The sequence below is a fragment of the Panthera leo genome, chromosome D2 (assembly GCF_018350215.1).
Source record: "Panthera leo isolate Ple1 chromosome D2, P.leo_Ple1_pat1.1, whole genome shotgun sequence".
NCBI lineage: Eukaryota > Metazoa > Chordata > Mammalia > Carnivora > Felidae > Panthera > Panthera leo.
Window position 1 is genome coordinate 78,862,809 of NC_056689.1, and position 256,235 is coordinate 79,119,043.

At 51.2% G+C, this 256,235-nt stretch overlaps 1 protein-coding gene and 2 long non-coding RNA genes across 3 annotated transcripts; 1 reads left to right on the forward strand and 2 right to left on the reverse strand.

Annotated features, from left to right (window-relative positions):
- Positions 1-31,691: 31,691 nt before the first annotated feature.
- On the reverse strand, positions 31,692-172,378 carry CPXM2 (carboxypeptidase X, M14 family member 2). Its single transcript, XM_042908489.1, has 14 exons — positions 172,072-172,378; positions 162,175-162,273; positions 137,778-137,887; positions 115,891-116,030; positions 76,739-76,823; positions 75,630-75,780; positions 62,585-62,673; positions 55,600-55,723; positions 54,158-54,354; positions 52,979-53,158; positions 47,127-47,424; positions 42,242-42,381; positions 40,256-40,355; positions 31,692-33,007 (listed from the first exon to the last, which is right to left on the reverse strand). Exons 1-14 carry the CDS (start codon positions 172,376-172,378, stop codon positions 32,739-32,741), a joined length of 2,289 nt encoding a protein of 762 aa, XP_042764423.1. The 3' UTR covers positions 31,692-32,738.
- A 70,576-nt stretch (positions 172,379-242,954) lies between these two features.
- LOC122202444 lies at positions 242,955-249,123 on the reverse strand. The gene is made up of 3 exons (XR_006194670.1): positions 249,008-249,123; positions 243,895-244,316; positions 242,955-243,104 (listed from the first exon to the last, which is right to left on the reverse strand). It is a non-coding gene; the product is annotated as an uncharacterized LOC122202444 (long non-coding RNA).
- A 2,284-nt stretch (positions 249,124-251,407) lies between these two features.
- On the forward strand, positions 251,408-252,226 carry LOC122202680. Its single transcript, XR_006194791.1, has 2 exons — positions 251,408-251,713; positions 251,954-252,226. It is a non-coding gene; the product is annotated as an uncharacterized LOC122202680 (long non-coding RNA).
- Positions 252,227-256,235: the final 4,009 nt, after the last annotated feature.

The window sequence follows — 256,235 nt, forward strand, 5'->3', positions numbered from 1 at the left end:
TATTTTGAGGGGCATCTCCATTTACAGTGACTAGGTGGGGGACATAATTCATTCTTCAGAAACCACCCACATTTGGCCAGGGAACATCCCCTGACAACATACCTGAGTAGGAACAAAGGTACATCTTCGGCAGTGCACGTCCACGTTCCGTGTCAGTGCAAGGTCCTCACGGGCTCTGCTACATACCCCCAGGGACAACTGGAAGAATTCACACAACAGAAACAACCATATTTGCAAAAGTTGTCCTCGGGTTGCATAGCAATGCAGCCACACTCCCTTCACACCCACACCGTCTCCGGGCTTTGTACAGTTGGCTCGTGCAGTGCGTCATGTAACTATGTCTCTGGCATTTAAAGGTCAAACATTTTGAATCCAATCAATCTTAGCAGTGCTGTCGTTTACCGCATTTACCAATATTTAAGGATTTTTTAAATAATTGAGATTTTCACTCCAAAGACTAGGTGTGCACCTTTGGGAATGCGTGTGCTTTTAAGAACACAGGCTCGTGGTACTTCCTGTGTCCTTTCTCCCGGGGGCCCGTGACTCTGTAGCCAGTATCTTCCTTATCCCCTGGTGCAGAAGAGTTGTTGCACCACATTTAACAGAACCTACAGTCCATGTTTCGATAGTTTCAAAGAACCTAAAATCTGTATGTGGACACAGAAGCCCACTCTGGGTTGTGAGAGTCAGATTATCACGATCAAGGCCCTGCCTTCAATAACACCCCATCCTGTCCGTAGGGAATGTGCTTGGGAGAGCAGCAAATGCCATCACAATGGCACACCATTGACCGGTTGACCAGAGCCGGTCCATTTCCTAATGACCAGAGCAAAGCGAGGGCTCATGCCTGGCTAAGATACCAACCACTCAGCCCCTAAAGGCTCAGCTCACCGTTGCCTTGCGTTCAAGTCGTTTAATACCAAATCTTTGCTTGAATTACTTGTAACCAAATCCCATGCTCTAAAAACCTCCTAATGCCAAGTTCCCCTGAAAACTGATATCAGTCCAAACCTCAACAATCCTGTTTTACAACAAGCATATAAATAGAATCTCTTCTGGAACATTTGAGGGACGTTTAATGCGGATGGTGTCTCACCAAGCCCATCAAGATTTCCCCCAGGGGAAACCTGCTTAACTGCAGGTCACAAACAGCTTTGGAAGTCTGGTGACATGTCGTAAAGGTGCCTTGCCTTCCCCTCATTACCACATGGGGCATTTTTCTAAATATTGGAACAGGCCATCTTTACTTCTGTAGGCTCATCTGGGAGAAGAGATTCAAATCCTTGCCATTTGGATGTGCATTATCCATTTTGGTGAGACAGTTTGTGGGGGGACATGAGTCTATCCCTCTGTTGTGGTGTCGTATGGAGGTCGGCCCCCACCCTGTTCATCCTCCCTGATGGGGCATGCCTGCCTCCCACACAGAGGCTTTACCCTGCTCAGTGCCCAATGGGGGAATCATCACTTCTCTTAAGCGAGAGGAGACTAGTTCAATTTTATCCTGAGAACTCTTGGAAGCTCCACATAACGAGAGCAGCAAAGTCAAATTCTTTGCCTTGCTTGAGTTTCATAGATTTCATTACTTTCTGGTGTCTGTGCAAAGTGGGGAAGGGGACTTACACCGTCCATGGCTTGGGGCATCCAGAGGACAGACCTGTAGATGACACAAGGGGGCCTACGTGAAAGAAACCTAAGGCATGTGCCACTTAATTTAGCATTCCACACGGAAGTGTACTTTATATTTGGACACTTGAAAAATACTTTCGGAGACCAGGATTTAGACAAAGAAGAGATATTTCTTTCCTGGAGACAAAGCGATCTGCAAACGACTGGCTCCTGTACAATGTTCTATCTCTAATGTCAGACCCATAGGAAGAGGGTGTGTTTATGTTGGAGCAAATGTGCCCATAAACCTGTGCGCCCGTGATTCTGTGTGCCCATTAGCATCCTCTGTTAACATTGTAGCTTTAACTTTATTTTCTCCTAATTTGTTAAATGGAAATATAGCTCCATTAAAACACACACACACACATACACACACACACAGATTATTCCAAGCCCTCGCAATGTGGCAACATTGCCTTTCATGTAATACACTTGTCAGCACTAGTGTTCTGTTGCAATGGGACTCAAGATTTTTGAATCCAAGGCCAACGTCGCCTGCTCTGTTTACAATGGCTTGTGTTTTGTGAATACATATCAAATGTTGTAATATATTTTTATGATAGAATCGATAATTAATACAGGGAAAAGTATATATTGTGATTCTGTCCAATAAAGCCTCCGGTTCTAAAATCTCGTCCACGGTGTGATGACCTCGTGGTGAATACGTTTTTATTACGTACAAGTTAATTATCAGAAATGCTGGCTTTCCGTAACTTCAGGCTGGGCCGTAAGTTTACACAGCTTTTCTCTCCTGTCTTCCTGTATTGTGTTCTCTTTTCTCTCCCCTCTCCGCTCCCCAGATGCCCCTGGCCCTCACGCAGCCTTCTGAGGGGTAGGTCTTCATCCTTTGGGGACACCTCTTGCCTTCCCAAGCCCACAGCAGCCACCCCCTCCCAAATACACCTGGCTAGAAACTGACACCATGTGACTTTGCCACTTGGGGCCAGTTCCTTAGGCTTTGCTAGATGAGTAATAGCTGACAGCAACCAGGTATCCTGCAGTGTTCAGTCTCCCCAGCACCCCCTCGAGAGCCCACAGTCCCTGCCCTGCCCTGTCCTCGCCGTGGCCCTAGAGGCCTCAAGAACGGCCACAAGGCACTCACGAGGCTATGATTGGGCCTTTTCCTGCCCTGCGGGGCTGAGCTGAACACCCACCTGTCTCGAGGCGGGCTGGGGTGGCCTCAGGGGTGTGGAGTGTGGGTCATAGCCCAGCCCCCAGGGGAACAAGGAAGAAAGAGGAAGGAATTGGGATGTCCCAGCCAACTACGGCCTCGTCGCCACCAGGGGACATCTCTGGGATCGGCTCCGGGAGGAAACACCCTTATGCTGACTACGGGTATGAAGAACTTCAGATTCCTGAGTACCTACTGTGTTCCAGATCCTGTGGCAGATATTTCCAAAGCATCACCTTTTTCCATTCCCTAATACTCCAAGGAGGTTGGTTTTATTCTTATAACTATTCTACAGTTGAAGAATTGTGATGGTTATTAATGTCCTGTGTCACAGTGACCAGATCACGGGGTGCCCAGGTATGAACCTTATCTCTGGGTGTGCCTGTGAGGGTTTTTCTGGAGGAAATTAGCATTTGAATCAGCGGGGCTCAGTAAAGCAATGTATCCTCCCAGTGAGGGTGGGCCTCACCCAGTCCCTCCAGATTCTGAATAGAACAAGAAGGAGGAGGAGGGAAGAATTTGTCCCTTCCTTCCGATTGAGCTGGGATATTGATCTTCTCCTGACCTTGGCTGCCTGGTTCTCAAGTCTTTGGACTTGGAGAGAATTACACTGCTGGCTTATCTGGGTGTCCAGCTTGCAGAGGGCAGATCCTAAGACTTAAGCTTCTCAGCCTCCATAATTGCATGAGCCAATTCCTATAAGTGTGTGTGCGCGCGTGTGTGTGTGTGTGTATCTCCATCTTGTCGGGTCTGTTTCTCAGAGAACCCTGACTACAGGGTTGGAGCCACTCACGCAAGTTCCTACAGCTGCCACGTGAGGAACCAGCTCCAGCTCCACTGGCCTCTGATTCTGCAGGGACCCCACAGTCAGGCTGGTGGGCTCCTGGGGAAACATTGTCCTTCTCTATCAGTTTCCACACTATTCACTATTTCCCTCTTTGTTGCCTTCCGACAAGAGTTAAGGCAAGAGTAAGAGGACGGACAAGAGGCACGTTCCGTCCCAAGCTTCTTTCCTCTCTCGGCTCCAGATTTCTCATCTTCAAAAATAGGGGCACCTGGGTGGCTCAGTCGGTTAAGTGTCCAACTTCGGCCCAGGTTCTGATCTCACAGTTCATGGGTTCAAGCCCCACATCAGACTCTGTGCTGACAGTGCAGAGCCTGCTTGGGATCCTCTCCCTCTCTCTCTTCCCCTTTCCCACTCACACTTTTTCCTCTCTGTCTCTCTCAAAACAAATAACCTTAAAAAAATAAAGCTGTAGTGTAAATCAGGCATATAAACTATGAGAAATAAGCCCACTGACCCAATCAAAGGAGGGATGCAGAGATTCGGAGGACAGTGAAGCGAGGCATCAATCAATGTTCTTGCAAGACTGGGTGTCTGACAGGCACACTTGGGGCAGTTACAGCAGACAATTTATCTCCTAGCATGCAAGTCCCTCCCCTGGTCCCTCACTGGCTGAGCGCTACAGAGGTAAGTCCCTCCCCTGGTCCCTCACTGGCTGAGTGCTACAGAGGCAAGTCCCTCCCCTGGTCCCTCACTGGCTGAGTGCTACAGAAGCTACTGCCTTGACCGGACATCTGTGCCCACATAAAACCAAAAGTAGTCTGACTGGAACAAATGTACATTCCCTGGGGTGGTGCAGAGACTTTCAGTCCCTCTTCCCTGTTCTTGGGCACATGCTCACTGCAAAGCCGGCAAACATAAGCCTGTGAATCAGAGAGGAGAAGAACCACGAAGTGAAGTGTCTAAGGGTTTGGGATTCCATTGGGGGGGGGGGGGGTGCTTGTTTGTACATATTTCCAATAGGTTGTAAACCTATTGGAAATTAGACAGCACAGCTTTTATTTGGTTTTTTTTTTTCTAATTTTTTAATGTTTATTTTTGAGAGAGAGGGAGGGAGGGAAGGAGAGAGAGAGACAGAGAGAGAGAGAGAGAGAGAGAGCAGGGGAGGGTCAGAGAGAGAGGGAGACACAGAATCCAAAGCAGGCTCCAGGCTCTGAGCTGTCAGCACAGAGCCAATGTGGGGCTTGAACCCACGGACCAGGAGATCACTACCTGAGCTGAAGTTGGATCCTTAACCAACTGAGCCACCCGGGCGCCCTTTATTTGGTATATCTGAAAATGAACCCTCTCTCTTACTTCTCATATAAATCAGTGGAAAAGAACAGAGAGTCCAGAAACAGACCCACATGTATATGGTCAGTTAATTCTGACAAAGGTGCTAAACCATTCAGTGGGAGAAAGGAAAGTCTTCCATCAGTACTGGAGTGTCTGGGGTATGCACAGAAAGAAACGATGAACCCTCACCCACCACCCACCCCATGCACGAGCTCAACTTGAAACGAATCATACACCCAAATATTGTAAAGACTAAAAACATGCAGCTTCCAGAAGAAAACAGAGGAGAGAATCCTCGCTACTCTGGGGCAGGCCAAGACATCTTGGATGTCAAACGCATGACTGTGAAAAAATTGAACCACACCTCATCAAAAAAATTTCTTTTAAATACCATTAAGAAAACGACAAGCTCCAGAACGGGGGAAATATTTGCAGCACGTGTGTCTGGCAAAAGAATTGTACCCAGAATAGATCAGAAGAAAACCCAGTAGCAAGGGGCAAACGCTTCAGATAGACGCTTCCAAAGAAGATAAGCACACGGCCGACACGCACACAGAAAGGTGCTCAACATCACGAGCCTTCAGGAGAGTGCAAATTAAAACCGCCGTGAGCTACCACTGCCCGCGGCAATACCAAATGTCGGGAAGAATGTGGAACAACAGAAACCCCCATACACTCCTGGCGGGAATGCAAAATGACATAACCACTCGGGAAAGCAGTTTGGCAGTTGCTTATAAAGGTAAACTCACACGTACCACCGGGTCCAGGCATTCCACACCCAGGTATTTCCCAGGAGAAAGGAAAGCACGTCTGTAGAAAGACCTGTACGTGAGTGTTCATAGGACCTTCATGGTCACAGTACCCCAAAACGACTCAAACATCCATCAGCATGAGTAAAAAATTGTGGTTATATTCTGTAGGCTTCCGTTGATATGAATTGGTTAAAAAAAAAAAAAGGCTAATCTATAGTGGGAAATGTAAACGGTTGAGTGGTGGGGTGCCTGGGTGGCTCAGCCAGTTGAGTGTCTGACTTCAGCTCAGGTCATGACCTCAAGGGTTGTTGGTTCGAGCCCCGCGCCGGGCTCTGTGCTGACAGCTCAGAGCCTGGAGCCTGCTTGGGATTCTGTGTCTCCCAGTCTTTGCCCCTCCCCTCCTTGCACTCTTGCTCTCTCTCTCTCTCTCTCTCTCTCTCTCTCCCCTTCTCTCAAAAATAAATAAAAACATCTAAAACATTTAACGTAGGATGTAAAATTACATCTTCATTTCCACTAACCTCCAACTGAAATTCAGCATTGCCTTCAATTATAAATAGGTGTTCCCCTGATTTTGCCACCAATAGAAATCACTTTATAGTTGTTGCAGATATTTGAAATAGTGTTTAGGCTCATCTTTTAAAATGATGGCAATTCTTAGACTATCACTAGATCTCATCATTAAATATATTAATAACAAAGCACATACTTTATTATGCTGCAAACGTAGATTTTAAAATATTTTGGCAACTACATTTTAATACAATTGGTTTACTTTGAAATCTTATGTATTTTACTTCATCCTTTTTTTTTTTTTATTTGAGACAGAGAGAGTGCACATGAGTGGGGGAGGGGGGCAAAGGGAGAGAGAGAGAATCTCAAGCAGGCTCCACACTCAGCATGGAGCCCGGCGCGGGGCTCGAACCCGCAAGCCACGGGATCATGACCTGAGCCAAAGTTGGACGCTTAACCGACTGAGCCATCCAGGCGCCCCTACATCCTGCTTTATAAACGGACTTCTGTCTGCGGTACCCAGTTAGAGAATCCCCAACTTAGCATGTGATTTGGTCATTTACCCCTGGTGTGAAGTATTTCATCAGACCTCTTTTTGGTTAACCCTGAGATTCTCCTCTCCCAACAGGCACGTGGAGAAGGAGGTGGGGAGCTGAGGGGTGCAGGGAGGTGGGGGGACAAGGAGGATGTGAGAAGCATACAGAGAAGAGCCAAGGACAGACTCAGCAGGTGCTGGGAAGGCTCTCCTTGAAGTTCCAGGATGGGCTGGTTTAACCTCCTTTTTTTTTTAATGTTTATTTATTTTTGAGAGAGAGAGAGAGAGAGAGAGAGAGAAAGGGTGAGCAGGAGAGGGTCAGGGTGGGGGAACACAGAAATCGAAGCAGGCTCCAGGCTCTGAGCTGTCAGCACAGAGCCTGCTGTGGGGCTCGAACTCATGAACCGCGAGCTCAGGACCTGAGCCGAAGTTAGACGCTTAACCGACGGAGCCACCCAGGCGCCCCAAAACCTCTCACCTCTTTTAAGTAGCCCTTCAGAAGTGGGGCACAAGGAGGAGCATTTCGTGGGTTCAGCCAAGGTCTGGGGCACTCGCCCAAAAGCTGGGGGACGGGTGGGTTGGATGAGTCAGGAGTGGGCATGAGCTCCTGTCGGACAGTCCCCAACCTGTGAGCAGCCCAGCTCTCCCGGGGCCGGCTGGACACAGGGCAGACCTGGTCTCCACAGCTCCCGCCCCAGGCAGGCCACGTGCTGAGGGCAGAGTCCACCACTCAGCTGTCTGACCCCCTGGTTCCCACCGCGTCCGCCCTGCAGAAGTACCCCCCCCACCGGGGGAAAAAAAATACAAAGGGGTGGTTTCCTGCTGACACTTGTCACAGATTTACCCTGCACTGAGGCCAGAGAGGGGAAGGGATCCAGCTTAGGTCACCCGGGAAGCAGGTGGAGGGGCTGGGAGCAGCAGGCCCACCCTCGCCCGCTCCTTCTCCTCCCCAGACGGCTCTGAGAGGCTTCCCCCGGCATGCGAGGGAAGGACAGCATCGTGGGTGGGTACCCAGGTCCCCGCCTTGCGGAAACACAGGAGCCTGGAGGCAGAGCGGGGACCAGCAGCTAGAGGTGGCAAAACCATCCTTCGGGCCCTAGATTAGTGTTTCCTAAACCCGACGGCGTGTCGGAACTGCCTGGACCGATCATTCCAAACACAACCCATGGGACCAGCCTCAAACCTGCACAATCAGAGCCTCTGCTGAAGATCTGGCCTCCGTACCATCCAGGAGCAACCCAGATGGTTCCAGTGTGTGGCCAGTTTGGGGACTGTGGCACTGAGCCTTTCAGGAGTGCCTTAGGAGGAGGTGGGATCGAACCCCAAGAGCCCCTGCACTGGGCTCTAGCTGTGGGAAGGGGACCAGGAGAGCATGACTCTCGGAGATGAAGAATGGACCCGAAATAGGTGTTGGTTCAAGAAAAATCTAAGCCTTGATCTACTCCTTTCTTTTTGTTGTCTCAGTCTGAACCTAAGGAGGATGGTTGGGGGCATTCATTACACACACCATTATTTTATTTATTGAGTTAGTTAGTTATTTTAGAGAGAGAGATTGGTAGAAGGGCAGAGGGAGAGAGAGAGAATATTTTTATTAAGTTGATTTATTTATTTTGAAAAAGAGAGAAGGACTAGGAGAGGGGCAGAGAGAGTCGGAGAGAGAGAATCCCAAGTGGGCTCCACTCTGTCAGCATAGAGCCCACTGCGGGGCTCAATTCCACAAACTGTGAGATTATGACCTGAACTGAAATAGAGTCAGAACGCTTAACTGACTGAGCCGCCCAGGCGCCCCAAGAAAGAGAATCTTAAGCAGGCTCCTCAGCACGGAGACCAGTGTGGGGCTCGATCCCACAACCCTGGGATCACGACCCGAGTCAAAATCAAGAATGGGACGTTCCACCAACCAAGCCACCCAGGTACCTCCACCATTATTTAAATTCTCCAATTCTCTCCATTAGATTTAAAGAAAGAGGCTACATCTTACTCATGTCTGCATAGGAAGTGCTCAGCCGAGAGCCAGGTACACAGCAGGCACTAGATAAATGCCTCTGAAATTGAATTCCCATTATTAGCTACACTGCGTGAGGGGCACTTTCATGACTTTCATGACTGATTTTTCTGCCGCCTCTTGAGTTTCTGCAGGCATCCGGGGTTGCTGAGAAGACTGTATTCCAAGTCAAAATATTCATCATGACACATGCTCCTTGAAATTTCCACAGTCCCAGCCATCACCCCATGATGTGCTTGGGCAGGAAAACTAACCTCTCCTGGAAAGGCAGCCATGTAGTTGCTGAGAAACTTAACGGAAGGCCCTGGGGGAGGGGAAGGGGGAAAGAAAGTTACAGACAGGGAAGAAGGCAAACCATAAGAGACTCTTAAACACTGAGAATAAACTGAGGGTTGATGGGGATGGGTGATGGGCATGGAGGAGGGCACCTGTTGGGATGAGCACTGGGTGTTGTATGGAAACCAATTTGACAATAAATTTCATATAAATAAATAAATAAATAAGTAAATAAAACATTGGAAAATGGAAGGAGGACTTGGGGACCACCTATGGCCCCTCCGTAAGTCATGGGAAAACAAAGCCACGAATCCTCTTTTCCAGCCGATTTGCAGCTTCCTCAAAACTCCCCCGACATGGCCTATAACATTCAAGGAAACGTCTTATTATTTATCCAACAGTTGTACTCTCGAAGTGACTTTCTCCACGACATGTTAGCAAGCAGGCGCCTTTTCAATGACAAACAGTCGGGGAGCTGGTAAAATACTCCCTCCCACACTCCGTTCTTACGGTGCATTTAACAAGACTAAATTGGTCCAGCCCGCTCGCTTGTTGGTTTTTTCCTTCCTTCTTTTAATGTCAACGATCAGCAGCTCGAACGGATGTTCCTTGAGGGCTGCACATCTATTTTCACAGCGGAAGTGACTTGCTCAGAGACACCCACGCGGCCACCTCCGGGAGCTGCTCTTTGTCCCGGCAGAAGACGGCCAGAGGGAATGGAATCATTCTCCATAGGAAGAGGGCCTAGAAGCAAAGTGGTTTACCTGTCCTGTCTGGAAATACTTCGATGGTAGCACCAATGTGATGGACTGAGGAATTAGCTCAGGTGTGAGAGAAGGAGGGACCCAAGTTGCGGGATTCCAGGGCTTTCACCCAAGGGCAAGGAGAAGGACCGAGCTTCCACCAACTTGGTGTGACGAGAGCAGGCTGGGTGAGGCGAGGGCAGAGGCTCGGCCTGTTGAGCGTAGGGTCACTAAGCAGCGTCTAAGTGGGGTGTCCAGTGACTTGGGACTCACCGAGGTAGGGAGGTGGAGCCCCACCTTCTCCTCCCCTTCTCTGCTCTCTCTCCTCTTCGAAGAGCTCTTCCCCGGTTTGCCGACTGACAAGCGCCGCCTTGTTTGGGAACGAGTCACACCCTGGGTCACAGGTCACGCCCCGGGTGAGGCGAACTTTAGGGGGCTGCAAGTATCAGGAAACGGAGTCAGTCTAGGTTAGGAAAAGGGGTGCGGAGAGGGGAGGGTATTGTTGGCTTGCGTCACCGAACCAGAGGCGGGAGGGGAGGGGCAGGCGGGGATGGCAGATCACAGGGCCATCAACTCCCAACAGGAGTGGGGTCCCTAAGAAGGTGTACCCTGGGCGGTTAGAAGGCACCAGCCTCAGCAGCAAGGGAGCTAACAGGTCTCTGCAAACGGGGGTCCCCAGGGGCACGGTGGTGGCTCCGTTCTTGGGCTCTCCAGCCAAGCGACAGGTGCTCACTCGAAGTCTGGCCAAGAAAAAACAGACCCAGATGCCTACGTGGGGCACATGTGCCAGAGACACGCAGATACCTCCTCGTCTCCACCTCTTCTCCCAAACCACACGCTCCCTGCGACAGCGAGAAGCCCGGGCTCCAAGAGACCGAAGTCACAGCTCCCACCTTCGCCGCTGCAGCAGACCGCGTGCAGGCACCCAAGCCAGTACATTGAGAGCACTGCAACTAGGATGCAGCCTAACCTCTGATCTTGAACGTTACCAAGGTGCCAAGTAGACAGCCGGGCTTCGGCACGGAGGCCCGGTTAGGAAGAGGGTTGGTGGTCGGCCAGCCTAGAGATTCCTTACATCATCCAGGACACGAGTGACGGCTCTTCGCTGGGATTTCCAGGAGTACTTTGTCTTTCATAAGCGAGGACCCTCTGTGCACACGTGGATATGTAAGACCAAGCCTCTAGCATACACACATTTGTGTGTGCGCGCACACACACACACACACACACACACACACACACATCTCATGACCTGTCCCTGATCTTACAGAAGAGTCTCCAGGACTGCTGGGCTCCTGGCTGCCCGAGAAGGTGTCAGAGCTTCCGAAGCTACCTCTGTCTCCATCCCGGTCTCCATGGAAACCTCGAAACCAGACAGGACTAGGCCAGGCTGAGTTATTTGTCTCCTAAATGAGGAGCTATCACAGAGGCCAGTCCCTGGGGCAGAGAGTTAATAAGACAACAACTTTTCAAATAGACAAGCACAACACTTCTCTGCCTCCGAATACTGGGGCCACGTAGCCTAGGGACGGTCCTTCAAACAGAGCCAAATATACTTCTATGTATATATGGCCAGCGCTGGGACCAAATATGGGCTAATGTCTGCAGTGGAAGGGTTCTTTTAATAATCTATAACTATAGTTTTGTGATAAGAACAAATATAAAAAAAAGTAACAGCCAGCAATCGTTGAGCACTTACTGTGTGCCAGACACTGGGTAAAATGCTTTACCTAAAACTATCTCCTGTGATCTGCTGAAAGATTGATCTTCCTGTAGTTATGTCAACCCTCGCAGATCCCCAAATGCTTTCATTTCCTCCCTCTGTCGGGAGTCCTCTGTGGCTCAGTCATAGCGGGCTGTTGCTTATACTGAACTGGCTTAAAGCAACAATCGTGTCGTTATCTCTCACAATTTTGTGGTTTGCCTGGGATCAGAGGGCAGGTTCTTCTTCCCCCTGTCACGATGGTTGGCCTGCAGCCATCCAGGGATCCTACGGGGCTGGAACGTCCAAGATGGCAGGTGATGCTGGCTGTTGGCTGAGAGCTCTGCTGGGGCTGCTGACCAGTGGGTCTCTGTTATCCTCCATACGGCTGCCCCATGTGGTTCAGGCTTCACAGTGTCACGAATGAACTCCGAGAACAAGCGTTCTAACGGGAGAAAGCCCCAGTGTGCAAGTGTCTATCATGCCCTGCTTGTCATTTCGTGATTGGTATAGAAGATCATAGAGTATGGGACTCTTTGAGCTTTTTTTTCACTCACATAATGACCTTGAGGTTCACCCAGTCCGTTGTGTGTTACCAAGAGTTTGTTCCTTTTCATTACTAAGTAGTATTCCACGGCGTGGATATACCACAGTCTTTTTTATCCATTCACTTGTTGATGGGCACTTAGGTTGTGTCCAATTTGGAGCTATTACAAACCAAGCTATGATGACTAGTTATGGACTCATCTTTGTGTGAACATATGCTTTTGTTTCTCCTGGGTAAATAACCATGAGTGGAATTGCTGGGTTAGTTAGTAAGTCTATGTAACTTCTCGAGGAACAACCAAATGGTTTCCAAAGTAATTGTACCATTTTACATTCCCGCGAGCAGCAGGTGAGAGTTCTAGGCCCTCCACATCCTCACTGATATTCAATATGGCTGTTTTTTTATGTTGGTCTTTCTCATAGGTGAGTTGGGGTTTCTCATGGTGGTTTCAGTTTGCATTTCTCTCCTACCTAATGAGGTTGATTATATTTTCATGTGCTGGTTTGCCCTCCCTATATCTTCTTTAATAAAGCTTGCTCAACTTTTTGCCTATTTCTTTAATTCAGCTGTATGGGTCTTTTTCTGGTTGAGTTTAGAGTGTTCTTTATATATTTGGAAAACGTGTTCTTTGCCAGAGACTTGGCAAAGATTTTTCTCCAAGGAATGGATCACAGACGTAAATGTAAAACCTAAAACCATAAGATTTGTAGAAGAAGAAGAAGGGAAAATATTTGTGAGCTCAGGTTTTAGATGTGAAATCAAAGGCACGACCCAGAAAATGACAAATGGATAAACTGGGCTTCATAAAATTAAAAACTGCTCTCCAGAAGGTAAGTCTAAGAGAAAAAAAGGTCGAAGCTATTTTTATTAGATTTTATAAGCGAGTATATTGAGTCTCATGACGATTAAGTGATTTGCCTAAGGTTACTCCTTGGGATGTGAGGATCCAGACCTGAACCCAAGTGTGGGTCATTCCAAACTGCATAGTCTCTTAAATGGTTTTCCTCTAATATTTCCTTAGAATGTACTGTGCCCCAGTTATTCCTTTAATAAGTGGGATCATGGGGCACCTGGGTGGCTCAGTCGATTGAGTGTCCGACTTTGGCTCAGGTCACGATCTCACGGTTTGTGGGTTTAAACCCTGCATCAGGCTCTGTGCTGGCAGCTCGGAGCCTGGACCCTGCTTCAGATTCTGTGTCTCCCTCTCTCTCTGCCCCTCCCCCGCTCATGCTCTGTCTGTCTCTCTCTCTCAAAAATAAATAGACATTCAAAAAAAATAGTAAGTGGGATCAACCACTTTAAAGCACTCAGAGAGGATGAAACTCTCCAAAACATTTTCAAAATCCAAAAAGAAGAAAAAAGAAGATATACGTGTTTGGGGAGAGAAAAATTAAGAACTCCGCCAACAGACTCAATGTTCTATCCTCTGGAACCTGTGACATGATAACTCTTTCAGCCCCTTAGCAGGAAATGGTGAGGTTTTCTTTAGAAAAATGGTTTCCAGCCAAGACCCCACAGGTGGTCCCTCCTTCGCAGGTGCAAGGCATTCTCACGTGTCGGCCGATGGGGAAGACCAGATCTTTAAGTCGAGGCCATGAGAGTTGCCACATAAGACTTGGCTGGGACACTGATGGTACCACAGCAAGACTCGCGGGGCTGCCATTAGAAGGAACCAGCCCCTCCCCCTCTCCCTTTCCTTTTCATCCTCAGAATGGAGGCGACCTGACCTCTCTCGGATCACCTGCTGGGTCCGCCAGGGTCGGGCCCACAGGGATGAAGGTCAAGAGAAATACAACAAATCTCGGTGTGCACCCACCCAAGCCTTCCCCACATGGTTCCTGTGGATTAGAACCAAGGTGAAAATAAGCACCAAGGCCATCCTGATAGGACAAAAGAGAACTCAGGTGGAGCCCTCAAGGAAGGGGCTGATGGGAGGGACGGAACCAGTGAGCAGTTCCCTTAGTCTGGAAACGTCAGGAGGTGTTGTGGATAAACACGACAAGAGGCGAAGGGGGTGAGGGGCCATCATTCACAAGTGCTGCTGCTTTTGGAAACACCAGTGTTTTAATCAGAATGACACCAACATCGATGGATTTTCACAGGCAAATTTTCTTGGAGAAGAACCCACAGTCCCGAAGAACTATCTTCCATGTGTCAAGCACTTTATAAACATCATTATATTTACCTGGCAATGTTGGTGTTGTGATCCGCATTTAAAAGACAAGAACAGGGGCGCCTGGGTGGCTCAGTCGGTTGAATGCCCAACCTCAGCTAAGGTCATGGTCTCACAGTTCGTGGGTTCCAGCCCCACATCGGGCTTTGCACTGACGGTACGGAGCCTGCTTTGGATTCTCTCTCTCTCTCTCTCTCTCTCTCTCTGCCTCTTCCCCCCTCACACTCTCTTCTCTCAAAAATAAATAAACAGTAAAAAAATATATGAAAATAGTTCATCCCGGAGAGGTTAGGGTCTCAGACTTACTAAGTGGTGAATCCAGAGTCAAACATAGCCGTTCCAGTGGGCCTCAGGGAGGTCTGTGCCGTAAGTGGGATAAAAGACACTGGTATAAACCGAGTGGGTCCTTGGGGTCATGCTGACACGGCCCTGATTAGCACTGAAGCCGGGGTGGCAGGAGCGGGAAGGCAGGAGTGGAGGGAGCAGGTGGGGGAGGCCGAGGGGGAGGGAGGGGCTTCTGCAGGAAAAGGGAAGCACAGGCTTCTGGAGTCTGTGGTAACTGTGCCCACACCTGCCCTGCTTGGGCGTGAAGGGCGGGTGACAGTGTGATATCGTACAGGGCCTACTCTCTACTGTGGCCATTCCAAGCCAGCCGATGGCACGGCAGGAAGCGGGTGACCTCTGGGTCCTCACGTGCATTCAGATTCCTGCACTGGGACCCCAGGTTAAGCCCATTTGCTCCTGGGAACTCTGGCCCAGCATGCGGTCTCTGCCGGTATGCTCCCCCCAGTCTTCCCGGACTTGGCCTTTTGTTGAGAACAAACATGGTGCCCAGACTGTCCTCAGGAACCCAAAACTCAATGAGTCCCAGGCCCCCCTGGAGATCGGCTGGTTCCAAAGCAGAGACGACACCTGATCTCCCCGCCCTAGATTATCTGACTCCAGGCATCCCTTAACACCACTGAGACATTTCCACCAGGATTGTTCAAAGCCGTGTCCCCAGTTCCTAGGCCCGACCCCACCCTTGGTCAGGTCCAGGGAGATGAGAAGAGAAATCAGCAGGTGGATGCAGGAGGACAGGATGACCTACCCCGCCACTCAGGACTGTGCTTTGATCCCTTACTAGACCTTCAGATGAAGTCCTTGTTCAGGCCCTTCTATAGCCCAACGCAGAGTCAGTCATCGTGCCATTGCAAAGTGCACTTGTAGACAGAAATTCTGTGTTAAGAAAGGAAGCCCGTGGCCCGAGTTTTGATGGCAGAAACGCACTACTACAGGTTCAAGGGTTTCTTCTCGTTTTCTCAAACACAGACTCGGGAAGGACATCCCACCAGCGAGGCAAAGGCTCATGAAGAGATCGATGGGATTTGGAAAATGCAAACAAAGAAAGGCATCTGCGAATTGAAGTTGCGAGTGGGACCCGAGCCAAAGAAACATGCCATCTGTGTCTGCTCCCTTCACATCCAAGAGACCCACGTCCCTGCTGCCTCTCCCACAACACGGCATGTCCTTTAGGGTCACTAAATGCCAAAGGGAAAGGGCCTTCCCCAGTTCTCAGCAGGGCAAGCAGGGAGAAAATGGGGTGCAGGTGCTATCTGCCTGCGGGTGCTGTTTCCGTAGACCCCACGCGGGGGTAGTCTCCTTTAGAAACGGGCATGGGCTACACCCAGCAGGGAGGGAGACAAATTTCCCGGTGAGGCTTGTGGATCTTTATTAATCAGACTCAGAGACAATCTAGTGCTTGAAGGGAACGGAGAGGCCTGGTTACGTGAGATCACTTACAGGTATTTGCAGCGAGGAACTGATCACGGTGTTCCTCCTGCTCCCCCGTCCAGTGCCTGCAGCAGAGTGGACATGTGGCCCCAGTGACACAGTGGTCAACAGAACATCAAGAGTCCCTGTCTTCACGGAGCTAATGTGGTGCTTTTGCAGCCTGGCAATCCCTCTTTTCTGGGGACAGCACCCCGGTTTTCCTTCGCAGAAGCGCCCGCTCCCCCATTCTCCCACACCACGTTCTTAGGACAGGCACGATCCCCCTTCCCAGCCCCGGATGGGGACACGTGAGCCAGGCCTGGCCCCTCAGACTACTGCGTCCCCTGTGCCCAAGGAATTGGGTCAGAGATGGGCATGCGATCTGGGAGATAATAAGAAACAAACAACGTGGATGGATCTGGAGGGTATTCTGCTAAGTGAAATAAGTCAGAGAAAGACACCATCTGATTTCACTTATAATGTGGAATCTGAAAAACCAGAACCAACAAACAAAGAAACAAAAACACAGACTCTTAAGCACAGAGAACTGGTGGTTGCCAGAGGGAAGGTGGGGGGGCGGGTGGTGGATGCGGGAAACAGAGATACAGACTTCCAGTTACGAAATAAACGAGTCACGAAGATGAGAAGGAAGCCTATCTGCACGCTTTATCATATCCTTCATTGTGTCATAAGCCAGTAAATGTCAGCAAGTGTTTCTCTGAGTTCTGCCAGCCATTGTGGCAAAACATCAAACCCCAAGGAGGAAGTCATGGGAACCTCGATTTATAGCCAGTTGGTCAGAAGTGCAGTTGGCGACCTGGGACTTGGAACTGGCATCCAAAGTGAGGCCGCCTTGTGGGTTTGGGACTTTAATTTGTTGTATCTAACACTAAACTCCATTAACAGGTGGACGTCCATCTAACAGATAGATGGTGCCAGAACCGAATTGGATTGTAGGATACCCCGCTGGTGTTGGAGAACTGGTTGGTGTGGACAAAACCCACGCATCTGGTTCCAGAAGTATTTAGTGTGAGGGTAAAAGAAAACTGCATTTTTCCTAGACACAACCCAAGTTCAGAGAATCCTGGTCAATCTGAAGACCTGCCTGGAATTATTAGGGAAGAGGAGTTTTCCTCCCCTGCTGTTGTCCAGCTGGTAGAATGGAAGTCCGGCCCTATGAAGATTTACCTCTAATAATACATGTTGAGAACCCTCTCGCCATGAAGCAACTTTAGAGGAAACCAGACACAAGAGATAGCAGAGAGAGGAGCTGCGTGACATCATCTGGGCCCAGATCCAGCCATGCCTGATGTCCACATACTCCCAAAGTTTCATTTGCATTAGTCAATGAATTCCCTGTATCTAGAGCCCATTTCAGTTGCGTTTCTATCAATTGCAACTGAAAGAGCCCTAACCTGTGTGATAAAGATGACCCTCTGTACTCACCGCAAGAAGAACTACTCTTGACGAGCCAAGTCAAGGGACAAATCAAATCTCTTCCCCTCACTGTACCTGTTTTCTGCTTACTCAGACCACTCCCAGTTATTAGTTCTCTCTTCTCCACTCCCCCAAACCAGCACTGCCCTCCTCCCCGACGTGTACCCCACCTTTACTCCCAATACCCCAGATCTTTCTATGTTGCCAGCCCACTTGGGGTAGCCACCTGGCCCCCATCCCTTTCCTTCAGAATCATTTTTGGTGCCAGGAAGCCAGGAACCACAGTTCTAGGAGAGGCTTCTCTCCTACCTCCTTTCCTGGCCCCAGGGGACCCCCTTTCTTACCTGCTTCCCTGTCTTCCTGCCAGGAGAGGAGATCAGACAGAAGCAACATGTAGCATCTTACTGAGCTTTTCGAGGTCAGACAAGGCCAAGAAATGCAGAATACAGCTTTTCCCATTAAGAATCGGCAGACAGCGGGGGTTACAAACAAGTTTGAACACGGAAGATCCTTTATTTGAATTGCTTGGAGACCGATGGGACTTGTTCCCCCTAACAGTTAATAAAAATCACCCCAGGGGTACTGGATGGCTCAGTCAGTTGAGCATCTGACTCTTGATTTTGGCTCAAGTCATAATCTCACGGTTCGTGAGATAGAGCCCTGCGGGGAGCCTGCTTGGGATTCTCTCTCTCTCTTCCTCTCACTCTGCCCCTCCCCCCTTCAAAAATAAACGAACTTTAGAAAAAGAGAAACATTTAAAAAAAATCACCCCAGGGGCGCCTGGGTGGCTCAGTCGGTAAGGCACCCAACTTCGGCTCAGGTCATGATCTCATAGCTTGTGAGCTCGAGCCCCACATCGGGCTCTGTGCTGACAGCTCAGAGCCTGGAGCCTGCTTCGGATTCTGTGTCCCTCTCTTGCTCTGCCCCTCCCCTGCTCGTGCTCTGTCTCTGTCTGTCTCTCAAGAATAAATCAAACATTAAAAAAAATTTTTTAAGTCACCCCCAAAGTGATCTTGGTAACCTCATGTTCTCTTAGAGTTTGTATCTCCAGCAACACTGTCTTGGGGACTGGCTTAAGCTGTCCTTGAGTTAAATGCTTTGTTTCCAAAGCATTAGATCAGATCCGGCAAGTTCAAATAAAGATGGCCTTGTTTCCTAGAGCTCTTGGTATGATTTTAGAGCCTTAGGTCACAAGCACTGATTCTCCGGGTGTGGGCCAGGGAGGAGGAAAGAAAAGAAAAGGAAACATTAACAGAGTGGTTTCGAATCAGAAGTCACAAACTTGGGCCCACAAACCAAATCTCGTCTCAGACATTATTTTTATTTGAATTAGTGACCAACAGACTGATTCCACAGAAGTCCTGAGTTCTTGCTTTTCTTCAGAAGTCAGCAGATCTGGTAATGCTGAGCCGCCTTTCGATGCGGTGCTCCGTAATTCTGGGCTGGGCGAGCCCGCTGCACAGCTACCTGCTCCTGGCCTGGCCCGCTCGACCGCCGCTCGCGTCCTGAGTCTCAGCTTGAACGACAGCAGCTTGGTTTTTCCTCCCACAAACCAGCCACCTGGCCCAGGAACCTGCTGGGCAAACAGGTGACTCACCTTTTAGGGAGAGCAAGGGGATTTGTGGAAACCACTCCCACTAACACCTAGTCCTCCAGGAGGTTTGGGCTCTGGGGTTTGGGCTCTGGGAGGGCAACCCCTCACGACACGGAGGCTGGGAGTTGGCAAGGATGCCAACAGAAGGGTACCCCTAGAAAGAACCTCATACTCTCCTACTTCCTTTCCTGGCCCCAGGGGACCCCCTTTCTTTAATATTTCTTTAATATTTACAGTTATTTTTTTAAGTTTATTTTTATTTACTTAGAGAGATACGGCGAGCAGGGGAGGGGCAGAGAGAGAGGAAGACAGAATCTCAGGCTGTCAGCGCAGCGCCCGACTCAGGGCTCGAACTCACAAACCGTGAGATCATGACCTGCGCCGAAGTCAAGAGTCAGACACTTAACTGCCCGAGCCACCCAGGCGCCCCTCGCCTACAATCATTTCTCAATCACCCGATTAAATGCTAAATCCAGAACTCACGTCAGGAACGAGCACGTCAATCAGCCTCTGGCATTTAGGCTGAGTGGGATGATTGGTAGCTGGTCACTGGAATGTGGGAGCTGATCCCCGCTAATCTTTCAGGAGCCTGACGCATCCCTGGAAAACACATCGTTTCTTTGTAGGACACGGCTACTGTCGGTGGTGTTTTCCTTCCCACAGAAGGTGCATTCCTTTTTCAGAAGGATATCAGTTGTTTTGTGCGGGAAACATTACGTGACACACAGATACCGAGACACTTGAATAGGCAAGGACTAGAAAACGCATTCTCGTCGGTTATACCGCCCAGAACAGGTCCACTGTACTGGGATGGTCCACGAGGGCCTGACTGATCCTGAGCCCTTGAAGAGTCAGGGCCTTGGATTCTGTCCTATCTGATGGGGGGCAGGGCAGAGGGATCGGCTTGGAAACACCAGGGGCCAGGCCTAGCTTCAACATTTTTAAGGACTGACAGGGTGACTTAGACGCGTTGGACTGGAGACCCGGCGTTTCCATTGGAGCCCGAAGCATAGAATCCCTCTGAGCAAACCCTACGATGTCTGAGATGTTGTGTCACTACCCCCCCCCCCCCCGCGGCTGCTGCCCTGCTCCAGACCTTTGTCATCTCTCACAGGGGTCGGTACAGCAGCTTCCAATTGGGTCCCCATCCCCCCAGTCTTCTCCTCCCAGTGTCATCCTTCCTGCTGCCGTGAAAACTTTCTTCCTAAAACACAGAATGAAAGAACTGGAGAAAGACCACTCATCCTTGGCTCGGCCACATGAACGCGGAATCCCACCAACTTAGCACCAGTTTAACCCCACACTCCCAGTTCACTTGCTTCCCTCCAGTTACCAGGGGTTTGGGATTCCTTGAAACCAGCCGTGTAACAGGGAGATGAGGGGACAGAGATGACTGGGGTCTCCACCCCTCCGGGGCACAGAGGGGTGAATTCAGAGCATCTTCCGCTCAGTCGTCACGTGTGGGGGGCAGTTTCCTGGACCCACTTCTCCGCCATGACTTTCTGGGGTTGCAGGAGCATTTAATGGCTCATGCCAATGCCTCCACGCGCACCTGTCACTGAGCTTTACCCTGGCCTCCTGCTGGAAGCGTCCCCTTCCAGGCTCTGCGCCGCTTGCTTCTCACCCTCGGGCCCTCCTCTGACACCCAGGAGCCCATCGGGCATCCTATCAGCCCCAGCTTCGTCTCTCAGGTGGGCCCTAGCAGGAAGCATCCAGATTTTTCTCAAGATCCCTGGGGGCATCCACCATTGTCTACAGCAGTGGCCTCCTCTTGGCTTCCTCCCACACTCACTTTCCTGCCCCCTTTACTCCTGCTTCCTGGGGTCACCCCACCCCCCCCCCAAATAAACTCCCTGCACCCAAGTTTTCATCCCAGACTTCAGCTTCACAGAACCCCAGACCAAGGCAGACAGCTCGACACAATGTCCCACGGTCGACACTTTCTGCCCCAAATCCCCATATTGCAAACCGTCTTGCAATTATCTTTTTACCAAATGCTATCTTTGCAAAATTACTGCTTTTTGATAAACCGAAAAGAGCTTAGGCAAGTTCCTGACCATTCTCAGGCCTCACTTCCCCATCGACAAAATGGAAATGATCACATCCACCTTCCCTAATTTCACCGCTGTCCTGGGAGACAGCACTGGACACACTAACGTGTGAGAAGCGTTTGCAAAGGGACCAAAATGCGCCAAATTTGGGTTTGCAATTAAATCCTGCAGTTTCTTGATTTAAAAAAAAAAAAAAAAGCCTCCTTGTCCTTCTTTCTTCAGAACTGAACAATTTTTCCATTCCACGTATTAAAAGAAAGGTTTCCAACATGGGTATTTTTAGCCTGAAATAACCACTCACCGAAATGGCCCTGTCATTTCTCAGCAAGAAGCTGCGTTCCTGCTCGCTTGTATTTCTTAGAATTGGGCATATACCCTTTGCTGAGTTCTCCATGGGCACCCACAGTGCCCTGCGTAAAACCTGATCCAGCACCTGAGGAGGCCTGGCATGAACCTGCCCTTGCTCTCCTCTTGGCCATCATCGGATTTTTTCCCCTCCCTCATATGCCCCTCCCTTACAAAGCCTCACCTATAATGCGACATGCGTGTCCTTGTGCCACTGCACAGACTGTCCCCTCTCCCCGGAGAGGCCTGCTCTTCCCTCTCCTAGTCTGCCAGGCGATGTCTGGTTTATCTTCCAACCACAGCTGCAGGTCACCTGTCCTGCCCGACATCACCCCAGGTCGTCAGAGAGAACGGGCCGGTCTCTAGAACGGCCATCAAAGTGTCGGTGGGCCGGGTTTTGCCTGTGTTCCAACATCCACCCTGCGTCCCAAGGGCCTCTCAGGATGGGCCCACAGCAGGCACTCAGTAAATGCTCTTGATGACAAAGCTCATCTTACGACAAACCTTCATTTCGAGGGAATCCGCGAAGGGCAAGACACGAGAGTTTCTTCATAGAAGAAAGTAAGATAATCCACGTGGTGGTTGGAATGGCGGGGTTCCATTTCCGTGTAGGATGACTTTGCATTCAAAAATTATATATAACGTTTATTTTTAAGGGAGAGAGAGAGAGAGACAGAGAGAGACAGAGACAGATTGTGAGCAGGGGAGGGGCAGAGAGAGGGGGAGACACAGAATGTGAAGCAGGCTCCAGGCTCCGAGCTGTCAGCACAGAGCCCGACGCGGGGCTCGAACCCACACACTGCGAGATCATGACCTGAGCCGAAGTCGGACGCTTAACCGACTGAGCCACTCAGGGGCCCCGGATGCCTTTACATTTTAACTATAAAGCATCCTGGGAGGTACAGCGGATACTTTGGTCTCTTCCAGTTCAAAGTCTGCCCCAAACTTCCCCTATGTTCCTCTGTCACTCCTGAGGGCTGAGCTCATTGTCGCTTGGCCAGAACGCATGACAACCACAGGTCTGTGTTTTCACACTGGGTGGGGTTATGCATTCAAAGGGGGGAACCTCTATTCTCTCACCCTCTTGAGCCCCAGCTCAGACCTAGGCAGGGCTTCACTTGGATTCCCTCTTCATTGTGCAGGGCCGTGGACCCGGCTGAAATCACTGGTCCAGCACTGCCATTGGTGGGGGACAGGGCTTGGTTTGTGACCAAAGAAGCCATCGCTGACTCAGATCTTAATAAAGTGGCCTTGACGCCTGTAGCAAGAGTTGATTTGCAGGGAAGGACTTGGACATCTCTGCAACTCTGGCCTTCCAATCCTCAGGAGCACCAGCATCCCATTTTGATCTCGAATGATCCCTGATGCGTGGATAACAGGGCGTCAGCACAACAGACCAGAATGAACTAGAGAGTGGCCCCAAGAACCAACCCAAGGGCTGCACGTGGGCAAAACCCAGTAGTTGGCAGCACATCGGAAGGCTGTAAATCCTCAACACGTACTCCCAGGTGCTAAGCAAACACATTTGGTTTAACCCCTCCAGCCTCACTTCCCCAGCTGCATCACGGGGCCGACTCGAAACCAGGGGGTCGCCGAGAGGGACAAATAAAATATTGGATGTGCAAAACCTCTGTAAACTGGAATAAAAAATATTTACCCAGTGTTCCTTAAAAAAGAAAAGAAAGAAAGAGAGGGAGAAGAGAAGAGAAGAGAAAAGAAAAGAAAAGAAAAGAAAAGAAAAGAAAAGAAAAGAAAAGAAAAAAGTCTAAAAGTAACAGAATCGGTTTTTTAGGAAGTGACTGGAGTAATGCAGGATTCCTCATTTCCTACATGCTTCTTCTGTGTCCGCACCAGGCAGCATGATTTATTTTACCGTCTCCTTCCAGATCATCAGAGATGCTGTGTGGTCACCTTTGCTGGCCCGTTTCGCAGGTGAGAACACTGAGTCTGAGCAAGGTCATGTGACTTGCCTGGAGTCACAAAGGCAGTGAGCGGCAGAGTCTGAAGTCAAGTCCATTTCTTTCCCCTTCCGGTGGCTGAACTCCCTCCCGCAGACTACGTGAAGACCACCTAACAAGGGATGCTTATTCAGAGCTTGTTAGAGCAGGGGGTCTGCAACCGTCTCTTGCATTTCGGCACTGACTGGAAAGCAGGCAGAAAGGTGGGAAAGCTTCGTAGCAGGAAAAGGGAAGGCTTCAGGTAAGCCCTGATTGGAGGCTGTTGGCCTGGGGAAGCTGGAGGCTGGCTAACAAAACGTAGGGTATCCTACGTGGTTGGCTAGGGGAGCGTATTGGACTTTTCGCTGGTAGGTCCTAACTTGGAAGCAGGGACAGAAATCCGGGAAGGTGTCGGTTACTGATCATGTCCTGGCCACTTGGGCTGATTGCTTCAAGGGTTAACGTTTGACTTCCTCACTATACGAGATAGAAGTCTAACCTCCTCCAAGTCTGACTTGTAGACAGCAGGCTGGTTTCCCGGGCTGGATTCCGCAGACTGTGGGTCAGATTTCTACTTTTATCTCTGGTCTGGCTGTCGTCCATTTGCACATTCAGTTTCTCACTCCCCTCCACCACCTGACTCGAAACTTACACCCTCTGAAACAGGACACGTTTCTTTACTGGGGGTTTAAGAGAACACAGGTTAACTTGATCCCTAATGGGGCAGCTGAATCAGCAAAGCAAACACCCGTGGCGGCTCATTACCTTTCTGTTAACCCAAAGAAGTATCTTGAGACGTTCTTATCGGTCAGCCAGAAGGTGTGAGGCAAAGTTTGGAAACGTCATGCTCATGTTCTCTGCAGGTGCAAAATCACCCGGGGTCACTGAGGAAGATTCCCCGGGCTGAAGGTCCCCACGCAAATGTGTGAACTCAGCGGCGTTCGCAGCTCCAACGAGGTCAGCGGCACTGACGCGTCTGATTCTTGCTTTATAATCCGTAACAGAGGCTGCTGAGTTAGGAGGTAGTACCCAGCGACAGCTTGAGAAACATTAGCAAATAGCAGGTGAGGATGTTCATAAGGGACCTCAGTGCATAACGGAACATCTGAAAACAGGCTGAAAATACCCCCAACGACACGGTTCTTCTTTTTTAGTCCCAGTTTAGCATGTTGGCTTTTGGTTTCTGGAGTTCTGAGGCAGATTAAATTAGAAAAATATATGCAAAAATGTTCCTGAGTTCAGCATTGCTTATGGGTTGGAGATGCTAACTTCTGCATCGGAGAGACCTGAATCTGAGCCTTGCGTCAGTTAGGATAAAGACCTGCTGGAGAGAACTTAAAATCTCCTCTCGCCGTGGCGGAAGCGATTAGGTTGGAAACATCTAGAGGGAGACAGCAGAGAGCTGATATGGTGGCACTTCGGTATCTGCAAGCCCCAGGCTCTCCCATCCTCGATGCTTGGTCTCCATCGTCAAGGTCAATATCAAAGATGGCTGCTGGGGTGCCAGCCTTCGTGTCTCTGTTCCAGGCTGACGGAGAACAAAGAAGAAAAGACATGCCTGCCTTTTCTTCTCACTTCTTAGAATTTTCATATCTCATTATCCAGAACTTCTTTATAGCCTGCTGCCACCCCTGCCCCTATTTCTATGTTTAGAAATGTAGCCTTTTTCTTGTCCACATAAAATAACTGCCGAATATACCCAGGGTTCAGCTACTAAACGTGAAGCTGAGATTAGGTAGACCCTAGGGGTGGGCTCTCTGGATGCAGCTTCTGAGGAAAGGATTCATATAGAAGGGAGATTTATTGGGAAGTGATTCCAGGAAAACTCGGGAGGGGCATGGAGACCTTGGATCAGGAAAAGGATCTAAGGTAGGACGTGACTGGGTTTTTTTTTTTAATGTTTATTTTTTGAGAGACAGAGAGACACAGCGTGAACAGGACAGGGGCAGAGAGGGAGACACAGAATCCGAAGCAGGGTCCAGGCTCGGAGCACAGAGCTTGAGCTCTGTCAGCACAGAGCCCGTTGCAGAACTCAAACTCACGAACCACGAGATCATGACCTGAGCCGAAGTCGGACGCTTAACCGACCGAGCCACCCAGGCGCCCCTCGGATGTGATGTTAGCTTAAGCCCATTCCCACCAAGGGCAACCTTGACCCGTCCCACCGAGAGCTTTGGGACAGCGTCGGTTCAACTCATAAAAGTCCTGCTCGGAATCAAAGGAACCAGAGTATTTACACACGCACACCCCTCACTCACTGAGGAGGGAGTGCTCCAAGGGGAGATGTGTTCCCAGATTCTCTGGCTTTGCAAACACAAGCAAGGCAAACGTTGAAATTTGAGGGCAGCCTTGTACCTAGAAAGGCCATTGCTGGCTGTTGAAAGTGAAAGGTCACCTACAAGTGGTCTTTGTCCATTTGTCTATTTTCAGGTCACATCAGCTAAGAAGGAAAGAAAACAGAAATACCTTTGCTATTTGGACCTGGGAGTTCTTGTCAATGGTGGCAACGGTGGTTAAAATCGTAGAGTCGCAGCTATAGATCCTCTAGGGACATCTATGTCCGTGCGTCTGTAATTCAGAAAGAATTCTATCGTCCGTCATACATTTGATGTTTGCCTCTCTCCAGAGGGCATTAATACATTAAATTACAAAGTCTCTTAAACTAAAGGAATGTGGATCTGTTTGGCTTACGGAGATAAACACTTGTAGAAATCGTTTCCTAGAATTGTCCGAAAATAAGAACATTATTCTAATCTCCTAATACTTTATGTGACTCTAACTTAGAAGCATTTTAGGAACCCATACAATTAAGGTAACTCTTTGGCAAATGAGACTAGTTTAATCATTTTAATTTAAAAAAATAGCTAGGTCTTCTCTACTTTATTAATGCTATATATCATACGAGCTACATTTTATCCTACCAGGTATGTTTTTCTCCCTGGACTTACTCCCTTCGGCTGATCAAAGAAGCTGACATCTTTCCTAGCTAATGTTTAAGGCGATGAAAAATGTAAAGCTGTGTTCCACTCAACTGAATCTTTCTGAAAAACTCTATTTCAACAGTAATTGTGTTTTGTAGTGTGTCAGCGTGAAGTTACTTAGGCACCAGTGATCGAGAAATACAACTGTGTACACGCTTCTAGTTTTCAAGCAAAACACTGGTTTTGTCCTGAAGCAACATTTCTCAGATTTCTTTTGGTCTCCAGATGCCTTTACCTCATAGAACTTAGGGAAGACCCCCGAAGAGCTATTGATTTTAGGGTTAGAACCATGAATGTTTTCTGTATTGGAAATGGGAACGGAGAATTTTTTAAATGCTTGTTTACGGACGCATTTAGAGGCAGCACAAGCAGGGGAGAGGGGTAGAGGGAGAGAGAGAGAATCCCAAGCAGACTCCACATTTAGCACAGTGCCCAACACGGGGCTTGATCCCACGACCCTGGCATCATGACCTGAGCCAAAATCAAGAGTCAGGGATGGGACGCTCAACTGACTGAGCCACCTGGGTGCCCTTGGCTTGGTTTCTAAAACCTGAATTCAGGGGCGCCTGGGTGGCGCAGTCGGTTGAGCGTCCGACTTCAGCCAGGTCACGATCTCGCGGTCCGTGAGTTCGAGCCCCGCGTCAGGCTCTGGGCTGATGGCTCGGAGCCTGGAGCCTGTTTCCGATTCTGTGTCTCCCTCTCTCTCTGCCCCTCCCCCGTTCATGCTCTGTCTCTCTCTGTCCCAAAAATAAATAAAAAACGTTGAAAAAAAAAAATAAATAAAAAATAAAAAAAATAAAATAAAACCTGAATTCAGAAACTCTGAGTCTCCCTACTTTGCGTGGTCGTGTAATTATTTGTACAGGTTCAGTAGGAACCTGTCCTGCTTTTACTAGGATATGAATGGAAAACATTGGTTATGCAACAAAGTTCTTACCTAGAATGTCACATTTGAAAATGATGCTTATTGATTTGGTACGGCCATGGTTTTTGAAAAAAGAGCTTTAATGAGATATGATCCGTAGCAGACAATTCAGTTAAAGGATACAATTAATTCGGTGGTTGTTCAGAGTGGTGCACAGTGAGTTTTAGAACATTGTTGTCACCCCGAAAAGAAACCCCGTGCTCCTTAGCCACTACCCCACCCTAGTCTCCCTCTTCCCCCAAATCCTAGGTACCCACTGTCTGTCCCTATGATTTGCCTACTTGGGACAGTTTGAGTAAAATGGAATCATACAACATGTGGTCTTTTGTGACCAACGTTTTTCTCTTCGCATAATGTTTTCCAACTTCAACCACGTTGTAATATTCTCAGTCCTTTTTATGGCTGAATAATATTCCATTGTGTGGATAGTGTTTCGTGTATCCGCTGGTAAGTAGATGGATGTTTGGATTGTCTTTACCTTTTGGCTAAATGAATAGCGCTGCTTTGAACATTCCGGTACAAATTCTGCATGGACATATGTTTTCATTTCTCTTGCGTGCGGACCTAGGAGTAGAATGGCTGGGTCATGCGGTCCCACGATGTTGAACATTTTGGGAAACGGCCAGACTGTTTTCTGAAGTGGCTGTACTTTTCTCTAAAATCAGCCCGTTTTCATTTCTAGATCTTTTCGATGCTGACGATTCCGAGCGTTTTAAATTTATTAGCATTGATTATACCTCCACAACAGCGCTGAGAGGCAGGGATTATTAAATCCATCTTAGGGATGAGGCCGCTTGTTCAACATTACTCGGATAGTAAGAGGCAGGCCTGGGATCAAGCTTAAGCCCCTTCAGTCCCAAAGCTCCGTCCCCTCCCCCTCCCCCTCCCCCGCCCACCGCGCTCCTGGGGCTCTGGATCCCACTGCCCCCCAGGAGGTGCAGTGATTGGTGGGCTCTTTCCTCCCTCCACGGGCCTAGGGATGCCATGGAAACTTCCTCCATGGGCTTCCCGGGTCTCCCTCCTCTTCTTGCCCCCACAAATCCCCAGGCCCTGTGCAGGGTGTTTTAGATGAACTGGCAGAAAGTGCAGAGCCGGATCCTGACGTCCTAGAGGCTCTCCACTTGCCTGAGCTGGAAGGAGACAATACCCAGAGAATAGTGGCCTTTGCTGTGTCCCCCCTGGCCCGTCTGGGGTGGCGGGGGGAGGGTCTGTCAGCAAGAGCACACGCCTGGGGAGGACGAGACAGGGGCAGCCAGGAGGTCTCTCCTGTAGCTCTGGGGTCATCTGTGCCCTCGGCTCACCTCCTACTGCCTCAGTGGTGGCTCACCTGACACAGGTTTTGACAGCCGCCGAAGGAGTGGCTCGGGTTAGCTTCCAGATTCGTGATTGGTTAAAAAAAAAAAAATCAAAGCAGATGGTCTGTGCCTGCCCTAAGCCTCAGCTGCCTCGTTTGAAAAATACACGACAGGCACCTCTAACGCAGCCGTGGGGACGAGACGCCGTGTCCCCGGTGCCGGGAACGCAGTACCGGGAGACAAACACTCGGCTTCTCGTCTGCATCTGGGTGCTGGCGGCGTGCCGGGTGCCGGGCTCGCTGCTCACAGCGGAGGTCCCCGTCGCGTGGGAAGCCCGCTACTGTGCCCGCTCTGTGGATGGGAAGACAGAGGCGCGAGGTTACGAGGCCGCACGGAGGGTTAAGAGGCAGAGCTGGGACTACAGCTCGGCCCCCCCGGACCCCAAAGACGAGGCTCTTGCACACCTTGCTCTGCGACAACCTGGAGGAGGCTGGGCTGGAGCCGACCCCCGCGAACGGACGGACGGACGGCTCGGCTCCTCTGCACCCCAGCCTTGCTCCCGAGAGGGGCCGGGGGGAGCCTCGAAGGGGCCTCCCTCCTGCTCTGGGGACAGAGCCCACCAGCTGAGCCGCCAATGAGCGTGCGTGGAGTCACTGTCCCCTTCCTCCGTCGCGCTTGTTCTGGCGACAGACAACAAGAAACGCCAGGGTGGTGCTGACCTCCTGCAGCGCAGAAAGCCGGCCAGGCCGCCAAGGACACACAAGCGGCACCTCTGATGAATGTCACCAACCGAACATCGAACGGGCCCCGGGGAGTGGGGACGTCGCCTAGGCGTTAGGTCGTCTGAAGCAGGCGCCGAGCTGTGATGCACATCGTGCGCAGAAGCAGGCCGGGGGCGGGGCGGGGGGCACACCCGGGACTTAGCGCTCAGCTCCCGGGCCAGCTGATCAAATGAGGATTCCAATCCTCTGTCATCTGACTCCCGAAAGGCACCTGTGCCTCCCAAGGCTTCCATCACCGCCTGGGGGGCTTGATCTGCTCCTCAGAAAGTCAGCCAAGGGGCGCCTGGGGGGCTCAGTCGGGTGAGCGGCTGACTCTTCATTTCCGCTCAGGTCATGGCCTCATGGTTCATGGGATCGAGCCCCACGTGAGGCTCCGTGCTGACAGTGCAAAGCCTACTTGGGATTTTCTCTCTCCCTTTCCCTCGGCCCCTCTCCCCACCTACTCTCTCTGAAAATAAACAAACACTTAAAAAACGTCCTGGGCAGCTGCTCCAGCACCAAATTACACCGCTCTACTGGGACGGAGGAAGGAGGCTTCTCCCTGGGCCTCAGTTTCCCCATCTCTAAACCCAGGGGGATCGGGCTAGGCTGGGGACGGAAACGCATCCAGAGACGTTGCCCCGTCTTATCCCACTGAGCCAGGACTCTGTCTCAGAATCCTTAACACACCGCTTCAGGCAACTACCACCGATAAATCGGAGCTGGCTTGCGAGAGGAAACCCGCCTGCCGTCCCTGGACGCATTTGTCCAGAAACATCCCTCAGCTCTAAAGACCGGTCATTCTCCTCTGTACCCCACGTGCTTCACCCCTCATTCCCTTTGTCTAAGTTCCCCTGGACTCCTGCTGCGGTGGCTGGGAAGCTGGGGCTGTGTTTACGTAGCAGGTGTAGACGGGCAGGAGAAAGCGCCCGCGGCCCCAGGAGAGGTTCTCCCGGTGCTCAGAGCGCGGCTGCAGAATCAGGCTGTGGGAGACCAGCCTCCGCAGCTTTCTGGCCGGTCCCGCTGAGGGGGGGCTTTGAGGGTGGCGGCTCCCCCCACCCATCAAGGCCTTGGGTTTACTCTGCAGGAACGGATGAGGGAGCAGGGAGCTTGCCGAGTCCAAGGCCACGCAGCAGGGGTGGCGCGGCCCAGAGCCCACAGAGCCCACGCCCGCAAGCCCCAGACTGCTGTTAGTGGGCCAGGGCTGACGGCAGGCCTGCAGATGGCAGAGAATGTCACAGACACGCAAGCCGTGTACCGCAGCCCGAAGGGTACGCTGCTAGTCACTGGCAGGAAGACTGACTCATCTCAGCACCAAGTGCAGGGACCTGACAAACCCAGTCTGCTGAGCTGACGCGCTTGCCGCGGTTAGTCCTTCCGCACTGCCGCGCTGGCTTCTCGTCTCAAAGGCTTTATTCCTATCACCACCCACCCCATCTAAGGCTGCCAATTTTTCCGACCAGTGGCTCGGCGGAGAGCTACACGGGCTAGCGTGGCGATTAAAAGTGAAACTTAAATTACCGGAAAGTATTCAGCGCTAGAAATTCTGGCCCTAAGTGGCACGAACCACATTTCAAGTGCCCACTGGTCACATGCGTCTAAGTGACTGCTGTGTGAGATGGCACGGAATAGAACATTCCCATCATCCCAGAAAGTTCTATCGCACAGCCCTGGCTTAGAGCCAGGGCCAGCTAGCTGCGCCCCGGCTTGAGCGTTCAAATCTAACTGCCATGCGTTTTGATAAATCAAGTTTTGTTTGAGAGAGAGAGAGAGAGCATGTGCAAGTGACAGAGGGGGGCAGAGGGAGAGAGAGCCCACGAGAGAGAGACTCTGAAGCAGGCTCCACGTTCAGAGTGGAGTCTGACGCGGGGCTCAGTCCCACCACCCTGGGATCATGACCTGAGCCGAAACCAAGAGTCGGGCGCTCAACCGACTGAGCCTCCCAGGCTTTACAAAGTTTTACTGAAACACACCCATGCCTGTCCCTTTGTGTTTTATGCACGTCTGCTTCTGTGCCACCATAGCAGGGTTAAGTACGTGCGACAGAGACTGGCCGCCGAGCCTGAAATGTTTACTATCTGATCCTTTAGAAGGCAAGTTTGCAATCTCTGGTGTAGACTGTCAGAAAGTCGCATCCGGATCGTTTCCGGAAAGAGGCTCACCGACATCCCCAGCAGTCACTAGGAGGTCCCAGGTGTCAGGGCGCTTTTACCTAGGCGCACGGCTCTCCTGGGGAGGGGGCAGGAACACATGGCTGTCCGCACCCTCTACCAAATTTGGTAGGCCCACGGGATACCCCTCCCCGGGCAGGCTCTTCTCTGGGGGTGCCTGACCTCTGGGAGAGGCAGTGGGGCGAGCCCCTGGGGTGGGCGCGGGTCTGCTCAGGAAAACCACACGCCGGAAAGATGTCACCATTTGCTTGCTTTATTTTTCTTTCTTCCCAGGTCAGTGAGGCAGCAATATCAAGAAAAAGTAGACAGGCTGTGTTCTTGGATGGTCATCCGACAACCCCTCCCAAACCAATAATCCACAGATAATCCTAGGAGCTTTTCATCACTCGTGGCCTAATTTGAAGGTCTGGCATCCCACACATCAAAAATAACTCCCTTGGAGATGTTAAGCCAACTTACGTGCACCCATTTCCGTGAAAGGGGGCACATCTGAGGCAGTGAGAGGGCTGCCGGTGATCTGCCTCCTGGCCCTTCTCAAGTCCCTGCAGATCAAAGAGGGGACCGGGCTAGATGCCAGGTTCCCTCCCGCTCTGCCCCCAGGGCTGCTGGACCAGCAAGGGGCCCGGGGGTTCTCTGTGGACCCTGCAGATGAGCCCCACTGGCAGCTGCCGACCAATCACTGGTGGACTAGCTCAGCCTTTCTCTCCTTTTAGAAACACTGTCCTTTGTTGAAAGGGAGACCGAATGGATTCTAGAGGCTCACCGCTGCTCACTTGGTAATGTCTCCATTGTCCACAGAGGGCAGAATCAATCTGCAGCAGCTTGGAATGCCCCGGGGCCAGAGAGGGTGGATTCTCTCAGAGGGCCCAGAAGCGTCTCAAATGGTAACTTCTGGGACAGCAGGGCCCCAGGACGCTGCGATTGGAGCCCAGCGAAATGCAAATGCGTGAGGGGCTCTTGCTGGCATGCCAGCAGGGGAAGCCTTGGCTTCCCTTCCTGTGCGGCCAGGAGACCCTGAGCGGGCAAGGCCCCCTCTCTGTCTCCGATTCCCAGGCTGAGCTGCTGAAATCTCACTCCTACCAGCCTTTCTGTGCTGATCTGTCCAAGTTATTTGGAAAAATGGAACAAAGAAACAAAAATATCCTAAGCTTTCAGCCCTCCCCTCGGGGCCAGGCTTGCAATGCACGCATTCTCCCAGGCCTTCGTGAATTACAGAGAAAAACAGCGGGGAGTCCTCTATGGAGCTACGGCTGGGGGTGGTTTAATTTGCAAGGGTCCGGGACAGGCCTCAAGTGTTGGCACGTCCCCCGCGCTGCCGTCTCTTCCGCCCGCGCAGCTTCAGCCGCCTGGCTGGCAGGCTGACGGGCTGCTTCCCAAACTTTTCCATGATCTCCCTGATCCGGGCCAGGTTGGTTTTGCTGAGAGTGAAGTCACACCGTGTGGCCCCCATGTCGTAGCCGACCATGCAGTTCTTGGTGGACGAGGTGAACCCTTCCGCCTTGGCCGTGACCACGTACTCCCCGGGGTTCAGGAGGCGCCAGTAGTCCCCATCGCTGGCTGTGAAAAGAAAGCAGGGAATTCAGAGGTTCTCTTCTAACACAGCTATACCAGCAGTCCTGTTACTCCGGGACCAGCCTCCCAGCCGGAGAGAGACTCAGAGGCAGGCGGTGTGGAATCTGAGCCCCCGCCGATGCAAATTCTTAATGCATTTTGGGAGCTGAGATGTTTTCCTCTTTGGAAGCCACCTTAATGGTTTCACCAGGCAGGGGTTCGGGGTGAAGGCTCCCCGTGGTGTTAATACTCGTGACTGGAGATGGAGAAATGATCACTCACACTCCTTCCTCTGTGACAATACACACCATTCATTACCAAGCTGAGCTTCCAAATGGCGTGCCCTCGCCACAAAATGCCATCTTGAAAAGCCATCAGTGCCTGGCTTCCTGGCCTCCCTTAGCATGGCTATAAATACAGAATAGGAATTCTTTCAAGGGGTGGGAGTCTTCACTTTCGAAAAGAGAAATAAAGGACCACAGGGGGCCAGGGCCAAGTGATCTGGGAGGAGGCGTGGTATCTGCACCCCATTCCATGGCCCTCATTCTTGGCCCGGGGGCCAAGAGAAGCCTGAAGCTTCAGGGGCAGTGACATTCACCAATGCTGCAAGCCTGAGCTCCTGTCTCCCCAGGGACACTGCTGGTCAGTCACCCCATAAGCACGTAACGGGACCCGTGTCCTAGCTCTAGGCTAGATCTCTGTTGCATAGATGGGTTCCGGGCCAAGGCTCTCCTCCCCAGGAGCCTGCAGCCTGCCGAGGACACGCAGACCCCCGATGTTAAAGAGACTTCAGGGCATGGGTAACCAGTGACCCCGCAGAGGACGTGGTACCCGGAAGGTCAAGGCAGGCACTGATCCACTGAGTCTCCAAGCAAGCCTTTAACACACGTTGTATGATTACTCCCTTTTCTAGCTGAGTAATCTGGTGCCCAGGGAGGCATAAAGTCCTGCACAAGGTCGCACAGCTAGTAATCAGCAGGTTAGGCTCTCTCTCTTATGGCAATCTGAGTGTCCCAGCTGCTCTAAAGCTTTGGGGCCAGGAGAGGATGAGGAAAGGGGCTAAGGAGGCCCTGGGCAAGGCTCACGTGTCTACACAAGCCCTGAAGTCTTCCAAGGGACGGGAGAAAACTCTGTGTGCGTGTGTGAATATGTATCTCCCACAAAACATAACGTTTTGAAGCATCAGGTGTAGAGGATAATCTTTATTCATCTGAGACACACGGATGCAATTAAGTGAGCTCACGAGAACACCAAATGCCGTAAAAAAACGAACTATGCAGGCAGTTCGGCCTGCTAACTGGTAAACAGGACTCAGGGTGAGAGGTCGGGGTGCAGACAACGCACGTGGCTGGCTCCCCGGCTTTCTCAGCGCTGCGCCCACCCTATGTCTTCCTTGGGTGACAGTGCAAGCTTTTCAACCAAATAAAAGGCCATCTCATGCTTTTCAGGAGGCAAGAGCCCGTCAGGGGTTCCCCGAGCGTCACAATGCCATTCACCCTTTGAGACCTCCCTCTGGGGTCCCGCGGCACCCGGGCAAACCTGAAAGTGCCACCCCCTTCACGCATCTCACCTGTCCTACCAGACCGCGCGTCCTCGAGTGTGAGGCTAGGCCCTGTGCTAAGCTGTCGGCTCCTTGAGAGCCTGTGTCTCACTCCTCAACACTTCTAGTGTGTTTCGTACGGTGTGCCCTCCGTGAATGCCTGGGGGATTGAATGTGGTAAAGAGAAACACACACATGGAACCCAATGTCTTATTAACACGTGAACTTGAACTTACTAAGTCCTAACTCCTGTGGATGCTTTTTCCCCTGCGAACACCAGACGGATGTGTTAAGGCCAAGAGCCGGCCGCCCGGAAAGGCTGTCTGAGCGGCTAGAGGCCTCTGGAGGCGAGACCTCTCAGAGTGCACCATCTCGAGAGTACTTTGGGTCATTTTGAAACACCCCAGGGAAGGGGGCAGGGTCCTCACCAAGGGAGGTGCTCACTGAGCAGAGAAGGGGCAAAAAAACAACAACCCATAATTAATAAATGCTGATGGGCACCGCTAAGTGTATAAGGAGGTTTGTAAGAAGGGATTCTTCTTCCTCCAAAGCAGAAGGCTCCCTCCTCCACATGGTGGGGGCCTCCTTCTTCTCATGTCATGCTGCCCTGTTCTTGAACCTGTCTTTTGAGCACGGTCACATGGACAGCTCACATTGCTGCATCCCAGGCACTCAGAACACCTCCCACTGGTTCCCGGAATGGGCCAGACACGTTACACCTCAGGGCCTTTGCATATGCTGTTCCCCCAACTCCTGTGCTCTTTTATCCTTGAGATGTCTTTAAATGTCTAAAGTTTGTTTCTTAATAATAAAGCCAACTTTTTGTAATTCAAAAGCAATGAGTTCTGTTCCATGCCTCTAGGGGATGAGTCTTCCAAGAAAATCCCCACCGGGTCCTCGCAGGCCACTCCCCTTTGCCCCCCACCCCCTCCAGCCACAAACAAACCCCACGAGTTTGGTCTTTAACTCTTGATTCTAAACCTCTGTAATTACTGTTTCTTCCAACCGAAATACTGTTCCCTGTTCTTCCAAAGACCAGCTTGTGCTCATCCCTTCAGGGAGGGAACCTTCTTTGGCTTTCCCACCAGTTTCTATATATCCTCCAAATTCTTTCTGGGCTATCATCATAGTCTGCAATCACCTTTTAAATTTTCCTTGGCAACTACTTATATGTCTCCCCCCACTAGAATGTACACTGTTTGAGGTGAGGGGCATATCTGTCTCGTTTACCACAGTATCTCTAGGCCAGCATACAGGAGGTGCTCAACAGGATACGTTAAAAACGAAACCATGGCAGGGGTGCCTGGGTGGCTCAGTGGGTTAAGCGTCCAACTGCGGCTCAGGCCATGATCTCACGAGTCGTGGGCTCGAGCCCCACATCAGACTCTGGGCTGACAGCTCAGGGCCTGGAGTCTGCTTCAGATTCTGTGTCTCCTTCTCTCTCTCTGCTCCTCCCCCCGCTCGCACTCCGACTCTCCCTCTCTCTCAAAAATAAACATTAAAAATTCCCCCCCCCCAAAAAAAATGAAACCATCGGGAATCTGTTTCGATCCACGGAATCAGAATGAGGTGGGCCAGCTCTATAATCTATAAGTTTCCATTTCAGAAACATGGAAGAGGCCTGAATCTCTCATCTGCCTGGCAATGCACCCTCTCCCCCGGAAGTTCTTGCATCGGCTTTCCCCACGCTTACCCCCAGGGCTCTTGTTATGTGCTTCCAGCCCCGACCCCTGGTAAAGTCTAGAACCATCTACCTTGTGAAACTCAGGGATCAGCGTGTTAGGTCACTACCCCTATCACTGGGTGAGCAGGTCTGTGTTCAAGGGTGAATGTTCTGCGGAATTATGGGGGGGGGGCGCTTCCACAGCTGGCATCGCTCAGCACGGTGGACAGAAGGAACAACCCAGGCGCTAACAAATGTCCACTCGTTAGCAGGTCAGGTCAGTGCCCACCAGACAGAGGACGCTCAGGGGGCTTTCTGAGCCAGGTGTTTGGCCAACATACTTATTACGTGTCTTATTTCTAGACAGAAAGCATTCGTACTTGCTTCTCTCTCTGTGAAATTCAATTCCCCTGTTTAGTTTCTGCAAAATCCCTCCGGAAACAAAACTTGTCAGGTCACAGAAGCTCAGAGAGAAATCAAGGCAAATGCAGGGCTTAAGTCGAGCACCGAAAGAGGCTGAAACCAATATAGTAAAGAGCCATGTGTGAAGTATGGAGTTTATGTATCATGAGAATACACTGGGAAATTATTTTCGTGGGGAAATAAAGGGAGATGGGCAGGCGGCTCCCATCGGCTCATCGAAACCATCTCTGTGATTACAGGGGCTTGAGGTTCAGAGCTCAGTAGGCATAGCACTCTCTTCGGGCTTGTGGGGTCCCTGGGACTCTTTCTCTCCAATTCCATTTAAAACCCTCATGTTTTCTCACATTGTGTACAAAGCACGAATTGTCCCAAGAATGTTCTAGGCTCTTTTATGAATCATTCTTTCACAGGAGCTTGTTGGCAACGTTTAAAATACAGTCCCTTCTGTTCCTAACGATCTCCAGCACCTTGCGTAACACCCGGCCCATCGCAAGTCTGGAATCTGCGTGCTGAATGCATGAATGAGTAAGTGAATGAACGAAGGAACCAGCGGCTGCCCGGGAGGGGCCTCGATGTACCAAATGCCACGCTGCACAATGTGAAACCTCACGGGCAGGGGCTGTAAGGTCCTCAAGCATGAGGAGGAGGGAGTTTCAGAAAACAGGAAGGCGAGTCATGGCATCACACCGCGTGGCATTTCAGCTCCATTTCACCCACTGAAACAAAAATCGGCTTGGGGAGCCCGGGTGGCTCCGTCGGTTAAGCCTCCGACTTCGGCTCAGGTCGTGATCTCGTGGTTTACGGGTTCGAGCCCCGCGTCGGGCTCTGGGCTGACGGCTCGGAGCCCGGAGCCTGCTTCCGATTCTGTGTCTCCCTCTCTCTCTGCCCCTCCCCCCTCACGCTCTGTCTCTCTCCCTCCTTCAAAAATAAACATCAAAAAAAAACTTGAAACGATAACTGGCTTTCTGTAGCAGGCACGTCGGCAGACGGCCCGTCACTGAGCAGCACGTGTGTGCAGCCTGAATCCCAGCCTACTCCGTCCGAAGGCCCCAGAGGCTTCGGTTCCTCACGGGTCAAATGGGAGCGTGTGTTGGAAGGACCGGGTCTGTTAATGCATGTGAAGGGTTTGTGGAGAAAAGGCTCCTGTCCGCTCAGGAGGGGCAGCACAGGGGCAGGGGCACTGCATTCACAGTCTCAAGCCCCTGGCTCAAATCCCAGCTCTGCCATTCTCTGCGCACTCCCGGAAACACCATGCCGTGTCCATTCATTCGTTCAAACTCATCCCTTCATCCATTCATCCAACAAATATTCATTAAGCACCTACTGAGTGCAGCCTGCACTTCACCGAGGCACAAAAGAGTCAAGGACGCCTGGTCTGGAGCAAGCGGGGGAGAAGCAGGAACAAAACAGGTGCCAGAGGTACGGGCTTGGCCTGCAGGGTGTCAGAGGCCGGCAGTGGAGACGCTACGGGAGGAGAAAGCTGGAGGCTCAGAGGAAGCAGCAGGTGGTAGGGGCAGGCGTACGGGGTTAGAAAACGTGGCCACCGTGGTGGGCCTCGTTGACACGGTGACATCTGAGCAGCGACCCGAAGGGGACGAGGAAGGAACCGAGGGGTTCTCGAGGGAAGGAGGTTCGGGCAGTAGGAGGGGCTGGAGCGAGGACCCCAAGGTGTGGCCTGAGTCCTCGAGGAAGGAGCCGGGGGGGACTACCGAGGACAGCAAGCACAGGGCAGTGACTGTTTGACCGAAACGGAGACTCAACGATTTTCACTTTTAAATGGGGACAGTCCTGGGCAAACCAAGATAGCCGGTCACCCCAGGAGAGGTTTGGGAGGTAACCAGCAGCCTAATCCTGTATGGCCACGCGCGTGCCCTGAGGACTTTGGGGTGCCCCTGTGGGGCTCGATAAAAGGGTGATATGACCCAGTTAGCTGATGACAAGCTTGCCCTGGCTGCGGGGCTACGAGGGCAGACACAGGAGAAGCCTGCCCGGGGTACCACGGTGAGCCTGGCAGGTGCCACGGGTCGGACCGGCTGGCAGCTAAGGAGGAGGTGAGCGGGCATAGATTCTGTATCCATGTGCTGACAGAGCAGGGGTTGTAGGGCAGAACCAAGGCGGAGCATCTGTTCCGTATGGGCACCTTGTGTATCATCCCAACTCTCATCGGCTTTACAGGTGATAGCACGCGGGGGACACGGGAGGAAAGTGAACTTGACCCGGTTTCCCTGGGATTGTCCCCCATTTTAAATCCGAAGTCACACATCCTGGGAACCACCCCCAGTCCCAGGCAAACCCAGACCGCTGGCCGACCCAGCACAGCGTAAGCCCCTGAGCCAAGGGGTACAGGTCAGGCCACACCAAACACCTGCTGAGCTGGCCTCATATCCTGTCTCTCCCAGTTGTTCAAGCGTGTCCGAGGGCTGAACAGGTCTTTCTCATGGCGATCACGATTTCCCTTCTCCTACTGCTGACTCTGTTCTCTGTGCCCAGGTAGGACCTGTAGTAGGTTGAATGATGGCCCCCAGAAGGGTCCACATCCTACTACCTAGACCCTAATCCAGATCCTGCGAATGTGACCTTGTTTGGGAAAAGGATCTTTGCAGGTATAACTAAGGATCTCAAGATGAGACCATCCTGGATGGCGTAGGTAGGCCCTAAATCCAATGACAGGTGTCCTTATCCGAGAGAGAGGAGACACAGGGGGAGGCCACGGAAGATGGAGGCAGAGACTGGAGTGATGGGGCCAAGGAAGCTCAGGGGCACGTACAGCCACCAGAAGCCGCAAGAGCCAAGGAGGGATCCTCCCCAGGGGCTCCAGAGGGAGGACGGCCCTGCTGACACCTTCGGCCGCCATAGCAGTGAGGGAATAAATTTCTAATTCTTTAAGTTTGCGGTCAGTTGTCTCCCCCCCCCCCCCCCCCCCCCCCCGCGGGAAACAAACACAGGGCCCGGTCCCAATGCCTCGCTCACTACAGCTGACACCAAAGCAAAGCGCATCCGCCTACACTATGACGCACGCAGCGCTCCCCAGAGTGTCCCCGGCGGACAAAGACCTCTGTGTGCAGACGCACCGTCTCCACCAGAGCCCCTGCACACAAGCGGATTTAGGCTTCTCGCCAATTCTGTTCCCTGCGCACCTGCCACGACATCATGCTGCCCACACTACCCGTCAAAGTCAAGGTCAGTGTTTCCTCATATCCCACCGAACACACTGAGCGCCACCCCGGGTGACGACAGCCCTGGGCACAAGGGAGAGGCTTCGTGGGTTTCACAGCAGCACGAAAGCCCTGAGTGAGCAGGGACATGCCTGGGGCTGGGTGTCAGACGCCTGAACCCAGGCCCCACCCGCCAGTGGGTCCTTTAACTTCCCCCCCCCCCAGTGGGTCCTTTAACATCCCCCCCCCCCCCCCGAGCATCTGGTTTTCACATGAATGAGGGAGACACCAGAAAGCACAGGCTGAGAGCCTTGCCTCCCAGGGTCTCCACGGTTAAGTTTGAGGCAGGAGACAATCGTTCAGCTCTCCGTACGAAGTTTCTGGCATGCAACACGTGGTGTTGACCCAAGAAAAATGCTTCAAGGAAACAGATATTTCCTACTGAGAGACAGTTCATCTACACTCGCGGTTACCTGTTCGGATGTCGTGGTTAACACCTTCCACGGAGATGATGGCATTGGGAATTCCTTTTCCGTGGGCGTCCCTCACCATGCCTTTGATGCCACGATGGACCTGCTCAGAAACACGACAGGAAACGGTGAGCTCACGACTCACTCAACCCAACACGCACAGTGAAGACGGCTGTAAGCCGAATGCCAGCCCAGTGCCCCCAGGAAGCCTCTCAAAGCCGTATCTAGCTCGAAAGCTCCCTGGCTGTGCCTGCATTTGGTGTGCAAATTTCTGTATTCCTTTTGGGTCCATGTACTGGGAAGTCTTCCCCTGAAGTTCAATTATTCCAGAGGCTTAAAAAATTTTAGGAGCTTAGATGGCTCATAAAAACCACACCCAGTAAAAATGGAATTTAATTTTTTATCGGCACATTTATTTGGACTTCCCTAATCGATAATGACTTAATACATAGACCCAATGACGTAAGAGTCAGAGAGGAAAGAAGAGAGTCAAAGGCATTCCTATAATGACATTGACATTCCTACATGACATTCCTATTATGTCATATGTCCACAGGGCCCTTCTGCGGATTAGCTGTGTCACATGACATGTGTCACTCTGAAACTTGTACCTCAGTTTCCCCATCCGTAGAATGATGTGACAACCCAAGCCGGCATACCATCGTTTCCAATGACACTCTTTATACGTATTACTGTGCCTGTGCATTTTATCCACAGCAGGCACCTTGGCTACACAGGATTACTCCAGAATAATCAGAACCTTCTCTCCTTTCACGGATGAAATGAGAAAGAGCCTTCCCTCACAAATTCCAGGGCGCAGACAGAGAGCGTTCACAGCTTTGCAAGACAGAACAGGCTCACACCCCCTGTGCCAGGCACTGGGGGCTGCACAGAGTCTCTGGGGACCCTGGTGGGGCAGACTGGGACGCTAGCCCTGCCCGAAAGTTTCTTCCCCCTCACCCACAACAACCCACAGGAAGGGCGGCCTCCATGTGCAGTCCTGCAAGCCTCAGGACCGTCCTTCCAAATGGATGGGGATCACGGTACAGTCACATAACTGAGGCCCAGTGTTCGTTTTTGTTTATTCCTCTGGTTTCCGGTTAGTCTGTTCCTTAGTGGGGCGTGGATGTTAGTGGATTAGTTGTAGCACCAAACGAGAACTGGTTTACTCAGAGCTGCAAGAGGGGCGTGTCCCTGAGGGCAGGAGGAAGGGAAGGTGTGTGAGGTTCCCAGCGTGCACAGCGGGGCTTCCTCACCAGCCGCAAGCAGAACCCTGGCAGGTGCCTGTGACACCCTCCCAGGGAGCACCCCGTCACCTGCAGCACGTGCGAGGGGCACAACTGCATCCCCCCAAATTCCTGGTGAAGTCCTTACTCGCAGGAACTTAGAATGTGACTGTATTTGGAGACAGCATCTTCGAAGATGTGATGACACTAAGGTGAGGTCACTGGGGTGGCTCTGACCTTCCCTTATAAGAAGAGGAAACGTGGACACACAGAGACCCCAGGAGTGTGTGTGCACAGAGGAAAGACCACGTGAGGACCCTGGGAGAAGACGGCCACCTGCCAGCCAAGGAGAGTCCTCGGAATGAAACCAACCTGCTGACACCCTGATCTCGGACTTGCCTACTCTAGAACTGTAATTTCTGTTGCGTAAGCTCCCTGTGCATCTATGCTTTTATGCGGCCCCAGCAGACGAACACGAGGGGTCCGGGCACGCTGGCTCGGACACGTGTCACCCCTCCCTACAGGGCAGCATCCGGTCGCACTCGCTATGACCCAGTGCGGGCAATCAACGTGGTCTTACACAGCTCACCTCGTGGGGCTGAATCAAGTGCAGACAGACGATGGTTCCCGCCAGCGCTGTTTGTGGCCGGCCCAGCATGACAGCCACCGTCCGAAGCGTGAACTCGGTCTCGGGCTTTCAGCCCCCTAACCGACCCCCGTCCTGAGCCGGCCCCCAGCACAGCGCGTCTCAGGCCATCCGTACCTGCTCCATGAACACGATTAAGGACTCCCGATTGTTCTCCCACTCCTCGGGCAGCTCGCTCTCGTGCGGATACTTATCACAGCCCACGTAGATGGACAGCTCGAAGCAGTTTGTGTGAAGGTAGCTGAAGTCATTGAGACCTGCCGAGCCAACCGACACCATGGTCACTGAACGGTGCTCAGAGTGGCAGGAGGGAGACGGCAAGAACGTTCAAGAATGGGGCTCAGAAGACTTCATTTGAACAGGGACGTATCAAGCACCTACTACAGACCACAGATGACAGCAAGCGCGAGGGGAGGGGATGGAGGTAGAGGGGAGGACACGGCCGGGATGGTTTATGGGGAAGACAGGCATATACAGGAACAACTCTGACAAGAGGAGGACTCAGATTCTGTTTATTAAACTCAGAAATAGCTTAAGATACGATTTTTATGTTTTTTAAGTGTTTTTATTTTAAGACAGAGAAAGAGAGCGCTCACACATGGGCACGCATACACACATGCTGATGGGGAGAGAGAGGGAGAGAGAGGAGGGAGAGGGAGAGAGAGAGAGAGGGAGGGAGGGAGAGAGAGAGGGAGAGAGAGGGAGGGGGAGAGAGAGAGAGAGAGAGAGAGAGAGAGAGAGAGAGAGAGAGAATCCCAAGCAGGCTCCACACTCAGCACAGAGCCCAATGCGGGGCTTAATCTCACGACTGTGAGATCATGACCTGAGCCGAAATCAAGAGTCGGGACGCTTAACCGAGCCCCCCAGTCGGTTTTAGAATAATATATAGTTTTAGAATATATATAATTATAGAATAAAGTGACATGAGTTAACAGTATGGGTTCTAAGCGTTTAAGTTTCTCTCTACAGTTAGGCTGCCCCGAGCTGGCCGTTTTCCTCCCTAATCCACACCAACAGCTATCCCTACCACCCTTTGCTGAGTGCCACCCATAAGGCCAGGACCTGTGGTCAGCACTCTGTATCCGCTGACGACAAGCCCGGCAGAGAGGGAGGCAGCACAGCACAATTCTACAGACAAGAAAAATGAGGGAGAGAACAGCTGCGAAACGTATGCAGGACCAGGTCTTAGAAAAGAGCCAGGGTCAGGCTTTGAACCAAGACCTTGCTCTGAGAACGTGACTGTATTTGAAACAAGCATCTCTAAAGACGCGATGAAGTTAAGATGCAGTCATTAGACCTCCAGAGCTTGGCCGGAGGGGGCTGGAGGACAAACACCCCCACCCACTGAGCCCCGCGGCAGATGCACCTTGCGCATCCTGACGCCATTGCAACGGGACGGGAAGCGCCCAGCCCGGCACGGAGTCAGTCTCTGCACTGGGGTCCTGGGGCTGCTGTGACAAATGACCACAAACTGGGGGGCTTAACACAGCAGAAATGTTTCTTCCCATACTTCTAGAGGCTGGAAGTCCAACATCAAGGACACGGTTGGCAGGGCTGTGCTCCCTCCCAAGTCTCTAAGGGAGGAAACTCTCTTGCCTCCTCTAGCTTCTGGTGGCCCCCGGCTTGTGGCCACGTCACCCCAATCTCTGCCTCTGTCTTCACATGGCCTTCTCTGCTATGTCTTCTCTTCTGTCCCTTATGAGGACATTTGTCAATGATTTAGGGCCCATCCAGGTAACCCAAGATGACCTCACCTTGAGACCTCTAACTTAATTACACCGGCATAGACCCAGTCTTCAAAGAGGTCATAGTCACAGGTTCCAGAGGCTAGGAAGCAGGGATATTACTTTCGGGGTGGGGGAGGAGGGGTCACCATTCAACCCACTACAGCACCCAATATTTGCAAAGTGAACAAATGAATGTTAGGGGGCATTAAGCTCTTTCCAATATTTTCGTCTTGGGGGAACAGGGTGATCAGGAAGGACAGGGCGCAGCTATGACCTGTGTGACCCCAGGAGGCACACGCCCAGCAGGAGGCCCCTGCACGAGCTCCCCTCATGGGTTCTGAGGGCCAGGACTAAGAGATCAGAGGTCGGGTGCACTGGGTTTCCCTACAGTGACTGAGCAAAGGAGCAGGTCCGGCTTGTCAACCAGCCTTGGTGCTCGCCACGCGTCTTCCCTCCCTCCCGCCTCCTCCCGCCGTCACGCTCAGTAGGAAGACCGGATTAAAAGTCGGGGCCCTGGGTATGTTATCAATCTGCTGCCTAATCGATTGCTCAAGTCACAGCCAAAACGGCACTCAACATACAGCCACTCTCTCTGGCGGGTTCCAGACGTGAACCGGTCACGTGTCACCAGATTAGACTCTGACCACATTTGTGATAAAACGAGGACAGGGAGAGAGAGCTGAGGTATGGAAGGAGTGGGCCCGTGCCACATTAACGGAACATCCTTCGCGGGGGCCTGGTCTGGGTGGAGAGGGTTGGTCAAAACGCCACATCGACTCATTCACTCGAACCCGAAGTGTGGAGTTACAAGAGGGCACAGCAGGCCCGACGAATGCCATGTTCCCTGGTTAGCACGGGGAGGACACGCTGAGATGGCCGAATGCCGCTGTGCACGTAACATTTTCATTACCCCCTATCTTTGAGGCCTTGCTGTACGGAAATGAATCGGTGCCACGTACGAAACTCTGGAGCGGGTCTGCCACCTTGCAATGTGCCCTCGAAGCACTCTAAGTGCCAGCAGAGTCGGTGAGATGCTGAACGGCCAGGAGAAGGGTGCAAAAGCTTGCACCCGGCCACCTCTGCTGCTGGCTTCTGGCCCGTGAGCTGAGAACACTCCTCGAGGAATGGCTTCGAAAGCGGAACGTGTGGGCAAGGAGCTGGGGCATGACCCACACAGTCCCCACAAACCCCGTGTCCCTGCCGGGTGGGCGAGACGTTCCTCTCTTCGCCTAGAACCCTAGTGTCACGGCTTCTTCGTGGAGCACGGAGCTGTGCGTCCCGTAAGGCCCGCGTGCCTGTCGCCAACTCCGCCCGACCTTCATCGTGGGGCAGGGGATGCAAGATAGCAGCCCAGGAACAAAGGGGCCGTGGCATCGCTCTGGACCGGAAACACACACACACGACAAGCGACGTGTGTTCCGAGCTTCCCCGAAGCCTGCTCTCCACCGCCCCATCTCCGTCAACTAATGCCTGTCAGTCACCGCTAATGAGTGAACAAGATCCGCACAAAAAGATGGAGCGGAGGTGGAGGGGGAGGGAAGGAAATTAGAAGTCACATTTCATCAATCCACAGCGAGATGAATCGGCACACTTCCCCACACGGCCAGGAGGAAGCGGGATGAAGGCTCGAGCCGCCACGTGGCTCTGCACACAAGTCCCTGAAATAGTGGAAAAAAATATAACCGATAGGGAAAAAGCAAATGCTGCCTTCGTGGTTGTGTGGCGGCCAGCTTTTCGAAACCTGGGCCGGGTCCGTGCCGGATTTAGACACCGCAGCCATGAAAAATAAACAGATACTTCGCGTAAAGGTGGCTGTGGGTTTCTGGGGCTAGAATTGGAAAAAGCAACAATGGTTTGTGGCCGTGAGGTTACCTTGCTCGACAGGGATCTGCCTTTATTCGCTTTTTATTCTGTGTAGGGCAAAACTATGATGGGGATAAATAAAATACCTCTGTGGGGGAGGTAACCAAGAAAGAAACGGCAAGATGTCGGTACCCGTTAAAAAGTGGCCACAGGAACAAATCTATTCACTACTTGGAAATTTTTCTTTTCCCAAGCACGGACACGTACCGGAAAAGTATGTGAAGGCAGATATCGGCAAGAGTCACGGCTGCGTGCTTCTGATCGGTTACACGGAGAACACACCTGCACCCACGCTCGCACCAGCCCCCACGCGAGCCTCACAACAGCCCCAAAGGGCCTATCACCTTCATCGTTCGCCGTGCCCATTTCACAAATGGGAAATACGGGGGTCAGAGAGGGAAAGTAACTTGCCCAGGGTCACACAGCATCTGAGTGATGAAATGGAATTTGAATCCAGGTCCATTTGACCTGGAATATTTTTCAAATTCATCGCTGGGTTGACCACCACCCCCCCCCCCCCCGACCCAGAGTCAAGAAAATAGGCAATGACTATTCTGCTTGGGGTCCTGCCATCCCAAAGCTGAGGGACCTTAGGGAATGTGACATCCTTATCCTTCCACATTTGGGAGCCCTGGGCCGGGGCAGCCTGGACACAGCAAAGAAAGCTTATCCTGAAACTGGGACTATGGCGTCCCCTGGGGCTGGTGTGAAGGAATTCCCAAAATCCCTTCTGGAAGCTTCTCTGGTCCTGTGCGGATGCCAGAAGCAATACCACCTATTCCCTGCATCGTATGCAGTCGGGCTTCGACCAAAGGCTCTGCTGTGCCTGGGAGGCCGGTCTACTGACCTCCAGAAGACAGGAGATTTGTGAAACAGCGATCACGCCATGTCAGGCCTCAGGAAACACCTGCAGCGTGGAGTCGCTTCACCCCTGAGCATGGGATCAACGCCCGGTCCCTCCGGGTACCTACCGTACGGGACGCCCCACTAATGGGAACAGCTCCGGGTGAAAACACCCTGGCTCCAGTGCCAACACCAGCGTGCTGTCTGTCCCTTGGCCGGGTGTGCCTTTTGGTCCGATCCTTCATCCAAGTGTACATTTGCTCATCTCTGACCCCCTACAGAATCCAAATAGCTCAGGAGCTAAGAGCGGGCCACAGGGCCAAACAGAGAGATCCCTCGTAGTCACCAGGCCCCGGCTGTCTCATTCATAAAGTGGGGAGTAGCCACAGCCCCCCAAGACCACTGGAAGGATTAAGGAGCAGTCAACGTAGAGTGCTGGCACCCTGTAGATGGCGGACCTCGGTCGCTATTATACCCATGACAAGTGATAAGGGAGGGCTGGGAGGGGATGGCCCGTGGGTCCCTCCCTGTCCAGCTCCGTGACGACAGCAGGGCCGCCAGAGACTTACTTCCGGCAACGGTGTGCCAGGAGGCCCCGTTGACGGTCCCGTCCTCTTTCTGGAAGTCTTCCGTGTGGCACACCCTCCTCCTGGCGTCGGTCATGAGGCGGTGCGTGGAGGCGTAGGAGTAGGCCAGCCAGCGGAACACGTGGTCGTCGGGCGTGGGGCTGTGCTCCTGCGTCTTCCACAGGGACCGCACCATGTCGTAGGGGTATGCCACCACCAGCTCGCCGCCCTGCAGGTTCCCACCCAGCACGAAGGGGATCTTCTCCATCCAGGCTATGACGGCCCTGGTCTCCACCGCCACCTGTGAACAGGGCGAATTTACACGGGGCGAAAACGGGACGGGGACTGCTTTCTCTCCCTACCTTCCAAACGGGGACACAGTGGAAAGAGCAACCGTTTCGCGGAACACTTTTAGCAAAACGTAGAATTTCAAAAATCCGTCCGGGGAAGACCGAGTTTTGTGGAAATCGTGGATTACACAAAAAAGATACATCGAGGGAAGTTTTCTTTTGGTAGGAATATTCCAGTTTGACGCACGGAGGGAAAGACAGAGTTAGATTGTCAATACTCGGCAAGTCCCGTGAGTTAAGGGGCCAGGGATGTTCATCCGCGGCCGCAAAGCACAGAGAAAGAGAAAGCCAAGACCGTCTGTCCCTCGAGGGAAGAAACACCTAAGAGAGAACATCAACCCGGAATATGACCAAGCCTCCCATCCAGGGGCCGGCAGCCTATTCCTGTAAAGGACCATATGGGAAATGCTTTAGGTCTGGAAGGCTCTGTGGTCTCTGTCCCGACTACTCAACTCTGTCCTTGTAGCCAGAAGCACCAGAGACGATACGCGGATGAACGTGGCTGTGTTCCAATAAAACACCACTTACACAAACAAGCCTGGGGAGCAAGAGGCCCACCTACGGGCTGTAGTTCGCCAACCCCTGTTCTGTGGAGCCTAGTCTGGTCTCGATCTCTCTGCCAGTTTACAGAAAGCAGAAGAAGATGTTACGTGACATGGCAGGTATTCAGTCGGCAGCACCCAGGCAGTGGAAAAGGCTACAAGATGATGTAATCTGCTTGCTTATAACTTAGTTGTTAGAAGAGAAGCAGCGACGTGGGCAAGAGGATAAAAGACAGCAAGCGAAACGGCAGAAACCTACAGGGTAGGGGAGACTTGAAAGACGCAGCCCTCCATCACGATGAGGGCCCTTCAGTTGGCTCCTGATTTAAACCAACTATGAGAGAGAGAGCGATGGAGAATGATAATAGGGAAAACGTGAACACTGACGGGATATGTTATAATACCAAGAAATAATTTATTTTGATATGATCATGGGAATCATTTATGGTTTTAAAAGAGACCTGAAGCTTTTAGAGATACTTACTGAGGTATTTGCAAATGAAATGATACCACACCTGGGATTCGCCCCAGTAATTCTGGAGAGGGGGAGAAAGTGGGTACAGATGTAGATGGAAGGTGAATCGACAGGCACTGAAGTTGAGACGCACATGGGGACCCTTAGAGCGTTCTAATTTTCTATGAATGGCATTTTTTATGACAAAAAGTTGAAGGACGGAAAGAAGGAAGGGAGAGAGGGTTAAGAGGAGGGGAAGCGAAGAGAAGGAAGGAAAGAAGGGAGGGAGAGAAAGAAAGAAAGAAAGAAAGAAAGAAAGAAAGAAAGAAAGAAAAGAGAGAGAGAAAGAAAGAAAGAGAAAGAAAGAAAGAAAGAAAGAAAGAGAAAGAAAGAAAGAAAGAAAGAAAGAGAAAGAAAGAAAGAAAGAAAGAAAGAGAAAGAAAGAAAGAAAGAAAGAAAGAGAAAGAAAGAAAGAAAGAAAGAAAGAAAGAAAGAAAGAGAAAGAAAGAAAGAGGAAGGAAGGAAGGAAGGAAGGAAGGAAGGAAGGAAAGAAAAAGAACCGACAACATTAGATGCAAAAATTAGGTTGACAGGGTCAAATACTGCTCATGAATCTAATTATTTACCCTAAGTTATTGACTCCTATGAAGACAGTCCCAGCAAAATAAAATCTGATAATGGAAAAGAAATAAACACTGGAAATGGCTTAACTGTGCAGCACAGAAAGTTGATTAAGGAATGAAATTGACTTGATAGGATTCATTAAGTTTTGTTTTTGTTCCTGAACACATCAGGAGCCCTGGAATGGACTAATCATAGAACTTCGCTCAATACACCATATCATCATTGGTCCACGCTTGTCCTTCTCTGTATTTTAATATAATAAACACCCGTGAACCCACCATCCATGCCCCAAACCAGATCTTATAGACAATTTCTATGTAATATGTGATTCCGCCCCTCCCTTCCTCCTGCTTCCCACTCAGGGGCAACCACTGTATCCTCAATGATATACGATTCTTATTCTTTCTGTTTTGTTTTATCCTATATGTGTATACCTAAAAATAGATTATGTGGTTTTACTTGCTTTCGATCTTAAAAAAGAGGGGGTAGCCACACTGTTGTCTTCTGCAATTTTTTTTTAAAAAAATGTAATGTTTGTTTATCTGGAGAGAGAGAGAGAGAGGAAGGGGCAGAGAGAGAGAGAGAGGGAGACAGAGAATCAGAAGCAGGCTCCAGGCTCTGAGCTGTCAGCACAGAGCCTGACGCGGGGCTCAAACCCATGAACCGTGAGACCACGATCTGAGCCGAAGTCAGAGGCTTAACCGACCGAGCCACCCGGGCGTCCCTGTCTTCTGCAATTTTTTCATCTCAATGCATGTTTCGTGATGCACCTGCACGGTAGCATAAAGCTACAACTCAGTATTTTCCACTTCGGTGCTAAGATCTCATCATTGCTCTGTCCTTGTGATGATGGGCATACAGGTAACTTTCAATTTTTTGCTGTACTGAACAGTGTTGCTTTGAACTTTGTTCTGGCATACACGTGCTGAAATGTATCTCGCACAAATCACCAGAAGTGGAACCGCAGAGTCCTAGCATATACACATGTTCCACCTTACAAGATAACCAAATTATTTTCCAAAGTCACTGTGCTAATTTATACTTGCACCCACAACGCATAAGAGATCCACTGGCCCCAAGTCCTCTCCAACGCTCAGCTACTGTCAGACTTCTTAATTTGCCAACCAGTGGGTGTAAAATGTTCTCTTTTTTGCATTCCTTAGTACTAGTAAGGCTGAACATATTTTCATGTTTATTAACCATGTTTCCTCTTCCACAAATTGCCTCTTCATATCTCTTACCCATTTTTCTATTGAGCAGTTTATATTTTTTCTCATCTGTTATTCTTTATGTCTCTTGAATTTTTAATTCTTTTCCGGTTATTTGATTTGCAAATAATTTCTCTCAGTTTTTAGCTTCCCTCTTACAGTTTTTAAATTTTTGATGAGCAAGCTTTCTTATTTCGATGTAGTTGAGTTTATTAATCTTTTATTTTATGATTAATGTCATTTGGAATGGCTTTCTTCACTCTGAAACTAGCTATCTATATGACAAAGTTTCACTGAGAGATTTTACCGAGAGTGATTATTAAATCTTATCAAATGATTCTTTCTGCAGACAAATCACTTCATATTTTTTTCTTGTTTTTCTATCATTTCATTGATTCTGCTCCTATGTTTTGATCACAATCTTTATACATTGTGTGTGTGTGGGGGGGTGGTTCTTCTGTTATTTGTTTGCTAGTTTCTTTAGCTCATTTTTAGCCTCTCTTCTTTGGAATATAATCGTGAAGAGATACAAAACTCCAAAAAACACAGGAGGGTTTTGCAGCTTTCCACAAATTTTGATATGTAATATTTTCATTATCTCTGTGTTCTAATTATTTTTTAGTTGCTAGTATAATCTTTTTCTTTGACCCATTATTTAGAAGTTTTGGGTTTGTTTTTTAAATTTTCTAAATACATGCTGATATTTTCATTAACCTTGTTACTGTCTTCTAGTTGAACTATATGATGGTGAGAGCATCACGGTCTGACTTCTATTCTCCGAAACTGGCTGAGATTTCCTTTACAGCCCAGAGCATCATCTATTTTTGAAAATGCTCCAGGGATTACTAAGGAGAATATGCATTCTCTAACGGGGGTGTAGGATTCTTTCAGGTCCCTGTGTCAAGCCTGTCGACTGCTATTCAAGTCTTTACCTTGCTGACTTCTTATCTAACATAGCCACAATGGAAAAAGGTGCTAGTGGTGGCAGATCTATGTAATTCTCCCTGTGTTTCCAAAACACAACAAGCTCAAAAAGCGAAATTCTAGTCTTAAAGCAAAGACTGAAATCCCAGGGTTTCTAGGACCGTGCTGAACTTGTTCCTTGTCGCTCATGGCCACAGGGCCAAGGACGCTGGCAACCATATTCCAATTCTGGTCCAAGAGTTCCAAAATTATAACATCATTTGAATTCCCAGCTTTACCAGACATCATTAGTACGCTAGTTTAAAAAAAACAGGGGGTGGGGGGTGGGAGGAGGGGATTGTGCAGGATGGAATTAGGAAATAGAAAAGAGAATGCAGAAGACTCAGAAGCCCTGAATCCTTTACCCCCAGTAAGCTGCCCCTGGGCATCCGAATTACCCCACAGGGCATCGCCACGGTCTGTCCACACTGCTTGACTGGTTGCTTCTTGAGGGTCTAGATAACACCACCCTGTGCATCCCTAAGTGAGGCAACCATGCTGGTCTTCTTCCGCTGTGGGCTGGAACCCCGAGGCAGAACAGGGGGGCTGCCTTCTATCCACTCATCATTTCTCTTTGGATTCCTCAGGAAGAGAAGCCAGTGCTTGGTATCTGTATTTTCTTTTTTACCTTGCAAAGTGCTGCCTAAAACACAGCATTTTCCAGCCTTCCTCATGATAGGTTGATAACATGTTTTGACTAAATTCTGGCCAATGAGATCAAGACGTAAGTATTATGTAGAAATTCTGAGAATGCCTCTTAAAATTAATCAATGAGTCTGAAAGGAGGATCTTTATTGGTTTGTTTTTTTTCTTAACTCTTTCTCTCCTCTTCCTTCACAGACATGACAGCTGGAGTACCGACTGCCATCTTAGATTATGACCTTGAGAATGAAAGTCACACGCTAACATGGTGGAGACAGACAGAGGAGTCCTTGGTTCCTGATGATCACGGGGCTTCCGTTTGGCTGCTTGGCTTCTGTCATCTACCTTTAGGGTCTTTCTATGTGAAACACAAACAAACAAACACCAAAAAAACCCCAAAATGTCTACCTCATTAAGCTATCGTCATTTTGGTTTTTCTGTTGTTCCCACTGAACTTACCCCTAACTCAAGGCAGATCTCTTGAAGGACACACACACTCAGAGGTCAGGGGTAGAGGGGTAGATTACTATGGGCAGGGCAGGCAATAAAAGGCACGCAAAATTTTGTGCAAAGTCTTTCTTCTACAACACGCTCTTTGTGAGAGAACACCTGAAAATTCGAGGAACGCCTTTCTCATTGAATGCATTTTTCCTTCCAAAGAAGCACAACATGAAATAATCCATGAAGACTTATGAAAATAAAAATAAGGTATCTCAAGCAATCAGGAAGGACTGCGGCCAATTCCAAAGCAACTCCATGGCACCACCAAAGCTCAGGGCCACGAGGACGGTAATGAACGCGCACGATGCAGGGGAAGGGTGCGGGGCGCTCTTTGTTGTCGGAGCCCTGTGTGGTTGTAAAGAAATACGATTCGATGATTTCTCTTTTATGAAGAAGAGCTGAAAATACCAACGTTAAAGGTAGTTGCTCTCTAGCACACTTCCCCACTTTTGGAGAAAACATGACAGGAAAACTGGCGTTGTCTTGTTCTTAAATGTCAGATTCTCTACCAACACCAGTGGGTGTTCACCGTGGCCTTCCTTGGCTCTGCACGTGGGGTATTTTTACTCACCGTGGCATTTTCAGACAGAAACCACTCAGGGATCGCAATGTAGTGATTGGGAACTTTCCTCGGGAGATTCTGTCGGTCCTCTGCCTCCCAGAGCAGCGTGTTCAGGTCAGGAAAGTTGTTGTTGATGTCGATGCCATCGTGGGTCCAGCGCCCCAGGGACCAGCCGCCCAGCTCCGAGCCCTGGGAGACAATTCCGAACTTGAGGGACCCACAGGGCTTCTGGACTCTTCTCACACAAGATGTCTCCATCTCTATGTCCACCACCCATCCCCATCTGGGTGGATCTCTAAGCCTCTACACATCGTCTGGCCCAAAGATGGCGCCCAGAAGGGAACACTGAAGCATTTTCTATTATGACTTGGTGGGTGGTGAGTAATACAGCCAAATCCCTCCAAGAGGGAGGGCATCACCCCTGCCACATGGCCGAGCTCAAGAAGTATTACGCCCCTTCCTCCTCCTTCCCTCCCATGAAAGCTTCTAGAATGGTCAGATGAGGAACTCTGAGGAGGGATGACTCTAAGAGTCTGGCGTTGCAAAATCAACCACCACCACCGCGTCAACGGATTCTCTCTGCCATGCCCACGAGTCCGGCTCACAAACCCCTAACCACCTGGCCTTGGCAAATCTGGGACTGAGAACCCCTCACCAGCTCTGCACCAATAAACACAACCCAAAATCTGTACTGTAAACGTTCACGGGACGGGTACCCAGTACCGTTTCCCATTTTATTCCCAGATAATACGAACAATCCTCTCCATATAATTCTACAGTATGTATAGTCAGTGACCTACCACATCCTACGTCACAGTTAGAGCCTGAAATATAAACAACAGATCAGAATCACACACACAACTCTCCTCGGAGCACTGGCAAACAGGCAATAATAGAGGTGAGGGCCTGCCCCGATGCTGCGCTCGAACCGTGCTATTTTTATTCTAGTCTACTGCTGTTAGTGAAAACGTGCCAAATATCATCCTTCACGTTCACTTTTCCCACTCGTTGGCGGGTCTCAGATCCCCACGATTCTCAATCCCTGCTTTGCGTCTTTCCTACACCCGCCGGGTTCCCCTGGCTCAGCAGGGAGGCGCTCAAAGGAGAGCTAATGACGTGTGAGTGAGATGGGCGCTCTGCCGGCGGGGGCCTCGCCGCTGCCCTGGGCACGCGGGGCGGCATCATTACCCCTTCGTAGGCCTTCTCGTAGCCATCGGGGTTGAGGGAGGGGAGGATGTGGATCCGGGTCTCCTCCACCAGGTGGACGATGCGGGGGTTCCCGGCCAAGTACTCCTGACACAGGAACTGTAGCAGCAAGAGCATCAGCTCGCGGCCCAGCACCTCGTTGCCGTGGGCGCCCGCCATGTAGTGGAACTCTGGCTCGCCTTTACTCCAAGACGGGAAAAAACACAGGTTCATATGGATGCTTCTAGCAAAACAGCCCTTACCATTTAGGGTAAAAAAAAAAAAATCCCTGACAAATACTTACAATTTTACTCTACCTCTTCTTACAAAAACCCCCACCCCAGGGCGCCTGGGTGGCTCAGTCGGTTGAGCGACCAACTTCGGCTCAGGTCATGATCTCACCGTTTGTGAGTTCGAGCCCCGCGTCGGGCTCTGTGCTGACAGCTCAGAGCCTGGAGCCTGTCTCGGATTCTGTGTCTCTCTCTCTCTCTGCCCCTCCCCCACTCATGCTCTGTCTCTCTCTCAGAAATAAATAAACATTTAAAAAAATTAAAAAAAAAACAAATACCCCCTCCCCAAATTGTATCAGTACCATTTTTTTTTTTTAATTCGCCAATAGTCAGGTATAGAAGAAAACGTGTAGAAAAATCATAGATCAGCAGGGGAAACAGGCACTGACGCAATTCTACAAGGGGGCTGCCTTTGACTTTTCCCCTATTAACAGCTCAGCTTTCCCGGTGTTGTGTTTATCAGTGCCGGGCATAAGCTGACAATATTTTTCCTTCTCTCACCGGCAAAGCTACTGCTTTTGAGGAAATGTGATTTTACCCGCAGATAAAGCCCTCACCCTTTCAAAGAAACTTCTAGGAGGAACTCCTGAAATAATGATGAATTTAGAGCTGAATGAAGCAGACCGGTCCCAGACTTAAATATCGGTGGGTTTCTAAAGGACTCGCGGATTTACCAAGAAGAAAACCCAGAGAAGTCCCTCTGACCCAGACGAGAATCCGGGTTCGGGAAAAGGCTGAAAATAGGAAATGTGTGAAAACAGAATTGAGATTTAAAAAGACATTTAGGGGACCTCCTCTCACTTGAGCCCTTAATGACCAGGGAGTCCAGAATTTTCTTCGATAAAAGGATTCTGTCCTGTCTCTGGCCACTGTTTTCTTTGGTTAGTGTGACTGGTCTCAGAGCTGGAGGACAGAATTAAATGTGGTTCATTTGGAGAAAAGAAAGGTATCTCTTGCTTAGATGAGTCAACAGCCCGTATCACAAGGTAAGAGGTTCACAGAACCAAAATTTGCAGAATCTGCCTATGTGAGGGCGGTGCATGGACAGCTCCTGGCCTATTTCATGAACGTTCTCGCAGGGGTGAACCATCTCCTTGCTCTTTAAGAAGGCACCAGACAGGGAGGGACAGGTGCATCACAGAGGGGCCACCTCACCGACTTCGTGCTCCCCAGGGTGGTCGGAGATCTCCACGGCATACAGCTTCAGGCCCTGGTGGCTCTTGCCGATGTTGTAAATTCTGGTGATGTTGGGGCACATTTCGTTCACGACCTTCATCAACTGAAAAGCAAAATGCAGTTAAGGCTCTGAGCAACGATGGCTATGCATTCATGGCGAAGGGCTCCCAAGACGGCCACCTGCCATTCCCCTCCCATGGCCCCCTGCGTGCCCTCCCCTCCCCCCAACACCAGCGCTATCCCTTCTGCCTGGAATGTTCTCCTCCAGTTGTGATTATCACCTCCCTTGAGGATGGTATTACCATTTTTACTGTGGTTTCCTGTGTTCTTGTTGTTTCCTCGCTAGACTACAGATCCTTTAAGGGACACACTGTGCCCTGTATCTCCCTATCCCTGCCTAAATAAACATTTATTACTGAATATCAATTTTTCTCATAACTTAATGAGCATCTCTGATGCCAGGCTGAGGAAAGGGACAGCGCTCCCACCCCCCTGGAGCTCATGGTGCAGCAACAGAGGGTAGTCATTTGATGACCCAATTCACGGGTGCTAAATGAAGGGGTCCAGAGAAGCCATGATAATGGGGGTCATGTGGTTACAAGGGGGAGGAAAGCGGGCCTTGACAAGGAAATGCAAGGAAGTGAAATAGATACGCGTTATTCCCTGGATTTTACTTTTTTAATTGTTTTTAAAAGATTTTAATTTTTTTTTGAGAGAGAGAGACAGAGAGAGAGAATCCCAAGCAGGCTCCACACTCAGTGCAGAGCCCGGCACAGGGCTCGATCCCACGACCCTGGCATCATGACCTGAGCCAAAATCAAGAGTTGGATGCTCAACAGACTGAGCCCCCCAGGCACTCCTGAATTCTACTTCTAAAGTCAAGGTTGTTAGATGAACAGCCTCAGCGGGAGGGGGTGGGGGGTGCACCAAGCTGCCAAAGGAGGTAAGGAGGGCTCACCTGCTGGTCACAGGAGCACAGGCTGCCCTTACGAGAAAGGAGAAGCTGATTATAAAGGACCGTTGTCCGCAACAAGGCCAAAGCAGAAACTCACCGTCAGTGGAGGACCAGCATGCAAGGGACCCATAGCTTCTACCCCCGTCACCATGAGGGACACATACATCGTGCAGGGCTGACGTGGAACCACATGCGTCGCACCCCGCCTTCCCCAGAAGCACGGTAATAATATCACTAATAATGTCAACGATTCTATTCGTCACGCATCTGTTTCCTCACTGAATTTCACGATCACGACCGCCAGGGGAAGTAGGTAAGGCAGAGGTGATTGTTCCCCCTCTACAGATACGGAGACTGAGGCTCAGAGAGACACTGAGCGATTTGCCCGGGGTCACCCAGCCGGTACCAGATGTGGCCAGGGCTCTGGACTCCAAGGGCTCTTCTCTGTCCTTGAAGGTGGGGCAAAGCAATCGACACCGGCACATCTCTGCGGCCCGTTTTGTCAGCGGCACACCACGACCAGGCTGAAGACGGCCGCGGCACAGCCACCATCCGAGTCGGGGCCCCACGTGCCAGTCCCTGCAGACTGTGGTCCCCCTCAGCTACCAGCATCGTCCTCAGGAAATCCTGATCGGCACGTGATCCACTGGCTTGGTTCAGATCAATGACTATTTCTGCACTCGGGTCATCCTTAACTAGGCAACAAACGCCGCCATCCAGCACAGAGCCTGGCTGTCGTTTAGTGCCTACCCTCCTCCCCCGTTCAATCAGAGACAGAAGCAATGTGCCACCTGTGTTAGAGATCATGACCTCGACGCCCCAGAAGAAGAACCTCCACCTTCCACTGAACGCACACTTCGCCGTGGAGACATTGCTCCGTAGGGCACGGCCTCAGCCAGGACTCAACAGTCACCTCTTCATACCCCGCCCATCACAGTGTTTTCGTACCGGCCACACTCCCTCCTTGTGTTGTGGTGTCACGGGCACCCCCTTCTACACACGGCAAAGAGGACACGGGCATGTAAAGAATCTCCTTCACGAAGGTTCTTTACAATTCCCTCTGCACAGAGAGAAATTCTCTCTGAAATGCCAGGGAGGTGCCTCCAGCGGCCGCCAGCCCCGTTAAAGACCTGGCAGGGGTCCACCTTGCTTATTCCTGAAAAGGGTCAAGGATGTCTTACTGGAGTTGGAGTCTTTTTTTTTTTTTTTTTTTTTTTTTGAGAGCGAGAGGGCACAAGTGAGGGAGGGGCAGAAAGAGAGAAGCAGGGCTCACCCTATATGGGACTCAAAATCACAAACAATGAGATCATGACCCGAGCCAAAGTCAGGTGCTTAACCAACTGAGCCATCCAGGCACCCGGAGCCTTGATGGTTAATGTGACAATAAGGACGAGAATTTCTTCCTGGCCTGAGAGTATGCATTCTTAGCAGGGGTGACATCACCCCACCCCCGGCCCCCGGAGGTGAAAACTGGTCGTCAGGGGCTAAACATCTTCCAGATCACGATGCTTTGTGGCTCTCCAGAGCTCAGCGCTACCCAACAAAGTCTTACTCATCAGTATTTCATATAATGGGTGGAGGATAATTGAGACGGTGTCTAAAAAGCCTCCTGGGGTGGGGGGGTGACAATGAAACCAGGCTGAGAACGATCAGCTAGAGAGCGCCTGGCTTTGCAGAGTCCTAGCTTCATCAAGACTCTGCCTCCTCACCCCAGATGGGAATACGCTTTGCCAACCTCGTATCTACTGAATCCTAGGTTCTGCTGCTTCCCTCCTCTGCAGGAAGCAGAACTCGAGGCCCCTCCTCCAGAAATTCAGTTTCCAGCAATATACGAGAAGGGGCGTCTGCATAAAGGATGGGACAGTGACATGCTCGGTGGCACTTGCTGTGATGCTGCAGCCTTTCCCCGGGGGCACAAAGCTGGGAGATGTCCAAGCGCTCGAGGGCAGGAAGGCTGAGCATGCCGTTCCCACTCCCTGGAACGTTCTGCACCAGCATAATTACAACTATGAGGACACCATGGAAAATGGCCCGTGATCCAATATTCACTGAGGAAAGCAGGGCCAGATGACAGCCATCCTCTGATCAAAATCGTAGGAATTCTGCGAGCACAGAAGCTGAAGCACTGGATGGGGACAACTGGCCGATTCTTTAGGGTGTGGGTTCAAGGAGGACTGACCTTGAGCCTTGGGGTTTGCATTTGGTGCTGATGCAAAATGGCTCCTCCAATGAGTTAAAACGGTTTTGAAAAGGGCGGGGGGGGGGGGGGGGGAGAAGAGAAAAAGTCCTCTTGCACCAGCTTTCTTCATTTGCCTGAGAAACAGACACTGCATCTGGTCCCCTGGAGAAGGAACCCAGAGGGAGGGGGAGGGACCGAATGGCAGTAGGAGCATCCCACGGGTGAGGAGGTGGGCTCGTCCCGATCTGCAGGCCGTCGCCCACCGTCACCCACCCCCAGGGTAGGCTCGGCCGCTGTCCCACGGCCTCGTGCCCCGGCCCCACCGTCGCCGCCCTGGAAATCAGTGCCACTAGCTGGCCACCTTCCAACCCATGTCTCTGTATCACAGCCTGCTTACGGTCAGCCTACTCAGACTTCCTGTGCATCGAGACCTGGCTGGACCACATCCAAAGCCAAAGTCAGAGCATCAACCGTTGCCTCCAAACCACTTACTCTCTCCCTTTGTGGATGGTACCCCACCCTCTTCGGAGGCACGCCAGACCCCGCCTCTCCCCAACTCATTCCAGCAGGTGACCTAGGACTAGTCAGTCCTGCTCAGAGAAGCCTCTCTCTCATCCTTCTTCAGGCCCAGCGGCCTCTCTCCTGGGGACTGTGGCCATTCCTGCCAGTCTACTCCCCACGTGACTTCCAGGCTAATCTCCCGGAAACACTACTCGGCCACGTGAAAACTTCCTCTGATTCTCAGACTCAGTGCAAAAGCTTCTCCCAGCAGACTGTTCCAGAAACATGCCATTCGCTCCTACCCCCCTACCTTTGCTCTCGCTGCCGGGGGTGCCCGCCCTTCTGTCTTCACCTGCCCAAGGCTGGCCAGCGATGATAACCGACCCCATCCGCAACCAAATCCCTTCCCAACCAGGCCAACGGACCAGTCGCTTCTCCCTCCTATTCCCCAAATATCTCCCCTGGACAGACCTCCAACGTACATATTTATCTGGTACACGTTACGAGTTTATGACAAAGTGGCAGGGTTTCTGCCCTCATGGTCCCAGATGAAGGAGGCTCGTACAAACAGGTAACTCAACAATTAGAAACCGTGACTCGTGCTGTAAAGGCAGTAGCATTCCTGGAAGGGTGAGCTCACTCACGACACCAGGGACGTGCAACCTGCTCTCTGCTCTCCCTTTCCCTCCCCGTCCCACCCTCCGGCGCTCCCCCTGTGGGAGAACAGTGCCTCATAAGTCAGTGCTCTAGAAATATTTCCTGCACACATTCTCAGCATTTTCCCCTTCCAATGCAATATGTTTTTCTATTTTCTCTTCTCTCGTCCTGCTCCACTGCTGTTTCTCTTTTTTTGTGTTTGTTTGTCGGAAATGTTGTTCTCAATACTAGGATAAACTAACATTTTTTTTCCCCCGAAGTCGAGAGATTTCTATAGTAACCTCGCAGACTCCATACGGGGAATTGCTAAAAATGCTGGCTTCTTTTTCATCCCCAGGAGCCAGGAATGCAAATGGCAAATCGCTTCCGGCTTGAACGCTCTTCAGGATTGATAGATGCTCCCCTGAATAGCTTCCAGTGGAGCGCTGCGGGGCCCTGGGGTCACCCAACACCACCTGCAGGGGTTGCATTGACCACTCCCCGGCTCCTCTTGGCTCTACATCACCACGACGATGGTAAGCAGAGTCACCCAGGGTAACAAAGCACACTCCACTAGCTCTGCTTTTCTGGAAGGGCCCCGATCTTCCACACAGAACAACTATTTAAAGACACCAGCATGGCGCCCGGGGGGCTCAGTCGGTTGAGCGTCCGACTTCGGCTCAGGTCATGATCTCGCGGTCTGTGAGTTCGAGCCCCGCGTCGGGCTCTGTGCTGACAGCTCGGAGCCTGGAGCCGGCTTCGGATTCTGTGTCTCCCTCTCTCTCTGACCCTCCCCCGTTCAAGCTCTCTCTCTGTCTCAAAAATAAATAAACATTAAAAAATTAAAAAAAAAAAAAAATAAAGACACCAGCTACCCAGACTCTGTGCAATAGCTCATTTTAAGTGCATTTAGATTCATTGCTTTTGACGTTAATTGCACCAACTGAGTTGACATTTGCCTAGTTTCTGGGCTTGCAAAGATGTCCAGGGAGCGAAGCTGAGTTAACACACAAGTGCTCTGTAGAACAGAATGGTGACCAGAGTCCTCGTATAAATGCCGGAGAATGCAGAGCAGCAGGGACGATGCACAGACCTCAAGTCCAAACACATCTTGATTTCTGAAGAACAAGACAGCAAGACCACCTCTTCAGCAAGCCCCACCTCTAAGTCTGTGCTGACAGGTGTCCGGAAGCTGTGTGTGAGCGTCTCAAATTAAATGACATTGAGACGAACTGGGGTTTCTGGGTTCCCTGGGATGAGGCGGGGAGCCCTCTCAGCTCAGCCTAATTGCTCTGACCTCAGGAATGTCCCCTGCACTGGCCCTGGGTGGCTGGCTCCTTCTCTCAGCACCCAGGGCCCCTTGCTTTGAGCCACGTTAATGTGCCCTTGGTGAATCCTTGTTCTGTAAATGTATTCATGAGGCTATCTGACTGTTCAGTCTCTTCAAACAGATTCTTAGGTATCCAAGGGTTTCTCATTCGTCAGCACCCCCTGAGTTTTCTAGCACCATGCTGGGGGCAAAGGCGGAACAGGATTTCACACGCCGAGCACTCAGCATTCAGGCTGCTCTTAATTTAGCCTGACCTAATCAATGGCTGGACCCTTCCTCCTTCCAGGCCCAGTATGCAAATATTCTCCGCAGCTCAGAATTACTTGGTTTCTGTAACTAAATCTGGGGACAGTCTCAGCTGGGATTGACTTTTGCTCCTAACGGCACGAAAGTAATAAATAAGAGTATAAAGGCATCAACCAGTAATTCTCAAGCCTGGCCGTACATTAGAAACCCAAGGAGAGCTTTTCAAAACTTAGACCCTCCAGACCCTTCTCCTAAGGGTTCTGCTTTAAAAAGTGGCCCAAGGTAGGGTTCAAGTACAAGTATTTTTCCAAATTTCCCCAAGTGATTCTGTTATACAACCCAAATGGAGGATCAGGGAGTCTGAATACCAAGGGGTAGTGTTATATATTTCCTTGGTAACTGGGTTTCCCCATCGGTAAGGGAAGGATAACAGTCCCTGCCCTCCGGGGGTGGTGAGGAGACTGACCATGTTAATGCAGGTAAATTGCTAATATAGTAAATTGATGTAGGTTCTACAATGACTATTATCAATGTATTCTAGATCCTTTTCCTTCTTCAAATGCCTATGACCAACATCCACAAATCAGTGTTATCCCTTAAATGCACAGTGAGTCTTTTTTTTTTATGAGAGAGAGAGAGAGAGAATGTGAGCAGGGAAGAGGGGCAGAGAGAGAGAGAGAGAGAGAGAAGGCAGTCTCCACGCTCATCACAGAGCCTGATGAGGGGCTCGATCCCATGACCCTGGGATCACCACCTGAGCCAAAATCAAGAGTCAGACGCTCAACTGACTGAGCCGCCCAGGTGCCCCAAACACACAGTGATTCCTAAGAACCCCTGTGTTAAATCAGAAAAGTCTGGCTTCAAATTCTGTTTCAACTATTTGCTGCAGGGGGAGCCTGCCTCTGGTCACTGGAACCCCAACAAGGCATTCTCAACCTACAAACTACAAGCATTTAGCGTGGCTTCAGAAAACCAAAATGATCCTTCAGATGCCTACGCCAAACACATCATCTTAATTTCTGGAAGGAAACACACACACACACACATGCACACACACACACAAGCAACTATGTCACAAGCATATGATGCAATGCTCTTTGAGAAATCTGGATCTCACCTGGCGCATTTCCTTGTAGTTGTGGTGTTTGAAATCCAGGTCGTCGGTGGTGGTCATCTCATTCCGTCGGTGATAATAGTTATTTGGATCTGGGGACAGAAATACGATTTTAAATTCACTCACATCGTCCTATTCCTTGTGGTGGGTTCTGTTAGTGGCCTGATTCGTGTGGAGACACAAGCTAATCTCTAGCTTCAGAACATATGCACAGAGGGGAGAGAGCCAACGTTTGAGAAGTAGCTCAGGAGTCGGAGTTAGCCAGTGGTGGGAAGTGCGGACTTAGACCCAGAATGCCGGGTTCAAATCTCCGCTCTTCTGCTTAAGTGCTGTGTGATCCTGGCTAAGTCACTGGAGCAGTTTCTGCCTTGGTCTCTTCACCCCTAAACAGGGAAGAAAGGTCCTTCTCTCGTTGGTGTTTCCTTGCTTAATATTAACTGGGATCACTGATGTGCCTGGCAAACTCTCAGCACTGAATGAATGAATAAGTGAATGAATATCACCGCTATACACATGAATGGAAACTTCTGGAAGTGTGGTGCACACTATTAGTTACTCGCCCACCATCTAGTCCCCTTCCACCCTTCCTAACAGAAACCCAGTGCAGTTTGGGAATCACCCTAACCCTTCTAGGAAGTACACCTCATATCCCAGCTCAGGGGGCCAGTGTGACTGGTCTCAGCCAATCAGAGCACAGCATCTCCTGGCCTCTCTTACTGGTCCAGATGGAAGGGAAGGACTTTAATGGTGCAGAGCAGGAGTGAGTGAGAATCTCTCCGTGGTAGAGGACAGAGAGAACCCCACGAGCATCAGGAGCCAACGAGTGATGCTACATTGGATCCCAACCAATCTCCCCTGGCACTCCCAACCGCATGAGATATCCAATTCCCTTACCCACTAAGCCGGGCGGGGGAGGAGGGGGGTGGGGGCGGGCACTGGGGTTTCCGTTGTTGCAGCTGGAACACCCCAACAGGCATGATCAGGCTGTATTAACGCCGGTGACCCATGGAGACTGGGATTCGGAGGTCTGGGGAGAGATGTCTGCTCTTAACTTGATTCTCTACCCCATATAAATTGACTCTTTTCTTCAATCCACATAAGCCGTGTTGTTCACATAATTATGAGGACAAAGGACCCTCAGAAGAAAGGACAGGCTGGGGAAGAAGAGGAGTCAGGAGGAGGATAAGGGGGAGGGGCGCTCAGTGGGCCTGGAGGTCTTTCTCTGGACGTGACCTACAGCCAGCCCCACGGCGTCTCCAACTGGAGGATGAAGCTGGAAATCCTAGCCGGCTCCCAATGTAGAGAGAACACGTTGCTTTAGTCAGGTTGCTCTCCTACCCCAGACGCCGTGTGGGCAAGGCTGGAGCCACAGCAGCTGTGGTTTGATCCAAGTGGCTCAAGGGGTGACTCCAGAGGCAGTGGCCGTGGCCGTGGCGGGTGACAGAGGGACGGGCTCTGAGCGGTACCGGAGCAGTGGATCCTGATTTGTGCCACCAAATGTGGTCCTCCGACCAGCACCCGGGCTGCCTGTCAGACCCAGCCCAGACCTACTGAATCAGAATCCGCACGTAAAAACAATCCCAGCTGATTCTACAGATCAGAAGTCTGAGGAACACTGTGTTAAAGTACCAAGCACCCCGCCAGCAGGGACAAGGCACTCGATACGCATGGCACACAGCTGCCGTCAACTGAACCAGCTGCACGATGTCTGCGTCCCCAGAACCACAGGTCGTGACGGCCATAACCGACCTTGCCAGGGTTCACTAACCATTGGCTTCACGCTAGAGAACCCACTGGCTTCACGCTGGAGAACTGAGGCTGCATGCGATGAGGTGAAAATCACATATAGGCCCAAACACCAAAAAACCCAGATTTTAATACCCACCAAGGTCTGCCCATAACACCAGTAGAAACAAGGACCGCCATTGAAAGGGAATTAGGACCAGGGCGAGCTGGCATGCTGTCCAGGAAAGAAAGCAAAAGCAGATCTGATCGGGTTTAGCACAGGCTCCCCAGTTAGTTTCAAGCACTCGGCTTCCAGGAGCGTGGGTTGACCACACCCTCACGCGAGCTGCCTCCCTTGGATTTCCAAGCCTGTGTGTCTCAAAGCAAAAGGTAAGCATATTTTCCACGTTAATTTGCACTTTATTTACCCGTAGGATGCTTCCTAAGAGCGACTCCACACTCCCCAAGTCCCAGGGGCCTCTTTCCAAAACTCTTTAAAGCCACTTGGTCTTCAAACTCAAGTTAGGCCTTGAAGGTTCTTCAAAAGGATTGAAGAAAAACTCAGGACTCTAAGTACAGAGGAGCTCCACGTTTGGCAACGTCATGCCCTCCTTAAGACTAATCAATATGCCTAGGGACAAGGGTACAAGTTCCAAAAACTGTCTCAAAACCACAGGTCGGTATTTTTCACAACTTTCTACCTCCCACATTTTGAGCAAAGAATTCTTTATTTGCCCACTTACTCTGACTGGATAAAGTTTTATTGAGAACCTACGAGGAGCTCAGTACTGTAGGTAAAGAGATGGGTAAGAACCAAGCCAAGCCCTCTGGGGGTCCAGGGTCTGCAGACAGAGCCAACTGGTCGAAGCCACGGTCCCCTTCTTCTTTCTGTGGACAAAAGATCCCTTCTGCCCGCGGGGAATGTATTCCAGATGGCTTGGATAAAATTGCCTTGCCCAGCATGCAGAGGCATGAGTATGTGGCCAAGGTCCAGCCATGAAACATGTGTCCCTGTACCCACAGTCACTGGCTCAGAGGGGATCCCAAGATCCTAGGGTCCAAGCTGGGCCAATGAGACGACTTTTCTCCCAGACATGGGAGGACAAGACTCTCCTTCTGTAGGAGTTGCTCACATTGTGGGATGGGTTTGGGGTGTTGGTCTCCCTGTCCGTGAGATGGAGAGAAGGGGAGCCCTGACATAGTAGAACTACTCTTGCCTGAAGCCAGAGTCGGAGTCAGATCCACCCCTGGAGTTTTCGTGTATGTGAGCCAAAACTGTCCTCCCCTACCCCACAAGCTAATTAGAATAGGGCTTCTGGCATTTGAAACACAAGTCCTGATTCAGTCTGTGAGGCCTATATCCCCACAGATGGAGCTTTGGAAAAATAGGTCTCCTTGCTTCCCTTGGCTTGTTTGGTTTCACATGTCATATGTGCTGAAAACCAGTTGATTCCTTCCGGAACACCTTAGTTATGGGGACAAACTCCCGGAGGGGCATGTGGAGCATGCCATCTCCCTGACTGTTCTTCTCTTATTCAGCTACTCAAAATCCTCCTCTGCCTGAACCTGTCTACTGATTATACCTTTTGGGGGTTGAATTATGTCCCCCCCGCCAACCCAAAAAGATATGTTAGAGTCCTAACCCCCAGTACTTTAGAATGTGACCTTATTTGGAGCGAGGGTTTTTACAGAGGTCAGCAAGTTAAAATGTGGTCATTACAAGGGCACCTGGGTGGCTCAGTCGGTTAAGCATCTGACTCCGGCTCAGGTCACGATCTCACAGTTCGTGAGTTTGAGCCCCGTGTCAGTTTCTATGCTGACAGCCCGGAGCCTGGAGCCTGCTTGGGATTCTGTGTCTCCCTCTCTCTCTGTCCCTCCTCTGCTTGCTCTCTGTCTCTGTCTCTCAAAAATAAATAGACATTAAAAAAAGAAAATGAGGTGATGAGAGTGGGCCCTGATGCATCATGCCTGGTGTCTCCAGCAAGGGGGATGCAGACACAGAGGTAAGCAGGCAGGGAGGAGTCCCGGTGGAGGGGAGGGCACAGGTGCGGCGATGCCTCTACAAGAACCAGAACCACCGACTGCTAGCAGGCCCCCAGAAGTGGGGCAGAGGCACAGGGAAGATTCTCCGCCACGGCCTGAGGAAGAGCCAGCCCTGCTGACGTCTTGACCTAGGGCTTCTGGCCTCCAGAACAGAGACAATAGCTTTGTGTTACCATCACCTCCCAGGTTCTGGTACTCTTCATGGGAGCCCTAGGAGACTGCCTACGCACCTGGGACATCCCTGCCTCCTCACGGCCCGGACACCCGCTCTTCCTGTCCCCAAACACACACCAGCTCACCACACAGGGCTCTTTTTGCAAGAACAGTGAGGACTCGAGACCAAACCCCATCCCCGGAAATCCGGGGGGGAGCCGAGGTTCTCGAACTAATGTGCTTCGCTGTCTCTGCTACTTTGGGGACCTCGCTTGACTGGGGGTGGGCATTCGGAGGGGAGGGGAGAGGCTGTCTTTGCTGGAAAGGAGGCTCACGTGCAATTAAGAACCGCTGGGCTCACGATTCCTTTGACATGCTCTATCCAGAGCAGGCAACCCACAGGGGTAGAGGTTAGAGGTCGTGGGGACGGCGGGGAAGGAGGGTCAGGAAGTGATTACTCAATGGACCCAGGGTGTGTTTATGGGTCATGATGAAATTCAGAAACTAGACAAAGCCAGTGCTTGTACCACCTTGGGAATGTGCTAAGTACCACTGAACCGTATCTTTAAAATGGTTCGTTGAAGGGGACCTGGGTGGCTCAGTCAGTTAAGCTTCTGACTCGGGCTCAGGTCGTGATCTCACGGTTTGTGAGTTCAAGCCACGAGTCAGGCTCTGTGCTGACAGCTTGGAGTCTGGATCCTGCTTTGGACTCTGCGTCTCCCTCTCTTTCTTCCCCTCCCCTGCTCGCACTCTGTCTCTCCCTCTCTCAAAAATAAATAAACATGAAAAAAATTCAAAATGGTTAATTGTACATTATGTGAGTTTCACTTCTTTTTTTTTTAATGTTTATTTTTGAGAGAGGGAGAGAGAGAGAGAGAGAGAGAGGAGGGGCAGAGAGAGAGGGGGAGACACAGCATCCGAAGCAGCTCCAGGCTCCGAGCTGTCCGCACAGAGCCCGACACGGGGCTCGAACTCACGAACCGGGAGATCGTGACCTGAGCCGAAGTCGGACGCTTAACCAACTGAGCCACTAGGTGACCCTCACTTGTTTTTTTTAAGAAAAGGACTCCCCGGCCTCTCCCCAAGGAAATGCCCGCCACTGTGGCCCAAAGCCCCGACTCCTGAGTGCAGATAACCTGGCACCAGATGCAAGCTGAGCGCCAAAGAGCCAGCCCCCTGATGAAAAGAGGTCACAGGTGTCCAGGCCCCACCTGACTGTTATGACAAGGTCCCTCCAAGAGGAGGAAGGGGAAGAGCTGGAGCCCCTGACAGAGGCCGTTTTCACGCCAGGTCATTACTGTCCGTGGAAGCATCAAACCCTGCTACGAGGGGCTGCAAAGGCGGAGCATATGGTGATGCCGATTTCTTTTCGCCCCTTTTCACGTAGCCCTGCTGCATAATGGCTCCGCTGTGCAGCACGCAGGAGCCCAGGAACCCCTCCGATCTGACGTTGTTTCTCCAGACCGTCCTGGGGCCAATTTGCAGCCTGACAGGAGGAACTCTCCGAAAAGACAGTTGTTAGGAGTGCTGAAGTTTTTGCAGTTTCCCAATAATCAGCAAGGGGCAGGTGCACCAGGAAGAGAAACCACAGGTTTATTGAAACTCCGTAAGGGCAAGTTCTTTACAGGAAAGACAGGCTACAGCCAGCAAGGCTGGACCCCCCTGAGTGGAGAGTGGTTTCCCTGGGGGAAAGGATGCCCGGCACACTTCCCTTGTTATACTGTGAGAGAGCTCTTGGAGGGGGGGGGGGGGCGGGGGGGTCAGCAGAAGTGTCCACCTCCTCTCGGAACCCCTGGGCCCTGCCCCAGGACAGGCACATCCTACGTGTCTGATGTACGAATGCACGAGTGAGGAATGAATGAGTCGGTGGGTGGATGGATACACATCCCCATCCAGTTACTTAGGAAAGACTGCTTATGAAGAGGATAACACGTTCTGGGGCCAGGAGACCTCTGAGAAGGAGCCCACTATACGCTCAGCTGGTATTCCTCATCGCCGTGGCAGAACGAAGACTAGAAGGCAGGGCAGAGGGGGTGGCGAATGACAATCACATCCTGGGGATTCAGGACAATTAGGGAACCCTACACCACCCCTGGGTCCCTTAGTGCACTAGCTTTCTAGGGCCTACCGTAACACAGTACCATAACCTAGGTAGCCTGGAACAAATTTACCATCTCACAGCTATGAACGGTAGAGATCTGAAATCAGCTCAAGGCTCTAGGGGAGTGTCCTTCCGTGCCCCTTCCTAGCTTCTGGCAGTTGCTGTCAACCCCCGGCTTGTAGCCACGTCACGCAATCTCTGCCCCTATCATCCCATGGCCTTCTCTCTGTGTGTCTGTTTTCTCTTCCTAAGGACACCAGTCATTGGATTTAGGGCCCACCCTAATCTTCGCCAGTCACACCGGCAAAGACCCTACTTCCAAATAAGATCACATCCCAAGGTTCCAGATGGACATGAATGTGGGGGGATGCTATTCAACCCAATGCACTCAGTCATGGCAAGCCTTACAAGGCAAAGGCCACTAGGGGAGGACCGCCCCCCTTCCTGAACTGAGCTACTTCGGTACAGTAAGAGGTAGGCTTCTTGCTGTGTTACTGATCCCGGGGAAGGAGGGAAATCTGTGGTTCCCCACGTGACCTGCTCTCTCATCCCCAAATCTCAGAGTCCTCTGCACAAGCGGGAGACAGGAGAGGGAGGCGTTCTGGTTTCTGGAAAAGGAGAGGTTGATGCCCGTCAGCAGGTTATAAAAGCAGCCAGTAGCCTACTACCCTACATAACAGGGGACAAAACAAAAGCAGGACACGAAGAAATGAAACACCTTCTCTCTCGTCCTCCCATCATCCGTGGGGTCTGGTGACTTGAGAAGTGAGTTAGCCACAGAACCAAACTGTCCAGCCAAGGGCAGTAAAAGGAGGGGGAGGTGGGGGAAAATGATAATTGTTCGGCGCTGAGCACGAGGGCACTCTACAAATGGCTCTCGTCTAGTCGTCCTGGCATCTGTGCAGCAGGGATGGAAGGGCAGTGAAGAGCGACGATGAAGAAGGAGGGCAGCCTGCGTGCATTCCAGGGGAGCAGCTGAGTCCTTCTCGTGAACTCGTGGTTTTGAAAGGCAAGGCTCCAACAAGCCAGGATGGGAGGAAGGAGAGGAAGGGCATTCATGGTCTTTATCTAAAAAAGAAAGAGATAGGGGGCGCCCGGGCGGCTCAGTTGGGTAAGCATCCGACTTCGGCTCAGGTCACCATCTCGCGGTCCGTGAATTCAAGCCCCGCGTCGGGCTCTGTGCGGACAGCTCGGAGCCTGGAGCCTGCGTCGGATTCTGTGTCTCCCTCTCTCTCTTCCCCCTCCCCTGCTCTCTCTCTCTCTGTCTCTCAAAAATAAACAAACATTAAAAAAAAGAAAGAAAGAAAGAAACAGATATTTCAATCCCACTTGCTCTCCTTCTCCAACCCAGAAGTCCAAGAGACAGGAAGTCAGAGAAAGACAGCCAGACAGGAAATGGGAAGCAGAGGAAAGGTCCATGCAGGGAGAGCACGGTCTCAGCAGCACGCGGCAGGCCAGTCTGAGGAGAAAGGCAGCAAGCCATGGACCCCCTTTACTGGGATGACCAGAGGCCTGAGGGACAGAAATGTGGACTGTCGGACCTGTGCGGTTCTACGTTACATGCAGCAAAGCCCCCTTCTTATCCCTAAACCTCAGCAATACTCCCTGGTGTGAATAAACATCAGTGGAGACTGTACTCTCAAATCAAGGGGGTAGGGGACTAATGGCGTAAGCGGACCAGGCAGAGCACTGGGAGAAGACATGTGAAGCAGAAGGCAAAAGTGGCTGCCTGGAGACTGTAGGCAGCCACCCCAGGTAGCCCCAGAAATCCCGGGGGGCGGGGAGGGACACTAAGGACCTCTCATAGGTCCGTGGGGAGGGCTTGAGTCATTTCACTGGCATGTTGGGGGAAAAGGCAGAAGGACTTAGTCCCAGTTCTACAGGGAAGGGATTACCTCCGCTTTAGAACCCAAGCCCAGCAAAGCACAGAGTATTTCCAGAAGCTGGACAAGAGCACAGGTGCCGGGGGATGATGCTACAGCATGAACCGAGGTCTGATCTAAGCCAGAGCTCATGCCCTTTCCATCCACCCAGCTTCCCTGAAACGGACATGGATTCTTCTCTTTTTTTTCCAGATCAGACAAGGCCCAGGCCATGAGCAATGACGCAGACAGGCTGCCGCTGGTACACAGCCATTCCCAAGAGTTCTTCCAGTCTCATCAGAAAGAGGCTGGGGGCACCCGGGTGGCTCAGTCGGTTCAGCGTCCGACTTCGGCTCAGGTCACGATCTCACGGCTCGTGGATTCGAGCCCCACGTTGGGCTCTGTGCGGACAGCTCGGAGCCTGGAGCCTGCTTCCGATTGTGTGTCTCCCTCTCTCTCTCTGCCCTCCTCTGCTCACTCTCTGTCTCTCAAAAATGAATAAAGACGTTGAAAAAAAATTTAAAGAAAAAGAGGCTGAGAAAACATCACCCTCAGCAAAGGAAGATAAAATAAAGGCCACAGCAACTTTGCGTGTGGATTCCTGTCTTTGCAAAGCCCAGGCCTGGGCCCCAAATAATGACCGGTTCCACGGGATAAGTGAGTATTCCAGCTGTGGCCTTTGTGAAGAAAAGTGAAAGGTAGCAAAGCAAATAAACTTCCAAGGTCTTTGCCGCCATGCTGACCCAGGGGAGCCCCTTCCTTCCCCAGTTTACCCATATTGATGATGGCTGGGGGCGCTGGCTGAAACATTCCAGGTCAGCAACATGGGCGGTGGTCTTGCAAAAGAACTATTTTCTCAGTGATTTATGACTGGGAGGGTCTGTGTATCAGGAGGAAGGAAGGGTCTCCCCTAGGAGGGACTCTGAGGGCCCGAGTCCACTCGCAGGAATAGACATGGGGCATCACCCCTTAGCAGCTCCCCCCACGCTTGACAGGAAACGAGCTCCTATCCCCAGACCCGTGCACATCTCCCCGTGAGGTCCTGAGTCGAATCCGAGAACCCCAGACACGTCAGCACGGTGTGCAGAGGGAGGGCAGTCACTCAGACCTGGTGGCCGGGAAGACGAGGGGGGAGGAGTGGCGACTTTCCCCAGGGATCAGACACTCACAGTAGGAGCTGCCGAGCAGCACCGGGGCCCAAGCATCGCCATCCCTGGCCCTGAAAGTCACTTCCCGGCATCCTGGCCACGGTCCTGTTGCCCTGCGGGGAAATCGTGTGCAGAGCGATGGGGCCCTTTTCAGAAACAGATTCTACCCATGGCAGTATTGTTTGCAGTAACGAAATAGCTGAACACCACCAACACTGTGATCTTTTATTTTCTTTTTTTGAGAGAGAGAGAGCACAAGGGGGGCAGGGGAAGAGAGAGAGAGGGAGAGAATCCCAAGCAGGCTCTGCACTGTCAGCACAGAGCCTGATGAGGGGCTCGATCTCACAAAAGCACAAGATCATGACCCCCAGGTGCCCCCACACGGATCTTGAAGTCAACCAGCATGTGCCTTTTTTTTTTTTATGTTTATTTTTCAGAGAGAGAGACAGAGTGTGAGTGATGGAGGGGCAGAGAGAGACAGAGAGAGACACAGAATCCGAAGCAGGCTCCAGGCTCTGAGCTGTCAGCAAGGAGCCCGACGCGGGGCTCGAACTCACGAACTGTGAGATCATGACCTGAGCCGAAGTCGGACGCTTAAGTGACGGAGCCAACCAGGTGCCCCAGCCAGAGCGTGTCTTAACCTGAAACATTCACGGTTAAAAATGTATCTTCCTAGGCTCTCCCCAGCTTCCGGCATGCACAGATCTTTATGCGTACTCATCCAAAATGGACGAGACCGTTCAAATGTGGGGAAGAGGACTTTCTTTTTAACGTCTTAAAAAAATGAACCACCTAGAATGCATTATGCTAAGGGAAATAAGTCCATCGGAGAAAGATACATACCATAGGATTTCCATGGGAATAAAAGGCATAAGCCTAGGGGATATAGTCGATGATACCACAACAGTGTTTACGGTGACAGACGACAGCTATACTCGGAGTGAGCACAGCATAACATATAAACTTATCAAATCGCTACATTGTACACCTGAAACTAATGTCACATTGTGTGTCAACTATGCTCAAATAAAAATAAAAAAGAATACGGGCACCTGGGTGGCTCAGTTGGTTAAGCGTCTGACTTTGGCTCAGGTCATGATCTCGCCAGTGTGTGGGTTCAAGCCCCGCATCGGGCTCTCCGCTGTCAGCATGGAGCCCGCTTCAGATCCTCTGTCCCTCTCTCTCTCTGCCCCTTCTCCACTCATGCTCTCTCTCTCTCTCTCTCAAAAAATAAACTTAAAAAAAAAAATAAAGAAATAAAAAAGAATAAAATATTTTTTACATTAAAAAAATTTAATTGTGGTAAAAGACTTACATAATTCACCATCCTGAGCGTTTTTAAGGGCACATTTGAGTAGTGTTAAACATATCTGCATTGTTGTAAGACAGATCTCTAGAACCTTCTCATCTTGCAAAACTGAAACTGTAACCATAAACAACTGTCTCCATTTTCTTTTAGTTCTGAGCTTTAAAAATCCTATTAATAGACTATGGCATGCAGTAATTCATTTTCCAGTTCAAAAGTTTCTGGAAACATTACTCATGACAGACTTGAAAAGAATCACCACCTTCCTCTGCCCCGACCTGAGGGTTCACAGGAGGATGGTAAGAACAGAACAAAGAGAGCAGAAGCAAAGGTAAATGAATTTTTCATAAATAAGAGTTCCAGGAAAAACAGGCTCCGGGCGGTTGCATTCAGACCACAGAGTCACCTTAGGTCTGAGCGGCTGAGTCGGTTCGGTAATCTCTGCCTTTGGCCTCGTGAACTTGCACAAAGGGACCGTGCCAACCACAGGGCAGTGAGCAAGGTTCACTTGCCCACGTGGACTTGGGGGCCCCTGCGCGGCCCCAGCCCCTCAGATGTGACCACCACCACGTGGCGTCACAAAGGCCAGCTCCCCTCTGGGCAGACTGCTAAGTAGCTGTGAGAAGAAGGATGGCCCTAAATATTTAGGGTGGGAAAAGAGCCCCATTCCAAGTCTGCACTTGAAACCCACCTGGAATTCACACTGTTAACTCTGTCTTTGTGTTTAAGTTGCCCCATGGACCTATCTTCAAACACACACACATCCCAAGAATAACTTCACAGGGAAATATTTATTTCATGAGACTCTCACAGGATGCCCTTTGCCCCTTACCAACAACGGATGAATTCCTGCCCACAGACAGACACCGGGACCTTCTCTTTAAAGCAAGCAGACTGAAGCTGTGCCGAGCGACACAGGAGCACACAGGACCGCTCACATACCCTCCTGCATCTGTGTCTCCAGTCTGCGCATTCCAGAAAGCCTAGAGGCCCTGGGCCGCAGCACACGGGACCTATGATTGCAACTCCAGCAGAAACCAGCCCCATAGGAGGCCCAGGTCCCAAACCAGGCTGGCCTCGAACATCCTCTCTGGATCAGCCTTGAAAACGCACACGCCCTTGGAGCCAGCGATCCTGTTTACCGTAACCTAATGTTAAACGCCAGTCCTATAAATTGAATGATCCTGTAATTTAGACAAATAAATAATCGTGGAAGCACACAAGGGCCCAGAAACAAAGACATTCCTTGTGCGGTTCTTTATGGAACCAAAACACTGGGAACAAAACTGAACACCCAACTGCAAGGCAGACTAAAAACAGGACGTGGTCAACAGACTAGACGACGCATTCACAAGACAGATGGTCTCTAATGGTCTTAATGACATAAAAAAGGCTTCACGATCTAGTAAGTACCAATATATAACAAAGAATCTGTCTGGTGCAAGTGTGAGTAGGTAGGTAGAGAGGCCCATCTCTCTCACCAATGCAGAGTTTGTATTCTAAACATTCATCCTTGGTGAAGCAAGAACGTGGATATTATGGGATTGAGAGAAAGGCAATAAGTGACATTAAACATGCTTTGAAAACACAGCAAATGTAAGTTCACGGTGGGGGGCTGGATGGCGACAGAAATGGCCTGATGGCCACTGTAACACCTGAGAACATCAGAGCTGGTGGTTCACTTCCTCCAAGTAGGGGAACCCCAGAAGTGGCAAGCCCTCACTCTCTTGTTGGGCAAGAATGGTAAGGAAAGCTAGAACCCAAAGCTGAACACTTTGCACCCTAGGGACCGCCTGCAGGTGGACAGGGATGTGGAAATTCCTACAGGCCCTAATGAAGAGCCTTAGGAACGTTCTAGGAGCCCACTTCCTTCCCTGGAGATGTCCAGTCAGGATGAAGGGGCTGCCATCCACAAGGCTTCCCATGGGCACAAACTCACAAGTTCTCAAAGGCCAGATGGAGCCGGTCATGAGCCAGACCAGATCAGCCTGTCCAGAGCAGGTACCAGCAAGGATCCAGATGACATGTGTGAATTCAAGCCCGCCTCTTCCTGCCACCCTGAGGTCACACCCAGATGCCACCGTGTGAAAACAGGCCACGGGGAATACAACGACCTCAAGGGACAAGCGTTTACCCCAAGACACAGGCACCCAAGCAAAGCGACTTCAACCGAAAAGAGGCGACGTACACGGTCACATGAACCCACCCACGGTCTGGGTAGAGGAAGAGTAGCGGGAACACTCTACCCAGAGTAGCGGGAACACTCAAAGACAAGGAAACATGCCACCAGAAGAAATTCGCTCTAGTTTTTTTCTTTTGCTTGCTTCTGAGTGGTGGTGTTGAGTGAATTTTCAACCTTGAAACATGCATCATCTTAAAATCCCAGTCGGCAAAGCACAGCTGGCACGTCCATTTGCTACTACCTCCCAAATATCCGTGGTGTTTCCGAGGAGGGTTATGGGAGATTTTTATTTGCTTCCTTTCTGCTTTGCTCTGTTTTCTAAACATTCTGCAATAGATGCGGTATATATACATATATATATATATATATATATATATATATATATATATATATATATTTTTTTTTTTTTTTTTTTTTTTTTTTTTTTACACGAGAAAAAGATTGCTTGGCACGTCTGTAGTCACCTTGGCCAGGCACCCGTTCTCCACCAGCACCCTACCTGCAGCAAATACGGAAAAGCAAGCCCACCTGGCAGCGGACAGCCCAGGATCTCCATCCTCATACAGATGCTCCCGTTGTCGAACCAGGACCGTGGATTTATGCGGATGTAGCGGGCCACCATGGGGACGGGCAGCTCGTTGAGAACAGGGATCTCTTTTTCACTGTTTCCTTCAAATATCTATTTATGCATGAGGGGGGAAAGGGAGGATCTTTCAGAGCCTGATTGTCAAGGGATAAAAGGGTCAGTAAACTATTCACTCCAAAAGACTTTACTGAGACACGCCCAATATGTGCTGGGCATTGAAGGGAGAAGAGAAATGAATCAGGCGTAGATCCTGCCCTCAGGACGCCCCCAATCTCCTGGGGCAGCGGGGAGAAAAGGAGGAGGTAATACTTAGATAATCCGGGCGAAGGCTCTTAGTGCCATGACAGAGGGACAGCCACGGAGCTCTGGGATTTCAGAAGAAGGGAAGGACCAGACAGAGCTTCAGGGAGCAGGTGGCGTGTGAACTGGCCTCGAAGGCAAACTATTTAGATCTGTAGGGACGGCAGGGATTCTAGAGAAAAGCAGCAGCAATGACTGGAGAAGCCCAGAGGTGGGATTCAGAAAGAGCAGAGTAGCTAGCTCACTGCCACTGGAACACAGGAGGAGTGTGTGCAGGGGGTAAGAACGAGAAAGAAGGTTGAAACCAGAGGCTGCCGTCAGAGGGTCTAAGACTGTGGACACCACGTTAGGAAGGACGCGCCTGAGAACCGGAGGAAGAGGGTGGCATGGTCAGAACCGGCAGATCTGGAGCGGATCACGGAGCGCAAAGATGGGGGTCACTGAAGAGGCTGGGGAACTGCTGTCACGGAGCCGCTGTGAGGGACCCCAGCATACTGCACGCGCCACCAGTCTCCCAAGGCTGACCTGGGAGCTGTGGAAGACACTGCGTCCCAGCAGCTGGGATCGCACATTACCTCCAAATGGGCCACCTGGCACTGAGCTTCGGGGCACGGCCGAGAGGGGCGCTACCCGTCATCGGCGTGAGTTGACGCGGAACCCGCGGACAGTGAGGGGGCACCCACTGCCTCTCTCCGCACACACCCGCACGGCCGGACACCAAGGGCGCGCACAGAGGGAAGAGGAAACTCACCATGTCTCCCGATCCATTCTTAACAGTGACCCACGTGTGGCTGTCATTGCTCACCATGACCTTGTAGGAGGTCACCCAGTCGCTCCTAAGAGAAAATAAAACGTCACTGGGACTACACGTTGTAAAAGGTGCACCTATTCCCCGTAGAGGTGTAGCAATGAGGGAAGTGCAGTTAGCCCCCGAACGACACGGTTATGAACGGCACGGGCACACTTCTACGCGGATTTTTTTCAACCCAGTTCAGTACTGTAAATGTATGTTCTCTTCTTAGATTTTCTAAGAACGTTTTCTTTTCTCTAGCTTATTTTATTGTAAGAATACAGCATATAATACGTGTATCATACAAAATATGTGTTAATTGACTATTTATGTTAACAGTAAGGCTTCCTTCTGGTCAACAGTAAAACAGTAAGCTGTTAAGTTGTTTTTTTTTTTTTTTTCATTTTTAAATGTTTATTTGAGAGAGAGAGAGTAGGGGAAGGCGAGAGAGAGAAGGAGACAGAGAATCCCAAGCAAATTCTGTGCTGTCAGCTCGGGGCTCAAACTCACAAACCACGAGATCGTGACCTGAGCTGAAATCAAGAGTCGGACGCTTCACCGACTGAGCCACTCAGATGCCCCAGCGGTTAAGTTTTTAGAGAGTCAGAAGTTATAGCCAGATTTTTGACTGCACAGGGTGTCGGCACCCCTAACCCCTGCATGGTTCGAGGGCCAACAGCAGGTCCCAGAGGTGGCAGACGCTGTTTCACACCCTGGCCCCACTGCTCACGCTCCCTGTGGCCTCGGCCGGCTAACCGACCCGTCTGTGCCACTGCTGACTCATCTGTAAAAAGAGGGTCTTATAAGCACCAAGCGTAAAGGATGAACGTGAGCCTTCGATGGTTTAATACTCCTTAAACACTTAGGAGAGTGCCTGGTCTCTGCTCAGCTCTATCTGTTGATCACACATAAAGACACAAGCGTTTACGTATTTGTTGATTCTGCACATTACATCACACACAATAGTCGAGTTCCACGTGGAAAAACAACCTCAGTAAAAAGTGCCAAGTCCCTCTAGAAATTTCCTTTGGAAAATGACTTGGGAACATAACACACTAGATGCCACGAACCGCAAACCTAACAGTCTGACTAAGAGACGCTGGGCTTCTCCTTGGCTGTCCCTCCACCCCCAGCAATGATCCAGTGACAGCTGGGGCCAAAGCCAGACCCACCATCACCACCCTCCCCCCCCCACCGCACAGAGATCACGGAGGTGACAACGCCCATGAATGGACTTCCCACAGTGGGGGTCAACCCGATAGACCATGCGAAACAACCACCTTCGTGTGGAAAACACATCTTTTTCCCTCGAGCCTCAGTCGTTTATAACATTCGTTGTTAATCGATACGGAAGATTCTTTCTGAGCACCGTCCTTCTTAATTTTTAAAATACTGGAACTAAACACCAATGTAGTGATCCTCTGGAACATTCCACCAGGTGAAGCCCTCAGAGCCCTTCTTTTCCTCCTGTGAAATCTGCCTGGACTCAGGACCAGGTATATCCCGCTACGGTTCTGAGTTTCTGGATCAGTGCCGCCTAGTAAAGTTCACGTAGAAAGATGTGCTGCGTCTATTCATTCTGGCTCATCTGACTTGTGAAAATCACTCCTAGGTGCTTTTATTCGTGCTTGGAAACAAACCCTCCCCTCCAGCCTTCTCTCTCCCCTTCTGTCCTCCTCACCAGCTTCGTCTGAATACCTGCCGGAAGCCAGAAGCTGTCCAACAACCTGTCCCCCCCACCCCCGGGGAGGGTGAAGGCTGAGCCCACGCCTGCAGATTGAGATGCACCAGGCACGTCTTCTGAAAGGCACCTCGGCACAGCTCAGGTCTTTCGCGCTGGAAAATAGCCTTGCCCGAAACAGCAACCCGTTTCCCACATTCAAATAACCTCCAAAGGCCTTGCAACTGAAGCCCCTTTTGTTATCTGTCTGTCTGTCTGCTACTAACACCCCCACAGTGACACGGCAAGGCAGCCCGCAGGGGTGAAGGGCGCATCCCATCTACAGAGACGGAGGTGGTGGCCTTAGGAAGCCTCTGAGTCAAAAGAAACACACAAGGGACGCCTGGGTGGCTCAGCCGGTGAAGCATTCGACTCCTGATTTCAGCTTCGGTCATGATCTCATAGTTCATGGGATCAAGCCCCACGTCGGGCTCTGTGCTCACAGCGTGGAGCCTGCTTGGGATTCTCTTTCTCTCTCTCTCTCTCTCTCTCTCTCTCTCTCTCTCTCTCTGCTTCTCCTCCGTTTGCATGCACACTCTCTCAAAATAAATAAACATTTAATTGAAAAAAAAAGACATACAAATAAGAGAGGGGCAGAAAGAAAAATTAAAAAGCTCTGCAAACAAAAGGGGAGAAAGAAACAAATGAAAACCAAGTAACAATTTCTCAAACTTGAAACAAATGTGGACAAATCCGCTAGTTATGTTTGAAGGGCAATGAATTGTTTACGTGGCTCTGACCTCTGCTCTGGACCCCAGACCTCCATCATTTGTTCTGTCTGACCTCTCTCCACTTCTCATGCCCCACCTGAAATTGACCTCACCCCAACCGACTGATACATGTCTCCGCTCTGAGCCCCAACCTGGGCCAGACCGAGCCTCTGCCTTAGAGAAGGTACTGGTATCCCCGCAGGGGAACAAAATCCCTGGGTCCTCTGTGGCGCCCCACTCTCTCTCCCCCACCTGCCCACCTCCACTCAGACCATCACCAAGTTCTGCCAATTTCACCTCCCAGGTTGTTTTCTAGAATCTCTCCAACTCTCTCCAACCTCACTGCCACCACCCCAGCCCATTCTCTCTGGCCAGGACCGTTGCATTTCCCTCCACCTGGTCTCTTGGCATTGAAACTGCCTCCCCATCTATCCTGCAGTCAGAGACTGGCTTTTCTAATGAAGTATTATCATGTCACCACCTGCTTCAAATACCACTCTCTGGTGGTAAAGTCCCAATCCTCATGATGTTCTAGAAGCCTCTTGCTTACCTTTTGCTTTGTGTGCTCTTTCTTTCAATTCCTGATAGCGACTACACTCTCTCTTGTCTCAGGGCCTTTGCACATACTGTTTCCATCTTCTTCCTCTACCATCCTGTCTGCCTCTAAATTATTCAGACTTCAAACCATATCAGATAAGCCAGCCCTCATCCTGCAATCTAGCCAATTTCTTTTCTTATATGTTCCTTTCTTTCATGGTTTAATTCCACTTACACTTTTATATCCCTTTCTAGAATTTCCTGACGGTGTCTTTACCTCCTACTGGAGTATAAGCGTCTCAGAGATGGAGGAAGAAGAGACTATGGCACTTTAGAGGATGCAAAAGGAAGCCGATGTTCCTGGAGGGCAGAATGAGAAGCAGGGCAGGACAACTGGGACTGGGTGGGCTTTGCGGGCCACTTGGTGGGGGTGCCCCTTCCTCTGCCAAGCAGTAGGGAGCCAGCCCCCTTGCTGTCCATCAAGAATGGTCAAAAGTACCTCGAGAACAATTAGAAAGTCTTGCAAAACTTCCACCTTATTAACAGCACACTTGGAAATCAGAGACTACCTTAGCGTCTCTCGTTTCCTCTATGAAACTGGCTCTCCCTCCTACCCCCTTTGAACTCCCGCTGAAACAGAAGTGATGGCAGAGGTCCCCCTGCCACAGGTTTGTGAATAAACAGCCTTCCACTCTATCTTGGGCTTAGCATGGCCTTTGACAATTCATACTACTGCCCATATTATGATTTTTTTCATTCTCACTGCTGTCTAGTATTCCGCTCAGAGGACGGACACTTTGTCCATTTTATTGCTATGGAGCATCTGAGTAGTTTCCACTTTGGGACACTATGAACGGTGGTTCTGTAAATATTCTTGCATGTATCTTTGGTGAATTTATACAAAGTTCTGCTTGGTGTATAATTAGAAATGGGATTGCTGGATCGCAGGGTCCCAGGGCATAGGTGTGTTCAGCAGTAGTAGTTTTCCAAATTAGCTCTCTATTTATACGCCAACCAGCAAAGTAGGAGAGTTCTGGTTGCTCTGCATTCTTGTCAGCACTTGGTATTACCTTTCTTTTTCATTTTAGCCATTCTGAAGGCTGTGTCCTGTTACTTCACTGTGGTTTTTATTTTAATTTCCTGGATGACTAATGAACTTCGACATGTTGTATGTTTATTGGGCATCTGAATATCACTTTCCGTGAAATGCTTATTTAATTATTCCCCCCCCCCTTTTTAATTAAGCTCTTTCTCATTTTGATTGGTAAGAGCTCCTTATGTATTCTTTGTTTTGTTTTTTTTTTTTAATGTAGGCTTCACATCCAGCATGGAGCCCAATACAGGGCTCAAACTCACAACCCTGAGACCAAGAGACCAAGACCTGAGCCGGAATCACGAACTGGACACTTAACCAATTGAGCCCCTCTTTCTATATCCTAGATGGGAGTTTTTTGTTGAACATATGGATTGCTACTATCTTCTACAGCTTGCATTCTCTTTTTCATTCTCTTTGTGGTAGCTTTTGGTAGAGTTTCTTAATCTTTACATAGTCAAATTAATCTTTCTTCTTTCTTTACTGTTTCCAGTATTTGTGCCTTTTTCAATAAATTTTTGCCTACTCCAAGATCATAAAGATTGTCTCCTATGCTTTCTTCCAAAAGCTTCATTGCTTTACCTCTTACGTTTAGATCTGCACGCCATACAGAGATGATGACTGTTTGGTGTGAGGTAGGGGTCAAGATAGACTTTTTTTTTTTTTCTATCAGGGCTTCCAACTTACCTAGAACCACTTACATGATTATTTTCCTACCGTGCCTCGGTGACACATTTGCTATAGATCATGAAATAGTATATGGGTGGGTGTGTTTCTTGATACTCTATTCTCCATTGGCCTATTTCCTATCTGGTACTAAACCCATCCTGTCTTGATTTGTATAACTTTATAGTAAGTCTTTATATCTGGTAGTGTACATTTTCCCACTCTGTTTTTACTTTTTACAGTTCCCTTGACTATTCTTAGCCCTTTGTGCTCTCATATATAAATTCTAGAATCACCTTAGAATTTCCAAAACAAAGACCTTTGGATTTTAATTGGGATGGCACTAAATACATAGGTCAGTTTTGAGGGAATCAACATTTCTCAATGTTAAATCTTCTAATCCATAAACATGGTAATTCCCTCTATTTAGGTCTTGCTTTACTTATCTTTCGTTGGACTTACCCCTAGGTAGTTGATGTTTTCCATAATTTTATAAATGATATTACCGTAAATTCTATTTTCTCCTTGTTTGTTGCTAATAGGTAGAGGTACAAATGCTTCTTGTGTATTGATTTTGTACCCAGTTACTTTGTTAATTCATTCATTCTAATAGTCTAATAGGGATTCCTTTGTGTGTGTGTGTGTGTGTGTGTGTGTGTGTGTGTGTGTGTGTACACACTTCACACTCAGCCTGGAGCCCAATGCAGGGCTTGAACTCATAACCCTGAGGTCAAGACCCAAGCTGAAATCGAGAATCAGACGTTTGCTGACTCTCGATTTTGGCTCAGGTCCATGCTGTGAGTTCAGAGCCTACTTGGGATTCTCTCTCTCCTCTCTCTCTGCCCCTCCCCTGCCCGCCCTCCCTCTCTAAATAAATAAATAAACACATAAATACATAAACATTAAAAAAAATCAGGGGCGCCTGGGTAGCTCAGTCAGTTAAGTGTCCGACTTCAGGTCAGGTCATGGTCTCGTGGTCTCTAAGTTCCAGCCCCACGTCGGGCTCTGTGCTGACAGCTCGGAGCCTGGAGCCTGCTTCGGATTCTGCGTCTCCCTCTCTCTCTGCCCCTCCCCTGCTTGCACTCTGCCCATGTCTCTCAAAAATGAATAAATGTTTTTTAAAAAAATTAAAAAAATAGGGGCGCCTGGGTGGTTCAGTCGGTTGGGTGTCTGACTTGGGCTCGGGTCATGATCTCACGGTTCGTGGGTTCGAGCCCCGCGTCGGGCTCTGTGCTGACGGCTCTGAGCCCAGAGCCTGCTTCAGATTCTGTGTCTCCCTCTTTCTCTGCCCCTCCCCCACTCATGCTCTGTCTCTGTCTCTCTCTCAAAAATAAATAACATTAATTTTTTTTTTAATTAGAAGGAAAAAAAACCAAAACAGGCGCTTAACCAATGGAGCCGCCCAGGTGCCATCTCCTTTGGATGCTTTTAAGGCCATGATCACGTCTTCTGAACATTATGACAGCTCTGCTTCTTTATTTCCCACTGTCAGGCCGATTATTCTTTTTCTTGCCTTATTTATTTCACTGGCTAGGACCTCCAGTTCAATGCCAAAAGAAGTGGTGTTAATAGATGACCTTGTCTCATTCCTGAGACTGAAGAAAGGTTTAGGTGTTTCACCGCTGAGTAAGATGTTTCCTGTAAGCTTCTTCCTGTGTTTGTTTGTTTCTTATTTTAACCAAATATGAGCTCGTGATTTTTCAAATAACAAGAAAGTCTGAATGTCTGCAGCTTCTGGCACTTACGCAGCTGGTCGGTCGTGTCAGGGTCAACATCAACGGACGTTCATTTTTCATACTTGCTCTCCCAGGGTTCTCAGAGAACGCTGCGAGAGGGCTCCGTCTACATTCATTTTTCAATATTCGTTGTTTGAGGGCTAAGGAGGTGTTTTTCGTACTTGCCTCGGGGTTCTAAGAAAACACCAAGATACACTCATTTTTCACACTTACTGTCTTTGGGTTGGAAGCTAGTTGCTGCAGCTGCATAATATATCCGTGTTCAGAAAATATCGGATAGTATCTTTCAGTTTCTATCAAATCACTTTCTAATGTTGTAACAGGACAGTGTGCAATTCCTGTTGTTTGGGCTTTTTTTTTTTTTTTTCATATTAGAAACACTATAGTTCTTGAAATGAGTTAGCACACACAAGCTTTAGACTCACTGCAGAAGCTCCAGGTAGATTCCACAGTATGTGTCCTGGAGCCCTTCACTGCAAGGGGCTTGACTGCACTCTACCATAGGGTTTTCTATAGATGTTATTTTTTCAGACTAAGGAAGCTCTTATTCATTCCTAGTTTAAAATGAAGCCTCTTTTTCTTGCTTTTAAACACAAATGGCTATAAAATTTTTCAGACGCCTTTTCTGCATTTATCAGGGTGATCATATTATTTTTCTCCTTAGTTCTGTTTATGTGGTGAATTATAGTGTTTGGTTACAACTGTGGCTAAACCACGCGTATATACCTAGAATAAATCCCACTTGGTGGTGACGTATGATCCTTTTTACGTACCGCTGAATTCAAGTTAGTAATATACTGCTTGACATTTTTTCTGTCTATGCTCATGAAAAATAACTGTTGCATAATTTTGCTTTTTGTAACGTCCTCATCAGATTTTGATAACAAGGTTTATGCGAACTCATACTTAGGAAATGCTACACTGTTTTCATTCTCTCTATTTTTTTAAGTGCCATTTCTTTCTTAAGCGTTTGGAAGAATTCAATCGAACTTTCTGAAATGGAGAGTTTTTTGGGGTTTTTTTTGTGGGACGATATTTAACAATGAACTGATATTTTTAGTAGATATTGGACTACTCTGATATTCTATTTCTTCTTCCGTCAGTTTTAATAACTTGTGCTTTTTGAGGAATTGCTGTATTTTGGCTATTTTCAATGTTATTGGCATAAACTTGTTCTTAGTATCATTTTATTGTCTCTCTAACGTCCGTAACATTTTTAGCGATGCTCCCCTTTGCAATTTTGATATCGGCCATTAATTTTTTCCCTCTTTTCCTAATCAGCCATGAGTTTATTAATTTTATTCATCTTTACAAACAATCAACTTTTGATTTCGTTTACCCTCTCTATTATTTGTTTCCTACTAAGAACCATATAAAACCATGTGTTTCCTCTTAGGAACCATATGACCAAGACTGAAATGGTTAATTACCAACAATTTCCAAAGGGGCAAACTAATATCTTATTAATTTCTACTCTTATCTTTATTGTTTTCTTCTTGGTACATTCTTTAGGTTTGATGTGTTGTTCTTTTTGTACAGTTTCTTGAGATCATTAATTTTCAGTCTTTCTTCAATCCTAATATATGCATTTAAGGTTATAAAGTTCCTTCTGAGCACTGCTTTAGCTACATGCCATAATTTTTATATGTCATATCTTCCTTATCATTTAGTCAAAATATTAATTCCAGTTGTGATTTCTCCTTTAATCATGGACCGTTTAGGAGAACAGTTTTGTATTTTTATTATTATTTTGTTTTGTTTTGAGAGAGAGAGAGCACATAAGAGTGAGGAAGAGGGGCAGAGGGAGAGAGAATCTCAAGCAGGCTCGACACTCAGTGCAGAGTCTGACACAGGGCTCGATCCCACAATCCTGGGATCGTGACCTAAGCCAAAATCAAGAATCATCCAGGCACCCTTAGGAGTACAACTTTAAATTTCCAGGTGTGGGGGATTTCCCAGTTATCTTTCTATTACTGATTTCTAGTTTAACTCCATAATGAACAGAGAACAAACTTTGAATCACGTCAATCCTTTCACATTTGTTGAGACGTCCTTCATGGCTCAGTATATGGTCAATTTGGGCTAATGCTCTATGAGCACTTGAAACCAATGTCAGTTCTGTAATTATTACGTGCAGTGTTCCGCATACGAAATTCTGATCAAATGTCCTGTGTTATTCAGATCTTCTGTATACTTAATGATTTTGTGCCTGCTTATTCTATCAGTTATAGAAAGAGGTGTGTAAAAGAATATCAACCTGACGGTGAATTTATCTGTTTCTCCTTCTCCTTCTCTAAACCTTGGAGTGCATACAGATCTAAGACTCTCACATAGTACTGGCAGATTGGCTTTTATGATTAAAAATGTCCCTTTTTTATTTCTATCAAAGCTTCTTGCCTTAAAGTCAACTATGTCTGACATTAAGATATCTAATTTTGTTTTATTTTGGATAGGATTTTTTTATTTCTTTCGATTCGTTTACTTTTAAAATCTTCTGTCTCCTTAAACATAAACTCTGCCTCCTGTAAACAGCATATAGTTCAGTTTTATGAGGTTTTTTTCTCCTTCAGTACAACATGATCATATTATTTTTCTCTTGGAGAATGCATAGTTCATTTAAATGTGATGCAACTAATGTTGTATTTGGATTTATATGTACCATCTTACTATTTGTTTTCTATTTGACCCATTGGTTTCATTTCCCCTTTATTTTTTTTTTTTTGCATTTTTTATTTGATAAATCAAATATCCTTATTATTCTATTTTCTCTTTATTAACTTACTAGTTATATACTCACATTATTCTTTTCAGAATTACTTTAAGTATTTCAATATGTATCCTTAAGTCACTAGTCTTTTTTTTTCAATATATGAAATTTATTGTCAAATTGGTTTCCATACAACACCCAGTGCTCATCCCAAAAGGTGCCCTCCTCGATACCCATCACCCACCCTCCCCTCCCTCCCACCCCCTTAAGTTACTAGTCTTATTCAAATTATAATTTCTGCTGCTTCCATGATCGTACTATGACCATCCAACACTTCAAGCCCATGTACCCCTCCATCTTTTGCATTCTTTTGGAACACAATTTTAATTTTTAATCCTATTTATTGTTAATGTTACTATGTGTACTAAATATTTATATTTAATACTTAATTCATCTTAGTGTATATATTTTTTGAACCTCCTAATAAATTTCCATTGTTTCATATTAATAATACGAATAAGATTTACAAACCTACTCATTGACCCTTTCTGGTTCTTCTTCATTTATTTTTGCATTTCCATGTTTCCATCCGGCTCATTTTTTTCTGCTTGAAGAACCCCCTCAGATACTGATGTTAAATCAGGTATGCTGGCAATAAATGTTTTCAGCTTTTATTGTCTGCACGTGGCTTTATTTCGTCTCCAGGTATGAATGATATTTTTGCTGGCAGTTCTAGGTTGACGTTATTTCCCCGCGGCACTTACAAAATTTGACTTTGTTGGCTCCCGAGGCATTGTTTTATTCATACACACAATCTGCAGCTACCGTCACGGCATTGAGTAAATGTACAGTAAGAATATGAGTACGGAAACGAGTGCAAAGCCCTTCAGCTCAGATCCAGCTTTGTCATTTACTAACTATATAAACTTGACACGCTGGCAAACCTTTCCGAAAATAATAAGGATAGCTACAAGGAGGTTGAACATTAACTTAAAGATTGAGAGACGTTTCGGTACAGTGCTTAAGACCTCAGGCTTTGAGGGTCAAGGGGTCCAAACTAAAATCCTACTTTTTCCACCTATGAGCCATGACATGTATGAGAGTCATGTGACCTCCGAGCTCCAGCAGTGAAACAAGGTAACAGCTCTGTCTTTGCACAAAGAATGCAGAATTGAATGAGGTAATAAGGCACGTAGGGTCTGAGCACAGGGCCTGGGACATAGTAAATGATCCATAAATCTCAGCTCTTAAGAATGACACTATCGTGAATTAATACGCTGTCCAATGCCGTACGACAGGACTGCAGCTACGCTTTAAACATAATTCCGATGCTCCCCCAGACGCTTCTAGAAAGTGACTCCTCCTCAAGCTTAACCCTTTGCACCCCAGTAAGGGGAACAAACCTGACAAAGCCATAAAGAAATTAAGAATTAATTAATTAAATCTTCGTTAAAATTACGAAGGTTGATGATCCAGGATGCCAGAAGAGGTATTTGCCAATCCATAATGCTGTGGTAGGATTGAATCTCGCCTGAAAGTTAACACTGATAACACTGTAGAATGTGATAAGCCCCGCCCCTCCTGCACCTACTGTGTCACAAATATCGCGTCAACCTCAGGGAAAGAAAAACAAAAAAACAAAAAAAAAACAAGGTAAATTATACACGATCTCTTCACTCGAGGGTTTTAGAGGTTAATGAGGAAGACAGGGAGGAAAGCTGGAAATCGGAAAAGAATGTGATTAAGTATTGCGATGAGGCGGTGGTGGCAGGTCCGTTGTGATGAGCCAGCTTTGGAGATCTCAGAACTATAATGCCCGTGTTTCCTGGCCTCTTAATCCTTGGGGGCAGGTTTGCAAATTCACAGCACTGTGTGGCTTTCTTCCACTTGCCTCAGAGAGATTTTTCCACATCCCAAAACCACCTTGACATTTCATTCTCTGTGACTGCACATTTCAACGCAAAGCCACGCAGCCCAAGTAAAGAAATATTGGTGTCAAAGACTTTCCGGCCGCGGGCAGACAGAGGGGACTCTCCTCTGGGTTCCAGCCGGCTCCCTCCCTTAAAACAGAAATCATAATGGAAACAAAACAAAAAGTAAGTAACAGGCCGAACCTTGTAGGAGATTTGCCACACTCTCTCCTGGTCCCGCTCAAACAAATGAATGTTTTTAACTATCAGTGGGCTTGCCAGTGAGTGAATGGAAATCTCCAAGGAAAAGAAAAGAGCTGTGCACTGAGAGAAAAGGGCAGAGCTGCCTCAGGGAACAATGCACCTAACGGTGCCGGGATCAAATCACAAAGCCTAGGACAACAGAAGCTAGAGAAGTTGAACCCGGGATTTCTCCCTGGACCCTCGAAGGGAACCAAAATGATCTCAGAACAGTAGCGCCCGCTTGGCTCCCAAAAGGAGCACGCGCAAATCCTCTCTGAGGAAGAGTCTTCAGTATAAGCTCTCGAGGTTTGGCCAAATCCAATCACATGGGAGCTCGCGATTTTTAAAAACCACGCGCACACACGAACACGCTGTCGGTGAGAAAGAAACAGCAGCAAATTTAAATCCCGAGGAACTTAACTGTCTGCAAAGAAACAATTCAAAAGAAACTAGAAAAATTATTATACTTGCTAAGATAGTTCAGCAAGGTGACTGGACATAAGACTACGATACAAAACTAATTACAGTTCTATACAGCAGCAGCCAAAAATAAGGTACTTAGAGATGAAATGAACAAAAGATGTGTAAGAAATTTATGGAGAAAACTTCATTATTAAAAGACGCTTTAAAAGATATAAATAAATGGAAATCTATAACATGTTTGTGGAGAGAAAAATCGGGGCACCTGAGCGTCCACCTCTTGATTTCAGGTCACATTTCATGATTCATGGGATTGAGTCCCACGTTGGGCTCTGCACTGGCAGCTCGGAGCCTGCTTGGGATTCTCTCTCTCCCTCTCTCTCTCTCTCTGCCCTTCTCCCACTCACATTCTCTCTCTCTCTCTCTCTCTCTCTCTCTCAAAATAAATAAATAAAATAAACATTTTTTCAAAAAGAAACATTATAAACATGTCAATTCTTACCAAAAATCCCACAGCATATTAAAGAAACTTGACAAACTGATTCTAAAATTTACACGGAAGAAAATCATCAAGATACTTTACGAAAAGAAGAAACAGTGGAGGGAACTGTCCTATCAAGACATGAGAAGTTCCGGGGAGCCTGGGTGGCTCAGTCGGTTAAGCGACCGACTTTGGCTCCGGTCATGATCTCAGGGTTCGTGAGTTCGAGCCCCGCGTCGGGCTCTGTGCCGACAGCTCAGAGCCTGGAGCCTGCTTCGGATTCTCTCTCTCTCTCTCTCTCTCTCTCTCTCTCTCTCACTCATGCTCTTTCTCAATCTCTATCAAAAATAAATAAAACAGTAAGAAAAAAGATTTTAGAAGTTATTTTAAGGAGCTTTAGTAATTAAGACACTGATAATGATGGGTATATAGACAACTTTATAAATGGAAGAAAACTAAGAGCCCAGAAACAGACCCATGCACATACATAAACTTGATAGAGATGTCTTTCATATCAGTGGAAAATAAATGAACTGTTAAATAAATGGTCTCAAGGCAACTGGATACTAATATTAAAAGAAATTGAAATTGGGGGCCTTATGTTTCACATCTTTCACAAAAATCATTACTGAATGGATAAACTACTTTAAAAACTTAAAATTTAAAAAAAAACCCTAAAGAATATATAGGAGAATTACCTCATAACTAAGAGGTATGGAAGGATTTTATACATAAGACAATCAGTTTAGCCATAAAAGACAAATGAATTGAGCTCCATTCAAATTAAAAACTTTCACTTTTCAAAAGACATCATAAAGAAACCAGTGAGATAAACTTGAAGCTGGGAGAAAATATTTTGAGCACATTTAGCTAACACAAGGATGAATATGTAGAATATATTTTTTAAATTCTTTTTTTAAAAATTTTTTTAATGCTTATTTATTTTTGAGAAAGAGACAGAGAGTGGAGGAGGGGCAGAGGGAGAGGGAGACACAGAATCCCAAGCAGGCTCCAGACTCCAAGCTGTCGGCACAGAGCCCGACGCGGGGCTCGAACTCACGAACCGGGAGATCATGACCTGAGCTGAAGTCGGATGCTTAACCAACTGAGCCACTCAGGCGCCCCTGGTTTTTAAATTCTATAAACCAATGAGACAAAGAAAAACCACACACTGTAAAGATGGAGACACACGACAGGTATTTCATGGTAAAGGTAACAGAAATGGCAAGTAAACACAGGAGAAGGCCAACCCTATTGGTGGTAGGGGATGCAGGTCATGATGAAAGCTACAGATTGATGATACTCTTTCTATTGAAAATCAAGGCAAAAGTCAATACCAGTTGTTGGTGAGGGTGTAGAGAAACTCTAAAACACTACCGAAGAAAGAGCAGATACTCGGGTAACCGCTCTGGAACACAACGTGTCATTTTTCTCTTAAACTCTACCTTTGCATACTTTTCAACTCAGATACTGCACTCCTCAATATGGAACCCAGAGGTTTCCTTGCACACGTGCTCCAGGAGACAGAAGAGCGACATTATTTTTAAGAGCAAAAAGATAATAACAAAATAAAATAATGAAAAGTCAGAAAGGGAGCAATCCCGTCTACCTTAAGGAAGAGTGGTACCACTCACAGTGTCACAGATCCAGTGACACTACAGGTGACAACGTGGATGATCTTTGAGGCAGGACGTTGAGTGGAAAAAGACGAGTTCCTAACGCTCCCTCAGGTATAAGGTCATTTTTGTAAAGTTCGAAGCAAGAAAGAGAGTCGTTTTGCACGTGTGATCCACAGCGATAAGACGGTTTTTAAAAGGCAAAGGGGGATACACCCTCAGAAGGAGAATGGTCCCACTTCTGGGAGGAAGCACGCGTGGGATCAGGAAACAGCGCATAAATAATCCCAGCATTATTGGCACAAGTGGGTTCATGAGTGTTGGTTTCGTTGTAATGCTTAGTACCTTACGTATATTACATCGTTCCTTTGTATCCATTAAATATCACATAATGAAACGGCTAAAATACTTATTTGAATGTTGTATACATAACAGGCTTCTGCTTCCTGTCTCTCCACACCGGGATGTTCCCGCCTCCCAAACGTCAGTCTCTGTCCTACTCCTCTCATCCGTAGGCTCCAACCTCCAGGATTTCAGTATCCCCAGCTCAATCACCAAACGTTTGTTGGTATTTAAACAAGTTCTCTGGAACTGTACATTGTGCACAGCAATTGCTCTCAGTCACAAATGCTTACACATCTCAAGCCCATGATCAGCATTTCTCAGCCGCTTGCAAATAATCTCACTTTGTACAAACACCAACCCAGGCTGACGCACAGTCACTAACACAACTCTCAAAACTTAAGAAATCGAATCTTAAAAACATTAACTAAGCGTGAAATCTATACCTTAAGCTCTCCTCATTTATTTATTTATTTATTCATTTATTGAGAGAGAGACAGAGAGCATGAGTAGGGGAGGATGAGAGAGAGAAAGAGACAGAGACAGAGACAGACAGAGAGAGAGAGAGAGAGAGAGAGAGAGAATCCAAAGCAGGCTCGATCTCAGAGCAGGGCCCGACGCAGGGCTTGAACCTCAGAACCGTGAGATCATGACCTGAACCGAAATCAAGAGTCAGACCTCAGACAACTGGAGCCCCTCAGGCACCCCACCTTAACCTCTTCTAATGAGTATTATGTAATATCAGCTGTTCTCGATAAGTAGAGATGAGACTCTCAAATATCTGAAGGTGTTCCAAAAAATAGCAGCGGACTAACAGATATCATTATATCTGTCGATACACATTATTTTGTGTATTCATCCCTATCGTTTTCAAGAGGTACCTTTTCGGGGCGCCTGGGTGACTCAGTCGGTTAAGCGTCCGACTTCGGCCCAGGTCATGATCTTGCGGTTCGTGAGTTCGAGCCCCGCATTGGGCTCTGTGCAGACAGCTCGGAGCCTGGAGCCTGCTTCGGATTCTGTGTCTCCCTCTCTCTCTCTGCCCCTCCCCAACTCATGCTCCATCTCTGTCTCTGTCAAAAATAAATAAACTTAAAAAAAAAAAATTAAAAAAAAGAGGTACCTTTTCACCAATATCCCTCTACACGATGACCTCTGGAGCAGATGTTTTAGGCAGCATGACTCAGCACCTTGGCCACAGCTGAACAGCCCAACGGCGGGTACTAGGCCAATCGCCGTACCTTGACAATGTGCCCAGAGCTGATTTCCCTACATGTGACACTTGACCCAAGTAGGGCCAATACATTCTTCCCTGGGATTTCGAATTTGAGATCAAGACATAGCTGCGGTTGTAAGTTGTAAACCTTGGGTGCTGATGGCCGTCCCATTCCCCATCGTGTAGCTGGGGAAGCAGAGGCCAGGCTACAGAGAGAGAACAGTGAGCCAGACACACAGAGAAGCTCAAAACCAGGACCCTTGGAGAGAGTCCCAACCGTGCTTGGACCCCAGGTTCCGGCAGAGAAGCCTGAGCTCACAACCCCCACTCCTATTCTTAAGCTCCCCGACACACACAGTGTGTCTCAAGGGATAGGATTTGGTGATTTTCACCCCATGAAGTCCTACTCAAAAAACCAGCCAAGGGTTCAGTGATCCTCAAATGTGCGGCTTGCTACGTCTGAGGGAGGCAGAGAGTATAAACCCAGGCTGGGAAGCTGGCAATCATTCCGCAGGAGCCAAGCAGTTAAGCTGTTACCAGCTGTGTTTTGTGACTCCATAGGTCCGTGTGAGTCCATGGGTCCAATGGGGCTAGGACAACAAAGCAAAGATTAGGAGGCTGGAGTGGGTTAGCTATATCTTGCGACTTCAATCACGTATCTGTCACAGGGGAGACGACCTCCAGTCCAGACTGATGTACCTGGAAACAGGCGAGGAGCAGCAAGAACGTCAAGGGCAAGTGTTGTCAGAAAGCCCTACTGGCCCCACCAAGCAACCTGAGCCTGCTGAGGGCAGACAATTAAGTGCCCAGCCAGCCAGCAGCCAAATTCCCCACTGCAGCTTGAGGAAAGCAGCTGGATTAGGAAACAGAGATCGCTACCATCCCCACAGGGATATTTGAGAAGAGCCAACAGAAACAGAGCAGCCCGGTCTCCCAAATCCCACACTTTTCCTTGTGCTTTCCAGCAAAACTGAGTGCGGAGAGAAGGCGTACCAGCATTATCCCTGCACTCTAACATCTTCCATCTGTGAAGAGTAAATGAGCTCCTATATAAACACACGTCAACTCTGGTACTCAGAAACGTAGGAGATGGACTACAAACATAATTCCGGCCTCTTGCAAACCTCCCGACAAAAATACTAGGACCAGACAAGGAATATGTAAGCACTAAATTGGAATAGATATGTGTGCGGATGGTGGTGCTGTAAGGAGTTGGATGTAAGGCCTTCCAAGTAAGCTGGGATGCGGGCTTCTGCTCACGGTAGGCTATTGTCTCCCTTCTGCAGGGCTCTATACTCTGGCCGGTGCAAACGTGCGCGCACACACGCGTGCACACACACAAACACGCACACCCTAGCAGGCCAAGGGTTACCACGTGCTTGCTCCAGAATGCCTGTTCCTAAGAGCCCTGCTTTGGGCTTCGTGGATTCTTGTTTTGACCTCCGAAGACTCTGAGAGCTATATCAATTTCCTACGGCTGCTGGAACACATTCCCACAAATGTAGTGGCCTAAAACAACATGTGTGTATTATCTCACAGTTCTGTGGGATGGAAGTCTCACTGGGCTCTACAGGAAGCCTCACTGGAGGCTCTACAGGAGAATCTGTTTCTCTGCCTCTCCCAGCTTCTGGAGACCACCCACAGAGTTCAGGCTCCTCTCTCCATCTCAAAGTCCTTAACTTCATCACAACTGCAGAGTCCGTTTCGCCATCTAAGGTAACACACTCGCAGGTTCCAGGGATCAGAATGCGGACCTCTTGTGGGAAGACGTCTGCCCACCACAGGAACCCCACTCAGACCCTAGTTCCACTCTTAGACTCATTCCAGACCCCTTCTCTCCTTCCCCAGGCTTGTGGGTCCAGACACGTCCTACCACCTCGGTCCCAGCAGGATAAAACAATGGTTGCCTAATTCTGTGCAGTGAGTGGGAAGCTGAGGGCTAGGCCAGAAAACCGCAGCCACAGAAATCTAAGTCACCGCCCCCCTCAACACACCCATCTCTCTCCCAAAGCGGACAGCCGAGTTCAAACAGACACGCAGGAAATCCCTTCCGATCTAACAAATCAACGTTCGACGTCGCGGTCCACTTACCATAGTTTCGGTTACCTGGTGTCTCTCAAACCATTTGGCTTCTTCCACACAATGTCAGAAGCGCGTCCGGAAAGAGCTTCTCACTTTGTTTTTTACCCACCGTGAGCCCAACTGGCCAAAACAAATAGGTCATCGTACCGGCCATGGGAGCCTTCCAAAAACTCTTCCAAATCCAGCCCAACACTCGATGTGCTCTTCTGAGCCCTCCACCAACCACCGAATGTCTCCCCTACACTGGGGGATGCCCACTGGCCCTGGCTAGTATCACCGGGTGTATCTGTCTGTGAAAAGCCCCCATGTCTGCGTGTACAACAGTGTGTCTGAACGAGGGGGGATTTTGCCCCCCAGGGGACACATGGCAACGTCTAGAGACATTTCTGATTGTTATGATGGGGGGGGTCAGGGTACCAAGTAGGGTGCTACCAGCGGGGTCCTCTAGTGGGCGGAGTCCAGGAATGCCGCAGAACATTCTAAAATGTCTGCACAGGACAGACTCCCTAGCAAAGAGGTATCCAGCCCCAGGTGCCATCAGTACTGCTGTTTAGAAACCCCAATCCGACAACTCGAAAACAACAGGGTAACGCTCCATTCGCTTTGTTCAAACCCATCCTGAGAAAGGGCTAAGTGTCACTGGCAATTCATTGGCGAGGCAACCGAGACAGAGTTTTCAAGGGCTTGTCACCTTTTACCCATCAGGATGGCTGTTCTGTAATACCAGCTCCCTCAACGTGTTCCTGTTTACTTGCTGAGATAACGGGAAGGGCTCAGAAACAAACCCATGACCCACGAAGAGGGTGGGCACGGAAGCAACTTTGCAGAACACCGTTCAGCTGCCTGACGGCCACATGTGACGAACAGACACCAGTGTTGTTCCAAATGCTCTGGACAGGCCCCGGCCGGAAGAAACGTTGTTTTTCTGCTGCTGAAACTTGTCTTTATAACTTGTGCCTGTCTCAGTGCAAACCTGGCCCTTGTCTAGTCTAGAGGGGAAGACAGGGATTGCATAACTAACTATACAATCAATTACTGAACTGCAACTGTGACATTATTCAAAGAGGAAACACAGAAAGCTTATAAATGGGAGGGGAGGGGGAGGGGTGGGCTGACTTTTCTAGAGCTGGACAGGGGAAGTGTTCCTGGGGAGGTGGTACATAAGCCGAAATACGGAGGGTGAAAGGACGTACCCCGGTGAAGACTGGTTGGCATTTAAGCCGGAAAGAAAAAAGTCAATGCAAGAGATTCAACATGCAAATAATAATCGCCTCAAAAAAGTTGGCAGGAAAAAACGGAGAGAAGAAGGAAAAGAAGATGAAGATGAGCAGGTGGAAGAGAAGGGCGAGGAGGAGGAGGGGGGAGGAAGAAGAGGAGGAAGAAGAAAAATTAGAATTTCCCAAAACTGGGGCGCCTGGGTGGCTCCGTCGGGTAAGCATCCGACTCGATCCTGGCTCAGGTCATGACCTCACTCTTTGTGAGATCGAGCCCCACGTCGGCTCCACGTGCTCAGCATGGATTCTCTAGAGATTCTCTCTCTCCGTCTCCCTCTCTCTCCGCCCCTTCTACCTGCCCCCTCTCAAAATAAATACATGAACGTTAAAAATCTAAAAACGGAATTTCCCCTAACTAAAAAAATACAATTTCCACATTTCAAGGTCACATCAAGTGCCAGCTACAAGGCACACACTGGGTAGTTTTTAGCACAAGGAATACAGAAAAAAAAACCCTAAAACTTTATTGAGGAAAAACAGTTCAAATATTTATAAATATCCTCACGTCTCCATATTACAACACTAAAGGTAAAGAGGCAATGGAAAAATGTTTCCAAAGTGTGAGGGTTAACAAGTATGAGGTTTCTTTTCAGGATAAAGATCCTCCATAACTGATCGTTGTGATGAGACCACGATTCCGCGAATTTATTATATGGGTGGGATATATAGTATGGGAATGATCATCTCAATAAAGTTGTTAAAACTTATCAGGGGAAGTTATTTCCAAACTACCACCGATCAAGGGTAAGGTCAACAAAAATGCCTATCCCGACAGTCAAGGAATCCAAACTTTTACCTCCCAAGTGCCATTCCCAGAAGATAGGAACCACCAAAATCCATGGGAAAACAGAGAGACATGGGATCTAAGAAACACAGAAGAGAACTCAGAAGGGAGGTGAAGAGAATTCCAGAAGGAACAGTGAAGGGGCTTTGCCATAGGCCCGGAGATCAAATTCAGATGCCAGCAGAGGCCAGAAGACCCCAAGAGGGTGATCTCCGGGAAGAAAAGACCAGACTGAATTGTTGATATTACAGATGTATTCAGGGGAGATTTTCGGGCCTATCAGAAAGCTTTGGAATGAACTGGTAATAGGTACCTCGAAAACCATTAAAAAGAAGGGATTATCACCTCCAGGAAAAGCAAAAAAGCTGGAGGAAAGGAAATATAATTATAGTGTATCAGGTGACCCAGCTGTAAATAATAGTTCAACAATGACCATGATGCAAACGCTGAATACTGATTTAGCTAAAATTGATACTCCTTTGGGAGGATGGGAGGAGAAAGACAGAGACACAGAGACAGAGAAAATGCACACGCATTGGAGACAGGTCAGTAAAGGTAGGTCAATAAGAGACATCCTTAGCTTTCACAGTAGAAAGTGGACAGACAGACAATAAGTAATATAAAACAATCATGAAAAAGTACTAAAAGCATTTGTTCAGAAATACAGGTATTAAGATAAATAAAACAGAAGAGACAGCTAAAGGGTTCCAGTAGCAGTTGCCTGGGGACATCAGGAAATTGGGATCAAGGGTATGGGATAGAGGCTACTATTTGGTTTTTTTTTAGTTTATTTAGTTATTTCTGAGAAAGAGAGAGAGAGAGAAAGTGTGCGTGCACACACACACACATACACACACGCGCGTACGTGAGGGGGAGGGGCAGAGAGAGAGAGAGAGAGAGAGAGGGAGAGGGAGAGAGAATTCCAAGCAGTTCTCATGCTGTCAGTGCAGAGCCTGACACGGGGCTCGATCTCATGAACCACACTATCATGATCTGAGCCAAAATCAAGAGTCGGACACTTAACCGACTGAGCCACCCAGGTGCCCCTTGCGTTACGATCTTTAATTGGAAGCAATGCTCTTTGATGTTTAAAAGTACGCCCGTGATTTTTTTCATTAAGAAGTCAATGCCCACGCGTCTCTCTTTCTCATCTCTGCTACACTCTGGCACTTTCTCAATTTCTCCACCCAGTTTAGGTTCATTTTCGTCAACCATGCAAGAATCGAGGCCAATTTACATCTCAGTTACAAACTCAAAGCACGATTAAAAAACAAGGCTTCTTTTTTATTTTTCTTTCAAGAGTTCACATTTTACTATGTTACTCTGGAGAGAAAGTCCGTGGAATTTTATATGAGTAAAATTGGAAAGCCCTTTGCTTTTAACTTCCTATGGCCCTCCTTGTGTTCTAAATGTATTGCCAACTGGCTGGTCTGTTGGCCGTGCTAATATCTTTTTTTTTTTTCTTAATAAACTTTAAAGAAAAACTGGAGATCAGAAGGTTGTTTAAAAAGAAGAAAAATAATGACTTTGGGAAACTTAGCAAAGATTTTAACTTTTTAAAAATGTTTAGAGAGCTCACAGGCTCAACCGCTCCCTCCGCCTGGACTGAAGCGTTAGCACATCGTGAAAAGTCTCCCCCCAGAAAGAGAGAGAGGTCTTGGTAGAAAATAGAAGCCTTCCTACCAGGCATGAAAGATGGTTTCAAGCGAGCAAAATCCACACCAGGAGAGTTATACGTTCCCGAGCCCAGCTTGGAGCGTCAAGGGGGAGCAGGCAGAGAGCTGCCGACAATTCCTGCTGGGAGGGCGTCCTGGAAACGGGCCACAGAACTGGGCTCAGAGACTCACTCTGCCAGGTACCAGCCTCTGCTGCTTCTGGCACCTGTAGTTCTGGGTAAGAGTGAATTGTTAAATTCTAACTTCCAGGAGCCCAGTAAGGAACGAAGTTAGCACACACAATGCACTTACTCCTGAAGGAGCTCGACATGTGGTAGTTATTTTCATCATGACTGTTCTGGAATGAAACTTGACATCTTCTTGCGCCGAGTGACACCCAGGCGCTCCCCCAACTGCGACCTTGCCAGTACGAGTGGAAGAGGCCAAGCCAATGGCAGAGAACATGCACCCCGAGGAATCGTGTCTCTTCCTAGTTGAAGGTCTCCTTTCCCCCAAATCAAAGTTACCAAACATGGTTTGGAAATTTCTGCTGAGATGGCTGGACACCCACCAGAAATTCCAGGAAGACCAGAAGCTTCTGGGTAGAGGACTATGAGGGGAAAACATTCATTTTCTGGACTTGAACTGTGCCTTGACCACAATTCAGAACGGACTTCAGAAAAAAATACAGAGAATCCACTGGCTAGACTTCACAGAGGCTCTCCCACCATGCACTATACAGATTGTGATTGTGTGTGTGTGTGTGTGTGTGTGTGTGTGTGTGTGTACATACTCATCAGAGAAGACAGAGAGGAACAATGCCAGTAGAAGGCAGAATCCACTGTGGTCCACACACAGTAGTTTCCCAGCATGTTACCCTTCGTACCACGGAGCCACAGCAGCCAAATGGAAGGTGCCACGGTACCTAGCTGCACACAGCAGGCCACGACGATCCCAACACATGGTGCCCGTTCCCCTTCTTCCTCTCTGCTCGGTGTGGCCACGTGCTCTAACTTGGAAGTGTTCCCTGAACGGTTATTCCCTATCTTTATGCAAAAGAAACGAGCAAAAGATAATAAGCCGGAGGTCTTCCGTCTCTGTCCGCACAACATCTGGCCAGAGTCTGCAGCTGCTGACCTCCGCCCTCCCTTCTGACGATGATGTCCGTCTCTCCCTGCCTCTCAAGCAGCAGCCTCGACCCTTCCAAGCTTCCTTCACCTTTTTTTGTGAAAAGGAGTGCCCTTCACTTGAACTTGTTCTTGTACTTGAATACAGGACGTAACACGCTGACGCTGATATTTTTATCAGGATGGTTGTCCGTTTTAGGGGTGCTCTGGTGCCACGTTGCTTGGGGTTTGTGAGGTCTGCCCACAGAAGCTCCGTAATTTCGAGGGCACGGTCCCTGCCGCAGAAAGGGCTCTCCGGGGTGATGCAGGCCCCCTGGGTTTCCCTACAGCCTTCGAGGTATCCAGTGCTGACACCTTCTGTGATGCCCACTTTCCACCACCAGCTTCATCGAGTTCCGCTAACCAGGATCATCAGCTGTAATTTGGAACGCCCACTGGACGGGCACTATGCACCAGGCACCGTTGGAGCTATGCTACTTACTTTGTTGCGTTGAATTAACACTGCGGCGTGAGTACTATCATGATTCCAGAGGGGGGATGAGACCCCAAACCCGGGTATCCTGGTTGTTTTAATCTGTTCTTAATAGCTGGTGGAGGAGAAGGGCGGTTAAAAGATATTAGTAACTTAAGCGGGGAAGGTTTAGGAACACTTCCCGCGCAGAGGTAAACGGTAAGCAAGGTAACGAGTCAGCTACAGTCAGAAGGAGCAGAGAGAGAGGGGGAGAATTACACAAATGTACTCATTTGTTCATAATAGCGTGTTAATCGGTAGTGTCTGAAGAAATACTGCATTACAGGCATTGCAGGAAATTGCAGTCAGAGAAGGAGCCGGGAGAACCACATTGCAGACCTTCCTCATCATCAGAGGAAATACAGCCCTGTGGATATACACGAGAAACACACAAAGTGACTCAGAAACGTTGAAACAGAAATCTGGGCACACAGATATCGGCAAATGCAAATATAGAGAAGGCCAAGATTACGATTGTAAAATCCGCCCGCTGAATTCAGGGAAAAGAGAGCATTAAGCCGGACAAAGAAGGGCCCTGCATGATTCCAAAGGATACAGCTCACAATAAGGCATGAAGCAGTTGTGGATATCTATGTGCTAAAGCATAGCACCAGCATTAATGAAACAAATTACAGGAGACACAAGGAGGGAGGGAGACAGTCTCTCTCGGCCATGATGGACTGTCAGCATAAAAGAGACGAAACACCACTAATTAAGAAGGTAAATCTAATGGCTATACGTGTGTGGGGCGCCTGGGTGGCTCAGCTGGTGAAGCGTCCGACTTCGGCTCAGATCATGATCTCATGGTTCGTGGGTTCGAGCCCTGCATCGGGCTCTGTGCTGACAGCTCAGAGCCTGGAGGCTGCTTCAGATTCTGTGCCTCCCTCTCTCTCTCTGCCCCTCCCCTGCTCGCACTCTGTCTCTCCCTCTCTCTCAAAAATAAACATAAAAAAAAAAAAAAAACTTGAGTTTAATGGCTATACGTGTGTTCTGTTGCCCTAAAACAAAAATAGTCTTTCTATTCCATCACTTATGGAGCTTTCACAAAAAAAAAAACAAAACAAAAAAAACTGTCCTTATTTTAGGCCTCAAAAGAAACTTCTAAAACATCAACAAATTAGAAAGTAGAGACAATATTCTCTGATACAATGAGAAATGTATAAAATTAAAATCCTGGGGTGCCTGGGTGGCTCAGGCAGTTGAGCGTCCAACTCTTGATTCTGGCTCAAATCATGATCCTAGGGTCATGGGATCAAGCCTTGCATGAGGCTCTGTGCTGAGAGTGGAGCCTGCTTGAGATTCTCCCTCTCTCCCTCTGCCCCTCTCCCCTGCTCACTTGCTCTAAAATAGACAAAATGATTTTTTTTTTATTAAAAATCCAGGGGCACCAGGGTGGCTCAGTCAATTTTAAGCGTCCGACCTAAGCCAGGTCATGATCTCGCAGTCTCGAAGTTCCAGCCCCGCATTGGGCTCTGTGCTGACAGCTCAGAGCCTGGAGCCTTCTTCAGATTTTGTGTCTCCCTCTCTCTCTGCCCCTCCCCCACTTGCACTCTGTCTCTGTCTGTCTCTCTCAAAAATAAACATAAAAAGTTTTTTTTAATTAAAATAAAAAATTCCAAGCCCTCTTGCCCCAGGAAATGTAAATCAGTCTCCCAAATAATCTTCGATCAGAGAGAAAATAAAAATCAAAAGTAAAGAACATCTAGAAAACAACAGTAATGAAACTTCATTATGTCAGCAACTGCCCGGACAGAGTTAAGCAGTACTGGGCAGAAGTTTCTAGTCCTACAAGCAGACATCACTAAATAAGAAGGAGAAAAAGAAATGAATGAGTGAAGAGTCCAACCCAGAGGGTTAATTGAATAATAAAATCTGAATAAAGCAAAAGGAAGGAATCTAAACAAACTATTGAATTCAAAAACAGAAAAATAGCAGAACTGATCAGTAATTCCAAGGAATGCCTGTTCTTTTTTTTAATTTAAATTTTAGTTAACACACAGTGCAATATTGGTTTTAGTGTAATTCAGTGATTCATCACTTACATACAAGTGCCCTCCGTAATGCCCATCACCCATCTAGCCCATCTCCCACCCACCTCCCTCCATCAACCCTCAGTTTGTTCTCTATCATCAGGAGTCTCTCGTCATCTGTTTCCCTCTCTTCTCCCCACCCCCCTTCCCATATGTTCATCTGTTTGGTCTCTTAAATTCCACGTATGAGTGAAATCCTATGGTACTTGTCTTTCTCTGATTGGCTTATTTTGCTCAGCATAATACATTCTAGCTCCATCCACGTTATTGCAAATGGCGAGATTTCATTCTTTTGATGGCTCACTAATATTCCACTGTATATTATATCACATCTTCTTTTTCTATTCATCGATTGATGGATAGCTTGGCTATTGTCGATAATGCTGCTATAAACATCAGGGTGCATGTATCCCTTCGAATCTGTATTTTTGTATCCTGTGGTTAAATACCGAATAGTACAATTGCTGGATTGTGAGATAGTTCTATTTTTAGTTGTTTTTTTTTTTTTATTTTGAGGAACCTCCATACTGTTTTCCAGGGTGGCTGCACCAGTTTGCATTCCCAGCAGCAGTGCAAAAGGGTTCCTCCTTCCCCCGCATCCTTGCCAACACCTGTTGTTTCTTGTGTTGTTAACTTTAGCCATTCCGACAGGTGTGGGGTGGTATCTCAGTGTGGCTTTGATTTGTATTTCCCTGATGATGAGTGATGTTGAGCATTTTTTCATGTGTCGGTTGGCCATCTGGATGTCTTCTTTGGAGAAGTGTCTGTTCATGTCTTCTGTTCATTTCTTAACTGGGTTATTTGTTGTTTTGGATGTTGAGTTTGGTAAGTTCTTAGATTTTGGATACTAACCCTTTATCAGATATCATTTGCAAGCATCTCTCATTCCATAGGCTGCCTTTTAGTTTTGTTGACTGTTTCTTTCACTGGCAGAAGCTTTTTATCTCGATGAAGTCCCAATAGTTCATGTTTACTTTTGTTTCCCTTGCATAATTGTTTAAAGGTTCATTTCTTCTGATCAGTGATCTTTCTCATTATTTTGAAGTATTTGTCCATTTCCTTTTTTTTCTTCATTAAAATATCTAATGCCTTCCTTAAAAAGGAGGAGAAAATGGTAAGATAGACAATGCACGGGGGCACCTGGGTGGCTCAGTCGGTTAAGCATCCAACTTTGGCTCAGGTTATGATCTTGTGGTTCATGAGTTTGAACCAGAGCCTGCTTAGGATTCTATGTCTCGCTCTCTGCCCCTCCCCCACTCATGCTCGCTCCCACTCTCTCTCAAAAATAAATAAACATTAAAAAAAAGATAGACAATTCATGAAATACTCTAGTGAAGAAAAAAAAAAGGAAATGCACAAATATTTCAAAATAATGAGAAAATAATCACTGACCAGAAGAAACGCATCCTTAAACAACTGTGCTGAATCAAATATGAATATATTTCTAAACACAAGATTTCTAGGACAACAGAATTTATCAAAACCGAGCAAAGAGACAGAAAATCTAAACAGCCGGAGCACTGGTGCAGAAAGAAAGGCAGTCATAAAAGCGCTCCCCACAAGCCCCTCTGAATGCTCGTGCCTGGATGTACTCAAAGCTGGGAAAGCAAGAAAATCTTCCCTCACTTGGAAGATTCGATACCGAAAATCAACAAAGACTGCTCACACAGAGGAAACTTTAACCTAATGCCACATAGGAATATTGACGCAAAAATCCTAAATAAAATACTTGTAAACCACACCATTCGCGTCTGCCTAAAAGAGATGAAATTCTCAGGTATAAATCTGATAAAACACGTACCCAACTTGCAAGCGTAAAAAAAAAAAAAAACCATAAAACACTGACGGAGGGAATCAAAGAAGCCTAATTAAATGAGAAAACATTCCCTGTCTGCGGACGGACGAGAGGCTTTGGTAGAGCGAAGCTGCTCTCCGAGTTAATAGACAAGATTCACTACAATTCCTGTTGAATCCTATTTAGATTTTTTTTATGGTACAAACAGTATTCTTCTAAAATGATTATGGAAAGGCGAACAAACTAGAATCGCTAAGACGATTCTGAAAAAGAATAAAGCAAGAAGAATCCATCTACCCTGTTTTAAGACATTGTACGGCTACAATATGATGGACGAGGAACAGACACATGGATCTGTGGAACAGAACAGAGAACCCAGAAATAAACCCACACAAATATGGCCAACCGACTTTGAACAAAGGCGCAAGAGCAATTTCATGGTGGAGGGGACAGTCTTTTCAACATTTGGCGCAGAAGCAATTATGTGTCTATGTGCAATTACACAGAATGAGGTTTAATGGGATAGATCATTAATCCCCACGAAACCTAACACTTTATATAAGAATTAACTCAAAACGGGTCGCAGATTTAAAGGTAAAACGTAACACTATGAAACTTCAGAAGATAATACATGAGTAAGTCTTTGGGGTCTAGAGCTTAGCAAAGAGTTCTTCGACCTGACCTCAAAAACACAATCCGTAAAGGAAAAAAAAAACAAATCAATAGCGTATACTTGGCTGAAATTAAAACCTTGCTCTCTGAGAGCTTCACATGAAGCCAGGGTGAAAGGATTAAAAAATAAGCTGCGGACTGGGAGAAAATATTCGCAAACCATTGATCTGACAAAAGACATAGCTAGAATTTACAAACCCCACGACAGACAGGAATTTGGAATGTCAAGCTGGAGTCCCTTCAGCTGGTATCTTAGTCCCCGCGGGCTGTTAGAACCAAACACCACGGACTGGGTGGCTTATAAATAACAGAGATTTATTACTCCCAGTTCTGGAAGCTGAGAAGTCTGAGACCATCCCCGGGTGCCAGTTGGTCACACATTCTCCTTACACCCTCCCACGGAAGAAGGGGCTGGGGAGCTTGGTGGGGCCTCTTTGATAAGGGCACTAATCCCAAGCATGGAGGCTCCACCCTCATGACTTAATCGATTCCCAAGGGCTCCACCCACAAATACTATCACATCACGTGTTAGGATTTAGCATATACACTTCGAGAGGCACACCAACGTCCAGGCCGTAGCAGCTGGGGAAAGTATGGAAAAGACATAATGCGGGGACATTATTTCTAGTGGCCACTGGAGAATGAGTCTGATCGGTTACACCTGTGCCGAAACACAGTCCAAAATACAATGACTCCAAGATTTCAATGTAGAAATCGAAACCATAAACGTGCTCAAAGAAAACATGGGGGAAATCACGCACGTTCTCAGAAGGGCGATGCCTTTACAAGGAGGACATAAACCTTAAGACACTGATTATATTAACCACGTACAAATTCAAAGTTTTTGTACAACAGAGGGGGCCAAGTGACAAGGAAGGGAGTGACTGGGGACAACAGGAGTGGCTCAAATCACAGTCAAATAACTAGTTTTGGGTGGCCACAGGGTAAGATCCGAGGCACCCCCGGGGGGTCTACCACAGTGGGCCTTCACGACAATCGGCCTTGCCGGTCAGATTCTTCTCTCTTTCCACCTCACAAGAGAGAGAATGTCCCCACATCCTCACCAACAAGCACCACCCGCCCCAGCAAACAGCACTGGATATGGCAAATGAGTGAAGTCAGTCGGGAAAGGGACCATTAATAACCCACAACCCCAGCTGTAAGGAGCACTGAGTGTCGTCCACTTTCTCAGACAAGTAGAGAGAGCCCTGTGAAATCCCTTTTCAGTCAGAGAAGGAAGGGCCCAACAATCTCTCAGTTTTTAGGCCAATTTTCTGCTGGAACCATGGGGGGCGGGGGGCTGGCAGCTTCCTCTTCCTGTCCATCACCTCCTTGACAGAGCTTCGCAGGCTCAAATCCAAGCTGCGGCCAACCTATAACTCTGGGCAAGACCACCGCTCCCCCGAGGTCTAAACTTGTCTTTTGTAGCATCTTGAAAATAAAAGGTGGGGGGAGGGCGGGGGGGAAGCATTGCCTTTTGTCTACAATAGGCATCTGTCTACTCCCAGCACTCAAGAACACAGACACGGCTTTCTTGTTCTCTCCCTCCTTCCGGAACCACAGCGACGCAGTTAAATGGTGTGCTACCAGGGGCGCCTGGGTGGCTCAGTCGGTTAAGTAACCAACTCTGACTCAGGTCATGATCTCATGGTTCATGAGTTCGAGCCCTGCATTGGGCTCCACGCTGACAGCTCAGAGCCTGGAGACTGCTTCAGATTCTGTGTCTCCTTCGCTCTCTGTCCCTCCCCGACTCATGCTCTATCTCTGTCTCTCTCTCTCTTTCAGAAATAAAACATTAAAAACATTTAAATGGTGTTATATGCTCAGCACAGACAAACGCTGGATGCTGAAAAATCAGCCCACTGATTTATTAGATTTTTTCAGTTGGGACCAGTTACCATGGCCTTTTGCAAACGCAGACCACAGGAGAGAGTGTTATAAACTTAGAAATAGTATCTAGTTTTCCATTACCTCCAGCAAAAAAAGTCTACCAGGATGAGAGAGGGAAAATACCACTCTGGAGGCCAAGCCCAATCGAGTTGGGTAGAGGACGAGGCAGTTCCTAGTTAAGAAACTCCACAGCAGAAAACTGAAAGTAAAAAGAAAATATTTAAAGTCCTTTAAATCTGAAAGAGTCACTCAAGAGACCAGGAGAAAAAGGAACCAAAGAAATAGCTCACAGGAATCCTCAAAATTAGAGAGAAGATGGGGCACCTGGGTGGCTCAGTCGGTTAAGCGTCCAACTTCGGCTCAGGTCGTGATCTCACTGTTCACGAGCTCGAGCCTCGCGTCGGGCTCTGTGCCGACAGCTCAGAGCCTGGAGCCTGCTTCGGATTCTGTGTCTCCCTCTCTCTCTGCCCCTCCCCTGCTCATGTTCTGTCTCTCTCTGTCTCTCTGTTTCTGTCTCTGTCTCTCTCAGAAATAAATAAACGTTAAAAAAATTTAAAAAAAAATTAGAGAGAAGAGAGTTGGCTTCCAACCCCGCTCCGCGAGAACATGTGTCGAGCCCGGAGCTTCCTGCCCGGCTCCGCCTGGCACTGACCTCACGTCAGAGGGCAAAGCCGTGGGGTGGCCAGGCCACATGAGGGCTTGCGGGGGCCCGAGACACTTTTGCCTCCATGGATGCTACTGGTTTCCCACACCAGCTATAAAAGTACTGTAGACTTAGCGGTTTCAGCTACGCATTTATTATCTTACGGTTTGGGAGGGCAGAATTTCTGAGATAGGGTGTCGGGCAAGGGCCGGGTATCTCCTGGAGGCTCCAGGGAGGAATCTGTTCCCTTGCTTTTCCAACTTGTAGAGGCCACCCCCATTCCCTGCTCGGGGCCCCTTCCTCCACCCTCAGAGCCAGCCACACCTGCTGCGCCTTGTGCCTCCCCCTTCTGCTGTCCAGGACCGCCACATCTGCACCGGGCCCGCCCAGGCAACCCAGGGTCACGTCTCTATTTGCGGGTTAGCCGATCAGCAACCTCAAGTCCACGTGCGACCCTGAGGCCCGTGTGCCATGGAACCTCGCACCTTCTCAGATTCTTGGGACTCGGACGTAAACATCTGTGCCGGCTACTCTCCTGCTGACCACAGGCCACTTGCTTCCTCCATAAAAACAATTTTCAAGCCATGTTTTTTTTGACTGCCTTGGTACAGAGGTGAACACAGTAACATGATATATTTGAATGTTTTCTTTGACCTCAACGTTCCTTTCTTTTTTTTCCAGGTTGTACAAGAGGTTAAACACGTTCACGGGCCCCTAAAGGTCACAAGGCCCCTGGCACCGTGTCTGACAGGTAAGTGGGCCCTGGGTGTGGCCAGCAACGCCCTCTGGCCCCCCGGCGTCCACAAGTGCTCAGAAGCACACAGGAGCCCATTCACGGGGCTTGAGGCCTCAGGGTGCAGGAGAAAATCGTGAGTAATAGCAGGGAGAAGGAGGGGGAGGGCAGAAAGCACAGGTATGTTCACGACGAGGCAGAGAGAGATATCAAGCTGTGTGTGCTCTCCAAGCTCAGTGTTCTCATCCACACAATGGGGACAAGAAAGGGACCTTCCTGGCAGGTGCTGAGAGGCACCCAGTATGATGATGCCAAGTGCTCTGCAGCCCCGGCACAGGGAAGCGATATCATTTTATTTCAAGAAATTTCCTGCCGGCCAAATCCATTTGTACAAAATACAGACGTGTCAGAGGAGTATTTTCACAAAATGCCAGGCTCTGCTTAGCTGAAACGTGACTGATCCAGTTCTAACGTCTTTCCTGGGTGCCCTCCGGGGACACGGGAGGTCCTAGCTATGAATGGCTAGGGAAGGGGGCTCCCAGGAAGGGGCAGTGAGATGTTGACTTCGTAAATAACAGCAGCCACGGCCCTCTGTGCCTCCGCTGTGTCCCGAATGTGCCGGTCCATTCTGAGACCATCTGCGTCTCACTGAACATGCACGACAAGCTGAGAGGGAGTCGTCACCTCTCCTTACAAGACTAGGAGGCTCGGAATCGCCAGGAGCCCACCTGGACCACCCACCCACCTACTCTGGGCTGGGGGTGGCCGTCTGTCCAGCCTCTGGATGGGAGAGAATCAGGACATGATCTGAGCAGTTTCGAATGATGCAGCAGGAGGGGCAGTCACTGAGACCTTCCCTCTGTTGGCTGGTACAACCTAGCACTTGGGGGCTCAGTGGCAAACAACAGCCAGGTCCTGCCTGCTGCCCGGGAGTGACATCAGTGCAAGTAAAAACAAATAAATAGGTAATCAAATAAAGCCAAGTGGGGGCACAGAGCTACTGAGAGTGCGTTTCAAAAGAATGATCAGGAGGAAAAAAAAGCCTCTGATGCAGGAGGGTTGAACTTTCAGACAGAGAGAATGGTACATGCAAAGGCCCTGAGGCAGGAGCATGCTTGCTTTATCTGTGGAACAGAGGAGGCTCCTGCTAGGAGTGCAGACAGACAGTGCGAGCCAATCCACAAAGGCTGTGTGGGTCCAGGGGTAGAAGCATTATGTGAGCTAAGCAGGGGTGGGGCCCCCTCTACCAGGAAACAGATGAGAAAAAAGATGAGATGTACCCAGCAGCCTTCTGGAGGGTTTCCTTGGCGGGGGGGCGGGGGGGGGCGGGTCACAGCTCAGGGGGACCGAGGACCCCTGAGTAAAGCAGGGTGGAAGTCCCAGCCCCAGGAAGGAGCTCGAGAGTTGTCTCCACTTCAAAGCTGTTACCTTCCAAGAGCTTGTTTCTTAGTCATCGGCACCCAGAAAACCTAGTACGACCATGCAACCGTTAAGTGAGAGTTTCGTTTGACTTCAAACAACCCTCCCTGCGTGGTGGAAACAGAACATGAAATGAAGAAATGATTGCATGCCAGGCCCTCTATCTGAACTTGTCGAGGTTTTCATTAAAACCCCTCCATCTCGTGCCAAACTCAGCAATTCAAAGACTGTCAGTTTCCAAAGAAGTTAGAAAGATGTTCGGAAGCTTGTGCCTTCCCAGCACCACCCCCCCCCCCCCCGAAGGTGCCAGACATTTCATGTTGCCAGGAAGTGAGGAAGGAGGCCCGGTACCGTGCATTCTGAAAACACACACTCTCTCTCCCCCAAGAAGCCGGGAGGTGATTGATGGCGTGCTGGCCAGCCTCCCCTCAAGCTCTGTGCCAGGGGCCGCCGGGTGCCCCTCCGCGCCCCTGGCCCCAGCCCCCTGTGCTGCATTGCTCTGCACCCTGGTGGCTCGGACCCCAACCCCGGGGGACGAGAGAAGCATGAAGGCCGAGGTCAGTCCTCTGGGAGCAGAAAACAAGATGAACTGAAGATTAAGGGAGGGGCTGGGTGGACACTTCCCGCTGGGAGCCAGGGGTCCAGCTGCTGGGCAGGTGTTGGAGCGGTTCCCTCTCCAACCCCGTCGCCGGATGCACACCCTCCAGTGGCGTCTCTCCTTAGCTCTGCCCCTTCTCGCGCTCACTTTTGCTTCTCGCCAGACCCCACCTTCTCCACAGCCATCTCCTCACCTCTCCTGAGCTCGGGTCCAGCGCGTCCCAGACATTCTCCCAACAGGGACGGCAGTGGGGGCCAGCCTGCAGCCTCGAGACTTCCAGACGCCCACTCCTCTCCGACCCCCGGCTCGCTCACACCCCCCCACCCCACCCCTGGGCCCCAGCTGATCACCTCCACTGCCCCTGTGGACTTTTCAGATGACCACTGTCTTCCCGGCCAAGCTCGTGTCCACTTCTGAAGCCTCATTTCCCCTAGTGGCTCCTTGAACTTGCTCTGAACTTCCAGGGAATCAGCCCTCTGCCTCTTCCCCCGCCAGCCCTGGAGCTGACCCTCACACCCTTCCTTCCAAATGCGCTCGGTGCCCTGCCAGCTCCCGAAATGCCCTGGTCCCTGCACCTCCTCCAGCGGCTCGGCCATCGACTCTATCGCCCCCTAGTGGAGAAAGTGCCAGCAGTGCCAGGTGGGACCGGTCCAAGCCTATGAGCTCTAGACACCCGCTGAGCCCTCTGAGGGCCCTCCCTGTCCTCTTGCCGTAAGCGGCCAACCCCTAGAGCCGCCACACTCACTGTCTGCAGAGGACCCCGCCGATCTGCCCCACCGGCCACCGGCCCCTCCTGCGAACACAGCTCTTCCCAGGGCAGAAAGGGGGAACGGGCCTTTCCCTGGCCTTGCCTTCCCTCTGGGTCGGGCACCTCCTTCAGCTGCTCCTCTCCTTCACCATCAGAACTGTCCGGAACCATCAGCGGAGGCCCACATTCAGAACCTTTGCTACAGCTTTCCACGGACAAACAGAAAGCCAGCCCCTTAGGCTGGAGCTGTGTCTCCACTGTCTTTGTGTCCTTGGTCACAAGCCTGGCTCCCAGCCTGGCTCCGTTCATCTGGCTCTAATTAGCCTGACTGCTGTTTAAAAATTCAGCCGACCAGTCAAACCCTCCCGGCCGTCACCTTACAAACTCATCAGTCAGACTGCTACCTCACTTTGAGGACACATTCACAGACTCTCCAGAGAATGAGAATCGTTTTGTTGGTTAAGCAAGTAAAACTTAAAACCTTCGGCTATTTTTAAACTGCCTGTATTTCGCCCATGCCGGTACAGCATCTATCCACCTCCGGCAGAATAATTAACTTTCCAACCATCGCACTGGTTGTGATTGTAGCACCCATAGGTCTAATATACTTTCTGAGATTAGGGAAATTAAAGATTAGCTTTTTTAAAAAAATTTTTTTTAATGTTTACTTATTTTTGAGACAGAGAGAAAGAGAGAGAGAGAGCGTGAGCAGGGGAGAGGCAGAGAGAGAGAGAGGGGGAGACACAGAATTTGAAGCAGGCTCCAGGCTCCGAGCTGTCAGCACAGAGCCCGACGCGGGGCTCGAACTCAGGAACCATGAGATCATGACCTGAGCCGAAGTCGAACGCTTCACCGACGGAGCCACCCAGGCACCCCAAAGATTAGCTTTCATTAGTATGGAGACGTTTCACTAAATTGCAGGGTGGTGGAGAAGGATAATTTCTACTGGTGAAACATACAAATGATTCAATATCATAAACATAGTTATATTTTATTACTTTCAAATAGCCCAAATAATTTGAAAAACTATGAAACCGAGAATCACAGCTTTTCGTCCACCCGATTATGAACTGGTTGCAGGCCACGACCTAAAGCCTTGCGACCTGCCAGATCATCCTTCACATCTGTGTCATGCATCTGATAACAGCTCTCCCATCCCCCACCCCTCGTCAACAGGCATGTTGTGGATGCCAGTGGATCCGTTCACATACGGGATTTTTCCACCAGACTGAAAGCTCCCTGCAGGCAGGCCACTTTCTGCTCACCTCATATCCCTAGTGCTTAGCACAGAATGCTCAAAACAGATGAATCCATGAACACACAAAGAGAATGTCAGAAACATATAAGATTATGGATGTTCACTGAAAAATACCAATCAAGAAAGTCCTGCGGATGGAAAGTATGAATAGTATTCCTAAGTATACACGTACTGTAACTCCAAAGTGCTCCTATATTTATTTCAACAACCAGACAGAAGCCATTTCTAAACAGCAGGATCCATCTGGCCCCGACCTCAAGGAGCCCGCAACTCCTTGCCCTTCCGTTTCTAAAACACTCCCAACTAAAATGTGATGGATGCTCTGAGATTAGGGGATGGTCTGCAGGCTCAACTAGAAAGCTCAAGTTCTAACTCCAACGCTGCCTTTGTTTGTCTTGGTTTGAATTCCACATCTCCCCTCCACCCGGCCAGATTCAGGAAGTGGCCACGAGCCTTTCAAGAAGCTGGCCCAGTTGTAACCTGCACAGAAGCACCCTCGGGCTGTCCGGGATTCTTGCTGCCAGAGATACTTGGATGAAGGCTGCTCCAGGGCTGCTCTGACAAGGGGCGAGGGGAGGGCCAGGCAGGCACCGCTCCCCTCCACCCCCCCAGATTCACACAGAGCAGCCTCACCTCTCTCTATTTTCTAAATGCTTCTGTAGCTAAAAATAAAGCTTGAAAGCCACTGTCCTAAATAAAACCCAAAGAGGAGTGGAGGGAAGAAAGTAAAGTTTACCGAGCTCTTAGTATGTGCAGGGTAATTTTTTTTTGTAAGGTTTATTCATTTCTCAGAGACAGAGAGACAGAGTGTGAGCAGGGGAGGGGCGGAGAGAGAGGGAGACAGAATCCGAAGCAGGCTCCAGGCTCTGAGCTGTCAGCACAGAGCCCGACTCGGGGCCCGAACTCACAGACGGTTGAGATCATGACCTGAGCTGAAGTCGGACGCTCACCAGACTGAGCTGCCCAGGCGCCCTGATGTGCAGGGTAATTTTAAAACAGTGTAATGATTTATCTGACTTCCATGCATCTTTATCAGTGGGAGAACAGTTCCCTTCTTTCAGGCAGCAGACTGAAGCTCTGAGAAGAGAAAATTCATAACCAACAAGAGTCAAGAGCTGTGACGAGACTCCAAAGCCACCTTGTTGGGTGTGCCATCTTCTCTAGAAATCGTCACTCCTCAATCTCCCGCGTCCCCTTCCCTCTCCCTAGTCCCATTTCCAAGCTTGCTCTCAGTCACTGACGCTGGCAGATGAATGAACTCATTACTGTGCCCTGTGAACGAACCTTTGTCCATTTGTTACTTCCTAACAATATTCGTTCATTAAAAAATCATTACTCGAGCATCTAATAGAAGCCTGGGACTGGGCAAAATGACCAGGTATTACCTCTATCATCCAGGTGCTTCCAGACTAGCAGGGAGAAACACAGAAGCCCGTAAAGAGAAATATTAAAAATGACACCAGAGATGCCTGTGTTGGGAACAGTGTGCGGGGAGAGGGAAAGGGGGACACCTGCTGTCTTCTTCACTGTTCATATTTGATGGTTCCTATTGCCGACGTGTTTCCTGGTCATACTGGGACACATCCCAGTGCTTCCAACATTATTCATTAACAAAATGAATGAGTTTCATTCATCCTCCTGGGGGGAGGCGGCAAGCTTCAGACACCAGAACCTATCTTTGTCCTACTTCTTCTTCAGTCTTTGGTGCAGACCATCCTGTTCTGGGTGGTAAGACAAAGTGAAACCCATCGCATTTTTTTCCATTGTCCTTGAAGAACAATTTGACTTGAAATACATTTAGACATTTCAAAAGAAAAAGACTCTTAAAAGCAATTCTATCCCTTGTCTTAGCCCTCTAAGATGTTCCTGTCCTAGGCTAAGTCAAAGAAAGATCTCGTTCTACGGCCGTTTCTTGTTCACCCCAAATGCTCTTGTGTCCTTGATGCGATGGAATGTGAGTGTTATTCCTATCCTGCTCTGTGCTTCCAATCCAATAATAAATCAACTATAGGATTTCTAACGACAGCGGTTAGACAGGTTAATATCCAAGCATTAAGGTAAAATCCCTTCGTTGATCCCTATGCATAATCTCAGATCAGTCTTTCTCTCCAAGTTTCTGCTCCAAGTTGAGCCATTCAACATTCCCTTCCCCTAAATTCTCGCCTTTCAGAATCTGAGCAGTGAAAACAATTGTCATGGTAATAAGCTGATTACAGCCCAATGTGCCCCACAGAGCAAAAATCATCATTACACACAAGCACTGCTAAAAAGCAAAGCGGAAAAAAACGAAATGCGCTACACAAAACAGCCCAAACACACGACCGAACGCTGTCAAAATGCACAGATTAACCCAGCTCTGGAAATGTATTTGAAGGAAATAATTGGAAGGAAGAAAAAAGTATGAAAATTCTTTCTTGCAAAATGGTATGGGATACCAGAACACTAAGAAGGTGACAGAGACAGGGCTGGGTAAATTATAGACTATGAAAAATGATCATTGTGATGTCAGAGTAACAGTGGGGAAAAATGCTTGGATATGTTTTTAAGTTAAAATAACATAATTGCATACGCAGTAGAATTACACATGAGTAAAAAAAAAAACTATGTCTAAGGGTGGTGGGATCGTGGGTAATGTTTTAAAACATTGCTAGATGTAATAATATAGTCTTTACAATAAAAAAAAAAAAGCTCAGAGGGAAAACAGATGATGAGTCATTGCCTGAACATTGTCACCATGTAAGAAAGTCCCCTTTACAGTGACAATGACAGGCAGTTAAATATGAGCACAGATGCCAGGCTCCCCTCTCTTATCCTGGTTTATTTATTACTGTTGACCTTTCCGGGGATTAAAAATTAATCTAATCAACAAATTACAGACACATTGTACGTGACCGCCAAGAGGTAACTAGCAAACACTGAAATGAAATCCGAGAGTGTGGTACAGACAGGGAAGATGAAGCGGGTAGGGTGGGAGGGGTCTTAGCTGATGAGACCAGTTTCCTAATGTCACCGCGCGAGGCATTCGTGCCCTTGGCTTCTCAGTTGTAGGCGGATGTTAGAGGCACTTGAAAACTCTTGCTTAAATTCGGAAAGCACTCAAGATCCCGTGGACCCTGCTTTGCCCTGCCCAGCCCCCAGTCTCTGTGTGCCTGCTGTCTACACGGCTGGAGACACAGGACAACCCCAGAGATGCAGCCCCGCTTTGGTCTCTACAACCAGCCCTGGGTTGAGGCAGGGACGTTGTTTCGTATTTTTCGTGCACGTTGCTTTTGCACATACGTTTTTTCATTACCGTAGTAAAAATACATAACAAAATGGATCATTTCCACCGTTTTTTAAGTGTACAATTCAGGGGCATCAAGCACGTTCACATCACTGTGCAACGGCCACCTCCATCCACCTCCGGAACTTTTCAGCACCCCAGACTGAAACTCAGTACCCATTTAGACAATAACACCCCGTTTCCCCTCCCCCAGACCCTGGCCTCCACCATTCCACTTTCGGCTCTGCGAGGCTGAGTACTTAGGAACCTCGCGTAACCGCAATCACATTTGCCCTTTCGTGACTGGCTTATCCCACTTGGCATCATGTCCTCAAGATTCAGCCATGGTAGAGCAGGTGTCAGAATGTCCTCCCTTTTCTGGGGCGCCTGGGTGGGTCAGTCAGTTAAGCGTCCGGCTTTGGCTAGGGTCATGATCTCACAGTCGGTGAGCTCGAGCCCCGCATCGGGCTCTGTGCTGACAGCTCAGAGCCTGGAGCCTGCTTCGGATTCTGTGTCTCCCTGTTGCTCTCCGTCCCTTCCCCAGTAGTGCTCTCTCTCCCTCTGTCTTCCAAAAATAAATAGATGTTAAAAAAAAATTGAAAAAAACAAAAAGAATGCCCTCCCTTTTTAGGGATGAGTAATATCCCACCATATGCATGTACCACAGGACAGAGAGCCTACCTCTCTTGGGATCCCCGTCAGATCATCTCGTTGTTGACCCAGCCTTGGGCCCAAGCTCAAATGGGCTCCATGTCGTCCTCAGGCCTCACCCCGGCTGCTCCTTCACGTCCAGTAGTTCCTCTATTTGGGAACCTCCCTAGGCTTCCAGTCCTTCTCAGACTCTAAAGGGTTCACGCCTTCTACTCCCAAACAGTGGCTTGCACCTGTTACCGAGAACTCACTCCTTGTTCAGAGTTCCCACCTCGGGCTGTCAGGGTACTAGTAATCCATCACAGATCCAAGATGGCAGCCGCCTGCCTAAGCTGCACTGTTTTAACGATACCTTTGTCTACTCAGCGTTAACCTGCTGGGTGGGTCCCTCCCTCTGTTCTTGACAATGTCATTTCCAGAGATGCCTGTGTCCACAGCAAGCCCAGCATCCTGTCCACATTCCGATTTTCTTCCTTTCTATTGCTTATCGTCAGATACTTCTCTGCGTCTTCCTGTCTCTGTCCAAACCCTAGAATATTAGACCCAAGGCATAGAGTCTACAAAAGCACAGGTCCATCCACACTTACAGCCAAAGTGAGTTCCTTCCTTGAGTGATGACACCAGTGAATTTGGTCAGACGTCTAGCATCCACTTCAATCCACTGATGGAGGTCATTCCTTCCTGCACACCACGCCCCATCATAAAAATCATTTTCGTTAATACCTGCCTGGAAAGAAAGAGAGATGTTCTTCAGAAAGACCCAGAATCAATGAATATTCTCATGAGATTTGGCGGGGGGGGGGGGGGGGGGGGGGGTGTTGATGGTCAGAAAAGAATGAGCAGGGGATAAAGAAAAAAAAAATGCTATGCCCTGAACACTCTTTATTCTAAATCATAAAATGGGATTGCTTATTATTAACAAGTTGGAAATATTTCAGTATGATATGTCCTCTTCTTGCCCAGTGTGGAAGAGGAAATTTAATGAGCTCGCCTATTACTCATGCACCCACCAGGCACAGACTGCCTCCTACGAACCAGCCTACACATGCCGGGTGCTGGGAATACAAAGGTGAATCGTCCCCTCCCAGAACCTCACCATCCAGGCAGGAAGAAAGACATGAAAACAGATGAATTAGAACACAATGGGGAATGTGTTATTTCAGGAAGCAGAGCAAACTGCTACAGGAACATTTAAGGATAATGACTAACTTGGTCTGGTGGGGACCAGGATAGAGGTGATCACGGAGTTGGCTCTCGAAGGGTAAGTGTATCTAGTGAATGTGTATGCATTGGCATTTAAGTCACTTGATGCGTTGAGTTTTAGCTCCTATGGAGATTCTTTTGATCTGAATCTACAAGGTAGGTGGCGTTTCTGCTCTGGAATTTTCCCTATATTATTACCATTTCAAGAGAGAATTCTCTGACAAGAAAGAAAGAAAGAAAGAAAGAAAGAAAGAAAGAAAGAAAGAGGAAAGGAAGGAAGGAAGGAAGGAAGGAAGGAAGGAAGGAAGGAATAGGGAGGAAAGGGAGGAAAGGAAGGAAAGGAGGGAGGGAGGGAGGGAGGGAGAGAGAGAAAGAAAGATAAGAAAGAAAGAAAGAAAGAAAGAAAGAAAGAAAGAAAGAAAGAAAGAAAAAGAAAGGAAAGGAAGGAATAGGGAGGAAAGGAAGGAAAGGAGGGAGAAAGAAAGAAAGAAAGAAAGAAAGAGGAAAGGAAGGAAGGAAGGAATAGGGAGGAAAGGAAGGAAAGGAGGGAGGGAGGGAGGGAGAAAGAAAGAAAGAAAGAAAGAAAGAAAAGGAAGGAATAGGGAGGGAGGGAAGGAAGGAAAAGGGAGGGAAGGAAGGAAGGAAGGAAACGAAATAGAACATCTGAACTGAGTCTTCCTAATTTACTAAGACCCTTTCAATATGAACCCCATGGCTTTTTCTGTAGCTATTACACAAATATGTACTCAGATGAGAAAAAAAGTCTAAATGGGATTTAAAAGATAGGCCAGCCCATCGTTCCCATCTGAGCACTTTTCAGCCCGAATTCTGGGGCAGCCTTACTTCTAATGGGCATCAGTGATGTGAAACTCACAGTCCAGCTACAGCACAGGAACAACGTGGCCAAGGGGTCCGCAAGTAGAACCCTATCATCAGTGCGCTGGCTAACATCGGTCTCGTACCAGGACCGAACCACGTGTGTGCACTCTCACCCCCTCCTCAAACAATCCTGAAAGAGCTCTGAGGGCAAATGTCACAATACTCGCCTCTCGTGGCCTCCTCAGAGCACCACGATCTCAGACGAAGGTGAACGGAAACACCCATCAGTCCACGCTCTCCAGAAACCCAAGCTGTCAATCAACCGGCACCTCGGGTCTGAGGGCATATGGGGCGCTTGTGCCAAGGACCTGGAGGTGCTGCCACGTTCTGCCTTCCAGAACCCCCGGGAACGGCTAAATCTTGCAAGTGCGTGTTACCGGGGCTTCGGCCGGCCTTGCTGAAGTCACAGGGTGTGAATGTCTGAAGCTCTCGTTTCCCAGAGGTGCTAGCCAACCAGGGGGCCACCGCCCCATGAAACGTAATGAGCTCCCCTGTAATGGGGCTCTCAGGACACAGTCCCCCTACTTCTTCACCCAAGGCAGGTATCCTGTCTAGACGGAGACCTGGAGCACGTCAATACCTACAATACTGCCACGTAGCTTCCTTCAGGAAACCGTAACACTTAGTTGGTATCGGGCTCCTCTCTTCTCGTAAACAGCCCACGAGACTGGCGTTGATTTCATTTCCTTTTTTTTTTTTTTTTATGTTTATTCATTTTTGAGAGACATCAGAGCAGAGCAAGAGCAGGGAGGGACAGAGAGAGAGAGAGAGAGAGAGGGAGACACAGAATCCCAAGCAGGTTCCAGGCTCTGAGCTGTCAGCACAGAGCCCGACGCGGGGCTCGAACTCACGAACTGCGAGATCGTGACCTGAGCCGAAGCCGGACGCTCTACCGACTGAGCCACCCAGGCGCCCCTGATTTCATTTCTCAACATTCACCTTCACTGTGCCTCTACTACCTGGCCCGGGGGACGGGAATGTAAAGGGGGAAGACATGTGCAGCCCGGCCCTCTTGGGGCTCAGAACGGGCAGACGGGCTGAAGTCCACACACGCGGCTCGCGTTCTGGTCCTGGCATCTCCAAGTCAACCACCGCACAAGGTGCTGGTGAGGGGCTCGTGCTCTAAAGTCCCCCTGCCGGGTGGGAATCCCAGCTCCGCCATTTGCACCCTGTATACACCCCAGCAATGCGCCTAAAAGCCCCGTGCCTCAGTTTCCCCATCTGCTACAACGGGGGCAATGATCCTTTCTCCCTGAGGGTGCCGATGGTGATGACAAGAGGCCCTGCACGCCGTGTGGGCTCGATAAATGTTACCTCACATAAGGGAGCCCTCAACAAATGTCATCAGTACAAAGCAAGGACTGTTTGGCACATTACGGAAATACGGGTGCTTTACGAATCGCTTCACACTTTGTGAAATTATGAGCAATTACAACACTATTCTGGGCACTTGCGGTCACACTTTCTACACCGTCAAACATCCCGAATAGGGTTAGAAAATCTGAAGAAAGAGGAGACTCAGAGTCTGAGGTCCTCAAAAGGAATCCACGTTGCCACTGCCCGCCCTCCCCCCCCCAGGGTTTTTTGGCAATGTCTGCGACTATTTTTGGCTGTCACCACTGGGAGCAAGTGGGAGCTACTGGTGACTAATGGACAGAGGCCAGGGATGCCGCTGACCACCCTGCAGTGCGCAAGACAGCCCCCGCCACAAAGAAGCGCCTCGACCCAAATGTCACTGGTGCCAAGACAGGGGACACCCGGTCGTGGGCTGAGCAGACAAGAACAGAGCTGCTACGGAACCTGGGATTTCCACCCCGAGAGAATCACGGAAATTTGGGGGAGCTCTCCCTGCGCTATCCGACCAAAGCCTACTTGGCGGATAGTTGGCATTCGATTTTAGGCTCCTGGCTTCGCCAGCCTGGATATTCTGCCTCTGCTGCCGATCTCAGTTCCTCCTGAGCACACCGGACAGTCCGCTAAATGCAGTAACGGTGTCAGGGGACCGGAGGGCCCTTTCTGACTCGCTGACTCATACGGAAGTGACAGCCCCCTCTGCAAAGTCGATGACGAATTTATGAAGCAAGCTCCTGGCAGAATTCAGCGAGAGAGGAGGTGCCAGCCCGAGAAGCGTCACCAAAACACAGCACAGCGCAACCCGGGATATCAGCATGAGGTCAGAGAAACCAACAGAAGGCTACATTCGTCCTTTTCTGTTTAAAAACGCAGGAAAGGGATGTCCGGGGGACTCAGTCGGTTGAGCGTCTGACTTCAGCCCAGGTCATGATCTCATGCTCATGGGTTCAAGCCCCATGTCGGGCTCTGTGCTGACAGCTCGGAGCCTGGAGCCTGGATTCCGTGTCTCCCTCTCTCTCTGCCCCTCCCCCCACTTGTCTTCCGCCTGTCTCTCAAAAAATAAAATAAAATGTTAAAAAAAATTGTTTTAGATAAAAATGCAGGCAATCCCTCATAAATTTTGGAGGCATTTCTATCAGAAGTTGTTGAAATAAAAAGTGGGTTTCCTTAACGTATAAGCTAGTCTTGAAAACACCATTAAGATGGAATGATAATTTGTACTACAGGGCCAAATAAGTTAAGAACTAATGTAATTTTCTCTAGGCAATTAGGTCATACACGTCATTTATTTACCTTAAAAAAAAAACCACCAATGCATCTAATAGACTAAGTTTTGCTTACGATGAATATCAACATTATTAAATCCATATCAAAGAGAAAACCTGATATCACCCATTTAAGATCAAATGGGAATTTTCTGTTTCAAGATGATAGAAATGTGGATTTTATTGTGTTCTTTTCTCAAAAGTTCCCCCAAGGAAAACAAGATAAAGAAAGACAAGCTTGATCTCTGACAAAATGAGAAGACATTTGTAATCTCCTAATTACCACATATGAAGATGGAAATCAGATGTAAGAATCCTGAAATGACTTAGCAAGACAGGGAGATGTGAGCTTACAAGGGGAACACCCGTGAGAACCAAGCCACCCAGGACTTTAAAAGCTCAGAATCTAGACTCCTAAGTAGCTCGGAAGGTGGGGCAGGGCTGAAAATGAAGAACTGATTCAAAATATGTATAAAAAAGATAGATTCCCACATCCCCATTCCCATCCCATAGAAGATGTGAAATTTTTCTTTAAAAAAAGAAAAATAACCAACAACAATCCCAGAGGCTCTGAATTTGGAGATTCCAGACACAGAGGATGGCAGGTGTGATGTGATAAAAACAGAGAACTCAGTGGCTACCAGCAGACTGAAGAGTGAGACGCCCCAGCTCCCCTCCCGCCTCGGCTCTAGGACACAAGGCAGCCAGGCTTAGAGCAAACAAAAGTTAAATAAACTAAAAATATAATGGAGCACAGAAGAAAATCTCAAAGAAATTGTAATGAATATCCCTTGAAACAGAAGATCTTGCTTGCATAAAACAAAAGAGGGATATTCTTAGAGAGGAAAAAGCATCGTCCTAGGTCAAGCGCTCGCAACGTGAAAATTCCAGTAACAATGGGCAATAAGAGAAACTAAAAAGAGCAGAGAAAGAAATTACAAATACTCTAAGTTAATAATGTCCCAGATCTGTAAGCTTTAAGTCTCCAAAACACTAAGAATCTAGTATAATGAAGAAGCCCCGCACCAAGGCATATCTTGGTAAAACCTCAAAATATCACAAATGAAAAGAAGATCCAAAAAGCGTCCCAAGAGGAAACAAAAAAGGAAAATATATAAAACAAAGCCAAAGGAATCAGAAAGGTACCAGAATTCTCAGTAGCAACATCTGAAATTCGAAGAATTGGGGGGGGGGGGGGAATGAAGACGTCAAAATTCCAGAGAAACAGATTTTTCACCCTAGAATTTTACATTCGGCCAAACTATCACTCACTGGTGATGGTAAAATAAAGACATTTCCAGATTCACACATCCTCAAGAAATTCTCATGTACCAATTGCATAAAGCTGTAAGATGAATGTGCTCCACAACGATGAAGCAGAAAACCAAAAAGAGGATACAAGATCCAGAAATCAAGGATGCTAACACAGGAGAGCATTCTCAGAATGATGGAGAAGGCAGTCCCAGGAGAGCTGCTGTATAAAGACTGGAAAGAAACCCATTCAGAACACAGCAGGTCAGGGCACCTGGGTGGTTCGGTCGGTTAAGCGTCCGACTTCGGCTCAGGTCATGATCTTGTGGCTGGTGAGTTCGAGCCCCACATCGGGCTCTGTGCTGACAGCTCAGAACCTGGAACCTGCTTCAGGTTCTGTGTCTCCCTCTCTCTCTGCCCCTTCCCTGCTCATATTCTGTCTCTCTCTCAAAAACAAATAAACATTAAAAAAAAAGAACACAGTAAGTCAAGGCCTCTGGAGGAAATGTCTTACAGAAATACAAAAAACAGCTAAGAGACTAAAAAATCATTGAGCAAGTCTTGACCTTATAGAAAATTGTATCAAAGGATATTTTATAGACCCAGACCTATTGCAGGGCATGGGAGATGTTTTAAAAAATAAAAGCAGATCTAGGAAAAACAAAAGGTTGTCAAGAAATGATACAAAGCGCATTATCTCCTGGCTCAAAACTACCCTACTTCTTGGCTCGGTAGTAAGCACTATTTACACAGTCGTAATCAAAACCTTGAATGTAGGTTTACCCAAAATTTGAGATCTAATTTTACTGAAAGGATTAGAGAGGTTAAGGTAAAGGGATAATAAAAACGAGCCGAAATTTTCATTTCCCATAATATGAATTCAGACTATACATGTACAAACCAGTACATATCAATTGGTGTGTAATATTTAGAAATAAAGACTTAAATTCCCAAAGAAAACAATGAAAAGGAGTTTGGAGGAGTTGCCTTGTTCACAGCGTGGGACGCATTAGGAGGTGGGTGGGGGTGGGTGCCCTGGCAAGGCACCTTCCTTTTGGTTTTCTTTTTTCTAGTTTTATTGAAGCGTAATTGACAAGTATAATTGTATATATTTAATATATTTATATTTAATATATTACATAAATATATCAGACATAAATATCTTCTATATTTAAAGGGTACAACGTACTGGGGTGCCTGGGTGGCTCAGTGGGTTGAGCATCCAACTCTTGATCTCATGGTCACGGGATCTGGCACTGAGTTGGGCTCCATGGAGCCCGCTTGGGATTTTCTCTCTCTCTCTCTCTCTCTCCGCCCCTCTGCCCTACTCATGCACTCTCTCTCTCTGTCTCTCTCTCTCTAAAATAAAAACAATAATAATAATGATAAAGTGTAGGGGCGCCTGGGTGGCTCAGTCAGTTAAGTGTCCGACTTCAGCTCTGGTCATGATCTCACACTTCGTGAGTCAGAGCCCCGCGTCGAGCTCTGTGCTGACAGCTCAGAGCCTGGAGCCCGCTTCGGATTCTGTGTCTCCTCCTCTCCCTGCCCCTCACCTGCTCATGCTCTGTCTCTCTCTGTCTCTCGATAATAAATAAACGTTAATAAAAAAAGTTTTTTAAAGCAAAGGGAAAGGCATACACGAATATAGAGGGTGACTGGTGCAAAGCCTGCTTTGTTGACCCTTTCGCTTTCCAGGTGTCTACGGAACTCCTACTACATGCTAGGCATTATGAAAAGCACCCTGCCCTAGGGTATATATAGAAAACGGTGGATCTCAAAATTACTATGCTGTTCTGAAGTCACTGATCTGCACTGTAATTCATAATCGTGGGCTGCCTCTCTACAGAGACATCTGGAAGCAAATTGAAAAGTTATATCCAAGTGAATCTAACTATTGTAGCAATTCCAGGATAATTGACTTACAGCTGCCACTGTGCAGACATACCAGGACTATTTGGACAAAAACAGAATAATGTGACAGTTATTTTAAAATATCTCTCAGAAGAGCCAAAGCATAAGAGACTCTTAAAAACTGAGAACACACTGAGGGTTGATGGGGGGGGGGGGGGGGGGTGGGAGGGAGGGAAGGTGATGGGCATTGAAGAGGGCATCTTTCGGGATGAGCACTGGGTGTTGTATGGGAACCAATCTGACAATAAATTTCATATATTAAAAAAAAATAAAAAATAAAAAATAAATATCTCTCAGAGGAATCTTGGAAGCAGTGGCTGCAACTTTACACATTACAATAAGTTACCACTCCTGGAGGGGAGGTGTTACCTAAAAATGTTAGATATGACATCTGATTAATATAGTTCACGACAGTCTCCCACGTCAGGGTCATCATCTAGTCTGAACATCTCCTTCGGTAAACCTCTGTGATAGACCTTTGATAAACCCACAGAACTGCCCGGGTACAAATCGGCTTATCCTTTTGCAAATCAGCAGAGCGTCTTGCCCCAGTTCAGACCTTAATAATCAGTAAAACTGGCTAAAAAGAAAGATTCATTGTTTTTGAAGCTATTTTTAAAACCCAAAACCTGGGGCGCCTGGGCGGCTCAGCCAGTTGAGCAGCGGACTCTTGATTTTAACTCAGGTCATGATCTCACTCATGGTCACGTTATCGAGCTCCGAGTAGGGCTCCGTGCTCAGCGTGGAGACTGCTTGGAATTCTCTCACTCCCTCTCTTTTTCTGCCCCTCCCCTGTTTGCACAGGGGCGCGCTCTCTCTCTCCCTCTCTCTCTCTCTCAAAATAAATAGGGGTGTCTGGGTGGCTCAGTCAGCTGAGCATCCAACTTCAGCTCAGGTCATGATCTCATCGTTCATGGGTTTGAGCCCCGCATCAGGCTTTCTGCTGTCAGCAGGGAGCCCACTTTGTATCCTGTGTCCCCCATCTCTCTGCGCCTCCCCTGCATGTGCTCTGTGTCTCTTTCACTCTCTCAAAAATTAACATTGAAAAAAACCTTTCATCAAAAAAGAAACTTTAATAAATAAATAACAATACATAAAACCCCAAAACCATGTCTTAAGTAGTTCCTTGCACCGGCCAAGGAAAACAATAACTATCTAGTGTTTGAAATTAAAAACATTTTGAAATAAAATCTACTAACTACATGGTGAGTCGTGTATTAATTGCTGAAAAAGAAAAAAAAAGGAAAGATAGGGAAAGGAGTATACTAATTGAAAAAGATAGTACAGGATTTCCACACCCACATTCTAATTCAATTCTACTAAAACCTGGGAAACATTCTGGTCACTATAATCGCCCATCAATGGAATAACTAGTTTTAATTCTCAAACAAGGGTTTACATCTCCTCTGAAAATTTTCTTTTTTTATGGAAACAACGTGATTCTTATTCTCTTTTTCTCTTTCTGTTTGGGAGTTGTGTCTGCTGTGGTTTCAAGTTTTTATTTAAATTCCAGTTAATTAACATGCAGTGTAATATTAGTTTCAGGAGCAGAATTTAGTGATTCGACAATTCGGCATTAACACCGGGGGCTCAGCGCGACAAGCGCCCTCCTTAATGCCCATCGCCCATTTAGCCCATCCCCCACCCCCCTCCCTCCATCAACCCACAGTTTGTTCTCTGTAGTTAAGAGTCTGTTTTCTGGTTTGCATTTCTTCCCTCCCCAACCCCCCCGACCCTTCATCTGTTTTGTTTCTCATCCTCTGAACATTTTAAAGGTGTATCTTTTGTTTTGGTGGCTAATTTAACGACTACATAACTTATATAGCATACCTTTATGAAACATCCTTAATTGCGTATTTTCTTAAAAAGCACCTGTTGACTCCTTACTATAAGCAGTGATGAAACCATTTCCACCTCCTGCTACCTTCCCTTTCTTCTCCTTCATCATCTGATTTCATTCATCATATCAACATTCACTCTTAAAAGTTTAAATCAAATATACCTCCTTTCCTTTCTATGACCTACCAGATTTTAATTTTTTTAATGCTTATTTTTCAGAGAGAGACAGAGCACCAGCAGGGGAGGGGCAGGGAGAGAGGGGGAGATACAGAATCTGAAGCAGGCTCCAGGCTCCGAGCTGTCAGCATAGAGCCTGACGCGGAACTCAAACGCATGGGCCACAAGATCATGACCTGAGCCAAAGCTGGACGCTTAACCGACTGAGCCACTCAGGCACCCGATTCACCACGTTTTACTAAAGTTTTCATTGAATTTTACAAAATGTACCTATTTATGGGGATGGATATTAACCAGACTTATTGTGGTGATCAACTCACAACATATACATATATTGAACCATTACGTTATACTCCTGAAACTAATATAATGTTGTATGTCAGCTGTACCTCAATGAAAAAAAAAATGTTTTAATTGCTCCCCTAAAGAATCTTATGTTTATCTATGTAAAAATATTGAAATCATTTTAAGGGGCGCCTGGGTGGCTCAGTCAGTGGAGCGTCCAACTTCGGCTCAGGCCGTGATCTCACGGTTCGTGGGTTTGGGCCCCACGTCGGGCTCTGTGCTGACAGCTCAGAGCCGGGAACCTGCTTCGGATTCTGTCTCCCTCTCTCTCTGCCCCCTCCCCACCCCCCCACAAAAAAAATAAACATTAAAAAAATTTTAATAAAAAAGATTAAAATCATTTTTAGTAACTAAATAATAGTCCTATACAGGCATACCTTGTTTCATTGTGCTTCCCTTTTTGTACTCCATAGATAATTGTGTTTTTTCCCAAATGGAAGGTTTGTGGCAACCCCGCATCAAGCAAGTCTGTTGGTGGCATGTTTCCAGCAGCATTTGCCCATTTCACGTCTCTGTGTCACACTTCAGTAATTCTCGCAATAGTTCAAACTTCCGTATTACTGTCACATTTGTTACGGTGACCTGTGATCAGTGATTGTGACTAAAAGCTCAGATGAAGGTTAGCATTCCTTAGTAATAAGATGTCGTTTAAATAAGTGTTTTTTTTAGACATAATGCTATTGCACACTTAATAGACTATAGTGTAAACGTAACTTTTATATGCGGTGGGAAGCCAAAACATCATGTGACTCACTCTATCACAATATCTCCAAGGTGTGCCTGTACTGGAATTAACATTATGAAGAACCAAAGAAAAGGTAATTCTGAAATACGATGCGGAAGCAGGAGAACAGGTACACGATTCCGTTGTTGTTTATTTCAAGGTTCAATAAAAGCTGAAATTAAGATTTTTACCATTAAAATATACACAAAAAAGTGCACAAGCCCTAAGTGTGAAGTTCCATAAGTTTTACCGCACACTCACCCATGTGTCCACACCCAGCTCAAGATCTAGAACACGGCCAGCGTGCCTCCCTTTTGCCGCCTCCAGTATATTACCTTCCCCCCCAAAGCAACCTCTGTTCGGACTTCCATTTCCCTAGACTGGTTTTCCTGTATTTAAATTTCATACAGGGTGCCTGGGTGGCTCAGGCAGTGAAGCAGCCGACTCTTATTTTCAGCTCAGGTCATGATCTCACAGTTCGTGAGTTCAAGCCCCGCATCAGGCTCTGAGCTGACAGCCCTACTTGGGATTCTCTCTCTCTCTCTCTCTCTCTGCATGTACACGCATACATGTACACATTCTGCCTGTCTCTGTCTCTCTCTTAAAATAAATAAAGTTAAAAAAATAAAAAATAAATAAATGTTATACAGATGAAACTCACCATAACTACTGTCTCTTGTGTCTGGATTCTTTTGCTCCATATGATATCTGTGAGATTAATTCACGTTACTGCAAATAGCAATAACTTACTCTTTTTCACTGTTGCATAGTCTTCCATTGCGCACGCATAGAATGACTTATTCATTATACGTTGATGGACACGGGGGTTGTTATCATGAATAATGATGCTCTGAACCCACCTGTACCTGTCTTACCAAGTGCATACAAATGCGTGTCTATTAGGCATAAGACTGAATTTCTTAGGTGAACAGGTAGGAGAATGCTGAGCTTTAGTAGATACCCCAAAAAGATTTCCGAAGCTCTGCTGTTTTACATTTTCAGCACTGTGTAAAATTGTCTATTGTTCCACATCTTTGCCCATACTTGATACTGTCCCTTTTCTTTAAAGCCATTCTGGTGCCCATGTGTCATATCTCATTGTGGTTTTAATTTGTATTTACTCAGGGACTAATTTGTATTTACTCAGGCCTCTTCTTCTGTTCACCGGCCATGACGTTGCTCTGTAACTATAGCTCAGCTGCAGCCACACGGTCTTTGCTTTAGCCTCTCAAATAGGTCACGTTCCCTATAACCACAGGGCCTTTGTACACACCATTCCCTTCAACCTGGAACCCTCTTCTTCCCCTTCTGCCCACCCTGTGTCTGATAACCTCTCCACTCTTCATCCTGCTTCAAATCTCAGCCCAGGTACCCATCCCCAGGAAAGTCTCCTCCATCCGCAGTCTGAGACAGGTTTACCAAGCATAGGGAACCACGGTGGTATGGGTTACATGACGTCCTCCAAAAAGATATGTGCAAGTCCTAGCCCCTGAAAGTTCAGCGTGTGACCTGATTCGGGAATAGGGTCGTTGCAGATGAAATGAGTTAAGTGAATCTGAGGTCAGGCTGGAGTCAGGTGGGCTCTAAAGCCGATGACCGGTGTCCTTACAAGAAGGGGAAATCTGGACACAGAGGCAGACACCCACAGAGGGAAGAAGGTGTAGGGGCACACGGGAGGCCACCGTGTGACCCTGGGGGCGGAAACTCAAGTGGTACAGCTATAAGCCCAGGAACACCACGGGATGCCCGGGCTACCCGGGCTACCAGAAACCGGGGAGGCAAAGAAGGAGTCTTGCCCGGTCCCCAGGGGCTCTGGAGGGAGAACAGGCCTGCTAACCCCTCGACTGCAGACTTGCAGCCTCCAGAACTGGAGAGAATAGATCCCCGTTGCGGGAAACCACCCAGTCTGTGCTGTTTTTACCGTCGCCCAAGGAAGCTAATACACGGTGCTTCCTTGCGAGTCCTCATCAAAGGCTATTTTGGGGCTTCCACTGGTGATAGATCTTTTTAATGGCTTCATTTCCCCATCAGATGATTGGAGTTATAGGCCAAAACACACTGGCGGCATCCCTGTCTCCTCTTGGTCTCTCTCACACCCCTCATCCAGGCGCCTTCCACCCTCATCCGAAATCCTGCTTTCAAACTGTCCAAAATACCACCGCTTCTCACCGCCTCCGCTACTCCTGTCACAGCCCAGCCAGTGCCATCTCTTGTCTGGGGAGCTGGAGTCACACCCCAACAGGCCTCCCGCTTCCACACTGCTCCCCGAAGTCAACGCACAACTGGGTCAGTCCTTCGCAGAAATCACAGCATGTCATTCCTGCGCCCAAAAAACCTGCCACGGCTCTCCCGGTTGACTTAAGAACGAAAGCCAAAGCCAAAGTCCTCCCAGTGTTATTTCTGGGCCTGCACCTCCTCCCCTGCATGGTCCCTCTGCTCCGGCCACACCAGCCTTCTGCTGCTCCTTGGTGGTTGTGCACGCAGTCACCGCAGGACATTTGCACAAGCCATCCCCATCGCCCGGAATGCCGCTCCCACAGCTACCTGAGTCCCTGATGATCTCCTCCAAGCCCACTCGGTCCAAACACCCCCACCTCAATGAAGCCAATCTTGCTCACCTTTAACTATAGCCCGCCCCCTCCCCAGAGCCTCCCTCCTGACCCCCGCTGCCAACTATGTTTGTTTGGTTTTTCTTCTCTCTCCATAGCACTCACCAGCTTCGGACATATTAGAAAAGTTGTATTTTATTACATTTCTTGCTTTTCTGTGCCTCCCCCACTAGAATAGAAGCTTTCAAAAAAATTCTTTTAATGTTTATTTTTTTTAAATTGTTTTTAATGTTTATTTATTTTTGATAGAGAGAGAGACAGACTGTGAGAGGGAGGAGGGGCAGAGAGGCAGGAAGACACAGAATCCGAAGCAGGCTCCAGGCTCTGAGCTGTCAGCACAGAGCCTGACGCGGGGCTCGAACCCACGGACCGTGAGATCGTGACCTGAGCCGAAGTCGGACGCCCAACTGACCGAGCCACCCAGGCGCCCCATAGAATAGAAGCTTTCAGACGGCAAGGATCTTTGTCTGTTTGGCCCCTGAAGTATCCCAAGCACCGAGACAAGCACATAGCAGATCCTCCCTGAATGTCTGCTGAAAATATCAGGACTATTTCTAGTCTCACGCATCACTGCTACCCCAGGACTGGAAGTGGGTTTGTGTTAAGGAAACCGATCAATCGATCGATCGATAAAAGGGGCCCCAAGGTCTTCTCTTCTCCTCTCCCTGTCTCTCTCCTCCATCCCCTCCTCACACAGGCTTCTCCATAAGTGCGGTCTGTTGTGCCCACGGAAGCCCTATGCAAAGTGACCGGCACACGTCCAGGAGACAGCCTGGCTGGGCTGCCCGTGGCGAAGCAGACAGCCCAGACGGCTGAATGGATGCGAGGCGCGTGCCTGTGACTGCTGACCAGAGCCCGTCAGGCTTCTCTGGGCCCTGCCAGGATGGGGCTGGAAGGTACTGGGGGACGCTCAAGCCAGCGGGCAGGGAGGTGAGTCACGAGACGGGATGCCAGCCAAGGCCAGAAGCTAGGGAACATACTGAACCTTCTTGTGGGTACCGGAGATACCAAAGGGCTAAAATGCAGCCAGAAACCTTGAATTTGAGTCTCAGCTCGGCACTTACTAGCTGTGGGGTCGGGGGCAGGTCGTTCGACCTCTGACTTCAATTTCCGTATCTCTGAAACAGAGTTTCCCTTCGGCTATACGGAAGAGGAAATGAAGTATTAATTTAATGAGATTTAATGAAACACTAAAGAAAATTCACATAGCGAGTGGAATAGAATCCGCACCTGAACCAGAAAGCCCTGTGGTTTCTTAATAACCTGTGGTTCAGGGGCGCCTGGGGGGTGCAGCTGGTTGACCGTCCCACTCTGACTCAGGTCACGATCTCACGGTCTGTGGGTTCGAGCCCCGCATCGGGCTCACTGCTGTCAGGGCAGAGCCTGCTTTGGATCCTCTGTCCCCTTCTGTCTCTGCCCCTCCCCTGCTCTCACTCTCTCTCTCAAAAGTAAACATTTTTTTAAAAAATCTGACCTGCTTAAAAAAAAAAAAAATCTGTGGTTCACAGGCCAGGGAGCTTTTGCTACCTTGGGGCCCCTTCCTTTTGTCTTACTGTTTGCCCTTCTGCTCGTGTGTTCATGACGCAAGCTGCCGGAGAATATAGACAGCAATGCATTATCATCATTGTGATAAATTCTCCTTGTCAATTTTCCAAGAGACTCGTGATTTAGAATATTTGGTCCTGTTATTCCCATAAAAATCCAAACATCCAAAATTCCAGCATTTTGGCATCCAAACACTGTCTCCCAGACTGTTTCTTAAAACCAGATACAGAACAAAATCCCTTTATCGGAGCAAGCAGGACATTCCTTGGTTTGGAAGCCATACCCCGACTGTGATTATTTTTGCCTCCGCAGCAACTAGCACATTTACAGCCCCCCCGTAAGGACCTGCAGAGTTACACAGCCAGGTTTGGTGCAGCCAGAAACAGACCGGAGGCTGAGCACCCAGAGAATCGGGATGGTCTGATGGAACAGACAGGCTGTGGTCAGAGGACGCTGGGAGCAGGTAACGCCATCGGTGAGGCAGGAGTGGGGCACGCAGACAGGGATGCCTGAGAAAATAGTGCTGCCCCAGGCGGCCCCCACATTTGCACGAGGCGGGGCACCAGGAGTGCCAAAGGAGACAGGGAGACGAAAGATGGGGTGTGCCCACACATGCCAACTTTGACACCCGGATAAAACCTGGCTCCGCGTTCTGTGACCGGCTTCGTGTCTTCCTGCCGGGGACGTCCCGAGCCACAGGGCTCGGTCTTCTTCACGGCTGACACCTCATTTCAGGTAAAAAGATCATCAGGACGTCGGGAGTGGACTCTCATGTCAGCGTCCAGGTGCTCCAGAGACTCCTTTACTGGAATCACTAACGAGGAATTCTGGCTGATCGCAGCGGTGCTAAGAAAAGGCTCAGACAGATGCTCTCATTACAACCAGACGTTTCCTCGTGAAAGCGGTACGAGAGGTGAACTCCTCTCAGGGGTCAAACTCTGGATCATACCCAGCACATGCGAGACGAGACCTGGGCCACAGGATGTCACATGACTGCGAACAGGCGCCACAAAGACACCTGGCGATGATGTCAAGGCGGTGTGCCGAGTTTTTTCCTGTGACCTCAAAATGTCGACCCTTTCTTCCAGAGTCGGATCTGAGCACCAACCGTCTTGTGTTCCCAGTTCTAGGCAGGAATTGCGGTGATATCCTGGGTTCCAGCCATGCTCTGGGGATTTCATTTCTTCTGATCACATGTCAGGCTCCTACTTACCATAGTTTTAGAGTCTTAAGAATGAAATTGAAACCCAGCCCTTTGAAGTGGCTCAAGTGCTGCTGTAATTTGCTCGAGGAATTACAGCAAAGAAAGCATCTGGGGGGGTGGGGGTGGCGCCTGGGTGGCTCAGTCGGTTAGGTGTCCGACTTCGGCTCAGGTCATGATCTCGTGGTTCGTGAGTTCGAGCCCCGCCTTAGGTGTCCGACTTCGGCTCAGGTCATGACCTCATGGTTCGTGGGTTCGAGCCCCGCGTCAGACTGTGCTGGCAGCTCGGAGCCTGCTTCAGATTCTGTGTCTTCCAATCTCTCTCTGCCCCTCCCCTGTTCACATTCTGTCTCTCCCTCGAAAGGAAGGCAGGCAGGCAGGCAGGCAGGCAGGCAAGCGTCTGATGTAACAATGGTGGGGGGGGGGGTAAATCACTCAGGGAATAGTGAGGTCTCAGACCCCACCTTGCTTTGAGGAGCCATGGAAAATCTCTTGGGTTCCTCAGAGGATTCTGCAGGGACAGGGCAGGTGACGAGCTGCCATTCCATGACCCACCTGAGTACGAAGCCGCCTCCTAAGACCAACTAGAGGCCAACGACGATCCAAAAGTGATTTTAGAGCTCACTGCCGAAACGTTCTCTTGAGACCTGGAGTGTTACTTTCTGCCTGTGGCTGTTCCTGGAGCAGAAGAATAGGTGATTGTCTCCAAGTGAGATCACATCCTCCGAGGGGGTCAGTGCTGGAGAATCTTGGGCTGGAAGAAGACCGCCTGGTGAGAGGACAAATCTGGGCCATCCTGCTGAACGGGGTCTCTTTGAATTCTTGGAAGGTCTATCCTTGCCTCAATATGAAGAACTGTGCATTTGGGGGCTTCTTCCTAAGTCTGGACTATTAAATCAACATTAGCAAAATGCCACTTGCGGGGGAAAAAAAAAGAGGTTTTAAGTGGAGTCATCGGTGGTTTTACTCTTCCAAAGTCTTCTGCTTAAAGTGAGGACCAGGAGTGCCACAGACTGTGTGCGTCTCCTGAAAGTTCGTCTGTTGGAAAGAGTCCTTAAAGTGATTGGTGTTGGGAGGTGGGGCCTTAAGGAAGTGACGGGTTGTGAGGGTGGAGGCTTTGTGGGTGGGATTAGTGCCCTCCAGAGCCCCTAGCTTCGGCCGCCACACGAGCACGCAGAAGAAGGCCGCCACCTACGAACCAGGAAGAGAGTCCCCACCGAACACCCAGTCTGCCAGCATCTTGACCTTGGACTTCCCAGCCGCCAGAACTGTGAGAAATAAGTTTGCGTAGTTTACAAGCCCCCGGAGATACGATATTGTCATAGCAGCTCAAAAGGACGAAGACAAAGACAAGTGTTTCTGCTATCAAGCGGCAGGTGCCATTCGGCCAAAGCCCACGGTCTGCAAAATCTGCACTCTGGAAACTGAGGTCACAGGAAAAATAGAGTCCTAGCCAGACTATTCAAAACCTACATTGGGGCGCCTGGGTGGCTCAGTCGGTTGAGCGTCCAACTTCGGCTCAGGTCATGAGCCGTCGCTAGGAGCGAGTCTCCGATAGCAAAACAGCAGCAGACCGGCCAGCACCGCCCCCTCCAGGACTTCTTCACGGCAGCCACGGTACCCTCCCCCATCGTGGCGACCATCCAGAAACATCTGTGGGGCACACAGGGATGCGCGGACGCTGCTGACACCGTGGGGGAACGAATACCCAGGAAAGCAAGACTCCCATCACCGGCAAATCGTTGGGTGAGGGTGACAGACGACTAAATCAGCCTGAGATAATGGTCAGAAAGGAGAGGGGTGCTCGGCCTCACCATCATCCCAGACGCACCTAGAACACTGCCACCTGCTGACTTGGGGGCAGTTCTGTGGAGCCGTTCCGGGCAATGACTCCAGGCTTACAGTAGCTTCGATTCACACACCGCCTCTCCCGGGGACGCTTAACCGAGTTACTCTCACGATGCATGCGTCTGTCTTCTATAAGGCGGAGGTAATAATAATAAAAATAGCACTTGTCTCCTGCCGAGGACGAAAGGAAATACCGGGCAGAAAGCGCTCGGCACGGCGCCAACACCTGCCAGAGCCGATTCCGCTCGCCCTCTGCATTTGGGGACAGGCGGGACACGGGCATCTCTGCCCGCTCAGGCTACAGCACACAGTTCCTGGCACTCCGCGGGGTCAGCGGAGCGAGCGAATTCCGACAGGCGCGAATACGGCATCTGAAAACTGCCGAGGACGATTCTCTGTCTTCATTTTGTCCGATCCTCACATTCTGACGAGGGGGCAGTGCCGGTGGCCGGGCTCCATCCGCTGATGACATGACACCAAGCCTTGGACGAGGCAGCGTGTGGCCTGGAGCCACTCAGCCCGTCGGCAGGTGCACTGGGACGCCCGGCCAGCCCGCCAGCCCCGTGCGCTCTGGGGGGACCCCACCCACGCCTGCGGAGGCTGGGCCGGCAAAGGGCTGGGCAACCCCGTCCACATGCCGGACGACGGCGTTGAAACACTTCGGACCCCTGACACCTTGGTGTTTCTCGCACAAAAATCCCATCAGCTTGGCGTACCTGCAAAATACTCCTAAGTGAGACAAGGTGGTATTTTTAAACTGCGTTTCAGATCGTCCGTGTGGGAGGACGCATTTCAGAGCACCTGTGGCGATGACATCAGGCTTCGTGGGACACTGATTCTGGAAGGTTAAGAACCCGAAAGGGGCTCCCACCGAGTCATCGTTTGCCCACGGAGGGTTGTGTCGAAGGCCCTCACACGTGCCGTAGGCAACGCTCCGCCTTCCGTGTTTAACACCACATAACCCACGGGGGTGGGGGCTCTGGCAGGCTCGGGGGCGGCTGGCCTGGGACTCCCTGTTAAAGCAGCAACTTCACATCCTAAGAGCAGGTGCGGAGATGTTCTAGTCGGAGGGCATTTGGGGAAATGATAGACCATTGAAGAAAACAATACCTCCCCCCAGGATAAACAGCACTGATTATGGTGGTTTTCGGCGACCGTCCTACTTCATGTTGACTGAAGTCAGGAGGATGGGTCTGTCCACACTTCCAGCCCAGGAAACCTGCCTTCTCCCTGGATGAAGGATGAGGTAGCCAGGAAAGATGACGAGGACACAGGACAGCCCAGCCAGCTGCTCCCTGCCGGATGAGCGTCCCCCCGGGGGACCTGCCGTGGGGCCCAGCAAAGGCAGGGCAGCGAACGCCCACCATCTCCCCTTCGGCCAGGCCTTCACCTGACACCCTCTGTATACGTCCTGTGTGCCGGGCGATGTTCTGGGCTGGGGGGAAGGGAGAGGAGGAGAGACCAAGCCCCTTCTAACCTGGGGCTTCTGCTCAAGGAGGGTCAGATATCACCCAGAAACAAGCCACCAACATTCAGGAAGGGGCAGCACCACACAGGATTAAGAGGGGCCAGCCACACAGGGCCAGCCAGGAGTTTCCAGGAGCACCTGGAAGCTACTAGAAGCTGCAAGCAGAGAAGTGAAATGATCCAGCAAATTTTAAAATTATAAATCACCTGATTTCATTGCTCAACAAATCCCATGACTCCCTCTTCTCTGCTGAGGCAACTGAGGCTCAGAGCCATGAGATAATGGTTCTGAGGGTCCCCAAATCTAGAAGTGTCAAGGCCAAGGTCTGAACTCTGCACGCCTAGGACCCCTGCACTATGACCCCCCCACGTTCCACCTGTCCACTGTGGTCGTAGAATCCCCAACTGGAACAACACTACTCACAGCCCCTACCCCCACCAATAAACTCAGGACTAATGGAGCCGTTCAATGTTTGTCTGAAAGCCTGTATAAATGGGAACACTTCCTCTTTAAAAAAGGGTAACTTCATTTACAGAGAGAGCATTCGGGCGTTAGGTGACCACTCCTCTAATGATGAACGCAACAGCCCCACACCCATTTGAATCTGGCCCCGCTCGCCCTGACCTTATTTCTGAGGAAGCCTGGAGCCCGTTCAAGGTGCTGCAGGCACTCACATTATTCATGGTCACTCTTGTGAAACTTGGAGAAATCACCCTCTTGGAAAACACAGTGTCTCAGTTGTGCACATCCAAATGTTTCTTATCAGCTGTTATTAAAAAACAATAATCCTGGGCGCCTGGGTGGCTCAGTCGGTTAAGCGTCCAGCTCTCGATTTCGGCTCTGGTCATGATCTCGCAGTTCCTGAGCTCAAGTCCTGCTGTCCCACACTGACGACTCAGAGCCTGCTTGGGATTCTCTGTCTCCCTCGCTCTCTGCCTCTCCCCACTCACGATCTCTCTCTTTCTCAAAAATTAATACACATTTAAAAAAAAAACACACTCATAAACCAACCTTTGGTTTTCATTAAAGTCAGGTCTGGAAATGTTCTACTGGAATTCTGGGACTGCCAAGCGGTGCCAGTTGAGGTTGAGTGGTCTGAAAGTCTGTGTGGTGTGGCAGAGTGTTGAGGGAGGAGGGAGGGGCAGACGCTCAGAGTCGGAGCTCTGCTCAGACACCCCAGAGCCCGGGTGCCCCTGGGAGGGACCTCGTCCGCTCTTGTCCAGTTCCCAGCACAGCAGCTGCCCGCAGTATGTTCACGGCGGCCCACGCGAGCAGATGTGGACGCTGGTACTCAGCAGCCGTTACCCTTGATGGCCCCACACCTCGGCGGGGGGGGAGGGTGGGGTGGAGAGAGAACCACCCCCCGCCCAGGAGGCTAGATGAGATGATGCGTGCACAGAAAGGGTTTAGAAAACACACACAGTGATGGAGCAGCCGGGGGAAAGACAACTAGAATGCCAGAGACCCACACAGGACAGCGCACGACCAAATGCTGAGCTGGGTAGGGACAGAAGAGCAGGAGCTGGAGGAAAAAGGCTTCGGGATGGGCCGGTGGAATAACGCCCCCTCCCCCAACAGAGATGCCAACGTGCTGATCCTGGAGCCCGGGAACAGTCGGGGCCAGAGAGTAAAAGGAAATGAAGTCTGCAGGTACAATTAAGGTTGCTTGAGTTAGGGAGATGATCCTGGGTCATCCAGGAGGGTCCGATGTCCCTACAGGCCTCCTTAAAAGTGGAAGAGGGAAGCAGAAGAAGGGCTCAGAGGCTTAGAAGGAGAGGACCACATGCAGGGAATGTAGGCACCTCTAGAAGCTGGAAAAGGAGAAGAACTGGGCTCTCCCCTCCAGCTCCAGCAGGAACGCGGCCCTGCCCACACCTGGCTCTAGCCCGATGGGGCTTCTGTCCTCCAGAACCGGAAGAGAAGGCATTCGTGTGGCCTAAGTGGCTGCATTTATGAGAAGCTGTGAGGGCAGCACAAGGAAATGAACACCACGGATGCCACAGGATGTACACTGACCGGCAGGGGGGAGGGCAAGGGCTCACGGGCAGGGGAACCTGCCCGAGAAAAGGCAAGAAGTCAAGAACCGCGCAGGGTATAAAATCCGCGTGCAGGAGCCACCTTCCTGGAGTAGGACCTTGACAGCAATGAGCGACAAGGTTACACGACCCGTGAGCCTCAGAGAAGGAGGCCAGACACGACGTCCTGGGGCCCAGGTGAGCCACGAAGGGTCTGACCTGGGGGGAGCCGCAGAAAAGCCTGGAAGAGGTGTGGGCGGTGGTAAGAGTGGCAGGGGAAAGAGGACAAATGTCATTGGCTGCCCGCGTCCTCCGGAGTTCAGCGCCCTCCTCCTGCCTGGTCCAGACAGAGGGGAAGAGCTCAAGAGGTGCAGGGGGGGCCGACCTGGGTCCAGGCACCAGAAGCATCTTTCGTGCTAAGTGCTCTTTGTAGAAGACACGAACCCGGAACCTCAGGACCCTCTCCGTGAGACAGAGGATTGGAGGCAACCCCCTCCTGGTGGGAGAAGTGGAGCTAATGCATTTTTTTTTAAGTTTTTATTTATTTAGTTAGTTTGAGAGAGAGACAGAGAGAGAGACAGAGAGAGACAGAGAGTCCCAAGCAGGCTCCAGGCTATCAGTGCAGAGCCCACCTTGGGGCTCGATCTCACGAACAGTGAGATCATAACCTGAGCCAAAACCAAGAGTCAGATGCTTAACCGACTGAGCCACCCAGGTGCCCCGAAGCTCATGCATTTATAAATGCCATGCATGGTATCGACCCACGGTCAACGAACCACTGCTGCGTCTATCGCCAGAGCAACGAGCCATGCGAGCAGAGCCCTTCCGGCCCCGCCGGTACCTGGATGTTGAGTCTCCCTCGATGCGCCCCCAGCCCGTAGCGCTTCGAAGTGGATGCGTGAAGCTGGAAGTCTGTGATTTTTAAGGTTTCCAGACCAAGAGGTGGGCAACCTAGAAAGGATAACGCTTGTTAAAACGACAGATGTTCAAAGGCAAGTTTGTGGTTTCCCGAATCTGGCCTCCCGCTTTCCTGTCCTCACCGCCCCCCCCCCCGCCCCGCTGAAGCCCTGCCCATTGGGGAAGCCCACCCCCCTGCCTGTCCAGTGTCTCCGGACAGATGCTGTCGACTCGGCCGTCAACAGTGCCCCAACTGCCTTTCTTGTCGGCGCCTCCTTTCTGGCTGTTTGTGCTCTGATAGCCCTTCTCTCTGTTGCTGTCCGTGCTACTGTCTGAGGCTGTTTCCAATTAAGGAACCGTCCACGATGTGACTCAGCCAGGGAGCCCTACGGGTTAGAAATTTCAGAGCGATCCCGGGGTTGAGCTCTGCAAATGAATCAGAACTTGTTGATTTTGCTTCAGCAACTCTGGCCTTTGCATTGTGCATGCTAATGAGCAAGGCAATATAAATAGAAAAAAAATCTACTGTTCCCTGTTCTTGGCAAAACTGATAGTGTCGAGAACAGCTACCAAACCCAGTTTGGTCCAAGCCGCCCCTGGGATAAGACGCTGGCACTTGGGCAGACCCTTGGCGATCCTCCCGGTCCAGACCATCGTCCCTGAGGGGAGGAGCTTTAACAGCAGTGCTGGGGCTGGATCCCAGGCCTCCCGACACCCCGACTTCTCTCCTCGCCTTGGGGCTACAAGTCTCCAAGATATATGCTATCCGTACCCTCAAATCTGACCCTGGAGGAAGCAAACACTCGGAAGGAGAAGTAAAATCTATTTGTACTGGTACGAGAAATCCCTAACGTCAGAGGCATGTTTAAAAAGCTGTGTGGGGGCGCCTGGGTGGCTCAGTCGGTTAAGCGGCCGACTTTGGCTCAGGTCATGATCTCGCGGTCCGTGAGTTCGAGCCCCGCGTCGGGCTCTGTGCTGACAGCTCGGAGCCTGGAGCCTGTTTCGGATTCTGTGTCTCCCTCTCTCTGACCCTCCCCTGTTCATGCTCTGTCTCTCCCTGTCTCAAAAATAAATAAAATGTTAAAAAAATTAAAAAAAAAACAAAAAAAAAAGCTGTGTGGTCGGGGCGCCTGGGTGGCTCAGTCAGTTGGGCGTCCGACTTCGGCTCAGGTCACGATCTCGCGGTCCATGAGTTCGAGCCCCGCATCAGGCTCTGTGCTGACAGCTCAGAGCCTGGAGCCTGTTTCAGATTCTGTGTCTCCCTCTCTCTCTGACCTTCCCCCATTCATGCTCTGTCTGTCTCTCTGTCTCAAAAATGAATAAACATTAAAAAAAAAATTTTTTAAAGCTGTGTGGGTCACCGCTGAGATGGGACCCCAGGGCACCTGAGGATGATGTGCGGGTGTCTGTGCACCCACGAAAAAACACCTGCGGGGAGAAAGCCCCTCTGGCCTCAGGATGCTGGAGGGGGTCTGCGGGCAGCTGGATATGAGAATCTGCCTTGCGGCTGCTGCCAGAGAGATTTAGACCCTCCAGGCCCCAAGACGCATCTAGGCCTGCCCTTGAGTGCTCACAGAGGAAGCTGAGGCCCCGAGACTCAAGGTGAGCCATGCAAAGCATCTCTGCCGGCAGCAAAGCTGGATTTCAGATCCTGGCCTCCAGATTCTCAGCTCCAGGCTGTCAAACGCCGCCACACTGCTTCCCTGGCCCTGTCCACACCTGCCAAGTGGCTGCCTGGATCGGTACATACGCATCGGCCATCTGTGCTGGGGACGGAGGTACTGGTGCCCGGCACGGCGAGGAGCACCAGGAGGGGGGTAACGGTGACCCTGCCACGCACCGGACACCGCAGGAGGACCCAGGAGGCTCCAGGTGGCACCTTAAGTGATGGTGCTCCAGCCGGGTGCCGCCAGAGGGGGCGTGGCTCAAGTGGGGGCCGTGTGAGCAGAAACTACGCAGGGCACCGGGGGGGGGGCAGAGGGCGCGTAGCCAGTGGGGACCACAGAATGAACGGGGAAGTCGTGCAGCAAGGGCAGGGGACACAGCCAGCGGGGGTCTGTGCAGCAAGCGTCCCTGGCCACCAAAGGCTGACCTCACAGAGGGTCCTCTAGTTACCATAACCCTCTTCCTAGGGTTTGCCCTGGGCACTTTCCATGCCTGGAGGACCCACATGGGAGGCATTTCCTTGGGTCCAGGGTCAAACACGTATTCTCCATCATGCCTATAGGAAACTGACCAAGTGTCTGATGACTGAGCAAAGATATTTCTTACATACACTCAGAAATCCCTGCTGCCTGCCTCCACCAGCCATGCCTAGTGGTGGAACCTGCTTATGCTAATGTGAAAGCAGCCACACCTGCCCCTCCAAGCTCAGGCCCTGGGCCCAGGATGCAAGACGGCAGGAGACCGGACCCCCATGCCCCCCACCCTGTCCCACTGCCCTGCTTCTCTCTCTGCTGCTCTCCTCTCTGGGCCATATTCCTCTAGCGTCTCAGACCCCGGTGGTCCCTGGCCCAGACGCGGGGCAAGGACCGAAGATAAGATCACTTCTCGTCCCCTCTGGGAGGTTAGACTCCAGAATGTCCTTCAACCTGCCACTCAGCCCCAGCCCCGGCCCTGGGCTTAGAGGCTCCCTCAGCCGGAGATGCCACCCACTGTCCCCTCTGCTCCCTGTCACTGAGTCCCAGCGCACCTTGCTTCGGGCCCATCGGCATCCTCAGGAACAGCCCACATCCCGTGAGCCCTGACACCAAAGTGGCCAGTCGGCGGTTCCGCTGGACGATTCCCCGTGTCCCGGAAATGGGCTCTGCATCCCAATTCCGCCAGGCTTGCCTGCTTAAGTTTCAGAGCCTGACAGGGAACAGGGCACTGGTGTGTCCTTCCATGTCCTGGTGCTCCGTTCAGAGGCCCAGTGGTCCCACATAAGCGAGCGTCAGAAATACAAAAAGAATTTGCTGCCGTGTCAAGGAGCCTCTTCGGCAGCCGTTTCAAATGTGTTCACATCCCCAGGTCCCTCCTCCTTAGCAGAAGACACAGCAGGTGGGGAATTCTAGGCACTTCGTGGAGCTAACACCTTCCACTCACAGCATTTAGACGGCCAGCCAGACAAACGGACAGAGGGATGACGCAAATGCTTATTTACTCGTGAGACAAAGGAACAACAATTGCTATCCAGGGCATTTCTTCCAAGGAAAGGAAACCTCTCCTATGCCCATGAATATTTTAATTCAAAAAGGAAGGACCTGAAGAAACTAACATATTCATCACAATCACTCTTGAATTGCTACGCGGAAGCCCTGCCTCCCTCTCACCGGGGCGCACAAGGGCTGAAAAGAAAATGCCCGTAAGTGGGGTGTTTACGGATCACACATCTAATAACGACTCAAGAGCTCAACGCCTGCCCTCTCGAGGGGCCCAACCACCACGTACACGAGGCAAGCGTGAGCCCCACGCAGCCGACACCACCGTCAGCTGCCACATCCAGTGTCCACGCTTGCCCACTCTTGAGATGACGCGACGGCGTAAGCCAGAAAAGCCACTCGTTCGGTCCACAGGACAGCTGACGATGTCCTTGGTGAGGAGCCCAGACAAACATGCACACACACACACACCCAGCCTGCGTGCAAACGCAGTCTTCCCTGAGTCCTAACAAGGATGGTTTTTGCTTAGCAGAAGACACTATCTTCAGAGAATTTTGTTTTGTTTGGGAGTCATCTCCATCATTCACGCCATGACGAAAGACGCTAGAGACAGATCCACACTGAGGAAGTGCAAAGCCCTCGCCAGGCCACGGCCAAGTCACTGATGCACGGAGGTCACTGAGGCGTCTCTGGTTGTTAGAAAACAACGATGGTTGGGAATGCAAGCTGGGGCAGCCCCTCTGGAAAACAGCACGGAGGTTCCTCAAAAAACTAAAAACAGAAGTACCCTGCGACCCAGCAATTGCACTACTAGGCATTTATCCACGGGATACAGGGGTGCTGTTTCGAAGGGACACATGCACCCCCATGTCTATAGCAGCACTATCAACAATAGCCACAGTATGGAAAGAGCCCGAATATCCATCGGTGGATGAATGAAGGAAATGTGGTGTGTGTGTGTGTGTGTGTGTGTGTGTGTGTGTGTGTGTGTGTACACAGACATACATACAATGGAGTATTACTCGGCAATCAGAAAGAATGAAATCGTGCCATTTGCAACTACGTGGATGGAACTGGAGGATATTATGCTAAGCGAAATTAGCCAGAGAAAGACAAAAATCGTACGACTTCACTCCTATGAGGACTTTAAGAGACAAAACAGACGAACATAAGGGAAGGGAAACAAAAATAATATAAAACCAGGGAGGGGGACAAAACAGAAGAGACTCTTAAATACGGAGAACAAACGGAGGGTGACTGGGGGGGGGGGGGAGGGGGGATGGGCTACATGGGTCCGGGGCATTAAGGAATCTACTCCTGAAATCATTGTTGCACGATATGCTAACTAGTTTGGATGTTAATTTTAAAAAGTCAAATTAAAAAAAGAAAGGAAGAAACCAACGATGGTTAACTTAAGCGGGAATGGGGATCACTAGAGGACTGGCAGAAGGCTCCCAGAAGGGACCATGGCAGGGACGTGGGACAGGTGCAGGGCGGAGCCCTCCTCACCCAGGCAGCAGAAACCACAAATTGTGTGCTGCCAGAGGATCGGACGGACCCCGACAGCAGTTCGAGCCACACCGTACCCCCTGAGGGTCCGCCCCCCCACCTCACGTCAGCCGCCCCAGAGAGGGCCTGGCCCGTCACATCACCGGTCTGCCCACCGAAGCCAGGTGTTGTCAGCAGGGTCAATGGATGCAGGTCTCCAGTTCCCACCTGCAGGCACATGGGACAGGTGTAGGGAGCTCCGTGTGCAGCCCGGCAGGCAAGTCCCGCCCTACGCAGCCCTGCACAGCGTGGTGTGATGGGTTCTGCAGGCACCTGCCCTCGCTGCCCGGCCCCGAGTCCCCTCCCTCTCCACCCATCGCTTTCCTGATCTTGCATTCCACACTCTGGTTTCTGTCCCCAGGCACGGCGGCTCTCCTCGTTCGAGGGCCCCAAGAGCAGACCTGAGTCCGCTCCCTCTTGGCTATTCCTGCCCCATGGTTTTCATAATGCGACTATCGTAGTGGGTCGGGCCACCCGGACAGGTGGCTTATAAACAGAAGTTTATGGCTCACGTGCCTGGAGGCTGGAAAGCCCAGGGTCAAGGCACGAGCACGGTGGCCCCGTGCTGAGGGCCCCCCGCCTGGGTCACGGCTGCCCCTTCTCACCAGATCCTCACCTGGCAGAAGAGGCAAGGGGCCTCTTGAACAAGGGCACGAATCCGAGGGCTCCACCCTCGGGACGTCAGTACCTCCCAAAGCCCCTGCCTCCTCGTGGCGTCACCCTAGGGGTTAGGATTTCCACACACGGGTTCTGGGCGGGTGGGGGGGAGCACAAACATTCGGGCCACAGCAGTGATGTTTCCCTGTTACTCCCCCTCCGTCTTCCCTGTTGAAGGAGCCCTTTCCTCTCCCTCAGCTGAGGTTTGCAAGCCTCCGACCCCTGGAAAGTCTTCCTTCCTCCTCCCCTTAACAATCTGCATGGGCGCCATGGTTGCATCCGCCGATGACACATGCTATCTACGCCAGCAGGAGTCGAGTCACCCGTCCGAGGAGGTTTCAAGCCAGGACCTCTCCCCTGAGTGTATCTGGAGACCAGACAGAGACCCTGGTGGCTCTGGTCAGCGGTGGATGCGAATATCATCGCTGAGATGTCCCGACTGTCTTCCCCAGTCCACCGCTGAAGACGCTCTCCACGGCTCTAGTGACCTTCTCGTCCTCCGCAGGGGTCCCGGACACGCAGCACCAGTGAGGTCCTCACCCTTGAAGTTCCCCTCTCTTGCACTACCACTCTCTCTTCTCCTTTGAGGACCTCCGCTCCTTTCCTGCCACCACACGTCTGTTTTCCACGGGCTTTCACTCGGTTCCCAGAACTATCCATGCAACTCAGCTCAACGCACATGTACCGCATCCCGCCGACACGGCATCGGTAGTTCTGGGAATCGAGCCGCGCTCTGCAACGCGGTCCCACCTGCTAGGCTCGGCTGAACCTACGTGCTACGCCCGCTGAACACGAAGGTGTTCCCCGCCTTCCCAAAATCACATTTTCAAACTTGTTTTAATTAACAGAAAATTTAAACGTAAAGTAATTTAGCACAAACCCTCTATGCCACATCCCTTTATGCAAGGATCGGTGAGGCAAAAATCCCAGGTCAAAAGTCATGCTGTTCTGCACCAAAAGTTCTTAGGCCTCTCGTAACGGTTTACACTGAAAGTCTGACACAGGAATCTCCACGTTTAGAAAAATGAAGGGTTTTCTTATACTGAAGGATGGGAAAATAAAGGGCAGGGCAATGATCTTCTGATTTAGAGCTTCTCAATGAATTCAAAATGCAGAGGACTGCAATGTCCATATTAAATACTTGACTCTGATGAATTTCAGTGTATTTCCACCTGATTCATTTTTCTCCTCTCCCTTCTACCCTGGGAACATCACCCTCAAGATTTTAGGCAGGTCTTCCCCAAGCCCACGGTGAGCAAAATGAGCCTTGGGTTCACCTGCAAAAGGGAACACTACCACATTGGAAAGAAAACTGCAGAGGACCATTCAGAAGCCACTGCAAAGGGCACTCGGCCGCTCCAGAGAAATGTGCAGAGAGGAAATCGAGAACACACAGAATAGTCCGCAGGTCTCAGATGCCCCAAGGCCAGGTGTGTGCTCCCTGCTGGAGCAGTGACACCAACGAAGGCCCTCAAGTGTGCAGAGGCCTACAGAGGGGTACGGGGACCACCCTCCCTCCAGCTGCACCCTGAGCTATCAAAGACCCAAGCACAATACAAAGAAAAGGAGCAGGAAGGGGCAGGCTGACCACATCTGGCCACCAGGCCCCACCACCCTCAGGCCACCCTCAGGCTCGGGGCCACTTCCTACTCCTTGAGGGGACATCCGCAAAACTTCAGTAGCTCAGCTGCTCCCTGGTTTGGGACACAACAGGAGACCCTAACGTTACAACCGCAGGGACAGAAAGCAGCCGAGCAAAATCCACAGAATGAATTAGCCTCCACGTCTTCAAAACCAGAATTCTAGGGGCACCTGGGTGGCTCAGTCAGTTAAGCGTCTGACTTCTTGATTTCGGCTCAGGTCACGATCTCGCACAGTTCGTGGGATCCAGCCCCACGTCAGGCTCACCCCTGACAGCAAAGGGCCTGCTTGGGAGTCTCTCTCTGCCCCTCCCCCTGCTGGCATGCGTGCACGCTCTCTCTCTCACTCAAAATAAATAAATAAACATTAAAAAACAAATAAGCAAAAAACCCCAGAATTCCAGGAGGGCAGAGAGGGTAGAAAGGAGCCATAAGTACCAGCCCAACAACAGTTGCTGCCTTACCTTTGACCACTGGAAGCTGTCAAGGCAGTGATAATCAGTCCAGCATGAGACTTCTCAATGGCCATCCCAGGGCTCAGGAAAAGCAAATTCGAATCTCGAACCCACTACCCGTCGGCAGAGGACAGCAGGGCTGCCCCGATGAGCGAGTAAAACAGAGAAGAAACAAGTGCTTCGGAGCTCGATGTAAATGCCCACAATCAGAGAGTAAAAAGACCAGAAGCTGGAACTCTAATAGGCTTGCATTTCTCCCACGACTGTAATGTCAACTGAGGAGACCGCTCTCTGGCTTACAGCCTGCTGGGAATCGGTGGGGAACCTCAGCTCCCACCCCCCCCCCCCCCGAACCTGGCCAGCCAGGCTGCACAGAACCCCCAAGGCGCTGCTCCCCGCTCCTCCTACAAAACAAAGAAAAATCTTTGGTCATCAAGCCAAGCTTTTGTTGTTTCTAAGAACACAGAGACCAACCCTTGGAAGCTCGTGGGGGGAGAACAACATGAAGACGGGTGTGAAAAGGACATTTCAGGGAGACGGTAATTAGACAAGAGAGATGTGTCACAACCCAGAGGGAAGACAGGGACAGTCATCAAAGATGACTCCGCTTTGCTCCTAAAGGCAGCATGACTCTGCGAGTGCCCTGTGCTGAGCACGCACTGTCCACGAGGCCTGTGCTCTCTTTGTAAGGAAGGGGGGCAAAGTGGGATCGTCTGCCTCCCTCTACCTCCCCCCTCTGACCCCGATCCCTCTGGGGGGAAGCTGTCGTGACAGACTGGTCATGAAAACTATTTTAAAAGAGAAATGATTTGGGGGAGCGATGGGGCGAACCTGCCATCATCACCACGAGCCAGACGCTCTGAAGACATTTTGTGATTGAATCTCCGTTAAGCACCACGAGAGAAGGGCGTCATTGTTCCCATTCTACACGCACACAAACTAAGACCGAAGAAGTCTTTTTTTTTTTTTAATTTTTAATGTTTATTTATTTTCAGAGAGAGAGAGAGCGAGTGAGCGCCCAAGCAGGGGAGGGGGAGAAAGAGAGGGAGACACGGAATCTGAAGGAGGCTCCAGGCTCCGAGCTGTCAGCACAGAGCCCGACGCGGGGCTCGAACTCAAGAACCGCAAGATCGTGACCTGAGCTGAAGTCGGACGCTTACCGACTGAGCCAACCAGGCGCCCCTAAGACCGAAGGAGTCTTAAACAGAGTTAAACAGCAAAGTGAAATGCGAAGATCAGCTCTGACATAAAAGCCCAGGCACGGTCGTAAGCCACTGCCATCTGACTTGAAAATGCAAGAGCAGGGGCGCCTGGGTGGCTCAGTCGGTTAAGCGTCCGACTTCAGCTCAGGTCACGATCTCGCGGTCTGGGAGTTTGAGCCCCGCGTCGGGCTCTGGGCTGACGGCTCAGAGCCTGGAGCCTGCGTCCGATTCTGTGTCTCCCTCTCTCTCTGCCCCTCCCCCGTTCATGCTCCGTCTCTCTCTGTCTCAAAACTAAATAAACGTTAAAAAAAAAAAAAAAAGAAAAGAAAATGCAAGAGCATAAGACAAACGCGAGTTTCGCGGTGGTGTTTGGGGTCACACCGGAGAAAGGCTGTGAGGCTGGGACGGGCGTCACCGGCTGGCCCAGGGGAGCTCAGTGTCCCGGGCCATCGGGCCTGCTGTGGTCGTCTGCTGGAAGCAGAGCAAAGAATTCTCCAAGACCTCGAGAGCGCTGCGGAGGACAGGCTCACAGCCACACGGCCGCCATAAATCAGACAGCTCTGACTTAACGACATTCCATCCTTCGCCTTTCTGAACCTGACATTCTCTTTGACGGATGGGTGTGGAGGCGGCTTCCTGCTGCCCTGGAGGACACGTCTGCAGCGTTCTTTGCCGGTCTCAGATACCTCGGGCTTCCCAGAGGGGCGCGCCGTGCCCAGGGTCTTCGGGGAAGGGGCTGATCTCGGTCTTATCCAGCCACCCTTCGAAAGCACCCCCCCTCGCCCCGGGACTCCTTCCCCAATTTGTCCTCACCCTGACCTGACATCAGAAACAGAATCTCCTGGGGAGCCTTAAAAGAAACTGATGCCCACCGTCCTCCCCAGAGATTCTGATGGACAGGCTTGCAGAGCGGCCCTGGCCTCTAAAGCTCCCGGGCGATCTTCTGAGCCCCTCAGAACCTGGCTGGTGTCTCTTCCCTTGAAGCTGCACAAGCTCAGAGCTCCCCTTGTGCAGGTCCCGCCGATCAGGCAGAGGAAACCCTCTAGGAGCAGTATGGACCGCAGGCTGATGCCTCTCACGCCCAGAACCCGCCCAGAGCACCCGCATCCCAGAGGCTCTGACTGCCGCCCGCTGATGGCTGATGGGTGGCTGCCTCACTTGAAAAGCATCCAAGGCTTCCTCCCTGACACTCAACCCTCTCATCCTACCCCCCCACCCCCGCCTAACAAAGGTACAAAGCACACTGCTTCCATCACAGGGCAGCGACTAGGACTTTCCATCACTGAATCCCCAAAGGCCAATCAATATTTCCCGAGTAAATGAATGAATGTGTATTATGATCCCACAGAACTGATCATCATTATGCCTGCACCAGCTGTGGAAAGTTAGTATTTTGTTCTCTGTACATTGCTTATAAAGCCGAAAAAGGAGTAATTATTGTTTCAAAATTGCATTTCTCAAACTTCGATCACCTGCTTATTATCTTCATGAATTTTTCCATGTAGCACCTGCACTATTACTGTATATTCTTATTAAAATCAAGAGTTTTAATGGAAATAAGTTGATGTAAAAGGAAACCTTATTCTAGAAGGCAACACAGGAAAATAGCTTTGTGATCTTGCAGTAGGCAAAAAAAAAAAAAAAAGAAGAAGAAGAATTTAAACATGCAACAAACAGCACTAAAGGAAAATATTGATGATTGTTCTATACTAAATTTAAGGACATATGTTATTCAAAAGATAGCACTGAGGCACCTGGGTGGCTCAGTCGGTTATGCGTCTCACTCTTGATTTCGGCTCAGGTCATGATCTCACGGTTCGTGAGTTCGAGCCCTACGTCGGGCTCTGTGCTGACAGCTCAGAGCCTGGAGCCTGCTTTAGATTCTGTGCCTCCCTTCTCTGTCTGCCCCTCTGCTGTGTGCGCTCTCTCTTGCTCTCTCTCTCTCAAAAATAAATGTTTAAAAAATTAAAAAATTAAAAATTCACAAAAGATAGCATTACTTATGTGCAGAGGTAAGATAAGGAGTGTGAAAAGATATTACTGTGCATACCTCTGACAAAGGATTCCTACCCACAGTATTTTTAAGAAAGGCAAACATATAATAAGCCATCCTATAAATCAATAAGAAAAACAATGAACAAAAGAACTGAGCAGGCGTTCACAAAGGAAGATATTCTGACAGTGAATGAGCATAAGTCATTTGTCTTCAGGAAAACACCAATGAAGGCCACTAGGAGATGGGAGTACACACACACCCATATGGATACAATCAAAAAGACATATATCAAAAGTCGCAAGGAAGCAAAACAACAACGCTGGTAGAGAAGTGTTGATGGGTACAACTGATCCAGAAAACCCTCCAGGAGAACTTACTAAAAATGTAAATACCCATGCCCTGTGACCCAGCGATCCTACCCTGGTGATATACCCAACAGAAACATGCTCACACACGCTCCAGAAGACTTTTACGCGCACCATTTGTGATAGCCAAAAACTGAGAACAACCCAGATGCCCATTAGCTTGAGAATGAATAAATAGATCTGGCATAGCCACGCCACATCAATGAAAATACATGAACCGTAAGTATACACAACGACATGTAGAAATCTCATAAACATAATATTAAGTGACACAAACCAGACACAATGTGCGATTCCTTGAATATTAAGTTCAAAAACAGGCAAGAGGAATCTCTGACGGTGATTCTCTTTGAGAGAGAACAGGACTAGTGACTAACTGGGGTGGGAGGGAGGCCTCATTGGTCTGGTCATCTATTTCTGATCTAAATGATAGTTTAGTGCATTTACATTATACGTGAGTGGTGCACATGACAATCCAATGTGTTATGCTCTTGTGATTTCAAGACTTTCCTGCATGTGTATTATATAAGAAGAATAAGAAGAAGGGGGAAGGAGAGGGGGAGGAGGAGAAGGGGGAGGAGGGGGAGGAGGAGAAGGGGGAGGAAGAGGAGAGGGAGGAGAAGAAGGGGGAGGAGGGGGAGGAGGAGGAGGAGGAGGAGAAGGGGAGAGGAAGGGAGCAGGAGGGGGAAGGGGAGGAGGAGGAGAAGGAGGAGAGGAAGGGAGGAGGAGGGGGAGGAGGAGAGGAAGGGAGGAGGAGGAGGAAGGGGAGGAGAAGAAGGGGGAGAGGAGAGGGAGGGGGAGGGGGAGGAGGAGGAGAAGGGGGAGAGGAAGGGAGGAGGAGGGAGAGGAGGAGGCGGAGGGGAGGAGGGGGAGGAGAAGGGGGAGGAGGAGGGGGAGAAGGGGGAGAGGAGGGGAGGGGGAGGAGGAGGAAGAGGAGAAGGGGGAGAGGAGGGGAGGGGGAGAAGGGGGAGAAGGGGGAGAGGAAGGGAGGAGGAGGAGGGGGAGGAGGAGGACGTGAGAAGGAGGAGAAGGGGGAGAGGAGAGGGAGGGGGAAGGGAGGAGAAGGAGGAGGAGGAGAAGGGGGAGAGGAAGAGAGGAGGAGGGACAGGAGGAGGAGGGGAGGAGGGGGAGGAAAAGGGGGAGGAGGGGGAGGAGAAGGGGGAGGAGGACGAGGGGGAGGAGAAGGGGGAGGAGAAGGGGGAGGAGGAGGGGGAGAAGGAGGAGAGGAGGGGGAGGGGCAGGGGGAGGAGGAGGAAGAGGAGAAGGGGGAGAGGAGGGGATGGGGAGAAGGGGGAGAAGGGGGAGAGGAAGGGAGGAGGAGGAGGAAGGGGAGGAGGAGGAGGAAGGGGAGGAGGAGGAGGAAGGGGAGGAGGAGGAGGAAGGGGAGGAGGAGAAGGAGGAGAGCAGGGGAAGGAGGAGGGGGAGGGCGAGGGGAAGGAGGAGGAGGAGAAGGGGGAGAGGGGGGAGAGGAGAGGGAGGAGGAGGAGGAGAAGCGGGAGAGGAAGGGAGGAGGAGGGGGAGGAGGAGGAGAGGAGGAGGAGGAGAAGGAGGAGGGTGAGGAGAAGGGGGAGAGGAGGGGAGGAGGAGGGGGAGGGGGAGGAGGGGGAGGGGGAGGGGAAGGAGAAGAAGACTGTTTTTCCCGACAGCGACATCATACGAATGCCAACCAAGTCTACTTGTCCAGTTCAGAAAGAGGAAAAGAGAATTATGCTGAGAGAAAAGAGCCAGTCTCAAAGTTATACACCGTATGATTTAATCCATCTAACATTCTTGAAAACACAGGACTATAAAGATGGAGACCAGCTTAGAGGCTGCCAGGAGTCAGGGACGCTGAGGGGGGTGGTGGCTATGAAGCAATGGCACAAGGAAGAGCCACCATAAAGGGACGGCCCAGTACCTCTGTGTTGGTGGTATTTCCACGAAACGGCACATGCAGTACAAGGACACAGGACTATGTGCACATACAGACACACACACACGTATAATGGAGAGAATGTGAATATGATCTGTAAATGTTGTTACTGTGCCACAATTATGCAAAATGTCAGCACCGAAGGAGGCAGAGTGAAGGGTGCACGGCACCCATTCGTTCACAACTTCCTGTGACTCTGTAATTATTTCAAAATAAAGAGCTGTTTGCTTTTTAAGATCTCTTTAAAAAGACTTTCTCGCAACGTGTTCAGGGTTATTTGACGTATCTCATAAACTCACCGGTTGTACGGAAGCATCACAGACTTCAGGGAATTCTAGCTTAAATTTCTGCGACCTCTCCGAAACACATCCTAAAAACCTACAAAGGCTCTCCAAAGGAAAAATTCTCAACAATGCTTCAACCTAGTGCCAGATGTGCGAGAATATTCCCCACAGCTGAGTCAGACAGAGACAGCTGGGGGAAAACTGGAGACAACCAGAGGAGGGGCAGGCAACCCTTCATCCCCCTTGATGCCTCTATTTTGAAGTTCAGGGTCTGCAGCAATGAGAAAACTGGACGCCACCTCTAAAGCTCAGATGTGGCTGAGGCGGCCAGGTGCTCACCTCTCCTCCCCAACCCCCATCAAGTTTCCACACTGTTCGGTTCAGAAGCTTTCAGAAAACAACAGGACAGGAAGGAGGGACAGTTGTCACACAGAATGACAGTGTGGCACCAAGACAAGGACACTGATGACAGCATAGGAAGGTCATTACAGTTCTCCCATGTGTCCCATCAGACCCAAGTGTCTAAGAACTGCAGCCAGGAAGAAGTCAGCGCCTCAGGGAAGCAAAATTATGTAGCTGATGAAGGGCTGCTTGGAAACTGTACTGGGGGTTTGCGTGCTGACCGGGTCAACATCTATAGACCTAAGAAAGGGCTGCAACTGCCCCCCAGTGGAGGAAATCTGGCTGCATTTTGCCTCGTTAAAAGATAGTAAAGAATAAACACTGATAGGCAGTCTACGAAGGACAAAATTCCACACAAAAGAACATGAGACATATCACCCAAAAGACTCTGAGAAGTAAGGTGCCTCTTAAAGTGATTTCATGTAATAACCAGGAAAATATTTTCCCAGAAATTATTCATCCCAAGTATAGAAAAAAAAATATTTAAATTAAGGCCAAATATCAAGAAAACTACAAACCCAAAGGCAGAATTAAAACCTGTAAGGAAAGACCTATTATTTTTAAGTGGGGATCTCTGCCGATGAAGTCAAGAAAAATAAATAAAAAGTGTAAGAGATGGAAAGAAAAAACAAAATTGTCATTATTGAGCATATATTGTGATTTTGTACCCCAATCCAAGTAAATACATAAATAGTTGTTTTGAATAAGAGTTTAGCAATGTCGCCTGGATATAAATCATAGAAAACATTGACTGTCCTCCTGTACACTAGCGAGAAAGAGTGAGAAAACTGAAATTAAAAGCATCGTAAAATAGCAAATATCAAAGAATAAATCTTTTAAAGATGGGCAAGATCTGTTTATTGGGAGATATTTTAAAAGATTGAACAAGAGGGGAGATATACCATGTTCATGGATTGTAAGACATAATGTCTTCAGTATGTTAATTCTCCCCAAATTGATTTATGACATCAATGCAACTGTCATCAAGATCCCCAAAGTTTTCAGAAAGGTATTTGAAGAACCTGACCAGGTGGTGTAAATGTGTGTGTGTGTGTGCACTCACACACATGCACACACATGTGCACACAAGGAGTCCAGAATAATGAAAACTTTTAAAGGAGAACTAGGTCCTGCTGTACTGGATATCAAGATTTGTTATAAAGCTATAGTAGTTAAAAGAGTAAGGTATTTCATGTATGGGTAGAAAAATGAATTAATGATAAAGAACAGCAAGCCCGAAAACAAAACCATACATATATGGACTCTTAATCCCCGACAGACACTGCAAAACAGCAGGCAAACAATTATCACCCCACTTGCGTACTTCAAGGAAAAAAATAAAACTGAATTCTAACTTCATATCATAAACAAAATCCATTCCAGGGGGTTGAAGGCCTAACTGTGCAAAATCAAAAAGGAAAAAGGAAGCTTTAGAAGACACTATAAAATATCTTTATGCTTATGGAGTAAGAAGGGATTTCTAAAACAAGTCACAAATAGTAGCAACCAAAGGAAAAGAAATTGGCATATTTGACTACATTACAATTAAGAACTTTCATTCATTATGACCCCACAAGAATGAAAAGCAAGCCATAAACAGAGAACGCATTTGCCATCGACACCGTAAAATCTACTTAGAGTGGAAACATTTGTAAGAAAACAACTGAACAGAAATGTCACCAAAAAAAAAGATCCAAATGGCAAGTAAGTACATGAAAAGATGCTGAACCTCATTAATAATTAGGAAATGTAGATGATATCACAGTGAATCATCATTATACACCCACCAGATTGGCCACATATGAAAGTCTGATCATACAACAGTTGTTCGGAATGTGAAGTCTGGAGCTTACACAGTGTTGACCAGGAAGTCCGAATGGCATGCCCCCTGAGGGAAACAACTGAGCATTTGTTCCACAGGGAAGCTAAACCCAGCTACTCCAAAGTGTATATATACTTGGAGAAACCTACGCCCACGGGTTCAAGAATTATGGAAAGAAAACCTACGCCCATGCGTGTACAAGAGTTTTCACGGTGGCACTTGTCATAAAATATAGAATCGGGAAATAAATCAAATATCCATCAGCACTAAAATAGGATAAAAAAATTGTCATGTAGTGCTATGATGGAATCCTATATAGTGATGGAATGAATGAACAAAAGAAATATAGAACATTGATAGAAAATTACAAGATATGTGTGACTGAATACACACAGTATGATTCCATTTATGTGAATTTCAAAATTAGGCCAAACTACCTTATCCAGAGATACAAACATAAGCAGTAAAACTATGAGGAAAATCTGTCAAAGCTGGAATAGAGGTCACCTCGACAGTGGAAGGGATAATGATGTGACAGGGAAGATTGACAAGACTCTTACTTCTTGATTCAGGTGATGGTTACACAGGGATTAGCTTTACAGATGTTTGTTAAAAGAACATACATATTATATGTAGTTTTTCTATATGTCTGCTTTATTTAAAAATAAAAGTAGGAAATATCCTGCATGAAGCAGTAAGAGTGAAATATTATCAGTGAAATAACGTGAAAGCAGTAAGAGTGAAATATTATCAGCAGAAAATCACATCAGTGATGTGGTAACAAATTCGTAAAGGTTTCAGAATGCAGGGCTATCTGCGTGGCTCCTTCAGTTAAGCGTCTGACTCTTGATTTCAGCTCAGGTCCTGATCTCACAGTTCGTGGGACTGAGCCCCACATGGGGCTCTGGGCTTACAGCACCCAGGGCGCTGCCTCTGCCTCTCCGTCGCTCACACTCTCTCTCTCAAAAATAAACAAATTTTAAAAAAGAAAGCAAGAAAGAAAGTTAGGGGCGCCTGGGTGGCTCAGTCAGTTGAACACCCGACTTCGGTTCAAGTGATGATCTTGTGGTTCGTGGGCTCGAGCCCCATGTTGGCGCCCGGAGCCTGCTTCGGATTCTGTGTCTCCTTCTCTCTCTGCCCCTCCCCCCTCTCAAAAATAAATAAACATTAAAAAATTTTTTTTTAAGATTTCAGAATGCATATTGAAAGGACAAAAAAAAAAAAAGAAACAGTAACACCAATTTTTGTTGTTGTTGGGGGGGTACTATAAATGAGACAAAATTCCTTATAAAACTTAAAATACTCTTCCCATAATATCCAGTAATTGTGTTCCCTGGGATTTGCCCAAATGAGTTGAAAACATGGCCACACAAAAAAAACCTGCCCATGAATATTTATATCAGCTTTATTCATAATTGCCAAAACTTGGAAGCAACCAAAATGTCCTTCGATGGAGGAGTACATTGTGTGTAGTGCAGCCAGACAATGGAATATTATTCGGTGATAAAAAGAAATGAGCTATCAAGCCTTGAAAAGACAGGGAGGAACTTTAAATGCATATTACTAAGTGAAAGAAATGAGAAAAGCTACATGCTCTATGATTCCCACTAGGTGACATTGTGGAGAAGGTAAAACTCTGAAGACAGTCAAAAGATCAGTGGTTGCCAGGGGTTCAGGGGAGGGGGAGAGAAATAAGTCGCTGGGGTACCGGGGAGTTTTAGGGCAGTGAAACCATTCTGTATGGTACTCTAATGGCAGCTACGCGTCGTTACACATTTGCCAAAACCCAGGGAATGTAAGACAAAGACAAAAACCCCGAAGCCTTCATGTAACCTATGAGCTTCAGTTAATAAGAACGTATCAATATTCCCAACACTTGCAACAAATGTATCACGGTAGGAAAGCAGAGGAGTGGAGATACAGAGGAACTCTCTGTGTCTCCCTTCATTTTTCTAAATCTAAAATCTAAAACCTCTCGAAAATAAATAAGCTGACAAATTAACAAAACATAAGCACACACGCTGCAAAAAGAAAATACGTCAATAGAGCGCTGATGTCTTCAAAATAAACCTTATCAAAATTACTACAAAAATAAAAACTCTGACAGATCAGTAACCATGAAAGGAAGCAGATTGATCAAAGAATTTCTTGGGTGGAAAACGCCTAGTTCAAAGGAATTTACTATCTCGTTCTTTCAAACGTTCGAGGAACAGATCGTTCTATGTTCCTGCCCTGGCCCAGGCCTTTAAAACATGCGGCAAGGGCCCTCAGGGCCCACATCAATGACTGATACAAAGCTCTTTCACTGGAACCTACCTGTCAGCCACTGTTGCAAGTGCTTTATTCAAGTGACCTTATTAGACACTTATCCCGATCCGATGGGGATGTCCAATTATTACCCCCATTTTGTATCTGAGGAAACTGAGGCACAGAGAAGTTAAATAACACATCCGAGAGCACACAGCTAATAAACAGTGGACTGGGTTTTGAGTTCGACTCAGTGCGGTTCCTGAGTTCTTAACTACACTGCAACATATAAACGGAGGGTCTCTTGTCCTTCACATATAAGGAGGTTTTATAAATTCACACACACACACACACACACACACACACACACACACACGCACGCACACACACACACACACAGACAAGAGTGGAGAGACAGACTCCAAATGCTGACTGCGGTTGTCTCTGGAAGATAAGACTGTGTTTTGTTTTATTCTCGTCTTTGTTTTCTACATCTTTCAAATTTTCTGCAAGGTGCGTCCACTACTCGCATGGTCGACACGTTTCACAGGCCAGGAAAGAAATCTGTTCTAGAACAACTTGCACTTTACGTGGAATTAAATTTCTGTGTCTCTTCCTAAGTTTCAGGGGGTGACGTGGCAAATTCGGTTTTCTGCTAAGCCCATCCCAGAGCCAGCGGAGCAGAATTACAGAGGAGGGTCTCATCACAGAAGCATCGGCAGGATGGGAAGAAGACAGGCAGAAAGGTCACGCGAGCAAAATCCCGAGACGTGGGCTGGCCTCCACTGCACGGGCTCAAAGGAGCTACAGTGTCTCCTCGGCAAGGTCACTAATGTGACCTTGGTGGCCCAGAACCGTACCCGGGGTCAGCTGGGTGACAGAAAGTGAGCGGAGCCCATGGTGCTCCCGACCACATCAGAGCCCCGTCCCCCGACCCCTCGTCTGGAAGGAATTTCTCTGCCGGCAAGTCCACTGTGGCCGTGGTTCCAAACCAAGGCCTCTGCAGCCTGTGGCCCCAGGCTCACCATGGCCCACAGGGCATTAACAGACACTCAGCTCACAGCGTACCGTGGGCAACGGCGAGCCCAGGACCCCTAACCCGACCCGGGGAAGGCCCTGCCACAAAACCACTGGGAGAACAAAATAAATCTCTCACGTTGCAAAGGAAGGCTGGGAAATCCTTACAAGACATGTTTCACTTCAGAGACTGAAGAATAACTTTCTTCTTTTTTAAGTTTACTTATTTTTGAGAGACAGAGAGAGAGCGTAAGTGAGGGAGAGGCAGAGAGAGAGAGGGAGAGAGAGAGAATTCCAAGCAGGTTCCGTGCTGTGAGTCCAGAGCCCGATGCGGGGCTCGATCCCACGCACCGTGAGATCAGGACCTGAGCTGAAACCAAGAGTCGGACGTTTAACCGACTAAGCCACCCAGGTGCCCCAAGAGACTGAAATAACTTTCTAGGCAAGTTTGAGACAGAGTTGAAAGTGGGGGGCTAGCAAAGCGTGGAGGTGTCCCAGATGCCCACATTCATCAGGTTTCCCGAGCAAGGTATGTCCGAGAGGGGTGCGACCCCATCCCAATCCTGGCCCCTGGCTGCCCCCCTCGCTTCCAAGGGGTCTGAAATACAGACGTGACCACGTATCACTGCCGGGACCACATCAGCCGCACCTCTTCCAGAATCGGGAGTCTCAGACTCACTCCCCTGCCCTCAACAGCTCTGCCAGATGTCTAGGGGAGACCAGAGCTGAGCCCCAGGGAGCGTCTGACCACACAACAGTAGGGAAAGGCTCCCAACAAGGGCTTGGATGAAAAACCAAACTGCCCACAGCAGTGAAACACTCTCATGTATCACACACACACACACACACACACACACACATACACACAGAGTAGGTCAATCCCCAAGCAGGGTACCTGCTTAAAGCCTCAAATCTCACCCAGCCCAGGCATAAGGAAGCTCCCATTCACCGACATGCATCCCTTGGGGAAACCCATTCTACACCCACGATGGCGGAAAATCACGTTCCTTTCCTACAGATCAAAGACCACTTCCTACGGAGGCTGGCTCAGCTGTCCTGGGTCACGAAGAATCCACTTGAACACACACAGAATACGCGTTCTGTAGCCCAGAACGCTAGTTCCAGCACGGGGCAGGGGCTCAGTAAACGAGTCCGCCATTCATGTCGAGCACTGGGTGTATCCTGAGAAGAAACAGAGGATCCCGAGCTCTTGAGACTCATATCCTCACAGAAGAGAAGGGCTGCCCGTAGGAGTCACTAGGATGTGACAGAGGAGGGGACTGGACCCTGAGGAGGAGGTCTAGGAAAATGAAAGAGAGGTGATCAGGGCAGGCTTCCTGGAGGCAGCATTTGCAGAAAACTGAAGTTCGAAGCCAGGGGTTGGCAAGCCTCAGCCCATGTGATGGCCAAATCCAGGCCACCACCTGTGTTTGTAGGGCCCAAGAGATAAGAATAGTTTTGTAGTTTTTAATGGTTACATTTTAAATGGTTATTTAAGTACATAATGTCCTCAATTTTGCCTCTTGGCCAACAAACCACATATTTACGGTCTGATCCTTTAAAAACGTCTGCCAACTCCTGTAACTGAGACACACGCACAAAACAAATCCCAGATAGCAAATAAAAGCCATCGCTAATGCTCGCCGAGGGCTTGCCGTGTGCTCTGCGTGCAGCGTCCTTCGGACGCTATTTCACGGTCACGTAGCCCCATAAAGGGATGTCCTCCCCACTCTGCAGAGGAGGAAACTGAGTCACAGAGAAGTTAGGGCCTTGCCCAGAGTCGCACAGCCAGTGAGGGTAAAGCCTCATCCCTCATCCCAAGATGGCCTCTCCGTTACCAACTCAGACGCCTGTCCAGTTCCCTTGGGAGAAAACACATGACCCATGTTCTCAGCACACGACACATGTAAGAAACAAGCCCGTGTCTGGCTGGGGTGAAAAAGGAGGCAGGGGCGCCTGGGGGGGGGGGGTGGGGCTCAGTCAGTTAAGCATCCGACTCGTGATTTTGGCTCAGGTCATGATCTTGCAGTTTGTGGGTGTGAACCTTGCACGGGGCTCTGAGCTGATGGTGCAGAGCCTGCTTGGGATTCTCTCTCTCTCTCCCTTTCTGCCTTCCCCCACTTGTGCGCTCGCTCTCTCTCAAAATAAGCAAATTAGGGGCGCCTGGGTGGCGCAGTCAGTTAAGCGTCCGACTTCAGCCAGGTCACGATCTCGCGGTCCGTGAGTTCGAGCCCCGCGTCGGGCTCTGGGCTGATGGCTCGGAGCCTGGAGCCTGTTTCCGATTCTGTGTCTCCCTCTCTCTCTGCCCCTCCCCCGTTCATGCTCTGTCTCTCTCTGTCCCAAAAATAAAAAAAAATAAAAAAAAAAAAAAAGTTGGAAAAAAAAATAAGCAAATAAACTTAACAAAAAAAAAAAAAAAAAAAAAAAGGAGGCAGAGATCAGAAATGAGAGGCAAACAGAAACAAGTAAACTGTCTCAAGGCCTCAGCTCAGAACTGGCACCTTGGCATTCGCCTTATTCTATTCTTGCCGGACCCGGCAAGGCACACAGACCAGCCCAAAGGCAAGGGGCTCTCGCCTGCTGTGAAGGGAATGGAAAAGTCACATGACAATGGGGCAGACACAAGGAGAGCTGACGAACTGGACCAATGATGCAACCAACCGCATGGACCATCTCAGGACAGTATCTAAGATGCGCTTTGCTGCCCGAGCTGACAGTGCTCCTCAGTCACGTGTCCTCCAAGCCAGAGTCCCCAAGGGGAGAAGTCCGCATCTGACACAAGCCCTTGATGGCACTCGCTCACATAACAAGACGGGGCTGATATCTGGACCACCCACACCTTGAAGATGAAGCGGGTGACATCTCCATCGGCCACGATGCAGGTGACGTCTGTCCACCTGCCACCCGACCCCATCATCCTGCCACCTGCCCACCGAGATCTGGGGAGAGATGGGAGAGGAGGCTGGGCACCGGGTTCTGAGAGTGCCCGGCTACGTATGTGAGGCCCCCCGTTCTGCCCAGCACCTCCCCCGGGGGCTCCTGCCTGACCCCAGGCCAGGGTTCCTAACTGCAGGGGTACCTGCCTCCGTGCACCACCTCCACGGCCAGGTCTTCTCTCTCCCTCCTATATTTGCACATCACGGCCCCCCACACGGCTCCTCTGCCCCCCTGGGTTACCCCCAATGCCTCGATTTTGTTTTAACAGGAGGGCGATGTAAAGAAGTCCCACGCACCGAAATCCCCTGCAGCGCACTCAGTGAATCAGAGCCGTGCCGGCTGTCCTGGAGACCAGGGACCCCAGCCCACGCAGACGGCGCTCTGAGGCCGAGGCCAGGGACACAACTCTGAGTGGGCTAGAGCACACGTGCGCGTGTGTGCACGCACGTACACACATGTGTAAAGAAATGGGCCTTGAAAAATCTTCCTGCAAATGCCTCCCCAAATTTTAATAACTTCCAGTCCTGGGAATGAACAACTAAAACAATTTGAACCAACCCCCGTGCCAAAGCTAAAAGAAAAGGAAAAAAAAAAAAAAAGATCTAGACAAAATATTTTTTCTAATGTTTAAAGTACTCAAAAATGAACAAAACAGTAAAGGCCTCGGCGGCCCGCATCCGAGGGCAGCAAGAACCCAGCCCTGGGAGGCGTTGACCAACCCTGTGATCCTGAAGGGACCGCTGGCGTTTTGATCAGCCTGCTGGGACACAGGGACAAAAGTCGTGCCCAAGGCCCGCCCGAGGTGGGCGTCCGATTACCACCCATTTCACTGCGACTCCCAAGGTCACGGGGTCCACCAGGGGGAAGAAGCAGAGACGCAGCCCCACATAACGCGTCCTCGGCTCACCTTCCTGATACGTGGCCGGGTTCTCACACAGAGTCGTGACCCTGAGGCTTCTCTTTCCAGGAAGCAACTTTATTCGTGCCGGCACCGCTCAGTTGGGTTCGTACCCGAAGAACTGAGCCCCGCACGCCACGTAGAGTAGTTTTTTTATACATTTTCTGTTTCTTTGCCTCCCATTTATGGTAACACGCAAACATGCAGTCTGATCAAGTGATCTCATGTTTACAAGGTCATGAGGGATCTTGTCACGTAGGCGCATAGTCAGGCTACCTTCACGGGGTTTTTGTGTGTGTGTGTGTGTGTTTTTCTTTTCTCTCTTTTTTTTCCTCTCCTTAGGGAGGGGACCCTACCACAGACTGATGGCAATGGCAACAGTGCGTGCCTGTCTGCTTTAAAATGGGAGAGAATTCCTACTTGTTAAGTGATTACAGAAGTTTGTTGAATTTCCGTTTGTATTTTAGGAGGCACTGTTGGTCATACCTATGATTTCTTAGACGGTAAGTTTTTGGTTAGAAACACAGCCCCAAACCATGACATTACGCCTAAGGGAATCTGCAGCTCCCTTCATGACAACCGACTCTATTACACGTGGATGGGCTCACAGAGCAGCTGAAAACAGATCCTGCCTCCTTACAGGCAAAGTTGTGAAACATTGTGTTTACTTAAGCGGCTGCGCTAAGCAGAAAGTCTAGACTCAAAATCTTGGGTTCCAATCCCCGTTTTGCCACTTACAGGCTGCATAACCACAAGCAAATGACACATACTACCAAGTCTCATTCTCCTTATCCATAAAATACAGATAATGGTACAGGGCGCCCGGGTGGCTCAGTCGGCTGAGTGTCCGACTTCGGCTCAGGTCACAATCTCGCGGTCCGTGAGTTCGAGCCCCGCGTCGGGCTCTGTGCTGACAGCTCGGAGCCTGGAGCTGCTCTGGATTCTGGGTCTCCCTCTCTCTCTGCCCCTCCCCCTGCTCGTGCTCTGTCTCCCCCTCTCTCTCTCTCTCAAAAAAATAAATAAAAACATTAAAAATTTAAAAATATATGGATAATGATAATGACGATACCGGTAATATCCACCACATGCAGAGAGACACTGAGAGATACTGCACACGAGGCCCAGTGCCTGGCCTTAAGCTACTGAAAGTTGAAATGTTTAAGAAATGGTTGTTATTAATATTAGGAGAAGTGCAACCCTAGATACCAGAGCTTAGCGTAATAGAGATACAGTAACAGTGACGGTCACAGTCGATCACGGTAACAGCCAGCGCTAGTGGGCCAGACTTGACCCAGGAGTCTAGAACCGATGTCTTCGGCCATCCTAAGGTAAGTAATTAAAAGACCAGTATTTTTACAATGGAGTAGGACCCCAAGACTAGCATCACGTGGTTTGTAAATACGAGACTCTCTCTCTGACTCCAGAGGCCCCTGGGTCTGGCTGGGAGATAAGAAACGTACACGCAATGTACACAGGCAGCTATGAGGCCCCACCAGAAAGGAAATGAGGCTGCCATGCCAGGCGGCAAAGGGCGGGGGCGGACAAGGCAACCCACCCTGCAGAGATTCTGCAATGACTTCTGTTGAGTCAGTGGGGAAAATGCGGCTGTGAGTTTCTGCGCCCTGCAGGAGAGAGAGTGGCTCTGAATGTTTCCCTCCTCCCCCATTCGATAATGGTAAAAGAGAGGCCGCAGAGGCCAGAGAGGCCCGCAGACAGCAGGCAGCCCCAGGCAGCCCCAGGGGAATCTGCAGCTGGCAGCTGTTCCAAGGGACTCTGCCCGCCCTGGGCCGGTGGAGGCTCTCCACAGGGCCTCCCTCACCCTCTCTGACTTCGTCACGGGCCACGGGGACGCTGTGATCATCACTGGCAGCCTTCTCAGAGCTCTTGGTTCTCACGCTTTTTCTGCTGCTATTTTTACCTAAAAAGAAGGAGAGAGAGAAATGCCTTTACTTCCACACATGTCAGAGTCCTCCCAGGATGGTGAGAATTCAACCATCGTCGGCAGAGTAGCGCCCCCGCCCTCTGCCTCCCCTGTCCCCAGTGTTGGCACCCTGGACGCTGAGGGGCTTGTGGTCACAGGAGATGAAGTGGGTCGCTGCGAACACCCAGGGAAATTAACACTCCCCATAAAAACAGTGTGTACATGCAGGCCGTCCCTATTCGAAAACTGCAAAATACCCTACGGTAGGACTTTGACCCTCGCGGGGGGGCCCAGGTGGTGACACCACACCTAATTGATAAAACGGAGCTGGGAACTCCGGACTTCTGACCACAGCGCTAGGATTTCCCACCAGGTTGGGTTCCTCCTACCAGTTCTCTCCAAGGCCCTGGCTGGGGGAATGGGAGTGATGATGCCCCCACCAACTGGAAAGACTCCTTACCAGACTCCAGGAAGCCTATCTGCTCATTCCCCTGGTCCTTCCAGCTTCTGTCATGCTGTACTCCCTCTCTCTGCTCCTGAAATACCAGCCTCCTTTCAGCCTTAAGTTCACGCGCTGGTCCTCCTCCTTGCATTGTTCTCTAATTAACTCCTGCTAATCTTGCACATCTCAGCTTTGGCACCTCCTCTTTTGGCTTTCCTGAACTCCCCAGCTAAATCAATGTCTCCTCAGATGGGCTCTGATAACACCTTTCTTAGGTAGAGTTGCCTCTAAGCGGAGCCTGATGCAGGGGTTCAGTTACGCACGATATATCACGGGGGGGGGGGTGGGGGCCAGGGGGGAAGGGGGCGGGGTTCTAAAGGGAAAGGGGAGGGAGAAGAAGGACAGGGCAGAGGAAGGAGCTGAGTAAGGCTGAATTCTCTCTCAGCCAGAGGCGGATTCAGCCTGATCCCACAGGCAGCTCTGGAGCAGGAACGACACACAGAGCATTGTCCCCACCTTGAGACAAGAAGCCACCTCTTCTGCAGTTGGTTAGCTTGGCCACACATCAACCAACTAAAGAGTGACAGATGTACATTTCCCACCTATATTCTGGAGAAGGGATCAGCTATGAGCCATCACAGCCAAGACCCCAGCAGCTGGGATACGGGTGTACCTACAGGAAAAGAGGGCCCGGGCAGGGTCCCGGAGCCCCCACTACCTGTGCTGTGAAGCATCATCACATGCGTGTAACATATGTCAGTCTGTTCATGAGGGCAGGGACTGTGTCTCGTTCTGTTTACTGCCGTATCTCTGGAGTCTGGTACGTAATAAGCTGTGATGAATGAATGAATGAACAAGCTAATGAGTCACTAAATGACAAACAGACGAGAACAAGAGGAAGGGCAGGTCTGCGGAGAAGGACGTTTATTTGGACTTTAAAAAGCAAGTTGAAAAATACCAAAAACATCTAGTGGACTTTGTGCCAATTAATGAATCATTTCAGACTGTTCTACAGTCACCACCCCCCCCCCCAAAAAAAAGATACTCATCAAGAAAACCTTAAGTCTTCAAAAAATTCAAAGGGCACATTGGGTCCAGCCAAAGCTGATGCTCTCTCCATCGTATTCTGGAGTGATGCCTGCTGGGAGTATCTTTCATTTTCCATGAAAGTGCCCCCTCAGGTCAAGAAAGCCAAAGAGCCAAAATGTTCAGAAGAGAGCTGAGCCAGAGAACCTACGAGCATCTGACATCAGCCTGATGTCACCTCAGCATCTGCCCTCTTCTGTGGGGAGGAATGTCACGGCCAGTGACCTCCAAAGATGGCCCCCTCTGAAGGGCCTGACCAGGGGTCCGTAAAGATCTTGGTTGTTTACAAAAACTGGTGCCATCACTTTTACGAGTGTGGAGTCTTATTGGGCAGAAAGATAGGATATTAAGGACGAAAAAAGTTTTACAAAATATGTGAGGGAAAAGCCAAAGTTCTGGAAAAGAATGTTCCATCCCAACCCTCCCCCGAAGTCGGCCACTGGTTGCAAGCCTTCTCTCTCCCAGGACAACCTCTGTGGAGCCTCCGTGCCACCATGGGAGCAAGCGTCAAAGAGTGGGGCCCGGTGACTCCCCCAGCCTCACCTCCCGTGTGCCGCATCGACGCCCATGACACAAACGTGCCCACGCAGCTCAGGGGAGCCACCGGGGGCCCAGGTGCGGGGCAGATGTCAAAGCCCTGAGAGTTGAACTCCCCAGGGGGGACCGACACGTGGGGAACACAATCCCCGAGGAGGTGGCAAAGGGGCATAGATCACAGAAGCCCTGTCACCTCCTCTGGTTATCCGGTGACAGAGTTCCAGCCTATCGTAGGCCTACGGCTCGGGCCCCAGCCCCGGGCAGCCGGGTTCTGCCGCTGCCCTGCCCCACGGTGACCCACCTCACTCCCTAGGCTCCGTGCCCTCATCGACAACACAAGGAGACACGGCACCTGTCTCAGTGGAACTTAGGGGAGGAGACAAACAACGTACGTCAAGCGTTCAGGGCAGTGCCTGGCCTGCCGCAACCACCAAATAAAAGACAGCGTCTCTCTCTCCGTCACCGACGCCACCCCCCCCAGCCCCCCAGCCCCACTCGTCACGAAGCGCCACCCCAGCCGCTAAAGGGTAACCGCTCACACGTGGAGCGTGAGTCACAACCTGGGAGGCACTTCCACGTGGATCGCCACACCGGGTGTGGGCGAGGACCCAGAGAGGGCAGGAAGCTGACCGTGAATTACAGATGGGGACACTGAGGCACAGAAGCGGGAGAGAAGAGACCCACCCACGGTCACGGACAGAGCCAGGAGGCGGGAGAGCCGAGGCGGGCTCCAAGGCGAGGCCCTTCCCAGTCCCCTCCCTCGCTTCCAGGAAGAAAGGCGGCACGCGGTCGGCACAGAAGGCAGATGAAAGGACAGCGGAATAATGCGCAGAGAAAATCAACAACTCCATCTGGGCTGCGTGACAAAAGCGAATTCCTTAAAAGTAGCAAAATGAAGTGCGGACGAGGGCCACATGTTCTATTCTGGTCTATGGTGATAAACATCATGCTTCTTGGTTGATAGGAAACTATTTTTTCCCCACTCTATATACAAGGAGCTTCCAGTCGCAAGCCCCCCCCCCCTTCCAGAAACTGAAAAAAAAATTCTTTGCTGCATATTTTGCATTCTCCCCAGGAAATTCCAGCCCAAGGGGGTCTGTGCTCTCTCTGGTGAAGGATTCAGCCCGGGGGCCCTAAGCTCCTCTCCTGCCTCTGGCTGAGGAACCCACGTGAGAGGAAAGGGCCTCGCCCAAACGCACAACGGGTTCTCGGGAGCTCCCCCAAAATGCAGATGCTCAGGACAGACAGTAATTACGGTTCCACAACCACGCACGTCCGCAGAGAACCCTCACGCGTGGCAGCCGGGAAGACACGGCAGGTGAACGTGTGTGCGGGTGTTCGCGGGCCTAGGGCCATGGCGTGGGGAGGGAATTAGCCTGTGTCTCCTCCAGTTCTGAGAAAGTCAAGCTCCTGGTAGAGACAGGAATCCGAGGACCGAGTAGATCCCGAAAGGCAGGCTGAGTGGTTGAATGAGACACCTGCCTCCGTGAATCGGGGACCTTGAAGGTCTGGGGTGGAGCTGGGAGGCACTTAGCACAGCTCTCTAAGTACTTTTCACCAGGGCTAGACCCAAATCAACCAGCCAACCAATCAGTCAAAAGCTCTCCCCTCCCCGCTCTGCTGGGTATTCCCTAGGAAACTAGCAGGCCACCCTCCCCTCCTCTGGGCCAGCCTCTCGTGCAGGCTTGGTCCCCAGCAGGGCCTCAGGGGCGTGAGGGCCAGCCGCTCCCGACATCTACACAGGGGCAGACACCTTCCTGACCTGCAACCACATAAGAAGCCCTTTGCTTCGAAGGATCCACCAGCGGAAAAGCAACAGATGGGGATGTGCCGGGCGCTGGGCAGGCCACCGCTGGCACTTGCCTGTCTCGGCTGGATGCCATCTGGAAACAGCCTGAGACGCAGCCTTGGGTGCAGAAGTATACCTGGGAGGTGACTGCATGGAGTTCAAGGGAAGAAAGACGCAGAGAAGGAAATACCAATAAACCTAGGCTGCGTTACTGAGCGAGACCCACCGGGACTCAGCCTGGCTGGGGACTCTGGGGGACCGGGTAGGAGGGGCCCCCATACCGAGTCTCCGAGGGCCGGGAGGCTGGAGGTTGACCCGCCACACCTCAGGAAGCATCCTGAGTCCTGAGTCACAGTGAGGAATCCGAGGCTTGGAGAAGCCACACGTGCCCCTGAGTGGCCGAACCAGATTTCGATCCCGGCCCTCTCTGAATTGTGAACTGCCAAACAACCCACACGTGCCTTCGCGTGATCGAGAATTCCAAACAAATCTGTGACACTGGAGTCCTCAGTCAACATTCCGGAGGTGTTCTGTGCCCCTCCGACCATTCCGTGATGCCTGGATGAGGAGCCAACCAGGTGCCAATCAGTTCTGGGCACCAGCCATCCAAAGACACCCTAATTTCATGGGTTTCATGATCCCAGAGTGGCACTAGGGTGGCAGGGACCTCAAAAAGCCACAGAGGGCAGAGTCATTGCTGGAGATGCCAAGCCTGAGAGCCCAGGCTCCCTGGCCCCGGTGGGGACATCCAAAGGACATCCTCACCTCAACACCCAGCCTCAGAGGCCCTGGCTGTCCTTTCCCAGCACTGAAGGCACCATCTGCCATGAGATCCGGCAGCCTTGGACCCTTGAGGTGCACAGGGAACACAAGGGCTATTTTTTAAGAACCGTGGCATCTCACCCAGCCTCCCCCTAACATGGGAGTGTCTCCCCTTCGTCACCCACGCACAGACCCTGGCTTCTGGAAGCACGGGCACAGGCTGGGGGCTTGCCAGCATGACGAGTTGACTTTGGAAAGCATTCTGGAAAGAGAGGCGGTGTCTTAGAAAGCTGCTTGCTGGGGCACATCAAACGGCCTTCTTTATAAAGCATCCTTTCCCTCAGAATTTTATAGGGAGCTTATCTGGACAAATGCTTCGGATGTCACCCTTCGAGTGAGTGTTTAACACCCTGACGTAAAGAGCTCTTGCTACGCGTTCATGCGTGCTGATGGCCCCGTGATTGCTTTTAAAATACACAGTGACGTGCTGACACGTTCTCCCGATCTCCACGCTCCAGCTCTGCCCAAGAGACGACGTGTCCGGCCGAAGGCCGAACACAGCAAGACGCGCTGAAGGGAGACGAGGCAAACCTCCGAAGCGAGGCCCCTTCCAACAACTGGCTTGCAGCACACAACAGAAGGGGCTTTGTTTACCACCACATATGCTCAAATAACGAGTCTTTGGTTATTTCCGCCCCCCACCCCCCGCCCCCGCGACGGGGGCACAACCCAGCGCGGAACACAAACTCGCTGATTCCGGGCACAGACACACAAACGAACGTGGCTCGCGGCCCGCTCTGCAAATTCCACAGGCTCGGGACCGTGGGCCAGGACGGCGGGCGCCCGCACCGAAAACAGCGGCGCCTTCTCGCCAGTCCCGGAAGAAAGCAACAAACAGGCCCACAAGCAGAAGCCCGAAAGGAACCCAAGGCCTGGGAGGGGGAAGAAACAACATCTTCTATTTAGTGTCTGGTGTATCAGCCTGTTTGTTTCTCACTACCACTGGGGAGGGAAAAGGTGAGTGACGTCTATGAACGACGGTTGACCTTTCTAATTTTTTGTTAATGTTTCTCTATCATTGAGAGACAGAGAGACACCGGTCGTGAGCAGGGAAGGGGCAGAGGGAGAGGGAGACACAGAATCGGAAGCGGGCTCCAGGCTCTGAGCTGTCAGCACATAGCCCGACGCGGGGCTCGAACTCACAAACTGCGAGATCATGACCTGAGCCGAAGCCGGACGCTTCACCGACGGAGCCACCCAGGCGCCCCTATGGTTTGCTTTTCTGTCCCATTTTATCTTCTACAAAAAGTAAAGCCACAAACCCTTTGGAGATGACGTGCAAGGTAAGGACATCCCAAATCCACACACGTGCCTAAAACGTGGTCCCCTATGGCGCCCCTCGTGCTGGGATCGTGGAAACTGGGCACCTAGACCTCCATCTCTGGACCCCAAAGCATTCCAACCGCAGGGACCTAGAAACTATTGAATGTGGCTCGTAACAGCCGAATAAGTGGAATTAGAAAGAGGTGGGTAGGTCCCTACAAGAAAGAACACTCTAGCAGTCAGTACCATTCATCCAATGGACGAGGTAGGAAGAGCCCATCGGTGGAAGGGCGTGAGCGGACACCGGGCAGCCCAGCATAGGACTCTTGCAGCGAACAAGAATTCACACGCACGACCACGCGGTTTCCTCCAAGTTCTAGAATTCTGGGATTAACCGATGTTCGCCATGAGGACCTCAGAAACTGCGCCATCGTGAGTCCCACTCGACCTCAAAAAAAGAAGCCCTCGGGTCTGTATCCTGATGGTAAGAGCGGCTGCAGGAACCCGTACCAGTGATAAAATTACAGAAAACAACACACACACACACACACACACACACACACACACACGCAAATGTGAAGTATGTAAAACAGTGAATAGTATTGTGCCGATGTCCCTTTACAGCTTTGACCCTGCATAGAGCGGCGATCCTAACCCACTCGGGACATCTGGCAATGTTTAGAGACATTTCTGGCTGTCACAACTAAGAGGAGGGTGCCGCTGGTTGAGGCCAGGGAGGCTACTGCAGCCTACAACGCCCAGGACAGTCCCCCCATCCTACCCCCACAACATATACGACTGGCACAGAACCTCAATACTGCCAAGGCAGGGAAATCCTGTACTACAGTTCTACAAAACGTTATCATCGGGTTACGCAGGCCCTCCCCATGCTATTTTTACAATCGCCTGTGAGCCTATAATTATTTTAAAATGAAACCTTAAAAAAGATCCCACAACGCTCAGTACATCAGGGCTCTACTTCCCTGGGAATCCCTCAGCCACTCGTGGAAAAAACGCGACGGGCTCAATTAACCAAAGGATTCAGCTGTCCGAGCCACCTCCGGGAGAACGGCAACGTGTGACTTCCGTCGCACATTTCGGTGGTGGCGTGACAGAACAGCCACGGCTCAGGGTCGAATTCACACAAGATCAAGCCCCCAAAATCCTCGGTTCCTTAAGCAAACCCTCCTCTGGGATTAAGACAAGACTCCCTCTGGAGCCTACCACACAGAACCCCTGCCTTCCACTTCCCTCGAGCCCGACCTTTACGCAAGACAGGGCGGTCTGAAAAAGAGGTGCCATCTGTAAAGACAAAGCACATGATCAACGTTTACATTAGTCACATACACGTTTACCACCTTCCTGCCCTCTAAATCTAGCCCCTCACTCCCCCACCAGGCCTCCGGAGCCTGGTGTGTGCATCGTGCACCATCCACCCCGTGAAGCCAGGTCGGGAAGTTCACATTACACACCCAAGGCTGCGATACAACGTTCCTTCCTCCGCAAATGCCTCCCGACGGCATAATGACCACCCGCTTGTGAGAAAGTCCAATGAAGGGACGAATGCTTCCGTTGCACCACGAGTGGCACAGACACCGAACGGCCACTTACAGTGGGGGAAAACCACTTTCCCAACACAGTGTAACTGCACACAACCACCATGGACTCCCCTGGTGGAGTCATTCTTAAACCCGTCTCCTCCACTTAGAGCCCAGGGGTGGAGGGTTCCACCGGCCAAACACTCAAAAACAGGGGGTAAAAAAAAAAGAGGACCGGAGTTTTAAGTTGGTGTTAAGGTCCCACTTTGCTTGTCCTTGCTGGGAGGGAGGGGGAGAGGGCTCTTAAAAGCTCACCCAGCTCATGACAAAGAACGGCAGGCTGGGGGAGGCAGCTCTCCCAGGGAGCCTCGAAGTGGGGTGTCTGGAATTTCCAAGGACCTTTTTCCAGTTTGGGGGTCAGCGATCCAGCCCTCAGCACAGCTGTGATGACTTTTTCAAAGCCCCCCCCCCAACTTCCACGCTGTCTACAGGGGCAGGGGATGTGACCCGCGCTCTCTACCCACCGGACCTTATTTAACACTTGGTGTCAAACAGGTCCTTGGTAACCACCCGAGGAATGAACGAACAACTCACAGACAGACTAGCACAGCCATCTGCTGACACACTGGAAGGTTCTGTTGAACAGCTTTTAAACCAACTGACCGAGCCAAGAGAGGTGGCAGGTTCGGGCTTCCTCTGTGGATGAGGACACCAAGAGTCAGGAAGCTGAGTGCCGAGCCCCAGACCCGGGTATGAAGTGTGGTCTTCAGAGTCCGTCTGGGGCTTCTCTTACATTCCCCTGCCCTCCCCGCAGTGAGTCCCAGAACCCAACATACGTGTCTCCCGCCCACCGTGCCCAGCCCTGCGCTAATCCCACAGCAGGTACTAAAAACCAAAAGCACCTGCAAATCTGATCCAAACTACCAAAGCCAAAAGGCCTTGGGTCCAAAGGCACAGGAGAAGGGCTTTCAAATCTCCCAAGCCAACCAGCGACGCCAGCTTCCTAAAACGGTCAGTGCCTCGGGTTCCTCACCTGTAACATAAAAAGAATACCCACCCCCCACAGCCACTGAAAGAATTAGATGACACCGCTATACACAAAGCTCCTCACGGAGGCACAGCAGATGGTCTACAAATGTGTGTGTCTCCTCCTACTGCTGTTATCAAACCACTGTGGTTTTATGCATCTTAACTCTCCTAATTCCCCAGCAGATATTGGAATTTCTGGATGGTTCTGTTTCAGGGTTACACAACTCACAGCACCGCCTGCCCATTCGCAGAGTCTGTTCACACGCTGAGGCATGGCAGGGCCCAACCCTCAACCCTGTACATGTGCAGCGGGGCTGCTGAGATGGGCCCACACATTTCAGAGTTCAGTGTCCCCACCCCCTCCCGTTTCCTGTCACCTCCTGCTGACTTTCTGAAGCCTTTAGCCAAGCAAAAGCAATTCCTTCCATGCCAGGAGCTGTGTGAGGGTGCCACCGGCGTGCATCTCCTTTCAAGGAAGGCCATGACGAGGCCAGGGAATTTGGCTACAAGCCTGCTCACTCCCCAATCCTGAAATACTAGGACCATGGCCCTCTGCGGTTGAAGCAAAGAACGTTTGGAACAATTAAGAGAAAGTCGTCCCCCCCCCCCCTTCACAAGGAGTGAAACCGCATGGAAGTCATTTGCCAAGACAGGGCTGGCAGAGGCGGATGGATGGAAGGCTGGCCCGCAGGCTGCCAGGCGTCCCTAGGCTTTCCCGCCATCTGCAGCCCAACCTCTCCGCGGGCACAGGAGCCTCCCCAGCAGAGGCTCTGCCGTCCTGCCCCAACTGGGCAGGGGATTCACAGGACCCAGGGAGGGCGCTGAGAGGGGACAGTGGCTGGGTAAAGGCCCACTGCTGAGCTTTCTCCCAGAAGGCGTTGTGCCAAAGCAAGCCAGCCCTTCACGTCGCCAAATCGTAAATTCACTCCCCAGAACACGCCCTGGAGGAAGACTGCAAAAAGTAGACAGAGAAGGAAGGGTGCCCGGCAGAAAGAGCCTTTGCTCGGCCAGTTTCCAACCGGGGCCACCAGCTCCCCAGGCAGCTTCCCCACTGGGCGCACCTGGACCTGCGAGGGGAGCGCCAGCCGGTTGAGGCGCCCGGGAGCTCGGGGCGGCCGGCGGGAGGCGCAGGGCAGTCCCCCAGCGAGGCGGGGGCAGCGACGGGTGGGTCGCGCCCCAGACACACGGGCCTGGAGGCCGGCTGTCCCCTCGCACCAGAGGGCCACCGCTGGGAGAGGCGCGCGGCCACGGGCGCCCCCTCGGGCCGCCCAGCGCACAAAGTCACTTACCTGGCGGCGGCGCCTCGGGAGCCAGCTTCTCCCTCTTGGGAGCCTTCTTGGGCTTGGTCGCCGTCTTGGGCGGCCTGGACTCGGGCGGGCGCGGCTCCCGCTCCCCGTTCCCGGTCCCCGCGGGCAGCGGCGGCGAGAAGGGCTCGGGCTCGGGCTCCGGGCGCGCGTAGTAGGGCTCCCGGCTCCAGGTCTCCTGCACGTAGTAGTCCGGGGCCTGGAGGGCTGCGCCCTGGGCGCCCACCCGGGCCAGGGCCACCGCCAGGAGCGCGAGGGCCAGCGCCAGCGCGGCGGCCCCCCGGCGGGCCATGCCCGCTCCGCCCCGCGCGCCCTGGGCAGGGTCACGGGCGCCGGGAGCGCCGGGCGGGCGGCGGGCGCGGGCGGCGGCGCGGGGGCAGGGGCGCCGGGACGGCAGCGCGGCGCACGGGGCGCGGGAGGCTGCCGGCCTGCGGCGCGTGTGACCGGCCCGCGGGGCTGGGCCGGGCTGGGCTGGGCTGGGCTGGGCCGGGCCGGGGGCGGGCAGGGGCGCGCCGAGGCGCGGGGCGGGCGCAGGGGGCCGGCCCCGCCCTTCCGTCTTCCCTCCCTCTCCCCGCCGGCCCCGGAGGCAGGTGTGGGAGCCCCCTTCGTCCCATGACTGTCCCCAAACCTTGTCCCTCCCGCTGCCCCGACGCCGGCCGGTGAGCTGCCCTGCGGCGCGCCCGCCTCCCCAGGGTCTCAGAGGAGTTTCCGTCCAGGAGGAAGCCGGGGCCCGTCCACAGGTTGCAGAAACGTGGCCCGCCGAGGGAAAGGGCTCTCCCAGCCTCCTAAAGCCTAGCCTCCAGCTCTCCTGACCCCTGCCCCGTGCCTGGCTCCACACCAGACAAGGTTCTCCACTGGCCGTTCAAACCTTTTGCTCAACTTGACCATGATCCTATTTCAGGAACCGTGAATAAGGCATTCCTGAGCCCCCCCTCCCCCCGGGGTCCCCAGGGTTCCTAGGAGTAAAGTTTCCGTGGGGGCGGGGCCCGGTACCCTGGAGGGCCCCAGGTCCAGTCTGACACAGGGACTCTGTTGGACAATAGAGACAGGGAGGGAGAGACGGGGGGGGGGGGGGGGGGGGGGGGGGGGGGGGGGCGGGAGAGAGAGAGAGAGAGAGAGAGAGTGTGTTAGTTATCCTGGGGCCTGCCATCCTGAAGGTTCCAGCGGACATTGGTTCCTCCAAAGAGCAGGCTCCCGCCGGGAGCGTCTTCTAAGGGGGCAGGCAGGGAGCTCACTAACTTAGGAGAAAGTACCTTCTGTCCTTGGACAACGTCGCGTGGATCCTTCCGGCTGGGATGTTGAGTGCAAAGAAGTCTGCCCTGGTTTCCCACTGCTGCTGTAACAAAGTAACAGTACCACCAATTTAGTGGTTTAAAACAACCCGCATCTATTATCTTTAACAGCGCTTCAGGTTACAAGCGTGAGCCCTGTCACCAGGCTAAAATCAGCAGGCGGCACTGCCCCGTGGAGCGTCTGGGCGACACCCTGCTTTCAGGTTCACACCGGGTGCTGGGTGAGCTCGGTTCCTCTGGGTGGTAACACCCAGGTCCCAGGGTACCTGCTGGCTGTCAGCACCGCCAGCCTTCCCTCCCCCTGACTGCCTGCGTTCCTTCTCACGCTTCCCATGAGGCGTTCTGGGAGCTTCTCTCTGGTCCTTGCATGTGGGCTCTGCACCTCAGAGCCAGCACTGACACGTGGAATCCCTCCCCCGGGGCTTCAGAGCCCTCTGACATCCCCCTCTGCGCATCTAACGTGCCTCGAGCTGGAGGAAGTGCTCCTGTGACTAGATGGCCCACCCAGCTAACCCAGAAGAATCTCCCCTCTTAAAGTAGTACTCTCCATCACACCTGTGCGGTCCATTTTACCATGTAACCGATTCACAGTCCCTGGGACTCAGCTAGAGAGGACTTCGGGGGCCATTCCGCCTACCACAGGGCCGGACCGACCCTCAACCCTAAGCTGGGCTATCACCTTCCCAGCGCCTTTGGACCTGACATTCCAGGATGCCACCGAGCTGAATCTGGCCATCCAGGCAAGGCCTCCCCATTCCCCTGGGGTCTCATTTCTGAGCCCACACAGTGGGCAGGGCTTGGGCCAGGACAGCTGCCACTGGCCTCTACATATGCCACCTCGTTTCCTCTCACTGTTCTCACACAGGCAGGCCGCCTAACCAGGTCTTTTAGGGCTCACGGTGTCCCAGGTCACAGACCGGAGAGGATGGCCAGAGTGAGAGCAGGAGGCTACAGGATGAGGCCGGACCCCGCCTTGTCTCCAAGGGCCAGGAAGTCTTGGACCTGACTATCAACAGCCCCCACACCTGCCGAAAATTCTGGAATCCAGAGCCCGCAGAAGTCTTCAGAGTGACGGAGAAGGGACCCCTTCCCCACCCACCACTCTCCAAGTGGGCCTGGCCTGGGTGGATCCTTGCCCCCTGACCCCGCCTTGACCATGCTATATCCCCAGGGCTCACTCACATGGGGCTCTTTTATCTGAAGCCAAGCCCTCCGGACAACAAAGCAGGGCTTCGTGGCCAAACAGCAGCAAGCTGTACGAAGCACAGGAAAGAGAATCACCTAGAATCCTGGCCAAGAAGGGGCCTAGAGACCATCCAGACAGGGTTGCACCCTGCACCACCTCCATCAGAGCCCCCCGAGCTTGCTAAACATGCAGATGAGCAGGCCCCACCCCAGACTTCCCAGAATCATGTTGGGATTGAGCGCTGGCACGTCTAAGAAGCTCCTGAAATAATTCTGATACAGTTAAAACTTGAGACTGACCTCTTCTCACCCGCTTTACAGAGGAGGACCCTGAGGCCCAGACTCCCCAAGGGCACATGGCAGGCTAACTACAGTCAAGACTCACCTTTCCCCAATAATTACACTAAGGCAGGCCGCATCTTGGGCACCCCAAACCCACAAGTTCTAAAAACATTTCGCTTTCCTGGCACCTCTTAGGGAAATAAATTAACACACACCTACAGTGCAGTGTCTTGTACATTCAGAGAATGCCCCCACTCCAACGTGATTCTCAACACATCCCTAGAATCAGGAAACAAATCCCACTAATCACTGTTCTCCCTAGCATGGCTTGTTTGTTTTCCACAGAGAGACACATAATTAAAGCGAGCAGAACAAACAGAGCAAGAGTTGATCGCGTCGATGCCAACGCTCCCAGCACATAGCAACCTACTGCGCGGTTCCCAGAGCTGCCTTTGTACACCTCCGATTCCCTCTTTCTGGGACGGCTCGCCTGCAAATTTGCTGGGCACGGCCAGAGTTCACGAAGGATGGAAAGACGGGATGGCCAAGCTTCCTCGTTCTCTTCATCTCCAAGCCTCATCCTCCTTCTCAGCCCAGCCATCTGCCAGGGAGGCTGTTCTCATTCTTCAGCCCCTCCAGATGAAGGCTTTGTCCCAGTTATGCATTACCTTCTGCCACTTCTGACACATCAGGAAGTTCTAGCAGCTTCCGAGGCACAGAGCCTTCAACTCACCTCTTCCTCGGTTCCCTCTGGCAATGGTAACAGCGTTCCCATTGTTCAGAGCCCAGCCAGATTGTTGGAACATTTGCTCAGCAGGGCTCCTTGCTTCTGGCCTCCATGACTTGCTGTCCACCCCGGAGAAGCTACCGAACTTTCTCCCTAAAACGCCCGTGTATAATGTTGCTCTCCTATCGAAGTGCACAGAGTGTTTACTAACCCCACCGAATCCCTCCGCATAGGACTCCGGTTCCCATATTCACCCAAACTTAGCTCTCCCGGCTCACCAGTGGCCCGAAACAATAAAGCATACTCTTTCCCCTCGCACGGTGTGCATAAGCTCTTTATAAACTAGTGATTATTATCATGTGCTAATTTTACAACCTCCACAGAAACAATAGAAACAAGAAAGACAGAAACTTCTCAGTAAATTCTTGTTGCATGCCCAACGTTGGCTAAGGGTTTTGGTAGCATCATCAAAGAGTGCTTCTTTCTGAGATCTTGTTCTCAACCTAATAATTTGTTTATTGAGCTTGAGTCTGGGATTCTAACAAAGGGCTGTTAGCATCTCCCAAGAGTCTAAGTGGAGCCTGGTAAAGTGTTGGCTTTTCTTGGACACTTGCCATGCTACCAAACCAAACTCTCCAACTGGGCAGAGCAGCTAGGGGCACGTTCGGAAACCAAAATGGCAGCTCAGAATCCCTCCTGGTGTCTGAGTTTTTAAAATGGTATCCTTTCAAGTCAACCCATGGTTTGCTTCGGTTGGGAATCCGCTATGGGCATTTCTGTTCAGCAAGGTAAGCCAATGTTTCTTCGCTCATTCGTTCATTCCCGGGACTCAGGATTCCGCGAAGCCAACTTCTGTTACACCACATACATCTCTACTTGTCAAATAATCCTCAAACGCCTTGCGGAGTTAATAATTTTTCAAATATTTATGAGCCGCACAGAGAAGATTTATGTTAAGCTGCTTGACAAGGAACAATAGAGTGTGCAGGTCCGTAGAACATTCTGTTGAACCAAATGTTGTCAAGGCATCAATACTTTTATAGTGTTTTTCATAACGGACTCTCACACCTGCTCATTTCCCTAATTATCCCTGAGACTTTTACACTCAGAAATGAAAATGGAATTGTGGGTTGTTTTTTTTTTTTTGTTAAGATCAGTAATTTGAAAAATTAGCTGCTATATAAAGAAAAATACATGCTCAGGCACAGTCATTGCTAAAAATATAGTCTTGAGATAGATGCTCACAGAGAGAGATACTAAGTTGTTATGGCAACTATGATGATAATTACGAAGCTGGAGGGTTTTTCCCGCTCATTACTCTGTTGAGATGTGCTGGTTTAAATGGCAGCGTCCTTTGTAACGTCCTCAGTCTCATTACTATGTAATTACCCCTTTCATATTTAATTTTCAGCATGTTTGTTCTCACTCCTATGCTCTGTAGATGCGGCATCTTGTAATAAGCCTTATTCTGAGTTCATGGGTCCCCCTGCCACCCAGTTCCCTTCTTCGCTGTTGCCTCTACTCCGTCAGGTCATTTTTAATTTGACCTGGGGAAATGCACTTTGGCTTGAGTTATCCCATTTGTAAACACAAGATGCTGTTGTGAAACTGTGCAGTATCCCTGGAGATCCGGGATTTCTTGGTCACCTACTATGTGCAAGACTACTACCAGATGTGGCCACATCTAACCTTTGTGCTTCTTTTTGTCTGTCTGCACCCTGTCGAATCTCCATCCCTCTCAGCCCTCCACTCCCGGGAGCCTGACTTTTATGGGCTGTGGATCCCTGGCCTCCGGTTTCTGGTGGGGTATGGTCAGTGGGAGGTACCGGCAGCGGGAGTTGGGGGGGGGGGTGGCAGGGGCGGAGAGATGGGGAGATCTGGGAACTTCTTCCCTCTTCCCACAACCCTTCCCTATCCCTCCCTACTTTGGCCCCAGGGGTCCTGGTGGTGGCTGCAGCTCTGTCACTGCCCCGAAGCCTTCCTCCTCAGCTCCAGTTTTCGCAGGCCAGTGGGCAGTGTTAACCTTAAAAAATAAAACCGCCAGTTATGTCACCAGCAAAAGATGAGTTTGTTCGGGAATCGCAGAGAATTGCAATCTGGAACAAGTTATGGCAAAACCACAGGCGAGTCCAGAGAACAAAGGAGAGGAACACTCTTTTATAGAGGAAAGGTGGATGTCGGGAGGGCTGTTATAAACAAAATGTCCTTTGGAGTTTTGTAGTGATCTTGCATCGGCTGATTCGTGGCCGCCTCTCATTGGCTGGGCTGTTGCCAGGGGAAAAGGAAAAACTTTCTTCCTCCTGCAGGGTAATAAAGTAGTATCCACCCTGCAGGGTCTCTCTCTTCCCGTTGGATTTGCACTTGAGGACAAGCTGTGGGGCGTTAGAGCTCCCCCTGCTGGCCCCTGACTTCATTTTAGTGGCTCCCTTGATGAAGATTCACAGCAGTAATGGCTTCCTGCAGGCTTAGCCCTGATATCGCTAGTCTCTGGTGCCTCAGTATCCCCTGTTTGTCCCCTCGGTCCTGCCCATGCATCCGGGCTTTATTCAAGTCATTTCATCTGTGTGTGCCTCTGTTCCTGCGGGGTGCCTGCCACAATCCTCCCCAGGCCTTGCGAAGGGAGAGCGATTCTCCCCCATTCCCCCAGCCGAGGGAACCCAAAATCGCTCAAACACTTGCTGAAAGTCATCCACTTCACAAGCGATTGAATCAGGCATTTAAGCTCCAACTGTCCAAGTCCACACCTCTGCCTCCGGTGTGACCTTCACAATCTCAGGGCAAAGGGGATTCTGGGCCACCACGCGGCCCCAGACGCGCTCGGGCGGAGTGCGCAGTAAGGGTATGTAGCACAGGCCCCGGTGCTGGTCGGGGCGGCTCTGGCCCCCAGCAAAGCCCTAGCCCATCCTTCCGATGGGATTCCTTGGGATCCGAGTTCCCCAAATTTAGAAATTCTGGAGCTGCTCCTGTGGCCAATCAGTGCATGAAGCCCAGAAGAGAAGGCACAGTAATCTCTTCGTGCGCATGAAGAGAAACTCAATGAGAAAGACCAAAAAGCTAAGCCTAGGGAGACACTGCCCTGGCCCCCAGCCCACCACCACCACGCTCACGGGGCCGCCACACGCTGGCGCAGAATCAGAAGAAAGGGTTCGGAAGGCCTCAGGCTCAAGCCCGCCCCTCTTTCTCCCCCCCCCTCCCCCCGCCCGAGGGTGCAGGGCTGTCTAAAACACCAATGCCAAATGCAGTTGGTCCCCAAACTCGGGGAGGCCACAGGGATGGAAAAGGCACCCCACACCTGTAGCCCATGCTCAGGCAACGGAACCCAAAAGCAGGGTCTGTCGTTTCTGCAGGAGAACATGCCTGCCTCTCCCCACATCACGGAGTTTGACAGAATAGAGGCTAAAAATATAATAAGAAAGGATTATGAGCTGAACAAATTAAAAAGTGTAACAAATTCCTAGGAAAAATATATAATGCCAAAGTTGACACCACAAGAGAGAACCCAAAGTTAAAATGGAAATCAGGGGCGCCTGGGTGGCTCAGTCGGTTGAGCGTCCGACTTCAGCTCAGGTCATGACCTCACTGTTCGTGGGTTCGAGCCCCGCGTCGGGCTCTGTGCTGACAGCTCAGAGCCTGGAGCCTGCTTGGGATTCTGTGTCTCCCTCTCTCTCTGCCCCTCCCCAACTTGCACTTCGTCTCTCTCTCTCTCTCTCTCAAAAATAAATAAAACATTTAAAAATTTTTCTAAAAATGGAAATCAACTAGTTTCTATAAAGAAGTTCCAGAGGTTTTACAAATGAATTTACCAAACTTTTTTAAAAGCCAAAATTCCCATCTTACAAAGTTTTATTCTGGGAAACAAAAAAAAAAAAAAAAACCCCTGAAAGCTGCTTAGATCATTTTATGGGGCTAGTGTAATCTTGATTCTAAAACAAAAGAATGGCAACATAAGTCTATTAAAAGGGCTCATTTCATTATGAACATAGATGCAAAAAATCCTAAGTCAGATATTAGCTAACAGAATGCAATAGTTTTTTTTTTAATTTTTTAATGTTTACTTACTTTTGAGAGAGAGAGAAGGAGACAGCATGAGCAGGGGAGGGGCAGAGAGAGAGGGAGACACAGAATCTGAAACAGGCTCCAGGCTCCAAGCTGTCAGCATAGAACCTGATGCAGGGCTCGAACCCATGAACCGTGAGATCATGACCTGAGCCAAAGTGGGACGCTTAACCAATTGAGCCATCCAGGTGCCCCCAATAGTTTATTTTTTTAATATGGAGTAAGGAAGACAGTCTTGTTTTAGAAACATAAGGATAGTTCAACCACTACAACAACAACAAAAATCCATGTAATTCATCACATCGATAGACTAAAAGACAAAAATTATATGATTATCTGAATCAATCACTTATAAATGAATTATCTGAATCTGGAAAGCATTTCTTAAAATTCTACACCAATTTAGGGAAGAAACTCTTAAACTACAAATAAAAAGGAACTTTCTTATCTTGATAAAGGCTATATACCAAAAATCCACAGCAAACATTATAATTAATGGAGCCTATTTAGATGCATTCTCTTTAAGACTAGAGTTAAGGCCAGATGTCCACCATCATTATAATTTTTTCATGGTCCTCAAAGCTGTAGTCAGTGCTACAGAGAAAGAAAAGGACAGAAAATGTGTAAATTTAAGAAGGAAAGAGAAAATATCCTTTATTGTTAGAGACTCATAATCTGATCATTTATCCAGGGAAGACCATTGGAATCATCAGACGCAAGAAAGCATAGTTTTGCAAGATAGATTAACAAAAGATAAATTTTTAAAAATCAGTAACATTTCCCGACACCAATAATAACAAAGCAGAAAATATAATACAAGATATAAATTCACAATAGTAGCTAATTATGGCCGGAATTACTTTGGAATTTATCTGACAAAGAATTCAGAAACCCTGCAAGGAAGCAATCTTGGAATTTAATAGAGTACATGCAAGATGTCCTGAGCTAATGGCAAGATACTCCATGTGCTTTCATGGCCAACTTAGCATCTACGAAGATTCAATTCTCCCCCCTCAACAAATGAATCTAGAAATAAAATAATCATAAAAATACGTAAATGATAAGCAATAAAAAAAACAGTTGGATTTTTTGAGAAATTCAATAAACTTATTTTAAAATATATATAGAAGGAAGAAGTCCTGAAAAAACTAAAAGAACTTACATTTACCCGACTAGATATTAGGACACCTTACAAAGTCGCAGCTGAAAAAAAAAAAAAAAAAGAAAAGAGAGAGAGAGAAAGGAATAGAAACCATGATGTCGTCACAAACACAAACCACAAACTCACGTAACAAAAGAGAGGGCTTAGGTGCAGATTTACGTGTAGAACATCAGGAACAAGGATAATAAAAAACATTACAAATCCAGGTTAGAATCCTCACCATCTGGCCCTGGGGTGTTCTCTGAGTCAGAAAACTAAGCCTGGATCTTTATCTGACACCGCTCACCGAGGTCAATTCCAAACGGATTAATGAACTGAATGTGAGAAATGAGACCATAAAGATCACAGAAGAAAATACAGGGAAATATCTTTGTGACCTACAGATGGGACAGACTTTTTAAATAAAGCCTCAGAAGTACAAACCACAAGCAAAACATAAGAAGAGGAAAAATTGGTGACGTTGCTTACATTGAGATAACGAATTTATGTCCCACAAAGGACACCCTGGACAGAACGGGCAGCTAACACACTGGGAGATGACACCAGCCATGTCTAAATCTGACCAAAAAATCATATCCATGATACATAAGGAAGAAAAAAAGAGAAGCCCTAATAGAAAAACAGCAAAGAGTATGAACAGGCTACTCACAGAAGGGAAAACTAAAAAAGCTAATTAATGACATATAGAGATGTATAGTCATTAGTAACCAGGGAAGTGAAAATTTAAATGAGGAGGTGCCCACTGGAAACCGTCAGCTGAGCAGAAACGAGAAAGCTGGATAGTGTCGTGTCGCTGATGATGGGGGGACATCATAGGCACCCTCAAGCACCACCAGTGGGCATGGAGATGACTGGGTGACTCCATCTGGAAGGCAGACTCATGTACCCTGAGGCTTTCCAAATGAACACATGTCCACCATATTTGAATGCCCATTATTTGTACAAGAGAAAATTACAAACCCAGTGAAAAAGAAAAACGTTAGCTGAGAAGCACTTTCTTTCCTGCTAGAATGCTTGTACCAATATAGAATATTACATTGAGTCAGGATGCAAATCACAAAAACCATCTCTACGTTGCCATTTGAAAACAGAAGACTTCACTGATTTTTTTTAGGCAGCTTCACTGATTTTTTTTTTTTTCTTTTCCACTGAATTGAATAAACCAGTCGATTTTATGGTGCTACCTCCTAGAGTCAACCCCAGTTAATTAATCCTTGGGTAACACGGAGGAACCTTTTTATTCTTCCTTAACTTTTCTGATTACTGCCAGAGAGTCACAGATGTTAGGCATAGGTAAGCAAATGCAGCGGCTCAGGCATAAAAGACGGGAGCGCTTTTGGGAGCAGCAAACGCTTCCTTTCCCTCCACCCCAGCACATTTTCTCCTCCGTGTGCTAAGGAAGCGAAGTCGTCACATCCAGTTATACAGTCTATGCTAAGAATCCGTTTCTATTTCTAAGAAGGTTAACTTCCAAGGCCGCAAATCTGATGCTTTGTGTATCCAACCAAATTTGGCAGCCACAGTAACAACCTGGAGAAAATTCTTAAATCTTTTTTAAAACCCAAGCCTGCCCAGTCCAATGGAGAAAACAGAAAGTAGGTTTGTTCGTGTTTCCATTCTCCATCCTGGAGGTGGGGGCGAGGCATGTTAGATACCGAAGTGTTTCAGTTGTATGTTGTGCTATATAAACAGCCTGCAGACGTGGCTTCCGAAGCAAGAAGGGTCCGTCTGGGGGCCGTATAGCCTGGACCACGAGCAGGTTACCCACCCGAGTCAGACCAACGTGGGCCGGAGGACCTCTCATCCTGACCCATCCTTTCCCTCGCTGTCAGCTGTCAAACCCTCAGTTTATGCATCTGTCAAGTGGGAGAATCCCACCCCAACCTAGCAGAGAACCATGGTGAGGCCTTAGTAATGTAATGCCTGGGCACATAGTAAGTGCTTAGCAAGGCTTAGCTGCTGTGCCTGTTATCCGTTGGTTTTTTTTTGCCCTATCGGAGCAAGGCTCGTGCTCATTACTGCCTAAAGGAGGAAAGAGACCTCCACACCACGCACTTCATTCTCTACTCATCACCATCCCCCATGCTCCCCTCACTTTGCACATGCTGTTCCACTACCTGGATGCTCTCTGGCCCTTCCTTTCCCGGCAAACTCCTGCTCATGCTCCAAGGTCCCACTCCTGGGGAGGTCCTCCTCCCTGCACTGGGGGGGAGGTCCTCTCTCCCTGTCCCTCCTCTACAGGCTCCCGTGGCATCCTGCACATGGCTCCCATGGCCCTCAGGATAGGTAGGCACGACAATGATTTCCTCACGACCCAGGGGACTCCACCAAGGCCCAAAACGTTGGAAAGCAGTTGGCCTGTCTCCTGCATGCCGAAGGCGCTCAGTAAATGCTGCCTGGATGGCTGCATGAAAAGAACTTGAGAACAGAGTCCAGAGCCTGATTTCTCTGTGTGCCCCCTCCAGGGCCTATCCCAGTGCCTGGCTCACAGTAGGTGCTCAACAAACGGTCCTGCGTTGACAATGACTTTCAAAACCCACGTCGGCTGGACTGCATTTTCCTCAGGGGGCCCCTCCCAGCCTTCCGGCCTGGACTGAAAACCTGGGACTCCCTCCGATCCTATCCCAACTGTAGCATTGCCCAGTCCTGGGTCCCTCCCACCTCCCGCGCGGTTGAAACCCTCCGAGGGACGGGTGCACGATGCAAGAGGGAAGACTCTACTCTTCCCCTGAGACCAGGGCACCAACTTCTCCTCTCCTGGCCGTGCGACCCGGGCCAGGGGGAGGAGGGCTCCACGAAGGGAAAGCTGGAGCCGAACCAATTAATTTTTTAAACACCCCAGAGATCCAAATGAAACAAGGTTTGCCAGGCATAGCTATAGCCTGACAAAAATAGGAGATTTTCTGGGAAGCTCTCAGCTTCCGGCATGGGGCTGGCATGGGTCAGCCTGGTCAGGACCCGTGCCTGCCCCAGTCAAACCCTGTGAGTTCACGCCACTTCAGCCAATAGACTGCTTCGCCCCCTCCTCGGAGAACAAAATAAATGAGACTTACAAGGCAAAATAAAATTGGCATAACAACGATTAACATCGGTATGCGATATTTTCTTTTTCAAAGGAAGCCTTCCCAGGAGCTCGTTAAATCCCTTCAAATAAGAATTTTTGTTTAATTTTTTTTTTTAACGTTTATTTATTTTTGAGACAGAGAGAGACAGAGCATGAACGGGGGAGGGACAGAGAGAGAGGGAGACACAGAATCGGAAGCAGGCTCCAGGCTCTGAGCCATCAGCCCAGAGCCCGACGTGGGGCTCGAACTCACGGACCGCGAGATCGTGACCCGAGCTGAAGTCGGACGCTTCACCGACTGAGCCACCCAGGCGCCCCTCAAACAAGAATTTTTAAGTAAATACTATTCCCTTCATCCTTCAGGTCTCAGTTTTGTGTTTGCTTATTTGTTTTTGAGTAAGCTCTACACCTATCGTGGGGCTTGAACTCGGGACCCCAAGGTCAAGAGTTGCATGCTCTACCGACTGAGCCAGCCAGGCACCCCATTCAGGGTTCATTTTATTTATCTATAATTTATTTTTAAAATTTTTTAATGTTTATTTTTGAGGGCAAGAGAGACAGAGTGTGAGTGGGGGAGGGGCAGAGAGGGAGACACAGAGTCCAAAGCAGGCTCCAGGCTCTGAGCTGTCAGCACAGAGCCCGACGTGGGGCTCGAGCTCATGAACTGTGAGATCATGACCTGAGCCTAGATCATGACCTGAGCCAGAGTCGGACACTCAACTGAGCCACCCAGATGCCCCAGGGTTCAGTTTAAATGGCACTTCTTCAGAGAGCCCTTTCTGGAAGATTCTATTTCAAATAGGACTTTCCTCCTCTCCTCATTTCCTAGCTCTGTATCCTGCACCCACCACCCTTGGTCATGGTCTCCTGATTGTTCTGATGCTCGAATAAGAGACAGGCTGGTTCAGTGACCAGGACAGTAGGTCCTGGAGCAGATACCTGAGCTCAAATGCTGGCTCAGCCACTCACCAGCTGTGTCCCTCAGCCCTCTGTGCCTCAGTGTCTCCTTCTGGAAAATGGGGATAATAATAGCTGCCACCCACAGACTTGTGGACAGTGGCGAATGAGCTCATGTGGGTGCAGTGCCGAGAACGGAGCCTGGGAAGCATTAAAGGATATTATCGCCCTCCCCACTGTTAACTTCATACGTCTTATTCACTGGGGTGTGGCTACATTGGGCACAGTTTCTGGCATGGGGTCAGGGTTCAGTAAAGGCTGGCACAGGCTCTTCCCAACTCTGGCCTTAACCTGTGTTTCCAAGCTCACTCCCGCTTCTTAAATTTTTAAAAAAATATTTATTTATTTTTGAGAGAGAGAGAGAGAGAGGAGCAGAGAGAGAGAGACACACACAGAAGTGGCAGCAGGCTCCAGGCTCCGAGCCGTCAGCACAGAGCCCGACGCGGGGCTCGAACCCACGAACCGCGAGATCATGACCTGAGCTGAAGTCAGACGCTTAAACGACTGAGCCTCCCAGGCGCCCAGAGACCACTTCGGACGGGCGCGTGCCGCGATGCAGCCTTCCCACACAGGCCCAGGGGGACCCGGAGAAATGAGGAGGACACAACATAGCCTGGCAGCTGGGTCTCGCAGCCAGGTGTTTCCAGACTGACGCGTGGTGTGACCTTGATGATGAAGTCCTGGTCCCAGAGAGGGCAGTATGCGGAGAGGGCACTGGACCCAAGTCACTGTGGTTCTAGGGACACCACTCTTTGTGCCTTAGCCTTTCAGAGCCTCGGTCACCCCATCTGCAAAAGCAGGGCGTTTGGCAGGTGGCCCCAGAGACGACTCCTCCTGCAGCCCCTGACCTCGTGATGTACCGTGACTGCGTCCCTGAAGCAGTCCAGGACAGAAGACGCCAATGACCCCGAAATGGCTCAACTCACCACGTCAAGCTCCGGACCTCCCCGTGGCCCGGGAACCCAACCTGCTTCGTGCCTGCCTTGTCTGTCACGTTCAGGCCCCTCCTTCTTCCTACCCAGCCACCCCCTTCTCTGGCTCCGTGTACCCCAGCGTCAGCTCACCCAGACAGCAGAATCACAGACCCTCCTGCCAGTGACTTCTCTCACCTCCCTGCCTCCCACCCCCAAACTCGCCCCTCCATCCCGCGTCCTGCTCTGAGACTCCTCACCCTTCCCTCTGTCGGTGCACAAGCCACACACTTGGACGCTTCCCTGCCCTCCGGAAGATGATGTCCAAACCCCTGGTCCGCATGCACCGGCCAGGCCTCACCTCCCCCGTGCTCCCCTCCACCTCTCCCTCCCCCAGGGATGTCCAGGTAGGAACCGAGGTCACAGCATGCGCGTGGCCCCCACACACTCTCGCTCCCCCACACCCCTCTGCAGGAAGCCTCCCACTGCCTCCCATTCCAGATTCCCCCATCTCTGAGCTTCATTCCAGAAGTCTCCATAGACACGTGTCAGAAAGGGAGACACAGGCAGACCACGTGCTAACCTCACATTTCACCTTATTGAGCCTCGGACTCCTCATCTATAAGATGGGACACTAGGGGCGCCCGGGTGGCTCTGTCGGTGAAGCGTCCAACTTGGGCTCCGTTCACGATCCCGCGGTTCGTGGGTTCGAGCCCTGCGTCGGGCTCTGTGCTGACAGCTCAGAGCCTGGAGCCTGTTTCAGATTGTGTCTCCCGCTCTCTCCCTGCCCCTCCCCGCTTCTCTAAAATAAATAAAACATTAAATTTTTTTTTTAAAAAATGGGACACGAATGCCCACCAAGCTCTGAAAAGAGACGGAATTAAGATGCGTCACGAACGGGAAACACCTTGGAAAGCCCGGGCTGATGCTAAGCCAAGGCTGTCTCCCTCTCCTGCCTCTGGTAGCCTCCCCAGTCCAGTCAATACATGTGGCACCCTTCTTCAGACAGCCACAGGATCCTGAGGGGTCTGCCAGATTGCCGCTCCCCAAATATCCCTGCCATAAATCATGTCAGCCCCACTCGGCTGTGTCTGAGCCTCTGGCCATGTGTGCACGATATCGGGATAAACTTTAAATTAAATCCAGAAGCTGTAACGCTTCGTAAAAATCCCACTGCAAATTCCCCGCCGTGGCAAGGCAGACCAAAATAATAATAATAAACAAATACTACATTTTTCCCCTATGGGCGCTGAATTCTCCCAAACATGGCTCCACGAGACCTGGGGGCCTTCCAAACATAAGAACCCTGTGCAGGAAACCTCCCGCATTTCCTCGGGACTCAAGTCGTTCCCATGCATTTTCTACAAGGAGACAGAGAAGCAGGGTCCGAAGCCACGTGGGCCGGAACGATGGAAAGCGACCCCTGAATGGTGCCGGGGGGACAGAGGAGGGGGATGTCTACGCGGCTTTCCATGTGGCCGCCCTCCCTGCAATAACCAGCCCCTGTCCGCTTCTAGCCCTGCAATTTCCAGCTGCCCGGCAGCTGCTTGACGGATGTCTAATACCCGCGTGCAGGTCACCCCAAGGATTTGTGAGCTTCTTCCGCTGCGAGTTCAGCCCAATGAGCCTCATGCTGAGAGACACCTGTGAGAAGCACCAGAATGGGGTGTGTGTGTGCATGTGCGTGTGTGTGTATGTGTGCATGTCCTAAAGAGCTATGTTTCCAGGGGGTCCCCATCAGCATGGAGTGTTTACAAGGCTGCTGCGCGTGGTAGGGGTACCTGTCCCAGCTGCCAGAAGGATTTGCTAATGTAATTAACATTCGGGCTGAAACGGCAGACGGCGGTTCAAACCACGACTATTTTTAGAGGCCTCCTAATGGAAAACTCCTTTCCTTGCAAACCACACAGCTTTCTGTTACCAGGAGAGACCATTCTTCAAGTCCGATTTTCCCCTTTGCTCAAATGCCTGTGCTTTAAACGGTGTCATCGCGAAAAGGCATTTACCCGGAACGAACCACACGCAGAGCAGGCAGCGTCGCTGAGGGAGCGCGAGCCCGAGCGGGGTCCCCACGGCGTCCGCACCACCCCCACGCGGCAGAGGGAGGACAGTGTCGCCACCCCCCAGGCCTCTACCGCCACTCCACAGCCTGCCCTGTCCCTGCCCAGAAGCACAGCCGGTGACACAGAGCAGCCCCTGTGCACTCTTCTCTTAGGAAACAGCTGAGAGTCCCTGAGAGCACTGCCCCCGCCCCCCCCCAGAGAATAACTTTTAATGTTTCTTCCACGATTCTCATCACAGGATCACAGAGCCCCTCCCCTAGGTTCACCGTGCGTTCGGAAATGGTCAGTGGGTGTCTCTTGGGTGCCAAGAGAGGGCCTGGGATGGAATGCACGGATGTGCACGGGAGGCATTGCCACTGCCCCCATGGAGCTTATATTCTAGAGAGAGGGAGGTGCTAAGCGCATCGACAAAACATGTAGCTTTGGGTAAGTACTTAAGAAAGAAAAAGGAAGAAAGAGGAAATGGGAGAGGACTGCAGGGAGGGGCAAGGAATGGAGGAGGGACACAGAGAGGCAGGAGAGAGGAAGGCAGGGGAAAGGGAGGCGGGGGAGAGGGAGGCAGGGGAGAGGGAGGCAGGGAGGCACAGAGCTGTGGCAGAGAGAAAGTGGGGTCCTCTTCGAGGTAAGGTTGGGCAGGGGCGCCCTCTCTGAGAAAGTCTTAAGGGCCACCTGGCCCGTCTGACTAAGGTGCCAGGGACAGCTGCACAGGGGCCGGGCAACCAGGTGGAGTCTCCCAGAACATCTGGAGTTACCGACATCTGTCCAGACGCTCAGAGTTGAGAGTTTCAACAGCTGTGAAATCACCGACTGCCACACGGTTCCCGGGCACTTCCTGCCGTGATGAAAATGCTCCACACCCCGATTGGAGTGCCGGGTGTACATTTGTTTAAACTCGGCCGACTGGGGCGCCTGGGTGGCTTGGTTGGTTGGGCGTCCGACTTCGGCTCAGGTCATGATCTCACGGTCCGTGGGTTCGAGCCCTGCGTCGAGCTCTGTGCTGACAGCTCAGAGCCTGGAGCCTGTTTCAGATTCTGTGTCTCCCTCTCTCTCTGCTCCTCCCCTGTTCATGCTCTGTCTCTCTCTGTCTCAAAAATAAATAAACGTTAAACTCGGCTGACTGTACGTTTAATTACCTATTTCACTACATGTACATTTCACTACCCTTCCATTATGCCTTAACTTCTTCTCGATGAAAGAGTTGGCTTGTTTTAGAGCAGTTTTCGGCTCATGGCAAAATTTAGAGGAAGGTAGAGAGATTCTCTTGTACCCTCTGCCCCTGCACACACACACAGCCTCCTACCATCACCACCCCAGCAAAGCAGCACACTGTTACAGTGGACGAATCTACATCAACGGACCATCATCACTCACAGTCTGTAGCATATGTCAGGGTTCACCCCTGGTACCCGTAAGTTCTAAGGAGTTCGGACAAGCGTGTAAATGACTCGTATCCCGCGTTACAGTATTCGGAGTATACAATCTTAATTTTGTTTTTTTTTTCAAAAGGGATTTAAAACAGTGAACCCCCAAAAAGCAACCAAGTTCATTTTTTAACGTTCGCTAGGTTTGACTGAACATTTTACGATCGCCCATCATACCGACTACCTTTTAAGGAGCACTTCTGGGCGCCTGGGTGGCTCAGTCGGTTAAGTGCCCGACTCTTGATTTTGGCTCAGGTCGTGATCTCACGGTCTTGTGAGTTTGAGCCCCGCGTCGGGCTCTGTGTTGGCTGCACAGAGCCTGCTGGGGATTCTGTGTCTCCCTCTCTCTCTGCCCTTCCCCCGCTCCTGCTCACAATCTCTCTTTCTCTCAAAAAAACAAAAAACAAAAAAGGCGCTCCGTCCTTTGGAAGCTGTGGTTTCACGCACTCTGCTATGCTTGGGCACATCCTGCCGCCGACCTCACGCAAGGTGCTTCCTGCCAGAGAAGCTGTCACCGGACAGCAGGATCTATATATTGCCCGCATCATAAGACACTCATTTTCCATTCACTTTGAAGTTCTACGTCTAGGAAAGGCTTCCAGGGAGCATCCTGCTGACCCACGTCCCACCGGTGACCGGCGTTTGGGGCCTGCGGGTCTGACTTGCCCCAGGCAAGTCCCCTCCACCTCCCAAATTCTGCTTCTATGAATTCAGTCTGCAGTCCACGCCAGGCTTAACTCTTTCCTAAGAACATCTTTTGCCAAAGTACCGAATCTGTGCTGATCACAGTAATGAACCGGTGCCATGCCCAGAAAGCAGCTATATAATTTATGTTCTGCCCGGTTACGTGTAACAGATCAAAGCCCGTGTCCCTGCCATTTGTTACCTTCTCCCCCCAGTGGGTCATTTAGCTCTAAACACCTTTGTCCAAGGCAGTGCGTTTCGGATAGTGTTTAATTGCTGGGCTATTCAACAACCCCGGCATATCTCTCTTTCCATCGCACATCGCTAAATCTCTGTTGACACATCCCCACACGCAGAGGTAGGCAGTCAGTGTTCAAAGTCGAGAGCGTGACTCAAATGGAAAGCCAGCAAAAGCTCCCCAAGGAGCAGCTTTCAACAAATCATTCTGATTTCATTTAAAAGAAGCCAGGAAGGCGAGGATGAGTGGATAACTACACACGCTCCTCTCCTGTCATGTTCTTTGACAATGGAGGGGGGGATTTGGAGCTTCCCCAATGTCCAGGGGTGGTACCACCCAGGACAGCCATGCAGAGGCGGGTAGGAGGGACCACCACAGGCCCCCTCTGCAGACAGGCCTGGAACGCCGGGGTGAGCCTCTGATGGCCACGCCTTCTCGGAGCCCAAACCCACCTGCACCCTTGGGCCCTGCATACCTGCCTCGCTCTCGATGCAGCCCTCTCTTCTCTCAGCTACGCCACACTGATGTCTTGCTGTATAACGTCAGAGCCCCGGGTCACCGGGCTGAGCCCTTACTCCTTCCCCCTCTCTGCACCCGCGGCCTTGGATGTGGGTTCTTCTTCAAATGAGTGACCAAGACTGTGTGTCCTACCCCGGTAGAGGACCTCCAAAGTCACATATCAGCATTCGTCACCCGCTCCCCCACCCGTAGGTTCTGGAGACGGCACCGCTGGCCCCTGACTCCCCTCAGAGCCGGGCCTACAGGGGGGCTGCAGGGGCGAGGTTCCCGCAGGGCCCCAGCTTCCTCCACCTCGGCGGCCCTCCCCGTAGTGCCCGCCCAGGGACGCACACCGGTGCGGCTCTGAATCGTCGATCACAAAACATTCCTGGAAATGCGCTAGACGGCCGTAGACACCGACGGGCGTGTCGACAGTCTCCCAGCCCACTGTACCTCATCTCTGGCTCGCCACTGACCTTGTAGCCATCTCCCAGGGCTGCTGTAACGAGTAGAACCAACTGGGCGGTTTCCAAGAGCGCAGAGTCGTCCTCCCAGGGTTCTGGGGGCCAGAAGCCCAAACTCAAGGTGTCAGCAGACCTGCTCCGTCCAGAGGCTCTAGGGGAGGATCCGTCCTTCCTCTTGCAGCCCCTGCGGCCCTACACGTTCCTTGGCTTGTGGCCACATGGCTCCGATCTCTGCCGCCAGCCTTACACAGCGGTCTTCCCTCTGTCTGTCCCTTTCTGCTGTCACATGGCATTCTCCACGTGGGCCTGCGTCTGTACCCAAATCTCCTCCTTCTTATAAGGACAGCAGTTTACAGGGGTTAAGGCCACCCGAATGACCTCATCTTAACTTGATCCAATCCACAAAGAGGCTATTTCCAAATAAGGTCACATTCGTAGATACTGGGGCGGGGCGGGGGGGGGGGTTAGGGCTTCAACACATCTTTTTTGTGGGGACACGATTCAGCCCAGAACAAACCCGAATTATGTTTCCCTTGATCTATCTAGTTTGATGACTCTTTCAGTCACTAAGTCGATCGGCAAGCATTTATTGAGCACCTATTGTGGTCCGGGCCCCGTGCTAAGAGTAGGGACTCCTGGTGCAAAGCCTCATGGTCCCGGGACAAGTTTGTGGCCAACCGCAGAGCAGAGCAGGGACACTCGGGGCCACAGCAGCACCTCTCCCTGGTGGGGTTCCTCTCTCAGTCTTAGAGCATCCAGGGTGCATCTCGGAGGGGAGAGGATAACAGAGCCGTGGTCTGCAGCCAAATACCAGGCAGCGAGGCCCTGGGCAGAGGGAGTTCCCAGAAGCCAGAAACGAGAGTGGCGTAGAGCCCCTAGGAGATGAGTAAGTCAGCGCAGCTGAAACAGAGAGGTGGTGAGAGGCGCGCGGGGGTCAGTCCAGAGGTCACGTGGGGCACCCACCAGGTCGCCGTGAAGGCGAGGCATCCCAGAGCGCCCACGGGCCTCTGACAACAGGCACCATGGCTACCCACCCTACGGAGCCCTCTCCGGCTCCCGTAACCCCGCGCAACCCTGCCAGGGAGGGTCCTCACGCCCACCGCACGGGTGAGGAAACTGAGGCCCATCTCCCCAGGTCACACGAGGGGCAGCAAAGGCTGGACTGGGGGACTCCGCTGCAAAGCTCAGGCCACAGCTCGCATCTGCAGGCTGGTGCTTCAGAGAGAGAACGGTCCTCAAGGGGGAAAAGAGGAGGCAGGCTGGCGGCCGGGGGCAGTTTGATGTTTCATTTTTAGCTCCCTCTGGGGCACTCGGCCTGGGGCTCACCTCTTGAGGAAGACCTTCCAGGGCTCAGGAGCCTGACCCCGACCCCAGCTACCCCACATCCGGCCCAGTGGTGAAGGGCAATTAACTCATTTTGTGCTGGGCCTTGTAAATAGTCCACTCTTGCCATTTTGAGTCTCATGACTTAGCATTTTTTTTTACAAATCTTTTTTTTAAATGTTTATTTATTTTTGAGAGGTAGGGAGCGGGGTACAGGGAGACAGGGAGACAGAGGATCCAAAGTGGGCTCTACACTGTCAGCCCAGAGCCCGATGTGGGGCTTGAGCCACGAACCGTGAGATCATGACCCGAGACCCAGTGCTTAACCAACTGAGCCATCCAGGCGCCCCAACTTAGCATTTTAAAAAAAAAACAAGCAACATTCCCGATCCAGTTACCATCTAGTTATTTTTGTGTCTCTGGAGCCAGCTCTCAGGTTCAATTCTTTTTGTTGTTGTTTCATTTGCCAACTGGCCCTGCGGGTCGTGAGGGGACCGCCAGCCCTGGTCAGCTGTCTCCCTCGGAACCGCACCCACAGCTGACGGGGCCAGCCCGCTCGGGGAGCTCCCCGGCAGTCCCCGGTTCCTGGGATGCTGGAAGACCGCCTACGGATGGAGAAGGCTCCCAGGCTCCGCTCTGGAGAGGTGGAGAGCTCTGGATCTGCACAGTTCTCCCTGGAGTTGGCTGTTGGGCTCGCTGCCTTGATTTGATTAATGTGGATCGACTTTGGCAGAGGCATTCTTGGAAGAACCTGGAGTGGTTGTGTGTGTACATAAAATAAAAGATGCACTGTGGGTGTTTTTAGCCGAGCATGACTGATAGCTATGCTTGTGAAGATAGGAGCAATCAAACCCTGGCTGTTCCTATCTTTTCACGGATATGCCAAAGAAGCTGTCTTGTCTAAATGCGGGTCTCGGGATAATCGAAAAGAAAATCCTGTACTCCCAGTAGCAGCTGGTGAAGGGCAAGGCTGGAACGCACGTCCCCGCTCTTTATTTCCTTTCTAATCACCTTCGGGGGCAGCACTGGCCTGGTCAAAGAGCGCCAGGATTCTTGCATCATGAATGGGCCCGCGCGTGTAGGTGGGGCTGCGCATATGTCTAAATGAACATGGCCATGTATTCACCACCTTAGTCCCACGGAGGGAATTAAAGGTGGCTGACAAAGCTACACATAGAAGAGTAATAAAAAAAAAATAAATAAATAAATGAGGAAATCAGGGCAAGCGAGATCGAAAAGGAAGAATAAAAATAGAAGTAGGAAAGGAGAGCAGCGAGGGGCTGTGAAGATGGGAAAGAAAGGGAGCTGGGAGGAGGTGGAGTGAGAAAGAGAAGGGGAAGTGGTGAACGAAGCTTCCGTTTCCATGGTGACCAGCAGCTTCGGGGCCCTGGGGATGAGGCTCGGGAGGACGCCTTGCACCGAGTCTAACCAGATGTGGAGGGCCTCCTTCCAAGTGTTGGTCCAGCCCAATTCCAGAAGCTGGGATCCGCCCCGACCCACACACCCCGCAACTCCCCAACCAGGCGGCGCCTGATGGCCCCGGGGGTGACGACCGCACACTCCCTCCCTTGGGGATCTGGGTTCCACCTGAGGGACGGGCAGGGCGGTCCGTGTTGGCTGGCGTCTCATCCTGTGGGTGGAAAAAGCTCAGAAGGATTCTAAGCTGCTCTGTGGACTGAGAAGTGACTTTGGTCAAACCGAAGGTCGATGCAGCTCTTGCCAAGGTCAGCCGTGGGCTCCCCGCAGCCAAGCATGACCACGGGGGTCAAGATTCTTCCCGAGTCTCCCAGCAACGTTGGACACTGTGGACTGTGGCTTGCTTTCCAAACACTCCCCCATCTTGGATGCTGACTGCCTCACTTCCTTGGCTTTCTTCCCACCGCCCTGACCGGACTTCCTCGCCTCCCCATCCTTCACCAAGACTTCAGACCGTCCTGCCCTTCAGCCCGCGGTGGGGCCCTTGTTCCTACGGCTCTCCCCCTCCTCCCTCCAGGGGCTCTCGTCCTTTCCTGTGGGTTTAAATACCACACAGGCAGATGGGTCACAGGTAGACCCCAGGCCCCAGCGGCCCCCCAAACTCCAGGTTGGTATGTCCACAGCCTCCCGGACCTCTCCACTTAGACATTGCATCAACATCCCGGATGGCAATCCAAAGTGAATTTTTCGATTGGCTCCCCTCAAACTTGTTTTCTCTTCTCAGTAAATGACACCATCCTATTCCCGGATGCTGACTTAAACCGGAAACCTGGCCCTTGGCTTTATTTCCACACCCCCGACATAGCAGCCATCAGCGTGCCATGTCGATTCAACCTCCAGAATGAACCATGAGCCCCTTTTCTCCTCGTATCCTCTAAAATCCCAGCTCCCGTCCTAGCCACCACTGTCTCCAGCCGGAGTTTGCTCAATGGCCACCTAACCAGTCCCCATGCCCACGCTTGCTCACCTCCCCCGCCCCCAGTTTGCTCTGCATGGCAGACAGAGGGATCAGTTTACATCAAACATTGGATAGAGTCACGCCCCTGCTTTAAACCCTTTCAAGGGCCTGTGTCATGTCAAGATTCAAGAACTAACTCCTTTCTCAGGCAGTCGAAATCGGACCTGTCCCTCCAGCAGCTTCCCTGGCTCCTTCCCCATCCCTCCCCCAACCAGCTTCTTGAATTTTCTCAAAAATGCAGGCTCTTCCCTGCCTTGGAGCCTCTGCACTCACTGTTCCTCTGTGGGGATGGTCTCTGTCCTGCCCTTCATACACCTGCTTCTTCCTGGTCCGTTTGCCCTTTAGCCCCCAGAGAGACCTCCTCCCTCTGTCTATCCAAAATAAGCCCGCCTACTGTTCTCCATCTCGGCCAGCTGCCTGTTTTCTTTCTGGCACTTAACACGCTGGCCTTTTTTTATTAGCTTGTTGCCTTGTGCCGTGTCAACTTTCCTTGCTCGTCTGTGGCTCCCTGAGGACAGGGACTGTGTCTGATTTACCGTCACTGTGTCTCAGAATCTGTCCAGACCAGTCAGTACTGCTTTGGAAGCTAAGCAGACTACAGGAGACTGAGAAAGGGTCCTCTAGATGGTCCAGTTCCAGTTCTGGTTGCTCTGGAGGCCGGTGAGCAGCCCCAGCCCTGGAGTTCCACTGAAGACTTCTGGAGTCTTCCAGGAAAGCCCCCTCCTGGGGGATGAGCAGGTTTCTGCTGCCGCAGCCAGCAGCCGGGGTCCTCTCTAGCTCCCAGACCAGAGCCCCTCTCCGTGCCCTCTGGGGAACCGGCCGCCGGCCCTGGCAGCTTGTGGAGTTCAGGCCACTTGGCATAAGACTTATTCCGTTCTCGGGCTCGCACTTGAGTGCAAATCCAAATTCCTGCAGGAGGGAGATTATCTCAGCCACCGCCCATTTCCAGCCCTGGAAGCCCTGTGTTGGCCACTCTTGAGCTTGAACTGCGTCCTTGGAGTAGGAGCAAAATGCCATTATTTGTGTGATGGGGTGTCTAGGGGAAGGCAGAAGAGGAGGGACCCATAGGGTGAGGGCGGGGGGGCCTGGGGTACAGAGCCACTGACGAGCTATAAACTGCACAAGGCTCTGAGTTATTCTGGGTTTCTAAATCCAGATCTGTAAGACTGAGACAGCCAAGCCCCCAAGCTACTGAGTTCAACCCGCCCCCACCCCACACACCAACTTGGTGGGACAGGGCCTGCTCCTTCCCACAGTCCCGCTGGACATTCTATTCATTGCAGCTGGCCGTTTTTCTCAGGCGGCCTCAGCTCTCTCTGGTAAACTTTCCCGTGTGTGCCCGCGTCTGATCTCATTAACTCAGAAGTTCCTCAAGGGCAGGGACCTTGGGTCTCGACTACCGTTGGCTCGGAGCCTGGCACACAGCACGCATCAAAGTAACGTTCGTCGGTTTGCTCTGCCCGCATCATCTCAAGGGTCCCTTCCAGCTCTGGCTCGAGCTGCCTCCCACCTGCCCTCCGGTGGCTAGAGAGGGCAGGAGGGAGAAAGGAAGGAAGGGGTCAGGGGAGAAGGCCTTGCGGAAAAGAAGACAGGAGGGAGCGAGGAGGGGGGGAGGGGAGGCTGAGTCTGGCCTTTGTGAAACCGAGTGAGGTGGGCTGGAGGCACAGACACTCAGAGAGAGCTTGAGGCAGAAGAGGGAGGGGACTGGGAGATGAAAATAGACCTATACGATCACCAGATGCCAAAATATTCAGAATGTCATGAGTCTCCCCGGAACACCTCTCCAGAGAAGCCCATAGAAAAGATCACTTCTAATTAAGGATCCACTCTGAGGTACCCAGCCGCAGGAAGGAAAGTTACAGTGACTGACATCGTTAATGTCATGAAAATAATTAAATTACACAGTCCTTTCTTACACCCGGCCTGGACTGTTTTCAACCCTTTCCTTCAAAACGAAACATTGCAAAGGCACTGGGGAGGCGGGGAGAGCCCGCCGACGGAACCTTCCTTTCAACCGCGGCGCTCAGCAGAGGGATGTAACGGGCTTCGCAAAATTCCCTTTGGAATTTTCTTGCTATTTTGAACGCATAATAGCCATATTGCCTCAGATTTTAATTCCTTCTTAATATTTTTACTTATTTTTGAAGGAGACAGAGACAGAGCATGAGCAGGGAAGGGCAGAGAGAGAGGGAGACGCGGAATCCGAAGCAGGCTCCAGGCTCCGAGCTGTCAGCGCAGAGCCCGACGCGGGGCTCGAACCCGCGAACCGTGAGATCGTGACCGGAGCCGAAGTCGGACGCTTCACCGCCGGAGCCACCCAGGCGCCCCCGGAATGCCTCAGATTTTAACAGCCCCTTCCTACCCAACGTCCACACGTGCCCCCACGGACATTCTCCTCTTGTACAATGACATGGGGGGAAGGACTAGGAGCCCCGTTGGACAGAAGTAACAATTCGAGGACGGCACACCGTAAGCACGGACGTCCCCGAACACTCGCCGTACCCCAGGCCCTGGGCTTCTCGTACGTTGTCCTCCACACGCCCGACAGTCCTGGAGCTCTGAGTGAGCACGAGAGCCCAGGCAGGCTAAGAACACAGACGCTTAAACGCTGTGCTACGTCATCTGTTCAACAAACATTCTTTACGCATCTTCTATGTGCCAGACACGGTGCTGGGCGCCGGGGAGACCACAGCAAGTGCGACCGCCTTCTCCCTGCGCTGGGGGCGTTACAGATTACAGGGGGGAGACCCGGCAGGGGAATGATGGGTGTGACAACTTCACACAGAGAAATGAGCCAGGAAGAAGTTGAAATAGTACGCTGTGATCGAGAGTATACGGCAGCTGATAGAGGAGTCAGGGGCCTCCTGAGGAGGTGACATTTAAATTGAGAGTTGACATTAAGGAGGGCACTTGTGGGGATGAGCACTGGGTGTTGTATGGAAACCAATTTGACAATAAATTTTATTTAAAACAGAAAGAGAGAGAGAGAGTTGAGGGGCGCCTGGGGGGCTCAGTCGGTTGAGCGTCCGCCTTCGGCTCAGGTCACCATCTCACGGTTTGTGAGTTCGAGCCCCGCGTCGGGCTCTGTGCTGACAACTCGGAGCCTGGAGACTGCTTCGGATCCTGCTCCTCCCCCACTGATTCTCTGTCTCTCAAAACTAACTAAACGTTAACAAAAATACATTTAAAAAAAAAAAAGTTGAAGAAATACAAACGCGATGGTGAGTGTCTTGGGGTCCCTGCCCAGATTTTCTGGCTTAGACATGAAGGCAGTCAAATCCCAAAACCATGCAGCAGATGTGGACAAAATAAATTCCAAGAGAATTCCTCTCTTTCCGGCCAGAGAACCAGCAGGCAGCCCCTGCAGTCCAGAGCGTGGAGAGAATCCCCAGCCATGCAAGTAAGTGCTTAAAATTCGGAGAAAACAACTTTCTCCGACTAGAGGAACCTGGAAGGGGGGTCCCTGGGGTTCGAAGAGGGAGGCAGGAAGAATGCTTGTAACTTTTTCTTTCTCTTTTTTTTCTAGCTGCTTTGTCCCCAAGGTGGACCCAGCCATGGGGTACGTGTGCAAATACGAGGAAGCTAAAAGCCCCAGCTTTCCAGTCAAAGCACCAGGAGAGGAAGCCCTGGGAGCTGGGACACGTGGAGGAAGCGGGAGAAAGAGATCCTCGAATATGTGCATGAAGCCCCAGGCTCATCTCTGCACCGTGCATGTGTGCACACAAAGCAACAGAGACAAGTCTTCAAGAACTTCACTGCAGTATGAATGCCACCCGGACGCCAGGCTGCACCCTGTGTGGTGCGGACACAGGACAGATCTGAATGGTACCGCAAAGGCTTTGGAAAGGAGGCTGACATTGAAACTGTAGCCCACGGAAGGTGGGTGGGGACTTGTGGCCAACCCTAAGCAGGTTTGGTTGACCCTAAAACAAAAAAAAATCAACATTTTACCCGAGGCTTTTTACAGCACCCAGAATCTCACGACACAGTATTCAAACTATCCGAGATACAACCTGAAATCACTCAGCATGCAAAGAACCAGGTAAATCCCAACAACTCTCAAGGGAAAAGACAATCAAGACAAGCCAACCAGAAGATGGCCCAACTGGTGGCATGACCTAAAAGACTTAAAATAAGCACGACAACCATACTCAATGAAGGAGGAAAGAACACTGTTGAAATAAATGTAAAAAACCGGGCTGCCTGGGTGGCTCAGTTAGTTAAGCGTCTGACTTCGGCTCAGGTCATGATCTCGCAGTTTGTGAGTTAGGGCCCCACGTCGGGCTCTGTGCTGACAGCTCAGAGCCTGGAACCTGCTTCAGATTCTGTGTCTCCCTCTCTCTCTGCCCCTCCCCCGCTTGTGTGCTCTCTCTCTCTCTCTCTCTCTCAAATATAAATAAACATTAAAAAAAATTTTTTAAAGGAAACAAAAAGTCAAAAGTTCTCAGCAAAGAAGTAGAACCAATAAGAAAGAACCACGTGGAGATTTTAAAACTGAGATTTTCTTTAAGGGGCATCTGGGTGGCTCGGTGGGTTGAGCGTCCAACTCAATCTTGACTCAGGTCATGATTTGGTTGTTTGTGAGATCAAACCCCATGTCAGGTTCCACACTGACAGCACGGAGCCTGCTTGGATTTCCATTTCTCCCTCTCCTTGCTCCTCCCCCATTCATGCATGCACACATGTGCTCTCTCTCTCTCTCTCTCTCAAAGATAAATAAATATTTTTTTAAACAACAGCTTTCAAGAAAACAAAAATTTTTTTTCTTTGAATCCCTGGAGGGACACAACAACAGAATGGATATGAGAAAGGAATGAGCCAGTTCACGTAAGGACAGTGCAATAGAAATTATCCAATGACAGGGAGAAAAAAGATTGGAAAAAAAAAACAACAGTCTCAGAGTCCTTTGGGGCAATATCAAAAGGCCTAGTATTCATGTCATTGGAGACCCAGAAAGAGTGTGATATTAAAAAATAAGAAGAAGAAAGAATGTTTTTAAATTCTCAAATTTGGTAAAAGACACAAATTCACAGATTCAAGAAACTCAGCAAAACTCAGGCAAAATAAGCTTAAAGAAAACCACATTAAGATACATTATAGTTAAAACTGCTGAAACCAGGGGAGCCTGGGGGGCTCAGTCGGTTAAGCGTCCGACCTCAGCTCAGGTCATGATCTCATGGTTTGTGAGTTCGAGCCCCGCATCGGGCTCTGTGCTGGCAGCCTGGAGGCTGCTTCAGATTCTGTGTCTCCCTTTCTCTCCCTCTCCCCCTCTCTCACTCTGTCTCTCAAGGATAAATAAATGTTAAGAAAAAAAAAAAGATTAAAAAACCAACTGCTGAAAACCAAAGATAAATTCCTGAAAGCAGTCAGAAAAAAATGGTGGTTACACAGGGAAGAATGACAACTCGAATGACTGCAGATTTCTTAGCAGAAACCATGGCGACCAGAGGACAGCTGGAAATTATTTTTAAAGTTGCTCAAAAGCAAGAACTATCAAGCCAGAAACCCATATGTAGCAACAATATTATTTAGGGTTGAAAGAGAAGGCATAAAACCACGAGAATTTATCACTAGTAGTATGTAAATCACAAAATAAAGAAACTGAAAAAGTAAGAACACTATAAAATTAGTTTACAAAGGGTTGGTGATAACCTTGAAAAGTTCCTATGACCTAATGCTTAAAAAAATCATGATACAGAATTAAATAGATATGATTGCAGTTATGTCCAACAGCATGATGGCAATATGCTTCTTCACAGGACAATAAATGCAAGGACAATAAAGCGTTATTAGTGACTTCTTTTGGTGAAAGAACTCTTGGTAATTTCTTTTTTCCTTAACGTTTGTTTATTATTGAGAGACAGAGACAGACAGAGCGTGAGTGGGGGAGGGGCAGAGAGAGGAGGAGACACAGAATCCGAAGCGGGCCCCGGGCTCCGAGCCATCAGCACAGAGCCCAACGCGGGGCTCGAACCCACAGACCACGAGATCATGACCTGAGCCGAAGTCGGACGCTCAACCGACTGAGCCCCCCAAACTCTTGGTAATTTTGCTCTTCGTTTATTATGTTTTTTATTTTCCACAATTTCAGTGGATGATCAACTATTTTTACGATGTTAAAAGAATTCCTTCTAGAGCACTGGTTAGTTTGAAAAAGGTAGTCGGTGTCTTGGTTTCATTATAAGAAAAATCCCATGTTTATCGGCGATGGTTTCTTTTTAGACAGAAGGGATGGGAGAGAGTGCCCACTGGATAAAGAACATGGAAAACCAAATGCCATTCATGTTCATGGGGTTCCAGTTGTTCAAAGTAACTGAGATCAAAACAAACAAACAAACAAACCAACAAGCGGAAACCTAGAGTTCGAAATCACTGAACATTCGAGTTTTAGCCTGCCTAAAAAGTTCTTGATTCTGTTTACATGGACAAAGAAGTCTTTATGGAAAACACTCTCCAAGACGCTAACAGTAATCACTGCTCCACAACTGATAACATCATCAACTGCAAGGAACAAAAAAGCCCAAGCACAACAAAACAAAACACCCAGAAGAACAGAAACCCGCTGGCCAGCGGAAGCCCTAACGGATGCGAAAGCTTCAGAGAGGCTGTGCACAGAACCAGCGCAGCTCATCGGTCTCAAGGGACAACCGGACGAAAACAGCCTGCAGAAATGCGTGAGCTCAGCCTCCAGACGGTGGACACAGCGAGAGGCTCGGAGGCAAACCGAGCAAATTCAGGGGCCCTGCAGGGTGGTCATGGGGGCGGCCCCGGGCGCCCATCATCGGCCTGAGTCAAGAAGAGAAAGACAGGCATTTGGGAAGGGAGGAAGAATCCTGACTTCTGCCTCTTCCAGGAACAGAGAGGAGAAACGGAGGCCTTCTGCCAAACCGGACCCTTTGGGCCTCTTCCCTTTAAATGAGGATCTCTCGCCTCTTCGACGATTTCCCAACCTGAGCGCTGTCGACGTGGTGGTGGGGCTTCCATGTCTCCATCGCCGGGTTGTCCAGGGCACGGTCGCACGGTCTGCCATCCCCCTGGGCTGTAGCCCCTGGAGCCCAGAAGCACCCACCACCCCGGCGGTGCTGACGACCGAGAACGTCCCCAGGCGTGGCCAGACGTCCCCTGGGGAGAAAACGCAACTGCGCTTAAGAACACTTCAGAAGGGGCGCCTGGGTGGCTCAGTCGGTTGAGCGTCCGACTTCGGCTCGGGTCACGATCTCGCGGTCCGTGAGTTCGAGCCCCGCGTCGGGCTCTGTGCTGACGGCTCGGAGCCTGGAGCCTGTTTCAGATTCTGTGTCTCCCTCTCTCTGCCCCTCCCCCGTTCATGCTCTGTCTCTCTCTGTCTCAAAAATAAACAAACGTTAAAAAAAAAAAAAAAAACGAACGCTTCAGAAACTTCATGGGCAGTGATCTCTGAAGAGCGGGCAGTGGGTCCGGTTGTCTTCACTGGAATGGTCCCGGAGACCGGCAGGGCTCGGGGGAAACAAGGGCAGAAATATGTCAGGTTCAAGATTTGTTTTTCTAACTTGAAAGGGGTAAAAATGTTACCCGCAAGTGATTGTCTTCCCCGTGGTAGTTTTACTGCTATTCCACTGGCGCGTGTGGCATACTCGTCCCCCCACGCACACCACGGTGGTCACGCGCTGTGTTTGCAAGGCCCCTCGCGGGGAAGTGGCCGGCCTGGCGGCCAGAGATAAGTACCGGACTTTGCAGTTTATAAACCGTACTTTGCCTCTCGCTGGGTCTCACGATATTTCTGAGAGTTGAGGTTAATCTCCCCGAAGATATGGAGGCTCAGGGAAGGGAGAGAATTTTCCAAGGGGGTGGGTCTGGGGGCGGCGGGGGGCCTTCTCTCTGGAATGCCCCCCAGCTCTGGCAAAAGGGAAAAAAGAGATCCATTTTGTACCCCCCACTCCCCCGACCCGTGCGATAATGAAGTCGGGCCCACGGAACTCGGGCTGGAATCACTGGTGCAAAGTTGTGGGGAAGCAAGATAGTCACACGGTGACGATGTGTCGTCACACAGAAGAAACTGCAAAGAGAAAGACGTGCCTCCTGTCACTGTTGCTCCCTTGACGGAGTGACGGGATCACCAGCAGGGGTTCAGCCTGCCGCTGTGGTCCTGCTGGAGCCTGCAAAGTCCCCGCCCTCAGCCTAGGACACAGCACTTCCCCCCAAAGAAGCCAACGAAGCTCCAACGAAGCCTCCAGAACCTCCCTCCTAATTCAGAGGAGACATGGGGGCTAGAAGAACATACAAAAGCTAGGGGGTGCCTGGGTGGCTCAGTTGCTTAAGCGACTGACTCTTGGCTTTGGCTCAGGTCGTGATCTCACGGCTTTGTGGGTTCAAGCCCCGAGTCGGGATCAGCGCTTACAGTGCAGAGCCTGCTTGGGATTCTCTGTCTCCCTCTCTCTCTCTGCCCCTCCCCTGCTTGCTTGCTGTCTCTCTCTCTCTCTCAAAATAAATGAATAAGCTTAAAGAAAGAAAGAAAGAAAGAAAGAACATACAGCAACCACAAGGACATGATAAGACCAATTGAAAATGTGGGGCATTCTATAAGACAACTGGTCTGCATTCTTCAGAAAACTAACGTTGCAGAAAAGCAAAAAAAAAAAAGTAGAGCAATCATCCTAAATTAAAAAGAATTCGACGGGCGCCTGGGTGGCTCAGTCAGTTAAGCCTCCGACCTCGGCTCAGGATGATCTCACGGTTCATGGGTTCGAGCCCCGCATCGGGGTCTGTACTGACAGCTCAGAGCCTGGAGCCTGCTTCCGATTCTGTGTCTCCCTCTCTCTCTCTCTGCCCCTCCCCCACTCGTTTTCTCTCTCACTCTCTCTCTCTCAAAATAAGCATTAAAAATTTAAAAATAATAATAAAAATTGAAAAACTGGGGCACCTGGGTGGCTCAGTCGGTTGAGCATCCGACTTCGGCTCAGGTCACGATCTCGCGGTCCGTGAGTTTGAGCCCCGCGTCAGGCTCTGGGTTGATGGCTCGGAGCCTGGAGCCTGCTTCCAATTCTGTGTCTCCCTCTCTCTTTCTGTCCCTCCCCCATTCATGCTCTGTCTCTCTCTGTCTCAAAAATAAATAAACGTTAAAAAAAAAATTAAAAAAAAAGAAAAACTAAAAAATAGCTGTGAAACACACTCTTGGCATAGTTGAAGAAATACGGACTAGGACTGAATATTATATAGTTAAAATGATTAGTTTTAACGTAATAAAATATTGGTTGATACAAGAAAGTGTCTTGTTCTCAAGAGATACGTACGGAAGAATTAGAATTTAGGTGTGGAATGTCATAAAAGTCAGAACTTGCTTCCAGATGATGTGTGTGTGTGTGTGTGTGTGTGTGTGTGTAGAGAGAGAGAGAAATCAAATATGGCAAAATGTTAAAATGACTCTGGGTGGAATGTGCATTCTGTAAATTTGACAAATTGTATTAAAGACTGAGGGTTCCAGTTCCCATAGCAATTCATTAACATACCCATTCAGGTATGACGGGAGCACCTGCTGTATACAGTCCAGTGACCTCGTGCCCAGCTGACCTGCAGAAGCCTACCACCCACAGACAGGAGGGAAGAAGATGTGGCCAGTGGAACCAAATTAAGCCCCAAATCTGATGCTTTCCCCCCTGCTTCACACCTAAGGCTTTAGCAGCAAGAGATTTGGGGGTCCCGTCCACTGGCTACTTTTCTTAATTCAGGGTAACCTCTACCAGGTAAAAGCTATCTCACTTTAAAAAAAAAAAATCCAAGAAGTCAGGCCTGAATGCTTGCCTAGTTCTTTGGCAAGTTTCCAGAGCTCATTAAAGAGTGGGGATTGTTAGAAAGAATCTCACACACTTATAATTTGTTTCCAGTGAATCAAAGATCATCGTTGCCAGCATTTGTTAAACCTGCAGGACACGTCGGCATTTTGATCGCTAATTAGCGTACCGAGAGAAATAGTGGCATCGGCAACGATCTCACATCCTAGAGTGAATTTACTTGAAATGCACGAATTTAAAACACACTCTAATGCGTGAACGTCCTCCTGGAAATCCCACGCCGGTGCCAAAACATTTGCAAATTGTACGCATCCAATGAAATTGGCATCTCCCAAATCTCTCTCTTGCGTGCAACACTTCTGGCTCCCGCGCGACACTGCGCTTCCCCACCCGCCACACCTGCCACAGTGTTTCCATCTTCTGTGTACCCGTCAGGTCCTCCTCTGGATGATAAGAGTCGCCCGTTCATGCATCCACGTATTCATTCGGCCATTCACCAAATATTTACTGACAACGCGCTAAGTGTCAAGGCTCGATTCTGGGAACCAGATATGCGGTGTTGAACAAAACTCGTGGAGCTTACAGACACAGCCGTAAGGAGTTGCCATAACGTAGTACGGTCAAAAGTAGTCTCCAAGGTTTACGCACTAGGCAAAAACGCCCCCGACCACACGTACGTGCTTATAATGCTTTGAAAGCAGTTCTCTCTGCTCGTTCTCACTGTTGCTAAGATTGAACCCAGACGCCACCGTCTCGGAGAAGCTCTCCTTGTGCTGGACGCCCCTTGATGGGCCCCCAATGACCTCAGCGTGCCTCTGTGGTCCACCGACCAGGGTTTGTTGGAATCATCCATTCGCAAGTATGTCCCTCTCCCTCAACCCGGAATGCTGTGACAGACACGACCAGTGGCCTCCCCAACACCCATTCTCCCCTCCTTCTGAACTTAGAGAACATCATCTTTGTACAGGGCGGTAAAACTACGCGCCCTCCTAGAGTCTCTTGCAATTAGCTGCCCCGCCACACGGTCTGGCTCACTACAAAGCCTTCTTGAGGGAGATAGACTCAGCTGGCCTGGCTCCCTTTTGTTGTGGCCCTTTACTCTTTGCCCTTGTGTGTGCGCGCGCGCGCGTGTGTGTGTGTGTGTGTGTGTGCACGCATGCGCACGCTCACATAAGCGTGCACAAGGGCCTGGAACATGATGTGATGTCTGGAGATACAGCAACCAAATAGCAACCATGAGGACTGCAGCCTCATGGACTAAAACCACAAGACGTAGCAAAAAGGACAAGAGTGGAGCCCCCCGGGGCTTCTGAGTTGCTACCAGCCCGGGACTGCGGGGCTCCAGACTTATTGTCATGTGAGGGAATTTCCTTGACTTCCTTAAGTCATCGCTGTTCAGGTTTCCTGAGTCCCAGCCAAGTGTATCCTAAGTAATAGAGCCTCTCAGGGAAAGGACCAGCTTACTCAGATGAAGTACAGGGCCCAGCACCTAATAAGAAGCCAGCAAAGGCTCAATGTGTGGAGGGCAGGCCTCACCAACCTCTGCCGCCTTTCTCATCATCAGCACTCGGTTTCCAGGCTCGGCCACGCTCCACATGCAGTGTCTTCCACGCCCCATGCTCTGGCTCACCCCCGGGCCTTTGCACATGTTGCTGCCTGAACAAGAAGCACTGTCTCTCCTCTTTCCTTATCTCCCTTGTGGCTCCCTTGAGGCTCCTTCTCTGGCAGCCCCCATGCCCCACCCTCCAATGATACTAGACCCGCATAATGCCCCCTGTGCCTCAGTGTCCTCCTCTATAAAATGGGCATGCTAACAGCATCCGCCTCGAAGAGTTGTGAGAAATGAACCAGCAGATTCTAGCAAACCGTCGGAAGAACAAACACTCACACAGCCAGGCAGCACTCTAACTCTGTACACACAGGAATTCCTTCACTCTTCCCTGTGACCCCACAAGTACTAAGGTCATCCTCACTTTATAGATGAGGAAATTGAGGCACAGAGAGGTGAAGCACCTTGCCCAAGGTAACACAGTCTTTGAATCTTCTCAGACATCAGAAAACAGACTTCTGTTTTCTGCTGACTTCTTTCCAGATTCCTGGCCCCCAGAATCCGGGAGCACAAAAAAGTAGTTGCTTAATGCCACTAAGTGTGGGGTGTTTTGTTACATAACAGCAACTAGGATATGGGGCTGCCCCAGCGAGTGCCTGGGAAGCCACCAGTGGTCCTCAGTGGAGCAGGGGACACTCCTCCAGGCAGCCTGCAGCTGGGCCCTCTGCTGGACAGGAGGCTGGGCCAGAGAATCCTCAAGAAGCCAGCGGGCTTGAAGCCAGATGGCATCTTAAGGTCCTTGTCTGAGAAAGAGAGTTGTCACGGGCAATGGGGACGGGGCCGGCAGTGCCAGGACAGGCGATGGCTCAGCATACAAGCTGGACTGGAACAGCCACGGTGAGGGGTCTGAGAAGCCAACGGGCTGGGGCACCAGCAGACCGTCTCCCGGAGCGAACGAGGCTGACTCAGCCTTACGGAGCTGGGGGCTCCCTGGTTGGCCCCCTTGGTGGCTTTGTGGGCTAGAGCCTCCGGGGTCCCTGCCAAGGGAGAAATTATAGAAGAGCGGCTGCACCTGAGCAGAGAGCAGGCAAACTGAGGACCAAGCAGACAACAGGTATGGGAGGAGGAAAGCGGGGAGGCCACCCTGGAGGAAGCCTCATTTGCCCCTACACTAGCTCTTTCACTACCCTTTAGATCCTGGGTGGAAGCAGGTGCTCCAGCCAAAGTCACAGGCACTGCTCCTCTCCTCCCCGTCTCTACTCCTGCAGGGAGATGTTCCTCTGCCTTCTACGAGTCTTGTCTTAAAATGACGACCTCCGAGTGACCAGCCACCCAGAGCTCCTGCTTTGACAACAGCCCGGAGCGGCAAGCAGCCCTCCCCGGGGGTGAGGCTACACCCCCTATAGAGACAGCCTGCCCCCAGCCAGACCTCCCTCACGTCCAGATGCCCTACCCATAACCCCCAGCAAGGGGCAGAGCGCCAGAAACACACATTCCCAACTGCTGGGACTGGCCTCCCTGTAGCCGGGGCCTCCTGGGTCGGCCTCGAGTTCCCGCGAAAGTGGCCTTGACATGCGTGTCCTGCACAGGCACACGATCCGCCGCCCCGTCTGTGGCTCTTTCCCGGGAACCCCCCCGTTCCCCTCTCCGGCGTAGCTACTGCCCCGGCCCCCGCTCACCCCCATAGACAAAACACACCGAAAGGCCTGCTCGCCACTGACCACCTCGATGCCTCTGTTAACTTTCCTGGGAAAACCCACGCCCAGTGTCACCCGGGGGGTCCTGGGAGGGAACCCCAGGCTCTTCCCCCGAAGCCCCCGGCTTGCCTCCCAGACCTGCTCTCAGTGTGCCGATCAGAGGCCTTGAGTCTGCTGTCGGCTGAGCTAGAGGCAGAGGTGCTGTCCGCAGAATAAAAACAAACCGGGTGGCGAGGCTTCCAGCAGCCCCCTGGCTCCAGCTTTAGTTTATCTTGGGCCCGAGACATTCCAAAGGCACGCAGTCCTCTCCGGGCCGGGGAGCGGCCTGGAGGGGCGGCCGGGCGAGCACACTCGCACTTCTCGCCGGCACCCGCACGGGATTCCCGGTGCTCGCTCGGGCCGCCCAACGCGGCCCCAAAGCGGCCCGGCCCTCCGCTGCCATCGGACTCTCCAAGGGCACAGGCGCCCGAAAGATAACCAGCCCCTCAGACCTCCAGTCGGGGCGGGGGGGGGGGGGAGCTGGGATCCAAAAATTCAAAACACGCCTGAAAGCCGCATGTGCTTTTGATTTCCCTGTTACCGTAAAAGCAGGGGGGGAAAAAAAGACAGCTGAAGACTGGCTCCCACAAGTCACTAAAAGAAAGCTCCCCAGAATAATTCACAATGGCATTTCCCGGCGTTAATTTTAATCGGATGGTTTCATGTCTGATTATCACTCTCCTTCGCGGCTGTAGAGAATGAGCGGCCCAGGAAGTCGCCAGCGCTTGGTAATGACCTAATAAAACTTTCATCCCCGTAGCTGCAGATCCGAGTGTAGACGGGGGGGGGGGGGGGGGGGGGGGGACTTACCCACACTGGATTTGCCATAACGTCCTGGTTTGTGGCCCGGGCTCCAGTGTCCAGCCACATCCGTGAGGACAACTTGACCGCAGGCAACCTCCGCACTGAGTGTGGACCACTGAGCCTCCCCGGTTGTTAGGGGCTGAATGTGGCCCACCCAACCCGGGTCGAAGCTCTACCCCTCGGTGTGATGGCGTTAGGACCTGCGGCCTTGGAAGGTAAGTGGGTTTGATGAGGTCAAGGTGGAGCCTCCGCGAATGGGATCCGTGCCCTTGTAAGAATCACGAGTGTGCTGTTCCCTCCCTGCCCCCTGCCTCGCTCGCATGGACGCAAGGAGAGCTTGGCCGTCGGCGGCCCAGAAGAGGGCCCTCGCCAGAAGCTGACTGTGCTGGCGCCCCGACGGCAGGCTCAGCCTCCAACTCTGTGCCAAGTCAATTTCGGTTGTTTACGGGCCGCCCAGTGGGCGGTACCTCGTTGGAACAGCCCACACAGACTAAGGCACCAGGCAGGGGGGCCCCAAAAACGTAAGGAAGGGACTGGCCACCAGCGGGAGGGTGCGGCGACAAGAGAGGGCCTCGGATGTCTATTTGCTACGTAACGAAGGAGAAAGGGAGGCGAGAGGAACTTTGGGGGAAATGACTCCTTGAAGAACCCCAAACTAATGGAACTTCCATTCCCGGAAGTCTGTGTGTAGATGTGCATGTTCACGGACACGTGTGTCCTCGGTACCGTGCGGTTAGGAATTAACCTTGGCAGAAGAGAGGTCTGGCCTTTGTCCTCGGCTCCTGGGAGACGACCTCCAAACCCTTGGAATGTCCTGCCTGGTAAGAGTCGTCTGTTTGCCTGGAGGCCCCGGGCCACACAGCAGATCACCTAACGCTGTGGTTTATGGTGGACGCTTTCTTTGGGCCATGGGTGATCAGCTCGACCTCCAGAGAGGCTGCAGACTGAGGTCGGCCCTGAGCACCCAACCCGGTCTACACGAAACAGATCCAATAAAAACACTGGGCACCAAGGCTCAGGAGCGCTTCTCCCGTCAGCAAAATTTTATGTGTGTGTTATCCACGTTGCTGCCGGGGAAAGTCCACGACTCTCGCTGGGAGAGAACGTCTAGGTGCATCATGCTTGGAAGTACCTGGGCTCTGCCCCACACACCTCCTCCCTTGGCTGTTTGTTTTTATTTTTTTTGATGTTTATTTATTGGGGGGGGGGAAGGGCAGAGAGCGAGGGAGACACAGAATCCGAAGCAGGCTCCCGGCTCCGAGCTGTCAGCACAGAGCCCGACGCGGGGCTGGAACTCACGAACCGCGAGATCGTGACCTGAGCCGAAGTCGGACGCTCATCCGACTGAGCCACCCAGGTACCCCTTGTTGCCCTGTTTTTTAAAAGCCACTCAAGGGGCGCTTGGATGGCTCAGTCGGTTGAGCGTCCGACTTCGGCTCAGGTCACGATCTCGCGGTTTGTGGGTTCCAGCCCCGCGTCGGGCTCTGTGCTGACAGCTCGGAGCCAGGAGCCTGCTTCGGATTCTGTGTCTCCCTCTCTCTCTGCCCCTCCCCTGCTCATGCTCTGTCTCTCTCTGTCTCTCAATAATAAATAAACATTTACAAAATTAAAAAATAAATAAATAAATAAATAATAAAAAAAAATAAAAAACAGGGCAACAAGGTATGGATTAGAGCATGTGAGTCTTAGAAAAGGATTGTGTCAGCTACCTCTTAGGCAGAGATGTGGCCAGTGTGAAACCAGTCATCTTTGTCCAGGGCTTTGGCCAGACTCAGTGCATGGTTATGCAGGTGCAAAGTCAGGAGGCCAAGCATTCCCTTGTGGGGGGCAGGGGGTGGTATCCCACTACTCTTGGGCACCCCTCCGGAGGGCTCTCAGCCCACTGCTCGCTCCACTTTTGCTGCAGGAACCAGCTCTGAGCAGGCTTTAAGCTGACCTCAGAGCCCTCGCCCTCAACTTGCTAGTTGAGGGATACCCATGGGATACCCTTGACCAATGGGGTCAGGAGCTAGCGGACTATTTCCCACTTCGTTCCTTGGGCGTGTAGTTCTAAGACACATTTCATAGCATGCTCAGAGAGTCTGCAGGATCGGGCACCTTGCTGCCTTTTGCAGTGGCCGACTCAATAATGCAACTTTGTGCAGACTCCCTATCCTCCCGGGTACTCCCCTGACCCCCACCCTGATCCTTGAGATCTCATTCCCCACAATGCTAAGACAGTGTCTGCTTAAATTTGCTTCTCCCTGAATGCAAGACTCTGGGCGCCCAGTGGGCCAATTTGCAAGGAACGCGAGGGCCTCTGGGGAAGGAGGGTTCAGAACGCCGATGCCTGTACCCAGAGCTCCAGTGCACCAAGCGTGGGAAATGCGGGGTCAACTAAGAAATGCCAACGTAGAGTGATTTATAGGAAACCACTCCGATGACCAAATACATATTTCTCAGATACATTTGGCCTTCGTGCACGGTTCCTGAAAACGTTTCAGAGCCATAAAGTTGAAATCGGTGATTTGTTATTACTGAAGGTGACTGCCCGAGGGTGGAGTGGTTAAAGAAAGGCCAGTCTTATGATTCTAGGGTTAGAATGGTCAGTGCCCCCCATCTCCGGGGAGGGGAGAAGGGAGAGGGACTGGAGGCTGAATCGGCCAGGAGCCCACGGCTTAGCCAATCATGACTACGTAGTGAAGCCGCCATCGAAACCCAAGAGGGCAGCTTTGGCCATTTGACTTGGGAGCGTTTCCATGTTTGGGGAGCCAGTATGTTTCCCCATGCCGCCCAGCCAGGCCCAGAACTTCACAAGAACAGAATCTCCCTTGTTCCGGACCTCACCCAATATACTTCTTCATCTGGTTAGTGATTCATACCCTCTGTTATGTCCTCTCATAAACTGATCAGCGGAAGCCTTTCCCCGAGTTCCGCATGCCATTCTAGCAAATCAATCTACCGTAAGGAGAGGATCATTGGAGCCTCCAATCCGTACGGGTTGGTCAGGAGCACAGGTGCCAGCCTGAGGCTTGTGCCCGGTATCTGAAGTGAAGGATGAGAAGTCTTAGAGGAACGAGCCCCATGGACTCTGATGCTATACCTCCAGGTGGACAGTATGAAAATCGAGTTGAATTCTTGGACACCTGCTGGTGTCTGAGAAGGGCTTGGTGTTGGCCTTGGGTCTGAGAATGGAAAAGAGCTGGTATCTGGGGCGCCTGGGTGACTGAGTCAGTTGAGCGTCTGACTCTTGATTTCGGCTCAGGTCACAATCTCACGGTTCGTGGGTTCGAGCCCCACACTGGGCTCTGGGCTCATGGTGTGGAGCCTGCTTGGGATTCTCTCTCTCCCTCTCTCTCTGCCCCTCCCCTGCTCTTGCTCAAAAAAAATGAAAAGAAAAGAAAAGAGAAGAAAAGAAAGAGTTGGTGTCAGTGAAAATGCTTTTGTAGTATGACAGGTAGTGAAATATACCAAGGGTCCCTACAGGGAGAGGCCTGGCTGGGGGCGCACAAGGCAGAAGCCGACCCCGGGAGGGTTGGTTCTCTAAAGCGTCGTGAGCTGTAAAATAGGACTCCTACAGCGCAACTCTGAAATGTCGTGTGCCTGTGTCCACTGGAGCTGGGACCTACGGCAGAGACAGGAAGATCTCAGGACCAGACCCCCCTGGGAGTGTGTATTAGGGATAATCACTGACCGAGGAGGTGGAAATTAGCCCTCACCTCGCATACAGCCTTGCAACCAGGCACGGGGCCCCACTGTGGCCTGGACAGGGAGTGGGCAGTGAGGACATCACGAGGAGGGACAAGCAGGGCCAGTCTCCAACAGCAACACGACGTGCAGTCAATGGCAGCGGCCCTGCGCCGACCGCCTAATGTCCAGGTCCCCTGTCTAGTGTTCACCCAGGACCGGTTGCCTTTGGATTAAACAAATCCCAGGTGTTCCGATCCTGCAAGGGGAGGGGATAATTCAACATGGACGAGGGAAGCAAAAATAAGAAAAAAACAAGAGAGAGAGAGACAAACCATAAGAGACTCCTAAACACAGAGAACAAACCGAGGGGTGCTGGAGGACAGAGGTGGGTGGGGGGATGGGCTAGCTGGGGGATGGGCGTTGAGGAGGACACTCGTCGGGATGAACACTGGGTGGCGTATAGAAGTGAGGAATCCCTAAATTCTGTTCCTGAAATCAGCATCTCACTATATGTTATCTAACTTGGATTTAAATTAAAAAAATAAAAATCAGGGGCGCCTGGGTGGCTCAGTCGGTTGAGCATCTGACTTCAGCTGAGGTCATGATCTCGCAGTTTGTGAGTTCGAGCCCCACGTTGGGCTCTGTGCTGACAGCTCGGAGCCTGGAGCCTGCTTCAGACTCTGTGTCTCCCTCTCCCTCTGCCCCTCCCCTGCTCACGCTCTGACTCTCTCCGTCTTTTAATAATAACCGAACGTTAAAAAAAATTTTTTTTAATAATAAAAAAATAAAAATACAAATAAAGAATTCAACACGGACGAGCCGTGAGAGACATCAAGAAGAAAGCCAAAAAGTGATGTCACCATATTTGGACTTGAAGAAACAAAGAAGGACGCCGACCGAAATCTGGGCAGCAGCTGCGTGGTGGGCAGACGGCCTAGCAGCCGGCCAGTTCTGTGTTCTCCTGCCAGGCCGTGGGGTCTGTGCTCACCTGCCTTCCTTACTCACTCTGCGACCAGTCCCGGGGCTGTCAGTCAGGACACCTTGGGCTGCAAAACAGAAACCCGCCCCCCAACTCAAATTGGCTTAAATAACAATGATGCGGCATCTTACAAAATTGAGCCCCACTCCTGCCTGTGCCGCCCCCCTCTCTTCCCCACCCTCAGGCAGGCCTTGCAAGGCCACTACCCCCTTGACAAGTGCACGGGAGGAAGAGGCCGCCTTCTTCCCTGGAGGCTCCTTAAGAGAGAAAACAAACCTTTCTTCCCAGAAACCTCCCCGGGAACCCCCTCGTGTCTTCCTGCCGCAAACCCAGGCACAGGCAGGGACGCTGGGCGACATGACCAGGCCTGTGTAGGGGAATTGGGGCTGTCTGGGGTCAGGGCACATCACCTTCACTTCACTCATGTGGGAGCAGGGGATGGGGGTAACACCTGAGCACGGGTAAGGTCCTGTTAGTGAAAGAGAAGGGAGAAACGTCCCGGCAGATAACCTTCAGTGCCCACTGCACCTGCTGAGACAGGAGTCGAGGGCGCGGTGTGAGTGTCCTAGACTCGCGGTAACAAAATACCGCAAACTGGGGGCTTAAAACAAGAGAAATATAGTCTCTCGGGGTTCTGGAAGCCAGAAGTCCAAAAATCACAGGGTCAGCTGGGCCGTGCTCCCCGCTGGAGGTTCCAGAAGAGGATCCTCCCTTGCCTCTTCCAGCCTCGGGTGATGGGTGGCCATCCTTGGGGTCCCTTGGCTTGTAGATGAATCGTTCCAGTCTCTGCCTCTGTCGCCGCTGAGCCTTCTCCCCCGCGGGTCCGTGTCCCTGCTCCAAACATGCCCCCTCTTCGAAGGATACCCATCAGCCCGGATTCAGGACCCACCCTAATCGAGTTTGACCTCATCTTGACTTGATTACACATGCAAAGCCCCTACTTCCAGATAAAGTCACATTCGCAGTTTTGGGAGGATCCCTATTCAACCCACTACAAACCCCAAGTGAAAGAAGGGGTCCTCTGAACCCCGTGCCCAGAGCCGGCCTGGTTTCTAGTCGGGGCTGTCATGTGGAAAGTAAAAAGCGGGCCTGGTTCTTCGGTCTCCTGGGCAGGCCTGCCCGAGGAACACAGCGCGTGGGCACCTGCCCCCACCCGCGTGAAGGGTGAGGAGCGCAGGGCCCGTTCTCCTCCCTCCCTGCTTCCGGATTTGCTGAGCACCGCCTGCTGCTGGAACCCGACTCTGCGCGCGAGGCTGGCCACTGTGCATCCTGTCCCCTCGGTGGCGGGTGGGCGTGGCGTCACATTCCTCCCGACTCCGGTGCCCGGCCTTCACCTGCTGTCCGGCTGCCGTCAGGTGAGTCCTCGCTCCCTGGAATTGGAGGAAGCGGCAGAAGCCCTCTCGAGGCCAAGCGGTAAGGCGGGCACGGTCGAGGTAGAAAGCTCTCGGTCGTTCCATTCTACAGATGTTTTCCCGTCTCTGCCCAGGTTCCAGATCTATTAACTAGTTACTCCGCTTTGCTCCCTCCGTCTCTTTGTCTCCGAAGGAAGGGGCCTGTACAACAGGCCACGGGGCGGGTAAGCGGCCTGCCGTCAGGCCTAACGCTCAGTCCTTGGCGCTCAGTCCTGTTCATGGTGAGTAGTAAGGCTGTTGCACGGGGCGGGAACCGACAAGGCAGCCAGAGCTCACACGGGTTTGACATAAAAGCATGGCCTGTCTCGGGGAGAGCTACGTTCTGAATGAACAAGGACTTGAACTGGTGCCATTTCCAGCGGCCAGGGGGGCTCGAGCAGAGGCAGCAGCCCCCTGGCTGGTACCAGGAGACTGAGGGGCTAGGCCCAAACGGAGCCCCGAAGGGCGGGAACTCCCAGTCTGGGCTCCAGGGGCCATCACAGCTCAGCACGGAGAGCCCAGGGCTCAACGGCATATGTCACTTGAAGCCCCGCCTCTGACGGGGTGAGACTGATGGGACAACCCTTCCCTGGCCAGAAAGGCCCGGACACTGAGGGGAGAGCCCAGGGCCAGCTTCAACAGCTCCGGCAGGGAGATAAGGGATCCCCTCACCCCACCCCATGCCTTAACTGCTCCTCCCACAGTGGCTGGTTAAGTTCGGTGCCAGGCGCTTAGAAGCTGGTATAGGGGACAGGAGTCCAGGCCTGGAACCGCCCAAGGCAGTAAGGAAGAAAAAGGGCCAAGGTGTGCAAGAGGGTCAGGGCAGGACTCTAAGCAAAGATCTGGCTACAGAAACAAGCATCATCATTGCCATTATGATAATCACCATTGCCACCACCGCCACTCTCATCATCATCCTCATCTACGATTATTTAATTTTTTATCAAGGATTAGGCACTGTCCTTTGCATCTATTATTTCATCTAATCCCCCGAACAACTCTGCGAGGTCAGCTTTATCACCCCCGTTTTACTGACGAGGAAACAAAGGCCCAAAGGCAGTAAGTAAATCAACTTTCCCAAGTCACCAGGCAACGAGGAACAGTCCAGAACCTGAAGCCCGACTCCAGAGCATATGGTCTGAACCATTATGCCTTATTGCCATCTGAAGGTCCATCAGTAACTACAGGAGCAGATGGGTCAGAAACCGATGATTGCTCAAAAGATTCCAGAAGCGTCTGTGGCTCTTCTTGGCTGCACGCCGCTTCCTGCGGTGTGGGAGCCTCAGGTTGGTGCAGGGGCTCTGTTTCTGGGCGACGGGCATGCAGAAGAGGTAGTACACGTGCTTGACATGTCCCCCAAGTAAAACGAGGCCACTTTGAGCCCCGTCTCAGCACCACCAACGTGGACCCGAGCAAAATGGAAATGTACCTCCAAGAAGCCGCAAACAGGAATGAAGGTCTTGGTTGAACGTCTTGCCTTGAGAGGGAATTAAATGACAAGACACTCAAGATCTCTTTAAAACATTCTCTACTCTCCAGTCTCTCGCTCAGTGGCCTTTCCCGCCCCGCCCCCGCCCCGTCCTGTTCTCCACACTCCCCTTCCTGGTTCCTGGGTCTGATCCTCTGTCTACGTCTGCGGTCACTCATCAGCCCCCTTCCCTTGGCTTCTTCTGCAACCTCTGGAACTTTCACCTCGTTTTCCAGGGGGAGGACCAGGAGGCAAGTGCCGCAAGGCCAGGCTGCTGGCTAGAAGGTGGTGGGGAAGGCTGTGAATATCACGTCCTTCGGCATCTCAACCAGAGGAGGGAACGGAGCTCTGAGAGGTCAAGGGCGGCTAGAAGGAGCAAAGTTGGGACCTTGGCCAAATTTGAAGCACCAGCAATGCCCCCTCTCCAGGCCTTGGCTTCCCTGAGAACACGGGGGGAGTCCAGGCGGCCTTCAAGTTCCTCTCCTGGTAACTCAGGCATGGGGGACAGTGGCGGGGCTAACGTGGCCTTGGGTTCTGGCCCCGACTCCACACTCTGGAAAGCCCGGTTCCCTCCTGGCCTCAGACCTCCTTCTGTGCAGGGGTTGGGGGAGCAGACGATGAACTGCAAGCCGGGTGCCTCCCTTCTCACTCTGGTACCGAGAATCTTCTCTGACGTTCTAACGTTGTGGTCCCTGCATCCCACCTTCTATCAGCCAACGTGCTTCTCCAGCACTGAGCCCTGTTAGAAGGGAAAACCCAGACTCTAAAACCCTGGCATTGTGGGGACTGACTACGAGGGATTTGAGGTCTTCGTGTACGTCTTTAAGAAAGAACTCCCCTTTCCCCGTCTCCTGACAATTCCTTGAAGCTAAATTTCACACCAGAGGAGAAGGTTTTCTCCTCCGAGCCTCCTGACTGCTTGTCTGAGAAGGGAAACAAGCTTTTTAAAAGAAAAAGCCTCAGGCAACACTTTTTACTTTGCAGGGCTCTGTTTTGAACAGGCAGGTTTTAATCTTTCTAATGGTAAAGCTCAGATTTCAGAAAAGATGAGGGAAGATAGAACCCTAAGAGGGATGGGCCAAGTACAAATGTGCCCTGTGCCCACAGCCATCGGTCTTGGATCCTGGACCCGCCCGCCCCCTTGCATTTCTGCAGCCGGATGGGGAGGGGAGGGGGGGGGGCTGCTGAGGGGGTGGGGGGGACGCTTTGCCTTCCTTTTAATGGAATTAAGATTTCATTGCTCCTAGCTTAAAGGAGTGTAAACGCAAAAATACCACCAAGAAAATGAGTCTCCAGAAAAATCTCAGTTCTTATGAGAGGTTTATATGTACCACCAATACCCACCCTCCACCAACCCCGCCGCCAGGTCCGTGTTTCTAACACTTTTATGTACACACGAATCACTTGGAGGTCTTTGTTAAATGTATACTCTGATTCGGTAGGTCTGGGGCCGGGCCGCGGCATCTGCATTTCTAACGCGCTCCTGGGGGATACCAAAGATGAGAATCTGGGACCCCACTTTGAGTAGCAAGGCCTCAGACAACACCAGGTATTTCGTGGGGCGCCTGGGTGGCTCAGTCGGGAAGCACGAAACTCTTGATTCCGGCTCAGGTCATGATCTCACGGTTCGTGGGTTCGAGCCCCACGTGGGGCTCAGTGCTGACTTCGTGAGGCCTGCTTGGGATTCTCTCTCGCTCCCTCTCTGCCCTTTCCCGACTTGCACACACTCACTCTCTCACTCCCTCTCCCTCTCTCTCTCTCTCTCTCTCTCAAAATACATACATAAACTTAAAAAGAAAAGAATTTAAGTCCTTCGTCATGTCACAAAGCCAGAGACCACAAGTGGAGAGATGCAGCTCAGTCGTGTCAACACGCTTGGTCAGTGTCAGCGATTCTCCTGACCCCAAGAGGGCTGCATATGGCACGTCCTCACATGAGTGATCCCCGACAGGAGGCAGAAAGGGGCTCCTTTCCAGCCTCTGTTCCTTTTACTAGGAAGGGAACAACTGCCCCCGAACAATCTGCCTCCTAGGAGGAGATGTCCCCAAATATCTCCCTGGCCAGCACTCTGTCTGGTGGCCACGTGGGCCAGAGGGGAGCCTGGGAGAATGTGCGTCTGGCAAAAGGGAAAGCAGTTAGCACGGCAGACGCTTCAGAAGGCAAGAAAGGGGGGGGGGGGGGGTGCCTGGGTGGCTCAGTCGGTTAAGCGTCCGACTTCGGCTCAGGTCACGGTCTCGCGGTCCGTGAGTTCAAGCCCCGCATCAGGCTCTGGGCTGACGGCTCAGAGCCTGGAGCCTGCCTCTGATTCTGTGTCTCCCTCTCTCTGCCCCTCCCCCGTTCATGCTCTGTCTTTCTCTGTCTCAAAAATAAATAAACGTTAAAAAAATTAAAAAAAAAAAAAAAAGAAGGCAAGAAGGGGGAATCGCTACCGGCTGACGGACCAGCCATGTCTGCCATTGCCAACCTGCAAGCGACCGATGGCATCCCTCTCTTCTCTGTCTCCTGGGGGCCAGTGGAAACTCAGGGGGGTCACGCCAGATTTCAACATGGTACAGGTGATGGCCACGGGAGGCAGCACTCATCTGGGACACAGGTGCGACACAGCCCAGGGGACCCTCGCTGGGGGACACAGGTGGGACACAGCCCAGGGGTCCCCACAGCCCAGCCAGAGCACCAGCACGGCCAGCCCCTCTCATCAGACAGCCCGGAGCCAGTGCAGACGACACACCCGGCTCCCTTTCTCCCTCTTCTCTGGAAGCCAACACATCATGTTTCCTGGTATCCTGGATACCACATCAGGGACATAAAGCTGAGAAGCGTATCTGCCTCGCCAACTGTGAGCGGTGCCAATCAAACTCGTCCTGCAGACCCACAGAGCACTAAGTGTTGGGAACCAAGGTGTCAGGTTTTCCAGAAGCAATCGGCTGTCCCTCGGAAACAAGGGTTACCATGGCGATGTGCTCTACCTGGGCCTGCCTCGGGCAAGGTCGGAAACAGGACCCACGTATTCAAGCCGAACCCAGAAAGCGGCGCGGAGCAGGGCCCTGGGGGCGGCGGGCAGGCAGGTTCAGGAAGTCTCCCCTCTCGATGGCTCCCGTGGGTTTGGACCTGCTGGGTCACACGGTAGCTGTTGGTGAGGCAAAGCAGAAGGGGCCCAGTTCCAGAGTCAGACCTGGATTCCAATCCTGCCTTGGCCAATGACCTGTGTGTAGGCTCAGACAAGTCAGCTTTTCTCCTCCACTTTGAGCATTTAAAGCCAGGGCGCCCGGGTGGCTCAGTCCATTAAGCGTCCGTCTCTTGATTTTGACTCAGGTCTTGATCTCCCAGTTCATGGGATCAAGCCCCGTGTCGGGCTCTGTGCTGAGTGTGGAGCCTGCTTGGGATTCTCCCTCTCTCTCTCTCTCTCTCTCTCTGCCCCTCCCCTGAGCGCTCCCTCTCCCTCTCAGAATAAATAAGACTTTACAAAAAAGATGGGGGGTAGGAATTTAAGAAAAAAAAAAAGCCGACACAGAATTTTGGGAGGTGGGATGGGAGGCACAAGGGCACTTCTGTCCACGAGGTGAGGGCACTGTGGATGTGGAAGCCACAGTGCGGAAAAGCCTGCATTGGCCCCTGATGGGTCTATTGTCTCCGTGGTGAGCGTCTCATTTCCTGGGGGTCCCATAACGAAGTACCTCACAGTGGGGGGCTTCAACTACACATGCGCTGTGTCAGGGATCCAGAGGGCAGAAGTCCAGAATGGAGCGTCGGCAGGGCGGGCTCCAGCTGAAAGCTCTGGAGGAGTACCCCGTTGCCTGTTTCAGCCTCTGGTGGCTGTTGACAATTGTCCTGCCCCTCGGCTGGCAGCTGGACCCCACCGTCACACAGCATTCCCCTCCTGCCTGAGCTTCCGCGTCTCTTCCCCGCTCCTTATAAGGACACCAGTCATATCGGATTAAGGGCCCTCCCGACTCATCAAAATATGACCTCATCGAATTGATATCTGCAACAACCTTATTTCAAACTTTGTCACATTCTGAGGTAGTAGGGGTCAGGGCCTCAACATATCTTTCTGGAAGACACATTTCAAACTGTGAGTAATTTTAAGGCATCGTTGTAATGTTTAACCCAACACGGGTAAATGACGGCTCACAAGGTAGACCTTCATGAGGGCGTCAGGGAAATTTGCAAGAATTTGAAATAGACCGAAAAGGTTACTGGCTCCCAGCCTAGCCGGCCCCTCTAGGGTCATCTGATTTGGGGGGGTCTGCCCCTCTCATTGTCTTTGAGCCAGTAGGCTATGCTGTAGGTTACAGAACACCTAGAACAATGCAAATGATTCTCGTCCATAGTGAGAATGCAATTGATGATTGCCCTGCGGATATTGACTAGTTTCACATTTTCTGCATCCATTTGGGCTTTCCTGATTGCCTCTGTATTTGTGTGTTCCTTGGAGTTTCCTTTGAACTGATGTAACATACTGTTGGTTTGCTCATTAAAGGATGAGTTCAACTTGCTTGTGTCCGTTTCGTATTTTCCGAGACTCGTGATTTTAACATTTACTGAATGTTAAACAGAGTACATCATTTGACTGTACAAGTTCAATGCACAATGTACAAGTGGGGCAATGTATGATCACAAACGATGACAGCAACAACGACGATATCAGCCTGTGACACCCCGGGGATCTCTGTGGACTCAAGCATGATCTTGGAAATGATCAGCAAGAGGCAAATCCTCAGGGGGCCAGCAGGCTGCAAGGAAGGCCAGACGCTCCCTTGGGCTGCATTTCCCGTCTGCGAAGTGCAGAGAAAAATAACAAGCAGGATCATAAAAACGTCTCCGCTGGCTGTATGGTCGACACGCGTGTGCCAATGGGCTGAAGCCAGGTTGCCGAGACACTGCTGACAGCCCCAGTGAGTGGAGGTCCTGGACCAAGGCCATGGTGGGGCTGTCCAGCGTGGTTACTCTGCCTGCACAGACAAGCACAGCCTGCCTTGGTCCTGGAGGGAGGAGGAGACAGAGTCCCTGCTGCCCCACGGAGGAGAAGAGTCTATGCCATCCGTGACTCTAAGAAGGCATTTCTGAATCCAGAGCTGAGGCCGGGGCAGGTCCTTTCTGAAATTCTATTTAAAGAAGCCCATGATCTTGGCCACCTGTTGCTGCTTCCAAGCCGGGGCCATCCGCAACACTCCACAGCTTGGCACAGGATATGGGAGCCCTGCAAGGTTAAAATGTCGGGAACCCTTCATCCACGACGTTGTACAAAGAGCCCAGGCTTGGGCTTGAGGCAGACCTGGGTTCGAATCCCAGCTCTCTTTTCTGCCTGCTGTGTGACCTCCAGAGAGGTGCTTAATTCGATTTCTTCAGTCCATACAAGGAGAATAACAACAGTGTGTACCTAGTGAGCTGGGGGTGGAGGACCTGAGCACATAGGCAGTATGCTGAAAACAGCCCCCCGTACGGCAGTCTACCCCAAATCTGGCTCCCCTCCTCCTTCGGGTAGATGGAAACAGGAGGTCTGATGCAGGCTCTCAAGGCATGAAACAAACCCTACCGTGTTTTGCTTCCAGGTCTGACAGACTCACTCATTCCAGCTCTCCAGGTCTTTGAAATAAAAGGACTGAACCAGGTATGGATCCCAAGCATTTGGCATTGCCATAGTGCAGGACTCGGGAAAACGGAGCCGCTTTCCTAAAACACGACTGCAAAGTTTCAGCAAAACGCTGCTCACGCTCTCTCTTCCTCTTGACCCTCTTCAGATGGATGCTTTGTGGCTGGACAAGAACTTCTGGATGGGGCAGAGCAAATCTGGGGATGACTCCTCAGAGTTATTGGCGGAATTTTCTAACCGCCCTCCCCGGCTCCCCCCAGGAAAACAGAATCTCTGCCGAATTTCCAACATCCGGCGTCCTAAGGGAAGAAATGACAATACTTCTTTGAATCGTTAAGATGTTTGACCCTTCTCAGGCACCCGAAGCCAGAGTTGTAAGCCCTGCAGAGCAGGTGTGTGGGGATCACAGCCCTAGAAGCAGGCCACCCGCAGGTCGGTGCAGGCAGCTGGGCTCATTATGTAAGGTGCTGGAATTCTGTGGCCTGGAAAGCTCCCTGGGTCCATGAAGGAATTAGCCTCCCGTTCTGGCCAAGTGATTAATATTAAGTGAAAAACATTGCTGAGAATCAAAGGGGGCCAGGGTCGGACGTGTCCTGAAATGACTCCCAGGCTGCCGGACCAGTAGCTTCGCCCCGCGCTTCTGGCAGCAGCATCGACTTCGGGAAGGGCCCAGGGGTGCAGTTCCTTTCCTTCCCCTACAAAGACCACGATTTTTCTGAAAGTCATTTCCCCCCCTTGACGACTATTCCAGGAATGTAAGGAGAGTTCATATTTTCTTCTAAAAGTCCGCCTCCAGACTGGGAGCTGTGCTGATGTATATTCATCAGCAGCGACGCAGAGTCAACAAGAAGCTGCCGATGGGCAAATCCGAGAGCACAAAAGAGAGGTCTTTGAAGGGCTCCCCACCCCTCCTACGCCCCCAGAAGGTCCCGCTCAGGAACTGTTTCGAGTGCGTTTGCAATGATTCCATTAACTGTGACCCACGTGTCTCCCTGCCTCAGAGGAGCTGGCTAAGATCTGCACGGACCCTTCTCCAGGGCCCGTGGAAGTCCGTCCACGTTTCTGGCAGAGCAGGGAAGGGCTTATGTTCATGTCCCCAAGGTCACCCCTGGCCCCTGGTGTGGCTTGTGCCCCCTCTCACCTCCTCCTGCGCACACTGTGGGTTGCTCACCGGAGCCCCCTCGACCCGGACTTTGCCTTTTCGACACACGCACACAGGCACACGCATGCAAATGCACACACACACGCACATACCACTCACACCCACCCACACATACCACTCTCGTGGGGCATCTGTGTGTATACAGGTTTTGAACACGGTAATCGGCGGCAGCGAGGGGGTCCCTGGGCAGAGCGCTCTCTGCTCAGGACAGGATGCCTTCCTTTGGGCACACGGACTACCTTTCCCGGCTTCCCTTGCGGTTGGGCTTGGCCACGTGACTTGAGTTCAAGCCAATGGGAGGGGAGCGGGGGCGGGGGGACCCGCCACCCTCTCTGCATATAACAGAAAAGTCCTCAACATCAAGAAGGAACAAACCACTGACCCAGACTGTGTCGGGATGAGCCTCAGACACGTTATGCGCCGTGAAAGACGCCAGACACGAGAGACCACACGTTGTATGATTTTATTCACAGCAAATGTTCAGAATAGGCAAATCTGTAGAGATGAAAAGTAAATTAGGAATTACGTAGGGAGTAGAAACAGGAAATGGGCACACAGGATCTTGGGGGGGGTGTGATGAAAATGTTCTAAAGTTACTGAAAATTACCGAATTGTGCATCTGAAATGGGCAAATTGTATGATATGTGAACTATACCTCGATTAACTTATTTATAAATAAATAAATAAAAGAAATGAGCATGCCATTTATTTCCAGGACTGATACGGTTTTTATTCTATTTTATTTTATTTTTTATGTTGTTTAAAGATTTTCTTTCCCATCACTTACCTACTGTAGTGAATCTCCTCTTTTTAAAAAAAAATTTTGGGGGCGCCTGGGTGGCTCAGTAGGTTGAGCCTCCGACTTCTGCTCAGGTCACGATCTCGCGGTCCGTGGGTTCGAGCCCCGCGTCGGGCTCTGTGCTGACAGCTCAGAGCCCGGAGCCTGTTTCGGATTCTGTGTCTCCCTCTTTCTCTGACCCTCCCCTGTTCATGCGGTCTCTCTCTCTGTCTCAAAAATAAATAAAAGCTAAAAAAAAAATTTAAAAAAAATTTTTTTTTTTTTGTTTTTGAGAGAGAGAGAGAGTGGGAGTGTGCAAGAGGAGGAGGGAGTGGGGGGGGATGGGGGGCGGGGAGAGCAGAGAGGGGGGTGCACGCAGAGGAGGGGAGGGGGGGCAGAGAGAAAGGGAGAGGGAGGATCCGAAGGGGCCCAGGCCGGACAGGGGGCTCGAACTCACAAACCACAAGATCATGACCTGAGCCGAAGGCGCCCTCCCGAGACTGACCTGTCAGAACCCCACACAGGTTCTGCTCCAGCTCCCCTCCCTTCACGCTGACGGAGGCAGGCGAGGACGGAGAGGGGCACAGGGCCCCGAGTGGAGTGCCGCGAGGCAGACAGCCAACCCCCAGGCTGTTCTGTCAGCAGGACCTGAACGGCGCCGTGTTGAAACACGACTTGTTTGGATTTCGGTTTGTCAGCAGCCAGCTCACACGAAGTTGCTTCTGTGCAGAGTTCTATCTGAATCGCGTTCTGGGTCTTTCTCTGGCCACGCCACCGCTGGAACCATTCCTTCTCCAGAAACTCTCTCATCTCCCCCATGTGTCACTGGGTCCTCTCTTCCCTCCCCCGATCCTTCCTCCCTCTGCCTCACCCCTGCCTCTAGGAACTCCAGAATCTCCTCTCTCTTCGTTATGCAGAGCGCAGAAGTCAGGAGACGACCAAGCAGGCCGGATTTAGCAGTGGGAGAGAGAAAGGAGGTGAGGGGATTATAACCCTTGCGTGTTGAGGGTGGGGAGCTGAGCCACGGGGTGGGGGTCAGCCTCTAGCAAACTCTGCTGGAGGCGCCCGGCCCGGCTGAGGCCACAGAGCCGCAAGCACCAGTCGGGGAAAGGACGGAAGCAGACGCGGGGCCGGGCGCCCACAAGCACCCAAGTTTGTCGTCTTCTCCAGAACCAAGGCGGCGCGAGGGCTGCCGCATCAGACGCCTTCTTTAGGTCATAAAAGAGAAAAAGGCGTTGGCTCCCGGCCCGGAAGAGACAGTGAAACGTGGAAGTCCCTCGAAGGGTGCCTATGATCGGCAACCAAAAAGTAATTTTTCAAGCATCACCGAAACTGGGGAGGAGAAAATCCTGGAAAGTGTCGGTGGCAGAAGCAGTGACAATCAGAGGCTACTTTTACAGGCCCGTAGTTATTCGCTGAAGGTGTTGCCAGCGGCTGGGGCGTTTTCTGCATTGGGCGCACTGATGCTGTCCGGCTCCAAGCCCTGCAGAACGCACCCCCACCTCCCCGCCCCCGACACCCTGCACAGCGGGTCGCCCTCACCCTTTTGTAATCAGCCACGTTTGTAATCATGTAGCTTTTCTGCCCACAATCCTCTGAAGACTCCCCACTGCCACCAGGATAAAGCTCCCTTCCCTTAGCAGAAGAGCAGGGTCACCCTGTTCGATTGTTCGGGTTGTGCACTGCACAGGTTTAGGGGTGCTCCGAGAATAGTGCAGTACACAACCCACACAACTGTTCCCTGTGGTCTCGAGTCTAACAATGAAGGTCTTCGGCCCCCAGATCTCTCTGGCCTCCCCTGTGCCCATCTTTGACAGGGACCTTCTGTCTCACCACCTAGAATCCCCAACCGTGAGATTGTGTGCCTCCCAGCCCTTCCGTGCTCCATTCCTTCTGCCCAGAACCTCTCTCGGCCCCGCTTCACCCACGTATTTCCCATTCACCCTCCAAAGCTCAGTTCAGCATCGCATCCTCCAGAAGACGGCCTCTGTCCTCTGCCCTCAGTCCTCTGTGCTCCCCGGGCCACCGGGCACTGCTGCCGTTCCCCTGATACTCAGATCAAAGCACAGACTGCCCTGCATGGCGACCATCCTGTGAGCTCCCTGAGGACAGCATCGGGTCAGGAGATGTGACGTTAGGTTTGGGCTGGCCCTGGTGGAGCCAGAAGTGGAGTCACAGATGGTCCTACCTCAGCCGGGAGAAGGGCCAAGAGGGAAATGCCGAGAAGAGCCAGAAGGAAAATGAGACCAGGTAGAGGGCCCTGCGACATTAAAGCCAGTGTCACCACTGGGAACTTGGAGAAAAGACGGCAGAGATCATTGTTGAAAATACTCACTGTGCCCACCCCCTCCCTGCCACACCTCTCCTGTCCACCCAAGCCTTTACGGCCACTATCCCCCGCCCACCTCGGGGCTGGCAAGACACCTGCTAATTCAGCCTGGTGACAGCGTCCTGGGAGGGGCCGGAGGTGGCAAGAGTAATATGGGCAGGTCAATGCAAGCAGCACCACTCTCAGTGGGCGATGGGACAGGCCTAGGATGTGACCCAGCGAGGTCCTTATATTATATGACAGTACTAACGGGACCCAAAGAACCAAGGGTACGTATGCAATTTAATCCCCCTGAAATGTGATACAGAACCCATCTCAGCTGGAGACACAATACCCCCTCCTAAGACCACAGGGCGCTTGGCCCACATGCCCTGGTGATGAGCACCTCGGGGAGAGCGTCTTTGCTTACCTTGACAGATAATAAAACTGCGTAATCACGGAGATTAAAATGCAGTCACAGAGATCAACCGAGAGCCACCAGAATCCCGGATTCTGCTGGAATGATTAAAATTCTCCAGATGGGCCTTTGATACACAAGTTCAGATAATTGGATTCTCTCCAAAGGGAGAGCTCTTTCTTTCTGGGTCCACACAGCAAACACCTACTTGAGCGTTCAGGCCAGGAAGGCTCTGTGGGGCAAGTGACAGCAGCCTGGGGGGGGGGGGGGGGGGGAGGGCGGGCCGCGTGCAGAGGACAGTTTCTCCAAGACGGTCGCAAAACCTCTTCTTTACGGAACCAAGGGCCTCGTTTCATTTTATCTTGTTGTGCTTTGTTTTTCAATGAAGGCGAGGAGTGAAGAGCTCTCGGTTCTAGACTAGGTTTCTAAATCTTGGGCTTTTTTCTTTTTTTCTCTCAATGAGAAACGGATCATAATGGAGGCACTTTGTGATGTACGTTAAACGCAGACACATCCAGAGAAAACACATGAAAAGGCAGACATAACACAAGTCTGTGCACCAGTGTTCACATGCATATGCATTAGCTCATGGTACCTTAAAATAAGCCAGTTTCTGGTCTTTCATTATGCAGGAAAGGGAGTATTTTCCAAACACTTTCTCAATTAAGGGGAAATGGCTCTGGCAGCGTTCTTCCCCGACAGTCCTCACTCCAGTCCCATTCCTTCCTTCCTGCTCATTGTCCTTTCTGCAGCATTGACGGGTTCTTCCCTTTGAGTATTCTGTTACTCACCAGTTAGAAGGGGGAAAAACATCATTTCGCCAGGCCACAAAGAAGCAGAAGGGTATACTAATTAAACGTAAGAGATTTGGAGCTAGAAGAGCCAGGTACAACGGGCCCCCGGGGGGCTTGAGCGTCGGTTGAGCGTCCCACTCTTGATTTCGGCTCAGGTCATCATCCTGGGGTGGTAGGATCGAGCCCCGCGCTGGGCTCCATGCTGAGCATGGAGCTTGCTTGAGATTCTCTCTCTCTCTCTCTCTCTCTCTCTCTCCCTCTGACCCTCTCCCCAGCTCACATGCTCTCTCTCTCTCAAACTAGGAAGAAAGAAAGAAAGAAAGAAAGAAAGAAAGAAAGAAAGAGAAAGAAGAGAGAAAGAAAGAAGAGAGAAGGAAGGAAGAGAGAAAGAAAGAAAGAAAGAAAGAAAGAAAGAAAAGAAAGAAAGAAGAAAGAAAGGATGGAAGAAAGAAAGAAAAAAGAAAGAGAAAGGAAGAAAGAAGAAAGAAAGGAAGGAAGGAAGGAAGGAAGGAAGGAAGGAAGGAAGGAGCTAGGTACAGGTGTCTCAGCCACTAACTGCTTGTAGGTGAGCACCTCTCCAGCCTCTGCGTCCCCATCTATCCACGGAGAGCAGGGAGATAAGGTTTGCATGAGATGATGCCGGTGGGGGGGTGTGAGGAGGGCCTACTCGAGCGTAAGCTGTATTATCACATTTCACAAATTGTACACACACAGCGCACCGTTAGCCCAGCTTCTCGGGCTGGAAGGGGTCTCGGAGACCCTCTAGTGCGATCATCCCCTTACAGGGGAGGCTGATGCGGGTGGGCAGGAGCAGGGGGCTCACTGGCGCCAGGCGGTGGGGAGGTGGAAGCTAGTCCTTCCTGGTACCTACGATGTGCTGCGGCCCACGCTCGGCACCGTGGCTGCCACCTAGGTCCCCGCAGCCTGGTCCCCATTTGCCTGCCTGCCGGGCTGACGCGGCCCCTGGCAACGCTCCGCGCCCCAGGCGAATGGCGTGGGCCCGAGCTTGCTTAGCTGTGTTCCTGGCCATCAGGCCCCAGAAGGCATCCCCCTGGCCCCCCATCTGGGACACCAGAGCAAGTAACAGACCACCGCCGCCACCACCACGCTCGCGAAAAGGACAACTGATCCTGAAAACACAGGTTGGATTACGGACTCCAAGAACAAGGGAAAAGTCAGGCTTTGGGAAGGACCCGAAGCAGAAGAAGCCGTGCCCTTGGAGACCCAGGACATCTCCAATCTCCTGGGCGCATCTGTGCCATTGTCTCCCGGGCGCCAGGCACAGAGCAAAACGCTCTCATCGCATCCTCCCGCGACCAGGGTGGAGCCAACCCAGGGCTTGTCTCCGTTTCACGTTCGGAAACAGAGGCACAGAGCAGGTACCGGCCTGCCCAAGCTCAACCCGGCCGATCCGCCAGGGAGCTGAGATCTGAACCAAGCCATCTGGGGGCTCTGTCACTCTGATTGGGCCAAGCAGGTCAGGGCTTCCCGGCCCCGAGCAGTCAGCATGGCCCGGAGGCAAGAAGACATTGGCATCTAAGGGCAGGAGAAGCTTCCGCCAGAGCTAAGAGCCAACGTGATCCACTCCAGTGTCACCTTTGAGTTCCAGCAGTGAACTCAACCCTCTTCCCAGCCCGGAGCCGCCGTCTTGCCCACTCTTAGGGCGGTGCCTGGAGCAGAGCCGTCTCTCCTGGGGCCCTGAGTCTTACGTGAGGGCTTCCTCAGTGGTCTCCTCACCCCAGACAGAGACACCCAGAGGCCTGAGAGCGTCACAGCATCTCTAAGCCCCCGGAGACCGTGCAAGCCCGCACGCAGGGGCCACACAGCGCACAAATGAATGGAGGAGTGAACGGCGTCCCCCAGTCTCTTCCTGCCCCACGTGCACGCTCGGTTTCTCTCCACTCAAGCTCCAGCTTGGAAGGGGCACAGTTCAAGACCGGACAAAGAGGGGGCAGCAGGCAAGCTTGCTGTTCTGGGAGAGTCGGACCCCAAACCCGAGTACCCGGCCCCAGATATAGAAGGGGGAAGAGGGGAGCCCCCAACAGTCTCCTTCCGGAATGGCTTTGGGCAATTAGTTTCTTTGCCCGTCTCTCAGGGTTTGGCCCTACCAAGCAAGCCCCATCCAAAGCACAGGGTGCCCCCGCCTGCCCCCCTGCTGACCATGGACCCTTTTTCTCCGAGAGTCAGGTGCTCCCAGAGCCTCTCAGACTGGCCCCACTCCGCAGGAAGCAGGGGGACCCCCCCCCCAACACACACACACATACACACACACGCCCCCTTGCCAGGCTCTGGTCTGCCAGCCTTCAGCTCCTTCCCTGCCCTGGGGATGTCGAATGAGGTTAGCCGCCTTTCAAAGCGGAAATTCTTTGTTCTTTTGTTCTGTTTTGTTTTGAAATGAAGCAAACCAGATGGAAAAGAGAAAACTCAAAAGAAATGTTTTAAGAATAACGGCTTTTATTTGGGGGGGGGGTTAAAAAATGCTCATTAAAAAGAAAATGCAAGCCATAGAAAAAGGACCAAAAGATGTCTGTAAAATTAAGGGAGAAAAAGAGCGTAAAAACGGTGGGACCTTGGGATTATAATATTTTGAGGGCACCGTGTGTCCGAGTTGGGCTTTCTGCTGTGAAAGATGAGGGGCCCCACCGCTCGCCCCCCCTTCCCTTCCAGTTTGATTTGCTGGTACCATGATTTACACCTGTCAGCGCCCTAACACCTATGTTCTATTTGTGCTGTGATTCCAAGAAGGGTAGGCTCTTATTCCCGAACAGAATAGAGTCTATACTCCCCACCAACCGCTTTAGGACCCTGGCTGGTTTCTGAGAGCTGTGGTTTGATTTCTCGGGGTTCTGTTCGGAACCGTCTGCCACTTCTGTATCCCAGGGACTGCGGGGTCACATTTCCCTTCCCTGCAGGCTCCGCAGACCTTGACCACAATCCTCAGCCACTGGAATGCCGTGGGGGGGGGGGGGGGGGGAGGGGAGGGTTGGTGCCTTGTTTCAGTTTGTTTGGCTTTGTTCTTCATAGGATTCTGCCTCTGTCCTGGTGCTCAGTAGCTAAACGTGGTTATGTCTCAGCATTAATCCCTCTGTGCCTTTTTTTTTTTCTGGGACACAGGATACTTTGTTGGATTCAAGATGCAAGTCCTTCCGGGGTGCCTGAGTGGCTCAGTGGGTTAAGCGTCCAGCTTCGGCTCAGGTCACGATCTCGCGATCCATGGGCTCGAGCCCCGCTTCGGGCCCTGTGCCAACAGCTCAGGGCCTGGAGCCTGTTTCGGATTCTGGGTCTCCCTCTCTCTCTGCGCCTCCCCCACTTGTACTCTGTCTCTCTCCCTCTCTGTCAAAAATAAATAAAAACATTAAAAAAAATTTTTTTTTTTAATTAAAGATTCAAGTCCTTCTTCTGGAAAGTTTCATTCTTGTCTTCCCTCAAACGTCTTCTCTGATCCGTCCGTTCTGGCCTCCTCTTTGGAAGCACCCTCTCATCCTTTGCTTCCGTGTGAATCATCTCCACAATCACGTTTGCCTCTCTGTTGGTGCAAGTTTGTTTTGCACGATTTGGTCAGACTCGTGTTGATAGGTTTTTGCTTTTTTGCATGTGATTTTTGTCCCTGCAATGCTTTATTTTTCTTCTTCACCGTTTCCCCATTGCTGCCAGCTCGCCTTTCGTGTTTTTCTGCTGTCCCAGAGCCTCGTGCTGGAAACATCCACAGACCTCAGCCGAGCCCCCTTCTTCAAGACCCCCGCGTCTGTGGTTTCTGCGGGATCGCGGGCAACTCGTTTGATCTTTTCCTTTCCTTCGGCGAGCAAGCCCGCCTTAGAAGCGGCCTGCTGTTCATCTGACTTCTACTTCCATTCCTTTCCTCCTCGCTTTTTCTTCTTGCTAAAACTGCACATGGGTCTTAGGCGGGTTCCTTTCTGTCTGCCGCTCGGCTCGATGGGCTCAGCTCTCCACTGTAAATAGTGTGGACAGGAGCAAGTGAAGTGAATCATCTAATCAAGTCAGGAGTCAGGCCCTTTCCCGGGGCCACGACTCACCCCCAGGTCCCATGCTTGGGAAGTGTGGAGTCATCACTGCCTGGCTCCCAGCAGTGCCCCTGAGTGGGGAAGATGGTCACAGAGCCCGTGGTGGCCTCCTGTCCCAGCTCCATCTCCTGGGCCCACGACCGTGCTGTCGCTGAGGTAGGACAGCATGGGAGATGTATCTGGGAGGAAGCGTGTCATAAGCAGGGCGTGGGGTGCAGGAGCGCCCGGAGTTCTGTTTTGGCTTCAGCAGGCTTACCCTTCACCCAGATGAAGACATCGCGTTGACAGATGCATTTACGAATTATTTCTCTGATAATTTTCTCCTCTCCGCTATCTTTGTGCCCTCTTTCCGGCATTCTTCTGCAGATATTAGACTTTCTAACTTGATCTTCTGATTTTCTACCTCGTCTCTCCTGTTTTCCCTTTTTCTTTCTCTCCCCAATTTCTTCCGACTCGTCTAGGGTTTTGTAAATAGATGCTATCGTATTTCCAGTCTCCGAGAGCTCTCCTTGGAGCTCTGCTCTGGCACATGCAGAGAGGCAAGAGCTGGCCTGGCCTCCCCACTCTCCCTTCCCATCCCTGCTTACCCTGGACCATCCCTTGTGCATACAAATGGTCACCGCCCCCAGATCCTCAAAGTCTGTGCTCTGTCCCTCACCCTGCAAATAGCCCCCCTTAGCCTTGGCCATGTTGTGGGCCTAGAAGTACTCACCCAATAGCATGGTCGATCCGGGGGCATAGGACTAAAGAAGGAAGCCAGCCCAGCCCCAGAAGGACTTTGCAGCCATTTCGACAGAGACTTTTAAGAGACTTCTTTCCATGAACTGAAGCATCATCCAGAAAGAAGGGGGCGCGGTCTCCAGGTGGGCATGTCAACTTGACTTTTAGACTCTTTGACCCTCTGGGAATGGGCATGGCCAGAAGAAGTCCAGAGAAAGACAGGTAACAAGCCTCGGAGAGTGGGCCAGCTCTCAGCATCTTAGGAGACCTTCTGATCTCACTTGTGTCTAGGGCAAAAAGGACAGAAAACGCTTCCCCATCCCAAGCTTGGCTCAAAGAAACAAACTTTCAGAAAGATTTTGCACGTTCTGATCTTTTTAAAAAATGTTTACTTATTTTGAAGAGACAGAGAGAGAGTGTGCACGTAGGGGAGGGGCAGGGAGAGAGGGAGAGAGAGAGAATCCCAAGCAAGCTCCACCCTCAATGCGGAGCCCAACTCAGGGCTTGACCTCGTGAACCATGAGATCCTGACCTGAGCTGAAACCAAGAGCGGGACACTTAGCCAACTGAGCCCCCCGGGTGCCCCTGTTCGTTCTAATCTTACAGTATCACCCAACCCCCTCCCAATTTGTCCCCACCTTCCAACACCAGAGTAACGCACATCTTCCGAGAGACAAAACCAAGGAGGCAGGAGGGAAGTTTGGGGGGTTGCCTGTTACGGGCCCCGTCTTCTACGTGAACCCAGCGTGCTCTACGGCACAACCAGTTAGGGCTTGGTCCCCCACACGCTTCTGTCTTCTTGATGCCTAATGTCCCTACGTCCAACTGCCAAGCTACACTGACATATATTCTAGCCAGGGAGAAAGTCGGTGGTCCAGTCCGTGGTCCTCAGCCTTCAGGATTTCAGGAATCTGAAATTACTCTTAACGTGAAGTTCAATCGGGGACTGATACTGGGTCGCCAGCTTAAAACAAACAAACAGAACAAAGCAGAGGAATTACAAGCACATTCTTTCACCACAATCCCATTAAAGAATGCCCATCACACAGCCACAAGGACGGGCACAGCACACTCCCAGCATCGAGGCTATTCCTGTAAGTTGAACGAACTTAGCTTTATGAAAAACTCATTACCTTTTCTTTATTTTTCACACTTTGCCTTAGAGCAGGGAACACACGGCTCTTCCTTCATTTTCTCTGCGGAGACCACTGTTTGGAAATGACTTCTTTAAAGCAAGTAAGAGGAGAAAATTAAGAAGCCATTATGTTAACGCAGGGTCATGCCAGTTCCCAGATTCCTGGGGCAGTGACAGGAGCGGAGAGAAAAGAGAAGAGAATGCGGTCTGGAAGGTCGGCCCGTGGCCGTGGCTTGTCCCACTTCTGTTTAAATATCCGGCCTCCCACAGGCACATAAAAAGATGCTCAATGTTGCTCCTCATCAGGGAAATACAAATCAAAACCACACTGAGATACCACCTCACGCCAGTCAGAGTGGCTAAAATGAACAAATCAGGAGACTATAGATGCTGGAGAGGATGTGGAGACACGGGAACCCTCTTGCACTGTTGGTGGGAATGCAAACTGGTGCAGCCACTCTGGAAAACAGTGTGGAGGGTCCTCAAAAAATTACAAATAGACCTACCCTATGACCCAGCAATAGCACTGCTAGGAATCTACCCAAGGGATACAGGAGTACTGATGCATAGGGGCACTTGTACCCCAACGTTTATAGCAGCACTTTCAACAATAGCCAAATTATGGAAAGAGCCTAAATAAATGTCCATCTACTGACGAATGGATAAGGAAATTGTGGTTTATATACACAATGGAATACTACGTGGCAATGAGAAAGAATGAAATCTGGCCCTTTGTAGCAACGTGGATGGAACTGGAGAGTGTTATGCTAAGTGAAATAAGTCATACAGAGAGAGACAGATACCATATGTTTTCACTCTTATGTGGATCCTGAGAAACTTAACAGAAGACCATGGGGGAAGGGAAGGAAAAAAAAAAAGGTTAGAGAAGGAAGGATCCAAAACATAAGGGACTCTTAAAAACTGAGAACAAACTGAGGGTTGATGGGGGGTGGGAGGGAGGGGTGAGTGGGTGATGGGCTCGGAGGAGGGCACCCATTGGGATGAGCACTGGGTGTTGTATGGAAACCAATTTGACAATAAGTTTCATATTAAAAAGAAATAATAAAATAAATAAATAAATAAATAAATAAATATCCGGCCTCCATGGACTCGGACTGGCCCGTGGTCCCAGCAGGTGCTGCTCCCACACCTGTTGCCAAGTTCATCTCTCCCAGGTAGAATCTAGACTGTAAGCTCTTTGGAAACACAAGCTTTGCTTGGTTTTCCTCTTGTCTCCAAGGCCAGGACTAGGGTGGAGTTTGTCCCTCATCTTAATACCCCCCAACTTGGGGCACCCGCTTCTTCCTGCCCTCCAGGCACCTGCTCACTCGGCCTCCTCGTCTCTCCCCACGCCTGCAGTGCCCTCCCTTCTGCCTTCCCATAATGCTTTGGAGCCCGGCCCGGGTCCCCTCCCCTCCCACAGGAGTCTCCCTGTCCCCTCAGCCAGCCCCCTCTTCCTTCTCGGCTACCTCCAGCCGTTCTCGAATGCACCACAGGTGTGGCCACTATGCCAGTGAAGTCACACGCTGCCATGGATGTGGCACTTTGCTTCATCTAGAAGAGTAAAATGCCCCCGGGGTTTACGGAGGCCTGGGCTCCGCTCCCTCCCTGAGAACTGGAACAGGGCTGGGCACGATCAAGCTCTCAGACCAGAGCAAGAGACCGGGAACCTCAGAAGAGGTCAAAGCTCGGCTTCCTGGGTGTGGCGGGGCCCCCAGCTGTCCCACCTTACCCTGCCGGGAGGTGGCTCTGGACTGGGGAGACCCCGCAGCCTCTCTGGGCACACTCCGAGCTCTGCGGTTGCTGTGCTGGCCAATGACCGTGCCTATAAATACGACAGTCCAGGGACTATCTTAAGGTTTTAGGAACCTCTTTGTAAAACAGATTAAGAGATTCAGTGTGAAACTCTTCTCCTTGTTTCAAGTTCCCCCTTCTTCTCCTTTTTTCAAGTTCCCCCTTCCCCTCCCATCAGTCACACCAGCCCTGGCTCCAGTTGCCTTCGCTCTGTGTTTTGCAAGTTAAAATAAAAGCTTCTTTTTCAGAAACAGATGGAATGAGCTTCCCTCCCCTTCCCCTCCAGTGTTACTACTGGATTGGGTTACCAATCCCATTTTTCCTGGCACACGGGCATCAAGGAGGCTTTCTAAATGGGGTGTCTTTCCCTCCCCGAAAGATAAGCTGTTCCAATGGGGACGTGATGGGGTGGCTAACCGGCCTTGCTCGTCCAGAACATTCCCAGCCTCAGCACTGGAGCCTCAGTCCTGGGCAAAACCACACGGCTGGTATTAGAAGGAGGGCTTGCTGCAGAATCGTCGAACGTTCCAGCTCTGGAGGCGAGGATTTCCAGATGATATGGAACGGCAAAATCCTTATTTCAAAGGAAAACTTCCAGGAAGCACTGTGCACGCAGGAGCCTGCAGCCCGAGGCACCTTCACTCGGTGCTCCTGGAATACGGCACCAGCCTGGGACTCCCGGTCTTCTCTGCCATCTTCCAGCCCCACCCAACCCCCAAGAGGATGGGGGTCCCTCGTCACCCCAAAGCATAGCCCTGGGAGAGAGTTTGCAGTGCCTGTGATGAATGATAGCAGCTGAGAAGTGGCGGCCCCAGGACGGAAACGCCTTCCCAAGACCACACGTCTGGGGCAATAGAACTCAGGCTAGAACCCTTTTTCCTTAATTTCCAGAAGAGGCACCGAGATGCACCAGCCCACACTCCCTGGCAGTGCTCCCAGCGCCCTTCACACATTTGCTTTCTAAACTTGGAACAAACCCATGTGCTCCAAACCCAGTCTCAGAAACACCGCCACCTAAAATCACACACACACACACACACACACACACACACACACACAAATGCATGCATGCGCACCACCTGGGCCATGGCTATTTAAGGGAGGCTGGCCGCCCCCAGTCAGGCACTCTGGGGGCGCCCGGGTGGCTCAGTCGGTTGAGCGTCCGACTCCGGCTCAGGTCATGATCTCACGGTTGACGAGTTCGAGCCCCACGTCGAGCTCTGTGCTGAGAGCTCAGAGCCTGGAGCCTGCTGCGGATTCTGGGTCTCCCTCTCTCTCTCTGCCCCTCTCCCGCTCATGCTCCGCCTCTCTCTGTCTCAAAAATAAAAAATATAAAACATTAAAAAAAAATTTTTTTAATAAAAATAAATAAATAAAAAATCAGGCGCTCTGACCTTCCACGGCTTGGCGTGGACAGAAGGAAATGCAGTGTTGAGGGGTGTGGTTCGCGGTCTACGCCGGCCCGTCCACACGCTGCATCGACTGGCTTCGAAAGGCCTGGGTATTTACCAGCCACTGCTCACAGCTGGTGTCCAAACCCCACATCCTCACTGCACAGAGCCTCCGCGTCGTGGTGAATCTGTTCTCCCCCTGCATCGGCAGTGACCACCCTGAAGCTAGAAACCTCCACCCTCAGAAACTTGGGCGCCACTCCCCAGCCAGACCTGCAGACCCTCCGTGATGAGAAATGACCTGACTCATTGTGGGAGGAAGGGGCAGGTCTGCCCATCTCCGTCCTTCATTAGGCTGGAGGGGCCCTGGGGGGGTGAGGACACCCTCAAGCTGCGAGCCACAGCTGTCCCCTCCCCCCCCCACCCGGGGCCAGAACAGGCTTTCCTGGAGTCGTGCACCCAGGGCTGAGAACCTTCTCAGTGCCTGAACCACCTGCCTGGGCGCCCCCTCCCCATCTCCACCCGCCGGGGTTGGAGGAGGCTGATGGTGGGTCATTGTGCAAAGTGCTTAGCGGTAAAGAGATACACTGAGGCACGTTTGTTTGAACATATGTTGATTTGAGCCAGAGGTTTGGAACACTCCACCGACAGGAGCTGGAGGAGAGGTTTTTGTAGAGAAGACGTCGAAGCAGACCAAGGAAATTTATTTGGCTGTAGCTTCAGTAGTTGCCTTACCGGGGAAGAGCTAGTTGTCTGGGACCCAGTGTTCTGAAGTTTCATTTTCTCCAGTCAAGGGCACGGACTTGGGCTTCGGTTTGGGTTGACTTACGTGGGCAACCAAGGCATCAGAGCCGCCCAGTGTAACGGCCTCCTTGTTTCATTACTGTAACGCTGGTGACATGGCCCATTCATTCCTCCATCCAAACCGGCAGGACCCGTGTGCGTGGGTCGTCGTAAAGTAACTGTCGGCTCCTCTTGAAGCTTTCCTGCTAGCAAAGGCTCTCGGATTTCCATGTTATCCTCACAACACTGTGAAACTAGCTGCAGCGTCGCCTCCCCTTCCGTGGGCAGATGGGGAAACTGAGGCTCTGATCTGCCCAAGGACCCGTGGCACATCCGTGAGTGCTGCTTTCCTGGCCCCCCTCCTGCACGCGCCACAGCGTGGCCACTCTCAGCCCAGTGCACCGGCCGCCAGCGCCCCTCCCCGCTCCGATCTGAGGGCAGCCTCTGGGACGGCAGAGCCCCCATCTCACCCGTCACCCCAGGGACGTCAGGGGCGCTGGGGTCCGCACTTGGTGAATGACCAAAGCAGGAAAGGAAGAGCTCCGTGTCTCCCCGCCCTTGTCCCACACCCGCCATCAAACAGTGGCGGGGCTTTCCAAGAAGCCTCAAGATCCTGCTGGGGCCCCCTGAGCTCACGGGTCATTCTAGTGCTTTACCACTCGCAGGGAGATCAGTGCTAGAGATTCAAGCTGAGTCAGCCACGACGACGCAGAAGAAAGCCCTGGGGACCGAGGAAGGGGCTCAGGAGGCCTGGGCTGGAGCCCCCGCTCTGCCAGGGGCTGACGATCCAGGGCAAGTCACTTCCCCGCAGTCGGGCCTGTCTCCTCCTTGTTTATGAAGGAACCAGACCAAATCACCCCAGCTCTATGTGCCTGGCCTTCGTTCTAGAATTAATATTTCGACTGAGTCAGAGGAAACCTGGCAAAACGAAGATGATGAGCACGAAAGGTTTCATTTTGGAATTTGCACAACGCACACACCTTCTATTAAAATACGGACGGACGCAGGAGGCCGCCAACACAAGCTGCTGAAGCAGAGAAGGAACAGGACTGCGTCCAGTGGACTTTGTCGGAAAGAATGGCCAGCCCGGGACGGGGTGGGGGGGTGGGGGGGGCCGCTGGTGACCTCGGGAGCAAACTCTGGGCTGAGGTTAAGCCGGATAAAGGAGCGTCGTGCAGGGTCCAGTCTTCTGTGCTGTGACCCACAGAGAGGACATGGGCCCCCAGGCACTGCTGTGTCCTCTGTCCCATCCGCGCCCCCGCCTCCTCTGGCCACACAAAGCCCCAGCTGAGCGCCTGCTGCCCGTGCCCAGGCCGCCAGGGGAGGGGCGTGAAGAAGCAGTCTTATGTCTCTCTGGGGGCTTCTGGAATGATCCCAGACCCATATATAAATGCAGGGTTTCCTTACTTTTCAGGGCTGGCGCTGAAACTCAACCTCTAAGCGTTTAAAAGAAAGAGCAGGAAAACTCGATCCCTTTCCTTCCACGGCACGCTGGGGCCGGGGCTTGGCGGGGTCACGTCTCTTTCAGAGAAAATCCCGCACCGGCACCGCGCACGCTGGACGCAGCAGCCGAGAGATCCGGGAGGCCGGCCCCGCCCGCGGGCTCACAGAGCTCAGACACAAGCAGGTTTCTGGCTGGGGAGCGTCCGCCTCTGCTTTGGCTGCCCGCACCCCACCTCGAGATACTGGGGTCCCCAAAGGCTTCAAGCGTTCCACAGCGTAAGAAAATTGTATATATCATCTATTTCTGTCGTGTATCATCTATCACGTATCCATCGACCTCAGATTAGAGAACAGACATGCTTCTGAGCAGTTCTCCGATATCAACCCATTTAGTCCCATTTTACAGATGAGAAAACAAATTGTGCAGAGCCAAGGTCACTTTGCACTGAATGGTGGCGCCCAGGCCGGTCTGGAATGCAGACTCCTAACCTCTGTGCCAGGCTGTCTAGGCAGGACAGGGTGGAAATGAAATGGGTGGGTGGCGGGGCGGGGTGGGGAGGGGGGATTGGCGCACAGGCTTGTCATGTGGGCTCAGCAGGCCTAGAGCCGGCTACCAGCCGCTGGCTCGGTGACCAAGGCAGCTCGCGCTGAAAAGGCGGCAGAAAGGAGGAAGGGAGCAGTCCTCTCTCAAGATCTGGGCCTCAAGCCCCCACACCCGCAGCCCCCAGGAGGCAGGTGAGCCAGGACATCCCTGTCGATGGAGTAGGGCAGGGCACGGTAGGAAGGGAGGCGGACCTGGCTGAGAACTCCCAGAGACTTTCTCTTTGATGGGGACTAACTTGGGGCCTGGAGGGAGTCAGGGAGTTAGGCATCCACGGGCTCTTGGGGAAGCTGGCGCCTCTCACTGGAAGCCGCCTCCAAGCACATTCCCAGGACCAGCCTGCCCTCTGCTGGACCCATCGAGGGACGCGAAAATGGAGTTCGCATTCTCACATCGGGGACTCAGCGGCCCCTTTCAGGTCCAAGCTCGTAACCTGAGAGTGACAATTCACAAAAACAATAATAGAGTACCAGGTATCCATGAATCACCCAAGCTACCCACGTGTTCGGACTGAGAACTGTCCGTTTATACCCTGCAGGTCAGTGAAATGCCCGCTTGAATTACATAAAATGAGCAGCGGATTTTTTCCCAGCTGGGGGCAGGGAGGGGGTGTAGAGGGTCAGCGGGTAAAAGAGCCGGGCTCCAGGCCGCCTCATCTCTGCACGCTGGGGCCATTCAGATCAACGTGGGACATAAGAGTATCGCTCTCTTTCCAGAGTTCGCTCCCCTTGACCGCCTGCCAGTAGGTCCTTAACAAGGGACCTTGTGATACAAACCGGGGTTCAGGTTCCAGAGGCAGCTTGGAATTCGACCCTCAAGACCAACATGCCTAAAACATTTGACTCAGGGCTTCGCTGAAACCCTCGACATTTAAAAACAGGGGCTGAGGTGCAAACAGCGTTCAGAAAAGTGTTTTGTAAACTACCACCTTCAACTGAGATGCCCCCCCCATTAATTTCATTGTTATAGTCAGTCTAGATATTTTCAGAGCTTTCCATCAGTTGCCACAGACATGCTCTCGGCTCCCACAGGACACAAATGGAAGATCAGAAGTCCTGTGGGAAAAGATTTGCATCTTTTCGTGACCCAGACTTAATCACCCATAAAATCCCAGCCTCCAGGCAGACTGGCTTCTCGTCAGCTGGTTTTACTTGAGTATTCGTGAAAGAAAGTCTGGCGTGGCGCTCCCTCAGGGGGACCCTGGGCTCTGCTCGTGGGCCACCATCTACGGCAAGAACGAACTTGACCGGACACAACCCGGGAGGCAGGACAGGCAGTCGTGTTCTCCACCTGGACCTAACCTGGGAGTCCAGTGCCCATTCGCCTAATAGCAGCAAACGGAATCTAGCCGCTGGGGGCACATGTCAGGGAGGACCCAGATTCTCTGGGCCCCAGCTATACATTTTCCCTCCAAGGACTCGGCTTTTCCTCAGGATGAAGGCTCATTTCCCTGCAGGGGACAGAGTCCCCGTGCTCCAGACTCTTGCAGTAGAAGCGTCGTGTGTTCCCATCCACACCTCTCCCCCTAAGCCGTCCCTGTCTGCCGCTCAGGCCAAAGCCTCTCTCCCTCTGCCCCAGTCCAAGCCTCTGGGGTCTCCCTCCCAAACGCATCCCACGTGTGACCTCCCCTACCAGCTGCCTTGTTTCCCCGATCCTAGGACTGCGGTGTTCATACAGAGCCTCACAGCCACGTGTCACAACTTAAATCTCAGTGAATTAACATAAAGTGACATTGAAAATCCAGCCCCTCAGTCACACCAGCGGGGCTCCCGTGCTCAGTGGCCACAAGGGGCCGGTGGCTGAGCACTGGACAGCACAGGTACAGAGCATTTCCACCATGGCCGCAAGCACTGCCCCAGGATCTACCCCGGAACAAAAGAGACCAGGATCCCCGCCTGCTCCTGGGTGTCCTGCCCCCACCCTGGTCCATCTTCCACGTGGCAGGCGGTGGGGGCAGGAGGGGGGTTCCTAAAGCCTAAAGCAGCTCGCATCACGCTTTTGCCTAAATCCTCCCGTTGCCGATTCCAGTGGCCAGAAAAAAACTCAAGTTCCCTCCGCGGCCAACCAGGACTCAAGTTCACCCAGCTTCCAGCAGCAGCATCTATGGAGCACAAACCGTGTGTCAGGCAGGCACTGAGCTGAGAGCTTACAACAGGAGGCATCAGGGGGCAAAAAGTCAAAACTCCTCACCTCCGCGGAGCTCTTGACGGGGAGGTGAGACAGCGATGGTAAGTACGCAAAAGCAACTTAGTAACTAAGTGATAATCGCAGAGAAGATGAAAGCCCCGTGACAAAAAGAAGAGCAGAGGGTCAGGGTGGCTTTCCTGCCAGGTGAGGGGAGTGTCCCAGGCAGGGGCATCCCAGTGCAGCGGGGTGATGGAGGTGCGCGCTTGGGTAGCAGCCATGGAGAAGGCAAGGGGTGGTCAGAATCGGGACTTAGTTCAAGGATGTGCCTGCGGAATCCCAGCCAATGGGGCGTGGGTGGGAGAGCAGAGCTGAGAACGGCTCCTGGCGGGGGGCCTGAGCTGTGGGGAGGCTGGAGGTATCGGCCCTTGAGGCAGGGAAGGAGGCCGGCAGCAGGTGCCTGAGGCGGTGAAGGTCAGCGAAGGTCAGGCGTGTGAGGTGCTCGCTAGACGTCCCGGCCGTAAAGACAAACAGGCGGCCGGATGTGGCAGTCCAGAACTCTGGAGAGAAGTCCGGCCGGAATGAACTACAGCGATGCCCCCTTCCCCTCTCGGCCTCAGTGGGGCCACCCACACCCATGTCCCTTTCCTGTCCTGGCCTCCTGTCCAGGCAGCACTGCACCCAGCCACACTCTCCCGCACTGCCCTGTCTCACGCTTTCCGTGGCCCAGAGTAGCCCCAGAAAGGACTTCAACTGGTTGTGTGTTTTCCTGCCTCCTCCAGGAAGTGCCCTGATTTCCTTGAGGACAGACACTCATCTTGCCCGGGGCTATGTTCCCAGCCCTAGAACAGTCCCCAGCCCTGATGGGCACTCAGCGTCTGAACACCGAGGACCCACCCTCCCAGAGGCCTCTTCTGCCCTGCCCCCTGCAGCCACCTGCTGCTTTTCTGCCAACACACTCCGGGGGTGACGTGGGGCCCCACTACCTGGGGACCGGGGATCCAGACTGTCTCTGCTGCTCTAGGGGACCTTCGTGGAAAGGAACATCCTTTCTGCACCTTGCGGGACCCAACCCTGGAGCCTCACTCAGGGTATCAGATATTCACACACACACACACACACACACAGGGCTTGATTCTTTTCTCCTCCTGCCTCCCCCACCCATTCCTGGCTGAAAGCTTCAGGCCAGGAGCCCAGGAAAGCCTGAAAAACCAGCTCTACCTGACTATGGGTACTTTTAAAATGTACTACAGCGTATTAAGTATTGATTATGAACATGATTTATGAGAAGCGACCCTGACACTTCTTTTTTAAGCAGTGGGACCAGTGAAAAGGGATACAAGGGGAAGGTACAAGCTTGGGAAGTATGTCTTGTCCTGATTCCTGAGCTAATCCTGCAAAGCTCTCAGGTTGTCAGGGAAACACTGAAAAATGCTGATAAGCAGCATAGGAACAGAGACACGTATCGACACGTTTGGGGAGGCAGGGGAGTGGGAATGACTTTCCTTTGGGTTCTGAGTTTCAGTGTCCTGGCCTCACTCCAAACCTTTCTCCACCCCGGGGCCGGGCAGGGAAGGAGGTAGGGCACACAGCAGTCCCCGCTCCTCCCCCGGAGCACCCCCTGGAGGAGGCTCGGCTCCAGCTCAGCTCCTCCCCAGGCCCCCAGAGACCTGTACCAGTCTGCTGCTCCCCAGAGCCCTGAGGTCGGTTCCCTGCAGAGGGTGGTCAGGTTAGAAGGCCATGTGCTTCTTCTGTCTTCTCTGCTGGAATAGATGGTCAATCGTTTATGTTCTGTTTTAATATTTTCAATACATGTCCTCCAATTTCCAGCCTAGGAAGCAGGGGAGGAAGAGGGAGCAGTCAAGAGGAAGGAGCCTTCGCCATCCCCCCCAGCCCGCCCACCATTCAGGCACACTGGAGCCATAGTGGCAGTGGGGGGGGGGGGGGCTGGACTCAGCAGAGGAACAGAATTCTGGCCCCCCCAGTCTGGCTCGCCGTGCAATGCCAGCCCAGAAGGCCAACTGGGGGGCCGTGGGAAGGTTTCCAGAAAGCAGGATAATCATGGCTGAAAAGAGGAAAGTCCCGGGGAACCCAAGACAAGTGGGTCACGGAAGGCCAACACCACCTTCAGACACCCCAAATGTAACTCACCAGAGATTTTGTTTATTTTGTTCTTTCCTTGTGTGACTGTTTCTGGATCTTTTTTTTTTTTTTTTTTTTTTTTTTTTAATTTTTTAAAGGTTGTTTGTTTGCTTGTTTATAGGAATGAGCAGGGAAGGGTCAGAGAGAGAGGGGGACAGAGAATCCAAACCAGGCTCTGTGCCAACAGCAGAGAGCCCGACGCGAGGCTCAAACTCACAAACCGTGAGATCATGACCTAAACCCAAGTGTGGTGCTTAACCGACTGAGTCACCCAGGAGCCCCCCCTGTTTCTGGGTCTGGATATACTCTCCTGGGGCAGGAATATGCTTTTGATTCTTATAAACCCAGAATTGCTTATAAATTCCTAATTCGGGGCCAGCGGGGCTCCAGGGTAGCTGCTGGCACCAGGCCTTTGGGCAACTTGACGTGCAAGGTTATTGCAGATGGGGAGGGACCACCGAGGCCCCAGGCCTTCTTACCGGGCTCTGGCAAGTTCTCGACTGTGTTTCTTGCCGTCTTTCACAGACACCGTTGCCCCCTTTTGTTTTCAGCCCCTTGGCCCATGCACTTGGAGAAGTCGACGCACCAGGTCCCGGAGCCCGTATTCCCTAGTCAGGGTTTGTTGTGGCCTGTTCCTTGCTCCTGTCTCCCAGAAGGTCTGCTCCTGGCCATCTGGCTCTGCCTTCTCTGGAAGGGAAGTTCCTGCTCATGAAGGAAAACATTTCTGCATATCTTTCTGACTCTTTTGTTAGCCTGAGAGCACAGCCCTTGAAGAAGTTACAGGCCAGGGAACTTGTCACCTTCCTCCTTTGTTTTGTTTGTAATCCCAGGTCATCCTGCAGGGATGAGGTAGGCAGGTTCTGCCTTTGGCTAACTGGATGATGTATATGTCCTCTCCTCCCTGAAATAGACCAAATGCAGTGATGGCCCCCTTCCTCATCTTTCCTGTTCCTCTGCTCTGAGACTTTCAGGCCTCCCCACTGTGGGCATAGCATTCTGATTTAAAATATATATAGTGGGAATGCAAGCTGGTGCAGCCAGTCTGGAAAACAGCATGGAGTTTCTTCAAAAAGCGAAAAATAGAACTACCCTACGACCCAGCAATGGCACTACTAGGCATTGATCCACGGGATACGGGTGTGCTTTTTCGAAGGGACACATGCACCCCCATGTTTACAGCAGCACTATCGACAATAGCCAAAGGATGGAAGGAGCCCAAATGTCCATCAATGGATGAATGGATAAAGAAAATGTGGTATATATATAGAATGGGAGTATTACTCGGCAATCAAAAAGAATGAAATCTTGCCATTTGCAACTACGTGGATGGAACCAGAGGGTATTATGCTAAGTGAAGTTAGTCAGTCAGAGAAAGACAAAAATCATATGACTTCACTCCTATGAGGACTTTAAGAGACAACACAGATAAACATAAGGGAAGGGAAGCAAAAAGAGTATAAAAACAGGGAGGGGGACAAAACATAAGAGACTCTTAAATATGGAGAACAAACAGAGGGTTGCTGGAGGGGGTGTGGGAGGGCCTGCGTGGGATTCTCTCTCTCCCTCTCTCTCTCTGCTCCTCCCCCTCCTCTATCTCAAAATAAATAAACTTTTTAAAAAAAGGAGAAAGAGACAAACCCGCAATAATATTAGCAGACGTGGGCACAGTCCTCTCAACAGAAATAGGAAAGCGGGAAGAAGTCTGAACGGCACAACTAGCTTGACCTAATTAACACGGTACCCAACAACGACAGAACGCACCTCTTCAACTGCACATTTAATAAGATGAACCACATAGTGAGCCATCAAGCAAGTGCCAACAAGTGGTAAGGGATTTACATCATTCGCAGGTAAGTATTCTGATCCCCATGAAATTAACCTAGGAATCAATAACAAAAAGCCAACTAGAAAATTCCCATCTCTGCCCCCAAATCTACCGTCAAGTTCTTTGCGACTCAGAGGCAAACTTGAAAGAAGGAAAGGGAGGATTTCTTGAGCCAGAAAGAAAGTTAGGAACTGTGAGCCAGAGGGATCGTTGAAGAGCCACCACCACCTAAACCCAGGGAAATGGCAAATGCAAGTATGTGTCCTCAGGGCCCGAGGTTATTTATTTATTTATGAAGATCGAAATGGCTTTATTAAGCGATTCGAGAATCAAGTTGCGTTTCATTTGGCATGTAGAGGGGACCTTTTAAGAACCTCCCTGGTTTTCAAAGCTGGTTAGAGAGGAAATACAGCCCTGACATTAAAAAGACAGAGATGAATTCAGGCTTCAGAACAAAGCCAGGACCCTGGCAGACTGGCCCTTCCTTATAAGAGGAACTAGGAAAACCAGAGATAAGTCTCAGGAACAAAGCTTGACTCTGCTCAGAAAAGGTGAAGGTGGGAAAAAAGCTCCCATTCGAAACGGAAACTCCAGATGGAAAGTTTCAATTTATACTTCCCAAAAAAGCAAGGACATCCCCAACCAAAAAGTTATGGCAAAATTTGATTTCAGAAACGCGACCCCTTGGATCAAGGCCACAGCAGAGACGGATGCTTTCCTGGAGACACTTTCCACCCCCAGGGCATGTGAGACACGCCCCCCGCCCCCAGCCCCATAGCAAAAACTGGTAACACCACCTGAAGAAAGACTCAATGATTTTTTTTAAGTCACAAACTACACAAGGAAACGACTCTCGGTGAGGCAAAGTCAGCAGATAAACAAGATTGGAGCCCCCCGCCCCCGCCCCAGTCCTTGCAATAACAGAACAGTTCAAATGAAATTATAAATCATACTTATACTTATGACTTACGTTTTATAATGTGCGAAACTACAAAGTGTATTTAAATCATATATAAATTTAAGTCACTTATAAATCATATTTAAATAACAGAACAGTTCGGCTGAGATTGTAAATCATATTTAAAGTATGCTTAAAACGATTATGTGAAGGAATAAAAACCATATGCAAAGAACAAGATTCCGTGAAAAAATAAGACTTGAAAATGAACCACACTGAAGTCCCCAAACTGAAAGTGATCCCCAAATGTCATTTAAAAACTAAAACCAACAGTTGAGCGAGGAGAATGGGGGTTAGACCAGCAGGAAGGTTTGATGGACGGGGAGATCAACGTAAGGGTATTTCACAGGGTGCAGTGCAGATGTATTCTGGGGGCAGGTAGAACCTGGAAGGGACAAAGGAAGGGCCAGGCTGGAATCAGGGAGGATTCCAGAGAAATGTCAGAGAAGCCAACAATGGGTTTTCCATCTGGGCACTTGCTAGACGTCCTGCCCCGGGCAAGCTCTGGCCCCGGCAACCTGAGCAGACTGTTCTCTGCTCACTTCTCAGAAGAGGCAGGGGTGAGTTCTCTCCTCTGATGCCCAGCCCAGAAGCTCGAATGTTCCAGAAGGAGCAGCCCCCAGCTGGAGAGGGAGAAGTCTTGGAGCTGCCGTGACGTACGAAAGCCCATGAGCCCGAGGAGCCAGAGAAAAGTGTCTCTCAGCAGATGCTAGTAAACTGAGATCACTTCCTGTGATGGTTAGACTGTGTGTCTTTAAATGTCCTGGCAATGGAGGGCACAGGGATTTATCTGGGTTATGATCTGCCCTTCAGGACCCTAGCTCAGCCCGGCCCAGCTGTGCCCAGTGTAACCCAGCCGTTCCCAGTACAGCCCAGCATGCTGAGTCCAGCAAATTCCTTGCTGTTGGAAGGACAGCAAGTGGGGAGGAAACGGGGGGAAGGCACAGGAAGAACGCAAAGGCAAAGGGACAGAGGGGAGGTCAGGTCTGCCCTGTTACACTGGGTCAAGGAGGATGAGTTCCCGTGGACACATGGAGGTCCCAGACCCCTAGTGTGTCTAAACCAAAGCAGGGCAGGTGCTCAGTTAGCACAGGGAGGCTCTGGGAGAGGAGGTGGGGGGAGCCCAGCAGCTCCCTGGACCCACCGAGCTCCTCCCTCCCCATCTGGGAACGGATGGCTCAGGGACAGGGGGAGCAGAGTCTGCCTCCTGGGACCAAGAGGCCACAGAGGCAAGGCTTAAGGAGGTGGGGCCTGCAGGCAGGCAGGTCTTTTGTGGGGGGGGGGGGGGGCGGGGGGCAGAGAGGAGAGCCCAGCCAGGGGAGGATGCAGGGGAGAAGCGAGAAGGCAGAAGCACAGAGGATGGGCAGGGATGGAGTTCTGTGTGTCTGCGGGCAGAAGCCGCAAGCCCAGGCCCTCTCCATCACCTCCACCCCCACCTCTGAGGCCCGCTGGGGTAGGTGATGGCTCCCTCAGGGCCCTCCTTGGCCACCCACAGGCTGCCTCAGGACTGGGTGCTTGGAAGGATCTTGCGGGGGGGGGGGGGGGGGATGAGGGCTGGGAAGGGGAGGCATCTCAGGTGAGAGGAGCGAGGTGGGGAGGGGCTGGGGAGGACGTGTCTGGACCACTGCCAGGTACAAAGGGTCTCAGCTCAGCCCATGGGGAGGGCGAGTTCTGGAAGTCCCCCATGGAGTGAAGGGAGCACCCGATGGGGAGTCAGCTCTGCGACTGGCCCTCCCCAAGCCTCCCTTTCCCTGCGGACACTTTGGGCGTGATCATGCCTAAAAGCCTGGAGACCAAGAAGCAGGCGGGATGCACCCCTGGGGGCCCCCAAGACCACCCTTTCCTCCCACACCCGGGTGCCTTCAGAACAATGTTCCTGACTGGCTGAATTGAGACCTTGCGCCCTTCCACCCTTGGGCGCCCTGTTATTGGGGTTACTCTTGGTTCCCGGGGGCTCCCTGGCCTAGGCGAGAGGTGAGCGGGAAGACAGCGAGCGTCCCGATGGGTGGTGGACGTCAGCCAGGACAGCCTCCCAAAGATTGACTGAGAAAGGCTTCCTCGCTGCAGTGCCCACGCAGGCCACACGGGGGCAGCGCGGGGCTGCGTTTCCGTGCCTCCCGCTCCCCAGGGCAGCTATCCCCAGAACCCCAGAAGGTTGGGGAGCGGGTTGCCAGTCCCCACCCTCACCCCTGTCTCCACCTCCTCTCCACGCACTGCCTCTGCAAAACGCCTTAGGATGTTAAGTGCCGTGGGGAAAGCGGCAGGTTTCCAAAAGGCAATAAATAAGAGAGGGGCGGATCTGAAAGGGCCCCTGAAATCCTCTAGGCCCCAACGCCTGGTGGGTAGCTAGGGAAAACTGAGGCACAGAGAAGTGAAGTCACTTGCCCAGTATTGTCCAGCTCCAAGGCTTCCGGCTCGTTTTTCTCTCCAGGCACCCACTGCCTCCCTCATTCCACTGCTGGCTATCTGGGGATAGGGCGCCCCAGGCTTCGCTGTGGGCTGACTGCTGCGAATCAACTAGAAAGCCAAGGATGCACTAGATGGGAGCGTGACTAATATGGGGGAGACCTTCTCATGCAGGTCAAGAAGTGGGAGGGTGGGTCGAATCCAGGAGGCCATCATGGAGGAGGAGGCCACACTTGAACTTGGCCTTGGGGCGGAGTAAGATGCTGATTCAGTTGAAGAGCTGGGAGGGGACCCATGGCGGGGGGGGGGGGGGGGGGGGGGGGGGGGGGGGGGGGGGGGGGGGGGGAGGAACAGTTTGGGCAAAGGCAGGGAGGCAAAAAACGATTGAGCATCGGTGAGATACATGCTCTCAGGGGAAGGAGGAGATCAGAGGCCGGCCAGAGAAGTTTGCCCACATCCTGACGTCCACGCCGGCTGCCGAGGTCTCCGTCTTTAGAACTGGGGGCTGGCTTGGGTTTGGAATTTTCCTGAATTCCATTATGTTGAAAGTACAGAAAATGGCAGTTCTCCAGATTATCTCATTTGGAGGTAGGAGTAAACAAATGGTCTCCATGGCAACGGTGAGATGTCTGGCTGCCCCCCTGAGCTCTGGAGGCCAGCCCCGACCGAGGAAGGCGGCCACTCCCCATTCCTGAGTCATGACTCGAACTCGCAGCGCAAGGAGGAGCTGCGGCCACAGGGGGGCCTCTTCTTAACCTCAGAACTGGCTGCTGGGACAGCCCCGGATTCCTGGGCTCTGAGAAAGCCTCAGACAGAAGTGGGAGGACCCCGTGGAGTGGGCAGCCCCACCTGCTCCCTCCCGCCCCCCCCCCCCCCCAGGAAGACAGGGGCTCTCCCAGAGGCCCAGCAGCATGCCTGGCTTAGCCTCGTCCTGTCCTGTCCGGGTGGATGCAGGTCACAGAAGGGGATGCAGGGAGGTGGGAGCAGCAGGCCACCGTCATGTCTTGACCAGGGAAGAAACGGGCTAAGCAGGTAATCAGGCTAAGCAGGGTTAAGACGGGCTGGTTGGAGCGACTTGGCTGGGCTCAGGCCAGGGGCTGTCCCGGTTGTCTGGCACCTGGACCTGGGGTGACCCATGAAGGAGGTGGTCTGGAGCAGGGGCTTGGATGGGGCTGGCTTGCATATGAAAGGCTCATTCACAAGGGGGATGTTTGCCCTCTCTAGGAGAAAGCTGGCCCCGGGAGGGCCGAAGGACCCCCGAGAAGTCAAAGCATCATGAAATACAGAAATGAAAACCATGATTAGTACAGGGCTGGTGGCGAGGAACGGTCGGGATCAGGGGGCAGAGGCAGCAGGATGGGGGCTTCGGGGAGGTAGGGAAGAGGAGAGGAGTGAGAGAGTGGCTTGGGAAGGGGGAGGGAGTGGCTGTTTAGTCAAGGTGGCCCAAGGATGAGACTCCAAGAGAGGACCTGAAGGAGGCAGTGAAGGGGCGGAGGGAACCGCCGTGCAAGAGGCAGAGTGGGAGGGCAGGGGAGGTGGGTTCCAGGGTTGGTGGGACGGGCAGCGGTGATCGGGTGGGAGCTCAAAGATTTCGTCTACATGGGCTGGCTACTGTGACTGAGGTGGGAGCCAGCGGGGGAGGGGGCCAGTGGGGGGAGGGGCCCAGTGGAGGAGAGACCTAGCAGAGGAGAGGCCCAGCAGGAGAGTGACCCTGATGAGGAGGGGCCCAGTGGTGGAAGGACCCTGAGGGGGAGGGGCCCACTGATGGAGGGACCCTGAGGGGGAGGGGCCCAGGGGAGGAGGGGCCAGAGGGGGAGGGGCCCAGCGGGGTAGGGCCCAGTAGGGGAAGTCCTAGAGGAGGAGGGGCCCAGCAGGAGAGGGACCCTGAGGGGGAGGGGCCCAGCGGGGTAGGGCCCAGTAAGGGAGGCCCTAGAGGAGGAAGGGCCCAGCAGGAGAGGGACCCTGAGGGGGAGGGGCCCAGGGGAGGAGGGACCAGAGGGGGAGGGGCCCAGCGGAGTAGGGCCCAGTAGGGGAGGTCCTAGAGGAGGAGGGGCCCAGCAGGAGAGGGACCCTGAGGGGGAGGGGCCCAGGGGAGGAGGGACCAGAGGGGGAGGGGCCCAGCGGAGTAGGGCCCAGTAGGGGAGGTCCTAGAGGAGGAGGGGCCCAGCAGGAGAGGGACCCTGAGGGGGCGGGGCCCAGGGGAGGAGGACCCAGAGGGGGAGGGGCCCAGAGGGGGAGGGGCCAGAGGGGGAGGGGCCCAGCGGGGTAGGGCCCAGTAGGCGAGGTCCTAGAGGAGGAGGGGCCCAGCAGGAGAGGGACCCTGAGGGGGCGGGGCCCAGGGGAGGAGGGACCAGAGGGGGAGGGGCCAGAGGGGGAGGGCCCAGAGGAGGAGGGGCCAGAGGAGGAGGGGCTAGAGGGGGAGGACCCCAGCAGGGGAGGGCCCAGCGGGGCAGGGCCCAGTGGGGCAGGGTCAGACCCCAAGGGCTGGGAGGAGGGGGGATGCTCAGTTAGTGTGGAGATGTGGTGGCCCCACCTGGACACGCACCAGCCGAGGCCTGGGAGCCATCAGCATAGAGGTGGCGGTGTAGACCATGGACTGGGTAACGCAGTCACAGGAGAGGACAGCTAGCTAAGAGGGCTGAGGACAGAGCGTGTCCCCCTCCTCCCCCCCACCCCACCCCCCCCGCCCCAACATTTCAAGATCAGACAGAAGAGGCAGAGCCAGGAGGGAACTGCTCTGGAGGCCGGGGTCTGGGGTCTAGGGTCTCCCCAGTGAGAGCGTCTCAGGAGGAGGGGAGCAGGGCCTGGAGACAGTTGCCGACGGTCTTTAGGGATGAACGTCCCCAAGGGATTCGCTAGGGCACACTAACTTAGAACCGCTTTCAGTGAAATGTTAGTCACCCCCAAAAAAAGAATTCCATCCTCTCCTAAGCAGACCTGTATCACCAAAAGATGGTGCTGAATTATTATATGTAAAATCCTGTTAGTAAATATTTATGGCAATTTGTGTTCTCTGTTAAACAGGAACCTGCATCATGTCTTCCATTCTACTTCTTGGGCCCGCGATGTCTAACGTATTTATCATCGGCCCCTTTGCACGGGCGAGAAGGTGAAGGAGGCATTCCCGGCTGGGGTGACGGCCGTGAGGCCCCGTGCACCCAAGCGCTTGGCCCGGAGGCTCTGGGGGCGCCCTGGCGGGTCTTTGGCATGCTGCCATTGTGCCCACGCCATCTGGGGGAAGCCGGGTCACGAGTTCCAGCTTGGCCTCTCACACACAGGAAATGCAGTGGCCTGGGGAAGGGTGGAGGTCACAGCAGGAAGAGGTCACTGCCCTCAGTTCCTCTCCTAGGTGGCGCCCCATGGCTGTTGCAGTTCTGCATTGCTGGGGTGACACTCCGATCTGTATCTGTCTGCCGCCCGAGGCCCCGGGTCCAGGCGGCAGGGACCGGGCCTGCTGTCCTGGGAACCTATCTCCAGGCATCCAGTCAGCGCTCTGTAAATACTTGGTGAAAGAAGCCAGTGAAGGAATCGGCGAATGAGCCAATTTGCAGCCCCCACCCCAAAGTCTGGCCCAGTGCCTTGTGCAAAGTAGATGTTCTGAAAACATTTGCTAAAAAATTAAGTGTTGACTCTTTGCACACTTTCTAGCTGAAGTGTGTCCCTTGGGGCCTTTGGGACGGTGGGGCGGGGCCTCGGGGAGGGCAGCCCACTTCTCAGGACGCTGCTGGCCCTGTAGGCGGCCCCAAGTCTTCCTCATCCTATAGGCGGGAGGCTTGGACCACTGTGCTGCCAGACCCGCTGGGCAGAACAAAGTCGTGTTTATTTCCTTGTGTTTTCCCTAGAAGCTCCACTCACGGTGCAGAGCCCTTGATGGATGGGGTCTGCAGAAGCAAGCCTATGGCCCAGAAGGCCCAGACCCATCCCTGAGGGTCTTCAAAATGGGAGCTGAGGGGGTAGGAAAGGAGTTTGGAGGCTGCAGGGCTCTGTGGGCGGCGGGGGTTGCAGATGGACACTGGAGCATCACAGTTAAAGGCATTGACTTTGAAGTTAACAGGTGAAAAATCTGAGTCGCCATTCTCCTGTTTCTGGGGACCGGAGTTGTGTGATCTCAGGCAGGTGTGCAGCCTCTGATCCCGTCTGTACTTTTGTAGACCGTTGTCTTAACTCTGACGCTCACTCATGAGGTTCACAGACGTGTGGATGTGGGAAAGGCCAGTGGTGTCCCCAAGATGACGAGGTGGCTGCATCTGCACTGAGGAACCCAGCCCAGCCCGCCTGGAACTTGAACCCAGCACACCTGGCTCCAGCCCCAGGGCTTGCCCTCCATCCCTTCCATCCCTCTTGGCGGGGCCGTTTGGGGGAGCGCAAGGCAGATCATCCCTTTTGGTGGAAGAGTGGTGAAGAACGGCTCAAGACTTGGGGGCGGGGAGCTGGACACTTTCCCACCTCGACTTCCTGGGCCCGGCCTTTCTCTGCGCCACTGGGTCCCCGCCGTAATCTCACCGCGTGGCTTGGGAAAACCATGAAACTCGGCGGGGGCGGGGGCCGGATTCAGCCTTGAAACAGATCTACCTGCTTCTAGATCCCACCTTGAAGGGGCCTTTCAGAGCAGGCAGAGCACGGATGCAAGCCACAAAGCCTCATGCCCAGCGGCCTCCCTGCTACCCCCAAGCTGTGCCGCAAGTAAGGGGCCCTCACGGTGGGGCAGGGGGCCCCCTTCGTATTCTCCTCCGCACCCCACCCACAGGGCGGCCAGCAAACGCTGCCCAGCATGGAGTGGACCAGTCTGGCTCCTTGTTTAGCCCTAAGCCCAACAGTGTAGGACGTGGGAGCGGGCCTGCACCGGGGGGGGGGTGGGGGGGGGGGGGTGGGGATAGGCGGGCCTGAGTCTGTGGCAGGGAGGGGGGGCGGGCCTGAGTCCGTGGCAGGGAGGGGGGGCGGGCCTGAGTCCGGTCTCCTGTGCCCCTGGCTGGTGGATGCAGCCACCCTCAGGAGGGCAAACTGGTGTCCCTCGCAGGCCGGCTGCAGCTTCCCCGGGGCGCCACCGTTTCCACCTCGGTGTTCAGCCCTGGCCCGTGCAGGTTCTAGGGGAGCCATCTGCACAGCCCTAAGGAACCCTGGGCTGTCTGCAGTTTTCCACCCTTCTGCCCAAGACCTGTGCTGGAGCCCGTCTGCAAAGGAGGAGATGGAAGGCGGCCAGGGGGGTGGCCGGGGCTGGAGACAGGGTCCAGACTGCCCGGGCGGGGCTTCAGGAGCAGGGACAGAGTAGAGGTTGTGGACTTGGGTCCAGCTTGGGGCCATGAGGCACGGCCGATGAAACCGAGGTTGGAAGTCAGCCTTCCCATGCCATCCCTGGAGCAGGAGTTCATGGAGGTCACTGGCCCCCAGAGGCTCTCTCAGGGACCAGAAACCACGCAAACTATTTTTGTGACTTTCAGAAGCAGCTCCCCTTGAAGCATGACTAACTAGGAAACAGCTGAACTTCAGAAACTCAAAACTGCCCATGCAGCTGATGTGGGTCTCCTAGGGAACCGAGAAAGTATAAAGAAAAAACAAAACTTGTCAGCGCTCAGAAATCACTTTTACCCAGAGATGGAGAGACAGTCCCACCTGGGGTAGGGACGCCCCCGGGCTCACTTGAAGAAACACACAAAAAGAATGACTTTGACTTTGGGAGAAAGGTGGGGCTTTGGCCTGGCCTCACCCTGTCCCGAGCACCCCAGTCGCAGGGCCCTGCTGGACAGGGAGACACAGCGTCTCAGGACGGACGCGTTGGGAGGTCTGGTTCTCTGCTAGGCAGCCGCCTGCCCGCTCAGACCTGCTTGGGCCCCACAGGGCACAGCTGCAAGGGACAGGCCAAGGGCACCCACTCCCTTGACTGGCTGGCTGGACCACCCTCCTATGCGCAGCTGAATAATGACCCCTGAAGATGTCCATACCGTGGTCCCTGGAGCCTATAAATATGTCACCTTACACAGCAAAAAGGCCTTTGCAGACATGATCCTGAGATAGAAGATCCTGCATTATCCTGGGGGGGGGGGGGGGGCGGGCAGAGTAATCACCAGAGTCTTTCTGAGGGGCGGGAGGGTGACAGAGAAGGGCGACATAACCACGGAAGCAGAGTCAGAGATTTGAAGGTGCTGCACCGAGGATGGAGGCCGGGGCCGCGGGAAGGGGGCGGCCTCCAGGAGCTGGAAAAGGCCAGGAGGCAGATTCTCCCCTAGCGTTTCCAGAAGGAACAGAGCCCACACCTTGGCCGTGGCCCCATGGGGCTGATTTTGGATTTCTGACCTCCAGAACTGCCAGATAATACACTTGTGTCGTTTTAAGGCCCGAAGTTTGGCATAATTTGCTCCGACGGCTGGAGGACAGTAATACAGCTCCCCCAGGGCTGCTGCTGCTCAGGCTGCTGGGGCCCACCAGCGGGCCTGCCCCCTCCCAGCTGCTCAGCCAGAGCCTTGCCCCGGGTTCTGGGAAGAGGTTCTCCCTACAAGTCTCCACAGGACCTGCCTCGCCCGCCCGCATGCAGAGTGGCTACCCACAGGGTGAGATCTCTGGAGATCAGGAAAACACCGCCCACACCCAAGGCCTCCCCTCCTCCCTCCCTGCGGGCTGAGACCAGAAATTCCTCCGGAGCACTGCCTCTGCTTCTGTTCCACACAGGGGCATTTGGGAAGAGGTCATTCCAAAGGGAGGTTTACACGAAGATCTAGATGATCCGCGTCCTTGCGTTCCCCGCGAGCTGGTTCCCAAGTAGGGGTGGGAACAAAGCAGAGGGGGTTTCCGGAAAGGCTCCAGGACAGGGAATCAATCAATCCTGGAGACTCACCCGTCCATCCTGCCCCGTCGTGTCCCACCCGCCCCCTTTCTCCTCGCAGGCCGGATTTTCTCTGCTCAGCCACGCTGTTCCTGGCTCCCTCATCAAGAGATGGGCTCCTCCTCTTTCCAGGTCTGGACTCACTGGCCCCCTGCCTACAATGCACCACTATGGGGAGCAGTGCTGGGAGAGGGACGCTCCCAGGGTGGTCTTTCCAGAACTAGGGGACCATGGCCCATGCTGGCCCCAGGCCTCCAGAACCGCAAACTTGAGACAACCCCATCTCCTCCCACAGGCTTGCCCATCCCAGTGCAGCCAAGGGACCCTGAGTGCCTAATGACAGTGACACACACCCAGCGACACCAGGAGTCTCAAAATCACTGTCCCCAGGGCCAGGCCTGGGCCCAGAAATGAAGGAAGCAGCCATGATGACAACAGTCTAGGATGCTCCCTTTCACTTTGGTTTTGGATGACAGGCTCGAGGACCGCTGTTTGGAACAGCACCCGTGCCGTCAACGGGAACCGGGCCCAAACGGGAGAAAGCAAAGCAGAGGCAACCGACATGCCCTCTGGAGAAAGGCCCCTTGAGAGAGACTGTCTGGATGGCACCGACTGGCACAGAAGGGCTGGGCCTGCCTGTGGTCACCCCACCTTCAAATCCAAATGTCTGACGACCGCGTTAGGCTGGTCTACGGGCAGGGCCGGCCCTGGGACCCTGACTCACACCCACGGGAGGCCTCTGGTGGGGAGTCACCGATAACGTTGAAGCCCTTCCTCCTCTGACAGTCTCTCTCCCGTCACCATATGCCGTAGG

Coding starts and splice junctions, on each gene's coding strand:
- CPXM2 (XM_042908489.1), bottom strand. CDS start 172,378: ATGGCCCGCCGGGGGGCCGCCGCGCTGGCGCTGGCCCTCGCGCTCCTG. Junction 75,781..76,738: donor AGAATGGATCGGGAGACATG/GTGAGTTTCCTC, acceptor ATGCATAAATAG/ATATTTGAAGGAAACAGTGA. Junction 54,355..55,599: donor CCCTGGGGAGCACGAAGTCG/GTGAGGTGGCCC, acceptor CTTGGAGTAAAG/GCGAGCCAGAGTTCCACTAC.